The 229,684-nt window shown below is 40.3% G+C and overlaps 24 protein-coding genes and 2 non-coding genes across 38 annotated transcripts; 12 read left to right on the top strand and 14 right to left on the bottom strand.

Annotated features, from left to right (window-relative positions):
- Positions 1–301: 301 nt before the first annotated feature.
- Positions 302–18,338, bottom strand: suclg1 (succinate-CoA ligase GDP/ADP-forming subunit alph). The gene is made up of 9 exons (XM_088302464.1): positions 18,175–18,338; positions 17,189–17,289; positions 14,090–14,206; positions 13,685–13,897; positions 12,717–12,774; positions 12,506–12,589; positions 7,038–7,189; positions 3,116–3,304; positions 302–684 (listed from the first exon to the last, which is right to left on the bottom strand). The coding sequence occupies exons 1-9, from the start codon at positions 18,206–18,208 to the stop codon at positions 658–660; spliced, it is 975 nt and encodes a 324-aa protein (XP_088158590.1). The 5' UTR covers positions 18,209–18,338; the 3' UTR covers positions 302–657.
- Positions 18,339–19,159: 821 nt separating this feature from the next.
- On the top strand, positions 19,160–21,586 carry cisd2 (CDGSH iron sulfur domain 2). Its single transcript, XM_088303185.1, has 3 exons — positions 19,160–19,433; positions 20,103–20,317; positions 20,554–21,586. Exons 1-3 carry the CDS (start codon positions 19,331–19,333, stop codon positions 20,641–20,643), a joined length of 408 nt encoding a protein of 135 aa, XP_088159311.1. The 5' UTR covers positions 19,160–19,330; the 3' UTR covers positions 20,644–21,586.
- A 229-nt stretch (positions 21,587–21,815) lies between these two features.
- Positions 21,816–28,741, bottom strand: LOC148332393 (sodium/hydrogen exchanger 9B2). 3 transcript variants are annotated; one of them, XM_088303182.1, is made up of 13 exons: positions 28,527–28,741; positions 27,338–27,610; positions 26,746–26,947; positions 26,453–26,623; positions 25,919–26,061; positions 25,614–25,741; positions 25,344–25,519; positions 24,710–24,816; positions 24,318–24,467; positions 24,106–24,214; positions 23,565–23,701; positions 23,245–23,467; positions 21,816–22,766 (listed from the first exon to the last, which is right to left on the bottom strand). In XM_088303182.1, the coding sequence occupies exons 2-13, from the start codon at positions 27,494–27,496 to the stop codon at positions 22,705–22,707; spliced, it is 1,767 nt and encodes a 588-aa protein (XP_088159308.1). In that variant the 5' UTR covers positions 27,497–27,610; positions 28,527–28,741; the 3' UTR covers positions 21,816–22,704. The 3 variants fall into 3 exon arrangements, with proteins under 3 accessions (XP_088159308.1, XP_088159307.1, XP_088159309.1); XM_088303181.1 differs by lacking the exon at positions 28,527–28,741 and adding an exon at positions 27,857–28,360; XM_088303183.1 differs by lacking the exon at positions 28,527–28,741 and adding an exon at positions 27,857–28,357 and having other exon boundaries at positions 23,284–23,467.
- A 663-nt stretch (positions 28,742–29,404) lies between these two features.
- On the bottom strand, positions 29,405–34,911 carry bdh2 (3-hydroxybutyrate dehydrogenase 2). 3 transcript variants are annotated; one of them, XM_088302859.1, is made up of 10 exons: positions 34,777–34,911; positions 33,799–33,889; positions 32,666–32,744; positions 32,429–32,525; positions 31,829–31,937; positions 31,455–31,515; positions 31,194–31,307; positions 30,590–30,648; positions 30,427–30,519; positions 29,405–29,944 (listed from the first exon to the last, which is right to left on the bottom strand). In XM_088302859.1, exons 1-10 carry the CDS (start codon positions 34,782–34,784, stop codon positions 29,891–29,893), a joined length of 765 nt encoding a protein of 254 aa, XP_088158985.1. In that variant the 5' UTR covers positions 34,785–34,911; the 3' UTR covers positions 29,405–29,890. The 3 variants fall into 3 exon arrangements, with proteins under 3 accessions (XP_088158985.1, XP_088158984.1, XP_088158986.1); XM_088302858.1 differs by having other exon boundaries at positions 32,429–32,528; XM_088302860.1 differs by lacking the exon at positions 34,777–34,911 and adding an exon at positions 34,459–34,537 and having other exon boundaries at positions 32,429–32,528.
- Positions 34,912–38,977: 4,066 nt separating this feature from the next.
- On the bottom strand, positions 38,978–60,162 carry LOC148332395 (neuromedin-K receptor-like). The gene is made up of 5 exons (XM_088302482.1): positions 59,517–60,162; positions 55,563–55,751; positions 55,285–55,435; positions 43,657–43,853; positions 38,978–40,370 (listed from the first exon to the last, which is right to left on the bottom strand). Exons 1-5 carry the CDS (start codon positions 59,882–59,884, stop codon positions 40,049–40,051), a joined length of 1,227 nt encoding a protein of 408 aa, XP_088158608.1. The 5' UTR covers positions 59,885–60,162; the 3' UTR covers positions 38,978–40,048.
- Positions 60,163–65,645: 5,483 nt separating this feature from the next.
- On the bottom strand, positions 65,646–71,381 carry cnga1a (cyclic nucleotide gated channel subunit alpha 1a). 2 transcript variants are annotated; one of them, XM_088302481.1, is made up of 9 exons: positions 71,175–71,381; positions 71,000–71,080; positions 70,467–70,541; positions 70,301–70,363; positions 70,086–70,145; positions 69,876–69,980; positions 69,568–69,674; positions 68,562–69,172; positions 65,646–68,482 (listed from the first exon to the last, which is right to left on the bottom strand). In XM_088302481.1, the coding sequence occupies exons 3-9, from the start codon at positions 70,514–70,516 to the stop codon at positions 67,571–67,573; spliced, it is 1,908 nt and encodes a 635-aa protein (XP_088158607.1). In that variant the 5' UTR covers positions 70,517–70,541; positions 71,000–71,080; positions 71,175–71,381; the 3' UTR covers positions 65,646–67,570. The 2 variants fall into 2 exon arrangements, with proteins under 2 accessions (XP_088158607.1, XP_088158606.1); XM_088302480.1 differs by lacking the exon at positions 71,175–71,381 and having other exon boundaries at positions 71,000–71,165.
- A 16,500-nt stretch (positions 71,382–87,881) lies between these two features.
- On the bottom strand, positions 87,882–95,459 carry sparcl1 (SPARC-like 1). Its single transcript, XM_088303197.1, has 11 exons — positions 95,361–95,459; positions 93,849–93,904; positions 93,710–93,763; positions 92,743–93,636; positions 90,696–90,789; positions 90,214–90,335; positions 89,902–90,022; positions 89,687–89,823; positions 89,398–89,546; positions 88,657–88,805; positions 87,882–88,493 (listed from the first exon to the last, which is right to left on the bottom strand). The coding sequence occupies exons 2-11, from the start codon at positions 93,900–93,902 to the stop codon at positions 88,465–88,467; spliced, it is 1,803 nt and encodes a 600-aa protein (XP_088159323.1). The 5' UTR covers positions 93,903–93,904; positions 95,361–95,459; the 3' UTR covers positions 87,882–88,464.
- Positions 95,460–98,957: 3,498 nt separating this feature from the next.
- LOC148332398 (uncharacterized) lies at positions 98,958–104,442 on the top strand. The gene is made up of 11 exons (XM_088303172.1): positions 98,958–99,081; positions 99,333–99,387; positions 99,551–99,595; positions 99,822–99,881; positions 100,054–100,119; positions 100,205–100,231; positions 100,319–100,381; positions 100,474–100,500; positions 100,597–100,662; positions 100,785–100,847; positions 101,954–104,442. Exons 2-11 carry the CDS (start codon positions 99,334–99,336, stop codon positions 104,357–104,359), a joined length of 2,877 nt encoding a protein of 958 aa, XP_088159298.1. The 5' UTR covers positions 98,958–99,081; position 99,333; the 3' UTR covers positions 104,360–104,442.
- Positions 104,443–105,586: 1,144 nt separating this feature from the next.
- Positions 105,587–105,660, top strand: trnai-aau (transfer RNA isoleucine (anticodon AAU)). The gene has a single exon. It is a non-coding gene; the product is annotated as a tRNA-Ile (tRNA).
- Positions 105,661–106,138: 478 nt separating this feature from the next.
- aptx (aprataxin) lies at positions 106,139–109,183 on the bottom strand. Of its 3 annotated transcripts, none has more exons than XM_088303112.1 (8): positions 108,717–109,183; positions 108,341–108,387; positions 108,177–108,230; positions 107,964–108,062; positions 107,468–107,527; positions 107,159–107,385; positions 106,766–106,869; positions 106,139–106,560 (listed from the first exon to the last, which is right to left on the bottom strand). In XM_088303112.1, exons 1-8 carry the CDS (start codon positions 108,844–108,846, stop codon positions 106,382–106,384), a joined length of 900 nt encoding a protein of 299 aa, XP_088159238.1. In that variant the 5' UTR covers positions 108,847–109,183; the 3' UTR covers positions 106,139–106,381. The 3 variants fall into 3 exon arrangements, with proteins under 3 accessions (XP_088159238.1, XP_088159237.1, XP_088159236.1); XM_088303111.1 differs by having other exon boundaries at positions 107,964–108,113; XM_088303110.1 differs by having other exon boundaries at positions 107,964–108,230; positions 108,717–109,181.
- dnaja1 (DnaJ heat shock protein family (Hsp40) member A1) lies at positions 108,732–113,451 on the top strand. 2 transcript variants are annotated; one of them, XM_088303109.1, is made up of 10 exons: positions 108,736–108,786; positions 108,923–109,035; positions 109,639–109,790; positions 109,901–110,096; positions 110,567–110,671; positions 110,863–111,090; positions 111,182–111,296; positions 111,963–112,078; positions 112,150–112,250; positions 112,340–113,451. In XM_088303109.1, the coding sequence occupies exons 3-10, from the start codon at positions 109,659–109,661 to the stop codon at positions 112,571–112,573; spliced, it is 1,227 nt and encodes a 408-aa protein (XP_088159235.1). In that variant the 5' UTR covers positions 108,736–108,786; positions 108,923–109,035; positions 109,639–109,658; the 3' UTR covers positions 112,574–113,451. The 2 variants fall into 2 exon arrangements, with proteins under 2 accessions (XP_088159234.1, XP_088159235.1); XM_088303108.1 differs by having other exon boundaries at positions 108,732–109,035.
- Positions 113,452–114,417: 966 nt separating this feature from the next.
- Positions 114,418–121,393, bottom strand: LOC148332402 (WD40 repeat-containing protein SMU1-like). Of its 3 annotated transcripts, none has more exons than XM_088303673.1 (12): positions 121,228–121,393; positions 120,204–120,414; positions 119,851–120,003; positions 119,652–119,768; positions 119,420–119,539; positions 118,861–118,929; positions 118,647–118,763; positions 118,067–118,194; positions 117,138–117,264; positions 116,695–116,856; positions 116,083–116,235; positions 114,418–115,914 (listed from the first exon to the last, which is right to left on the bottom strand). In XM_088303673.1, exons 1-12 carry the CDS (start codon positions 121,251–121,253, stop codon positions 115,816–115,818), a joined length of 1,482 nt encoding a protein of 493 aa, XP_088159799.1. In that variant the 5' UTR covers positions 121,254–121,393; the 3' UTR covers positions 114,418–115,815. The 3 variants fall into 3 exon arrangements, with proteins under 3 accessions (XP_088159799.1, XP_088159798.1, XP_088159800.1); XM_088303672.1 differs by having other exon boundaries at positions 118,861–118,980; XM_088303674.1 differs by lacking the exons at positions 118,647–118,763; positions 118,861–118,929.
- Positions 121,394–122,391: 998 nt separating this feature from the next.
- Positions 122,392–125,690, top strand: LOC148332403 (perilipin-2-like). The gene is made up of 7 exons (XM_088302829.1): positions 122,392–122,893; positions 122,983–123,009; positions 123,180–123,375; positions 123,935–124,017; positions 124,238–124,478; positions 124,564–124,700; positions 125,297–125,690. The coding sequence occupies exons 2-7, from the start codon at positions 122,992–122,994 to the stop codon at positions 125,639–125,641; spliced, it is 1,020 nt and encodes a 339-aa protein (XP_088158955.1). The 5' UTR covers positions 122,392–122,893; positions 122,983–122,991; the 3' UTR covers positions 125,642–125,690.
- Positions 125,691–126,026: 336 nt separating this feature from the next.
- rps6 (ribosomal protein S6) lies at positions 126,027–129,185 on the bottom strand. The gene is made up of 6 exons (XM_088302830.1): positions 129,082–129,185; positions 128,388–128,519; positions 127,868–128,078; positions 127,004–127,150; positions 126,285–126,442; positions 126,027–126,156 (listed from the first exon to the last, which is right to left on the bottom strand). Exons 1-6 carry the CDS (start codon positions 129,085–129,087, stop codon positions 126,061–126,063), a joined length of 750 nt encoding a protein of 249 aa, XP_088158956.1. The 5' UTR covers positions 129,088–129,185; the 3' UTR covers positions 126,027–126,060.
- A 623-nt stretch (positions 129,186–129,808) lies between these two features.
- acer2 (alkaline ceramidase 2) lies at positions 129,809–141,055 on the top strand. The gene is made up of 6 exons (XM_088302286.1): positions 129,809–130,161; positions 130,404–130,518; positions 132,937–133,078; positions 133,544–133,681; positions 138,224–138,361; positions 139,018–141,055. The coding sequence occupies exons 1-6, from the start codon at positions 130,048–130,050 to the stop codon at positions 139,202–139,204; spliced, it is 834 nt and encodes a 277-aa protein (XP_088158412.1). The 5' UTR covers positions 129,809–130,047; the 3' UTR covers positions 139,205–141,055.
- Positions 141,056–141,499: 444 nt separating this feature from the next.
- LOC148332406 (tetraspanin-5) lies at positions 141,500–149,460 on the top strand. Its single transcript, XM_088302287.1, has 10 exons — positions 141,500–141,915; positions 143,529–143,579; positions 144,046–144,192; positions 144,284–144,454; positions 144,572–144,697; positions 146,026–146,073; positions 146,621–146,737; positions 146,833–146,894; positions 147,299–147,351; positions 147,927–149,460. The coding sequence occupies exons 1-9, from the start codon at positions 141,832–141,834 to the stop codon at positions 147,309–147,311; spliced, it is 819 nt and encodes a 272-aa protein (XP_088158413.1). The 5' UTR covers positions 141,500–141,831; the 3' UTR covers positions 147,312–147,351; positions 147,927–149,460.
- An 802-nt stretch (positions 149,461–150,262) lies between these two features.
- Positions 150,263–161,882, top strand: mttp (microsomal triglyceride transfer protein). Of its 2 annotated transcripts, XM_088302518.1 has the most exons (21): positions 150,263–150,405; positions 151,250–151,596; positions 151,686–151,829; positions 152,060–152,086; positions 152,896–153,083; positions 153,226–153,369; positions 154,241–154,348; positions 154,426–154,542; positions 154,641–154,780; positions 154,858–155,008; positions 155,098–155,255; positions 155,392–155,560; positions 155,633–155,740; positions 155,864–156,076; positions 156,165–156,376; positions 156,473–156,570; positions 157,070–157,191; positions 157,280–157,507; positions 158,952–159,076; positions 160,859–161,029; positions 161,107–161,882. In XM_088302518.1, exons 6-21 carry the CDS (start codon positions 153,307–153,309, stop codon positions 161,252–161,254), a joined length of 2,331 nt encoding a protein of 776 aa, XP_088158644.1. In that variant the 5' UTR covers positions 150,263–150,405; positions 151,250–151,596; positions 151,686–151,829; positions 152,060–152,086; positions 152,896–153,083; positions 153,226–153,306; the 3' UTR covers positions 161,255–161,882. The 2 variants fall into 2 exon arrangements, with proteins under 2 accessions (XP_088158644.1, XP_088158643.1); XM_088302517.1 differs by lacking the exons at positions 150,263–150,405; positions 151,250–151,596; positions 151,686–151,829 and having other exon boundaries at positions 151,899–152,086.
- A 3,062-nt stretch (positions 161,883–164,944) lies between these two features.
- On the bottom strand, positions 164,945–171,996 carry LOC148332408 (uncharacterized protein C4orf54). Its single transcript, XM_088302924.1, has 2 exons — positions 168,048–171,996; positions 164,945–165,249 (listed from the first exon to the last, which is right to left on the bottom strand). The coding sequence occupies exon 1, from the start codon at positions 171,975–171,977 to the stop codon at positions 168,072–168,074; it is 3,906 nt and encodes a 1,301-aa protein (XP_088159050.1). The 5' UTR covers positions 171,978–171,996; the 3' UTR covers positions 164,945–165,249; positions 168,048–168,071.
- A 3,924-nt stretch (positions 171,997–175,920) lies between these two features.
- On the top strand, positions 175,921–180,768 carry LOC148332409 (leucine-rich repeat LGI family member 2-like). Its single transcript, XM_088303840.1, has 8 exons — positions 175,921–176,268; positions 176,464–176,535; positions 176,905–176,976; positions 177,072–177,143; positions 177,266–177,337; positions 177,532–177,701; positions 178,609–178,773; positions 179,195–180,768. The coding sequence occupies exons 1-8, from the start codon at positions 176,102–176,104 to the stop codon at positions 180,028–180,030; spliced, it is 1,626 nt and encodes a 541-aa protein (XP_088159966.1). The 5' UTR covers positions 175,921–176,101; the 3' UTR covers positions 180,031–180,768.
- A 571-nt stretch (positions 180,769–181,339) lies between these two features.
- On the top strand, positions 181,340–186,455 carry LOC148332410 (coiled-coil domain-containing protein 149-like). 2 transcript variants are annotated; one of them, XM_088303841.1, is made up of 14 exons: positions 181,340–181,561; positions 181,636–181,688; positions 182,366–182,527; positions 182,623–182,661; positions 182,978–183,085; positions 183,394–183,510; positions 183,603–183,775; positions 183,858–183,930; positions 184,483–184,567; positions 184,713–184,857; positions 184,942–185,018; positions 185,227–185,262; positions 185,347–185,388; positions 185,471–186,455. In XM_088303841.1, the coding sequence occupies exons 2-14, from the start codon at positions 181,638–181,640 to the stop codon at positions 185,920–185,922; spliced, it is 1,560 nt and encodes a 519-aa protein (XP_088159967.1). In that variant the 5' UTR covers positions 181,340–181,561; positions 181,636–181,637; the 3' UTR covers positions 185,923–186,455. The 2 variants fall into 2 exon arrangements, with proteins under 2 accessions (XP_088159967.1, XP_088159968.1); XM_088303842.1 differs by lacking the exon at positions 185,227–185,262 and having other exon boundaries at positions 181,341–181,688.
- An 81-nt stretch (positions 186,456–186,536) lies between these two features.
- LOC148332411 (extracellular superoxide dismutase [Cu-Zn]-like) lies at positions 186,537–189,690 on the bottom strand. The gene is made up of 2 exons (XM_088303843.1): positions 189,283–189,690; positions 186,537–187,625 (listed from the first exon to the last, which is right to left on the bottom strand). Exons 1-2 carry the CDS (start codon positions 189,294–189,296, stop codon positions 186,992–186,994), a joined length of 648 nt encoding a protein of 215 aa, XP_088159969.1. The 5' UTR covers positions 189,297–189,690; the 3' UTR covers positions 186,537–186,991.
- Positions 189,691–189,808: 118 nt separating this feature from the next.
- LOC148332412 (ATP-dependent RNA helicase DHX15) lies at positions 189,809–196,893 on the top strand. Its single transcript, XM_088303839.1, has 14 exons — positions 189,809–190,000; positions 191,380–191,728; positions 191,823–192,016; positions 192,095–192,254; positions 192,494–192,712; positions 193,006–193,173; positions 193,495–193,581; positions 193,653–193,802; positions 193,878–193,986; positions 194,369–194,560; positions 195,520–195,642; positions 195,799–195,989; positions 196,236–196,405; positions 196,479–196,893. Exons 1-14 carry the CDS (start codon positions 189,939–189,941, stop codon positions 196,594–196,596), a joined length of 2,292 nt encoding a protein of 763 aa, XP_088159965.1. The 5' UTR covers positions 189,809–189,938; the 3' UTR covers positions 196,597–196,893.
- Positions 196,894–197,323: 430 nt separating this feature from the next.
- On the bottom strand, positions 197,324–203,382 carry LOC148332413 (solute carrier family 22 member 7-like). Its single transcript, XM_088302862.1, has 9 exons — positions 202,771–203,382; positions 202,590–202,693; positions 200,997–201,151; positions 200,706–200,874; positions 200,491–200,614; positions 200,306–200,415; positions 200,006–200,220; positions 199,816–199,924; positions 197,324–199,394 (listed from the first exon to the last, which is right to left on the bottom strand). Exons 1-9 carry the CDS (start codon positions 203,149–203,151, stop codon positions 199,184–199,186), a joined length of 1,578 nt encoding a protein of 525 aa, XP_088158988.1. The 5' UTR covers positions 203,152–203,382; the 3' UTR covers positions 197,324–199,183.
- A 1,676-nt stretch (positions 203,383–205,058) lies between these two features.
- ndnl2 (necdin-like 2) lies at positions 205,059–209,076 on the bottom strand. Its single transcript, XM_088302851.1, has 10 exons — positions 208,815–209,076; positions 208,247–208,366; positions 208,109–208,172; positions 207,471–207,550; positions 207,226–207,320; positions 207,074–207,150; positions 206,951–206,993; positions 206,809–206,871; positions 205,846–205,960; positions 205,059–205,345 (listed from the first exon to the last, which is right to left on the bottom strand). The coding sequence occupies exons 1-10, from the start codon at positions 208,863–208,865 to the stop codon at positions 205,253–205,255; spliced, it is 801 nt and encodes a 266-aa protein (XP_088158977.1). The 5' UTR covers positions 208,866–209,076; the 3' UTR covers positions 205,059–205,252.
- LOC148332415 (small nucleolar RNA SNORA11) lies at positions 206,202–206,335 on the bottom strand. The gene has a single exon (XR_015844882.1). It is a non-coding gene; the product is annotated as a small nucleolar RNA SNORA11 (small nucleolar RNA).
- A 4,801-nt stretch (positions 209,077–213,877) lies between the features above and the next one.
- cygb2 (cytoglobin 2) lies at positions 213,878–226,846 on the top strand. Its single transcript, XM_088303592.1, has 3 exons — positions 213,878–214,450; positions 220,421–220,652; positions 222,340–226,846. Exons 1-3 carry the CDS (start codon positions 214,260–214,262, stop codon positions 222,502–222,504), a joined length of 588 nt encoding a protein of 195 aa, XP_088159718.1. The 5' UTR covers positions 213,878–214,259; the 3' UTR covers positions 222,505–226,846.
- The last annotated feature ends 2,838 nt before the right edge of the window (positions 226,847–229,684 follow it).

Raw genomic sequence — 229,684 nt, forward strand, 5'->3', positions numbered from 1 at the left:
CCCACTTGACATTTCTTTTAAGACTTAGCCTTCACATGAGCTGTATGTAGAAATGCAAAACTCCCAATTCATTACCCCGCAATTGGCACTAAATGTATAACTGACAGAAAGCAGCACATGGTTTATTAATTACCACGCCAAGTAAGTGTGCACCTTTGTATCTTGAACTTATACGGAATATTTGAAATGTGTTACTCACGATGCTTACAAACGACACACACAAAAAAAACTCATTGGCAGCAAAAGACGGCATATGTAGCACTGATGTCTTATGGAATCACATAAAAACAGAGAAGCAGCATGATGATGAGAAATATTTCTTATTCAGGTGGCCAGCTGTTTACAAATGACAGGATACACTTCTTACAACAGATGCAGTCAACCAAAAGTGACAATGGCAGTCTTCGCTCATCTTTTAACATTACATGAAGGAAGGTAAATAAAACCGGCAAAGCTTTTATATGATGTGCAATGGCCTCTTTAAAATACCAGCAAGACACTTTCTTTTCATCGTGTGCAAATTCATGACAGAATTACAATATAAACACTGAATGTGAGCTCATGGTTGCTGAGATAATCGGGGTGAGAGAATGAGGGGCATATGCACATCCAGAATCGGGTTGTTCATTTTGTAGGTCACGCATCTTCTCAAAGTGCTCACAGCATCTTCCTCTTCTCAAACTCCTAAAGACAAGAGAGGAAGGAGTAAAGCAACAGGGAATGAAGTGACACAGACAGAAGGGAATTATTTATTTGTGTTGATATCGCACAGCTCTTTCGAAAAGGGGTGTGGGGGGGGGGGTGTTTGTGGGGTAACAGCCTGCTAGAGCAGAAGAGAGCCTTTTTATATTTTCCCAAGAGTCGACCTCAGACGCCTGCAGGTTCGTGACCAAGTTGCTGCCGTGGAAACTACAACTACTGACACCGTGCGATTGATCGGGACAGCTCGCGCCGACAATCTGACAGAAGTGAGCCTGCAGTTGCTTTATGTGTGAAACCGGACCATGTGACTACAAATGAGAAGCATTTAGTTTCGTCTTTTATGTATATTTTTTCTTAATGTCGCCATTTACATAATCGCACAAAAAGTAGGATGCTAGAATATGCCCTTCCCTTGGAAACTTCTCTTCCGTGGGATGTGGGGCGGTAACTCGATCCAAATGCCATTTATCAGGTCCGCAGAACACACAAGGACTCGCTGCATGGCCCATTCCAATGAGGCTTGGAGATACCTAAAGGTATACTGCCACCTTGAGGAGGTTGCGGGTACAGCTTATTAAACGCCTTCAAATCCGTTAAAGCCTCATGTTGTTCTGGGAATGGGCAAATGAATTAAGAAACCTTTTGGTGGGTCAACGTGGGAGTTGTGCTTGATTGCAAACAGCTGCTTTAGCAAGGAGTCAGCAAGGCCCAGTCATTTGGGACGGGGGGGATTTTAAATAAATAGTGTAATGGCATGAAAAAAATGGAATAAGAGAAAAGGAAGAGATGGTCGTGTTGTGCACGTGCTTTGGTGTGGTACAAGGGAGAAAAACCACAGAGTGTGGAAAAAAAGGGGGGGGGCCTTTGACAGCAGATTGACAGCTGACAAGTAAAGGAGTAAAAATGAGCGAGTGCAGGATGCCACTCAAAAAGGGACGCCAGACAATCCCTTTTATTGAAACAGCAGTGAAAGCAAGAAAACATGTCAGGAAAGCAATGCAACACATTTAAAGGAAAGCAATGGCAAGCGCTCGACCCACCTGCGCCTGAAAGTGCGACGCCGAGTGCATCAGACTAAATTTCATGAAGCGAAATTGACTTGAGCAGGAGTGCGTGTACGAGTTTGTAAACAAAAGTTAAGAAGGTTGTAATTATTCCAGCATATTAATGAAGTCGTCAGAGGAACAAGTTTTCTGATATCGCCTTCCCGCACCAGAGGCATTGCTAATTCCGGCGGCTAGCACAGTAAATATTGCATATTTGAATTTGTTTCAAACGATGTCATCCACAAACAGCTTGGGAAATATGAAAGCGAATTGTATAAATTAGTGACTTTTAGACAAACATCTAAATTACTGCTACTGCTGCAGAAATTAAAATCTCATCAGAAGCATGAAAACCTTTCATCAGTGAGGCATTGAAGTTTCTTTCATGAAAGTAGAGCATACAATGCAAAATCATGTTAGACAAATCTTAACACTTGATGATTGAAAAGGTACATTAAGAAGAATGTTAGTATGTGTGTCCCTCGATGGAGTATACACTTTGCAGTTCAATTGGACAAGTTAAGACAAAAATATTATTTTCAATAATATCTTCTATCTATATCTCGTATCGCTTTACCACTTGCGTTACAGCAGTCTACGAGATTAACAAAGATCTATGAACGCTGCTGGGGAGGCAAAATGTGCAACCACATTGCACAATTCTCACACCAAATGATTATGAATTAAACTTGGGGAAAAAATGAGTGCGAGTGTGTGTACGTGTGTGTGTAAATCAATATCCACATGCGAAAGAGCTAGCAGTGGTAATGAAAGTACAAGATGATGAATGAGTGTAATACACGCATTTCACTTTTTATACATCCTTTTAACAACGCTTGAAATAAAGACACAGCAGCCTTAACTCACCCACTGTCAAACGTGCATAAATGACATTCTAACCTTCTTTATGGTATATTAAAAGCTCCAGCTCATACTTTCGACTACCAGATGATATAGTCTGGGTTTCAAGTAAAATCGACAAGCGAGCATTTTGTATCAATTGGGTTTTTGCTTCAAGGTTTTTATTTAGTTTTTTTTTTTATTGTTTCCGCTGACTAAAATAATGTTTTCCAATTTCTCCTTGGCCTAAATCATCTCATCATGAAAGAAAATGATTACATTTTCAGTTACCCCTGAAATTAAATGATTCAAATATATAAATCTGATTTTTTTTAGGGGGAATATAACACCCAGGGACACCTGTTGTGTCCCCGTTGACTTAAAAAAAAAAAGAAAAAATTGAATTCAAAAACTGCGTTTTTTGGAGTCCTCTGAAAATGTGAGTTACATCGGTGCATACGTAACATGATTCAATTGTTCATGTACTCCATGAAAACAATGGCTACCATTTTAGGAAAAAGACTCACCTTGAACATTGTGCTGCCCAGCTGGGCAGGCGACATGCTGACAACAACTCCAGCTGACTGCAGGGCAGCAATTTTCTCTTTGGCGCCTCCTTTTCCACCAGCAATGATAGCACCGGCATGACCCATCCTTCGCCCGGGAGGAGCAGTAAGCCCAGCGATAAAGGACACCACAGGCTTGGCGTTCGCACCCTGGACACATCAGCAAAGTGAGAAATAAGGAAGATAAAAGGCGGTGAAAAGACCCACTAAAAAGGACAATCATTTCATATCAAAGTGTGAGGAACTTTAGCAAAACATCCTAATGGTGGCGGTCATATTCAGGGGCGGAGAAATAAATCCGTTTGTTTTCCGCACCTGCATTTTATTCATTTATTACAAATTAAACAACCCATGTCCAGCCATTACAGAGCCCAGATGATAAGGGGACTTATCTAAGCAGCCGTCTCTGTCTCAGGCCGCATTATTAAAACAAAGGGTCAATCAAGCAGTTTAATTGCATGGCTTGGTGGATGACCAGATAAGGGGCAAGGCGCCTGCCATCTCAAATCATCTCATTTCTGAGATGGTAATTAGTCATGCAGCCACTCATTAGCTCAGTGCCTGTCTGTCTATACTGCTTGCTCCGTGATGGATGTTGCGCTCAACAGTTTAGATCATTTCCAAGGTGAGGAGCGCTAATATTTCATCCGCCGCAATAACATCGTAACTGGAAAGAGGGACAGTGTGAGAGTACTAATAAAGCGGTTCAAATCATACTTAAAACGCTTGCACAGCCCGCACACGGCATAGGAACACAAAGATGCAGTGTCTCCTCCCTCTAAATTCGGATTTGATTAATGCTGAGGGGGGGGGGGGGAGGACAAGACTCCATCTAAATCAATAAATGGCAGATATCCTTATCAATACAAGAAGACTTCAGGGAGAACAAAGCATTCTTCAGAATCAGAAAAATGAAAACATTCAGGGGGCGGCCATTTTTCCCTGCATTGCTACTTGCTGTCAACTAAGAATCACTTGAAAACATGAAAATGAGTTCCTTAGGGCTCAGTTAACGACCGTCACAGTTCACCTGTTTTCTGAGTTCAATCGTGAGATGTTTGCAAGCTGGTTTCGATCCTCTGTTTGAATCTAAAATACCGCCAAAGGATGAAGGGTGGCTTTTCCCCAGATAGCTTTCAAACAGTTGTTAGTACTTCTTCACCGGAAGATCCACAACACAATGAGGATCATTGTATCCGGTGAGGAAGTCCTGACGTTCCTGCAATATGTCATCTAACGAATATAATGACACACAGATGGCAAATAATTCACGGATGGGTGGCAGAGAGAGTATTGTGCATGGAGGAGAGAGCATCTTGTCACAAAAGACACAATACTTAAAAAAAATAAAAAAATGGTATATATATATATATATAAAATAAATAAACACGCTTACAATTCTCATAAATCAAGTGTTCTTTTGTATGACGTGATTTAATGACACGATTAATGTGCCACCCTAGACACCAAGAGTTCAAACCATCGGAAAGAAGTGGCATACAAACAATCCCTCTACTTTTGGGATCTTTCGACTTCAGAAGTTCAGTTAGGGTAATCCAGCGGGAGTGACTTATTCAATAAACATGATTAAAAAGTGAGGCTAATACCACAAATAAGAGCTGATGAAATACTGACATGGTTGCACCCGCATCGGAAGCCAGCCATTTATCTAGCTCAGGCTTCATGCAGCTCACATTACTATGCAGTGTTGTTTCCCCAAAATTACAAAAGGGTTTATGTAAGCCTGAGGGAGACAAGCTGGGCTAAAAGTCATGAAGCTGAAATGGGATGAAAGAAATATCACTAAACCTTAATGGACGCTTGAGTGAAAGATACTCAAGCAAATTATCATACGCTTATCCTGTGTAAGACCTTATTTCTGGATTCAGGAATCCAGCAAAACCCCGGCAACGCCTAGCAGACCTTTGATACAAGTGACTTTTAATACCATATTATGTTGGCAAGCACGACAGAAATTGATACCCAGCGAACCTTGAAATATGCCCCGCATTATAAAACCTGACAGCAGAACCAAGAGGGAGGTACAAGGTTGTTTTCTTGGATTTTACACGATTATGGTATTGACAGATTAACTCTCTCTCCGGCCATTTAAAATCGATGGAACAGTGAAAGTTTGTTCCCCACACCCAACGAGACGCAAAACTAGGAGCCATAAATATTGATAATTTGGGAGAAAATGTAGTCTGCATTCTGTGGCGCGAGTGCAGAGATTTAAATGCTCTAAAGTACAGTTTGGGAAAAAAATGTGACCTGTTGTGCTGAAAAATTGAGCTTGAACAAGTTCCAAATATGAAGCCATTCTATACCAAATAGGCAGTGTTGTTTACGAGTAAAAGTTTAAAAAATGTTATTTGTATGGCGTCAGACTATCCAGTGTGCTGCAAGAAATTACCGCATAACTCTTAATTGGTCAGTCGGTTTATTTGCAGGACTACAAATAATCCAATTTGGTTCATCTATCTTGGTCAGTGATTTGTAGTGACGGTAGGACTATGAATTGTTTTTCTACTAGACGGTGGAATTCTTGTGTCTCCTGTTAATAGTCATACTGCAGCGTAATAGCTTCGTGTTAAACCAAGCGAGTCTTGATTGCACATATACAAAGTAAATGCGTGAGTAAATTGAGACGTGAACATCATTATTATAATTACTTTTTGTGAGGTTTGTTCCGTGGAGTGCCATTAGATTTGAGATGGAAAATGTGTTTCGGAAGAATACCGGCTGGGAAACACTGAATTAATTGATTCACTACCAGCTGAGTCAATAAAATTGGATCTTTGACATCTTTAGCCGTCAATGGCAGTAAATGAGTTGAGAAAGCCCACGTGAGCAGTAAAAATTAACCTTGATTACAAGTTAAATTAAAATCAAATACCTATCCATATCTATATTTATTTTATAGCCAGTAACCGATCAATTTATGACCACACAATTCAAAAGGACCCTCATTACGTTAACCTAAGTTGGTATGACGTAACCTCAATATAAACGAATGCGTTTCAGGGTGAATGTTGAAAACTAATATACTAAAAGGCCGGAATTAATCTAGTCTTATTAATAACTTGTTGGTATTCAACTCACCGCCGCCTGTTTGCACTGTCTGACTTTTTGTTCTAGTCTCTTAAAATGAGCCACGGAGTAATTTCCATTTGTTGTGAAAATCTCAACTTGGAGCTTTGCACCGTTTCCTAATGACTTAGCACAACACTTGCCGTGCGATGTTCGCCACATTTGGCTTTCACAGCAGACTATGTTACCTACTCTCTTGCTTTCTTCATTTGAACTGTGCCTCGCTGTCAACACTTTGGGTGACGGGCTGTGTTGCTTGCTGTTTGTACTTATTTGTGGCGAGCGAGCCAGAGAGAGAGAGAGAGAAGTTATTCTCCCGAGACGCTTGCAGGAGATTTGCATGCATTAGAGTTACTGAGGGTAAATCAAATCAATTTCTCAGCTTCAGCGCACCATAAACACACTAAAGAAAGACTAAAACAAAACACACACACCCGCAGTAGGTAGCAAAAGTGCGGGTCTTGCCTGGATTTAAAAATGTCAATTACAGTTTCTTGCCGCACAAGCGAATCATCTCGCTTCTCTATGCGGACACAAAAGACGTGTTGCTCACCAACACGGTACATTTGCGAAACATGCCCCATGAGTGGAAGGGCTCAAACACCCGGCTGCCATTCTTCATTTTGATCATGTTAATCTCACAGACAAAAAGGCCGAGGCCTGAAGCGGCGATCAAGAAGAAACGCTATCACAGTTCGCATTGTGTTCTTCACTGTATCTCATATCTGATTGACACGAGAAGTACCGTTAAAGACGTGGAAGAGAATTAAGTCAATAAATCGGCGTCCCCTACCGAGTTGTGTTGTTGAAGATACTCTGCTGCATTCTCCTCCGCATTGCCTCCAATCTCCCCAATCAGGATTATGCCCTCCGTCTTGGGATCCTGCAGGAACACCTCCAGGCAATCTATGAAGTTTGTACCGTTGAACGGATCCCCGCCAATACCTTTGCAGGAGACAAAGCAAATGTGTGTTGTGTACCCGTGGCTCTCTCAGGAGCTTCCGCGTGAATATTTGAGGCCCACATGGTAGCGCAACCGGAGAACGGAATGCAAATCAGGCGAAAGGAAATTTAAGCCTCATACGGTCTGATCATCACAGCAGCAGCGGGCTCTTTCATGGCTCCTCATTGGGGATTTGTGAAAACAATTCAGCACAGCCGGAATTGCTTCTGGTGAGCAAACGAAATATTAATAGATGGATTTACTTCCAGCATGATTTTTTGTGTATTCTTCATCTCAAGTGGATTTCTTTATTCTGCCTCATCAGGCAGTGCGCTGAATCCTACGTTTAGCGACTTCCCAGAGTATTGAGACCTCCTTACCTTTTGCGCACCTGTTAGAATAATATTTGGAGGTTATTATACATTTGCCATGACGCAACTTTATTTCAATACATGGTGCACATATCATGTTGAAAAGAAGGGCGGTGGCACTTCTTCAGAAGTGAGTCTGAAGCAAGCAACATCGTGCTAGGTCCTGATAAGAGATGCTGACGTCAAAGTCAGCTGCGACCCACGACGACACACCAATGATGAACCGGACCAAACCAGCTTTTGAGAAGACGAACTGTACTACCCTTGAGTGTAATCTGATTCCCCGATGTTATAAAAGGGAATGTGTGAAAAGCATCGAGGAACAGAAGGAAGATGAAGTTGCCAAATAAACTTTGTTAACCTTTCTGTCTCCACTTGAGCTGTCTGTCTCTCCTTTTAGCTTTCGAACACGATATGTCAAATTGGCGAACCTGACATAAAATTGGTCCTTCAGAGCCGTGAACCCAACATACTGGAGGCGTCCAGGGGCGAAGCCGACGACCGGGGACAATCGTGGCCACGACAAGATGAGGATTCTTTCTTTTTTTGGACCTGGTCCTCGACTTTGCTACTGGATGCTGAAAGTTGAAGGGAGGCTGCGGAGAGAGACGTTCAGCTCATCTTGGGTGAGTGTGTGAAGTCCGAATGTGATGAATGAGTGTGATAAATGTGGGCATTTGAAGGGGTACGTAGTTAAATTCTGCGTTAACAGGAGGGCGGACTCCTCTGCAAGTAAGTAGTTAAATTCCGTGGGGATATTGTGGGGACTAGACAGAGTAAGTCTTTAAAACTGTGTAAAACCGTAAGAATACTAGTCAATGTTACGTGAAGAGACAGAGATAGTCTATAACACTGATAGGGGATAACAGGGGTATATCCTCCACGCGCGTTTGAAAGGGGAAAAAAAGAGAAATAAGGGGAAAAAAAGACGAGGGAAAAAAAAAAAATAATAAATAAAAAGGGAAAAATAGTGTGAATGAATAAGTGTGTATGGAGGCTTGCAACCTCATTTTGGAACAGGAAATTTAACCGACAACTGTCTGGGAAGCAGAAGCTTGGGAATTACCTAAAACAAAGTAATTGTCAGCCTGTTCAGGGATTGGAGAACAGTTTAGGAAAACATGGGGAAATCAAACAGTAAAAAAGCTAGCAAAAACGATCCGAAACAACAATCGATGTGTAAGGACTGGAAATTTATAGAAAGCCAATGTCCGGAAAAAGTAAAACATTTAAACTCATGGATAACAAAATATAAATTCGCTGGTCAGCTTAATACACAAAAAATAGTCGACTTACAAAATAAAACGAAGAGAGGAGAGAAAGAAAAAAAAAGAAAAAAAAAAAAAAAAAGAGGTGAATAAAGACAGCAAAAGAAGCAGCTACCAAGCCATTCATAGGTGTGGCTGTGTGTGCGCTGATAGATAACGTTCTGCGAGGCAACATCCTTGCAGACATGTAACAACAAAGTCTTATGCAGGAGAAAATCTATGGCTAGAAAAAGGAGCTACTTTGACTAATGGCATATATGTCAGTTCAGAAAAAAAAAAAAAAAAAAAAAACAATTCTTCCAAAAAATATTTTTCGCAATATTGACACATGTTGACACACATGTCAAACAGGAGGGATGGTATGGTAAGACAAACCAAACCAATTTTATACAACATATGGGTTTTAATTTTTTCTCAAAAGATTTTTTGAAGAGCCTGTATGATCTGTGCTCGACACAATTGTCAGGGAAACATAAGCCCAAAACGAGGACAGTTTCCCCAAGCAACATACACCTTGTGCATTGTAAAAAGTCATCTCAACCCTACCCTATTAGGGGTCTCTCGGTTGACATGATTTTCGCGTGGATAAAAAATTGAGATTTTGTGTTGTGTAGTTTTGGTTGCACTAAAAGCTGTGTTTCATGCATGTGTCCGAGACCATTACTATGAGTAATTCCAACAGCTCTTCCATCAACATGCCTTTTAGAAGTAATGATGAAATTAACACCTAATGCGGACTGCATTGCTTGGAATGATGTGTACGCTGCGATTAAGGCAACGAAAGATAAGCCTATCTTTTCTACCGATGTGGCAGTGGCTAACTTTACTTGTGTTAATCTCACAGGAACACAAGTGGTGTAAGACAACTGTACTCCAAGCAGGTACACTACTGCCACGCAGCGATGTGTGGTGGTGGTGCGGGGTACTAAATTATTTGATTCATTAAAGGACGCAGTTGGAACTTGTGCATTGGTGTCACTTCTCTTACCAGTGTCTATTTTTCCATCCACAGCAAGGGATATTCAAAGGGCAGTTGAAGCCGACGAATACCCCTATTATTACGCCAGGAAAAGACGAAGTGCTTCCTGGAGGGATGGTGATATGACTTATTTGGATGCAATTGGCCAACCAAGGGGCGTACCAGATGAGTATAAATTGGTAAATCAAATCGCAGCGGGGTTCGAGTCCATTCTTCTTTGGATTACACCGAATAAGAATGTGGATCGAATAAATTACATACACTATAACGTGCAAAGATTGGGGAACTTCATTGAAGAAGGATTTATAGCTATTAAAGAACAATTGGTCCTACGTCGTCCTTCCATCTGGGGTGACGTAAAATTGGTCCAAAAGAACAATTGGCAGCAACATCACTCATGGCATTTCAAAACCGCATCGCGGTGGACATGCTGTTGGCAGAGAGAGGAGGGGTTTGCGCCATTATTGGGGATCAATGTTGTACTTTCATCCCTAACAACACTTCTCCGGAAGGGTCCCTCACAAGAGCCATTGCAGGCTTGCGCACCCTGAAGCATAAGCTGAAGGAACACTCAGGTGTGACTACCTCTGCATGGGATGAGTGGTGGAACAAAACGTTTGGTAAATATAAAAATATGGTATTTTCTGTAATGATTTCTATAACAATGTTCACCTCAATCCTTGTACTGTATGGATGTTGTTGTATTCCCTGCATTCGCGTTTTGCTTTTCCGACTTATCTCAACAGCTCTCGCTCCAACAAATTCCAAACGACAGGAAATATATCCTTTGATTAATTACAGAAGTGCTGGTGATGGAGGAGACAGTGATGACCAAGTTGATGACGACGACTGAATTTACCTGGGAGATCCTATTCGTTAATCCAAAACGCTCAAATACATTAAAGTTAAACAAAGAAAAATAGAGGGGTTTACATTTGCTATCAAGCTAATGATCTGATGGAATTAAATCTTTGGAAATTCCATTGATGATAATATTTGGGGCAAATGTAGAATAAACAGGGGGGAATGTTAGAATAATATTTGGAGGTTATTATACATTTGCCATGACGCAACTTTATTTCAATACATGGTGCACATATCATGTTGAAAAGAAGGGCGGTGGCACTTCTTCAGAAGTGAGTCTGAAGCAAGCAACATCGTGCTAGGTCCTGATAAGAGATGCTGACGTCAAAGTCAGCTGCGACCCACGACGACACACCAATGATGAACCGGACCAAACCAGCTTTTGAGAAGACGAACTGTACTACCCTTGAGTGTAATCTGATTCCCCGATGTTATAAAAGGGAATGTGTGAAAAGCATCGAGGAACAGAAGGAAGATGAAGTTGCCAAATAAACTTTGTTAACCTTTCTGTCTCCACTTGAGCTGTCTGTCTCTCCTTTTAGCTTTCGAACACGATATGTCAAATTGGCGAACCTGACAGCACCACAATACTTTTCATTTCAATTCAATTTGGACAGAAGATGACAAACTATGTTGTCAATATTACTTTTGAATTCTCTCTCATTAGGATATTTCACAACCTCACTGTCTGGTTCCTGTCTACAAGATGATCATGATTCCGTTACGATATAACTGAGGGAATTATCTGGCTATTTCAATGATGAATATTAAAAATGAAATATTTGGACTGTGTGCTTTCTAAGTAGTATTTAAATTTAGTCAATTCATGTGGCGCGTGTCTATACAATGAAGATCATGCCAGGAAGTGGTTAAATACAGGCTAGAAATGGGAGACATTCGGTTAAAGTTTTTTGGGTTTTTTTTGCAGTCAAAAAAAAAAAATTGTAGGACTTTTCTTTAGTGGTACAGAATATTTGTTCCACTGCACTTTCTTTAATGTTTCCTTTCACCTCCAAGAAAAGATTGCTACGGACATGAGAGCCATTAAGTGTGTTCTAAAAGTATTTCCACTGCAAGATTACACCTCCAGAAGCCCCATCTTCACAGGCAAACATCAACAAAGTTATGTGTATCATAAAAAAAAATTAAATAAAATAGCCACCAATTTCAAGAAAAAAAAGTTATGAATCGTAATCAAAGAAAAGCACATTAACAGCAAAACAGATGACGGTGATATTAAATATTGCACCGACGGTAATTTGCTGCAGGGCCGCAGGTCAGAGTCAGACTTTAAAGATTCTGTCGCAGTGCCACCAATAAAGCACTTTAATAAACTCTACAGCGTTAAACTGCATCGCAGCAGCGGCCTTTATGAAGTCAGACTGGAGGACACGCTGTAATTAAAATGTCAAAATCATAATGAACCCAAGTTGTTTTTGTGTTCTTTTGGGGTGTCAGGCTTGACCTCCGTTATTGGTCGGGAAGATAAATTGGCCAAATGATTTTGTTTGTATAAAATTAAACATTTTCTTAATAATAAATAATTGTTGTGTTGTTAAGAAGTGCCCGCGCTTGCCGTTACGTGCAATTGATAGTGACACGCTCAATCGATCTAAATAACATTCAGAGAGCGTAAACATGAACGGTCTCACAAAAATAACAAATTATGCAATGCAATCAAGTCAATCATGATTGACTTAATTCATTTCCAAGCACAGTTGGGTAATTTGGCAAAACGCCTCAGCATATTTCATTTAAGTGTGAAAAGCAAAGCACTAAAAGAGTATTTTGTTGCATAAATAAAGATGACAAAAACAAAAATCACTTTGACCTTACCAATGCAGAGGGACTGGCCAAGGCCAACTTGTGTAGTTTGGTGCACAGCCTCATAAGTCAGAGTTCCTGATCTAGACACAATACCTGTGCAAGAAGGCAGAGTAAGATGTTATCTAACGGAATTTTTTTAATACAGGAGTTGGTTGAATAAAATTTCATTTAACTAGAGTTAAATTCAATGGTAAATAAAAACAAAATCGGGAAATCTCACCAATCCTTCCTTTTTTGTGAATGTGCCCAGGCATGATCCCTATCTTGCACTCTCCAGGCTAAAAATAAAACATTTTAAATCATAAGCATTGGAAAGAAAAACAGAACACACAGTTTTAGCTCGACCTTTTGCGGTGCCCAAGCCATCCCCATCATACAGCTCAATAATTACGACTCTGTGTGATCTATATCTTTGCTGCTGTAACGCCTCAAATTTCCCCATTGTGGGACTAATAAAGGACATCTTTAACTTTATCTTTATTTGGCAATACAGTAAACCCTCATTTTTCGCAGTTAATTGGGACGGAAACCCTCCGCAAAAAGTCAAAACCCGCAAAATTGAGGTTGATTTATTTATTAGTATTTTTTATTTTGATGGAGATTTTCACATCTATGGCTTGCTGAGTGAGCCGTACCTCTCACAGATTCTCAACACAGCTCGACTCTGACTTACTGATTGGCACGTTTGAATAACGTTATGAGTTTCCGGACAGAATGTTGTTCAAAAGTGCTGTTAGTTTATTAATGTGGATGGGGGGGGGATACAACAAGGGTAGATAGATGGTGGGATGATGCCAGGCCAAAAAGCTCACGGGAAATCCACTCGTGCTCTCATTGGTCGATCTCGCACCAGGAACCAATCACGTGCCTTGTACGAGGGCCTGAGGGGATTTACAAAGCTTTCCGAAACAATGCATCTGCGATATGGCAGTATTTTTCTTTTTTGATGGATATTTGTGAAAAATCCACAAAACACTCAAACAGTGAAAAGTGAAGCTTGAAGTGGCGAGGGACTACTGCACATTCAATTAGCTAGTTTCTGTTAGGTTTGGACTGCATAAACAAATACAAATAACGGACAAACTATTACTTTGAATCCTTAATGTTCCTTTTCACCAGATAATGTATTTAATTTTTTCCGACTTGTGAACAGTAACATATAGAGAAGCAAATACAGTATGTGCTTACATTAATGACTCCCGGGCAGTTGGGGCCGATGAGACGAGTGGCGCTCTGGCGCAGCAGTCGGTGTTTCACTTTCACCATGTCCTGCTGCGGGATGCCCTCAGTGATGCACACCACCAGTGGAATCTCAGCATCAATTGCCTCAATGATGGCAGCTGCGGCGAATGGAGGGGGCACATATATCACGGTGGCATCAGCTCCTGTGCCTTCCTTCGCCTGAGGTCAGAAATGAAGGCATTGCAAGAGGGATAAAAATGGAAATTTGTTAAATTGTCAAACACTGCCATCTAATGTCTATTTAGAAAAATGACTCCAACCAAGCACATATTTTGATTGCCAAAAATGCATGTTTTACTTTTGCGAAACGAAATTCAAGTTATAATTAGTGTTGAACAAATTCACACTGACCTCCTTGACTGAGTTGAAGACAGGCAGGTCAAGATGAGTCTTGCCGCCCTTGCCAGGAGACACACCTCCGACTAACTGCGATCCATAGTCGAGAGACTGTTGACTGTGAAATGTCCCCTAGGTGGAAAGAGAAATCCGTGTGTGAATGAGTGCAAGATGAGGATAACCCGCTGCTGTAGTGTTTGACACAGAGAAATCATTCACAAGAGACAAAATGTGTTATCCAGCATCATCTCGCAGCTTTCACCCGGGCTACGTTAAAGGATAAAAAAAAGAAAAGAGACTCAAAGTGCGTCTATGGATGAAGATGAAGGCACAAATGCTCAGTAAGAAGGAAATGAAATCACCTCAGCAGAAAAATAATGACATGGGTGGGGTTTAATCGCTTCCCTGAACAGAGAGGCAGAATGATGACAAAGTACAAAATACAGCTATAAAATATTTCACATTCTATTACTAGGAATACTGTGCGTTAAAACTTGGCTGTACGGCCTTAAAATTAAACTTGACACGCGCGCACACACAATGAATTTCCATTTTAATCAATTTTTCCCCTTTGCTTATAGAAAAAAAACATGACACTGACATTCAAAAAGTTATGCTTTTTTTTTTTTCCTCATTTTTCCCCAAATGCCTTCTTGGTGATTCATGAACACCAAGATCGGCCAAGCCACAGACTCCGTGATTGTGACGAGAAACGTAACGATAGCCAATTAGGAAGCTGGCGCTGTTGCCAGACACAAATGATTGTGTCATGCATTTGGATAACCAGTAACGCAAGTCATTTGCCACAGTAAATGACAAGGGTAAGCGGATTCCGAGTTACCCCCAAAATTTTGCAGACCTTCTATTACTACTCCTTTTTCTTCTCTGTATTGTCCATCAGTCTGGCAACATGCATATAACTGTCCTATACTACAACGTAGAAGGCATAATCATTTTTCACGGACTTGGACAGACATCGAGTACAAGCAAAGTACCTTTGCCTCCGCCAACTTTTGTCACAAATCCATCTTTTGATCTGAAACTCAGTATGCAACAAAAACAAAAGGAATTGACCTTTTCCAATACTTTTGAAGGGGGCGGAGCAAAATGCAACCATTTAGGGGCAGCCCTGAATCGAGTTGATGAAAAATTGTGCCCCCCCTCCATCATTTAAATTGCCCATTCCCGTTACGGACCATCTCGCCGGTCTGATGTATACAGCCTTAATGATCCTATCATTAAAGTAATTACAGGATAGAGCAAAGACGCATAATTTTGCCAATTTGGCTTAACGATAATGTCGTTATCATGATTGAAAAGTGATTAAATTAGATTTACGCGTTACTGAAAAAGAGTCAAGCACATAATTAACACAGTTACTATGAATTGTTCGCAAACATGCATTTAAAACTGTTTATTTGAAGCCAAACTATTATTCACTTAATCTGTATAAGGAGTCAATTTTTTTCTATTACTCAAAAGTGGGTAAACTGTTCTCGCATGTCTGTGCTAAGTAATCTGTGTATTCTGGCTAATTTTGAGAAAATAAACATGGCAAACAGCTCAATGACTACTGAGATATTTTTTCTTCTTCTTGCCATTGCGAATTTCTTCATCAAAGCAACAAAATTGATTTTGAGCACAAATCCCATCAATCATTCGTCTGTTAATTATCACTGATACAATGTAGTGCGGCAAAGGGTCATACTGAATAAAAAGATGAATTCATAAATTTGGAGTGCAGATTACAGCTGCCTTATTAAGAAGAATTAGAAGCGATAAATCAGAAGTTCCAATCCAATGTAATATGCACGTCCTCTCCGCTGGCTTTGCTGATCTCCCCCCGCCACCATTATTATTGCAAATGGGACAATAAATTTGAAGAATGGCTTGCTTATCAAGCTAGAACACAAAATGTATTCTCAATACCCCTGGCTTCATTTCTCATCCTTTTCTAATTACCTGAAGTGTTCATTGGAAACATTTTATCATGTTGAGGGCAAAGTGGTGGATGGAAAATGGCATGTGGCCAAAGGGGGGGGGGGTATAAAATCTGCAAAGATTCATGTTTGTGCACTGTCAGACACATATACCAAGTTCTGTTATTCTCCTTGAGCACACATGTTCAGAGTGAGTTGGATCCAAGTGCTTTTGATTGATTGAAACAAGGACTTGGACAACTATGGCCTGCTTTCTATTAAGTCAAGTGAAATTCGTCTACATAGCTTTTGATCACAAAAAAAAAAAAAAGTCTAAAAGGGCTTCACGTGCCCACAGTTGACAAATATTAACATTCCCTGATTTTAAACCCTAGTTAATGTTTTTAATTTGTACAAAAAAATATATATAAAAATGGTGCGATATTGTCTAATGCAAGAAAAGAAGTATAAAAAAGAGCTACGGCCTGCTGAATTTGGACATTTTTTGCAAAAAGGGGCGTGGCCGCCTTCCTTTGAACCTATATATATTTATTGGGTCAGTCGTCACTAAAGACTTATTGTTGGAAAGGGAATTCAACAAGGAGTCCATACATGCATATTTTCGTAACTTCACCTCCTGAACTGTAATTTCATCTCGTAGAATACTTGTTGAATATTCATTGAAAGTTGAATATTCAATGAATCTGAGATGGACTCTTTATTGCTGCTGAACTAAAATGTACATCTCTGAAACTTTTATCTGTTTTAGATAACTTGAATTGCTAAGGTCATGTGATCGACAAGGTCAAATTATATCGCAAAAGGTCAAGTTACTGAAATATTCTCCAATCTTCTAATTGAGCCAAGATTCAAATGTTTTTTCCAACTATACCCGTTTAGTGAAGGTTGACCCAGTAGGAAGGCTGACACATGTTTGTTTTGTATTCAGGCAGAAAAGACTGAACATTTATTTCTATGCAAATTAAAGAGTCATTTTACTAAATCTGTGTAGCATTATTCACACTTTTCCTGTTTGCCATCACTAGCATATTTTTGTAGTTTAAAAAAAATGCAAGTAAAAGAAAAAGCAAAACACAAGAAAACTTGGGGGTTGCATCTAACAGTACATTCGAAAATGTCTCCTTTGTGAATTGGCGCAAACACTGTTCGGGTGGTAAAAAGGTTTCTGAACTACCTGCTTTCCTGTGAAACCTTGACAGATGACCTTAGTGTTCTTGGTGATGTAGAGGTTCTGTCTGGTTCCTGTATAACAGTGCCTGACGCCACGTTGCTGCACTGAACCGGGAGAAAAGGAACCATAAATTGCAACACATTATTTAAAATTTTTAAAACTTCACTTTTTTTTCCCAAAGACAAATTAAGCACGCTGTATTAAGAAGTGGTACTAATTTAGGTTAATTGGGGATAGCATGCAATACAACTGACTGGACTGGATTATCTGGTTTTAAAGTAAACCAATGGCTGCATACGTCAACAATGACGATGTTGTCCATGCATGTTATGAGTTGATATAAGCAGGTCCGAGTTAAGGACATGCTTAAATTGCAATGTGTGCAAACATTTGATCTTGTTTACTCGGTCGTGAGAACAATCCAATCTTAAATTACATGAAGCAGTCAGGCGTGTAAAACCAGCACTCAAGACTGAACTTTGGTCGATTGCGCCTCAGACACGGGACTCGTCAATGGCAGTGTGCAAAGTTCAGTTCCAAACCCGTAAAGGCGATCAGAACGTGAATGTAACCGTCACAAATTCTGAAAGCAGGATGTCAAACTCGATTCAATGAAATGCAATTGCATTCGCTTTAAGATCAAAAGTGCTACAAATAGAATACAAAAGTAGTTCCAATTGTGGAGTATGTAGTGTGAAAACTAACTTGTCTTGTGAGTTCACAGCTGCTTCAGCAGCTGTTAAGAGGTTAAGGTTAGGTTCTGGCAGGGCGTTAGCATAAACGAGTTCGCAAGCTTACCGTGCCTATAGACATACAGTTCAAGACGCTAACTTGCAGGCTATCATGCTAACTGTCAGACAACTTTATGTATCACTGCTAGCAAAATCTAAATAAAGGCACAAACGATAAGCGGTAACACTTATCATGCAAAACACAGTTATGTAACAATGAAGCAACAATTCGATGAATGTGTAATCATGAATACTTACAAAGCAGCCTAGTAAATAACCTGCAGTGGGACATATTCGGTCATTCACCAATGACACTGGTGGCTCGTGACCTTTAACACGGATATTAGCTGCCCGTACATATCCCCGTTTTAAATGGAAACAATTCGATTAACACGAATAAATACTTTTGTTCTTATATAGTGAGAGGATTATATATGCATAAACATATATACATATATGCGTTAGGGCATTTCTATAAGACTGTTTGTGGGCTAAAACGGCATCAAACAGAAAACAAACGAACGATATTTTCTGGCATAGAATCAGCTTCTTCATAAAACTGGTGCAATACGGGTATTGTAGTGTTACGAGACAAATAGCATTTATCGAAATCTAACACTAGAGGGCGCAAAATGAAAGCGAATGGGGTTCGGCTTCTTGTCACGCAGCACTCGTGTTTAGTAAATCATGTCGAGGAGCCCTGAAGTGTGACCTGACCTTGACATCAGAAAATTTGATTTAGACGGAGTTTTTAAAGAACGCCAAAGTTTAAGTAAAATACCGCACTGGACTTAAACACTTTGAAGTTTTAATGGCTATTCTGGTCTGTATTGCACCACTTCTGCTACTCACTGAGTCGTGTCACCATTTCAAATGCTATTTCTGACTACAATGCGTCTTGGGGCCTTATTTGCCAATGAAACACATAGGCCTCGTATTTCATGTGGAACACAGTCAGTTATATCATAAAAGTTTTGCATGCACGTGTTGATCCTTTGGTGAGCTGGCCAGAGTAAAATGTGTTGCATGCCACTATGCCCCATTGTCAATATCCAAGGCAAAACATTCCCTAACAAGACTCTCACAATGTATGCCATGCACTACGTTCCACGGTAGTCGTTTTTTTAGGGGGTGTCAGTAAAATTTCCGAGGTTCCTAAAGTAACCTCTTAGCACCGCCCCTATACTGCCACCCAATCAAAATCCACCAACTCCTCGAGTGATGATTGGTTTTGCAGGTCGCCCTATGCGTATTCACGACGGTAATTACGCTCTTTATTTGCTTCTCACACATATTGTATGACAAGAATTACGTACCGGTAAGCAATTTTACTGAGGAAAGAACGCACCGTCATAAACGAAGTGTACGGACTATTCAAGTCCGACTCGTAATCTACTGCACTAAAAATTTCAAGATGGTTTTAGAAACGATTTCGAGGATAATAAAAGTTCAGCTCCCTGCATACCTGAAGAAGCTTCCTCTTCCGGAGACGATCGGTGGATTTGTAAGGTTAACAGGTGAATAAATAATAACCGTATCCCGTACTCTTTTGAATGTCCTGCATGATGACTTCTTGACTAATGGGGGACACTCTTTCGCTCCAATCGCCTAACCTTCATTGCAATTACGCATTCCAACGAGTCGGTCACTGTAAATTGGAATTGGAATGCCAGTGTACAATAAGACCAAATACTGCACGACTCTATAACCAAGGAGTAATTATTCCGACTAATATTGAGCACCTTGAATGAATTAAATCCCTCAAAGTGTTACATGTAACTTGGATTTTCCAAGGGGGATGTGTTATTAATGAATTGGTCATTACAAAATTTACAATACGTGATTTACCTTTAAGCGTGTTTTATAGGTGTGCATTGTAGTGATGATTCTTTTCCAGACATTTCCATAAAGACATTAAAAACATGGACTTTGGAATGAAAGTCTACTCTATTGTAGACTGTAGAATGGCTATCATTTCCATGTCCAGCTAAGTTTTGCAAATGATTCGAAACGTTACGCATCACTGGCTACTATATTGTGCAAAATCCCAACAACAATGGTTTATGGAATCAATTTAGAATTGGATATATGACTTGAACTGACTCTCGTTTGACAAAATAAGAAAAAGCATTCCCCTCATGTGCCGTCCTCCTTCCTATCACTTGTGCACATCCTTGTGTCCGTAGTGTCCGAATGGCTGCGGTTGCTACCTCTGCTGGGCATCTTGGCCCTGCTGGGCTACATGACCATTCGGCCCTTTTTTCCCAAGAAGAAGAAGCAGAGAGACTCTCTGATCAACCTGAAGATTCAGAAGGAGAACCCCAAAGTGGTCAACGAGATAGACATCGAGGACCTTAACTGTGCAAATGTGTGCTACTGTCGCTGTTGGCGCTCCAAAACTGTAAGTGAATTTTGCTATCTTGATCAGGAAGCTAGAAGTCATCGAAGTAGTCACAGGCAGTGTAGTGGTCAGTCAGTCAGATTGTTTCCCTGCTCCCTGTGACATAGATGAGGCTAAGCAGTATAGAAAATGGGTGGATGTCAACAGTATATATATTTAGGTTTTAAACCTCCTAAGCTAGGAGGCAGTGTGATTGCAAAGCTGGTTAATAACACGAATGTATTTCCTCTTTTTAGTTTCCTGTTTGTGACAAGTCGCACTTAAAGCACAACGAGCTGACCGGAGACAACGTGGGACCACTCATACTCAAAAAGAAGATCCTATAATAGACCACCTACTGGGAGCCCCCCCCCCCATTATTTACATGATATGCATTTACACTTTGTAATCGGTTTTTATTTGCATGTGCAAGTGACAAATGTAGTGTTATGCAGTCATCATCTGAAGTCAGCCGACAAAGGAATGGTTAGCCTTTTCTGTGGTTCCAGCAGCCCAATTTGCATATTTGTAAATTTGATATTAGTCTCTCCAAGAGCCTCCATAAATCATTAAGTCTACTTTGAGTGTAATTTAGCCTTTAATCATAATAAAACTCCCAGGGGAACAATTTCCCTCGATCAGACGCGAAGTAAAACTCTGAAGTCCGTGAACTTAGTGTACTACATGCCAGCAATTTTCGCACCTCTATTGCATTATTTTGACAACCCTGTCTCTTTCTTTCATATTGTTTGCGTACCAGATGTAATTTATCATACAATATGAAATAGGCGGCACGGTGTATATTTGGATGGTGTGTCCGCCTCACAGTGCAAAAGTTTGTGGGTTCAAATTTGGGTTCCTTCCTGTTTGCATGTTCTCCCTGTGCCTACGTTGGTCTTCTCCGGGTACTCTGTTTTCCTCCCACATTTACAAAAACATGTATGGTATGTTCATTTGAGCCTTGTGAGGATAAGCGGTTGAGAATGGATGGATGGACGATATGAAATAATCTAGGCCAAATTAATATTTGGAAGACTCCTTGCAATCTTTCTGATACTTCCAGTGGTTTTACTCAATAATTTCAAACCATTGCATAGTCAAGTTGTATCAGCATTGCAGTAGAATTTTTATAAAGCCTTATTGAGGTTCACGTGAGTGACCGAAGCATTGTTGTTTTCAGCCTGTTTCTTTTTATGCGCTGTACCATAACAATGACTGTAAATACGTTACTTCCTTCTGAAGTGGTTCCTAATACCTGCCAATGTTTTTGCATAAATGTTTATATAAGCACCGTTGTGTTTTTATATTTGTGGAGCAAGGTTTGAAGCACATATATTGGCACAGCAACGCATTGAGCAAATCTTTGTTAATGGAGTATTAATCAAAGGTTTGGATACATGTTATTGCAGTTTGTTCAAACTATTGATGTTCATCTTTAATGTCAATCATTGGTGCTGAGAATTGTCACGTAATACGTAATCCCAAAAATGAAGAAATAAGCAAGACATTCAACTTGGAAAAAAAAAACACTTTATTAAATAATATTCAGTAAAAAACTAATTCTCAGTTCCATATAGATTTCATAAATACTCTAATACTGCACACAAAAACGTATCACAATTTACAAAGTAATTAAAATGAACTTGTTCAAGTACCTTCAATTAAACTGCATAATTATGTAACAAAGTAACAAAACGTGATAAAATGACAAATAAAAGATGAGTTGGTATGATTGAATATGATTCAGCTTCAATTTCATAGCAAAGGGAAATATTTGAATTACTATATGTACATTTTCCTGAGTTTTTACACATTTTGATAAAAAATAGTCATTAAAATAAGTGTCAAACAGTACGCTTCTGTTAAAAAAAAATACAGTACGGTAATTCCCATTTTCATAACTAATTCAAACTAGTAGTTGCAAATATGAGCGTTACAATGAGCCAGATTCCCTTATTTTAACAAAAATAACCACAATCTTAAAAAAAGAACCACACACATCAAACTATTTCATTCAATTATAAAGAACATGTTACTCTCGATGCATGACCATTCACATGCTCAGATGTGGGTCATTCGTTGGAGGCCTGGAAATCACCAGTGGCTATAAATAAATAAGTCATTCACACAGCAGGAGATGTCAGGAGACAGCAAGACAAAGTAGGCCACTCAGTGGCTAAAGGAGCGCTGACATATCCAACAAGTCATTCTACTTCTTTTGTTTCAAATTAAAACTTGAGTCGTACGTTCCGTAAAGAATAAAAGCAGAAATCGATGTGAACAGTGAGGTGGTTCCATGATAATAGACAATCTGATAGTCTTGCAAGAATTGCAGACAAATGCCCTCCGATCCAAAATGAAAGAATATTTGATTCAACATCCCATTGCTTGCACTGAGACTGGCGAGGTTAGAGAGTGCTTTCATAGGTGATTGGCGTTTCATTGTCGTCATCGCCACCTGCCGCAGCGCCTGGAGGAGACGCAGAGGGAGCACAGGTAACAGTTGCCGGCTTTTTCTTCAACTTCTCAGTGTGTTCTCGAAAACACCACGTGGTCTGTCAGTTCTGTGATCGCGGTCCTGAATAATGTTTTAACTTAACACATTTCAAAATGACTATTCAAGAGTAAATATTGAAACAATTGATGTTGAATTGACAAAGTCCTGTATAATATCAAAGTTTGAATTTAGAATCTTGACAACAAGGCAGGGTTTGGTCCCAAAACACAGTAGAAGGTATTCTTAGAGGTTCTTGCAGGATTTGTGTAGTGGCCAATAAGAAACTATTCTATTGCACTGACATTTCTGCATCGGTTAAAAGGACAAAAAAAAAAATAAAAAAAATCAGGCTACATTCCTGTTGCATTTCCTCACTACTTCACAAGTACGAGACATGTGTGGTGAAATCTGAGCTTGGTTTAGTTGATAAATATGCAGGCACGTTACCTACCTAAGAAAAAAGCTGATAAATTCGGTTTGACTCGCTCACCACAGGCTGAGTTCTTTGGTTTCTGCAGCAGGCATGGTCCACACAGGCCTATGATAAGGGCTCCGATTGGTGCCGTGAGAAGAATGGAAAGCACAGCCACAGTCAGCACGTCCATGCCGTACTTCTGCATCTGCTTGTCGTCCCTCGTCCTGGCCATGTCCAAAGCTGTGGAGCCAATGGCTGCCTGGTGATTTCGGAATATCGGTTAAGCTCTGCAGTCCCTCATGTAACAACCAGCAAACATCGGAATGCTTTCGTTTGATTTTTTTTTAAGACAATACCTGCACGGTGGCTTTGGGCATCCAAGCCAGGGCAATAAACAGTTTTTCTCGAATGTTGAAGCCGGCGAACAACACGCAAACATAGGTGAAAAGGAGACGAACCAGCAGGGCAATGAGCAGAGAAGCAATTCCCAGACCTGCACAAGAAAACACACATGTACAAGACTGTCACATACTGTAACTTTTAATGACAGCCACCTCATAATGTTAAGGTCAAAGTATATCGCTTTCAATCAGATCACCTTCAAAATTTGAAATAAATTGTTTTAAAACAGTACAAAGAGACTAACGCAACCATTAAATGTCAAGTTTGAATTAAAACGCTTAAATAAAAATATAAAGGCATTCACATCAACCACATCCCTCAATGTTATTATTCAAAAGAAAAACATCACTATTACATTCAACAGCAATTCATAACACAAGCACTTCAGCAATCTTTTTTTAAATGCAAAAATGCCACATTTAAAATAATAGCATTTTCAAGAATTGTTAGGACCCTGGTGAAGATATTATTAGGTGATTCTCTAACTGCTCTCACCAACTGTGTGTGCCTCCAACTCTGACACTCTTATCTCTGCTCCGATTAAGCCAAACAGAAGCGGTTGAAACACGTCCCATGCCCAGCCTACCACTTCCTCAACGCGTGCCTTAACAGATACAGAAAATGATGTTATTTCCTCTTGCCTCTGGCATGAATGCAGCTGAGTCGGAAAAGTATTGCAAGTGCATAAACAATGATGAGTAGGTTACCTTTTCTATACCCCATCCGAGACCAGCGAGAAATGCCAATACCAGAGTGCAGAGGCCGCCAGAACCGGGAAATCCAGCCACACCGCTGCCAAACACAGCAAAGACAGAAAGGCCGAGCACCAGGAAGGATCGCTTCATCACCAGGTGTTTCTACAAGGACAAATCATAGCCAGTACATATTTCGTGTTTTATACAACATGTTGGCCGATTGCAGTTTAATTTGAATTTTTCCAAAATTTCACAACTGAGTCAAGTATCAATCATAAGAATACACACATGCCGTAAATAAACTAACTGCCCGAGTCAATACCAAGGTGGCTAAACTTAATGACTCAACAATGGAGTAACATCAACTCAAAGTGTTGTGATATTGCAAGATGCTGAAAGTCTACCTGGTCGAGACTGGGAAAGTACTGAATGAGGAAGCCAAGAATGATCCCAGCAACCAAGCCACCGGCCACCTCCAGCACACCTCTCAAGATGTTGTACCACGTGGAACCTGCAAGAAATAGAACGGATGGATGTTATATTTGGCACACTTAACCACATTGCTTCAGTGTTACCAAACACTATACGCAATTGGCCAAAAAAACAAAAACAAAAAAATAAATAAATGACTCTCTCACAGTTCTAAATTGATTCTCATCGCTCACATGTCTGTTTAGCTCGTTTGGCGTTGGCAGAGAAGAGCAGAGTGAGGAAAAATAATTTTCCAGGCCTTTTTTACTTTTTTTTTTTCAACTTTCCCATTTGTTTTCCTGACTGGAAAAATCGGTAAATCGTTTTCCAGGGCACGTGGGAACCCTGCATAAGTCCGCCAATAAAAACGTGTGCGCGAAACAACAGTGGAGGTTCAGCTCAAGTGACCCATTAAAGCTCAGATGGCTGATGAAATGAAAGTAAATCTGCTTTATAGTAGTTGGTCTGCATTTTTCAAAAGAATCGCAAAGCACCACTGACATATATTTATGCATCTCACTGCTGACCTGAGCCTTGCCAAAAATGTGTTTTATCCTCCCCCGTTACCTGTAGCAAAAGCCACGCCCAAGCATGTAGTGAACCCCGTGATGGCGAGAATGTCATCAAAGCTGCCCGCCGCCATTAACACGGTCGGAATGCCCTGCTCCACGCCGTAACCATCCTTCTGCAGTAGCAACATGGAGGGGACCACCACTGCTGGAGACACGGCACCGAGCACAAAGCTGCAAAGTGAAAGAGACGGACACACTGAATGGAGGAGTACGTTCTACCATATTCAGTTGAGCGGTTACAGACAGAGAAGATGGCGATATTTACCCAAGGATGAATCCCCACACCCAGGGCAAACCCATGAGGAAGTGGGAGACCAGAGCTATGGTGCAGGCCTCAATGATGCACGGCCCCACTGCCACACGCATACACACAGACTTGAGCTTCCTCAGAGCCTTGCAAAACACAAGATGCAAAAGGTTGGATTAAATGTTTCTTTTCTTTAAAGCACATCAGAATGTTTCAACAAACACACCATTTTTTTGCCTTTACAAAACAAAAGCATCACCACATTTTTTTGTATCTCTGAATCCTAATCAGTGTTACAACACTAAATGAATATGATAGCTCACCGAGGGGTCCAAACCAAGACCGGCTCTGGCTAGGATGACCGCCAGCGCAATGTTCCTGAGAGAGGCGGACCACTTGAAGTTAATGTACACACCGTCTGTTATTATTGGGATATTTCTCAGCATGAAACCCATGAGGAGCATACCTGGAATAGGAAAGAGATATTGCTCAGAATGTGATCCTCTCACCAGGTTCAAGTTCACATAGTTTCAGTCTCAGATAGGACACCTAACTGTAAATTCAATCAAAAAGTAATTTTCAGGTTTTATTTTCTGCTTAAAATATGCATATGTAAACAATTACAATTATACTGCACAATACCGAAAATAAAAAGACATCAAAATGCAGAATTACTGCTGACCACAAGTCAATATCGAATGTTTGCTAAAAACACAAAGTAGGGGTAAGTACCATAAAGTAAGCTTGTGTTCAACCCACCGTTGCAAATCAGGAAACAAGATTAAACACTTGAATTGATGGACTAAATATTAAGAATAGAATATCCAGTATACACGGCACTTTGCTTAATTTCCTACCCAGAAGCGGAGGGAATGGTGGAAGTCTGGGCAGCCGGATCAGAGCCACCAGTTTGCCCCCAATGACCGCACAGATGAAAAGCACCGTGATGCCAAACAGGTTCCCACCTGGAAGACATTCATCCTCTGTGACGGACCACACCACTCCAAAGAGCACCGCGGCCAAGAGGACTGGGGAAGACACCAGACAACAATTAAGAAAAAAAAAATAACATTATTGCTTTTATTATTTGAGGAAACTGGTTTTATAATATCATAGATTATCAACGACGATAATGTTAACATGGGCTTACCTTTTGTAATGACGGAGGCCACAAGCCCTCTTGGAGGACACGGGCAAAATCTGTGAAGCAAGGGGCAGCAAACAAGCGGTGGTTCCGTGTTGGTGCCAGCATCTACCACAGGGTTGCGAGGAAGAAAATAGGTTGTTTCTTCGGTGACATTTGGACTGGAACAACGCCGTACCACAACTTGGATCTGGTTCACACTAAGATGCTGGGTAAAGAGACAAGAGAGCGTGTAAATAAACAACTTTAGTATTTCATCAAAGAAAATAGTAACTTCCACATAGTGCCAAGGAAAACTACGATTGACCTGCATTGGTTTACATCACCCATATGGTTTCTGATTAGCCTGCTGGGAGCAACAGGTGACCAGATACATCAAATAGTACTTCATAATTAAGGATACAAACATGCAGTTTTTCTTTCAGTCCACACGATAGAAATGCGATGAGATGCAAAAAAAAGTGTTTTAGTCTCAATGAGGTGAATCATTAGAACCTTGTCATAAATATCAGAGAAATAGGCTGAGAATAAGAACATCAGTAAAATACATATTGAATTTTATACTTAAGTTAAGATAAGAAATAAAAGCAAAGACTACCTCCACATGGTTTCCTGATGGTAAAGGGATTCTGTCCAGAAGTGGACTGGGTGCGGGACTCGGTGCAGGACTCGGTGCAGGACTGGGTGCAGGACTCGGTGCAGGACTCGGTGCAGGACTTGGCTCCGGAGTGGCAGGTTTGGACCTGGTGTCCTCCATTGTAGTTATCTACAGAATATCTGGTCTCTTCTTGATCACAGCACATTCAACTGAGGGGTGGAGTTGCCGGCCATAGATGGAGCACTTCCAGCAATTTAACTTGTCCACCTCTGACTTTAATTTCAACAACACAGAAAACAGTAGCGTCAGTACTGGGCTTCTTTTTTTGCACGTTAACCTCATTCATACTGATTAGCTCTCTCTAAATGGTTATTAAAAAAATCTATATTTAAAAAGGAGTCGTAGATTCCACCCTCATGCATCGCACACTACACTGTTTGTCATCCACTATTTGGTGACACTGGCAACAGCAGTTGGTTAATCCAATATTGTCAACAGACCACACTAATCGATGCTTACATGCTTGGCCATATGGCGCGACGAGAAGTGGAAGTAGGTAAACGTGGAAGTTTCTGCCAAACTCTGTCCTCTGGTCCGCGGCACACATAGTTTATGCTAACAACTTGCTAGTTTGAGGAGGGTCTGTCTCCGCGCGAATGGGTTAATAGTGTACAACTATACGTCATGACAAGGGGGTAGTAACATGGAATGCTAACCCGCTAGCTAGCTTCGCGTCATTTCACCATTTGCGTGAACCCACGCCTCCTGGTTCACAACGTGCTTAGATCCATTTCCCGACATAGTAGTGCTCTAAAACGAAGCGTCACTATACCTTCGGTTTGTAACATTACTGACTTACAATAGTACTGTCGGTGTGATTTTAGCGACAGTAACAACCAATAAGCGTATTAGCTTGTCACGAAACACTAAAGTATCACGAAGGCAAGTTGCGTCTCGGAACTAATCTGTGATCATAAATCACCTTCCTGGACTTTTAGCATGAGCACAAACATCAACAGATTAAGACAGACATGCATTCATACAAATGCGATTAGAGCATATTTTGCAGCGACTCTTGGAATAAATTTTGTAATTAGTCCGTTTCGAGTCAACATTGAATGCCTATTTATATTCGCAAATCCCTTACCATTCCTAGATCATCAATTAAATGTGCGAAAAAAACACTTACCTCACACCATAAACATTGTCAAAGATAAGGATCTGGCATTGGCAGCCTTTCTGGCAGATTGGCCGGGAGGGAAATGGTAATAAGAAGGATTAGTGATGTCCAGTCTCTGCCATGTGGTATTGGTGTGTGGTTGGGAGGGGGGAGGTTAAATACAAACATTTAGTAGTACACGTACTGGGATTTAATATTTGTTATATTTTCGTATTCAGCGCAAGTGTGGCATAAAGTGCAGTTTAACTTTCATTCTTTCTGTATTTTCATATATAGACGCAGGAAGAAATGGGCGTTAGCGCCGTTGTGGGAGTGAACACAGCTGACTTGTTTTCTGACCAATAGCTGCGGTTCCCCTCATCCTCTTTAAGTTTAGTGCAAGAGAGGCACACAGTCTTTTGACATTACAACAGCTAACATAGATTCGCTACAGGCCAGCAGCTTCTCTAAATGTGTGTTTTAAGAGAAATAACACTGAAAAAACCCAATAGAGGAATCAAAGTTGTAATCAATAAGATAATGGATTCCAAAAAGGTCAGTTTGAGACAGGCCTGGTGTATACCTTTTATTTCATGAAACCACAGTCACGGCATAATAAACAATGACTCCTTGGCCATGTTTGCAGCTTGCTATAGTGTGAAAATAATGATTTTGTTTGACATTGACTATAATAATCAAATGTTCTTTAATTAAGACAGATTCTTTGAGAGAGTTTGCATTCACATCTATTGTATATTTAATGTTTAAACATGCAGTTAATGTAAATAATAATAATAATGTGGTCGAGTATCAATGGATATAAAAATAGTGCATCAATGTGAAAATGTCAGCCAAATCACAGATCAAAATTTTTCTCTTGGTGTCGTTGGTGGCTGAGTGGTGACACCCCTGGCCACCACGTCGCTCTGCCCCTGATAAGGACCTGCAAGCAGACCTCCACGTGTCCAATTGTGACATACCAGCCATAACTGTGCTCCGGCCTCATCGGGGTGTTTTAAAAAATATCTAAGAGTCAAAGTCAGTCACCAGGCGTGTCAAAGAAAAACGCCCTCGGTCTGCTGGAACACTCAGCATGGCACAGCACAATCCCAAACACGGTAAACTAGACTCGCCCCGGCACAGAAATCAAGAAGTGCCAGTTTTTACGCCGAGGACACATGCCCTGTCTACAAAAATAGAGCCCTTGGTGTTTATTCTTTTGATTGTGTAGAGTAGACATGCCTAAGTGGGTTTATTTAACTAATATTTGCCAAGGCACGTGCAAAGAATTCCTCTCTGGAAAAAAAATCAATATAATCAAAAAGTGTTGACATATTGAATGCAGCAATCATAGTAGCACCTAGAAATAATTGGACACGTTTGCTTAATGCGCTTCAAAGCCTCCAACCTCCATCGATGATTTGCTCTGTGCCAGTCACATAGGCCGACTGTGGAAGAACACACACACACATGCACACACATTAAATCGATCTGCGTAATTTAATTAAATGCACTAACAGCGTATTTAAAAGAGGGCGTCCCCCAATTTTTTTTTAGGTAATTTTGCGTATCGTTCGGTCAGACGTGAGGACACCAGCTTTTGACATCTTAGGTTTTGCAGTTATTCCAAGCATATCATTCCTTTCTCACTAATATACATCGGAGCAGTGTTCTGAAAATGTCCCCGAAAGGTTTGTTGGTTGGGCAGTAGGTTCTCTGGATGCTCACTCTCGCCTCCTTAATTTGACCATGGGAGAGGCACGGGTTTTAAACCAAAATTACGAGTTTAATCACTTAAGTTTGGGCGTTTGAGTTTGATACTGAAATTGGTGTCACATTTTGTTGCTGTTGTTTATTTGTTCGGTTGTGGTTATTTTTCTATGATTACAATTTATTTTTTCTTAACTGCAAATATCGAAAGCATACTCACCTCATCTGAGGCCAGGTAGACACACAGGTATGCCACCTCTTCGGCTGTGCACATCCTGCCCGTTTTCTGCCTTGCCATGAAATCTTTATAAGCCTGTTGAAAGGGTGTTATGCAGCAGAATGTATCCACAATTCAAACAAAGAATAAATAAAGTGACCAGTACCTGTTCTGGGTCAGGTTGAGCTTGGATTCTACCCCTCAGTGATGGAGTGTCAACAGTACCTGAGGAAAAATTGAGCTCAGTTTCGAAAAGCACATTTTCTTCCTGATTAATATGGTTTACAGATGGTCTAGGGATAATTTATTCAGATTGAATCTAATCGTGACAGATGACATGACAGTTGCTCAGGTAGTAACCAATCATGGCTCCGCTTCGGAGGTGAGCTGTGATTGGTCATTCCCTGAGCAACTGTCATGTCATTTTCAGTCGACGGAAGTGACAAAAGGCCACCCCCTAAGTGCATTTTGCGACTTAACTCATATTCCATAAATGCAATATTAGTCAGAATGCCATGTACAGACTAGTGAAGGCACAGAGAACATTTAATTGCTATTTTGGGAGGTTGACTTCCCCTTTAAGCACTGCACTTATCGAGACACCGCATCAAAAAATAAAATATACGTAAATAAAATAAAGCCAAGCAAATGATCTAAATGAATAAAAAATAAATAAAAAATTCAAACACTGTAGCCTCGAGAATTGCATTCGACAAAAACTTGACGTGACTCTCGCCTAGGATCAGTTTTACTCAATGTTTTTGACTTACCAGGACAAACACAATTACAGCGAATGCCTTGCTCAATGAAATCAGCGGCTATGGATTTGGTAAGACCAATCACGGCCGCCTTGGACGTGCTATACGCACACCGGTTCACCACACCTGTGTCAAGGAAACATATGTCACACGCACACGCGCGCCCGCAAAGCTGTTATCTGGTATAAGAGGATTAACATGGTCATACAACACTGCCTTAATGTCTCCTTAAATAAGCATTTGTCACACAAGTGGATGGAAAGGCCGCTTCACCTTTTATGCTTGATGCAACCGAAGCCATGTTTATGATGTTTCCAGACTTTCTTGCTAACATCTGCAATGACAAAATGAATGGAAGGAATTAACGCATATGAAAATACAGCCTCATGGGAATAAAAACTGTTAGATTTACTGCAGGTACATTTTATTTGATATCAAAAAACGGATTTCCAATTTCAGTTTGGTCTATTAACGTGGATTAGTGATTGAGCAGTTACTGCCCATCATGACACAGGCTCAGAGTAAAACAGCTTATCTGAGTGTACAAAGTGTGACACTTAAATGAATAAGCATATGTCAGTCAATTTACAGCTGCAATGGAACAGGATCAAGTGGATTAGGCATTTAGTGAGGAGTGCAAAGGTCACCTTTGGCAGGAAAGCCCTGGACATAAGGTACATGCTCCGGACGTTTACATCCATGGTAAAATCCCAGTCGGACTCTTCACAGTCCAAGATGGAGCCGTGGTGCACAAACCTATTGCGAGGACACACACATCATTTATTTATTTATTTAATAATAATAATAAAATCGATATTCTCATTCAAGTGTATGAGAGATAAAGTTGTAGCCAGTGAAGAATCATAACGGAAATTAGCGGTCTAAATTGTATCCTTGCATGCTACACATCTTACTGAGCTCCTAATGTGACAGTGCGACCTTTGTTAAGGAGATTTAGCAAAGGTCAAGGGAAGGTTAAACCTCGAGGTGTAGGGATTTTCGATATGATGTAAAGTGGGTGATGGATATATAAATACCGTAAAACAGTTGGCTGCACAAGTAAAGTGAATAAAATAGTAAGTCATAACTTAATAACATTTCTGCATATAATGATTTCATTCACTCTATGATCATTAAAAATATTTTCTTTCAGCTTGAACCATTCAAATTCGTTTTTGTTTAAGCCTGGTCATTCCCTTTGAGAAAGTGCACAAGAATTTTAGTGTCACTTGGAAAAGGTAAAGTACCCTGCGACATTGAACAGGACATCGATGTGGTCATGTTCCTTGGCCAGGGCCTCCACTTGGTCCTTCTTGGTCACATCCACCACCTTGGTCCTAATTCCTGCTCGGGAAGAGAAAATGTAAAATGACAAGTCTTGAGGAGAGACGGACGGATAGATAGATCGATAGATAGATGGTCAGTATTCATGTCATTGCAACACTGCTTTTTACCAGCAGGTGGCGGTATTAGACAATCTCTACCTTGAATACTATCCAGTTCCTTGAGCTTCTCCTCATTTATATCAGTTGCAGTGACTTGAGCACCCTCCTTTGCAAAGGCCTGGTGATTTAAAATACAAATCTGTTACAATAGCTGTTATAAAGGAAACATGAAAAAATCCCTAACTTGAAAGCATGATTTTGCAGGGCACAAGAGAGTGACTGAACATGTCTTGAGCCACCTTTAGAAACAATATTAAGGTGGAGTGTTTAATAAAATTAAATTACTGAATTTCTGTATTTGTAATTATTTTTAATCTAATTATTTTTAATGATTTTATTTTTATTATTTGCAATGTTGTACTTGTGGTTTTTTTTTTCGCTTTCTGCAATGCTTTTAATGGTTTCTGTAAAACACTTTGGATTGTCTTGTACATGATTGTACTATACAAATAAACTTGCCTTGCCTAGTCACGTGATGTCAATTTCTAAAGCTAATACCTCAACCCTCAATTTAAAAGCATTCTAACTCCCATCAGGTGGTGTGGTTAGAGTGCCATTAACACCAGAGGACCTTGTATCCAAAGACACAATTGAAATGTTCAACAGACCCCCGACATGACTGAGCCACGTTTAAAATCATGCATTGGTGGTCTAAGATTGTTTAGATGCATTTTATGCTCTTCCTTACCCACTTTTTGAGGCTATTGCTTTAGGTACAATAGAATTGACCAATCTTGAGAAGGACTTTGCTCTAGTGACATGAAGAGGCTTCTTGCAACCTCTCTACAGGATCACAAGCACACATTTACAGCACTTACAGCACTGTCATGCAAGCAATAAGATGTCATAAACTCAAACGGTTTTTGTTGCATGATAATGGCTTGGTGTAATGTTGAGAAATTTGTATACCACTTGCAGTTTTGTTTTGAAGTTTAGTCATTTGTACAAAAAAATTATCTACTCCTATTGCACAGACATTACATCACTCAAAATGGTTTACTTAATATGCCACATAATGGGAAAAATATTAATATTTGTTGCTTGCCTAGAGTTGCAATGTGTGAGCCAACTCAAGAAACAGTGTTGACTGGCATATACAAGCCTATTAAATAAACATTTTGCGTTGATAATGTGGAACATATCAGTGGGAAATACTTATTAAATCTCATTACTATAGCAGCAGCACGTCCAATCCCCTGCGCAGCGGCTGACAACAAAATCACTTTCCCATCTAAGCGGCCCATGGCGCACTGCTTCCAGCTGCTGTATGAAAACAAGAGCATAGAACATCTGATACCAATTCTGTTTTGCTCATATACTTATTGCTATCTCTAGCTGTTAAAGCAATGGAAGCTGCAAATTCTTCTAAAGTGGTACCATGTGTAAGCCAAGTGAGCTTTTTCTTTTACTTTGGTTTTCCCGTGATGCCCCGTATGTACGTATAAGTATAGTTGTACTTAATATAATAACGACTGTACTATAATTTGCATTTAAATCGGTGACATAAAAACGTGGCGCCCACTGACAAGACATAAAAGTACAAAGTACAAATCTGATGTCAGTCTGTGGTGGACGGCAATATATTTACATATAAATGTTAAATTGGGTATTATATCCGCTCCGCTTTCGAAAACTATCAAAATAAATATTCACACAACACCAACTCGGAGTATAAAGAATGGACACCCTTGTTCCCAAGGTGATCGTTCATGAGGTAATTCTTTACTTAAAACGAGTCCATTGCGAGCGTTTTACTGCTAGGTTTACTAACATGCGAATCAATGGTGGCCAAATTGAGCACTAACTTTAGAACTTTAGTGATTCAAACTTACCTTGTCTGCCGAAAGTCCAACTATTTCGTAGCCACACGTGATACTGTATACGCTTGCTACTATTGGCTACGAATCCGGAAGTACTCTCAGCGAATCGTAATATGACCGAAAGAGGCTAAATTAAATCGCCAACATTAATGCTTTAAAGAACAACAACAAAAACATTTATACATTCTACAAATAGGGAAATATCTATCTATCTATCTATCTATCTATCTATCTATGTGCAGCATACTTTAGAATTATATCCAAACATGTTCTCATGTTTTATTCTTATTGTCATATTGTCAAAATCTATTTGAATCTGAAAAAAAATACCTTGACATGCAGGGGTGTTCAGTCCTTTTCCTCGAGGGCCGCTTCCCTGCTTGAAACGTATCATTTTCAAGTTAGGAGTGTCAAATCTGACCTGAACATGTCAGTCCAATGTAATATGCATGTGCTATTTTGCCCTTTTGTGGTGACCAGCCCAGCAGCTTGTATTTGAATGAGCGAGAGAGGGAGTCAAGACACCACATTATTGTCAACATGGCAGCTGAGTCTCTTAGGAGCCTTTGTGCTGCACCTCCCTGAGGGAAACACTTCAATCAGCGGATGATAGCAAAGCACAATAGCGGTAACGCTGGACTAATAACATTTTGTCTGTGTACAATATCAGACTTTGAAGTGTTTTATACTTCAAACAAAATAATTTGTCTGCAATGTGTCCATGTGTGATTGATCAGTCTCCCACCTGGTTTATTGCTGTATAAACAATGTAGTATAATATTTGACATTTTCCTTTTTAAAAGCAAACAATAAGCTTTGGAGACTACGTGATTAGAAAAAAATGGAATACTTGCAACTGTCGTTTTATGAAAAGCTTTCTGCCCGCAGGGAATGTAGCCTGCAGGTTTACTAAACCTTTGGTGCCCTTTTCACAATCAGGCCATGAGAATTCTTTTAAAATCCAGGTCTTTGCAAGAAGTATTCATTGAGGTTTATTAAATTTCTCAATGCACCGACAGCCCTCACTTAAACTCCAATTCCAGGGAAATTTGTAAACGAAAGTCTCTGTTATTATTATTTTATCCATTTGACTATAGGTGAATGTAGAGGGAGACCTGTGGATAAGGGGATTTGTATCACATTGATCATAAAACAATTAAATCGTAATGTATTAAAAGGACGAAGGATGGTTATTTTATGAATAAGGACGGAGGGACGTTGACGGAAGGTTGCCCAGGTCGTGGATGGAGGACGGACTGGCAAAATAAGGTAACGTGCCCGCCTCTGTACAAATTGTCAAATTGTTGCCCAACAGTATAGAATCGAGTCAGTCAGAAAGTTTTTGATTTGTCAAATTCACCATATTACTACACTTTGTTCTCCTACAACTTGGTCATTGGCTAAAGGATGCCTTAAAAAAAGTTGCAATTGAAGCCAGGGATAAATATATGTAGTTGTGTAACAGAATTGCTGGTCATGACTCTTGCAGCACGTCAATACGAACTGGTTCCTGCAAAGTGGTCATTATTTTGAAAGCCCTTTACAAATAGCAAAACGATAAGGCACTTAAAAGAACAAACAATTCAAGGCAAGTCGGGGAAATGATTTTAAGCACCGCCTCTCTGCATTGCTTGTGTTTGTGATCATGTGCTTGATATTTACCACTGCGCTGTCATTCACTTTTCCTTCACTACAAAAACATTGAGACATTTCTTGTCATCCTTGGATAAATTACCTCTTTAGTTTTACATCATCAAGCATCATGGCCAAAAATTCAACGCATGCGAGGGCCATTTTATTTAGACGCCAAAAACAATCTGTCACTGTAGATAAGAATATGTTATGTAATTACATTATGTTTACATACATTGTATTTATTTATTTATAAAGACAAATAGCTGGGACCTAGCTATTGTCATCACCTAGCTGCTCGGTGATGAAGCAACAAAAAAAAAAAAGTCAATGATATTTCAGACACTTTGGGGAATAACCATTGTATCCCATTCAAAGATATCAGCTCCTGCACTGAGCAGCTGCAGAGTCACTTCAGATTCACATTCAAAACTAAAACAAGTACATTGTGTGCTTAGCTGACCTTGACATCGAGTAGCAAGGAACTGAGAGCTGAGAAAAAAAGAGAAATTGAAATTGAGAAATTGGATGGCCTACCTCTGGGTAAACATGACGGGAATGCTGGAACAAGCTGCAAAGTTTACGAAAAGTTGAATGTCATCTTATCATCTGAGTCGTGTTCATTTACTGTTTGCACCTACCTAAAAAAAAATCTTTACATTATTACATTCTTTGTAGCCCCACTCGTCTATACATTGCATTTTGATTAATATTACGTTTGTGGAATATGAGTAAAGCAGTAAAATCCACCTGTTTTTGACGATCACAAGGGGCGGCCATTTTGTCACTTTCTGTCGACTAAAAATGACATCACAGTTGCTCAAAGCTCATCTAACCACCAATCATGGCTCAGCTTCAGGAAATAGGTCTTTATAGCTCTTGGAACTATGCTTGTTATTAAGCATGGAAGCGCAACTCCCAGCTGCGCCGACAGGTAGAGACACCCCTCAATTGATAGAGATTCAGTTGTCTTACAATTATTAAGACCAAAGACATTTGGCACCCACCTGCCAAAGAGCAACTTCCTGGTCTTGAGGGACCCCGAGAGGACTTCAGTCTGAACTGCACGAATGTCACTTTTAATTGTGGGAGTCAAGTAAAAAAAAATGTCTTGGCAATATAATGGATCCCGTTCACTCACAGTTTGGCACTTGTGGATTTGCATATCAGCAGATTTCTGTTGGTCGTATTTTTTGTCAATATTTTAAAATATCTTTTAAACATTGTTTTGCGCACATCTTTCGTGGATATTGAATGTTCATCAGTGGATTTTGAAGATTTTTTTTGGCTTTGATTTTTTTATTCGTGGCTTTCCGCTATTCACCGGCTCCCTGCCCCATTCCCGCTTGAATAGCGAGGATCCACTTATCAGATTCTTGTGGTGGAGGAGGACCCAAATGTAGGGAAGCAAGGTTGGGAAAGGTTTAAACAACAGCAAAAAAAAGCGGTTCATTTCCAAAAGAAAACTAAAAGGCAAAATAGGAACTAGGATAAGCAAATGTACTAAAGTTCAAAACAACGAGACAACGAGGAACACCTGGACAAGTGCCAATAAAAAAAAAAAAATGGAAAATGCAAGTCACGGCCTGTTTAGCCTGTCTAAAAATTCACTTGCTTGTGTACTGTGCATTTTTTTATTACTCTCAAAATTAATCACTCCTGCATATTAAGTATGAACCAAAACAATACCAGATGTGGGACCAGACTCACTGCCACGAGCAGACTGGTAAACTGACCAGACGCAGGCTGACACTGGCAGGTAAATTTCCTGCTTCCTGAAACCAATTGCTTCTTCAGGTCACATCGCCATGGCTTACTGAACTTCCTCATTTGAACATGTTCATGTTTATATTGCATTAGGTTGAGTGCACTGTGTTGATGATACCTTTGGTAAAAATAACTATCCAAGGGGGAATGCTTTAATCTACTTCAAAGAGATGCCCAATTTATTGTATCAGGCAAAGGTGCAAATAGAAGTAAAAGGACAGGTGGCTGCAGACTGCTTGCATTGGTCGAAACTCTTTGCGTTTCGAGATTTTCAACCTGAAGATTGCATTATCACAACTTTTTAAATCGATAAATGATTCGTTTTTTATTCATCTGTATATAACCAGCCATTCTCTGAGGGGATTCCACTATTACACTCAATTTCATTTTGTTTACCATGGCTTTGGAATTTCCCACGATGCCATATTACTGTATACGCGCCTATGTGATTTCTTAATTATGACGTAGAACTGCATTGCCTTTCTGCAGCGTAACTTTGTAATAAATGCACAAAAACAATTTTGTCGTCTTACGCTTTAATTTTTGCGATGAGTGCGATGAAAAATGTACAATGATGAAATGTAGAATGCTGAAAAAATATGGTAGAAAATTGCGCAAGTATTTTAACGTCATTTGAAGTAATTCACTATTGTAAATATAACGCTCGGAATGTAAGAAACACAGTTTAAGGTTTATGGGACGGAACAGTATTCACTGTTCACTCCGAATACCTGCAGCAATAAAAGTTTAATCTTATTTGATCTTAAAACGAAAATGGACTTTAAACAAGCAATGCCATGATTTTTTTCAAACTCAATTATTGCAATGCAGAAAACACAATAACATCCAATAAACAGCAAAGATTTACCACAGAAAGACACACAGTGTATTTTAAAGTTCATACCAAAATAAAATCACCTTTTTTCCTCCCAAACAAACATTTCACATAAATACGCAAAACATCTTATTTCACATTCTGCTGCTAATACTTTCAAGAAGTCTCTAAACATTCACAACTCATATTAAAGGGCTTGACGACAGCAACGACAATAACTTTCTTTTAATCCTTGCGTTACTGGTAATTTATTTTCTTTCTTTATTTTAACATCAATCCTAATCTATTTACAGCAAGAAAATATATCTCGATACGCCACAAAGAGGCTTTACTTTGTTACTTTGTGCAAAGACTGAGCAGAACATGTATCAAATTGCATGGCACAGTTTCATTCTTTTAACTTTGTTGTAAAGAATTGAGAGGTGTGAAATTGTATCACGATACACACAGCACAGTTGAATGTTTGTGTGAAGTTCAGATTGCTTACATTTTTTATGTAAAAAGACAGCAGTCAAAAAAGCAGCATAAATCTTCATCGTGCTCTCCTTCATTTACATGTCAAGAGACCTGGTGATAAATTCCGCGGGCAACAGTCGTGACTCATTCATTTTTTTCACCGAAACACAGTAGTTGCACACGTCAAATAAAGTTCACAGTTAATACGAGTGGAAAATAAACTTTGGCATACGTACAGTATTTACAATCACCACAAGATAATGTTTGATTCAAACCCGCTGAGACTGTGATGTCAGTCAAGCATGCGCGGTGTTTTAATTCAAGCAGAACACACAAATAATTGGACCGTCCCAAAATAGCGGCGCAATTAACATTTTGATGTAAATTCGCGATCAAGGTTTTTGCTGAGCAGGAGTTCACTCTCGAAGGAGGTACTCAATCTTTTGTGTGCAGTATCTTTTGTGAACATCCTTAAAATGTAATGCGCACACATTTTGCCTATAGTGATCATGCAAGTGTGTAAAGTTTTTCTTCGTGTTTTATATGCTGTCCTTTCTAAAGAATAACACAATTAAAAAAAAAAATACTTGGCCATCTTTAGAGACACACTTGGCACATATTTGGGACTTTGTTTCTTTTTTTGTTTTTATGACGTCAACTCAGGAGAAGGCAGTTGCCAGCCAAAACTGTTGACGAGGTAAGAGAACTTCTCTTGCACATACAAAATAAATGTGTGAAGACAAGAAATCCCAACCTAATAAAATATTTTTTGAGCCAGCTCCCAGCAAATCAGTAGCGCACATTTTAAATGAGTGCGAAGGAAATGGGTTGTGATGGGCAATTTGGGGGTGAGGTTTGTATAATATACTCTAAATACAAGTGCATGCTGTTCCGAAGAAATTACAGTAGCACTCAAGAGAATTGCTCAGCTTGAGGAGTCGGGTTGCCACCATTTTGGGTTTTTATGCTTCCAATGCTGCAAGAGGCAGGCGTGTGGCGAGACGTGACGTAGCTTCTCTTCCTGGAGGACAGAGACCACTTCCTCCCGGAGCCACCGCCATCACCATCGGTGGAGTCGTAAACCACAACCATGGTGGTGTCCATTCTGGACAGCGTGTACATGCTGCTCTGCCGCATGGGGTGCTGCCGGGTCGAGCGAAGTTCCAATTCGTCGTAGCTGGACACTTTGATGAAAGGGCACCAGCGAAAAGCTCGCTTGAAGCCAGCACGAAATCTGATGCGGTATCAGAGAGCGGAGAAAGCACAAGAATTGTCACAAGGCGAGAGATTGATCAGAGCGCGGGGAGAAATTGACAGCGCCGAGATAAATCAAGCTTCATGCGTGGCTGTTATATGATAATGTATTCTGCGGTCAATGGCGATTGAGCGGGGCTGTGGCAAGATTTCAACGGAGATGCATTAGTAAAGAGGCTTAGATTGTTTTATTGTGTCCGCTAAAATGATTTGCAGTTACGTATTGATTTTTTTATGTAAACACTGAGCCATCACTTTTGCTGTCAGTGGAGTCAAACCAAGACAAACTGAATATTTATGTCTATTTAATTCTTAATATTGTATCCAGGGTCTTCAGTTGTGCGACTGGAAATGATCTCATTTAATTTTTAATATTGTATCCCAGGGTCATGGTGGTCATTTGGAAATTCGGGAGCACTCCCGAATGGCCTGCCCATTGCAGGCTGACATGGCCTCACATTAAGCCAATTTTTACATTTAAGTGTACAAAAGATAAACAGTTTCATAATTTGTGTCTACCCAACATGGACATTTCAGGCTCCAGAAGCTCGGCGTCTAACTTGTGAAAGAACATTTCTATTGTTGTTTACGTGTTTTGGCTACGCGTATGCTAACAGTTTTAGCATCGTATCGTATATGGCCAAACGGTCAAATGTGCATCTTATGGAGTACAAGATATAGGCTTTCTACAGTATAGTAAATCCACACGCACATTCACAACTATGGTTGTAGTGCAACTTCTGTAAAACAAACTCTAGCTACCAAAATGCCATTTTGACCAATAAAGCAAATATTTCTTCTTTTCGAAGCTATCTATCTTCTGGTTGTTGTCACAATATATTCCTCCATCCTGGTTTGGAGATGACTCTGTTATGATGGATAAATTCCCTGTAGCCTCTGTCATATTTTTTCTGTCAATAGATGATCCAACCCTACAAGATGGAGGACATTGATTTACACTAATAGAATCCCACACAAAGCCAAATTGAGCACTTGTGTACAGTGAGTACTTCTATAATATTATTCAAGTATGTATTTGGAGGACTACTTTTTACTTATACTTTAGTCATATCATTTTAAGCTGACAGGCAGAAGAATTAAATGCTCTTCCACTAGATGGCAGAAGGTACTGCACATTATTACCCTTTGTATCAATTTTTCCGATATTTTTACTTGGTGGTGTGCCGTGCGATTTTGTCAAACGATAACTATGTGCCTTGGCTCAATAAACCTCACTTGACGCATTGTACTTCAAGATGGCTTTTGTGACCATGTGAGATTGGAACATTGGCTGTATTTTAGATGCTGTCACCAAAACAACTTCATAAGTTCAACTTTTACAATGAAGCGCTCGTAAAAATGTTAGCTTTTTCTGACCATTTAAGGCCACCATACATCACTTCAGTGCTTGGCAATCCATCATAAAGCCAGACAAGTCCAAGTCTGTGTGTACAGCATTATGTAGTTGTACTCGGGGACACATCCACACAAGCTAAAGTTGGATTTATTATGTTTAATCCTATGACGACACATCATGTTTGTTTGTGGCACTGTGCGTTGTCTTCCATTTACATAAAAGTGTCAACTGTAATCATCTGTCTGTCCTTTCACATATCAACAAAAGTTTGTACATTCCAGTGGCTCGGGGCTTTCAAGGCCTTCTCTGTTGGCCCGCTATCATTACTAATTTCGACTTTTGATTAAGGTCCTCCAAACAATTTAAAATATTTTCTTCCTTTAGATATTTTAGTAAACCACTTTTATTAAACTTAACTTTAATGCAGTGTTAAGAGGTGGATTAGCTCCCTGAAGAGTCCACTGAAGGCCCATGTCCGAAATGCACAGCACGCCACTGATACAATCAAATTCACGCATACCGTAAGCATCTTTTCAAAAGCACGAATTATGTTAACGCCAGTAATTCCTTTTACATTCTCACATAATGTCAACATCAGCAATTCCATTTACTAACACACATACTCTTTGTCCTCCTGAATACACACCTCAATTATGCGGCAAAGTGCAATTACTTACAGAGTATATTTAAAGTCAAGTTATCACAATGGTTTTTTGACAAGGACTGTGTCAAGCATGAAGGATCAGATCCTTTAAAATCAATAGCTTTCATGCAATCTACAATCGTGGGAGTTATGTAACGATATCAGAGAGTTTTTGGAACCCCAATGGGCATTGACAAAAAGTAATCAGAGGTTGCCACCCTTTTTTGCAACTGTGTACTTCTACTTCAGCTGTGGTGCAATTACTATACAGTCCAGTATGCAGTATTCAGTATATAATGTCATTATTTTTCAGACTATGCCACCGTATAACACAGGCGTGGGCAAACTACGGCTAGGGGGCCACTTGCGGCCCGTTAAACGTTTTAATTCGGCCCACCAAACTTGAAAAAAATTAAATGAATAAACCGTGTTAATGTTTTATTTTCTAACTACTGTGACATATATATTGTTTTAATGCTTTTGTTCACTTTCATTTAAAATTAAATGTATTTTTTTTTTTCTCCGATGAGTTGAGGTTACCAGAACACTCCATCCATCTGCTCCTGGTCCGGCCCCTCCGTCAAATTTTAGAACTCATTGTGGCCTGCCAATCAAAAAGTTTGCCCACCCCTGGTATAACACCTTAAATTTAGACGAATGGTAATTCAGGGTTAATGAGACATGTTTTACCCACTTTTGCAGCGATGTTTCATTTTGCAGAATTAATTTCAAGGTCTTTTGTGCCCCCCCGCCCCTAAAATATCTGGCATGTTTATGATACTTATGGAAATATATTCTGACACGAATGACAGTTTGTATACAGAGAGAAGGCTGAATTATTGGCTTAGGCAGTGATCTACGCTCTGCTGAGTGCCCTTCTACTTTCCAAGTCAATGCACCCAGACAATCCAACCAGATATAATACACTTAGCCTTTTCTCTTTTCATTAGGATGCAATGATTAAATCGCCCAACTTATTTATCGTCAAAGAACATATGAAGCCATACACAACATTACATTTTGGTGAAGCATGTGAACTTAGTTCTTGCATTAATTCTTTTGTAGTAAAATGTAAATGCGTGGTAGCAGATCACCACAATGCATTCCACCTTCCAACTTGTAGTATGTTGTGCATTTCACAATTTGTCAAAATTGAAGAGGGAAATACATCTTTGCTCTGTGTGCAATACTGTTGCGAACATGAGCAAATTGTGTGAAATGTGACGGGTATGAAAACTGTACTTGTAATCTTGCACGTGAACTCACCTGCTGTTCAGGCAGCAGTAGATAATGGGATTGTACATGGTGGAGCTCATGGCCAGCCACAACACGGACAGGTAAACTTGCTGGATGGACTTCCACTTGATCAGATGCTTGTTGAGGCCCGTTACGATGAAGTAAATGTGATAGGGCAGCCAGCAGAGGGCAAAGGTCACCAGGACGATGATCATCATCTTCACCACCTGGTGTAAAAAAAAAAAAAACAAAGGGAACAGATTATTGTTATCCATAGGACAATTCTTTGATGTAGTAAGCAATAATGCACTGTTATATTTATGTCACTCGAATTTTTCATTTTACACACAGCCTCGGTGTGTGTAAAATGAAAATAGTAATTTAATTGTTCCCTTAGATGTACTGCTGGTAAATGCTGGCTGAATGTTAGTGATTAGCTCAGCTGTATGTTGGGGCAATGATGACAAAAAAATAAAAAATAAAAGAAGAAAATCAATACTAAATTATGGCACCATATTTCACAAAGTTGCACCCCAGTTGTGTAATAAAAAGAAGAAAATCATTTGGTGTATTAAAAATAAGCATTCACATTTACTTTTCCGATGTAAATCTGCCACAAGGTAAGCAAAAAAAAAAAAAAAAAGGCGCCATTAACGTCTTTTACCCGTGAAAGTTTAGGAATAGATTAAAAAATATATATAATAGTAATAATAATTTAAACAGGATTAAATGTAATGGAATACAGCAAGGTCAATTTGGTTTACGGGTGAGATGGACCCTATCGTAATTGATGGGGAGCGTCGACCCTGGAATGTCGCCTGCCAATCACGGGGCACATATAGAAAAAAATCAACCATTCACACTTACAATACGGACTCATGGGAAATTTAGGGTCTTGAAACTAACCGAACAAGAATTGGGGAGGAAGCTGGAGCAGGACAATAACAAATGTGGGTGAGATGTGCTAACCATTAATCCGCCCTGCCGCCCACATCAAAATGAATTCTCAAAATAATTTAAATACAGAGTAAATACACACTTTATATACACTGACAAAAATAATTCCCACTTTGCGAAATAGAGATTCCTGCTTAAAACTACAAAAGGAAAAGACTGCTGTTTATAATAAATTATGTCTAGCATCACGACAACCTGTTGCTGTACAATCCACATTGGATCCAGATCACCTCCAATGAGCTATGTGTTAACAAGGGCATGTTTGCTGCTCCAACATTAAATCATGGGGCCGATGTTCTGACACCTGCTTTCAACAAGTCACATCTTTGGATCGCAACTGTTTGATGCCTGGAAAAACACACTTGGTAAATACCGTTGGCCTGCTCAGAAGCAGCCTGCCAGAGACAAAACAGACATCAGCGTGTTCCTCCTGAAATGTAAACTCATGCAGAAACTTGTGCAGAAAGAAACACACTCACTGTTATAAAAAATATTCATGTCATAAAACACACCAGGCTGTGAACTCGGAAGTGAAGACTAAATAGTGGTGCAAAGGATAGAATTGTCAAAAGCAGCATTTTTTTTTAATTCCAATGTGACATCCCCCAACTAATAATGGAAAAAGGTTATCTTAAAATCCATCAACTTGAACAATTCAATGAGGAATGCACCAATGCAGATATCAGTGTCAGTACGGTCACAGGCCGGCTCAAAGCCTGTGGCAAAATAAAAGAACGCAGACATAAACATAGTCCAATTGAATAACTTTAAACAATTAAAAAGATGTATACGATGTGAGTGTGGCAATATCTGAAGTGTGTGCAAAGTCAATGGATGAACCGTAGTGAATGTGCGATAGCGTGTAAATGTAACAAACAAGCAAAACCTAAAACAAACAACCCAAAAGAGTGTTACCCGAGCGCAGAGAGCCATGGTGATTAAGGAGGACACCTATTTATTGTATGGAGTGCGCAAGTTGGCTCCAATAAAGAGGAGCGTACCCTGCCTGCGTGAGGAACTGCCCCAGAAGGACATGGGAGGGCGTGACAGTACCGATGCAGGATGTCTGCCCCATAATTGCACTCCTAAAACTAGTCTGACATTTACCTTCCATGTGGGTGAAGTTGGAGCCATGTCAGACATGTGGAGGTACCTTAAGGTAGACACTGATGAATTTTAGGCACTAAAAATTACATAGCTAGCTTGCTAGCTAGCTAGCTAGCTGGATATATATAGATAGCTAGCTAGATAGATAGATTGCTAGATAGATAGATAGATAGCTAGCTAGCTAGATTGCTAGCTAGCTAGCTAGCTAGATTTATTTTTTGGTATTCATAGGAATGTGAGTCCATATGTAATCTGTGGTATGGGGCATGTGGAGGGTGGAAATATATGAGACTTGGATTCATAGTGACTTTCCAATCATATCTTCTCTCACCAGTGCAGTGAGGAAAAAGTATAATTCATTCAACAAGCTAATGATTCATTCAACCTGTCAATCCGCACGGAATATGATGAAAGGAATTTTACGAGGGCAAAGGATCTGGTGATTGAAGGGCATCTGTTTTGCTATTTGATTCAGTCTGGTTATATTACAATTAGGGACACAACTGAGCATCAGCCATTCCGGTTCATGAAAAGTAAATACCATACAAAATGTAAAAATGAGCATCCATCTATCTTTCTGTATTAAGTAGGATAGTATTTTTGAAACTGCCAAAATATGCTATAGAGGGCACCACTTTGCTAAACACTAGAATAATCAGACAATGTTTTTTTTAAAAAGTGGTTATATACTTACTTCTTGTAGAACTCTGTGGTGATGCTACTATGATTGACAATTAACTCATTCACTGCCATTGACGATTATCGAAGCCAAAAAGTAGTTGCACTGTTTGTCTTTCATTATATGCTGTACTCTGACTTGTTTATCCCCAAAAAGCTCATGAAAAAAACCAAAAGTCAGCTAATTTTCCAAATCGTTGACCATTTCAAATATCAGATGTTTGGTCGCCTTGCCGTCAAGTCTGTATTTTCACACACTGAAACATAGTCAAATTCTGCGCATTTACTTCCAAATGTCAATCACTTATGATAGGGTTTAGCGGAAATGAGGCGGAAAATCTTATTTCACAGAGCTTGCGTTTGTTATTATCATTATATACTTTTTCTGAGTAGTCACATTTTTGCACAGAGACGTTAAGTACAATTAATCATTTACAAACTGCACATGAAACATTAAGTGCACAATAAATGGTATATATCCTCCGGGTGCTATAAAAAAAACGGCAAGTTGGGCATAATGCTATGAACTAATGGCCAAACATCAATGAATGCCTGATTTATTCTTATTATATACTATATATTTGAATACTCAAACCATTTTAAATTTCACAACTTTATCGCTGACCTGTTATGATTAGACCATTATACACCGTTGTTGACGTGAAAAGAATCAGAGTACACAACACGCTATTCCAACATACAGTATCTCTATAATGTCCTCTATACTGTTTGCATTTAATTGAAATGAGGTGAGGGCAAAACATATCACAATCATACTGATTTGCTTTGCGTTGCTGAACAAAACTAATGAAACTCATACGCTAATGAGCTTTTGAATGCAGAAAAAGGATCCCGAGTTACAATGTAATTGACCAAAACAGTCTCAGGGCTTTCTCCACCACTAGATTTATGTCCGTTCATTATACCAATAAATGACCTCCCATTAATTATCTTGCTGTCGGAATGAATACCTCCATCTACAGTCTATTTGCAACGCGATAAGGAAAGGAGAGACCGTTATAATCATACCTAAGAGGGTGGAGAGAAACTGGGGTAATACAAATAAAAGCGAATTTACAAATAATTTTATTATAATCCTTTGGGTAGCGGGTATCTTAATCGCTTGTCCTTTATTAGATGAACTTGACCAACACATTGCAATAAGATTTTAATGCACCGCTCTATTGAGTGCTTTAGTTGTAGTGGCAGGATTAAATAGTCTTTATTTTCCATCCTGCATAAAACATTTTAAAGTGTTGTACTCGTGCTGTGGAGTACATTGATGTAAGATGGGCGTAATGGTTGTACTAACTGGTGGTCAGGAAAATTATTTTTTTTCTCCTCCAGATTCAACAAGACCTAGTTTCTACAAAGTGCTTCATTCCAGTTGTACCTATTTATAGTGTCAAGCGTTTCAACAAATTTACCTCAGGTCCAAAGCATCCTTGGTAGCGCTTTCCTGCTTGTAAATCTCAAGTGATTATTTGTCTTCGTGGGAGCCAGAGCTCTTCTGTTTGGGAACCAACAAAGGTTGGACAAGGCAAATCTTACATGGTCCTGTTGGGCGCTCTGCCAAGCGCTGAACTAAATTACTGTATATCACCCTGCCGGCACAAAACATTGATATTGTCCGTGGAAATGTTCAATGTAGGTTCTGGGAAAAAAATGATTTGCTTGACAAATGTTTATTGTATTGCCTGGCTTTTTTCAAGCGCTTTGAGTACCTTGTAAGTAGAAAAGTGTGGAACAAGGGAAAGTATTTGCTCTCCTGGCTGTTAATCTAACATATTTAGATTTTTTTTTTGGGGGGGGGGTACAACATTTATTAGAAGGGGCCAGGCCCCTTTTTGTCCCTGACTAGACCTGCCCCTGACAGGAAAAAATCTGAAAGACTAAGAACATCTCTGATTTGCCTTTGCTATTGCACTGTATTTATTTATTTATTTGTTTACTTTTCAGCCACTTATTTGTCAAGAATCCCCATTGCCTGTTTTTAAAGGTTAATGCAAAAGAGTCACAACAGTGAAAAAAAAACAGTCAGAAGTGAGGAAAATCTAGTGGAGGATCACTGCCTGATCCTTGAAGGTGCTTATTCTGTGATTTTGATCAGAAAACGATTGCCCATGACCACCAACCCTTTGAACAGGACTCATGATTACAACATTCCCATTAACCAAATGCAGCATGACCAGAAATGCTCAAGGGACGCACACATTGCGTTGCCACCACCGTCCAGCACATCATCAACACACAATCAAACACTAGCCAAGGAAATTGATCAAGTTGTCCCCACAATCAAATATCCCTAAGGGGAAAGGTCAGCTCTGTATTGGCGACAACAAGCAGTCCTTGTCTGGGAGAACTATTGCAGACTTATAACATCATTAGTGCTGCACCCTGGGTTGACATTTGAAATACCAAGCCCTGGGCATTGGCTACAAATCGAGAACCTGTTGTGTTAGGTCTGTCTATCAGTGAAGATGATGGGAAATCACAAGCAATGAATTGTTGACCCGCCACCTCACTGACCTGTTACATTCTGCCAAGAAGTGTGTGATTGAGGCAAAATACAGGAACACGATTTTTATAGACCACGTCTGTGAAACAGGAGCACTTTCCGCCTCAATACGTCCCTCCTTCTACTTCATCTAAGTGACCTTTGCCTCCGTAATCATCTTGTCAACTGAATTACTTTATGTAGTGAGTGGTTTACTGATTGTCTTAGGTAAAAAAGATGAGTTCTCGGGACAGTAGAGCACAAACATTGAACATGAAATGTTGAAAGTGTCTGTGGTTCACGTCATAGTATAAAACAATCCTTGTACGACACTTCCCATCAACCCGTTATATCTTCAAATTTTCTGACACAATGAAAAAAATGTGGACTACCGATAACATTAATAATGTATTAATAACATCTTAATATGTTAACCAGTTGTCCAAATTTTCTTGAAAAGTAATATGACATGCATTGATCCCCTTTTTTAATCGAATTGTCCTCGTTATGGGCGCGTTTAACTGAATCTGATTTTAGATGACAGGCGGCATGCACCCTGGATTAGTCGCCGTCCGCTCAATCACAGGTTACACACGCTGTAAATTTAAGTTACTTCAGTTAACCTAAAAATTGAAGTACAAAGCACCTTTTAGTTAGGTGAGCAAATTCTTATTGATGGTCACATGACACACCTTTTTTTTATTGAAGATTTTTAATGTCTTTTTATCACGTTTGCATGATAAACTGGGTTGGAAATTCCAAGGAGTCACTTTTCTAGTTGGTCCGAAACACTTGCCAGATAAATCTGATTGGTATTCGATATGTAAATTCGCTTTTCTCTGATTGGGTGCTCTCATTGTGAAGTAGAATTCACCGAGCGTTACGTTTGCACTGAAGGGCGTGATGCCCAATTCGGTCCCGCGTGTATGGGCTCATTTTATCATCTCATATTGCCGGAGTAGCGAGGCGGGAGGAGGTAGAAATATTTTGAAGATATGAGTCAACGCTCTTCGATCTCCTTGTTTCATGGACACGTTCACTGAAGATGAAGACAGGTCATTTCCTCGCAGAATAAATGAACTGTCTGCATGGCTGAATTACCGTCCTACTATCACCACAAATGTCCACTTTATGCTTCATATTTCAAGTGGGATTAAATTAAAGTCAAACGTTAGGACAACAACTGTTACTCAAATGAACTTTTCAGATTCACGGACGATGTCAGTAGTCTCCAAGCACTCGCTCTCGCCTGCGGTTGAGTGTATATTGAGCTTTTGAAGACGTATAAGTCGGATGTGGGCGGATGAGCGTTCACATCGCATGCATATTCGATTTATATCCACATATGAAAGAGAGTAAAAATGGAAATTGCACTCTTCACACTGCTTAAAAAACAGATGTTGGATATGGGCAAGAAAAAAAATGAGAGATGGCTTATGGAAAAGTTTGCGTACTAAGAAGTTGGGCAAATATGTTTCAAGAACATAGTGGCAGTTAGCATTCCAAAAAAAAAATAAAAATAAAAAACCATAACCTTAACTTTCATAATGTGTACATGTGTACTTTTTCCCAGCTTGAAATTATCACTGAAAAAAGTCCTAAAATAAATTAATATAATTTTTACCATGTAATTTGCAGATTTACCACAGTTCAAGGCTAAAGGTTGAAAATTTGTCCTCGAAAGTACCAACAAGTCAGAAAGGCTCACGGCATGCCTACGCTCTCTGCTTCTGCCGTTCCATTGTTAGTCAGCCACAGACGTCACACAGAGCAGCAACGAGCGTCAGCTGCAGCAGGTTGTACTTCACGTACTCTAACATTTTGCTTTTTAAAAAGAATCAGACTCAATGGGCAAGCATGACGCTTCTTTACAACCCCCGTGGAGTCGCTGGCGTCAGAAACAGTGCAACAGTGTAACATGCAATTTTATATTTTTATTGTTTCTAATAAAACATAGACCAGTATTTGTAACCACGCTGCATTGTTTTGTTTTTTTAGACAATTTCTAAAAGTAGTAAACCGTGTGTATTAGGAGTGAGTAGAGATGTAGCCAGTAGAACGACAGGCCCTTAAAAGGAGTCTTAGGCTTTCAAATAAATATACTCAGGAGTAAGCACAAGAGGCAGCATCTTTATTTACCCTACGTAAAGAGGCTGTTAGTGTGAATGGGGCTGAGTGACGATAAGTCATCTACTTTTAATTTATCTAGAGATAGCATTGGAAAATTAGTTTCATTAATAACATGAATAAAATGTAATCATTATTACCTTTTCCAGATTTTAACTCACAACAGAAATGATACACATAACAATAATTCTATGTATTTTATGAAGCAATCAACCAAGAACATCATAAAAATAAAATGGGATCTACAAATATATTCTGTATTTTCCAAAATAAACGGAGAAAATATGAAGGCCTTTTAAAATATTTAAGTGTCATTTCGATAAAATGATTTTGATTGGAGTCCAACATTTTTTTTTCTAGTTATATTTTACAAAGTTGTTAGAATCACAAAAACAACAATTAGTTATTTTGTTGGTAGAAACATATAATTAGTTGGTCGAACTGGATCAACTAAAAGAGATAGAATGAAAATCAGCATGTGTCAGTCAACTTGGATCAGCAAAAGCTTAAAAAATATTTATTGTTTTGACAATGAATAATACATAATATATCTTTTATCTACCTTTAAGGATTCAGGTATTATTCACCCATTGCTTGTATTTCACACTCAGCATGCTGTTTATCTGGCTTATCTTGTCTTGAAGCATCTTTTAACCTGTGTCTTCTCCAAATTTGCAGTCAGGCACGGTGTAGTTTTTTTTTTTGTCATGAATGTCATGTTGGCAAAGATTTTTCTCGGCCTGCAGGCTGCAGTCAGAGTTGGTTACAAAAGCGAAAGAGAGCAGCCTCAGGCGAGACTCTTAAGCATAACAAAACCAGCTAACCTGAAGCAAATGTCCACCTGACTTTTGACCAAAACAAAACACCACACACACCACAAAATGTTCTGCCGCACATCAAGATGAAAATGCCCACTCGGTGACCTACACTTATATCTCAAACCCTTTTTTTGTTTCCAAACCCAACATTCCAGTTGAACTATTGCACTGCTATCCCCACTAAATAATAAATGTATTTCTCTGCCGTTTTATTCCAGGAATGATTTGTGGTTTCTGTGATTAATCCAATCGAATCTCTTTTGACAGACTGTCTGAGAGGATTATGGGCTGCGTGTACAATGTGATGCAGTCTCATACAGGATTCCAAGGCTTTACTCGACACACTCAGAAATGTAACAATGGCGTGCATGTATGTATGAGGCCAGACAAAATATTAGAAATACTGAGCAAAGAAAAATCAGGAGCGAAACAGAGTAGAAGGGATTCGAATTGAATAGATACCGAACTTACAACTCCCAGCAACTTTAGCGCATTTGTCCAAGAGTGACGTTTCGTAAGTAATGCTTGCATCCGTCAATTCTCGACCACCTTCCCTGTTCAAGGTCGCCGGTGAGCTAGAGCCTATCCAAGAAACCAATCACACTCTTATTTACACCCAAGAACAATTTCAAAGTCATCAGGTGTCACTATACACAAGGCGACTGTGTTGCCCAAAAAGCAACAATATGGTTCTTAAAATGAGTTCATGAGCTCTATAACTATTTGGTTGATCGTTTGAAATTACGTGAATACCTTCTCTGCCCTTGACATGGCGACCTGATTTAAGTATTATACATAGGAGAGGACGAGATATGGCAGCTCCAATGTTGGACAAGCATTAAATTAGCTGTTACTGTTAAGAATTGTCGTCAATGCTTCTATATGACATGTCATACGTGACATTGTAATTACTACAACTGCTAAAAAGTTGCTTGAGAATTAAAGTTGGAGACCAGGATAAAAAACAATTAGTGGCCACTTAAAAAAAATGTAAAGTTCTGTAATACGTAGCACTGCCACTCCCATCTTGAATGCCGCGTTTTGTGACAACCGCAAGCAAATATTATCAAATACATAGATGCATCCGGAGTACGTACATCGACGGCCCAGACGTATTGGATGCGGCAAAGCGGATCAAATCGTCATGATGCCTCGGTAGATTAGTATCATTGCTTTTGATTGCATTATGTCATTCTAACTCAATTTTACAAATTCTATTTGCCGATTTTATGGCTAATAATGCAAAAGCCACATAGAATAAAAAAATGACATCACAGCTCATTTATATTATAAATATATAAATATATAAATATATATTATATTATATTATTTTATATTATATTATATTGTATTATATTATATTATATTATATTATATTATATTATATTATATTATATTATATTATATTATATTATATTATATTATATTATATTATATTATATTATATTATATTATATTATATTATATTATATTATATTATATTATATTATATTATATTATATTATATTATATTATATATCTATATATATATGTATATATATATATATATATATATATATCGAGTTGTGTTATCACAAAGTTGTCAATCAGTAGAATTAAAAGCGGGTTATCTTAATACACATTAATTTGGCCCCCAAGATGTTGATTACATCTCACGCCATTCCCTCATGAGTAGATCAATATTTTAACAGTGAAATTAAATGAACAACACTAGAGGATTAAACTGACACTCTAATGGAGAGTGAGGTATATCATCTGAATTGTCCTTGGCTGGCACAGACTTTTCCAAAATCTCAGTGCACAATGTGACAAATGGGCAATGTGCGAACAAGCTTTTATGGAGAAAAAAAAACCGGCATAGCAAGGTATAGTTATAAAAAGCTTAAGATGATTTAACAGCTACTTGCTACAAGTGCAGCTGCTACGCATTTGGTGCTCAACTTCTTTCCCGATGGTGCTCATTTTTATCCCCATCTTGCCAACTTCATGGATGACAGTAAATATTTATTATCCACAGTTCTTGTAACCTTTAGGAAATCAAACTAATACGTCCAGTATGTGTGTCAGCAGTGCAAGCGAACAAGAGCACTGACTTGGTCTCAGTCCAACATAAATATATTGTCACTGCAATCAATGTCTTGTCTGACCATTCTATGAACTTTTTAAAAAAAATGTGAATAGCACAAATGGTGCTCCTAATGGTCACAACAATCTCACGTTAGAAGTAATCTTCTTTCATGCGCAGCGAAGGGAAAAGAGGAATTCTACCTCGTAATGATTTGGTAGTCATTAAAACAGCTAATACTGAAGTGGTTTGTGCTCATAATGACAGCACCCGTTAAAGGGGACGTGAACCCAAAAATTTTCTTCACAAGAATATGTTTTACGCTCCTCTACTAGTCTAAACGCGGCATTTTGGTTCATATAGAGTTTGAGGAATATGAGATAAGCATTTTTTGTGTTCTCTTTCTGAATGTGCAGCTTTGGGATTTGTAAGTGAAGGAGACACCGTTAAGTAAGGAACAAAGTCACGCTTGAGGAGGATTTTAAACACATTCATGGAAGTTGAAGGACAGAGTAGCGTAATTCCACAGCACACAAAGAGGTCAGTTACTTGCAAACACGGTAAATGCTCGCCATGCATAACCGGTTCCTGCTGGGGGCCCAGAATGAAGATGGGTGTCCCTATTTGGCTAAGTTGTGCAAATATGACCTGGCTGCCCCAACAGCAAGCACAATTAGAGAGAGTTTGGGAGTTAGCGTCAGCGGTTGGAATCCCACTCCGTCCGAGTTGTGGAGTTGTGTCCTTGGGCAAGACACTACACCCGGCTTGTCTTCCGCGACACTCACATGGGCGTACGACTGGGTGTGAATGTTTGGTGGTGGTCGGGGGGGGGGGCTGTCGGCGCACACAGGCAGCCATGCTTCTGTCAGTTTGCTCCGGAGAAGTTGTGGCTACCGAATGGAGTTTGCCACCACCAGAGCGTAAATGTGTGATTATTTTTGATTATTTTCTTTTTATTTTTTTTTATTTTGTTTTTATAAATGAAAAGCCCATTAGATATTCAATTGTAAAAGGAAAAAAGTGTTACAATTTCTTTTTGATTTTCCATTTCAAAAAGAGAGAAAAGAAAAGTAAAATAAAAATAAAAATACAGGCTAACTAACTACAATTTTTGATTATTTTCTATTATTGTCGACTTAAAAAAAATGAACTCCTACTTGCCATTATAGTTGAATGGCAGCCTTTGGTACAGTTTTTTAAAGTATAAAGTATGCAAATTTATTTTTTTTAATTTTCTGGTGCCCTTTGCGAGTATGAAAGCATCTCGGATAATAAGTGAACAATAAGTGAATAATTGCGATGATTAAATCATCACTCAACTCCAGATGTTGTCCTTCGACCTCATGAGTCACAATGTACAATACATCTGAATATATAAATGGTACACCTAATCCTTCAAGCATGCTCACCTTTCTTTTAGCTCGCAGTTGTCCATGATAGTTGTCAGATGAATCTCCAGGGATCTCGCCTCCCCACAGAGTGACTCCCACGATAGAGTAAGTGATGCCCATCACCACCAAAGGCAACACGTAGACCAGGACTGTCACTATGATGTGGTACCTTCAGGGACATTTTTAACAAAAAGAAACGTTCATTTGGTATTTCAGGGACAGCGGTGTTCTAACATGAGCGTGTGAATACTTTGTCGTAGGAAAACATGTTTGCGGCTGAATAAGAGATCGCTCACATGACGGGGTCGTCTTCCATTCGGGGCCACGCCACATAACACAAGGTCCTGCGAGGCAGAACTCGGATTCTGGAGAAGTAGCAGAGAGGAAAGGCCAGAACCACGGCCAGACTCCAGATGCAGGCGATGACTCCGGTGGTGGCTTTGGCTGACAGACGAGGCTTCAGTGGATGAATAATGGCCATGTACCTACGGGGGTCAGAGGTCAGACACTTTAGTGATGGTTGCACAAAATGCTGGCTTCTTTTCTCCAAAATAACATTTTCGTGTAAATTGCCTTTTGTAAAAATCCATTTCCTGTTACAAACTGTATCTTTACAATTGACATGCGAGGATTCATTTGATTTCCAATTGCCCAGGCTGACATTTGTTAATTGAGTCTTCATAACAGGCCACTGACCTGCTTTCCCCTCAGTGTCTGGAACACAAAAACAAGCCATCTATTTACCACTAATTAAAGAGTCACGTCGGTCCTTGTATATTAAAGCACTATAAGATACTTTTGTTGTACACTACATTTAGGCTACTGAGTATAACTTATAAACCACAACAAGAAGAAAATGAAATCACACAATCACTTGAATATAAATACAGTAATCCCAAAAGACATCCTAAAGGCAGATTAATGACCCCTGTCATCTTTAAATCTCAACCAGACGTCTTGTCATGCCCGAAGTGACACAGCATGCTTTGAGGAAACCATCACATTTGAAAGCTTGTCACTGTACCGCGACAGTAAAAACTCACAAGCACTTTATCATCGCCTGGTGATTAACGGGCAGCAAAATCTGCAAGCACATTAAATGTCAAGTTGTGCCTCCCATGAATGGAGAGGGAGGATGGTCACCCTCCAGTCAACCTTGCTTTACAACATCAAAGACTTGAAGAGTTAGATCATGCTGTTGTTTTTTTTTTTTTTTCAAACATAATGTCAAGGGTGTATATTTTATCATCAGTTAGAAGCTATTTTTCATTTCTTTCCCTCGTGTTTTTTTTTTTAAATACTATGATGAAAACGCATGAAGCATCTGATGATTATCTACACAAAAACTATAAATGCCAGTCCCCACAACCATTATTAATCTTTTAATTTAGGGATTGGCCGAATACCCGAGTATTCAATTAATTGATAATTAACTCATTCATTACCAGCCGAGTAAAAAAAAAAAGGATCTTTGACGTCTTTAGCCGTCAATGCTACTAAATGAGTTAATAATTTGATAACTTGTGTTGATCTTACATACAGTACACCACCGGGTGTCTGTGAGTTAACCTAAACTGGTTGTCATAAGGACAACAATATGACATTCATGCTATGGCACAACGCCGAGGGGAAGTTAATCCTAATCAATATCACAAAAGCACGGAAACAAGAGTTCAGATCATTATATATATTTATAATTTTCTTATTTTACTACTTTAAAAATAATTCCCTGCTTGGATTTGTGTCATAAGATCGGCTGTATACATTTGTTGCACAACATACTGGGAAGCAGGCTAAACACATCCGGGCATGCTAGACGAGCTGTCTGAGCAATTGGCCTTACAAAATGAGACGGCGCCCCTGAGCTATGTTTGGGTTGGGTTCTGCATCTTGATCAAGGGCACCTGAACAGAGTCCATTTTGAGAAATAGCATTATAAACATTGCAATGTAAAAAAATTCAATAAAACAAATTTAGTTTGAATAAAAAAGCACATTAACCCCCCCCCCACCCCATTCTTTTTGTATTGTTTTCTAAAGATGTGCTTAGCCAAAAGCAAAGAAGGAAAAGAGAGAAAGGGAAATTACCTGTTGAGTGAATGTTCCTTACTCAGGAACTAACACAACACATTCAGACTACACAAGACAAGGACAAGAACATGATGGAACAAAAAGCCGTTCTTATGAAATCCGTCCACCTTTTTCACGCTTAGCATCTTTTGTTGGATGCGCAGGCGACTGAAACACACTTGTCAGCCACAGAGGGGGTGAAAAGAGGGCCAAACTTTTGTCTGAACGTGAACTGTGGCCTTGTGCCATTTCAAGAGAGCGGGGAGCGAAGTATAAAAATAAGCATAACCTGGGGTTACATCTGCATCACACAGGTCACGCTGATGCTCTTTCGCTTTTTCTTTTTTTATTTTATTGATGGAATCGGAAGGACACGAGAGACCATACACATTGAAGTTACAGAAACCAAAGCGAGCTTGCCTGAAGGAAACAGATTGCTCCCGCTGTTTACGGCAACGAGGGCAATGCCTCACGCCATATTCTAACAGTGACGCACAAACACACACCGAGAATTATGATGAAGCCGCTGTCATGACCGATGACGCTCCTGTGATGACTGGAAAGCCAATCTGATAGCGATCGCACCATTACCTGAAGTCACATGGGCAGGCGGCACACTGTGGATGGGCTTAACAGATTAATTGGGTGATTGATTGTTAAGATTGCGTGCACACGGGAGTGCATGACTGGGCAGCGGCTATAGCTGGGGTGCTGTTGATTTAGCATTTACTTCTTTGTGAGCGAAAAAAAAGGACATTCATGGGAAGTTAAACCACTTTGTAAATTCAGTGGACCTCCACTGAACTGCTGTGCACAATGTCATTAATACAGAACATCAGAATATTTATTTAATGAGGCCAAAAATAATAGTTTTGTTTTTTTTATATAAACATATTAATCCCATTTATTCCATCCCCATATTAACCCCAGAACAGGGTCACAACCTGTTCCGGAGGCTATTTGAGCTGACTTTGGGTGAGAGGCAGGTTAGACAAACAGTCACACTCACATTCTCGCCTCTAGACAATTTAGTGGTCAATTCATCTCTCATGAATGTTTTTTAGAATGTGGGAGGTAACTGGAGTACCCCAAGAAAACCCACATAGGCTCTCAACTGTGAAGTGAATGTGCTAAACAGTGGTCCACTGCGCCGCCTACCTCGAAGTTAATCATGGAAACACAGTCAGTCATTGCCAACTATGAATTAGTGCCAGAGAAATGTAAATATAAATTTGATGGCGGGCCTCATGTTGGGAGTGAGAAGGCAGTCAATCACACCTGAAACTGCCTCCCGTACAGGAATTGAAACCACCGATAGGCAAAATCAACCCCACCCCACCAGTCCACTGCACACAAGCATGAAGAGAAAATCGTGCAACACATTTACCTCATGCCCTCCTAACATTGTGCTTTCATGCAATTTGAGTTCTTCTAAACTCAAGATTCCATTTTATGCCTCTTGATGAAAAACAGCATAGCCCAGAGGAAGAATGGGTGAAGAAGATATCGAGAATCCATGCTGAGATTGAAGTTGGCACAATTTATGTTTCACACCCCTCCCTCAATGGATACACTTTGGAGCTTGAAATGTGTGTGCTGCTGTGCTTGTGCCTCTGATAGGCTCACTGTCACTTTCATATGGACAACAGAATTCCTCCACTTTTGATTTTCCAATGGATTGTGGGATGGATGCTAAAATCCCTTATTCATATTAGATACAAATGCACAACTTGAGTGGCTCCAAACGAAATTCCACCTTCACAAAGCGCTTAATAGAGGTAATTGTGTTATTTGTATTGTCCAAATAGAGCCTACAAGGAAGTTTATTTTTAAAATATGACCCCCCTAATTTGAAAGGGGGGAATATTTGAAGAGCTATCAGTATGATCCATTGCTTTAAAGCAACTGAAATCGGGCAGGTGTTTTTCTCAGCCATTCAGTCGCCCTATTAGTTCTTACTATAAAAAAGGGTAAAAAAAAATAGATACACCTCCCAGGAAGACGCATCGATGCAAGATCCAACCACAGCAGTAAACTATAAATAATATTATATATAATAGCGCTTACAAGATACAGTATATAGATTATGTGTGCAAGTTTATGAGACTGCTGTTGTTTTGGATCTCTTTTGATTGCAATAAACGATGATCACAGTCCGTCCGTGTCACGTGATGAACCCACCTGTCCACGGCGATTGCAGTCATGGAGTAAATGCTGGCGAACACGGACGTGACCGGGAAGAAGTTGTGGAATTTGCAGTAAGCCTCCCCAAAGTACCACTCCCCGTGGGTCGCGTAGACAAAGTTGATTAAAGTGTTGAAGGCAGCCATGGAAGCGTCAGAGAACGCTAAGTTGAGCAAAAAGTAGTTGGTCACCGTCCTCATGCGCTTGTGAGCCAAAATGATCCAAATGACGATGAGATTTCCGAACACGGCCACGGCCAACACCAAACTATAAGCGACAGACCAGAGGGCGACGCGCCATGGCGGTTGCACAAACTGGTTCGTGTAGTTTGAGGTCAGGTTCGATCCATTGTGGGAAGCTGCCATTTTTTTTGTCTCCTTTCCCCGCGTCCACCGGATCCCCTCCAAAAAACAAACAAAAAATGGATGATGGAGCTACCAAAACAGGCGCGCGACAAAGTAGGATTGGAGAGAATTAAGTACCACAGTGCGCAACAGGACCACATCCATAATTAAACATCGTCTTCACAGCTGAATTCTATGCGCTGCATAATTTCTTGTCAAACGCGACCGGTCCGGACGTGCAAGTGTGCGTAAATGCCTGTTGAGTGAGGGTGTGTGAGCCGCAGCATAGCAGCAGCATCATTCGCTCGACGCCGTGCGCACTCGCTGACGCACAAGTGGAGTGGGCACACAAACTGGAGGAGATTGAGCGACACTTGTGGCTGCTGTTTTAAACTTCATGAATAACAAATGCACGTCGGACGATGCGTTCTCACTCAGTGCGCATTGCATTGCCTTCATTTTGTTTTCAACCCACCTAATCTCGTGTGGGAGCAGGCACGTACACGATATTGAAATAGTCCAGATGTGCGTGAGCGCGCGCGCGTTTTGTGTGTCTTCGTGGGTTTGCGTTGTGTCCGTGCGCGCGCGTTCAACCCTACTGACTACAATTTCAGAGGTATAGCATGGATCAGAAAAAAAAATCATTTTAGAAGTCGGGCCATTTCCACACACACACACCCCCACACCCCCACACACACACCCAACCCTCCCTTTATGAAGGCGTTGGTGATTATGTTGTAGAGTAGACGTTTGCTTTGTGACATTTTCAAAGGTTTTTTTCACGGTGGGGGCTTGACATAATTGCGGACTTTGAAGTACTCTGCTGCCTGCGCCGGTTTCTTATTTGAGCCGTCTTAATCAATTCTAGCGCTAAATTAGCTATTGAATGTAATGTTTAGGTATAGTGTGACGTTGACATGAGTGTGCAATAGTTATATCATTTCTAATACTTGAACGAAGCGGTGCCTAGGAATTCGAACAAAGCTGCCGTTTTTTTTTTTTACTTATTGCAAAGTTGTCATTTTGCAGATTACCTTGAACTAGATGACTGAGAACCTACAAAGACAGATTGCCACTGTGACACCATTTTCCTTATTTTCGGTTACAAATTCTGTTATTCCCTCTCTTATACAAGGAGAAAATGCCAACCTTGCAGCTTTTGACCCTTTCCAATCTCACCAACTGGTGAATCACATTGACCATTCCTTGCCTTTGTGGAAAACAAGTCCAAGTACTATATTTCTGAGTATTTTCTGATTTCGACTCTGCCTTGTTTCTTGTAATCTTGGATTATTTCTTGCCTGCACCTTGCCTGCTAATCCTACATTCTGCACCCTGCCGACTGCAAAACACTGGAATTCAATTCCCTAATTGTAGGTGGAACAATCCACATTCGCCCAACTCAACCTCCACTACCTTTGCCTCAATAAACTCATCATTGCGTCGTCCACTTTTCTTTCGTTTCTGCAACCAAGCATTGCAATTGGGCCTTCCACACCGAGGCGTAACAGGTGGGGGGTATTTGCAATTCAGAATTCTATAAAGAATAAACAGGTTGGCTGTTACAGAATGTGTGAAGGTAATCATCCTTCGATCATTCGATCTATTGCGCATTGAGAGCAGGTGTCTTTGTTTGCCATTCTCATTTCATACATTTTGTATTGAGTGTTCTGTGTATTATCTTATCTTGAGGTCTGTATTCCAGAGTGCTATTGGGTTGGCATTTCTCATTTGGTTTAAATAATTAACTATATATATATCATGCAATACTGTGGCCACCAAATCAGACCCTTTCAATGCCTTGACTGGCCCAGGAATTCTGCCCAATAAGGGTCTGAATAAAATCGGAGACAAAAGTGCATCCTTGGCGGAGTCCAACCCTCAACAAAAAAGAACTCTCTGAGGGACTCATTAGAATATCTTCTCCAAGTCCACAAATCACATGTAGACTGGTCGGGTGAACTTCCATGCGTTCTTATGGACCAGGAGCACGAAAACCACACTGCTCTTCCTGAATCTGAGATTGGACCTCTCCAGCACCCTTAAATAGTTCTTAGCAGGGAGGCTTAGGTGTGTGATCCCCGTGTCGTTGGAACACCCAACCCAGCCTGCCAATCTCATGAAAACCAAACAAAACAATCCCTTAAAAATCTACGAAATAGCACGAGCATTTTAGTTTGGATTTTAGACATCAATATCTGATGTCCTCGAGGTGATTCACCGTTGTGCCATAATAGATAACCGAGAGATAACACCGTATATTGCGTTAACATTTTATGCCAGCACGACAGCGCTGGCACTAAATTCAGTCTTTCATAGAATGTCAGTCATAGAAGCACTGACTCTAACCATCATCGATATCTTATCATTCAGATAATGAGAAATAGGAAAGCGTCGGTGCTCACCTCTGGTGTGACATATCAAATACTTAATGACAATTGCTTTCTGGGCTCGAGAAGTGAGCGCTGGCTTCTATATGTGTTGTCATCTGACATTTCTTTCCCGCTTTTTCCTTATTATTCATCGCCTGATACGTCCATGATACGGAAATTGCCCTTTTCCTCTAATCCCATGATGACGCCTTTTTTTTTAAACACCAAATTACTTCATTTGTTTCTCAGGATCATTGAAGTATGTCTATCAATGAATTTGGTTGGTTTTAACACTCACATTTGTTAGATTATAAGAAACGACAAAGTCTGACCTGAAGGGTCCAGCAGTCATGTCTTTATTTTATAAGCTACCGTTTAAAAGCTTTCATTCTTAAGCATTTTTCCTCTCAGCAGAATTCAAATAAGGAACTTAATTTACTGCAAAAACAAACAAAAAAAAAACGATTTTTATACAAGTCTAAAAGGTATGCAACACATGCTTTAAAAAAGATGTCTCTTAAATACCAAAAAGGTGTTAATATCAAATATCGAAGATGGCTGGAATAGAATCCGCGTCCCTTGTGAGGAAAAAGCGGACCAGGTACCGGATGGATCGATGGAAACGTTAATATCCAAGTATCAAAATAACGTGTCGATAGAAGCTGCGTTTACCTGTTTCCTGCGAATGCCGAATGGCCTGATTGCCATCAGGTAATTATTGTCGTTTTCTCATTGAAATGTCACCTCATCGCGGTGTGAAATGTCAGTGGGAACAGCGATGCTGTCATCAGCTCTTTTCCCAGAAGCTTTAAGGCAGGCGTCACCTCTAAGGGGGGCAATTATCCTTGATGATTGCAGCTGTCCAAGAGCCAGCCACTGATTGGCCAACCAAAAAAGAAATACCTCTTAATTATTTACCAATTAGTCAAAGACAGTGGGCATTAACATCGGAAGATGATGTTCCTATTAAGCAGCCATGTAAAGACATTTTGGAACTATTCACTTCAGAGTGCAGTGTGATGAGTTTGTGATAAGACATGACGTTGTTGTTTGTCCGTCTGCGTGTGAGGCGAGATTGAAGATCACTCTGCAGGAAAACGTCGGGCAGAACATTTAATTAAACTGATCATTTCATAGGTTAACCCCCCGCCCCCGCCGAATGCAATTCCACTGATATGGAACATGAGCACACAGTCACTTTGGTGCCACCGTGAGTACGATATGCAAATTAACAATCAGTTTGTTGCCAGCACTGTCAGGATTCAGGTGGTGGAGTGGCGACAAAGGCAGGTGGACCCAAGTGCAGGAAAGCGGTTTAGGCAAAGCGAAAGTTGCCGGTGAAATATTTATTTATCGGGCGGCACAGACTGGTTAGCACGATGGCGTCGCAGTAATGAGGTCGTGGGTTCGATTCCGGCTCCGGCCTTCCTGGGTGGAGTTTGCAGGGTCTCCCCGTGCCTGCGTGGGTTTTCTCCGGGTACTCCAGTTTCCTCCCGCATTCCAAAAACATGCATGGATGGTCGATTGCACGCTCTAATTTTTTTTTTTTTCTGGACTTCATTCAGAATATTTTATATGCTGTTATCACTCAATAGCCACCGAAGACCCAGTCAACAAATTGACGTCACATCCGTTCCTAAAATGGCATTTTGCCTTCAAATTAAACAAGCGCTGTTTTGACGACTCCAGAACTAGACAGAAAGACACGAACACCAGATATTTATCAAAATCTACAATATTGCTACATTTCCTCATCAATACCTCCAAATGAGTCGTTAGAGGTACACTTTAACGCGCACGCACTCACACACAGCAGATTCATTATATTGCCCCCATGAGTTATTGGTAAGTGATCTTGGGTTGTTTTGTGTTCACGCCACGATTAGAATGATGAGGGGTGGGTTGCGGTGTAGTAGGGTAACCACATATTATGCATTCTTGTGTTTCATCACTGTCTTCATAATTGAACTGCCATGCATGTAATTTCCTTTTTGCTCACAGGCAGATGGAGCGTCTTTTCCAAAGAGCCGTGTTGGCCAAGCAATAGCCCCGGCCGGCATCTTCTCTACAAATTGCTTGTTACATTTGAGTATCTTGAGCCGATGTTGTTTTTCTCGTATTAAATGTAGACGACTGTTCCTAATGCCACGTCAACCACATCTTTGAAATGACATGCCGTTGCCTGTTCTTGCTCACGTCCAACTGCCATGGCAACAAGATTTTTAAAAATGTCCAATTGCGGATATTTGCATGAATGATGTTCGACTCGCTAAATTTCACATTCGATTATACCAGCTGGAGTTTGCGATTCATCTTAAAGGCTTGCTATTAACAGTGACTTGTGAATCTCACAAACCATCACGGAAGTGCTTTTGCGAACCGTTAACAGAGGAAACAGGACTTTTGAGTGTGCCAATCAGGAAAATTTGTGATTCAGACGAGTCAAGTGCCACCCCTGATTCAAACGGGATTGATTGCGTGCAGATGAATATGATTTACTTTTACCACTGTGTCATATTTTTGTTACGGCATATTCTAAAAATAAGCTTTAATAATAATACTTGGCATCCATAAACATTCTAATTTCCTCAGTAATTGCATCAATGTTGATCAATATTGTTGCTCTGCCGAAAAAACAGAAAGAAATTAATTGAGCGTATACCAATACGTCAAATCCTACGGCAGGGATTTATTTTTTTGGGATACCAACGGTAAAAATATTACATCACATCCCTACGATGCGATTCTTTAGAAGCATTTTGCAATCTTGGCTTTGATCTGTCTTTTAAAACAAGTACAGCGTGTCAGGGCAGAGAAAAGTGTTTTTAAAAGTATGCCATGCACCTTGCACGGAAATTACAGATGGAAACATATTTTCAGAAAAAAAGAATATGAGGTTCCCTCAAAATTGCAAATAATCCCAAATTTTTAACTGTATATAATTTGAATATATTTCCAAATACGTTTATTTGCAAGTAACAATTAAATTCTCTAAACATGGAGACGATTGTACAGCTTTCACGCTCTTTTCTGAACAAAACGACGTTAGCTTACATGTGATTGCTGTGCCATTGTGATTGAATGTTGCCAAAATACGTACTTAAATATGTCAGACCAGCTTGACATGTCCTGATTTTATGTTTAATAATCGGGCGCACCTCTGCACTTCCACATCGTAACAGTGAACTGACTATTCTGCTAATCATTCCATTTGATTTCTTTCAACAAATATTTAGGGCCCAAGCTGCCACCGCTCACATTCCAATGTGCCGGTCATCCAATTTGGCCAGTGATGCCGGGAGCCTTAGCTAGCAGCTTTAGTTACGACTGCTTTTGTAGCTGCCACAAAACACAAGCAGGAGCTCTGATTACAAAAAGAATGGAAGGATATTTCTGAGACATCAAGAGTATAATATTCTCAGCTCTTTATTGCATCACAATAATGAACTAAAGAGTGAATTGTTTGACGGGGGAAACCTTGCATCTAAAACTAGCAACAGCAACCTGCAAAGTAATGCAATACTTTATTCTTCACGTAAACAACCTTTTATGCCACTTTTGATGATTGTTGCTTTGTTAATACTGCTACAACAGAATCAACCCCCCCTTGGGCAATGAATTCCCAAGAGATACCTCTGCTGGGAAATCAGCAGTAAATGTCCCAGGATAAATGGCATGTACTCCATCACACCGCCTTTCCGGCTCTGCCAGGACATTCTCATAGGCTTCTCAAGATTGACTTCATGACCACATGGAGTACGTGACGCGAATATTTCCGCAATGCAAGCGTGCTGCTCATACGCATGGAATTTATGAACTTTTAGTCAAAGGATGGCAGCTGTGAATGGGAGAGGTGGGGGGGGGCAGTTTTGTTCTATTTACACCATGTGGCTACTGGGAGGAAGGTGTGAGGGAGGAGGCCTTTTTTTTATTATTATTAATACTAATACACTGTCAAATAGTGTTGGGTTCTCCATTCACCTCAGGGAAATTGGAAATCGAAAGCAGAACTCGAGCGGAGAGCGCGAGGGAAGCCACCGGTGTTTCTGGCGCTTTTCTTTGTTTTGCATGGTAGAGTTTTAACTTGTATTTGTAGATATCGAGACAAACTGTGTTAATAGACGATGGTTTTCCGAAGTGTTTCTGAGCCCACGCGGTAAAATCCTTCACACAATGAAGCCGGATTTTAATGCAGTGCCGCCTGAGGGATTGCAAGTCAGAGGCACTCGATTAATGATCGAGCGTGTGAGCGTGCAACGGTTCATAATAGTTTGTCATAAGCGAAGCTTCCAGTAAAACATACGGTGAGCTTTTTTAGTTAAAAATTGACAAATTTGACAACTTTCCCTTTAAATTCCAGCCTTACAGATGTCATGTCTGCCCTGCAGTGTGTGAGTCTGGTAATCCTTAGCTTCAACACCTGGAGATGTTAATTATAGTGAAGCTAATTCTGACCTATTTTCCGAAGTAGAATAAATGCACATCTTCAGTATTCATCGCTCAAATATGAATAGCAACTTCACAACTAAAGGGGAAGCCAAGGAGCAAAAAAATAAAAATACAATCATAAGTGTGTCTCAGTTGCATAGTCCCTTAATTGCTCCGTTGTTTAAATTCACCATCTATAGTAGAATTTATTCGAGCATCTGCTTGCCGCAACATTTTGACAAATCGACACAGCTTGTTACAAAGTAGGACAAATGACAAGAATTAAAAAGATGACACAAAACTACTTTCGATGAAGCCGCCAAATTAAAACTTGTAGTCATCCAGCTTTTGCCATCTCTCCAGAAAAAATAAAAAGATGAAAACATCTTGGCCTGGCTTTGTCCATCAGTTGATGAGAAGTGTTGATGGTATTAAGTCATTAGAGCCCAGGGACCAACCTACCACTAGAGCAGGTGTGGACAAACTACGGCCCGGGGGCCACATGCGGCCCGTTAAATGTTTTAATCCGGCCCGCCGAACTTGAAAGAAATAAAATGAATAAACCTTGTTTAAGTTTTATTTTCTAAATACTATGGTGTGTCAAAGACAGATGCTTTTGTTCATTTTCATTTAAAATTAATTTTAATTTTACCAAACGTCATCCATCCCCTCTGTCAAATTTTAGAACCCATTGTGGCCCGCCAATCAAAAAGTTTTCCCACCCCTGCAATAGAGGAAACCCGTACCACAGTTCCCATTATACAGTATGTAGTTTCCATGGTTATGTTACGTTCCATATCCAGCTGTCGGTTATTTGAATAGACACAATACACTCGTGTTCAAGGTTCTACCCACAGAGAAACCAGTTTTGTGTAAACTTTGGATTTGTACTTTTTTTTCTTTGTGTTCATTGTATTTCTTCGTCTTTTTCTTCCTCATCCGTTGCTTCGGTCCTCTCGAGCTGTTCTCTCAATTCTTCTCCTACTTCATCCACTCCAGCTTTAACTTCAGTTTTCTCCTCTTCCACTTGAACTTCCTCCTTTTTCACATCCTCATCCCCCTCGCCATCCTCCTCTATCTCCTCCCCTGTCAGACGCTCCAGATCCTTGATGCGATGCCACAGCGTCTTATCAGTTGTCTTGTATTTCTCCAGAATCTTCTTCAGTTTGAACTGCATCAAATCTATCGTACTGTATAATCTGTTGACTTTCTCTTCCAGCTCCTTGGCCTCCGGCTTGATGTTAGCCGGGTCCAAGTCAATCAGGCCATCTTTCATCAGGATCTGTCGTCCCTTCTCCTCCAGCATGCCTTTAGCATCCGGGTACTCCACGAGCGACTCCATGAGGTCATCCTTGGACAGACAGAAGAGGTCTGAGTATCCGATGCTGCGGATGTTGGCTGTCCGCCTGTTGCCCGCTTTGCTGCCCTTGATATTCAGGATACTGATCTCACCGAAATAGCTTCCGCTTCCCAGCGCCACAAACTGAGTCACACCATCATCGGCAACCACTGCGAGTTTTCCATCTTTGATGATATACATCTCACGGCCTATATCGCCCTTCTTGCAGATGTAGTCTCCAGGACTGAACACCTGAGGCCGGAGCTTCAGCACTAACTCGATCAGCAAGCCTGCCTCACAGTCTGCAAAGATGCGAACCTTCTTGAGGGTCTCCATGTGAACTTGGATGGCGATCTCAGCTTTCAGCTTATCTGGCAGATATCGCAATACCTCGCGCTCATCCTGTGCCTTGCCGTTGTTCCACAGGTAGTCGAACCACTTAATGACACGTAATTCCAGTTCCTTGCTGACCATCCGAACCTGGAACGGACAGTTTTTGCAATCAGTCATAATCAACGCAGAAGTACATTGCAGTCAAAATAATCAGTCGATTTTCTACCTGCATGTACTGTTTAATGTTATCAATCCGAGCCTGAAACTGGGCTTGGGCAGCATTCATGTTGGAGATCATGGTAGCGATATTTCCCACAATGGTGGCAAAGATGAGAACCCCAACTAAGAAGTCGACCACGTGGAAAATAAATTCAGAATCCAGGGCCGGTGGTGGAGTTTCTCCAATTGTGGTCAGGGTCAATGTGGACCAGTAGAGGCTGAAGGCATACTTCCTCAAGGGCTGGCCAAAAGCGGGCTCATCCGGATCATCAAGAGCTGGGTAAACCCATTCATCGGACCCAAAACCAATCGACTTGGAGAATGAGAAGTAGAAGCAGGCGTTCCAGTGGATAATGATGAGGATGTACATTATCAAGTTTGCAATGCGGAAGATGTTGGGGTAGTTGGTTTTCGTCTCGGTTCTTGTGAAGAATTCCATCATGCGACCAATCCTTAGTAGCTTATTGACTCGAATCTCCGGGTAGTCCAGACCCAGAAAGAGATACAGGATGTCCGTGGGCAACATGGAGACAACATCCAGCCGGAACTGGAAGCTTTTGATGTAACGGTCGCGAAGCAGCTTCTCATCTTTCACCATCAAGCCTTGCTCAAGGTAACCTTCAAAAAGTACAAAGTCAATCAGGAGGATATTTGGGTTGTTCACAAGTAAACATCACCTATCTTCCGACATAACCACTATTCTAATTACAAATAACCTTGAGATGGAAAATATGTCAGCTCAGTGTTCATTGGAGCACATGGTGGCCATCGGGGATTTCAAGAATATTTTCAGATTTTTTCCCCAAACAGCCCGTCTATTTCTGGGATGGTCAATCAGAAAAATTCTGTTTTCTTTCTTGTCTTTGTATGCTAATATTGCTTTAAGTATTGCTTATACTTCATATATTTAAGTAAAGAGCAGCAGATACAAAAAAAGATATGCACTTTTATAATGTAACAGAAACATTTGACATCTTGGATTAAGTTTCCCTTTAAAAAAATGTCTTTTTCACCTGTTCTGGTCCTGACGAGCATATCAGCCAGATAGATGAGGTCGGAGGTGTAGTCAAATAAAACCCAGTAAAGAAGGTAATTGTGCTGCAGCTCCTCGAAGCACGCCCTGTTTGCAGGACAACATCACAGTTGACTAATAATGACAGGTTGTTGTTTTTTTTTTTTTACATGTATATTAATATCCCATTAAATTATATCACACTTAATATGATGGTTGAAATACATTTTGGGGAATATACATATATATATATATATATATATATATATATATATATATATATATATATATATCCATTAAAGAAGTCACCTGGCGATAATCATGGTCCAGTTGTACATGACGGGCAACGTGACAATGAAGAGCCAGTTGTAATAAAGATTTCCAGCAGGGTTAATGACAAATAATTCCTTGGGGCTGTCAAAAAAAAAAAAAGAGAACAGAACGACTAAATGATGATCACATCACATTTAATCCTCATTCGTCGCCCATAATGCCTGTTGCGATGGATGATACACTTACTTATCGGCATCCTTTTCTTTTTCCTTTTCATTTGCTCCTTGTTCTTGTTTTTCCTTCTTTCTGTGCAGTAGAATATATATTAACACGGTTAGCAGCGAAATCCTTCTTAAAAAATCAATGGAATGTATTCAGTTTTTTTCCGACTTCTCTCAATAGAGCATTATTATGGAAAGTATCAGATTGACCTCTTCTCATGACTCCAGAATTGTACTTACTCGTCATTGTTATTACTGTTGTTCATGTTGAGCAGGCGATTAAGGACTGGCTGTGACGCCATCCTGCAGCAAATGTAGATTGCAAAAGGTCAATAAGTGCTCTCAAAAGAATTCAAAATGACCATTTTGTCTATATGACGCAATATGTTCTTAAAGGTCCGCTCACATTTTGACTCCGCTTCTTGGGACAGCTTCTGGTCGTGAGTCAAGCGTCATGCTGAAGTCGGGGGTGGCGGCAGATCTTCAGAGTAGCAGTCAAAAAATACGTCAAGCCCAGTTATTGTAAGATTTACAACATACAAAAATGGATTTACAAATGCCTTACGATATGGTGTTACAACAGAAATGGATAATTACACCCACCTCTAGTTATTTGCAATATTGCTCTATTGAGCCAAAATCAGATAAGGTCTAAAAGAACCTGGGTTCCACTTTTGTTTTGCTTCCCTCGTCTGTATTATCAGCCCTGAATAGAACTCATTACAGACCCTCAATACGTTTCTCGATATACTGCGGTCTGTGTGAATGCATCAAACAATCTGAAAAAGTCAGACATTTTGAGCTTGAAAATCGCCTACGACTCAGACCTGACTTAAAGTTGAGCATAATGAGAGCCTGTAACGTGAAAGCAAAAGAAAGAGAATCCCTTTTAACAGTACTTCCAAAAAAAAAAAAAAAAAAACATTATTTTAAACTGACCTTGCCCTCCAGTTAACAAGTCAATTTTCTTTTCAGCATGAAGCGCTGACATGTGCAGAGGATGTGCAAGGTCCTCAGAAGCTAATTGGAGAAAATATCAAAATGTAGTAACAGGCAACACGGACATGTATAAAGCATCGGGGCGAAGTTAATAATGTCACGCAGATTTACAGACCCTGATAAGGATTAGGAGGATTAGAGGTGGCCGAGAGGAGAGGAGGCAAAGTCCACTTTGTAGCCCCCAGGCAGTGATCGGTACCCTTCATAAAGTGGATCACCAAAGTGCTGAAACTCATTTGGTGAAAAAGCTTCTAATTTTTTTTTCTATTCAGGTGTGTAACACCAGAACATTTTGTCGTCTCACACACACACGCACACACGCACACGCACACACAAATAAATTTATGCTCTGTCAGCACTTTCAACCTTATCCAACTCTGATCCGATTAGATGCCAGCGAGAGGAGGTTTCACATCAGCGAGACCTTCTCCCTCCTTAAGTAAAGAACAGAGATAGAAGTATTGTCTGAATCTCTGGCCGTGTTGAGCAGTTGGACAACGGCGCTCTTTTGGCTGTGTGACTCGCCCTGTTGGCTAATAAAAAACGTGTTTTCCAACTACTACTTTTTAAAGGCATCATCCAGTGGGGATAGTCCATTTATGAATAACAAGCTGAATTGATGTATTGTTTTTACAGCGATATTATCTTCACTTGCATTTTCAGCTTTATCATATTGTTTTGGAGAAATCAATACACAACTAATGACAGTGGCAGGTTGTGCATTTCACTCGTAGGACTTCAGTGAAGTCGCACTTAATCCGACTTGAATAAATCCCCCTCATATTGCCATCATTTATGACACTACAGCTGGAGAAATAATATACAGAAAAACAATTACACTCTACTGTGTTGGATGACTTAGCTTCTCTTGAAAGGTCCGTCTTGAAAATGGCCTGGCAAGTGTATCTCCAATGAAATCCGCACTTGTCCCTCCTTGGACAAATAGTGAATCGAAATCTGCCTGGCAACACGAGCTAGCTGAATTCTGATTGGATAAAAATTCTCGTAAAAAATACCACACTAGGATATAATATGACATCATTGTGAAGAATATGATCATGATTTCTTGATTATGTTTGGCCAGCAGAAGGCCTTGACGGCCCACCACTGACTAATAACCATAAAACCGGCCACTAGAAATGAGAAATATTATTATACAGGATAATGTTGTCTAAATATGTCTTGATTTAAAATGGCATGAGCCTTTGTCTTATGCTTTTGTCCTTTGCCTTCTTCATGTCCCGTGGTAGAACCAGTCTCAGTAAAAGCAATTGAAACCACAATTTATGCGATCTGACCTTTATTTAACAGGATGATGGCAACTATAACAAAACAAGAAGAGAGATTCAACATCGTGTTTGTTTTGCACTAGCAGAATACAAACGGTCGTACAATGCTGACATGCACCCACAAAAGCATTTTTTGGCGTCTATATTTATGCTATTTCATTCCGTCTTTTTGAACTGAAATTATACAGTGACAGAAATATGCAGGGCATAATTACACTACAGTAGCGTTGCTCTCCGCTGCTGGTGGGGCAGCATCTCCTGCGACTGCCGCTTCAGCAGCTTCAGGAGCGTTAGGGGCAGCGTCCACAGCTGCCACTTCAACTGCCGCAATCTCTACGGGGGCATGAACAACTGCTGGCACATCAGCAGGAGCTGTAGGGTCTGCTGCAGGATCGGCTTCAGGCCCCTCTGCTGCTTCCGCCTCGACCGCAGTCGCATCCTCGGCATCTTCTCTTTCCTCAGCCTCTTCTGCCTCGTCAGAGTTGACAGAAGCAACAGGAGCAGCAGCTTTTGAGGCTAGCTGAGCATCCTGTGTTCCAGATAATTGAGAAAATGTATGTATTGATTTGTAGCTTTTTCTTTGCCTCAAATGCCTATCCTCACTCAAATTCAGACCTTTGGACAATTTGATGAATGAACATTTTTTGGGAACGTGGGTGGAAGATGGTGCACACTAGTAAACCCATGCAAGCATGCAGAGAACATAAAAACTCCAAAGAGAGAGAACCTAGATTTGAACTAATTCTGTTGTAAAGGCTTTTTCATGAATGCCAAATGTTTTAAAGGTTTATCTTTTGCACCAGTAAGGGGAAGCACGCACAGTGGTGGCAATTCGATATTCAGGTAAATGTCAAGCTTGCTTGTCACCTCTTCTTCCTCCTCTGATGCGTCTCCAACCGGCTGAGCCGCAGCTCGAGCAGGAGGAGGGGCAGCAGTGGCCGCCTGAGCTGGTGCAGCATCCAGCTGCTTTGGAAGAAAGAATTATTATTATTTCGCATTATTGTTTGCATTTTGAGAAAAGTTGCATTGAATGCAATGGGAACACATCCGGTACCTTGGGTGCCGCCTCAGTCGGATCTGCCTGGACAAATATTTAATACAAACAGATTTCAGAAACAGTATTATACGAACAGAAATATGATTGTGTAGAATTTGAAGTCCCTGTGCGGTCAAATATTTTATGGCGTTACAAAGTGGCCATAATAAGGACAATATTGGAGCACATCCATTATTAAGGATACCACTTTCAGAACAATTCGACTCAATTTAATTCGGTAAAAATACTACGAGTTATTGCAGGATATTTTGTAATAAGATAAAAGCCATTCTGCATTTTGTTCAATAACACAACACAATTATTACTCTATAACCAGAATTGGTTAATAAATTATGGATTGTTTCCTTATTTGTTATTGTAATGTATTTATTGCATCAACCTTGTAATGGTGGATGCAGTTGGAGCCAAAATAAAAGCAAATAAAATTTCAACATACCATCCTCAAACGAATATCTGTGTCAATGGATCAGTTAATTAAGCTTTATCAATTCGGTTTCTAACCGTAAAATAGGAAGCAAGTCTCTTAAATCAGATTAATCTGCCTTGTACTGAGCATTCAATCCCCCACATGAACGTCAGAAAGCAGGGAATTTGGATGACAGCATTGTTTATTTATTTATTTATTGATTTATTTATTTATTTAACATTGTGTATACTGTTCGTGTCTGACATTTTAAATTTCAATCCAAGATTCATTCCAGATTAAAATATCTGGGACAAGCATAGCACAGGGCTGTAACGAGTTAGCATTCATAGATTTCTGCAACAAAATACGAACATTTGGCAGCTTTTTGAATGTTTTTTTTTCATATACTCAGTCACCAAAATCCAGTCATGGCAAATTCACATAAATTAAATCACTCTTCTAAAACATTTTACCTTTAATCCAGAAAGCTTCTTCAATTCTGAAAGATGTTTTAGCTATCACTCATCATCTGCTGAAAAAAAATCCCTCCCTAAAGAATGTCTCATTGCATTTAACATTCCAATTAACCACATCATGGGGACACCTCCAAAGCACACAAAGATAAAAAGAGATACCTAAAAGTTGATAACGGAAGAAAGCGTTTGAATTAAAGGCAAAGCGTAGGCAACAAGCAAGATCAGTTCGATTGCACTTTTTACGTCGTTTGAAATCTTACGAGAGGAGCTTCAGCAGCAGCGCCTGCAGCAAGGAAAGGGTTTGCCACCATCCCCTGAAAATAATACATAAATCCTCAACGTGATTTTGATTTTGTCTCATATTCAAATGAACCAATCCCTTACAAACCTGCTGCTGGTACAGCCTGTACATCTCCATCAACCTCAGGGCCTCATTGGCATGCGCCGCGATCTGCTGGAACAATACCAGACATCTCCAGACTCGCAAGTGCAATAGCGACAATTACAACTGCCGTTTCATATATCCATCAACCCGTGATGTTCAACGGCCTGACGTAAATACCATGTATTCTATGAGAGGAATAACAGCGATCAGACCAAGTTACCTCATTATTTTGACTCTCCTGAACCTGCAGGAGGAAAAGATATGCAAATAATAGATGGACAAATTCACAACGTCATGAATACATATCGTTCGATTTGGTATCTTTTAAATGGAAAATAGACTTACTTACAGGAGCAGTCGAGCAAGCGACAAATAGGCACATCATAATGGCAGATCGCTCCATTTGGACTGTCGACGAGAAATGTAATACTCTTTTTTTTTTGTTTTTTTGTTTTAAATCCCACATTTAAAGTCTCACCTTCTTTCTGGCGTGGAGAATTTGGAGATGAGGTGAGTCTGGCGGGGTGGAAAGTACCTGCTTTTCGCAAATGGAGACCATTTATATACAGTACCTGAACGTGCTTTGATAGCCAATCAAATCCCACCAAGTGCAAAGAAGAATGTGTTTGAAGACATAAATATGCTTCAAATGTGGGGGGAAAAAAGAAAAGAGGAGCACGGGGTCAAAGCTCTTCTTATCTTTAATTACATGCTGTGCAAGACGCACACGCGCACGTGTCTTTTCCGCTGACATAATTATTATGGATGCGCAACAATTAGATCAATTGAGGCAAATGGGTACGAAAAAAATGTTTTGGTGGATTTCGTGCACGAGTGCTTGGGAAATGGGACAAACACATTGCAGGACATGATTGGACATACTTAAAAGGAGCCTTGAAGGGAACGATGCCTGTGCCCTTAAAAATGGGAGTAAGTCGTGTTGTGACAAGCGTTCGTGTCCCCGGGGGGGAGTATCACGTTGGAACCATCATCTTGCCGTTCTTGGTGTCTGTTTGTCTGTTTTTGGATTTGCACTTGCATTCCATGGCGTCAGTGTGTGTCATTATGATGAACAGTAGCTCTACCGACCAAAGTGACTCCACATCTGAGTGGTTTTCCAAGTAGTCCTGAGTGAGAACAAGTGTCAGTAGTTCTCGCCATGGTGACTGCACTTGTTAACTTGTGTTTTTTTTTTGTTTTATTTTGGTCAAAATGTTAGAATAGCGCCAAAGGTTCTACTCAGGTTAGACTACTCTCCATTTGGTCTAATTTGACTCAAGTAAAAATAAAAAGAAGTCCTCCAAATAATTACATTTAAAAAATATATATAATTAAGAGTATGCACTCAATGAAAAAACGATTAGTGCTGAGAAACAGGTGAGTACCTCGTGTTTTATTTTTTGTAATGAGAACATGAAAGTCGGATATGCAAAATTAGAAATTGGGAAATAAGCAACATCAGATAAGACTAAAGAAGGGAACACAGCTGATTTGTGGCTCTCTTCATTCCCTTTCTATTCAGCTCAGGAGAAGCAAACAGTTCTGAACACAGAACTGCAAGATCTCCACTTGCGGATGATGTAAAGTTGGCCGCTGAGGAGTGCACACTCCATAAAGCCCAGACTAAACGGAACAGCGTTCAAGCGATACGACTGCAGTTATCCTGCTAAGTAGTCTACCTAAGTGCTTGGTGCACCTGTTATTTCTTTGGTTTTTGGTTTTTTCCAGAAAAAAAAAAAACACGTCAAATGGTATTTTGTGTTCCTCAACGACTGAAGTAAACATTGTCTCTTTCTCAGAATTGGGCAAGTACACTTCCAGTAAGTATAAAAGAAAAAAAGAAACAATGAAGATATCCCAAAGACCATTAATGATTGGGGCAGTTAATGGAGACGTGCCAGTTTACTTTCCAAACATCCTTGAGATGAAGCACCCTTCAACTCATGGTGTCCCTCTACTTTACTGTGTGTGAATTTAAGAGGGACAACGAGAATCTCGACAACAAAGGGTTTGGTTTACCACACTCTCCACGTTTCTTCCTATATGCACGCATAAAAAGCACTTCAAGCACTTGGGGTCGGTTGTCATGGTTACAATCATAATGGGCAAGAGACGTATGAAAAAGAGATCTCCCTCTCTCAAAAGTACAAATGAGTTTGAAATGACAAAGAAAATGCGATGGGCTCATTTTTGCTTTGATAGTTCTGCTTTTGTTTACCTTTCGGGAACGACCATCAAGACGGTCAAAACAAAAAAGGTGCTGATTTTGTTTTGGAAACAGCAGGTAGAAAACACTCCGTCTACTTTTCATGCGTTCTATCACCACGAAGGAGCAGCGCATTTTTGTACCAGAAATGTTTTAAACAATCCGGCACGATGGACGACTGGTTAGCACGATGGCTTCACAGTGAAGATGTCGTGGGTTCGATTCCGGCTCCGGCCTTCCTGTGTGGAGTGTGCAAGTTGTCCCTGTGCCTGTGTGGGTTTTCTCCGGGTACTCCGGTTTCCTCCCACATTCCAAAAACATGCATGGCAGGTTGAGTGGACACTCTCAAGTGCACCGAGGTGTGTTTGTGAGTGCAGATGGTAGTTTGTTTATGTGTGCCCTGCGATTGGCTGGCAACTAGTTCAGGGTGTCCCCTGCCTACTACCCGAAGATAGTAGCTCCAGCACCCCCTGCGACGCTAGTGAGGAGAAGCGGCACATATTTTTTATTGTTTTGCTTGAACTGCTGTTCCGTCTGCTTCTCAGTGAGGTTTGGTCCTGAAACTTGCTGCGCTTCCTGCGATGTAAGCGGATTGGAGTCACGAATGTGAAAAAAAAAGATGACGAAAAACCTCTCAAGAGAGCAAATGGAAGTAACACTTGTGTAAAAACTGTAGCATCACAGCAACATCTTTGTGTTTGTTCTCTCACATTAGCATTTTCCTGGGGGGGGGCGGGTGTCTGAGGGTGAAAATACATATTGTAGCACCTGTAATGGAATAATATTTGGCCTCTGCATCAAAACTAAAATAGAATAACTGTTCTTTATTTGTTTAGTACCACTGAAATGCAATACTGACTATTGGATTTACAGAATTTGGCATGTTTACCTTCTGCTGAGACAAATCGTTCAGGTAGTACTGCAAACGGTAAAACAGAAAAATGTTTTTTTAGAAAAGTGCTTATTTGGCTAAAGATTATTGCAGTCATTCAATAACTTTGGACCCAATGGGGACTCGACTGAATATGAGTGCATATATTGACCACTTCCACACTCAGCCTGCCAGGTGGCTGTGGGGTAGAATACTTGATGAAACCATGAGGGGAGGATTTCTACAATTGAGTTGATGCTGCCTTCATGAACTGCGATGACAGCAGTTCAGTCAACAACTCGTGAATTCGTCTTTATTAATGTAATATTGGACTTGAAAAAGAGTGGGCACCACTGGCATAATGACTAAATTTAAAAAAAAAAAAAATAATAATAATATTTCTGCACTGTATGCCCCAGTGGCCAATTAGGCCCGACCTCACTTTTGTGTTTTTCATTTCACCAGATTAAGATGAAAACTTAACATGAATGCTGGTTCATTTGTTTGACTCTTTCATTCTGTTACTCTCTACTTGTGGAGGAGGCATCTGCTGTTTGGATCCTGCAAAGTGAGGCAGGTAATGAAACACAGATTTAAAAAAAAAAACAAACAAACAAAAAAAAAAACAATTCATTCACATATTGCAGAAGTGACGCTTGAACATCAATGAGTCAGCGCCACTTAAAAGTGTGAAGTGTAAAACATACAGGTGCAACAGATGCAAGGCTGGCCAGGAAGAGATACTCAAGGACCACTTTCATTTTGGCAACGAGTTTCAATGCTACAGGTGTCACCTTCAACAAAATGAAAGCACTAAAATAGAATGAAAAAAAAAAGGAACCTTTGGAATGAATGAAAATTTGTCACTCACCTTCTGGTAGAATTGATGTAAATATTGATGATACACCTTTTACGTCTGGATTTAAGCTTTAGTAAATTTCTGCTGACCTCATCAACCTTAAGTTTGATAGCACACGTTCCTTAATTACAGTGTCTGGTAGAACTCATACCTTTGCACTCGCCAAATAATTATCGCAATTTTGATGCTGCCTGCCAACTTCATTTCAACGGGGTGGTAATTATAACGCAACACTTTTGTTTGTGCTCCCATTTTTCGGGAGCTGGACTCAAATATCTCGACCTTTTTCTACATACAAAAAAAACAACCATTTTTCTCTATTATTTTTTTAACAAAACTGTCAAGATCTGCATTAGTGAGCATTTCTCCAGCCTGAAATGTTGCCAGTGGAATGTCCGTCCATTTTTCGTCAATGGCTGTGCAAAGTTGCTGGATATCGGCAAGAGTTGGAACACGACGTCGTCCAGAGCAACCCAAACACGTGCAATGGGGTGATATGTCTGATGAAATATTTTCTCGGAGGGGAAGCTCATTTCGATGATGTACAGCTTGCCAGCAGGTAGAGCTTCTGCATTGTGTGACGAGCTGAGAGTGTGAGTGACGGCAGGGAAATAACTCTGCAGCTGCTGCTGCTCGTTAGGAAAAGAAACCGCAGAGTGACAGAAGAGAGTCGCCAAACACAATGCTAGTCAATTTTAACAAAGGCAAAGTTGTCGGTGTGTTCGGTAAAGTCCTGTGTTTTAGTTCAGAACAAGTTGGAAAATGCTCCAGTGGGGTTTTAAACTCCCTGTCGGACAGATTCTGTGATGCTCTGTTCAGACTAAATTAGTGATGGGCGTGACAGTTCTTTAAAGTGAATAGAATCATTAGAATCAGTTTATCAAAAAGAATCGTTCAAAAGATTCATTCATCGAATTGTTCGGCATTATGTTCAGTAAAATCCCTCCGCCATCTGATGCTCGCTGCTGATTGGTCGTTCCCCGAGATTGACGACATGCGCGTGGCTGAGCTCAAATGAACTGAGAAAAGAACAAATCGCTCGAGGAAATGATTTATTCACTCTCATTCACGTTGTTTTTGCCTGAATTGTTCCCAAACGACACAACACAATCCTTGAAGAGTGTTTCTGGTGATGTGATTCAATTAGTCAGTGTAGTCCAAGCAAAGAATTGGAAATACTCAGCGATGGACTCTTTTCTGTTTCTTTTTCTCTTTTTCAATTTGCAGCCCTTTCAAGTTTGTTTGCAAGTATTATTGCCCCTTAAAAATCAATGTAATCACACGTGTGCCAGTTGCTGGTAACTAAGTCTTGTTCAATAAACTTGAATAGCTCAGAGCACAAATCAATTTTCTTAGATTGTGTGCAGCGCTGATGGCTTAATTGGAGCTGGTTGGAGCAATAAGTGGAAGTCAGTAAGACTGGAGAAAGATGTGCAATTTAGTTGGAAAATCTGTCATTCAAATCAGTTCTGTAAAGCTCCTATAAATTGTCTACCAGACTTCCCAGTTTACACAAAGCCCTGTATATAAAAGAGAGGTAATCATCTGGTGGCTAATGGGTCCTCGATTGGTGTTGCCACAAATATCTGTCAAAGTAGAGCCATTTAAAAGGGTTTCAGTACATTGACCTTAACTCCGAGGCAATTTCAGAACAAAAGGATGACAATTGCGGTGACTAGTGCAATGCATGACGCTTTGCTTTCTTCACTGATTCAACCAGTAATGGATTGTGAAAAATCAGATTTTAAATTGAGGATAAAATACTTGACAAGTGTGTTCAACTCAAATCAATATTGGAGAGTATTAAGACTTTTATTTGTACATTTTTCAACATTTGTTGTCCTTATTAGAATTATTCTAATAATATAACTTGAGGTAAAATAAATAATAGTTATTTAGTGGTATGTTATTTTAATCCTTTATTATTACAATGTTTAAATTTACAGCGGTTATAAAGAAAAACAATTCATATATATATATATATATATATATATATATATATATATATTAGTGCTATCAAGGGATTAAAAAAATCCGTAATTATCTTTGATTGATTATTTTTCTACTATTATTTTTCTAAGCTTGTAACAGATATTCACTTGAATAATATCTTGGAATTAATGCCAAATCACCAAATACACCAATTACTTTAATTCAAAGTAGAATAAAATAAAGCAACAGGCTTTTTCAGGATGATGACCGTTTGGTTGAGGTTTGTGCTGAAGTTGTTTTCAATTTCAAATCCTATTTGAAACAAACCAGTGTCATGAATAATGGACATAAATGAATATTTTTAGGTAAAATGTTTCTTTGTTTTTGACATAACAGCATTTATAATATAAAAAAAACTGCTGTAGAATATACTGTATGTTGCACCATGACATCGAAAGCAACATTAATGCCCTCTACTGGATTACGTCATCATTAGTGTGCTTGTTATTTTCCCATCTGGGATGTGTTTCAATCCAGACGGCATGACTGCATGCACAGCACATGACAACAACGACCAAAAATTCAAACTGAACCTATTTATGGTGGTTTACAAACATTGTGTGCCCTTTGTGTGGGTTGGAGTGTCTTTGTTCCGTGATTCCCTCTGGTCCCCGTTGGCTCGCCAGATACGAGTCAGGCCTGCAGTCTGGTTTACTGAGCAGCTCCTGCAGGCAGGTTAGGGACCCATTTGGCTGGGTTGAGCCACCATCTGGAGCACGGAGCAGGGCACAGATGTATTTGCAGCCAAGTGAGGATGAAGAATAAACCATCACGGATTTCAGTGAGCTGATTGAGTGAGCATGCCGTGAAGAAAGAAAAATCTCACCTCGAGCTGCTCTGAGCTCAGACTGGCTGAAAGGGAGGGCTGCTGTAAACACAAGTGAATACAAATAAACATGGAATCAGACAATACATCAGATGATTGACAATCCAATTTTACAACACAAGGTTACCATTGACTGGTGTAGCATGAGGACAGCTTGGTGACGATGTGGAGCCGAAGAAGATTGATGACATACTAGAAAAAAATATTTACTGTTTTTTTTTTTTATGTTCGCGTGGTATTTCTTTTCTACTCATTCATTCTAACTTGTTCCACCTTGTGAGAAATTATACCCAATGCTAACATCTTGACACCGTCATCTGACATAACGCTAAGAATGGTCACACATTTCCAACGGGATTGTTGCAGTTTGTGCAGAGTCGGCAGCTCTGTGGCGCACAACTCAGATTTGAGTTTGAACAACGCCTCCTTCGGGATACATCGCAGTAGTTACTTGTATGACAAATGAAAACTTTGAAAAAGTCCAATAAGCAGATTAGTAAGCTTTTCTTGAATTTGTAGACAAATGGGAACCGAGTAGAAATCCACTCACCGGGAGTCCTCACAGTGTTATTGTAAAACATGTCAGAATTACAAGCATCATTGTGAGAAGCTGAAGAAAATCGATACAGTCGAGATTAGTTCCCTCGGGATCAATGCTGGCTTTCAAGGGATGTCCTCTTGGAGCACTTTAGGGTAAATTCAATAAAAGTAGAGGCAGGCGTATTATCTTATGCTTTGCTCACGGAGTGTAACAACCAATCAGGTATCACAAGACAAATTGCCACTTATATCTCCATCAGGGTGAAGCAATGAGGTGGAAACCAGGAGAAAATCCAGTAAATACCCCCCATCTGCTTGTTTTGCACCATTCTATATGCTATCACATCAGCACCTGCGAGTACAGCTGATGTGTCACTGCCTCACTCGTGGTGGCAAAAAAAAAAATGCGGGCAGCCGAACTCGCTGGGTGGGATGTAAAGAAACGCAAACTGCGCACATGTCAAAGAATCCTGGTCAAGAAAACAACAAAAATGCTCTGGTTGTTTGTGCTTGAATTGTATTTTGCGTGTATGAGTTCGTGTGCGTGCGTGTGCGCGTGCGTGTGTGACTCCGTTCCTTCGTGTGCTCTGAGCAGTGTTCTTATCTTGCCAAAAGCTGCAATATCCATTAAACAAATCATTCTCATGCATGGATAACGAGAACTCCAAAAGAAAATACAAGATAATAAATGGAAGACTGGAGGGGGTAGTGTCAATGATAATGTAAAAATATCAAAAAAACAAAACAAAAAAAAAGCAAAAATGTTCTCTGTGATGAACTCAAACGTTACAGTGAACAAAGACTGATGTTTCAAAGTTTTCATAGCAGTTGCGAGACTTTTGGGGAAAAAAATCTCAGCTGCCTATAAAGCACATTGCATTGGTATCATTTCAACATGTACAATCGTGAGTCGGGCCATGGCGACAGACTGGATCTCTTTACGCATTTATTTATGAGATAGATTGTTTTTTCACGACTCCTTAGATGTGCTGTCAAACTTTGCTGTGGCTAAATGTTTTTTTTTTTTAATATAGGGATAGCCGCTAAGGTTTTAAACCACAGTTAGGTTCCCAGCCACGTTTTGTTTTGTTTTTTAGTCTTTTTTTATACTTTTTTTATACAAAGAGTTAGTTTCTCAGATTTTTTTTTTTTTTAAATCAGTAACTCAGTAAGGTTTCCCAGCTAAGGTTTTAAAGCGCTAAGTGTTTACGGGCTTGGAATCCCTTTTGTCACTCGAGGTGAAGGTGGCTGTGGAGGCGGGACAGATGCAGGTGGCGGCCACAAATTGGGAATTAGAGGCTTGCCCGGGGATCACAGGCCATGCCCAAAAGAACTTTGCTGCCTCTCTGAACAAGCAAAAAATGAACACATTCAACTCCTCATAAAATAGCATTTTATTGCCATCTGAGTCCAGAATTTCAGGCTTACCTCCTGACTGTGAGACTCATCACCGTCCCTCGTTGCTGCTTTGGTGATGACAACGCTGGGGGAGTCTTGTCTCAGCTACATTTAAAGTTAATGAAAGGCAACAAAAAGGGAGGAGGATCCTAAGGCATTTTGTACTCACAGTGACAGACGAGTAGCTCAAACAGGGGAACAAATTGAGAAGAAACTTCATCTTGGCCTTGGAGCTTTAAGATACCAGAAAGTTCAAAACAACAAATGAAAGCACAACTGCTTAAATTCAGCCTTGAAGTCAGACTTTCCCTGAACCTCGACGAGCTTTTAAATAGCTTCAGTGGATTTCCAATGAATACGGGTAGAATACACTCTCCATGTCATCAGACATGTGCTTGGCTCAAGAAAAAAAAAATAGGCCTGATGCAATTTCATTTGGTGTTACGCAGACATTGTGTCACACTTTTTGCTATACACACGGCAGCTGCAAAAGTTTCCACTTTTTTGGAAAGAGTTGCTCTAACATTTTGTATTGTGTCAGTGGAAATGTTATTCATTCATTCATGCAGACGAATATTTGTGAGGTCATAGATCACTCGAGTCGCCTCAAAAAGTCTTCCGCAATGTTGAAGTGAGGGCTCAAGTTCTTCCATCCTTAATTTACCTTAGCATTCCTTAAAGGACCTTTATAGATCTATAGATCTTCCAAAAGGTCTAAAAAAAATAAAATAAAATAATATATATATATATATAGAGAGAGAGAGAGAGCAACATTTCCAGATTTGCATTCATTTGGTTCTCTTCTTGCACGAAGCAATTCTCATTCCGTGCAGGTATTTGGTGGAGAGCTTTTTGGGTAATCCACCTCCAAGCTGTTCGTTCACCTTACAATATGTTTGCATCATTAAAACGTAACAATTAACTGATCCTTTACAGTCACGGTGCGCAGATTATCGTGCCCATTTTAATTTATTTATTTTTTAATGACGCTGGAAATCCCAGCAATTTCAAAGACATCTCTCTTGATGACAGATTTTGTGTTTATGAGGCAACACATTCTGGATGCTTGTGGTTCCATTTCTCCTTTTTTTTGTCATTGAAATGTTTACGTTCCTCTTTTCAGTAATAAAGTGCAAAAATGGATGCGCATCGATAGCTTGTGTCTGCCCGCATTTCTTGCCTCTGGTAATAATAAAAGTGTTTCTCCACATTCGAAATAATACAAGTGTGCATGAGTGTGGAGACTTTGGGACGAAAACACAGCTGTTGACTTCCGACACTCATCGAGGAAGCTCTGTCATTATGTGTGCTTTTGCCGGAACAACCTCTCTGATTTGAAACGTGGATGTTTTCCCTCCATGAATAAAAGCTTTTTATCTGGTTGCAATGCCGTGAACAAGAATCACAGAATGCTGTAGTCGTTTTTTTTGTTTGTTGTTTTTCTGAAGCTGTCATCTTTTTTTGCTTTGTGTGCAAATGTTCACCCAACACACCTACACCCTGTTTTTTTTTTTTTTTGCATTGTGAAAGGTCAAAGCAACACATAAGCAGCAAGGTTACTGTGACATTGCGTGTTTGTATCTAAGGGAATAGACTTTGGAAAACTGACTTTATCTAATTATTATTATTTAGTGGAGCTTTTCCACTTATCAAGTAAGAAACTAATGAAAAAAAATATTATTTGTTATTTGCGTATTTCTTAAAGGGACAGTGTGCCTTTTTTTTGCCATCTAGTGGTGACTTAATAGAATGCAATGTCCTACGTTTGATGCACGTGCGCCACCGGTCTCTAAGAGAGCTTTTCACCAAATTTTTAAGCAGAGGTGCAATCAAAATGTCATCACAAATTACTTCTTGTATCCCATCAAGTGATTAAGTAAGTGTATTGCATTTATTACACATGCTGTCATAAATTTTTTATAGGGTGATTGCCTCCTTGGATATCCGTAGCCGAAAAATTATTTTTTATTATATCGTATATTTTGATGGAACATTTGAAAATCCCGTTTTATTGAGACACTTGGGAACTGTTTTCAATTGTGAAAATGGTGTATAATATTAAATTAATATTGAGCTTTGTGTGGGCTTGAAAAAAAATCATGGCGTTGGGCTGTCATCGTCCTCGCGTATTCCATATCCTATTTGCTTTCATCATCACTTGGTCGACGGTGAATCACTCACTCTTAAATGAAAGTTATCTCATGGAGGGGATATTATTTTAAAAAAAGAAAATTTGTTTTTCACTTGAGTACATAAAGATTGTCTTCGTAAAGAACTGATGAATGGACACGTTGTTTTCATTCAGCCTCTGAGAAGCCAGATCGATCGGGCAACTTGGAGATGGTTGCTACAGCTGGGAACAAAACCAGCGGCGTATCGATAAACGTAGCAATATTGTTTTTAAATATGTCACCAGTGGATAAATTGAATTCTGTATTATTTCTCTGCTGATATTATTGCATGCGCGTGTGTGTGTGCATGTTTGTGTGGATCTTCAGAACACAGCTCACAAATTTGTGTGTGTTTGTGTACGCGTGCGTGTGCGTGGACTAATGTAAGCATTTCCATAACAACATAGACATACATAGATCAGGGGGGTAATTAACAACAATGATTTTGTCGCCTGAAAGTAGTTCCGAAATAGACCACCAGATGGCACTGGAGATGGGTCATTGGTTGCGTGGAGATCAACAGAGATTCATATTTTTTTTTCACCTTGTGCCACCTCAAAGAGTGCATGGCTCAAGACTCGGTTGAATCCAATTGAACTGTACTTTTTACATTTACATACAATCGTGGCAGTCACAGCTGCTTGCAATGGCATCATTTATGGTTGCATTCCTTTACATCAATTCTATCGAAACCTTTGACAGCACAAGAGCTCTATCCATGTGCCGCACTTGTTACTCGTGCCATTTAACATTTTTTTATCGTTAACATCTTGAATCATTGTAATGCATGTCAGTTCATCTTGTTTTAGGTGTGGTCAGCACACTGAGGTTGTCTGGGGACAAAAGTTTAGATTTAATTTTTTGCCTGCTGACATCGCAGACCGCGACGTAAACACCCTTTGTGGTGAAAGTCTGTTTTTTTGGTCACTAAACTATTTAAAGACACATTTTTCTGTGACGACATTGACTTTTTTATGCACTTTACATTTTTCAATAACAGCTTAATAACAAGGAAATCGTTGTTGGGCTATAAAATATTTTAGAATGCTGTCATCAGACATACATGGATATTTATTTGCTCTTGACACATCGCAAAAATAATTCAAGGAGCCACAGCCATGCAGACAGCACTCTGCCTTTTATCGTTCTGAAATATAGAGATTGTGTAACCCGCTTCCAAAACTTGATTGAGCCAAGGTCATGGTTACCAATGAATCTATCAATTTTAAACTCTAAATGTTATTAGAACTGTTCTTCACTCCTGCACTTTGATTTTGCTGCCTGACTCTCATGGACGAGATTTTTTTTTTTTTTTTTTCAGGTCCATGCCACCTTTTGATTTTGTAGATCAATTTAATACTTTTCAATTGCGCATCCAAGCCAAGCAAAATGCTTTGGATCGATAAATGTTACATATAAACTAAATAAAAACCAATACAAGCGTTTTAGTTTTCTGTAGATCATTGCCTTTCGAAGGATTATTCATCCGTTAACTACCCAAAGACAACTGGGATAGGCTCGTGACGAGACGCGGTACAGATAATGGATGGACGGATGAAAATAAAGACCGCTTTCTTTTGAGCAGCCTCATGAGTCTGGCTTCTCCTCAGTGTCCACCCCGTGGCTTTCTTGCTCTCCATCTTCTGCCCTCATCGTCATCCTCGCGGCAAGCGATTGCATCCTCCTGTGGCGAGCTGTTATCTCCTCCTGACTCCTGATTTTAGTGTCTGGATTCCCGCTAGCGGCGAGTTTTGAGATCTGCATGTGTCCAGCAGTCACCTGTGGGCCTTCCTCAGTTTGGACTGCTGCAACCTGCTGGTCCGGCCTATCAGTTCGTGCTCTGCGAGGTCCCACCCTGCTGGGGCACTCCACCAGAAAATACTTGCTTCAATCCAATAAGTTGGGTCAATGTTTGAGCAATATTGTCACTGCTTCCTGGAGCGGGTCTATTTCTGTTGAGATATGCCTCGGCACATCCTGCGGACACTTTCGATCACAGCAGCCCAGACATTCTTGATCAATGAGGCCGAAAAAGGTGATGAGATAATTTTCTGCTTATATTGGATGAAGCTGGTTCACCATGTCTGAGTTTGGACTAATTTATGTTAAGAACTGGCTGTAACTGCATTCATCTTGACTAGAATTATAATTTCTCTGATTGATGTTGATGTCTTGGTGGCCTCTTGATCCACAAACAAAGCATCAACTGATGTTTTTTATGGATGTTTCGGAGTCAACAGGGATCCACCAACATAACGCAACATAGTGTGCTCCATTTAGCTTTTAATGATACAGGTTGTAAATACAAACATCTCTTAAGGTAAGGTAAGTAACACATAGTTCTGACTCAAGCTGCAAAAGAATCGATTCTACAGCAATTACAGTAATTATGCCGCCTGCTACAGTTCACCGTGCATCACATTCTCCACCTAATGTTCTAATGTTTCCATTTAAAAAGAAAAAAAAAAGTAATCCAAGCAGTGGCATCTAAAATATGGAATGGTATCAAAGGTAGAAAATAAAAAATAAAGCATGTTGTTTTCAGACGTAAGGTTATTAGGATGCCAGGTTATTACATACACAAGAAGAAAAGAAAATAGAGACTGCAATTTGCAGCTATAACAGATTTCTACAAGATGTTGGAATTTGTGCTAATTATCTTCTACATTTGAACACTTACAAGGCTGGTGCAATGGACTGCTTGACAATCTCTGTTTTAAACTAAAACATAGACAGAAAATGGTCTTCCCCACATAGTTGAAAGCCTTCATTTGTCCAAAATGTATGAATTAAGGTTGCATATTAGAATTAGAGGAAACTTAAGAGGTTTAGTCTAAACTCTGATTAATGAATTCCTTGGCTAAAAAGTGTATTTTGCTCATGCTCAGCACTTAACTGTTGGAGCATGTTGAGACAACTGTCGGTGAGTTTAGAAGAGAAGGTTGACATCAATGTCATCTGTGGAGAGACAAAATTATTGGCATTAATGACTAAAGCAGACAATAATAATAATATAGTAATTACAATTAATAACTATGTAATAACTCTTATGCGCTCCTAAACAATGTATTTTTTTTAATGACTTTATTCACTCATTTTAGAACGTGTTGCGAGATCTTACTATTCTTGATTCCAAAACAGGCAGTCCACTCAGTAAGGGAAACTTGCTTGTCCTTGTCGGCATCACACTCCTGAAAGAAGCGAGAGGTACAGTGCTCCATCGGTACCAGAGGGACCCGGAGCGGGGCCAGTTCTGAGTGGGACAAGATTCTGCACAGGAGACAGTAACATAAAATGTTTGGGCGTGAGTGCATGGCCCACCGGGAAAATCATGATCATCTAAACCACAACACTACCAAAGGCCACTGAATTGTTTTCTGGGCCATCCATCCATTTTCTGTGTTGCTTCACCTCATTTGGGTTGCAGGTGGGCTGAAGCCTAATGATGTGATGTAAAATGTGACATACATAAATGTAGAAAATGACAATAATGATGGGTCGCTGCAACTACGATTTTCCATTTCCATGCAGAGATAATAATTCTAATTGGACCACATTTAAAGGGAAGGAGAGGAGCCGCTTTGATGAGCGGCAATTTCAGTCACTGTGTTCACACCCACAATGGCACACAACCTCCACTGTCAGATCCGCCAGATTTTGCTGATCCACAAAATCACCCCAAAACAATCTGATACGCTCAACTCCGCACTGAAAACAGCCAATAGGATTTTAAATGATCCGAACACGCATGTTTTGGGGAATAGCGGAAGTAAGCGGAAATCCAACAGCTTTAATATAAAAAGAGTTAAATTAAATAACATTAGAAAATACACTCTGGCCTTGCTCATTGGCAGTATCTAACCTGTCAGAGGGGTGCTGATCCAGTTGAGCAAATTGCCAGTGCACTGGATAGATATACATGTTGTAGTTCTTCTCAAAGTCTTGAGCCAATAGGTCGGCAGAGTGATTCCCAGCATGAAGACGTCTCTCGCTCTCAAAGATTTTCTTCACCTATGAAACACAGAACAAACAACTGTCTATTATATCGACGTGGCTGTTTAGTTTTCCTTTTGGCGTGTATCGAGAGAGAATTTGAAGGATAGCCAAAGTTTGGGAACAATCTATAAAATTGGAACAGCTGTATAACGCACTCTGAATCGTTGCTTGGAAGTGAGGTAGCCGTGTGACATGGAGTCATGTTCATAAAGCTGCAGCAGCACATTTTTCAGCCAATCTCTCATTCGCAGCGGGAACTGGACCAGCTCGGTATCCATACACGGAGGTATCACTAAGCAAGACAAAACAAGAGAGCCCATCGTCATGTTAGTTTTTCACGCATCCGTCTTTAAACGAAATGTTCACACACATTTGCACGGTCCTGTGTAGTCCAGATGAAGTCGATGCCCCCTCTTGGTGCCTTCTAGATTGCATTTAGTGGCAAAGAGTTCGCAAGAAGTGTTGTATGTCTTGTTGTCTGTACCACAAACCTACAGAAATTAAATGACAATGAGAAATGTCCAAATAACGTCCCCCAAAATATTTCTATTTTCTGCCCCCTAATTCAAGTTTACACTGGCGACTGAATAAATTGTTGCTCATATTACATAATCAGGGACAAACATCCATTCATTATCTGAACCGGGTCACACACATTTATTGTAATGAAGTTCAGACTTACATGATCAAACTCACTCAAACTGGCGGGACATTCTGAGGGTTCCTGGCAGACACAATTTGGCTTCTTATCGTCATTAAGTTTGCACATTTTTCCACGCTTGCAGCGGAAGTCATCGCATGGATCTGAAACCAAGAAAAAAACAATATATACTCAATGCACCTGACTTGATGTCAGTGATGTCGATCGTTGACTGCTTTTCTTTATTTCCGTGCAATTGCTGACAAACCAGTGAGCTGTAACGAAAACGCACCACCCTCCGCATTCTTTCTGCCGTCAAGCTTGCACAATGACTAAATACAACCTGATCTGTCTGTATTCACTCCTTAAGCTGGTAGAGCCGTGTTTAGCTTGCAGCCGTGAAGCAAGAATGGCTCTGCTCATGCTGAAGTTTGAGTCATATGTGCCAGTCAGCAAATTGCGAGACTGTTGGTATAGTGACAAAGTCAACGTAGAGAATGCCGCAGTATTCGGCAGACACCAACCAGGAGGGGCATCTGGGGGATGTGAGGACCTGGCACTCGGGTAGAGATCCACTTTGGCCCTTATCTGTACTGGATTCACACCAACTATTGGACCCTGTAGGAACACAGGGAAACATTTAAATGCATGCAGAAGTTTAGATGTTTAATCTTATTAAATCAGATTTAATGCAGGAAATGTAAACTGTTTTTTTTTTTTTTACTTCAGGAGCTCCTTGACAGTCGGTAATATTTTTTTTTTCCCACTTGAGGGCAGCAGAAAAAGGTATACTATAAAACACATGACTAGCCAGAAGCGCAAAAGGCCTCTTGGTTACATTATCTGTGTGTCATTGCATGTTGTTTAAACTGCTGTACATTTCAATCCAATGATTTGGTTGTTGTTGTTTTGTTCATGTGTGCTCACTTCAGCCAATGCGAGCCTTGTGGCAGTTTTACCACTCTTTCAATCCCAGCCGTTTTCACGAGAGGAAACAACTCAATCACAGCATTTTTTTCTGGATTTTGACTGATTTTGCAAGGCCTACAGGATATTGTGTTCTAAAGATAAAAACCTGGAGCTATGAAGCAAAAAAAAAAAAAAGACGTGTAAATACGTCTTTGGGAGGCAGGGACTACAATTTTGAAAATGTATATACACGTCTCCTGGATTGAATGAGTTAATATGGATGAAGTGACTTCTAATCATTTGTCCAGCTGCTAAATGCAGCACTAAAATATTCCATTCGGGAATGTGCTGTAACTGAAAAGCACATTTTCACTGAAATAATGAGATGACTACTGAAGAGTAAAATAATTGTAGCCTGGAGGCTAAAGTTATGATCCAGAAGATTTATCATTAATATCCAAAGGTATATTCTCTTATGTGTTTATTATTCCGCAGGCAAAAATTCTAACACACACTTTGCCGAATACACGCCACACACGTAAAACCAATCACACAACTGAAGTATTCAAGGAGAATGGAAACAAAGCTGCAGTCCTTCAGATGAGTTTTGCGGACAAGGACATTCACAATAGCCTGGAAGCAAGCTATCAATTTTATATTTGCCCACAAGGGAGACTTGAAGCGTAACCTTCAAGAAAAATAGTCTAATACTTTGCAGATGAGCGACTGCTGACCGCAGATATCGCAGCGTATTGTCAGGACAGTTTACATCCACGCAATATGCAGTAGGGTGAAATGTGAAGGCAAAAAAAGTTATACAGTTGGAAGTAAATACCTGGAGGGGGAATTGCCTTTACGAGACATCAAATCTCATGTGACTTCAACTGCGTGTGACCATCTAAAGGACAGTTTTTTTTTTAGCATTGATATCACTTCATTAAGGTTGTCAAGTGATGGCAAAGAGGCATAATATGATGACCACCATAGAACAAGAATTTGACATGCAATATGGGCAAGGCAATTAACGCTTCCAGTATTTTTATTGAATTGCACTAGATGAAAATATAAACACCTTTGTGTTCTCTCACCATTAGTGTGTTTTGAGGGGGGAATAGATTTAATTTACTTCATAATTAACTGTAACTAATTTCTCATTTAATTGCATAATGTCACATAATTTCCACAAAAAAAGCTCTCAAAGTACCTCCATGATGTGATGACTTGAGTTAAATGACAGTGGTGTAGTAGGACTTAGTGTTCATTTAAAATCAGTCTTATTAATTCCTTAAAAGGAAAAGCAACCCATCTATTTTCTTGACAAGAAAACCTTCTGTGTAGACCTTTGAGTCGAAACACAGCATTCTGATTAATGTTGTCTTTTTGCAAAAAGAGTTCAGCAGTAAAATCCTCCCATTTCACTCCATCTCACAGGGCAGCCATTTTGACATTTCTTGTCAACTGAAATTGACATCACAGTTAGTTACTCAGGGCCCAGGTAACGACCAATCATGGCACGGCATCAGAAAACAGGTGAATCGTGATTGAGTTGCAGTTAAAGGTTAATTCGCTTGACTTTCTTTATGATATTTTGGATTTTTTTTTTTTTTTAAATAAAGTATCACAGAATGTTCAACTTTAGAGGTTCCACGATGTGTGCCATACCCATTGTCCCGCTCTTCTCCTCTTTGCTTTTTGGACAGTGCTGTTATTGTTTCCTCCTCCCATCTCTTGAGGCGCCTCTTGGCTCTGTTCCTGTGCATCTTGTTTTTCCTCCCTTTGTGGCGAGTGCTTCCTTGTTCTTTGGTGCTTCTTGGGTCTCCGTGTCTTCCCACTTGCATTATCTCCACTCTCAACATGACTTTTCTCCTCGTCCTTGTCTTGAATTTGATCCTGACTTGACGCTCCTTGTTCTGTTCCTTGGGTATTTTGCATCACATTGTCATCATATCCATTTGTATCATCTTTGATATCTGATATCGAAACTGATTTCATGTCTTCTTTGGCTGGAGTTAGCCGTCCAGCTGGGACAATTGCGCTATCACCAGCGTAGTCAAGACTGGACAGCATCTTGGACTCGGAGCTACCTTCAGATTCTTCCAAAAAAGCAACCTTTTCTTCTCCTAAAGATTCTTCCTCATTTTTCTTGATTTTCATCTCCGGTTCTGACTCTTTACTTTCTTTCACCAACATTTCACGACTCTCATTTTTGACCCGCTCATCTTGCATCGTTACCGATTTCTCTTCCTGCACAACATCTGTTTGTGTGAACTCCTCTTCATCGACTCCTGCATTCACCTCTTCATCCATCTTTTGTGTTCCTGCTTCTTCTTCTTCTTCTTCTGCTACTTCCTCTTTGAGAAGGTCCACCAGTTCATCCTCACTCAGGAGGACCACCTCGCTTTTATGCTTTGTCATCTCATGCTCGCTGGCCTTTTTCTCAGCGGTAACGTGGTCTTCTGCACTCGCTTCCGCTTCTTCTTGCTCCTGGTTGCTGGCTTCAATAGCTACTAAAGTGGGTAAGACTGGTGACTTGTTGGCCTCCTCTATGGCAATGTCCTTTTTTAAAAAATAAATCAATTTTCAATTTTAAATGTTTTCAACAAAACAAATCCTTAAGAATTGGCTTTACCTTTTCTTTGGCTTTGTGGGAAGTCCTATGCCTTCCATGCCGATTATTTTCTACCTGTATGGAATTAGAATAGTGAACGATTATACTTGTGTATTTAAAACTTGCTTAAATAGTCTACAATAGTGATTCTTCTACTCACAGATAAAGGGAATGCGCCAGCCAGAAGGCAAATAAATACAACGCAGGCCCTCATGCCTGGAACGATAAACCAAGAGCAAAAAAGAAAATACACATGTACGTACATACGTTTTCAAGGACAAATCTAAGCAAACACCATACTTAAAACTGTGACAAATATTTTAACTTCCACACATTTTATTTGATTTGTGAGCAAAGCCGTCCCCCATCATCATGGTAGCTGGGCTTCACCTCAAGTCTCTTTCATGGCTAAAGTAAACAAGAAGCAGCTACCAGACTGGAAAAAAAGGAGACTAAGTCAACAGTGGATTTGTTTTGTTGTTGTTGCAGAGCAGAAGCAAAGCAAACATTAGCAGGAGAGCTCATGGGAAACAAAGCATTCTGATTTGGTCCAGTTAACCCTCACAGATCAAGGCGAGACATGGCTATGATGTGTGTGAATATTGCACAAGAAGAAGCGATTATGATATTAAACTGCATCAAATACTTCCACATGCAGCATGAAGCAACTCTTATTTCTGTACGCCATATTTTTATAATGCTTGTAATGTATATTGTGTGCACACACCTTGACATTCATATTTAATTTATATTTAATATTAGTACATTAAAAGTGAAGATCCTTTCCTTGAATCTTGGTTCTAAACTTTTCATCCTCTTTATTCTTTTGACATTAACAATTAATCATAATGAAAGGAGGTTGAAGTGTGGGTTTCTCTTTGTGCTCTAGGGCTACATTTACAATTTTTAAAACCGGACAGATGAGCCTGTTATTTAATAGAATTTTATTTAATTTATTTTTTTTATCTCTCTGGCACGGGTTGGGATCTTACAACTTCAACTACAAACTATCCAGTTATTGAATTAAATTAATAAACCATTTAAAATGAATCAATGTGTTTTCATTAACACATTTCTGATTCTTGATAGTGTAAATCATTTGCAGGACGAATTAAACGACAGAGCGGGCCGTAGCTGATCCACGGGCCGTACTTTGCCCACCACTGGTCTAGACAGACTGTGTCATTTTGAGCGTTCATTTGTGGTATTATCAAGTTGACATAAACCTTTAACCTGATTGACTCTAGCAATAAATGTAAATTCAAGCTGTAATTACAGTAAAGTGTCTGTCTGAGGGAAAGTCTGCCACATTGATATATGGCCCACATAATCGACATCAACTATGTAGCGGTGAGGAGGGTTCCTCAGTATGGGACTACTGACTAGTACACACTTGAATCATTCTCAGACACTGCATATATCAACATGCATATTTTCAAAGAGAGAGTCTAGACATCAATCTTGTCGTTTATATAACAGCGGTATTCACTACCAAATGGTGATACGCAGAAATCCCAAAGTATCAGACGACAAATAGTCAACACTCAACGAAATAGAAGAAAAGCTTCAGTACAAGCATCTGCTAAAACAAAAGTGAACTCATCGGATATCATCATTAAATTCACAAATTAATAATTTGAGTACAAAACACGGGTGCAGAATGATATAATACCTGTGAGTTGTTGGAAGATGAATGGGAATCCTGCACAAGCATTACTATGTGCCTCTGCTCAACATGGGAAGAACGCCTTTTGTATTCCAGACAGGGATCATACTCTACAAACACTACACACACACACACACACACACAAACGCAAAGGGTCAGTCGCGCCAACACTTTGATAAGAAATGGGTTGTGGCTAAAGACCTAAATTCTGTGCAGTATCCATTCATTTTCGATATTTACGTATTAGGATCATTTCGAGCAAGAGCTGGGGTGCAAAATAAAAATCACATTCTTCTCCAAAAAAATTCCACAATGAAAGCATCAAGCTGGTATTCGAATCCAGAACATCTCGATTGGGAGAAACCGCTAAAGCCAGCGTTGGACAGAAAAGAAAATGCGCATTACTGTGTTACAACACAAGCCTTCCTGGGGTAAGTAAATCACAATCCCGCAAGTTGGATTCATTTTTTGGAGAATGAAAACAACACAACATTTATGAAGGAAATCAGTGAATCACAGTGAACGTACATTTCATACTTTCTCACAAACGTAGTGGAAGAATAGTTGGTTCAATTTCCTGCTTTCCAACTTTTGCTCTTAACACCTGACTTTTTGGCCTTTCAGTGTGGAGTTTGCATGCTCTATCCACGCCTCTGTGGATTTTCTCAGGATGCCCAACTCAGCTTCCACATTCCAAAAACATGTAAGTTCATTTCCGGCCAGTCCCCTTGACCAAGGTGCTGACACAAGGTCTGGATTTGGTTGCCAAAGCAGTTCATAACCACCCACTGCCCTTTACGAATGGATTCAGTTTTACTGGACAGAATATGTGACAAATAAATGACCACTGTCACAAAATGTAATAACATAAATCCAAAATGGATATGATTCATCCTTTTTTTGCTCTGCTCAGAAAAGTAGGCCTCTAGGATCGATCCAAAAAATGAAAACATGAACTTAAGCAGCCATGAGACCGTTCAAATGATCAGAAACAAAATACTGGTGAGAATGGGCTTCAACTTCAATCCTTTTATTGCCATCATGGTTGTTAAAAAAAAACATTTGAAGTGGCTAAAAAAATCCACAGCACTGAAAAGATACTTTTATCGGTCCCAATGAGGTCCCTAGGCCCAGATTCAATCTTTCTGTAGAAAATGTGCTCAAGAAAAGGGCACCACCAGCCATGACTTCAAAACACAAATGAAGTGAAAAAGACATCATGGGTCTGACGAAATGGCCCATAAAGACCATTTTGGATTCAAGGAAGGAGCTTTTTGTTTTTCTGTGAATTTGAGCACTCAAAACTATATACTACTCTTGCGTAAAATTACCAAACATCACCCCCAACACAAAAAAACTGACAATAAAAAGAGTCGTCAGGAAAAATATCCAGTAGTCTTTTATGAGGTAAAAAAAATATTAGACCTTATTTGCTGGCACATTTAGGCTTTTTTGGTCCATTAGTCACTTGCCCGGCTGTCCGACAGTTTTAAAGAGGTGACCTAGAGGAAGTCAACTGCGTAGCAAAAATGTTCACTTGCATCAAGTTATTTCCCTCGCATAAATTCACAGTATTCTTGACTGTGAAGGTCAACGCATCACCCAACTTCACAGAACCACACGGCGAACACACAGACATAGTAAACCGCATGTCTGCGTGCCACAACAAGCATCAATCAAACCTGGGATCACTCCTCCCCGTTCTAAAGCAGGACACCGAGTGGCGGCTGTGGTTTGCAAAGTGCTCCAGACTTGAGTGAACATCCCCAGTCTAATTACATGTTTCTTGCGCATAGCCAAACTCCAAGGAGATTAAACAAGGAATTCTTTAGTTTTATTTAAAGCCAGACCATATATGGGCAGACAGGAAACCTTTACAACCCTCAGGCAGGAAATGTAGACCTCTTTATTTAGGTAGCCCAGTGTACATATCTTATTTCCACAGACCCATACCATAGTTCCATAAACAGGGTATGGTTACATCGGAACAAAACTATGTATTATTTACGATGGGATTCTAAACATAAAACACACACACACACGCACACACACGATGGGTTACATAACAAAACTCGATTTCTTGTTTCTAGTTGGTGCCCAGTTTAAGTTTAAATCGCTATCACATACTTTGCCACCAACATCAACACAAAATCATCCTGAAACGATGTTCGATAGCTACAGTTGTGCCCATAGGTTTATATACCCTAGGGCAGTGGTTCTCGATCTTTTTTCAGTGATGTATCCCCCGTGAAATATTACCCCTTAAGCAGCGCAAAGCATTTTTGGGTTTAAAAAAAAAAAGTCTTGAAATATGCCTGATTTATTCAACTTAGAACATTTTAAACTTTATTTGTATTAGTCCCAAAAAAAGAAATCAACATAGTGTGCTTTTTTGGATCATAGAAGAGATTTGCAACTTGTGGGAATCAATAAAACATCATCTTCAACATACAATCAGAATTTTGTTGACTCCGGATTGGTCTTCTTTTGCACTTGTACCTGAGTTTTTTCAGAAGACTTACGCTTCAACCACGACTCCATTGTTTACGTCTTCAAGTGATTGACAGGTAACGAGAGATGGCACGTGACAAATTGGGTCGGACCATTCTAGTTAGGGGGGAGAACTGGATTTTTAAAATAATTAAACTGAATGACCTACTCAATAGTAAATTTGTTTTACGTACTTCTATCTTCAATCTTCCTCGTGAAATATTGAATTAACTCAATAGTTATTTTTAAATGTTTTTTTTTCAAGTTTGTTTGGATCAGGTTTGACATTGGAGAATGCGGCACCTGTTCAAACGTTAGCGATTAGTGGCTAGCAGCTTGTGGCTAAACAAGTGCCCTATATAAACTGGCAAATGCCGTCCGACTTAATTTCCAAGGCAGTTACTGTGAAAATGACTCTGCACACTTTGATGCTGACAGCCTGACATGATTGCAGTTCTTACTTATTATTTAAAAAAAATTAAAAAAGCAGGCTTACTCAAATGTGTTGTTTTAGCCGGCAAAATCGCAATTATGGATCAGATATCACTCCGTTTCAGAGGTTAATGTCTCACTTACTAATGTTTCCAAGGGAGAAAATACAATTTGCTGATGCTTAAATTTCGGATAAATATATAATGACAAAAGTGAATTTAACATATTTCAATAATGCATAAAGGATGACATTCATAGGATGGGCAGTAGGCTGCTGACACAGATAAGGTACAATACCAAATAATGTCATAAAGACAAGGTAATCCAGCAGCATGTAAATTAGACTAAAAACCTATAAATAGATTTATAATATTAGAATATAGTACAGTAACTAGAAAGGAATTTGACTGTCTGCTGGACTTCATTATCACAAAGACAGTTGACAGATGTTGGTTAAAGTGTTTGCTTGCGCGTGTTTGTGGTGTCTGTTTGTGGTTTGTGTGTGTAATCATCACCATCCCGCCAAAATGTGTTTTGAGCTCACTCCCTGGCACAAATAAACTTTGGCGTGTCCATCGAGGAGAAATCCGGAAGGAAGTGATGTAACTGAAGCATAATTTGGTTGGCATATATACAGTAGTTGTCGGGGTTTCCTACTGCATGTCCCAACGACGAGTTTGCAGCTCAGTATAGGCGCTGGCTTCTCCTGCTCGCTATCACATATAAGCTGAAGGCTCTGACAGCTTCGCACTTGTCATCTGACTGGGATAAGATTATCCATCAAGCTTTGACTGCTTCTACCCGGGTAATATTGAATGCTTACTTTGTTTCTTATCAGTCAGTTAAATGTGTTTGCAGTTTTATTTACACAGGATTATTGTAACAATGTGGATTTTTTTTGGGGGGGGGTGTATTTTAAAATCTGCTTTCAGCTTTAGTTATTGCCAACTGTAAGAAAAAAAAATGTCAACTAAAAATAATGACTGTACCCACTTCAAAACTGCTCTGTCTCTCCGATATAGCTTTATCGTAACGTGTATTACATGTGTATTACAGAATGAAGGTCATCGGACTAACATTGTGCCTTATTGGGGCTTTATTTGCCAAACCTGTAAGTACATATTTTGAAAGAATACCATACAATAATTTCCTGTAAGTCTTACAATTTCTGTCTTGATATTATTGAACAAAAACAATCAATCAATCAAACCTGTTTTAAACATAACATGTTACATGTGAAGTAACCAGCTTGATGTTATTTCTTCTTCTGGCAGATTTCTTTTAATGGCTTGGCAGAGTCAAGTGAATCAAGTGAATCAGTGAGTGCTTTTCCCCCTCTTTCTTTCTTTTTTTTTTAAATCAATTTAATGTTGGAAATACAGCATCTCCTTAGACTAATGGCATGGTGATTATATTGTCTGCATTCTTACAACCACGTCTGCAGCTAACGGCCACAGATGTTCAAAGAACGCACCAGAGTAATGATGTTGATGTTGAAGAGTCTCATTAAATGTCTCGTTCTGTCCCCGTTGTTTTTTTTTTCAGGCTCAAACTGGTGGTTCATATGTTCCGCAATCCTATCAACATTCCTCGTACTACCAGCAGGTAATTTACTTGACTTAAATATGATTTGCTGCCATTTGCAGGGATCATTGAGAAAATCATTTCTCTTTTTTTTTGGGGGGGGGGAACTTGCATTGTTTGTGGACCTGACAAGAACACAGCAGCAATTGTTCATCATTAAAGTTCTCCCTCTTTCTGTGTTCATTTCTCCCAGTCTCAGAATGGAGGTTCATATGATCCTCAAGCCTATCAGCATAACCCCTACCAGTACCACCAGCGGGTAAATGAATATATTTTTAAATTAAGATTTCCTTCTCCGTGATGAAGGCACCATTTTGATTTTTACCTCTTCATTTTGGTTTCAGAGCTCCGAAGAAAATCGTCAACATCAAGTGAGTGTTATACTTACCGTAATGAATCTTCGACAAATGCACTAGATGCTTGAAGGGTTTCATTAAATGTCTTTTCATTTCTTTCAGTCTCAAACTGGAAGCTCCTACGATCCCCAATCCTATCAACCTTACCCCTACCAGCATCATCAGGTATTATACTTGACACGTGACTGAATTATGATTTTCGGCTACGAAAAGCTTAATATTATGGGTTTTTTTTCCTTATCTTTTGTGCGTTTCAGAGCTCGGAAGAAAATCGCCAACATCAAGTGAGTATTTTTGTCGTTAGATGACAGTGATGAATCATACATAAACAAACCAGATGTTGAAGAGTATCATTAAATGCTTCTGTTAATTTCTTTCAGTCTCAAACTGGAGGTTCATATGATCATCAGTCTTATCAGCAATACTTGTACCAGTATTACCAGCAGGTAATTTTTTTTCAATGCGGGATGAAATTTGATTTATTTGTTTTATTTTTTTTAAGAATATGCCAATAATGACGTAGATGGTAAAGCATATCATTAATTGCCTCTCTGATCATTTCTCTCAGGCTCAGAACGGAGGTTCCTATGATCCGCAATCCTATCACTATTACATGCAACATTACCAACAGGTGAGTTACTCTTAACTCATTCACTACCAGCCAAGTAAAAAAAAAAAATGTATATTTGACGTCTTTAGCCGTCGATGGCAGTAAATGAGTTAATGTACTTTTAAGAGGTATTCTTTACACTTCTATTTGGGTTACTTAGAGTGCTGAAAATGTGTTAAAAGGTTTTAAGCCTGTTGTATCATTGACAGTTCTTTTTTATTCTATAAAGCATTCAAAATTTGACTTCCTGGAAAATTAATCTAATTCTGCAATCTGATTTAATTTTACTTTGCCTTGGATCAGTGGTGTATTATAGTTTTTCTTTTTTTTTTTTAAATGATTTTGTCCTAAAAGACTATACATCCTGTTGTAAAATCAATTACAGATAGCAATAGCAAGAGGAAGAACACCCAAGCGCAATGTTGAAAAAATACTGTGGTTTAAGGAAGGCAAAAACTCATTAGTGTTTCTAGCGGTGCTTTTATGATGTTAGTTTTTCCTGTGTCGCAAATCCAGGCAGCACAATGGTCAACTAATTAGCACGTCTGCCTCACAATTTTGAGGTTCAGGGTTGAAATCTCAGCTGTGCTTACATATGTATTCTTTGAGTACTCCGCCTTCCTCCCAGATTAGGAAAATGTGCTCATTAAAGACTCTCGATTGTGTTTAGATTTGAATATGAGTGTCATTTGTTGTTTGTCAACACAGTAGAATTGATAAAGAACATTTTACTCTAAAAAGACTATATTTGGTCCCTGTAAACTTTGAGAGTCAAATATTCAGCATAAAATATTTTACTCTCAAATTTTACTCTGCTTAATGGGATCAAATAAAGCCTTTTTAAAGTAAAATGTACTCAACTGTTTATATCTGCCCCGAGATTCGCTAACAATCAGTTCCGGGTGTACCGCACTTCTCGCCCAAAGTCTGCTTGGATAAGATCCAGCTTGCACAAATCTTTTAACGAGGACACTGTATGTGGCAAAGAAAATGGATGGATGCAGCTCGCTCCAGACTGCCTACTGCACACCTAATAGTAGCCATGCAAGCCACATGGTGGCATACTGAAATAAAACCTACTATCTAAAAATGTAAACCCAAAGGCTTATTTTTTTTCTCTGCTTCAGAATTGGGATCCAGCTTCTGTGAGTAGCGACAAGCAAGTTCTAAGTCAGTCAGAGCAGCACACAGCTGACATCAGCGACACCACCAGCGAGGAACGAGACACTGGCACAGTCACAGGTGAGAAAGCTGACACTGGTGACAGTGACGAGAGCGTGAGTAGCGAAAGCCACGAGGCCAGTGATAGAAGCCATGACATCAAGGGCCAAAGCGCGAGTGATGCGACTGACAGCACTGACAGCACCAGCAATGAAACCAATCAGAACGGAAGCACCGAGAGCGAGGCCACCACGAGTGAGAGTAACGAGTCTAATGAGACCACCACGAGTGACAATAATGGACCAAGTCAAACTGATGACAAAAGTTATACCATCAAGAGCCTCTTGGTGAATAAAGTTGCTTACAAAAGAGGGAGCAACGGTGGAGAACCTGATCAGCTCGTCAAGGGTGGTGACGGAACCAGCAGTGAAAGCAGTGAGACCAGCAAGGCCAGCGACCATACAAGTAGTGAAAGCAGTGAAACAAGCGACGCTCATGACCATCCGAGTCATGAAATCAAAAAGGCGGACAACAGCAGCGAGAGTGCCAGTGATGAAAGCACCGAGTCCAGTGAAACCAGTCAGACAGTTAAGGTCAGCGAAGTAAACTATGCCGTCAAAAGCTCACCAGTAAGTGATGTGATTGACAGCAGTGAGAGCTCCAGTGAAGAAACCAGTCAGACCAGCGTGACCAGTGAGATCACAAGTGATGACAGCGACCACACAAGTAGTGAAAGCAGTGAAACAAGTGACGCTCATGACCGTACAAGTCATGAAATCAAAAAGGCGGACAACAGCAGCGAGAGTGCCAGTGATGAAAGCACCGAGTCCAGTCAGGGTAGTCACAGCCCCAGCAGTGAAACCAGTCAGACTGTGAAGGTCAGCGAAGTCACCTATGCCATCAAGAGCTCACCAGTAACTGACGTGATTGACAGCAGTGAGAGCTCCAGTGAAGAAACCATTCAGACCAGTGTGACCAGTGAGATCAGTGCTAATATGGAGGCCAGTGATAGCAGCGAGTCCAATGAGAGCACCAGTAGTGACAGCAATGCTTCAAGTCAAACCAGTGACAAGGGTTATACCATCAAGAGCCCATTGGTGAATAAAGTTATTTACAAAAGTGGCAGTATCATTGAGCAACCGAGCAAAAATAATGACAGAACCAGCAGTGAAAGCAGTGAGACCAGTATGGCCAGTAACAACACCAGTAGTGAAAGCAGTGGAACAAGTGGCACTCATGACAGTTCAAGTCAAGAAAGCACTGAGGTGGAAAACAGCAGCGAGAGTGCCAGTGATGAAAGCATCGATTCTGGTAAGACCAGTCACAGCCCCAGCGGTGAAGCTCATCAGACATTTAAGGTCAGTGAAGTCACCTATGCTATCAAGAGCTCACTTGTAAGCGATGTGATTGAGAGCAGCGAGAGCAGCAGTGAAGAAACAATTCAGACCACTGACACCACCAATATTGACAGCGATGATATTGGGAAAGCCAGTGACAGCAGTGAGTCCAATGAGAGCACCAGCAGTGAGTCAAGTCAAACCGATGACAAAGGTTACACGATTAAAGCCCCATCGGTTCATAAAGCACTTCACAAAAGTAGAAGCGATGGTGGCGACGCCAGTCAGACCAACAAGGGTAGTCAAGCGACCAGTAGTGAAAGCAATGAATCAAGTGACACCCATGACAGCGCAAGCCATGAAAGCACCAAGGAGGACAGCAGCAGCGAGAGTGCCAGTGATGAAAGCACAGAGTCCAGTCAGACCAGTAATAGCCCAAGAAGTGAAACCCATGATGTTGTCAAGATCAGTAAAATTAACTATGACTTCAAGACCTCACTGCTAAGTGGGACTGACAGCAGTGAATCAAGTGACACTAGCAGTCATGAAAGCAGTGGATCCAGTCAAACCACCACTCGGGAAAACACTGTTATCACCAATGCCGGGGACATCACGGGACGTAAAAGCAGTGAATCCAGTGAGACCACCAGTCAGGAGACCAGCACAACCACTAAGGACAGTGACTCCACTAGTCACGAAAGCAGTGAGTCCAGTGACACCACCGAGGATGATGACTCCACAAGTCATGAGAGCAATGGATCCAGCCGTACCACCAGTCAGGAAAGCGGTGAAACCAGCAAGGGCAGCGAGAGCACCAGCCACGAGAGCAGTGAAACCAGCAACGCCAAAGACAGTAACAGTCATGAAAGCAGTGAGGCGCACCAAAGCAAAAGTGCAGACTGTAAAGACGGGGATGAGAGCTGCGAGAGTGAGGAGTATTTCTTCCAGGACGTTGGTGACGACGCCCACTATTCAGTGGACCATCTCTTGGTGCCGGATGAAGACGACATGGAGTTACGTCTACGGAGAAGATGACCTCACCAAAAGGAAGTAGCCCATGTCGACTTCAAGACTGTTGAAGAAGCTGTCTGATGGTATTAGGCGGACTATAAGCTATTTTCTTTTCTACTCCTGAATGTTGATATTGGCATCATAATGTTACTATGTGTGTTTACTGAAATTATTTTGTTCTTCTGTCTTCACCTGGCAGCAGAGTGTATCTATACAGTTTACTGCATTTTGTGTATGTCTTATGAAAATAAATCTTTAATTTTTATTTGGCTTTGTCATCCTTAAACACGTACTCTGCTGTATGTCAGTCACACATTTCAGTAGTATTTCTTTAACATGTTGTTGTGGTTAGTTTGTCCTGCGGATTATTAAAAAAAATTCTAATTATCATATAATAAACTATGTCATTGAGATACACACGCAGAAGCATAGCAAGCTAGCTAAAGCAGCAAACAAAGCAGACTTAACTTCTCCAACTCAACAATTACACACACACATATATATCTAAAATAAATAATTAAAAGAAGAAAGTAAAATCAATTCAAGTGTCATTATTGCCGTTTCTCTTAAGAAACCACTCATATTGGTTGTAGATCCGTCTCTTAATTTCCTATCCACCCTATAAGAACGATCAGACAATAGCCTATCACTTACAGTCACATAATGTTTTGAAATTCCCACTTTCAACCGAAAATAATGTCAGGGAAAATGGACCAGGGTAAATGCCGGTAAGTGTAATATTCAAACATGTCAGATAGTTGACAGGCTGTGGACGTAATCTTCTATCAACTGCTGTATTAACCTTCAACCCGTAGATGGCGGTAACAGACATAACAACTGTAGTGATGCAAGGCGTGCAGCGCGCGCTTAAAGGTCAATTATCTGGAGTGGCAGCTTGAAGGGCCAATCAGATTTCAGGAGAGGCCAGTTCCACCCCGCCCCTCGCGAAAAGGGTCTGGCTGCCGCCCCTTGTTCTCTGGCACTCACTCCCTCCTACCCCACGTTGTAGGTCTGGCGGGAAAGGGCGGCTGGAGCGACACTCTCTTGCCCCACTCTGGTTTCGCCTGCCTTATGTCTGTTTAAAGATAATTGCTGATAACGTGCTAAAACTAAGGACAATGTTGAACTAGATTGTAGCGATATTCCGTTAAATTCTTTATTACGGTTACTTTGTTTCAACACGAGTGTGCAGTTCGCTTACGTTTATGGGATCAAGTTATGAATAAAAATAAAAAAAACGTCGACGTGTATGGCCGGTTAGCTCAGTTGGTTAGAGCGTGGTGCTAATAACGCCAAGGTCGCGGGTTCGATCCCCGTACGGGCCAGCCAGAGTTTTTGCACTCAAGGCGACCGAAACTCAACAATTTTGTTGCGTGTTTTAAAGTAATATATTGGACACAGAAAATGCAATAAACATTCCTAGTACTAGTACTGAGACAGACCTTTTATGTCGTCTTTATGCTGAAAAGAAATGCACTCTCAATAAAAAAAATATATATTATATCCCAAATACTATAGTATTTGATTTAGCTTCAGTTGTCAACATTTTTTCAATCACAACTGTAATTTAGACTCAAAAAGGTTTTTAACCCATTTTTTTTTCTAAAACTTTTTACACATACCGTAATGTAATATGTTTAGGGTGCTGGTTCCTTAATCAGTATTTTCAAACAACAATGGAATGGTGACGAATATAAACTGCTGTTTATAACATTTTTATGGAGCAATGTTATCACATAATGATGACCTATCTTCAAAACACACATATTTAAATACAAATGGTAAAAATATTGAGTCCATCGGTTACAAAGTAGTACAGAAGCTGTACACATTTCCTTTAATCTACATTGAATGTTTTACAAAACAAATTGAAAAACATTTAAATATATCCACCCATTTTCGCGACCACTTATCCTCACTAGTTGCGGGTGAAATGGTGCCTCTCATCCCAGATGATTCTGGGCAACAAGCAAGGCGAGGTACATCCTGGACTGGTTGGCAGCCAATCACAGATGTCCGACAAAGAAGCTATGAACACATGAGGTGCTATGATGCATTTGAGGTCCTACTCTCATCAGGGAAATGGGACTTGAGATGCTGTTTCAGGGCTGGTATAGTGGGAACTTCTTTGCGACACAAGTGGCAACGGAGAGGAAGCTTCAACAGCTCACTGGTGCCTTCTTTGACTGTTACCCTTCCATCAGTTTCAAGCATACGGATGACGTCTGCGGAGAAATCACAACAAAAGAGCACAATATATGAGTGACAAAAAGACAAAACTAAATTAGTAAAATCATCCCTGCAGTATAGCTAGCTAACTTATTCGCAGGACTTGCAGGGATGAAATATTAGTTTTTAATAGTAGGCTATCACTAATTTAGCAGGGTTATTTGCAGCCCAACTAATAACAACATACTGTATTTATCTCACCTTGAGACTCGATGAAATAGTCTGTTGTGAATGAGTTCCAGTGCTTTTTGTTTTTTAAGCAAGGAGAATCAAAGTCTTGGCTGATCACGTGGAGGTGCACATGACTATATGAGAAAAAAAAAAAAAACACAAAATGTACGTGTGTTATAGATTACATTATATCAGAGTATACTACAATTAAAATGGTTAACTCTTCAATGCTTGTCTTTCTATAAGCAAGATGTAAGGATTGTTGACTTCTCACTTTGGGCCACCAAAACTAGTGGCTGATCATGAAAAATTTTGCTGAACACCACACAGTGCCCAACAGTTCAGTCGGGTTCGGCCACATCATTCAGTGTGCAGCAGACCTTACGACCTCACACATAAACCATCACCAAATGTTCTAGTTACCTCATACTTGGGATGGCATGGTAACCACTGCGAAAGTCCAAGGAACTTGCATGTGGGCACTTTTGAACCATATGGTCAGCTACGTCCTGCATGTGCTTGACCAGGCTGCAGTGCTCATCACGCAGGGCCTGCAGGCTAGGAATGGATATCCATGGGAGGACCAGCCAATGGTAACGCGCTTTGGGGTATTTGTCCTTGATTACAACCACTTTGTCATCTTTAAAGACCTAACAAGAAGAATTTGGAAAATGTAAAGAAAAGATACACTCAGAATTGTGATTTACTGATGATATGTTATTTTTAAAGGACCTGCATATTGGGGTCTTGCATCGAAGCCTTCAACCCTTGGCTCCAATGTCCAAAGGTTTGCTGCAACAGATTACATTGTACTTTAGGTTTTTGCTGTAGCTTACCACATTACTGCAAATCAGAATCAGAATGCAGATGTTGCTCCCCAATTAATCATAAGGTGGGTCACCAGAAAAAAATAGGGAATGGAAGAAAGTTGAGATCTGATGTCAAGACAAGAATGCACCTCACTAGAGTGATGGAGGCCATAAGTACAAGAAAAATATACTATAATTCTATGATTATGACATAATTCAGTAAGACACAAAAACCTCACCATCACCCCAAAAAAACTTTTCATCCGGCCCTGGCCACCACTTTAGGAAACATGATAACTCTTATCTTTGCTTTACTGTAGATAACTGATCATCATGATATCTGAATAACAATTATACATTAATTATTCAAAGGTAAAAGTCAATACATCGGCACAACATTTTAGTTGTAAATGTCTTACATTGATCTCCCTTGACTCTTCAGCTTTGACAGATCCAGGCAGTTGTTCTGTTTTTTTGGCTGCTTTTGGACTGGGAGCCTCTGGACAGCCTTTGTCATTCTTTGAAGAGATAACCAGCAGTCTCTTGCAACTACCAGGATCTTCCTTGAACTGTATAGTGTATGGATACACCTCATTGACAATGTGGAGTAACTGGCCTGGCTTCATTCTCACCTCCTTCCCCTGTCCCACCACCACAGAGTCTATGGAGGTGGGGTTTGCACCCAGCTGTCGAATAAAAATGGGAAAGGGATTCAGTAATCAGCCCCCCGAAAAGATGTGGAATTATGAGTATTCATTGTGCAAGATTAGTCACACATTTTTGCATTTTCTCTTACCTGTTTAACTTTGACAAAACCTTGGCTGCAGTCTGCTTTCAATTCAACTGGTTAGGAATGGATAGGGAAAGTTTGGAATGTATAAATCTATCAGATGACATTTTACATTAGAATGAGAAAAATACTTTCATAGAGTGAAGTTATTAAGTAGGCTACTACAGTAAAATATGAGTCATGCAGATCAGGCCACCTAGATTGCGTGTATGCAAATCAGAAATTTAATATTTCAGAATCCATAACAACATTGATATTAAATCATTTGGAACAAACTAAAATCACATGAAGCGTAACTTTATCTCATACGTAGGTACCTGTCGTGGGCGTAGTTTATATTTGTCTCACACCTGCGTGAATCGCTCGAACAGTTTTTATTTACCTTGTTCCCTGGAGCATTTTTTGTCTTTAATAGTGGTTTGTGGCCCACGACCCAACACAACTGGCTGAAGGTGAGGCAGCAAGATGGGCCTGTGCGTTTCTTCCTGACTAACAAGCTTACAAATGGGCATTTTACCATTTTATGTGGACCACCAATATAAATTACAGTCAGATTAGCAAACCATCCCACGCCTGCTTTGACTCCAGGCGGCGCTTGTTGATGACGTCATTGCAGTGCTTGCCCCATGGCGGAGAAAATTCTGGAATTTTGAAGTCTTCATTTGACTTTTTGGTGGCGTCAAGGTGGTGCTTCGCATAAGGTTGGAACGTGTTGTCACACGCGTGCGAATGAATATTGCGGTATTAATTCCGGTAATGGGTCAATATTAGAAAAAATACCATCGTGTCTTAAGCTAGCATGTTAGCATTAGCCATTACATTGATCCGGCGATCGAAAGCAGGGCCGGTGAAACGAAACCTTCTGTACAGTGTGTCAATGCTACGTTGACTTCAGTTGTTTCTCTTTTATACCCACGTGTAAATATTAGTACAGAAGTAAAATAGATTTTTAGCAGATGTTTGCGTTTATTTGCTTCTTTCCATTTTTTTAATAAAAGAGATGGATTTTCCGACAAAAAACGACTTGGATATTTTTATGAAACTGAATATGTATAATTGTATTGCCTTTGGTTATTATTTTTAAGTTGACGTCTAGAAATGTCAAATATTTCTTATTTGGCCATCCTCATGAATAACTAGTCAGATTTAATTTTTCCATGCTCATAAAGACAATGTCTGTATTCATTCACTTGTAGCTTTAAAAAAAAAAAAAAAAGCGTGGTGTCAGCGTGTAGTATGTCTCAAAATTAAAAAAAATGGGAACGTAATACTAAATGCTTTTTCATTATCTCTGTTTTTCCAAGGTTATCATCTCAAGGCAAACATGGTGAAGGAAACGGGTTTCTATGACACATTGGGTGTGACACCTAATGCAACTCCAGATGAGCTAAAAAGGGCTTATCGCAAACTTGCTTTGAAATATCATCCTGACAAGAATCCGACAGAAGGCGAGAAGGTAATAAAAAGTGGACAAATTGTGTACATTTCTGTCTGACACATTGCAGAGCTTGATACCATCAGCCACATAGATCCTATCTAATAAGTATATATATTTTTTTTTGGTAGTTCAAACAAATCTCACAAGCATACGAGGTATTGTCAGATGCCAAGAAAAGAGAGATTTATGACCGTGGAGGAGAAAAGGCCATAAAGGAAGGAGGGCCTGGTGGTGGCGGTGGTGGAGGAGGAAGCTTTGCATCACCCATGGACATCTTTGACTTGTTTTTTGGAGGCGGGAGGCGGATGCAGAGAGAACGAAAAGGTGTGGATACCCAGTACATCAATTGATTTTCTGACACTGAGCTATATTCGTATTTCTTTCACTGAAATGTACTAATTTATATAGAGTGTTTAATAAGTCTATGTCGCTTTGTGTTATCTTACATTTCAATGACTGGTGAAGAAAACCCAACTTGTATTTCCTGAAAATTTTATCCGAAATATGCATTGAACACTTGGTCACGACTCGTTCTTATCAAACTGTGTAAGACATAAAACGCCTTCTTCTCCTTTCCAGTAAGTGGTATTATCAGTAAGTAGCACTGAAATCAGTGCAAACCATGTGTTGTGCAAAAAGATTGTGACATTACAATGGCCTGACAAGACAAGGTCACCTTTGAAGCAAAATCAATTTTATGTTGCGCCCCTTGCTAGTTCCTATGAGTTTTTGTTAAGTGACAGACACCTTGTATAGTATTAACATATATTTGCATTTTGTTCCTCCCATGGCAGGAAAGAACATAGTGCATCAGATTTCAGTAACACTGGAAGATCTTTATAATGGAGCCACAAGGAAACTTTCTGTCCAGAAGAATACTATTTGTGAGAGATGTGAAGGTATGTCAACAGAAAACAATGTAGTAGATGTGTGTGTGCGCAATTTAACTATGGACAAAAGTCCAGAATATTTGGAAACGGGACTAAAAATTTAAAAAAAAAATTTTGTGGACAAGACTTTTTGTTTTTGTAAGAAACCGCCACAGCACAGAAGTTGAACTTTGACAGCTTGTTAAATATTCTATCGGCAGGTCGCGGAAGTCGTAAAGGGGCAGCCCAGATGTGCATGTCATGCCACGGTACGGGCATGCAGGTACGTGTCCACCAACTGGTGCCGGGTATGGTTCAGCAGGTGTCCACGGTGTGTCACGGCTGTCAGGGCCAAGGACAGCGAATAAGTCAGAAGGACCGCTGCAAAGCGTGCGGGGGTCGGAAGATCCTGCGACAGAAGAAGATTCTGGAGGTCCACATTGATAAGGGTGAGAACAAAGGACGAGCCAATCAAAATGCATCTCTTAATTTGCTCGGGTAAGATCATCCCAAAATGAAGCCAAATGTTACATTGCACAGGAATGAGAGACGGGCAGAAGATTATGTTCCACGGAGAGGGAGACCAGGAGCCAGGTCTTGAGCCAGGTGACATCATCTTTGTCCTGGACCTGCAAGAGCATCCACGTTTCACAAGGTAACATGGCCAATTTCTAAACGTCAAGTTGCTGCATTTACAATATATGTAGGAGTGTAACGTAAGAGTTTATCACATTATATAAGTACTGTATATGGTGGATATGTATGCTTCATTTGGGCAATTATGTTCTTCCAACATTTTTGTAGGAAATTTGGTCTTTTTATGTTCACTGCCTCTGTGCAGAAAGCAAGGTTCTTGTGTTTTGAGTGGAACAACTTGCTCCTGAAATCAACTTTGGGTGAAATAAAACGGATATTGTGAGGCATTCATTTTGGCCTCACATATTTCTGGATGATGGACAAAATTTGGCTGGTTAAGCCACTTAGGAGAACCCAAATCCACAGTTTCCTGCACTCTTAACATAATGCCAAATTTCGTCTCACTTAAATCTCACAGTGCCATTTTGTTCCTGAAAAGCAGAATTTTCACTTCTGGTACTTTATTTCTGTTTTCTCTATTCGGCTCTTACTGAACATGCAGTGTTAAGATTAGCAGATTGCAAACAGTACTCCAAATATGAGACAAGTTTTTGCTTCGAAGCAGTTCGTTTGTGATTCTCAGTTGAAGTTCTCTGCACAACTCAAAATACTTCCAACACAGAATCACTGTCATTGTTATTACCATCATCATTACTGTAATTCTAATTTTGGAATGTACTTCCAGGAAAGCAGAAGATTTGACCATATCGATGGAGTTACAACTGGTAGAAGCTTTGTGCGGTTTCCAGAAGCCTGTCCAGACACTTGACAACCGAACTCTCCTCGTCACTTCCCATCCAGGTCACAACCGGATTCTTGACGAGGTCTTGACAAAAATCAGTTAATCCATGTAACACTGTGTTTTCCCACAGGTGAACTGATCAAACCCGGTGACACAAAGTGTGTCTCCAATGAGGGGATGCCAATGTATCGCCGGCCATATGAGAAAGGCAGACTCATTATTCACTTTTCTGTAAGACAGCCATTTATGCACATGCATGCAACCAATGACACCCAATGTCATACAAGTTTGAATGCGGAGTCACAATTGCTTTCCTCTAGGTGGTGTTCCCAAAATCCAACTTCCTCCCAAAGAACAAGCTGAAGGAGCTCGAGAGCTACCTTCCGCTGAAGGTGGACGGGGAGCAGCCGGAGAGCATGGACGATGACCTCTACATCTACGCCGACCTTGAGGACTGTGACCTTGAGAGCAGGAAACGACACAGGCATCAGCACTACCCCATGGATGAAGATGACTATGCCAGTACCGGAGGTGTGCAGTGCCAGACCTCTTAAACAACCCCCCGTGCATTCCATAACCTTCATCTTCTAAAATTAAGCGCCTTTTTAAAAAAAAAAAAAATAATCTCATGCACCTTTTTTTTTTTTTTTTCCCCTCAATTGTCGAACTGAACCACAAAACTGTGTTCATCGTGGTAATTTTTGGATGGAGGTCTGAAGGACTTTGTTGTTGCAGCTGCTGTCATGACAATGTATGAAAAGGTGTAAGTTTTCTGTGTCCCCATCGTGCTTTTTAATGCAGGGGCATACAGCTACAATGCCAATATCGTAATATCGACTAACTTTTTTATAGTGTTACTGAATCACTTGCTGTTGTAAACATCTTGTCAATGACCCGTTCAATCCAGTATGTATGTGCGTGTGTGTCTATGTGTTAAAATGGAGTGTGCATGCTGTCGTGATTTTACTTTTATTTTACCCTTTTTAAAAGGGCTATTTTCTAAACATTTCTTAACCTTGAAAATGTGACGAAAAAGCTAAGCAATTAAACATTGCCTGAAACTAATTTATCAGTTGGAGTTTCACTAACTTTGGTTCGACCATAATTAACCATGTCAATTGTGGTATTTGATTTGCTTTTGTAACTGTCAAGCGGATGATTTTACGGCGTGAAGGAAAAAAAGAAACGGCAGCCAGACTGCTGTTCCAGTCGGGTTGAAGGGGCCACATCCCCGGAATCATTTGCATGTTATAAACTTTAAGGAATGACATCTGGTAATTGAAGTGAAAAGATTTAATCGACAGAAAGAGTTTAAGGCCTGCAGGTGACCCATTTGTCTCGTGTCATGGTGGTTGTTGACTGTAAATGCCATGTCGGTGGGCGGGGCTGCAGGTGTGCTCCTCTTACCTCAATAAATGATTGTCTTAAGGAACTTTGCAATTGTTTTAATCATACTGTGAAATGCGACTATGCTAAGCAACGGATGTTTCACATCTTCTCTTTGGATGCAAAGAAGTATTTTTAATTCATGTTCAAGTCAATTTTTTTTTTTACGTAGCCCTTAATCACAGTAAAATTTTAATAGGCTTCACATGTCTACAGTTGATGACAAAATTCCGGGCATCTTAAAATGCGTTTAGTGTACTGTAAAACAGAGATGCAAAATTACTGTGGATGTAATGTTTTTATATCGAAGTTTGTAGTATACAGTGGCAAGAGTTTCAAGAGTGTTTAACACCAGCAATATATCCAAAAAGATATTTCTACATCTAATCATTTTCACTAGAAGGATGTTGATTTGTGGTGTGGGGTGTAATTCTTTTTTTTTTTTCCATTTATTTAAACAATCCCTACCACTCAGTATTTTTCCTACTTGAGTCGTATCATTCCGATGTGAAAGTTTGCCTAAATTTTGTGAGTGTTGAGGGGAGGAAATTTTTCTCGGCGAACGCTATGATTTGGTCATGCACGGCATTGCTGACCTTTGACCCGTGTTATTCCCAAATATACACTAGTGCAAGTGTAATTTCTTTACAACTTACTGGTTAGTTTGTTTCTTAGAACAATAACACACACCAAAAACAGTGTAGAGGTGGGCTTCTGATGTAGATGCGTTTGAAAACGTCCCAAATATTAGTGACGACCAACATTTCATGAAAAAAATTAAATGTTTTAAAGACGGTACAAATCTACATTTTTCTGTAGCGATAGTATTGTACAATACAGTATTTTCCCACTAGATGGCACTGAAACTACAAAAAAAAAAGATCTTGCAGCTTTTGTATATAAAAAATGGATAGAAGTAATGCACAGCAATGAACGGGACTCGTTCACTCAACAAAAACTATAACTATACAAAAAACGTAAATAGTTGTGCACACAAACACTAACAACTATATGAAGTTTTGGGGAATTTTACTGATAATCATTTTTGACAGTGACAAGCAGAGGGATACATACTTTGAATTTACATAACATCAGTGACGGATGACTGGCAGTACCGTAGGACGTACAGTATGTCTTAAAATTTGCACATAGAGAATTGTTTGGACCACTCAAGAGTAATGTGACGTCACGTTAATTGGACTATTCACACAACGTGCGTCACTGGAGCTTCACTGAGACTTTAGTGTTGTCATGCAAATGCAAAAATTAGCTCTATCTGAGTGATATTTCGCACTGAGGTAGCATGCAGAAACAGACAAGACTGGAAAAAACGGATACAAAAAACATTTACAAAAGTGTGTTTAAAAACAAAAACTGATTCCTGATTCAGTTTGTTTACGGCCAAACAGAAGAACCTGCATTGTTTTGTAAAAGATTACTGTATTTTTACAGCCGTTCACCATCATGCATTTTCATATCGAAAGACACAGAAGATGAAAATGAGGGGGTTTAATGCTGGTAAAGTTGGATCCATGAGGAAGTAGACGACAGCTTCAAAGACCGAGAATGGCATTCATATACACGATATGACCATTAAGTGTAAATCCATGAATACATCATCTGTTTAAAAAAAATCTGAACACTGTCCTAAAAAGAGCTTTCTCAGAAGGCAATAATCTACTTTGATTAGTTGTCGTCTTGGCAACCAGCTCCCAGTACGTATATTCTTTCGCTTCTCTCACCAGCAGAGGAAACTTCTTTTTTTAACCGACAGGGCTCAGTCAAGTTTCCTTTGATTTGATATTGCTTATATTTTGAGTAATTGTTGGAAATCCTAAAAGCACATGAAAAACTCATTTTTGACAAGAATGTTATTGTTTTAATACTGAGAATATATGATCGCCTGAAGATCATAACTGGATTGCTTTAATGTGATCGCAGCGCCTGGGGCCATATTTACACGTTATCGCGAGATTGCTACGATATGCTGTGATGTCTTAACCGTTGTACAATACTAAAATGTTATTTTTCTTCTTTTTTATTTTCAGTTTGGTGGCCTTCATTTGCACCCACCCAACCATTTTGTATATGCTGTCATGTTGAGGGTGAGCCCACGCTAGCTGCTTAACAATCAGCTATGTGAACCACTACACTGACATTTCTCAGCATTCACGTGCAATTTCCGAAGAATTCTACTTCACTGCATATGTGTGTCACGATGGTTTGGTGTGTGGTCTGCTAAAGAATACATCCATATAGGCATCTTTAGTTCACTCTCCAAGAATTCATTGTGGTATCGTTCATATCTGGTTTGTGTAGCGTCTCAACTCAGCATTTATTGCACCTTGGAATGCAAATGTCAAGTGTGAGGGTCTCCGTGCCCTTCCAAGAACCTGAGTAGTCAGTCAATCTAAGGCTTCCAAAGCCTCAGGAGGCCATCCTCGCTGTAAGTAGCAATCAGATTCTCATGCGGATGGTGAGTGATGCCAATTACATCTTTCTCATGGACCTGCGGTAGGCACACAAGCACATTCTGCTTTAGCCATCTTCATTATAGTCTTGTTAGTCTTATCAAATTCTTACATAACGCTGGCAGACTGAATTCTAGTAAATGACATTCTTCAGACATCTCCCTGCGGGCTTTTGATAATGAAGGAGTATTCTTCACAGAGCCTACCGTCAGAGTTTTCTCCAGCCTTGCTGTCACGTAGTTGAAGCAGTAGAGCACCAAGTCCTCTCCTACACAGTAAATCCACTCACCACGAGGGGACACGGTGCTGCACACAAACTTTGCTCCCGACTTTCTATCTGCACTGAATGTCTTGACAGTCTGAGGAGAAACAAAGTCAAGAAATTCAAATACCCACAGTGGGAAAAAAAAAAAACTCAATCCAAGCAAAAGCCATAAAAAGTTTTAATTGACACTAAAATGTTTATCACTTTGATTTGTGTTACTTATTAGACGTGCTTTTTAATTTATACATTTCTGAAAAAATCCAACTACTAAATTACTAAATGTATATATTATTATTATTATTATTATTATTATTATTATTGTAAACCTGGTGTGCTAGAGAAAAAAATAAGAAAAAAAATAACCTCTGATTAAAACGTTTTCTAAACAAATATTGACCAGTGTTATTTGTAAGAGTGGAATTATTATTTTATTATTTCAGGTGTTAATAAAAATTGCAATGCTATATAACATGTCCACTTAATTTCACTACGATCTACATAACAGTGACTCGATTCAACATAAAGAACTGTTTGCACATGTAATCTCTCTCACCTGACCCTGCGTGTTCATGACAGCAGCCATGCTGGAGTGGTTGCAAACCACAAAGAGCTGTGGATTTTGGGGAAGAGCGATCACGTTGTTCACAGGGGCATCCAAAGCCCGCGACACAGATTTAAACGTGTGAATGCATTGACAAGTTTGGCTGTTCCAAATCTAAAACACACACACGGAACAATAATCACCCAATAGGTAAGACAATTAATTGCACTGTAATTAATTTTAACAACAAGAGGCATTCATAAAATATTTATTGACACCCCAGAGTGGAGGGAGTCATTATAAGGACATTTTGAAAACATTTTGACAAATTACTAATTATATTCTACTCTAAGATGTTGGATAAAATGTGGGTGGAAAGGACAATTTTTTTTTCACCGTTTCTTTTCACAGTCAAAAACTGTAAACTGTCATCGTTTCTCAGCTGATCACTGTACCTTGACAGTACCATCCGATGACGCACTGATAATGTGAAATCCATCTTGAGTGAAAGATGCATCATTCACAAATGATAGATGTCCATTTAACTCCCTCATTGTCTGGCCCGAACGCAGCTCATGGATCCTGAGGATGACATAAACACTGTTGAACTAACATGAGAGGAAACAACTAATCTGATTCTTGAACTCAAGAAGGGATTTATTTTTCCTTAAGAGCGGACAAAAACGCCTTGCTGAGATGGGAGTTATTTTTAGCGCCAGTGGAGTGAGAAGCCGAGCTGGGCTGGGGCTGTGACAAAAAAAAAGCACCCATCGATTCATTGCGTCTTGTCTGCGCATACAGAAAATTGCATCTCGTGGTGGAGCACGTGGCAATGTTTTTCCTGAGCACATGGAGTCTCAGCTGCACCCACGCAAGCTCATGTGCAGGCAACAGGGGATAGGCTCAGCCCACATCCCCTTGGAGACAGAATTAGAAATATCCAACTTCATTGTGACGGAGCGTCTTTGTTGAGTGTGTGTGTGTGTGTGTGTGTGTGCGTGTGGCTTAGCTCAGAAACAGAATTGATCCATTCACAAGGGGCAACATGAAATATCAATGATCAGTCATGCCAGTAACACATTATCTAGCGCTTTACTTTTGGATAGAAACATTTTGAGTCACGTCACCACACTACAGACTACACTCTAAAAAAATATAAATATAAATATAAATATAAATATAAATATAAATATAAATATAAATATAAATATAAATATAAATATAAATATAAATATAAATATAAATATAAATATAAATATATTATTTATAAAAAATATATATTTTCTTCTGCATACATGCATACCTATTATATATGAATGTGCATGCATGTGGTCGAGTACTCAAATGTACAAATCCGTCATTTTTAATTAATTAAATAACCCACCTGATGGTATGGTCAAAAGATGCACTGAGGATTTGGTTGCTATCCTTGGAGAAACTAAGACAGGTCACACCTTTGTTGTGCGCATGCTCAAACCTGCGCAGGCACAGGCCACTCTGGATCTTCCATACCTCACATACAAACACACACATACAAAAGGGTTACATAAACAGTCCGTAAAATCATAGGGAGGTAAAGTTTCCACTTGTCTTTCACACAACAGAACACAGTATGCCTGAAAATTACGACAAGATGATCATTATTTCAAAATAAAATATGTAATTTTATGTGACATTTTTATTTGTTTCTTTAAACAACGTGATATTTTTCTCAATTAAAATATGCGCCAAGGCTCAGTACAATTTGGGGAAAATTGCATGAAGAGACACATCCATGAAGTACAGAAACTTCAAATTGCAGTATTCTACAAAATCTGATACACCAGACGGTGTCTCAGAAAAACACTTGACTCGAAATTTTTTTTTTAAATCAGAGCAATTCTGTTGATATTGTCAGCTACTTCTTTTATGTTTTGAAGATGAATACTTTTTATTCTTATACAATACTTGCTCAATGGCTGTACCTTTATTTTGCCATTCTGAGCACCAGAGGCTAGTAGATCTGAATCCTGACTGAAGCACATACACAACACTGCATCATCCATCATCATGAAGCTGTCTTGGGCCTGGTACTTTAAATCCTAAATCAAACACACACAGAAAAGAGGACCGACTGTTTGAATATGTTTTTCCATATATAAATCATCATCTAACCTTTGGTATCACTCGGATGTTTACCTTGCTTATGTTGCCTGTGTGGAAGTTCCACACTTCAATGAGGCCATCCACAGAGCCAGAGATCAAGTACTTGCCATCGGGGGAGAAACGGGCACATTCCACATGTGACCGACGTCCAAACTGCACATTAATTAAAAGTTTTATTCTATTCAATTTTTTTTGTTGTATTTTATTTTCATTTTAAATTTGCATTGAAAGGTGCTACTTCCGGTTTAAGCTAAGCGCTTTTATTTTGAATGCTAACTTCCTGTTCACTACAATTCACACATAAGGTAACTTAACAGAGTACGGCCAAGAGTTTCCTATTTTCTTTTACTAGCACCCCCTCCGAAGAGGCAAAGGTGTGTAAATAATGTATATTTTGTGTTTGTAAAAATATTGAGTGTTGAATTTAAAATATGTCAGCTAATTGTTTGCATGTGTTTTGAAATGTGTTTCAGCCAGGTGATTAGGTTTGAAGGTGGATAAATGTTGCTCAAAAAATAAACCGCAAAATCATCAGTAAAGTCTCATCCTTGTTTTGGAGGGCATGCTCTATCGACAAAAATATGTTTTTTACCTTAATGTGACGGTACAGTTGGGTTGGACACGCCTCTTTCTCGACATGTCCGTTCTTTTTGCTTGGGCTCTCAGTGGTCATTTCAGGTGAGAGGCTCTCCGGGGAGTTCAGTCTCAGCGACTAAAAAAAAAAAAATAAAAAAAAATCAACCAATCTTTCAGTGTAGCAAATGAAATATTGTTTGTATTAGGCTTGACATGTATTCGGCCAGATAATGACGTTGAATACTTACTCCGACTTGTTCCAGAAGACCCATGAGGCGTGACGGCGGTACCACGCTGACCTCCCTCACCAGCTCCTCTGCGATGGCTCTACGTCGCTTCTCCTTGCTGCTGCTTTTTGAGTACGCCTGCAATGAACGGCGACCAGGGTGTCACGTTACCAAAACACTTGCAAGCTATTGCATTGCCGTAACCTTGAGTGGATCTTACCTCACGTGGGTCAAAGTAGGAGAGTGTGAGCAGGTGTTCGAGGTGGCTGTACCTCTCGGGCTGGGTTTGCTTCAACATGATCATCGGGTCAGTTTGTCTGAGGAGTGAACGGGCGGCGCCCACCTCCCTCATTTCAATCAGCTCCATTACCACCTGTTGGAGGGATTTTTATGAGAAAGTATTCAATATAATCATTATACGCACTTAAACCTACTAAGTTAAGTCATTTACATTTTTTGGACCAAACCAAACCAAGCAATGAGAAACATACAAACATCTAAAATATCATTCAATGAAAAGGTCTAAGTTAACGTCAACAATAACCGAAAAGCCTAAGGAAAAGTCAAAGTCACCTGTTCGTAAAGGTCAATCAATGTATTGTCAGGAAGTTTGAGGGATTCAATTGCGAGCAAGACAGAGTCCCAGTGGCCTTGTTGGATGTCTGCGATGAAGCTGTCGATGCTCTCCACCGTGTTGAGCGAGACAGTTGTTTCTTCCTGTAATGTGGTCAAGGTTCTGTAGAGGTTGTTCTCCTTTAGGTATTGCATTATCAGGCGAATAACACTACAGGAAGAAAGAAGGAAACTATTCATCCATTGCATGCGTCTAAATATTAAATTTACTCCATGGGCCGCAATTAATTTAATCTGGATATTTGCATGCGTTGCGGTCTGTTGTTTTTTGAATATTTCGCTTTGTTGAACGAGATTCAGCGTTAGAGTTCATTTATATGCAATGTCCTTTATGTTCAAAATAATATAATTATCCATAATGTTCAATTGGGGTTGACACTGGCAGAGAGTTATTAATTTAACTCTTGTGAAATGTGCTGTATAAATAAAGTTGTATTGTATTGTATTTGTCACGTGTGTGATTTTCAAGAAAACAATGTAGAATGTACCTCAAGAATTGTACCCCCTGTTTAATCTCACACGTGGATCACATGTTGCCAGCTAGTGATGCTGATGTTCTCTCTTCAACCGACTGTGCTCATTAAACCCCTTTTAACCCCTTGTAAGAAAATCCACGGAAGCACTTTTCCCCAAAGGAAGCAAATGAAATGTAATTATGGACCATCAAAGGGATACGCAGGCTGGCGTTTTAGTTCAACAGGCGCATGCATATAAAACAACACACAGTATACATGCAGTATGACTTCCTAGAAGCATGATCATTCAGCAAATGTAATTAAAAGACCAAACGAGAACTCTGGCATCTATTAATAAAAAAAAAATAAAAAAATAATTGGCTGCAGCTCAAGACTGAGAAAAAATATGCTCAATTACGCTTCTGAAACGTGCATTTAAAATCCTGGAAACGTCAAATAATTCAGATGCTCTAATTAGTAATTAAATATAAGTTGAAAATTGTTCTTACTCCGAGGGCTCCATTTCCACGGCCATGCTGACGTTGTCTCCTGCAGATGCGGCAACAGACTGAAGTGCGTGGCGACTGCGTGCTCGTCAAAGCCACGTGCAGCTGGTCCACCGAGGCCCGCCCACTGCACGTGTTTCTCGTGCATGTCGTTCGTCTTCCAACAACAGTCCCGAACCTTGTGACCCCCCCCCCCCCACCCCCCAGTCACCCCTTTCCTCCCCCCGCTGCAAGCTATACAAAAAACGGGATGCTTCACACCCACCCTCCTCCCTGACGCATACCGACACATAGAAACATCTTCCGGTCGAGCACGTTGCGATGCTCCTGCGCCGCATCAATCAACATCCTCCAACATCAGAACCACGCGGGAGCAGCCCACGTGGATCAGAGCGTGCATGGGGGCCAAAACATACATCTTCAGAAGAGAAACGTGAAGTTTTAACATTAGAATGCATTTCTTTACTAAATCTGCATGGACGTTTGTTATGCACACAGCATTCCCGAAAAGTATTCGCAGTGCTTTTCCATTTAGGCAAGGAGGTCAATGTACATGAGATTTCTTTTTACTGTTGAGGCGTATGCAAAAAAAAAAAAAAAAAGCCAACACCGTTACATAGTAGCACATATGCCTCGTGAGTTCTGGGTTTGAATTTCAGTATAGGCGTTGGCGGTATCGAAAATGAATTGATAGAAATATTCGCAAAACTGTCCCACAAAATGCTGCCTTGGTGGGTTGGTTGTCATGTAGAATTATGAGATGTAAAATATGTATTCCATTTGATTTTGGAATTAGGCCCTAACATAAAATGTAGACAAAATGAAGCAATGGGAATACTTTCTGGCTGCACTGTATATACATATGTGTCCCACCAGATGGCGCTGTAGGAGCTACAAAGGCTAATTATGTTACGTATTTAACAAAGCAGCTTGGTCAGGGGTTAGCAACTTTCAATAATCAGTCATTTTGACCGTCTATCACTAGAAAAAAAAAACAAGACACACAAAAAAAGAATTTAAAAAAACACTGGGATTACGGGCGGACCTAGGATGATATTTTCCTCTTTGATATGGGGCGGGAGATATGGCGATAACAATATCTCAGGCGGTCGCAAAGCAAAAACATTTTTTTTTATAACACGAGAAGCATCACTGGCGTGGACCAACTGTATGTGGAACTGGGGCAAGAGTGAGCTAAGTGTGGATTGCAGGCCCCGTATGGCTCACTTCGTTCATTAATTCTGCCTATCGAGTAGTTATTCCATCAAGAATTAGGATTTGTTGCATTAATTTAACTGTTTTCCGCCATTGGTTAACTAAATTGTGTTTATTCGTGGGAGTAGTTTTATTTTTTCATTTATTTCATCAAGTATTTTTAATTGTAAATAAAACAAAGTCAAATAAAAAAAATCAAGAATGGCATTTGAATTTAAAAGTTTGTACACCGCCTGCTGTTAATCGTTTCCTAATGGACATGGATCGCATTTACATGTGCATCTTCTGACAAAGCGAGGTGAAACTGAGAAATGAAAATGAGAGACACTAACTAATAAAGCCAATATGTACATCTCGCGAGATTTGCGATTCACGGAGACACCAGTTGGCGTTAATTGGCCAGTTGCCGAAACGTGTCAACCGAAATATTCCCATAAATGGTGTTCCGAACACGGTGAGTTAGCGACTGATTTCCGTTTTGTAAAATCTTGAAAAACTAAACGTCCTGTCATGTTCTTATAGTGTTCGTTCTGTGCTTTTTAGTTTACCAATATGTCGCTAAACGAACAGGTGAGCCCAATTCACTCCATTAACCCTTCACATGCTGCATCAAAACTCTTCACAGGCGTCATTAATCGGACTACCCTTTTGGATAGCTTGACTGCAGCACGTTGGCGATTATAGTAAACCAAATGGGACATAAATGGCCGCGTGGCTAATATCTTTTTCGTTTACCGTAGACCGCTGCTGCCAGAGTGGCCCAGCTGCCTCTCGTTCGCTCTGCCTGCGTGAGCCTGTCGGTGTTGTACGGGGACACCAAAAGCAGCAACGCCCGCCTGAAGTGTGTGTGTGAGGGCCTGGAGAGCAGCGTGACCATGTTGGGCTCGGCGGCTTTGCACCGAGTATCACCTGTTATCACCAAACTGCAGCCCCAAGGTGTGTGAATCTTTTAAGATGTCAAAAAAAAGGTACAGACCGAAAGAAAATTACTTTTTGCACTTTTTTTTTTTTTACAAACAAAAAACTTTTCAGTACACTAAATTGTTTCCCTCTTTTGCAAGCTTGCATATGCATGGTGCTTAGAAAAACAAATCCTGCTTTATTGCAAGCTAAATTCAGGACTAAACTGACAATAGGCTAATTAATGGGCAACACAATACAGCAATTTGCTGGTGACCACTCCCGGCTGTGCCCAACCTCTCATGCTAAGTCAGCCTGGCTGCATTTCAGTTTATCCACAACCCAAAAGCTTGATAGGAAATAGCTAGACTGATCAATCCTGCCTTGCAACAAGTGGCTCCACAAATCCGTATGATAACCAGTGATGCATATCAGCAATTCTGCTGATTTATTAGCTGCTAGATTTGTCCGCTGGGTTTTACGGTGAATCACAGACTACTTGTGTAATATGTTTTCAGTTGGAAGACACAGTTGTAATCCTAAGCAAGTGGCCGATGCCCTCTTACTGACCTCACCATCTTTTGCATCTCCACAGTTTCCTTTGCCAATGATGTTGCATGTAAAAGTCTGGACTGGTTGGAGGCAAAGTTTCCCGTGCTGCACGAACCCACAGACCAGGTGATGACATTAACATCACAGTTTAGCTTACCAATAGCTGGTCAAACATGGAATAAGCTTCCTTTCAGTTACGCTTTCAATGCTACATTTTAATTTCGGCTGTTTCTTATGATGACGCCAACAACACCAGAGAGTGATATTGCTCCGTGTATTGTAACTTACTCCCAACTCTTTGAATGTGTTCAAAATCAGCTCTCCTGCTTTGATGTTGGTCTCCTAGCTTGTGGCTGGTGTCCGCACTAAGGTGCTGGAGATTCAGGATGTGGTGAGTATCGCGGCACATGGAACTGTGGACTGCGTGCAGCACGCAGTCACGTGTATCATGGAGAGGGTGCAGAAGCCGAAAGACCAGTCGCTGGTGGGAAAGGCCGTCAATGCGTCCAGCATGGGACTGGCTTCTGCGCTGAACGCATCGGAGGCTCTGGTGGACCGCATGCTCCCGCCTACAGAGAAAGAAAAAAGTAGGTGGGCGAGAGGGTAGGAAGGAAATGTCCTCTATCATGGCATGGTCCTAAACTAGAAATGATATTTGTGCTGATTTTATAGAGGAAGAGGATGTCTTAGTGGAAGGTTCTGAGGTAGCCACGTTCGAGAGAAGGTACTCGGTGCGACTGATGACGCTTTCCATCACGCTGTGCAGGAGAACCATCCAGCTGGCCGGAGCCAAGATGCATTCTGCTCAGGTCTTTACTCAAGTTGGTCTATCAAAAAAACATGCAGCTCTTGAAGAGGCATATTTAGCATAAGTGAATCAAAATGTCTACCTCTATTAACAGTAATGTTTTTTTTTTTCCTGAGATGTGCTTCCAATTTTAAAATATGCTTAGTATTGTGGTTGGAGCAGCAGCCTTGTACTGACTGAGATGTTAATATATTTGTGGGCTTTTGAAAACCGTTCTGCCCATGTTTATTTAACTACCTTGATTTTGAGTTAAACACCTGCTGAAAATCTGGTATTGTAAGTTTTCTTTTGCTGAGATGAGTTTGTCCATTTTACACATTTAGATGCCCCCCTGCATCTCATTAGATGAGGATGTAATTGTTGCCATCTTGCTTTGGATTCAGATGTTTAAAAAAAAAAACTAAATTGAAAAAAAAAAATCAGAAACATTAGTATGTGGCAGTATAACTAAAGTTACTATCTCGCCGATCCACAGTTGAATCTCGTTTTTGCCAAGCACAGAGGGCAGGTGTATTTCCACAAAACTTCAGAAAGGTGTGCTTTGACAAGTCCGATGAGTAAATATCTTGTGATTTGCCACCTCTGTCCTGTTTGCAGATCAGGGAGGCCTTTTCTACATCGTCAGGTCAGCTTCGCATCCTGCAGAGTAGCTGGCTAGCCCTCGCATGGAGCATGGATCTGCTCCCGCTACATGTACAGCAGCAGATTGTGACTGCGTTTTTCAACTTCACACAAATGTACAACTTAAGAGTCCCCCAACAGAATAGAAGCAGTATCGGTCCAGCAGCGCCAGAGGCAACAGCAACTCCACACAAGGGCACCAAGAATAGTCCGCGAATAAAGTCTAATTGGCGGGCAAGAAGACCCGCAAGTATCTCAGTGTGTGAGAGCCGATGGTACCAGTCAGGAAAAGAAGCGAGCAATGTTGACACATTTCACTGAGTGGTTGGTGTTCAAGCAGTACATGTAAATAAAAGCACTTGAAGATTGAGTGACTCATTCAAATGTATTCCAGAAACCATACATTCATTTTCAGTTGTACTTATCAAAGAACGATAATCAGATGCACTTGGTTGTATGAAATTACCTGCAAAACATGACTGTCATTTAACCCAAAAAAAAAAAACAACTGCAATAGTTCTATTGCCAGAAGGTAAGTGCAGCCTTACAGCTCGCATGACTAATGGGTTGATTCTGGACTGCTCAAATATTAACATTATATCCTCATTCAAATCGTTTTATTAACTTTGAAGCATTCATTTGTATTATAGGGTTTTAAAGGTATTGAACCATTGAATTTTTTTCTTAAAAGGATGAAACAGCTGAATGTAGACCAAACATTACTTTATTTGACTTAGAGTTCACTTTTGACTGGACTCAGATTTGGATGTGGAGGCCCTCAGAGAAGAAAGGCGGCGCCTCTTGGCGATCTTTTCCTTGCGCTTCTCTTTGGCTTCCTGGAGATGTGAAGAAAACATGTCAGTGAAAAGTTTCAAATTATAATTGGACATTTTGGACAGTGTCACAAGAAGTAAATGCATGACTATTTTCACCCAAGTGCGATGAGCCATGCCTTCAAGTTTACCTTCATCCTCTTAGCCAGCAGCTTGGCATACTCTGATGCCTCCTCCTTGTTCTTCTGGGTGCGCTTCCTCTTGAGGCAAATGCGGCGGCGTTTGTGCTGCAGCACACGAGGGGTCACCAGTCTCTGGATCCTGGGAGCCTTCGATCTTGGCTTCTTCCCTGAGAAGGGAACGTCGAGGGCCACTTAGCAAGCATGTATCACAACTGAGACTGATGGGCGGGCGAGCAGTCCATTCTAGCTTAGTGAAATCGCTGGCATAGGCAAATTTGGTCAATTAATTTTTTTTTCTCCAAATCTATACAATTGGTCAGTCCCCATTTGTTATTTTCACAAATGGAAAACAATTTCCTATATGACAATGCAATGTTAATGGGCTCAACAAAATAGCCACTTTTGCGGTTTCCGAAAAAGTGATAGTTTCATACAAATGAGGATTTTGCCTGGTGCCATTGATCCAACGAGTGAAGACAAAAAACTTTGATACTATTATGTAGAGAACATTAAAAACCATTAGCATAAGCAGCCACTTATTCACGGATGGCATTGTGTCAATTTAGAATGGAAACTTGACACCCAATGTAAATGTGTGCCAAAATTTGAAAGAGCTGCGCACCGTAGTCGATCACGGAACGTCTATCCAGCAATTTAACCAATTTGGAAAGAAGAGTTTGTCGCATTAAAATGATTAAGGCAAGATTAATTAACACTTGGAAACTTACCTTCCTTATTCAATGGTCTCCTCACAACATATTGTCTGACATCATCCTCCTTGGCCAGGTTGAAGAGCTTGCGGATTTTGCTGGCCCTTTTGGGGCCAAGGCGACGGGGAACGGTGCTGTCGGTCAGCCCAGGGATGTCCTTCTCGCCTAAGGGGAGGGTAGGAAAAAGGTAACTTATAGGCAAAATGTGTTGAGCAAGAATCTAAATTTCTCCATTTATGAGAAAGATGTCACTACAGCTTTAACAAACAGTGTCAATGTGAGAGGACTGCAGTTCCAACCAGGCACTGTTTTGTCTGGTCGTAACAGATGAGTCCACTGGTTCCTCTAGCAACACAATGTCCCACCTTAAGTGACAGGAGCAGTCAAAAAGGATCACCATGTGTGCCGTGAGCATCCCTTCAAAGACTGACTGAAGACTGTACAAATCTCTCTTGGAATGATAGTGTAATATAGTGTAAGTGATTAAGTGGAAGTTTAAAACAATTTTAGAGAATCGCAATGAAATGATGCAGACTTGGTGGACTGGGCAGGTATGTAACTAATTAGAGCCATCAGGCCTGAGCCTCCTGAAATGCTCATTCATTATTGTAAGACACATTTTAATGTTAAATAATCTGAGTGATCGACTCAATAGTGGCTACTGCTTTAGTTATCCATAAGTGTTCAAAGGGGCATAACAGTTAACGTGGCTATTTCCGTGGGCATCAATGTGTTCGGATTACCCCCATTTTCTTTTCTGGTGGCAAGAGGGATTTGTGGTAAACAACTATTTGCGGAACAATAAAATGTTTTTGGCTTCCGTCTAAACCTTGTGCGTCCAAAATGAGTCCACACAAACACGGCAGGCTCCTTAAATGTTACCTTTCTTGACAATGACCAAGTTGAGAACACTGAGGTTGGCGTCAACGATGCAGCCGCGGACAGACTTGCGCTTGCGCTCGCCAGTCCTGCGGGGACGGTAGCAGGAGTGGCCCTTGCTGAGCAGCAGGCGCACACGGCCGTGAGTCAGCACCCCCTGTTTCATGGGGAAGCCTTGCTTGTCATTGCCTCCGCTGATGCGCACCACGTAACCCTGAGCATAGCGAAAGGAGGAAAAGTGGAGTAGCGGTACAGTATACCCACACCAATTCTGTCAAATTTTAAAATATATTCCATTATTTGAATATTCTCTTGATTTAACAGTCAAGACATGAGAGAGCACTGCAGTTACAACCACCCACTGTTTAGGCCCGGTCGTATCCGGTGAGTCCTCTACAGTTTCTCTGGCATCACTCTGTCACATCTTAACGACTACTGGATAGTCAGAAAGATACCAGTGTGCCACGAGGACGGAAAACCTCAAACACTTCCAAAGCACATTTAAACTAATATCACAACTTACCTTCCACTCATCTCCAAGGGGGTCAGCAGCCACCTCAGTGGCCATGCGCTTCTCATAGAAGGTGCGCAGTTTGCGTTCATCGTCTACTTCGATGAGCTTTTGGCAGCCAGTTGCGGGGAACGAGATGTTTAGCTGTAAGACATTGCATTTGAGGTCATTGACGTCCGCCTCTACATGGCAATGACAACTTGACTCCACGACTAATTAACAACTAGCTGATATTCCAAGTTTAGGTCCTGAATAAATACTTTTATTAACACCAAGGTAAGGTGGGGATCTAAAACGTTCTATAGAGAAAATTTCTGCAGCTTAGACCCATTACTAGCTTCTTCGCAGGTCGTGCCCCTTAAACTTGCCATACTCGAAAAGAGACAGAAATTCTTAAGTTAGACAAGACTTCCGCAACGACCTGCATTTATGACCAATACACTGTTCCGCTTCACAAATTTAGGAACAGTCACTGCCTCAGGGACTTAGACTCGGGTACACATTTCTATATGTGAGCCGCCATGTTTCAGTACTCGACAAGCATTGCTAGCTGGCAATACAATCAAAACTCATCCTCAGCGGCGGCCGGACAATTACCACAGATAAAGGGACCGCGTCATCTTTGATAATCGCTGCTTTACATATACTGTAGTATTTCAGGAAATATTGTTTCCTACTAAAGTATACGCTTGAATAAACGTTGTACCTTCATTTTGCCAAACCGGCCCAACGACGGTCCGCCACGGAAAAGAGACCGGATATCCTCTCCGGGATCTCACATAGCCCTAAAATGTTCTCGCGACATCTTACGTCACACAAGTTTACGAATAAACACTGTGATGCTAACCCACGCGACATCATGAAGAAAGTTATAGTGGTTTGCTTTGTAAATGTGCTTTGCGTGTACTCATCAGGATTGTGTCTGTGAAAATAAGTAATATTAATTCAATTCGACATTTGACGTGTCAACCGGGGTTTTGTCACAACTAAACGTCCCGAGACCTTGTTTGTCTATAGAGTTACGCAAAGTCAAGATAATTACCTTCATCTTCACCATCGTCCGTCAGTGTTTGATAAATTCAAACCCTAGTGCAGACTTTCAACAACAAAAAAAAGAGTCGCGTAACGATTTGATCTGCGTTGGAATTGCATACTACAATATAAACAAACTCAATTATCAGGAATAATATGTATATAGCAATGTATTTTTATAAATGTTATTACAATAAGTAACAACACCGAATGGTAAACATTATATTCCTTATTTTAGTTGGATGCCGATTCGTTGATCTTCTTGTAACTGACGGATTGACTACTACCAATAATAGCAGATAACAATGTTTTCTCTTCTCTAAAAACAAAAAAATGTGTGTATGGGACTTAATCCTCTTACCAAAAGCAAGTACTCTTCGACTTCGAACAGAGCAAGTGTCTACGCGATGACGTCGAGTGCTACGTAGAACAGTAATCTTAGTCAAGTCACAGTACTGACGCTAGATATTTGGCAGTCTAGAAAATCTTTGCATCATTCGATATGCATGAGCTCGCCACTGTATATGAATTATCTTGAGACCAAAGACGAGACATTACGGATTCATCTCGCGTGTTTTTTGTTTTTGCGTAAAGGGACGACAACAGCGTTGTCTCTCCCTCGAGCGCAACTAGTCCAGACATGAGTAACGTTAATCTGATTTTCTGGGACCACTTGCAGGCTGGCAGCTCCGATGTGGATTGGTGTGAAGGCAATTACCTTATTTACCCCGGCATCGCTGAATTTTATAACACGGTCAGTGTGCACTTTTAGTTATCCTTGCGTGCCTTTTTTGCTGCTTGGCTTGTCATTAACAGCTGTCACGTTTCTAGTTTAGTTTTTCTTTGTATTGAACTGTTGCCGCTTTAGAGACTTGATGTTTACCGTTTGGGCTGCAGCATCAAGTTACACCATGTTAGTGTAGAGCCTCCGCACGCTGGAAAACATCTGCCTGCGTGTTTTTTTTCTCATGAGTTTCCCTTTGTTTGTCATTTCAGATCAGCAACATTTTGTTTTTTGTTTTGCCGCCCATATTAATGTGCTTGTTTCGCCAATATGCAACACATTTCAACAGTGGGATTTACCTCATTTGGACCCTCCTGGTCGTGGTGGGTAAGTTGGTTTGAGTGACATGATTTTAACTGTGTGATGATGACCCATTTTCTGTGATAGAAGTCGACTCGGTCCCTGCAGCAAATTAACACTATCTCCTCTACAAAATAGGTATTTAAAGACGCACATAAAACATGCAGTTTATACTCAGGGTTAAAATTATGATTAAAGATGACGCAATCAGCAGCCAAAATAGTGACCAGGTTGCTATGGATTTTCAGTAAATGCAAAGTTTATTCGGAGTGAAGGGAAATTTTTTGTTTAAAGGTCAATATATAACTAATATAAATATATACACGTGATTTGTAAGTAACCTAAAATGACAGCACTCTTCATAGAGGTGTAGAAAGAAGTTAAATAATATTGGAATAACATAAAATAAATATGTGGCTAACCCCATGATGCACGATAAACACATTACTACTGTCCAATTGTGTTGCTTAAATGACAAGTCAAGTAAAAAAAAATGTCCTTTACAATAATATGTTCTATCTGGCCCCTCTAGTCCAAACACAGCATTCTGACTGATATTGTGTCTGTGCTCAAGTGCTCAGCTTGCCAATGTCACATGACCAAACCCAGAAAACAGGTGTGTTGTGACTGGTTGTTACCCTTGTCCTTGAGCAATGAGATGTTGTTTCCAGTTGACAGCAAGTGGCAAAATTGCCTTTCCCTGAGACGGATAAATACGGGGGGGATTTTGCTGTTTAATTTATAATTCACAAATACAATATTAATCATAATGCTGTGTTTAGTCTCATGGTGGTGCATAGAACATAGAATTTTAAAGATAATTTTCGACTTGACTTCCCCATTAAATGTGTTTTACTGAGGAGCCTGGACAGAGATGAGTGTACATTTGGTCGGTGTTTGCCGGGAAGAAACTTACATATCAATTTCTGTGGTCATCATTATAGTCTAATTAGCGGCATCTTGAAACTATACTCAATCATTCAACCCTTATATCATGACTTGGCTTATTCATTGGTTGAATGAAGACCGCTTGAATTTCATTTGATAGTCTTTCAGTGTTAAATGGTGCCTTTATGTGTAACAACATTCAAGAGGAATTACGGTACCATGTTCTCTTAATGTTGATTTTAACCGACAGTACCCCCCGCCTTTCATTTCCCTAAGGTAGCCTTACTAAGGTCAGAAAGCGGTAGTGTGGACCAAAAAGCTTTGTGTATGGACTCTAGCGCAGCTTTATGTTTTAAAAGGATTGTGTCTGCCAATAATATTTGATTATTTCCCTCTTTGAGATTCTAAATTGAATCAATATAAGTGTTTTTTTTATTAATGTGTATATATATGTTTGTGAACCTTGCAGTGAAGGTAATCTTTTTTGTTAAAAAAAATTAAAATTAATATATTAAATGTTTAGTTATACCCTCGTCAGACTCAAACAAAAAGAATGATAATTTTGTCATTCTTTATTTGGACTTCCAAAAAGCTTCAGCTTTGTCCAAGTAATCAACCGCTGGCAAAGTTGCGAGGGGCAGCTTTGTTCTTTTTGTGAGCGGAGGCTTCTTCCTTGTTACCCTTACATGAAAGCTTTGTTGATTGAGCGTTCTTCATATTGTTGACGAGTGCACATGATTCTCAGATGCAACAAGAGAGGTCTGCCAATCCCTCGATGTGATATGTGGGTTAAATGATCATTTTTCTTATGGCTCTCACTGCTATTTTTGAAGGTCAACCACTTCTAGGCAGGATTGTTGTCAATTTCAGTGGTCTCCATTTGTAGCCGCCTCACGGTGGAAGAATGAATTAGATTAGATTAGTTTACAGCTTTCCCCAGACAGATGTGTTGTCTCTCCCCTCTTTCTGTGATTTCGCTTCCTCTCGGCAGGACACGTCCGGGTTCACCTGGGGAAGACTTAAGTGACTTGCTTTTATTTACGTTTCAATCAGTGGTCATTGGTCCATCTCATTGGTTAGTTTAACAACCAATTTGTCTCGCCTGATTCTCGTTGACTGCAATGTAGTTCAGGGCATTGATGGGAAAATGAAGCTTCAAACTTGCTTCATAAACTAGCTGCTGTATTTTTGAGTCCTCTAGATGGCACTGATTGTTTAAATAACGGGTTTAAAAATGGCAATTCGTTGTGCTTTCAGCCCAATGTTGAACAGAGAGTGCCATCTAGAAGAGTCCAAAAATACTACAACTGGTTCATGAAGCAAATTTGAAGCTTCATTTTCCCATCACTAGTGCAGGGTTTACTTATTTTTACATCTACTTAAAATGAAGCAAATTTTTTTTTATTTCGTCTTGACTACATAATTATTTAAAAGAAAATCACTGAAATGATAAGCCTACACCTGTTATAGTCATATAAAATATAATTGTTCAGATTGAACAGCAAAATCTGTTTCAGTTTCCAAGGTGTAAATCTCTTTATATACTCCCCACTATAGGTATCGGATCAACATACTTCCATGCTACCCTCAGCTTCCTGGGCCAGATGCTGGATGAATTGGCCATCTTATGGGTTCTCATGTGTGCCATCGCCATGTGGTTCCCCAAACGATATTTACCCAGGATATTCAAGAGAGATCGGTATGGCAATCGTTACGGTTGATGATTGATTTGTGACCATTAGAAGCTTTAATCTGATATCTAAATGCGTTTGTGTCTAAGAATGATTAATCTGATTTTAGTGAAATATTTTTTTCTGTTCAGACAGATTATATTTCAGGTCATAGATGAGTATTAAGCAGCTTCAATATATGGCTTATGCTCACTATGCTGTCACAAGACATGTCCACTGCTGTCACGCCTTCAGTTTAATAATAGGCCGCTCTAAGATAGCTGACACCAGTCAAAGCTGCATCACACGTTCTTACTTCTCTTTCCATTGTCACACGGCCATTGTGGTTGCTCATATTAGCCATGTAGCTCGATTTTATTGAATGTCAGTTCGCTGTTGAAAGATTGTGAGCCACTTGTCACCATCCCCTTAGGTGTTTTTATCAAGTGCGATATAATCTTGTGTATCTAAATTTGATTTGTTCTTTGCTCTAGGTCGAGGTTCAAAATTGTCATCGGCATCCTGTCAGGGATCACTACAGGCTTGGCCTTTGTTAAACCTGTTGTAAACTCCTTGTCGCTCATGACTCTGGGCATCCCATGCACCGTGCTGCTCATCACCGAGCTTAAAAGGTCAGTTGTCCGATGATATTTGAAACGTTAGTGTTAGATGCAAACTGAGTCACGAAATGCTACCAGAGAACAACACTCATGCTCCATTTTCCACTACATGGTACATATTTAGTTCAACAAGGCGCAACTTTGCTTTTGACACTTTTCGATCGGCAGATGCTCCCGGGCAATATGAGGTACTTTTTATTCGGCTTAGCGCAATCGCCGTTTTTGTGGTCAAAGAATGTAAAGTGTCAGTGGAGGTTCCGATCACATTAGCTCATTTACTCCCATTGACGGCAAAAGACGTCAAAGATCCATTTTATTGACTTGGCTGGGAGTGAATTTAATGTTCATTGTAAGCGTGTCTTTTTAATTTTTACAATATTTTGGTCTCAATTGCGACATTCCATTTTCTTACTGCGCTGAGTCTCCTCTTGAATAAATCTAGTCTCCTTAGCTTGTCCAAGAGCCACACGCTGAGAAGTTAAATACAGCAGACCTTTTGTCCTTCTCAATAGTTGGTGTTTGTTAGTGTGTCTTACTCCAACTGATGTTTTTTTTCTGCTGTATTCTTTTGACCCGAGGAAAGTCGGTTCTCTGCACATAAAAAAAGCAGCATTACTACCCTTGTGGGCCCATGTGTGGTCATAAACAAGAACGACGTCATATATATGACTGGCACAACTCAAGCATTGCTTATAGAGCGGTCTATACAAAAGGTTAACCAAAGGTCAAGGAAATGTTTTAGTCTAAAACAAATTGCTAGATTCTAAGATAGTGTTTTACATAATCAGATTTTCTCGTGAAAAAGACAATGTCATTTCCTACAGGATCTCTCCATTAATACAATAATGAGTGGATGTAATAATACTACAAATGCTTTGAAGGTGGTGCGAATTAAATGAAACACAGACCATAAGTGGAGGCAAAAATACATCATTTGGAACTTCAGCGATTTTCAGTGCAAGCTGCTGGAAATTGATTGATTATTATTGCGAGTCCCAGACTGATTAGTTTGGAAGCTTTGCTAGCAGTTGGCACTTTGTCAGCGCCTCTCAGAAAAACATGCTGCCTCCCTCGGGAAGCCTGGATTGAGATCATTTAGGGCTGCTCCTCATGCAGCCTCTACCTCCGCATCCAAAGTGGAAAAGTCTCTTGATGAAAGGACCTTTCTTTGAGAAAAGAAAGTTGGAAGGGCGAATTTAGCACACGTCATGACTATAAAACACAAATATATTTCTTCTATTTATGTGTTTTCCGCGTCTTCATTTCTGCAGACATTGTATTTGTTGCCTAGGAGGCGTGTGTAGAATCTAGGGAGGTCGGGGTTTGTCTTTGTGCTGACGGGCCATACGCCCCTCGTTTGTGGCTCTACCCCTAAAGTTTACGGAGCATTGGGACACGTCTTGTTTGTCGTGAACACGCATTTCAAGGGGGAAGGGGCAAGATGAGATGTAAGGGGCGGTATTGGGATTACATGTACTGTATGTTTGTGTATCGTCAGGGCCGCCAAATGTCAACATGCAGTCAACAGTACATTAACTCCCCCTTTTTGACCTTCTGTACTTATATTGTCGATTGACTTGTCCCAGAGTCATTACAGAGGCGCATGATGCGAAAGAATCTCCCTGCAAACATGTAACAAGCCAGTTTTTAGTCTACAGCCTTTTCGTCTGTCACTGCAATTTGAAGTCGTTTCCTTTTACCGTCGGCCTCACTCACCATGGTGACTTTTATGACATCAAGTTTTCTATTGTCCAACCTGATAATCATTCTTGACATTATTATCGGTGCCAGTCATCCACGGAGGTGGCTTGTTTTTGTTGGTGGAGAATTCCTGTTGCCCCATTCCGTCTGACTTTGGCCTTTGCTGTGATATGTAGTTGTTTGCTCGCCTTTTCGTGTACGACTAATTTCCTCTCTCTTGCGTCACATCCAAGTGGGACATAAACAAAACTATCTGATGTGAATAACATTCCATTCCTTTGTGACATGACTAACTGTCAGGGCAATAACTTGAATTGCAGGGTAATTCTATGACAAATTAAAATCACGTTTAAAAGAAAATTGACAAAGATGTAGAACTGAGGTACCATTAAAGGGGAAAGTCAAGACCAAATTTTTCTTAACAATATCTTCCATGCGCCCCAACTAGTCTAAACATGGCATTCTGATTAATATTGCGTTTGTGGAATATGATTTCAACAAAAACATCCACCTGTTTTTATTCAGGTTTTTCTGGTTCGTTCAATGTCGTAAATGTTCGCAAATCGTTCACCAGATGTTGTTTTTTTTTTTTTTTTTTTTTTTGCATATTTTGGTTCAACTCATTTCTGTGGCTTCGGGGGCATTTGATGTTTGAGTTAAAATACGGCCAAAAATAACTGGTAAAAAGAATTCAAAAAGTAAATTACCCTGTAGGCAAACTACGGCCCGGGGGCCACATGCGGCCCCGTTAAACGTTTTCATCCGGCCTGCTGAACTTGAAAAAAATTTAATGAATAAACCTTGTTAATGTTTTATTTTCTAAATACTGTGGTTTTTCAAAGAACCCATTGTGGCCCGCCAATCAAAAAGTTTGCCCACCCGCTGCTGTAGACTGCACAGGTGCCACATACGTTTGATTGACAGATAGAAGGAAGGATGGATGGATTATTATAATAATCGTGATGGTGATGAAAGTTTTTGGTTTTATGTTACCAGTAGATCATTCATGAAGTCTCCCTGTCACTTCCTGTTTTTTCCCTCTAGCTTTTCATTGAAACTCCACCCAACGTAGACTTGCCAGCTCATTTCACCACTTATCTCTGCCTCCAACTGTGACACATTCTTGACTTTCACTAGCCCCCTCCTCAAAACATGTCCCGGTGCTGCTTCTTATCTCGCATGCTTCTGTCATAGCTGATAATCACTGTATTACAGACATTCTACTGAGAACTAATGCATCTGGCACATTGGATTTGTTGGAAGGAAGTGCTTGCGGCGGTCGACATGTCCTAAAAGCCAAGATAGATGCTGCTGACTGTCTGTTGGCAGACGATATCTGTGTGACATAACAGAAGACATTTCCCTTTAGGAGGAAGTATCACAAGCCAGCGATTCTTTAGCATTTCCTTTTGCCCGAGAGTAGCCTCTCCCATCTGCCAAAACTCTTAAGATAATAGATTGATTTATAATGATCAACATAATGTACTGTACGTGACCATTTGTGCGCTCCCGGTCAAAAAGTTATGTCAGGTTTTTATTTTGATCATGTCGCAACGGATTTGAAGCCAGGTTTAAAATGATTTTATTGTCATGTTTCTGCTCACAGTAAATCTACTTTTGTGCAGCTCATGGTGGCTGTACGCGTCAGTGGCTAAAGCACGACACATGTAGGCGTTTATCTTTTTTTTAAAAAATAGCCGTTTGACGTTTTGTTTTTAGATTTCCAAGTATTATTAAAGAATTTTGTGGAAATGCGTTAAATAATAATGGTGAGTTGTCTCTTTTTAACGCACAAAAAGTTTGAAGAGCAAGCTACTCGTTCAACTCTTTCAGTCCTTTTTGAGGTCTGCCATCTCGCTGAATCCCGTCAATTCAGCACAGCAGCCGTGTTAAACTAAGTGAAAAGTCCAAACATTTTTTTGTATTCCAGACAAAAGCATGATAATAAGAAGTAGGCTGTGATAATGCTACATGTTGTTTGTGTGGTTTCTTTTTAAAACCAAAAAAATTTGTTGTACATTCTATGCACGCAGTGTTTTGTCCTTGTTTACTCGTACCATTTCTACACCATGACAGTTTAACTGCCAATTCTCATGTGAACGAAGCATCTGTTGTTGTCCTTCATTTTAAAGCAGCATTTTTTTTAATTTATTATTTTCTGTCACACCAATGTTTATTTCTCCTTGGAGCAATGGCGTCGCAATGAAATGCTTGTCAGTGAGTGCGAGTGTGTCACAGTGACTGCACTGTTCCGCTAGCAGCGGGCTTATGTTTATGCACATGCTTAAGGACACAACTAAGAATAGTTTTGAATCAGCAGCATTGTGGATTAGTCTGTCTCAGGTTCAGTGACGGGGTGCAAAGGCACATACTGTATATGCAGAGAATGAAATCAAATAATCTGACGTGCTGCTCTTTTAAATATGGAGGGGGGGGGGGTGCTATTGGAGAAGAGAGCCGTTGAGTTGCAGTTTCACACTTGAGTATGGAGAGTAAAAATGGAGCAGTTAACACAGCTGGGAGGCCTGAGAACCATCTGGGAGATTTGTCAAGCGGGAGCACAAAGCTCAGTGTTTTCTGAACTGAAACACATCACCCACGTCTATTGTTTGAACATTGCGAGGCGTAGTGATTTGCATGGAGTAAAAAGGACTCTTAACAAATTGCAAATAAGTGCGGACATTTTAAAAATGTAATGATTTGATTCGGTTTGGATAAATCAAAAACCAATCTTCCGATTCAAATTGTTTTTCGTTAACACTTGTGGATGATGCACACAGACACTGTACGTCGGACTTTGTGACAGCCATGCTTTGGTGTGTAGTTGTGTTCAATTGTGTTTATTCGTCACAGGTGTGAAAACCCGCGTGTGTACAAGCTGGGTCTGATCTCAGGGATCTGGTGGGCTCTAGCTCTGCTCTGCTGGCTCAGCGACAGGATTTTCTGTGAAATGTGGTCATCTGTCAACTTTCCCTATCTACACTGTGCTTGGTAAGCCCACATCACAGCACACAAGAAAACAAAACGAGTATAATTTGGGTGTTGGGGTGATTAATATCGCTTGCTGGTTTGGAATACAAGGTCTATTCGGCAATAATGCAGTTTTGATTGGCTGTTAACTCGGCACCAAATTCTGGTGATTAAAATTTGATTTGCAGAAAAAACACAATGTGGCGACACGGTGGACAACTGGTTAGCACGATTGCCTCACAGTGCAGAGGTTGTGGGTTCAATTCCGGCTCCGGCTTTCCTGTGTGGAGTTTGCATGTTCTCCCCGTACCTGTGTGGGTTTTCTCCGGGTACTCCGGTTTACTTCCACATTCCAAAAACATGCACGGTAGGTGGATTGGACACTCTAAATTCACCCTAGGTGTGAGTGTGAGTGTGAGCGCGGATGGTTGTTCGTAAGACATTTTCTAAATTACTACTACTACTTGAACTAGATTTAAAAAAAGACAAGTTGAAAGGGGAAAAAATATTCATGAAAAATCTAAAGCTATTATAACCCTGCAGTGACTTCAGTTTGAGGGGTTCCCCACTTCTTGCCCAAAACAGGATGAAGAGACTTTTATTCCCCCAAATTTACAAGCGAGTCTGTTCTTGTCCTTCTCTCTTTCTGGTTCATTAACAATTGTCACCTTTTGCAGGCACATCCTCATTTGTCTGGCTTCCTACTTGGGTTGCGTCTGCTTCGCCTACTTTGACGTTGCTAGCGAGGCCCCGGAACGAGGTCCGGTCATCATGTTCTGGCCCAACGAGAAATGGGCCTTCATTGGCGTCCCCTACGTTTCATTCCTCTTTGTGCACAAGAAATCGGCTATCAAGGTGACTTAAGGTGATCCACGACTGCTCCGCTGGTTGCACTTTAGCATTTCTCACCGGGCCGTGTCACTACAAGATTCATCACCACACCGGTTGCCTCCATGAAGCTTTTGGATTGGATCACAGAGGTGGTCTTTATGAGCAGCAGTATTTCTGCTGCACTGTCAAAAAAACAAAACGTGCCACAACCAAGGCCTCCTGGGGACATTCCTGGTGGCTTCATACGATGTCAGTGTTCTAAACATGCCATGAAGCTTGTCAGGAGGAGCATGTGATATGTTATTAAAGTATTATGCATTTTTCGCTTTCTTAAATGTTTTGCACATGGTATGGTAATTAAGAAAACATCAATGTAAAGTATTAGATTGCCTTGACAAACTCCTGCATCCAAGAGGTGCACTCTGGCCGCTTTGAAACCAGCATTACAGACGTTAATGCACTGGATACAACAACTGTGATTATGACATCATCCAAAACCAGCTGCTCAGACTTCAGTGCAACTTTTCCACTGATGTCTTTTAATACCAGCATGATAATGTGGTTGACTGGAAAAAAAAATTCTATTGTACTTTCTTAACCAAGGATGTCTTTGTATATGAATGAATGAAGAGCCATATAACCAAAATGTCAAACAGCGAATGTTGACATCGAAATGGGTTGGATTTAACAATGGACAAAGAGCAAACCACTACCACAACATTTCTGGTCAAGCATCGGTATTTCATTTTTAAGCATTAACTCATTCACTACCAGCCGAGTAAAAAAAAAAAAAAAAAACATGGATCTTTGACGTATTTAGCCGTCAATGGTAGTAAATGAGTTATGTACCTTTCAAATGCTTTCCAATTGTTTTACATTGTATATGATGGAAATGTTTTTTTTATGTAACATTGCAGAAATGTCAATCTTGTATTGTTCCCTGGGCTTTGTTTATTCAGTCCAGAAACACAATGACTATAAGCTTAGAAAATATAGGAGAATTATGCACAAAGCCAAAATCAAACTGGATAATGTGTTGCCAAAGGAGACACAAAAGTGCAAAGATCTCCTGTAAACATGGGACAGTATATATTGTATGCTGGAGGTATTTATTTCCAGTTAAGGGAAGCAGAGTTGGCTAATTGATCTAAGTCACCAAGTGATGTATTACATTCCAATTCCTAAAAGAATTGGACATATTTTTAACGTCCAATTTAAGGCTTTTCTTTTTTTTTGAAGAAGAAGAAGAAGAAACATGAGCTGTGTCAAATTTGAAATGGAAATGTGGGTGCTAAAAAGCTTTAAAAATAAAACAAAACAAAAAATAAGCTTTACCTCAAATGATTGTATCCAATGTGAGAAAACGGCCTAAAGCTAACTCGCATGCACACATGAAGGGTCAAATGAATTGCTACAAAAACTAAAATTTTGATATTACAGAGTGATAAATCTTTCTCTTTCTCTCTTTCGCTCTATATATATATTCAGCATATGAAATCTGAATGGTTTTGTTTTTGTATTAGTATCTTTGTATTGCCAAATACAATTATATTTTTATTGTACCATCCAGATATACAATATTGCCAATGTGAGCAAAGTCTCATCATGGAGCTGAAGAATACATGATTGTGTAGTTTTGAATGAATGCCGTGAACATTGTGCAGAAAATAATTTAAGTAATATTTGTGAGCTGTTTTTTTAAGATCACCAAGCAGTAAGTCATGTAATTTCACATAGACTTGTGTGTTTTTTTTCTCTTCATCGGTGACGCAGACCGCAGCACAGAATTATTTATTTTCATAATTTATCCTGTTTTGTAAACGAACATTTGTAATAGATTAATATTGGTACTTTATTTTATGCAATAAATGGAGCCAATGACTACCACATCTGCTCAACTCATCATTCGTCGTTAAATGACGTTTTTGTCCACTACGAGGCAGAGTTTTCCCATTTATTTATTTTTCTCCCCAGAACTCCAAACCCAACCAGGGTACTGTTTTCCTGTTTTCCCCTTCTTCCCATCGCCACAATTACAGTATAATTGGAATTGTAAATTATTTTTTAAAAATCGAGATGACTCTTTGGCCCGACTGGAATATCATAAAATAGCAAATGTGACAATATTCCGCCTATTGAGTCACACCATTTTTAATGGTACACATTTAATTCACAAAGGTTATTATTAACTATGCCGGAATGGGAATGTTTTAACGCTTTTATTTATCATTTAAGTCACTTGATTATGCACTAAGCAAAATTGATCGAATCGACTCGTTTTAGGAAGTCCCGCCCCCTGTGAACATTGTGAGGCCTCATTTGTTTCCACGCGCGTCAATCAAACAGCCATGTCAAGATTGTGGCTCAAATAGAAAAGCAGCGAATTTAATCTGCTTGAATTCTGTGGATTTATTACACCGCCAACCTCTGGAGACACACATTTTTAGCAAAGTGTGAAGTGTCAAGAGACGGTATTGTAAACGCTCCTCTCCGCGCGTTCTGTCAGCGCCTAACGGGATGATGTTTCGAATTAGACGCTGGAACAGCTGTGAGAGTCGACGTTAAAACAAACGGGTGTTTCCTCAAGCGATCGTTTTCGCCGGAGGACCATCGATGTGATTTCTGGGCAGCGAGGGCGTTGGAAACAAAAGCCTCCCAAAATGATGTCAGGGAAGCATTTCAAGGCTCACGAAGTCAGCTGCTGCATCAAGTATTTCATTTTTGGATTCAACATCATCTTCTGGGTAAGTGCTTCGCTTGCTGCAATTTGTTTTCAGGCCTGGAACAGCATTCTTACATGACATGTGCAGTCTGCTATTAGTGGAATCTTTCATGTGAGAATCGTGGACGAGCCGCCTTTTATCGCTGCAACAAAAGCTTGCTGCTTGGGTGCACTTGCTGCCTCCATCAGCCACCCGATGGCTTTTGTTTTTGTCCACTGCCATAGCTTGACGGCCACCGCTCCTGTTTACATCCATCCACCAACATTTTTGTAAGATGTTAAAGCTAGCTTGGTGTTAGGGCTTTAATGTATGATATCCAGGACATTAATGAGCCCTTGTTTCAGGAAAGTATCATTTATTAGAGTGACGATTTTTGCCCAAAGCCACACTGTCAAGATTTGGTGTCAAAAACGACAATAATAGAGTTCAACCAACCGTTTTAAGAAAAAAAATCACCGCTTAATAAAAAACATTTCGCTTATTCGTTGACGTTTTTCCTCCCGTTATGGACGTCCCTCCCTGTTTCTAACGTTCGCTTCGTACATCTGCACAGGATTCTTTTGTTATCGTAATTATATCGGGATTATTCATGTATCGTGGGATTTTGCAGTGAATCGCGCGAGAACTACAAGTACAAATTCTGCACCGGTGGAAGTATGTCAGCTCGTGGCATTGTTACATACCTGTTCTGCCTCTGAATCTCCTTCAATCTCGTTGTACACTGAGTACAGTGACAATAAAGGGCATTTGGATTCTGATTCTGAATTGAACAGTTATGCAGTTGAATGATTTCAATGTAGCTTGTGAAACAAAATAAAAATGTTTCCCAAAATGATAAGGGCCCCACGAAAATTAAAGGTTACGGTTAACGTAATAATAAGTGTGAGTTTAAAATGAAAAAAAAAAAAAGAAAAAAGGTCAAAGTCATTTTAAAAATGACCAACCCACCCCAGTTCCGCCAGTGCATTAGGCCTCCACTGCATCACAATTAATTGACAACACAACATAACCTTGTTGATTTGAAGCTTAGATTGCTCAAATACCGTAAAGTCGAGATAGTTTAGCTATGATCATGTTGACCGCACACAAAAATCACTTTGGTACATTATTATCACTTAATACAATACAATGTAAATGACAGTTTTGTCGACAAACTTTGTAAACATCTTGTAAAGATGTCAAATTTGTTGCACTCATTTTCTTCATCGACATGAAAATGAAATTGTTATGTATTGTTATGTAATAATTGCATTCAACAACAACAACAGAGAAAAATACTTCCATGATATGACACTGTGTTACATAAATGACATAATTTGTGATAGTCGTAAGTTTTGGAATTTACTACCAGAATCTATTTTCATCTCTATTGGCCATCAGTTGCACCTCCTGGAATGTGTTTTCCAGCTTTTAAGATGTTAAGTGGTAGTCTGAGCTGGAACTTCCCTGCATTCAGTCACTCATGATTTATTCTGGCTGTTTGAGATGTTTTCCAATGTGGGAGTCTCTTGCTGATGCTGCAGACTGAAATTAGATTTTTTTTTTTCTTTGCGTGGAAGCCAGAAAGGCAGTTTAATCCCCAGTATCCATTACGAAAGAATAATTATTCTTTTCTTATCTCTCTTCCCATCTAGTTCCTTGGAGTGGCGTTCCTTGGCATCGGACTGTGGGCATGGAGCGAGAAGGTTGGTTTCCATGGTTGAATTGTTTCTAATTTTTCACATACATTGATCAGTCACATTTCTAGGTTGTGGTTTACGGCCATTTAAAGACCAATCTTTTCTGGAAAAAAGTGTCTGAACTATAAACCCTTTACTCCCTTTTTGTTACTGGTGTTGAAATTTAAAAATCCAGTGGGGGCGAGGGGAATTTTATACAGTATATCACTATCAAATCTGATCATATTGAAATGTGTTGTCTTGAATATAGACTAAATTCTGGATATCAATAAAACTTAACACTTTCAGCAACCCAGGATCCCAGATCAGAAGCTTTCAGCTAGACAGTGAAGCCCGAGTAGCCTTGTACTGTTAGTACATTTTGATTCATGTGGTGAAAATCACCTCAAATGGCAAATAACTTGATGCTCATTTCCCTTCTCTCGCTCCCTGTGTAATTTCTCCTCCTCACACTTTTTCACTCCCCCACCAGGGTGTTCTATCCAACATCTCATCTATCACCGACCTGGGGGGCTTCGATCCAGTGTGGCTATTCCTGGTGGTTGGTGGAGTAATGTTCATTCTGGGATTCGCAGGTTGCATTGGAGCACTGCGAGAAAACTCTTTTCTGCTCAAATTCGTAGGTGTCATCATCCATGAAATTGTGGACAGCTAATAAAGTGGTGCTTGTTGTTTTACACTATTGGCTGACTGCGATTGTGCGCATTCAGTTCTCGGTGTTCCTGGGTATCATCTTCTTCCTGGAGCTGACGGCAGGAGTTCTGGCCTTCGTCTTCAAAGACTGGATCAAGGACCAGCTCAACTTTTTCATCAACAACAACATTCGGGCCTACAGGGATGACATTGATCTACAGAACCTAATCGACTTCACCCAAGAATATGTGAGTATCGGCGTTTCTTTTTTTTTTTTATTCCAATCGGATTTATTTTGGTGTTTATCTTGGGATTTATTGAAAATATCTCTGAAAGATCCGTTGCCCATTTGACCTTTATTGCAGTGGGAGTGTTGCGGTGCTTTCGGAGCTGACGACTGGAATTTGAACATCTATTTCAACTGCACGGATTCAAACCCAAGTCGCGAGAAATGTGGCGTGCCCTTTTCCTGCTGCACCAAAGACCCAGCGGTATGTCTTCCCGGCTCAGTGTCTTGGTCCTTCCCACACAGTTCCTGCCCATTCGGTCGAAAACAATCTTGCAGACGTAGGCGCTCGGAAGTCTTACAGTCTTGAGTAGGTCAAGGTCTGGCATGCAGAAATATTTCGACTGCTTGTACAGTACTTAAAGGGGAAACTGTCAAACTCCTCCCTCTTACAGATAGTTTGGTTATCAGTGTCCTCCAGAAGCCGGCTGCCGTTGTCAACTATTCCGGCTGGTGTCCAACAGGACATCCAGGCCACTCTGTTTAGTCGTTTCACTCTCTGCTGGCTCAGCACAGTTTGAATGGAATTTTTAAGGCAGTTTCTAATGTGTAGCTGAGGACGCCTTTAATGTCTGCACAAACTGTAACGGTACTTTAAGAAAAACAGACTTGGCAACCAGTGTTTCTTTTATTTGGTAACCTAAAAGCAGTTTGCAGAGACTATCAGTTGGCAATGAAACAAAGCTTGCTGTTCCAGGAGCTTTCACCGCACTTGAATTGGCAGGTTTTTTTTTTTTTTTTTTTTTTTTAAAAGCTGAATGTCCTAAGTCGAACATCCCAAACGTGGTACAATTTGGAGTTCAACAGAACAGTTCAGAAAAAAAATCTGCCTCAAAAGTCAAACAACAGCAGCAGATATTGACGAAACAACCACAAAGCTCAAGATGTGGGTGTGCTGCCTGCTGACAGACAACACTCATTAGTTGCAACGCTACCTCTGCTTTTGACAGTATTCTTCTCCAAACACCTTCATTTTGTCTGGGATTGTTAAAGGATAACTACAATCATTGGCTTTATGATTGCTGTATTTACATATGTATATGGTTAGCTACACTTTATTTCATTTAGTTTTGTTAAATTTTAGTAAAAGTGCCATCTGAGTATTGGTTACTTTTATAATGTGACAGTTTGACCGTGGAGAAATAAATTCACTTCACGTTAGGTAATTGAAAACATACATATACACCCATTTTCGTATAACTCAGGTGGCGGCCATTTTGCTATTTACTCTTGACTAAAAATGACATCACAGTTGCTCAGGGCGCAGCTAACAACCAATCGTGGCCAAGCTTCAGAAAACAGGTGTGCTGTGATTGGTCTTGAGCCCGAAGCAACTGTGATGTCATTTTCCCTTGACAGAAGTGACAAAATGGCCGCCCCCCTGAGATGGCTAAAAATTGTTGGATTTTGCTGCTTATCTCGGAATGCCATGTTTAGACTAGTGAAGGCACATAAAACATATTATTACAAAGAATTTGGAGGGTTTACTTCCCCTTTAAACTGGTAATTAATTAAACATTTTTTTCTTCTTAGGAGGACGTCATCAACACTCAATGTGGATATGATATCCGAGCAAAAACTGTGAGTAACACGTAGAAAAAGTTTAATTCCTCAGAATACGTGGTCCAAAAGTCCAATGGTGAAAGCAGTATAAACCTGATTTTTGAATGTTGTTTCACTGAGTGATGCCTGAGGTCATTAGGTTCTCCGCCCTGAGAACAATCTCCTCCTTTCAGTACATTTCTGTTCACTCCTCAAAATCTAGCAGCTGTGTCCCCATCAGTACCGATGTGGTATTACTCATGCTGCAGCAATGCGGTGGGATTTGAAACCCCTCCCCCATCATTAGCTTTGGCCTCGCTCCCTCACAGGATCAGAATGTGAGGAAAGGCTGAGTTTGTTTTCCTCAACTTTAAATGTGACGAAAAATCCCGGAAACCATGCAGGAAAGCAGTATGCTGACTGCAGTACGTGTGAACAATCTAGTGACAATAGTCCAACAAGATTTCATTGTGAAAAGCATCAGAGGGGCAGAACTTACACAGCAATGCCAAGTGTACTTCAGTGAAACTGCAATGTACACTGCGACCTGAATGCAAATGTAAACACACTCTGAACTGTCTTTCAGGACTCGGAGCAGAGGATGTTCATCTACATTAAAGGCTGTGTCCCACAATTTGAAAAGTGGCTTCAGGATAACTTGACAGTGGTCGCAGGCATATTTATTGGGATTGCATTATTACAGGTGAGAATCAATGAGTCACTTTATGTTGGTGGAAAATTGTATTTATTTAATAATGAGTGTGTGTGTGTTTTATTTTATTTTATTTTATTTTTTAGATATTTGGCATATGTCTAGCACAGAACTTGGTGAGCGACATTGAAGCAGTAAGAGAAAGTTGGTATGTTTCTTTACTATTTTTCTCTTAAACCATGACTCCTCAAGGGATTACTTTTTTTTGTAACTATTATATGGCTGAATACATTTTATTGCTGTGTCATGACATTTTGTCCGTCATGGTTCAGTACAGTTATTACACACAAGAGCATACGTATAGTATACTAGCTCTTCCTTTTAGACGTTCCAAATCAAGGAAGGCTCAATTTTTGGTTCAACGGATGTATCTTAGACAAATGTAGTGTCTCGTAACCGAGTTTGAGTCGTCTTGACGCATCGTATTGTGACATGATGTGACACTAATCAGACAAAAAATGTAACTGTTTTTACCTGTAATAATTCTGGGAACAAGTGCTTTTCTTCTGAATATATTTTGCAATGCTTCTAAATGTGATTCTTTATGTGCAGTTTGTTCACCTAAGGCAGTCATATAATCTCCAGAGGCAAGAAGGATGTACCAGGTAAGCCTTGAGCAACAAGGTTCTGCATCTAGTTTTTATGAGTGGCTGGCCATCAGCCATTAGTTTTGCTGTGATTCAAAATTCGAGTTGCAGATGATTGTTAGAAAAAATGCCATGTCACATCACATCAGAGTTCACAACAAAATTTATGGGTATGAGTCGGTTGCCGCCAAGCTGCACAGTACTGCGTAACTATATTTGGCTATAAAGCAAAGCGTGGAGAGTTTCTTTCGCTGAGCTGCAGGAATGTAGTGGGGTGATCATGTCAAATATCCACATGCTCTCCTTTATTTATTGCTAGTTTCCTTTCTTTGTATCATTATAATATCCCATAACTATAGCAGCCAACATTGTCTCCTTCTCTGACACTTGAGTCATGTTGTTTTTAGTTCAATACAGAAACATGACATTTGATATGTGGCACCTCAAAATGTTGGGGGTCAACCGCCAACAGAAATATTTTTTTCACAATTGTCCATTTCAGTTGCGCTGGGCAGTGCATTCTGTATATAATGGGCCTTACTAAATTTGGAATAATTTAGTCTTTTTCAACTACAAATGCATTTCTTTTTCAGGACTCTTCAGACTGTACACCAGCAATGAAGCGAGACACTTTAATCAACTTTGGTGTCACAAAATGAAGAGACTGATTTTTGTGTAAATAGTACATGTAGAGTCAATTTGTGGACCTATTTTTTGGGATGACGCACAAACTCTGAAATGTATTGTGAGTACATTGCGTCAAGCAGTTCAATGCAGTGGGCGTCCAATACTATTCTTTAAGGGAAGCAGCAGAGGAAGCTGCCATGTTTCATTCTCACAAATGATACTTTGTATTGTGAGTGGGCACAACTTTACAGTTGTGCAGTTACTAATGCTTCTTGTACAAAGTCAATTCTCTCTCTCTTGCTCACTTTGTCTCTTTCTCTCTCTCGCTCTCTCTCACTCTCTCTGTCTTTCTCTGAGAAAGCACTGCATGCCTTTTGTCTACTGGCGGGACATTGGCTCGCCTACATGTAGTACATTTAAGTATTCGAAAATCTTTGTAAAATTAGTCGCTAGTTCATGGTGCGTTTGGCGGGTTGGCACTTTGTGAAATGATGAATGGGAAATCAAAGTTGGCAAGAATTAACTTGATTTATTTATGACATCACCTTATCAGACTGTGGCATTCATTACCTTAAGTCAGGGCTCCAGACTAGCGTTTATTCTTTTTTTATTTATTTTTTTAAAATCTCATTTCCACTTTAGCAACAAAAATATTGAAGAATGATAAAATAAATAAATACTTTACTGGTCGCACACGCGCTCGTCTTAAATGTTAGAAGCAAAATGCCGCCATTCAGGGGCTGTCTGGAGCCCTATTAAGTTATCCTGATGTGCGTGGATAATGGTATATAATGAAGGTTCTTCTATTTTCAACCTGTTTAAAAAAATGGAAGAAGCATAAAAATGTTTTAAAGTCAATCTCAAGCACTTTAATCCTCATGGAGGAATAATGGCGCTTATTACGCGAATCAGCTACTGTTTTTATTCTTCACTATATTTTCTTTGAATTTTTTTTATCAGCAGTAACTTCTGTTGCGCTATCGTCAACCAGTGGCATCATCCATGCATAATTTCTCTCCTCGTCATTGCTATTTATTTTTTAATGTGTTTTTGTCTATGATCAAATGTGTGTAACTGATGTGAAAAAAATGCTCTTTTGGCTTACTCTATTAGTTTTCACATGAAATTGGGATATTTTTAAAGCTTGTGTTGTATAATATGCTGATATTTGCACTTAAGAAAATAATTTGTAGCTTACACACAAATAGCATTTAAAAGTAAGGCACACACACCATCACCAGCATTATTTAATTACTGCAAGAGGCTTTCCAGAGTTTTGCAGTCACATTCTCTTTTTGAATCACCAAAAACATAAAATGATTGTTAATGTTGATTGCTCGCACTCTTTTTTACCACTCAGTGCCAAATATAATGTAAGTTCTGCATATTCCTGGTTCTAAGTTAAAATACTTTTTCTTAAATTTTGTTCTGTTCTCTTTCTTGTGAATAATTGGTTCGTGGCAAGTTGTACATATATCTGAATAAATGTGGGTGTTTGTATACCTTCTGGACATTGTCATCCTTTCCATATCACAAATACTTTTTGTTCTTAATTTACAGCTTTGTGTAAGCAGAGTAGTTTGAAAGTCTGCCACACAGTTCTGAGGTTTGGAGTTCGAAGCTTCGGCCTTTTTGTATTGTGTGCATGTTTTCTCCGTGTTTCCGTGTGCTTTCGCGAGGTGTGCTTCCCAAGAATGTTGGCGTAATGGAAGACTCCAAATTGTCCAAAGGTGTGAGTGAATGGTTTGTATGCACGTGACCTGTCATTGGCTTGTGACCTGACCATGCAGGATGTACACCCAGATCGCCCACAAGTCAGCTCCAACTCACCTGTGACCCTAAAGAGGGCAAAAATTAATGGACTTTCCTTCAGTAGAAATTTAATCAACTGTCCATTCCTTTAAAATGAGTAATGTAACTGGAAAGTGCAATTTCGGTACAAATTATATGTGAATTTTGAGGCGATGACGGTGAACTGTAATGCTGAATAAATTGTAGAAAGTCGCAATTAATTTCGGAATTGACGGAACATTTGGATTTTATAGGACGTTGCAACAGTATTTAAGAGAGTAAAGCGACAAAGAATTTTAGCTCAATATTTAGTATCATCAAATCTATGCGGAACATGCGTCACGTGTGAATGACGTCATCCATGCAACTTTAAAGTGACCTGGGGAAATGAAGTGACCAGTGGTGAAGCGGCTCTGCGCCAGCCAAATACTGACATCTAGTGGCTAAAATTATTACTCTACAAATAATATGCCTGTTCAGCAAAGTATAATAAGGTATCGAATTTAACGACGACGCTGGATGGGTAGCAAATGTTAACAAATTGGACAAAGGATATCGAGCAAACTTTGCCTTAATTGTAATCGCAAAACCAATCAATTTGTGAGGAATCGTGGATAATGTGTTCATGAAGACTTCATGTTAATAACTGGTGAGGTAAGGTTGCCTGATGAAAAGATTATTGTTTAACATAGCTTAGCTAACATTGGTTTGTAATTGTCAAGGACAGACGAATCACTGAAATGTACATTATTTCAAACGGCAAGAAGTCGTTGAGATTAAGGAACCATAATTAAGTACTCTAATTTGTACTGTACATGCAAGGCCCATTAATCTTTTTTTTAAATACAGCTACACTTTAAAATAAATACCGGTATTAAATACACTTACATTATTTTGGGGGGGTTTAGATGGTGACTAATGTTTTGCGATTTGTTACTGTTGTGCTCAAACTAGAATTTAGTCCTTATTTTTAAATCGCCGTATTAAGAGTACTGTAAACATTTTTGGAGTCGCCATAAAATAATAATAAAAAAATGCAATTTTATGAAAAAAAAAAATCACATTGCTTTGCCTTTCTGTGTCACTGAAGCGCTTTGCAGAGAACAAATGAATAACAATTTTCTGCAAGTCAGCACAACACAGATAATTTGTCATTTAGATACACACTTTTGATAAAGAAGAGCTTTGACCTGTAAAACACTGATGTGACCTTTGGTCAGATGACAGGGCATAACTTTCAGGATTTTTATTATTTTAAGCAATATTAAATAACCATATATTGGGATACTTATGTTCCATTTTTTGAAGTTTTTTTTTAAGTCAAATGTTGGTTCAACAACTCTACTACCCTGTTGTTCTTTAGATTCAAACATTTTTCACCCTTGTAATTTGTAATTTTCTTGCACCCTGTCGGGTGAATCAATTGTATTGCATCTGAAAAATAACATTGAAATTAATCTTTTGTGTTACTTCCACTATACCATTCTGTCTCTTTCAGGAATATGCATTCTCTCATTTCATCGTTCAAAAGGTACTGTGTCACAGGTCATAACATATTTCCTGAAGATTCCGTGCACCAGATAACGTACATACACCTTCCCATCTCGTCCTGCCAAGACAGAAATATTGAGGTATTTAGGTATCAAACACACAAATAATGCATTCCTAATTTACCATGAAACTTTGTCCGGAAAACTGCTGTCCAGGGAAAACTTTTAAAAGATCTGTAATTTGAGTCAGCGGCTGGTTTCACTCAGCACAGACCCCCGACCACTTTGGAGCAACAAAGTCACAACTGTTCTCCTGAGAAGCAAACACATGAGGACGTGGCTCCACATCTACTAGGTAAATGCACGCATTCACACTTTTGGCATTTAAAAAAAAAACTATAAAATTAACAAATTTGCTTTATGTATTTATTTTCCATTGTTAAGGTTTATGATATTAATCAATCAGATTAATTTCATTGACTGATCAAATGATGACATGTCCAGACGGGCAGCCACTGGTGCTTGAAAACGGGGGTCCTGTCTGCACCAATCAGTAGCACAAGTTCCTGTCAAATCTGTGCTCATCAGGTTAATGATTCGCTTGTTATCTCGTATACTTAGTACTTGAGCGTGGAGTTTGGAGTCTGCCCTCCCCTCCGATAAAACATAATAGGAGAAGCTTTGACTTTCTTTGCCTCTTTTTGGCCCTTTTGTGCCACTTGACGCACGCACACACTTTTTTTGTGTGTCACTTCCATTCATTTGGCTGCACAGTGAACACACGATGTTAACTGTTGCTGTGTTCTTGCTTTGTGCAGCCTCCTGCGTCGCAACGCCTGCTGGTGGTGAGTACTCTACTTCGTATGGCTCTTCTCTTTGTATGACTTTATGTGCAAAAATTCTGATGTTTTATTCTATATGATGAAGATGCCTCTTAATCTGATGGATTTATTTGACCGTTTGTCACTGATTTGTCATCTCATTGTCAGGGGCGAATAAATGACTGAATATCTTGAGTTTTGTAATGATATCAAAATGACTTTGATTGGGTTCTCCTACCTAATCTTCAGTTACCTGGAGTTTTGATTTGTCCAAATCAGTGAGTGGTGATGAAATTGCATACTGACACGTCAGTCCATCTTCACTCATTACTAGACTCATATCTGACAAAAAGCTTGCCGTTAATAGCACAGAGGAGAAAATGTTATCTTCTATGAGGGTGAACACACCCAGTTCAATGGCTGATTGAATCAGCTCAGCAATGACACAAAACTTAAGTGGTGGCAAATGACAAGTGAAACACTTTTGGAAAAGGAAAGTTGTACTGTGCTTTGCTTGGCTGTTGCTTAACATTAAATTGATAGGTTGTTCTGCGGCGCAACTCACTGATTTAAATTGGTCTTAATTTTTGTTTAATCCTAAATTATTTATTGCCTTAAAGGCTCTTATCAAAGTTTCTCAGCCTGTGTTGTGTTAATTTGACTCCAGTTAAACTGTAAACCTCAGCCTTACAAACTAGCAAAAATGTGATCTACCCTTCCTAAGATCCACGTTTGTCTGCGATTGCAAATTATTTTGGACGGTGAATGCACAGGATTGAACTGACTGTTGCCGCATTGTTGGTTCAAAAGTTGTTGTGGTTTTGTTTCTTCAGGTGGTGCTGCAGGACCCCAGCTGAATAACAACCAGCTGTACAAATTCAGCTACAGCACCGAGGTGCTGGTGGACAGGGCCCGGGGGTCAAAAGAGGGCAGTACCGGTTACAAGCTCTCCAGTGATGTGGATGTCAATCTGGTGTGGAGAGATCCGAGCAACAAGGATGAGCAGTTGATCCAGCTGAAGGTAATCTCCTAGTCATTTTGTTTATAAAAAAAAAAGAAGCATTTGACATGATTTCCGCTGAGTTTAATGACGGATATATTTTACTACGATGCTTCAAAGTACACAAACACAATATTAACCCGATTCCATATGTGCATGCTAGATCTCCAATGTGAGAGCTGACCCATTGTCCCACCGACCTGAAAAGAAGAATGTCCTCCATGGAAGCACCATTGAAAGTCTAATGGGCAAAACCAGACTGGCAGCCCTGACAAAACCTTTCTTTGTGCACCTGAGAAATGGAAAGGTACTCTTCCAATTCAAAAGATTACATTTACATGAACAGCCCTATATTTTTAGACACTCCAGCTGTGCTCCAGTGTAAAAAAACAGGCATATCCTGATTTTTTTTTTTTTTTTTTATCAAACTTGACAAAAGGACATTAAAGATTTTATTTTTGAAAAAAATATTTCATATAAATGTGGCACGGTACCTTTAAAATACAATGACATGCACTCAACAAAGTGGGTGTCAACTGCCCCACACGACAAGCTTTATTTTACACACACACACGCACACACACACTCAAGCATTGGATGATCTATTTCTGGTGCTCCTATCTGATGTTGTGTTTGAATGCCAAATAAATGACATGCTTATAGGGGACACTGTAGAATGATGTCATTTTTTTGGGCTTGTCCAGGACATGGAGCCTAACCAGAAAATCTGATATTAATCTGTTATGTGATATGCAGGGCTCAATATAAATGACTGCAAACCTTTAGTACATTTTCTTTCTGTTTCACTGTGAACACATGGAGAATTTCCTAAAGGTTGCACTCATGTTATTAACATTGCAAATTAAAACACAAAATGAATTTATCGAAAAAAAAATCCATTGAATATTTTTGCGCTTGTTTATTGACAAATATTATTTGCAGTTCAATGGCCCTCATTATTTTCAATAGTAGTATGTTAAACAAAATATCGATTATCAAAGGAGACAATGTTTTCTAACAAACCTGTTGGGGTGTATTTTTGCTTCAGATGTTCATTTCAAATAATGTGCTGAAAATAGTTGCTAGTGTCATGTCTGGGCATTTTCTTTTGCAAATGTGCAGTTGCCACATGTGCAACGTTGAAAATCGAATCATTTTGCTTTATGTTTATGCTGCAGGTTAAAGCGTTTTATTCCTACTGGGCGGAGCCAGCCATCATCAAAAACCTTAAGCGAGGGGTGTCCAGTTTACTGCAAGTGCAGCTCAATACGGGGAAAGTTATTGAGGTAAAAGTTAGAATCACACACAAAATTTGATCCGTTGTGCTTTTAATGAGTAAACGGACGTAATTGTTTGGAAACAGAATGATGTTTCTGGAAGGTGCACAGTTGCATACGAGGCTGAAAACAACCAAGTGACCAGGACAAAATTCCTGGAGTCATGTAAAACCGCAGAGACTGGATTCACGACACACAGCCAGGTCAGTTAGTGGGCAAGCATCTCCCCTGGAATCATTCTACTGACACTTTCATGGTCCATGACCCCCCCCCCCCCCGCCCCTCTCCACCCCCGCCTCAGGTTTTGGGCGTGACCCGGAAATCTAGCTCCGTCACGGTGTTCACACTTGAAGATGGTTTCATCCGCTCTGCTGTGGCTGAAGAAAAACACTCACTTATTGTCAACGCCCGCCGGTCTTCGTCTGTAAAAATTGCGTCCAGGTAAAGCGTTTAAGAGGAAACGAATCATTAACGCAACACGGTCGCGAAGGTCGTTTAAGTCTTTTCTGGCTTCACAGGCAAAGCTTCACACTGGTGGGGACAGAAGCTGGACCCCTGGAGCTCGCTGGAAAAGATGCGGCCGTGGTTGTCAAGTCCATCGATGCCAAGATAGCAGCTGTTGGTATCAAAGCGGAGAAGATCAAAGCTCAGTGCAAGACTTGTCCATCAGTGAGCGATTCCACACGCACTTTTGCTGCCGTTGATATTTTCTTGTCATTTAGTTCAATTTGCTCATTAACACACTTTGTCCCTCTCAGCTTTTTGAACACTGGCAAGCTCTTCAGAAGAAACTGGAGCCGGACAGCTTGTCCAAGGCCACGGCCCCTCGCAGCTTCCTGGCGCTTATCCAGAGCATTAGGAAGGCAACCAAAAACGAGATCCTCCAAGTGCTCAAGAGGGCCAGCAAGACATCTCTGTGAGTAGCTGTAACTTCCCCCCACCTTTTCCTTCAGTTTACGTCACTCGGATTTAATCACTCTCATTCAGAATATTTGAGTTTGAATATTCATTCAGTCTAACCTTCCATTCTAATAATTGACTTTTAATTGTAGTCCTCAAGTGGTGGATGCTGTCACTTCCTCCCAAACGACAGCATCTTTGGATGCCATGCTCGAATTCCTCAACTTCACGGATGCCAAAGGAATGGTCCTGCAGGAGAGGTTCCTTTATGCCTGTGGATTCGCCTCCCATCCTGACGAGAGGCTGCTGCAGAAGCTGCTGGTGAGTGAGTCGTTCGAAATGAATAAAGATACAAACAAAACATTGTGTGCTGATGCTGGCGTTCTTGTACAGGACATTTCTAAAGGAAACATCGGCAGCGCTGAGATCAAGGAGTCAGTCGTGATTATTATGGGAGCCCTGGTCCATAAACTGTGTCAAAAAGGAGGATGCAACTTACCGGTGAGCTGAAAGGAAAAGTTTTAAAAACTAAAGCGGTTCTATAATTTCAGGCTGTGTCGAGCTTGTTTATGTCCATGATGCGGTTTGGTGCTTCTGTCCAACTGATGATCTTCAAATTTTCAGACAGTGGTTGAGGTCAAGAAGATGATTCTGGAGGGGCCAGACAGCACTGAGGAAGAGTCTGAGGTCCAGATGTTCCTCTTGGCTCTGAAGAACTCGCTCCTCCCTGAGGCCATTCCCATCTTTACCAAATATACTGAGTCGGAAGTGGGCGCGTACAGCACCATCGCACTCACCAGTCTGCAGAGATACGACGTCACCCTCATGACGGATGAGGTAAATGCCCTGCACTAACAAAAAAAAACAAAAAACATTCTCTTACCCCAAAACAAGTTACGAGGTTGGTCGTAACTTGTGATTTCAGGTCAAAAAGACGGTGAACAGAATTTATCACCAAAATCGACGGATTTATGAGAAAAACGTGCGCGCTGCCGCTGCAGATGTCATCCTCAGTAGCAATCCCTCGTACATGGAGATCAAGAATCTCCTGTTGTCCATTGGACACCTTCCTCACGAGATGAACAAGTACATGTTGTCGAAGATCCAGGACATTCTCCGCTTCCATATACCCGCCAGGTGTGTTGTGGAGCAACATAATTAAGAGTGAATATTGCTCAGCGGGGAAAGGTAATGTGGAACAAATATTATATCATAGTACTTTTTGTTTTTCAGCAAAGTTTTACGACAAGTCATGCAGGATATGATTTCACACAACTATGACCGATTTTCAAAAGTCGGGTCATCATCTGCATACTCAGGATTCATGGCACGTAAGTTGTCGATTTTGGAAGGGTTGAGAACTTGTTTTTTTTTTTTTTATGACATTTTCATATTACTGTGAATGTGGAAAACAGATTTGTTCATATTGTCATAGTTATTGTCTGATGAAAGCGGTTTTCCTATAATTTTATCCATACACTATATATGTATAGATTCATATTTTGGAGTGTTTTGGTAATTGGAGAAAAAAAAATACATTTAATTTGAAAAGAAAGTGATCAAAAGGATTACAACAAAATATATGTCACCACAGTATTTAGAAAATAAAATAATAACAAGGTTTACTCATTTAATTCTTTTTCCAAGTTCGGCGGGCTGGATTAAAACGTTTGACGGGCCGCATGTGGCCCCCGGGCCGTAGTTTGCCCACACCTGCTCTAATAGCATAATGAACGATTGGCATGAATATCCTCTATAATGAGACAAAAAATATTTGCACATTCCTGCAAAATTAGCACTGAAATGGCTGCCATAATTCACTTCCCACAGAATCTGTTGATGTCACCTCCACATACAGTTTGGACATTTTGTACTCCGGTTCTGGAATCCTGAGAAGAAGCAACATGAACATTTATGGTGCTAGTAAAGGAGCAATGCTACATGGACTGCAGGTTTGAATCGTCATACCAAATAAGCTCAACATAAAAGCCACTTTTGGCGATCAAAGTGTTTGACTGGTATAGTTCTGTTGTGGTCCAGGTTGCGATCGAGGCGCAGGGTTTGGAGTCGCTCATCGCCGCCACACCAGATGAGGGCGAGGGAGACCTGGAGTCGTTCGCCGGAATGTCGGCTCTGCTGTTTGATGTCCAGCTGAGACCTGTCACCTTCTTCAAGGGTTATAGCGACCTCATGTCCAAAATGTTCTCCATGACTGGGGAACCCATGAATGTTGTGAAGGGGCTCATTCTGCTGACTGACCATTCGGAGGTAAACAACTAATTGGTCCGTAAGATCAACAGTGAAATTATGATGAGAACCAAGAGATCTGTTGTCTGTTTCTCAACAGATTCAAACACATTCAAAGCAAACGTTCTGCTGTTTCTATTCACCCCCTCCCGCAATGGATTTCGTATTCTTTTTCAATTTTGAAAAATCTAATTTTGGGGATAGGCCGCAGCACACCCGCGACCCTCGTAAAGCGGTTCAGATAATGGATGGATGGATTGATGTAAAACAAAGCCTAGTTTAGTGGATTAATGAGGCCATCGGGTATGTTTGGCATTTTTAGGCTCTGCCATTATTGCCACTATGAGCGTTTGACCCCTGCTAAGAAGTAAAATGATACAACTGGAAAATGTGTCACTTGAGCTTGTTTTTTAATCTGGTGCGTTTGCGTTAGTATCTTGTGGAGACACATGACAATCCTCTCTGCATGTGCTAGTATCTGGTGTGAATATTTTCTTAATTGCGCATTCGCATTTTGATGCGTAGGCGCAAGGACATTAGTATCTGGTGTGCACTTATGAGCATTTGGCAAGGTGTTGTTTGCTGGTGTGCATGCGATAATATTGGTTTATACGGATTAGCGTCTGGTGCACAGGCATAAGATTTGGTGCGCACGTGTTGTTTTTCGTTCGGGAGCTTCATGCTTATTGGTTAGACCAGGGGTGGGCAAACTTTTTGATTGGCGGGCCACAATGAGTTCTAAAATTTGACAGAGGGGCCGGACCAGGAGCAGATGGATGGCGTGTTTTGGTAACCTCACCTCATCGGAGAAAAAAAATACATTTAATTTGAAATGAAAATGAACAAGAACATTACAACAATATATATGGTTTTGAAAAGCCACAGTATTTAGAAAATAAAACATTAACAAGGTTTAGTCATTTAATTTTTTTCAAGTTCGGCGGGCCGGATTAAAATGTTTAACGGCCCGCATGTGGCCCCCGGGCCTTAGTTTGCCCACGCCTGAGTTAGACAAACAACAAAATAGTTGTAAATCCAAGACAATTTTGGAAAAGTACAAAACGAAATGCCTTAAAATCCACATCATTCTGAAAACATTGTGATTAGGGTTAGGGTTAGGGTTTTATTTTCTTTATCTGAGTGGCAAATTGCTAAAAAAAAATAACTCAAAATTGTATATAATTAATTGATGTATTCTCAGTGCTGCATTGTTTTTTTCTGTGTCAAGAAATCTTTTCTTCTTTTTTTTGGGTGGTACTTCATTGCATTTCTGAGAGCGTTGAACATATCTTACAGTTACATATGGACTTATTGAAGCATAGGCGATGGTGTATTGAACTCATTCACTCCCAGCCAAGTAAAAAAAAAAAATTGACGTCTTTAGCCGTCAATGGCTGTAAATGAGTTAATGTGAAAGCACAAAAAAAAATCTTCCATTGCTGATTGACTTCCTTTTCACTTGCAGGTTATTCAGCTGCAGTCTGGTCTGAAGGCAAGTGCAGTTTTCCAAGGAGGGCTAGCCATCGACATCTCTGGTGGCATGGAGATCAGTTTGTGGTACAGGGAGTCCAAAACCAGCGTAAATAACAGGTTAAGTCCAGAAAGCATGCAATGAAAGCGTCCAAAGTCAAAGCAATGCCTTTACATGACGATAACATAGTGTAAATAGCTCACAACCTCGTATACATAATCTGTGCTATGTTTGTTAACAACTGCATACAAGTGTGATGGAAGACCTGCAGACCTCCATGGCAATTCTTAGAAAAATAACCTTTATGGTTGTTTCAGAAGTTCCAGCCATGTCACGGCGCCTCAAATAGACGCGTGTTGATGTTGGAGTCATGTGAACTTTAAACGCTCTATAAGTGTTGTCTGATTCACTTGTTCCACTTCACATGTTGGAAGTCATCCGGTATTGTGCTTCACACCTATCACGCTTGGAGGGTTCGCATGAAGCGTGACGTCAGTCCCGTCTGGCTCGCTATTTCAGAACATAATACACGACAGCAGGCGCAGCTATCGGATGTCTGGTGTGTATTGCCACTGAATTGAAATGTGCTGCGCCAAATCACTGTATATTTTAACAAACGTATTAGTTACACAAGGAGAGGATTACTTCGGATGCATTTCCTCTTAAGTGGCTGTGATTATGCATGGGTTTTGAAAATATCAAATCGTTTTGTGCTCTATGTTGGTGTGGATGCTCGCAGAAAGCAAAGTGGAGAGAGGTTTGTCTTAAGGTGCTCGTTTGTGCCCTAGCAGAGCTTTCGTCTGTTAAAGCAAAAAGGCCACTTGACCTGTGTGCAAGCGAATGGCAGAGGCAGGTGAATGGATCAACATAACTGTGCCTCTTTCACCCTGATAATAGACTGACGGCCTATGTATAGACACAGAACAAACCACACACGCATCTTTGCCAGGGCATGCCCCCCACGGCCAAAGTTACAGACAGGTGGATTTTTCAATGGAATCTTATGCGTGTTGTTGCATCTATGTGTGAAGTTACGTGGAAGAGGCGGCCATTTTGTTTCTTCATTGTCATCAATTGCGGTGCTTTGTTGTGTTACTGAGCTATACGCCACTCTGTTTTGCAATCAAATCAAACACTGACGAGTGAGATAAGGTGAGCAGTACCTGAGAGACAATATTGAACTAGTGAGCAGTCAATTGCAGCAGCTCAAGTTATTTTTTTTTCATCTGTGCATCACAATTCAAATTGCATTATAGCGTCAGAAAATATTTATTTAGGCAGCACAGTGAACGCATGCAGATTGCTTGGGTTTCTCTGACTTCCTCCAACATTCCAAACATGCATGATAGATGAATTGAAGAGACTAGAAAGTCTAATCAGCCCACTAAGTGTTTTCTTGATCAGTCCTGTTTGTTACATTTTTCCATATAATTGGTTAATTTTAAAGTAAAGGGAAGTCGACTCAAAAATGTTCTATGTACCCCCCCTAGTCGAAAAACAGTATTCTGATTAATATTGCATTTGTGGTATCTGAATTAAGCAGAAAAATTCACTGGATTTATCCATCTCAACGGCGGCCATTTTGCCTCGTACTTGTTCTAGCTGTCAACTGAAAATGACATCTCAGTGCCTCAGGGCTCGGGTATCGACTACCGCGGCTCACCTGTTTTCTGGGTTTGGTCATGTGATGTTCGCAAGTTGAGCCCTTCAGCACTGCGATGCCATTTTCAGCGGCCAGCGCGTATCAGTCCGAGGCAAAATGGCCGCCCGTTGAGATGGATAAAAACAGGTGTGTGTTTGTGCTTAATTCCTATTCCACAAATTTGTTTTTCTTTCAATAATTGCTGATAGCATTTTTTGAGTTATGTTTTGCCTTTGCCTTCCTCTGTGGTGCTTTGCAGGGGAGCGTTAGTGGTCTCCGGGAATGTTACAGTAGACGTGGACTTCATGAGTGCCGGTTTGGAGGTCAGCTTTGAAACAGAGGCCTCCCTCGACTTCATCACCACTGTCCAGTTCTCCGAGTACCCTTTCCTGGTGTGCATGCAGATGGACAAATCTACCTTTCCCGTCAGGTACGAGAGAATCCCCAATTGAACTCCCCTTCGCCTCTGAAAAGAAATCTAACATCCCAAATGTTACTACTTTTCAGCGAGTACGTCAAGAAACACGAAACGCTGTCATCAGGGAAAAGCGTGGCGTCGCGAAAGAGCAAGAAGCTGCTCGTCCCCGGCTCTGAATTCCCGCTCCACCAGGAGAACTCAAACATGTGCAAGAAGGTTTTTGGCTCCAGCTGGTAGAGGCGACACCACTTACTCCCAGAAGGAAACTTCCATGTTTGGGGCATTTTATATTTCTCCTCTGTGAGGTTTTGGTGCATTTCAGCAAGTATATGTCACACCTCAGCTTCATGCCATGAAACACCCAAAGAGACAAATGTGGTGAATGTGTTTTTTTGCTAATACAATGTTTACATTCCTGTGAGTATTTAAGTAATCTGACTTTTTTTTTTTTTTTTTTGCGACTTTTGTGTTGTCTTGTTATGGCTTTATTTGAAAATATATTTATGTTGGGCTCATAACAGTACAGTATAGAAAGGGGCTGGATTTTAAATTTTTAGCTCAATCCCACCAAAAATCATATTTTATTAAATATGTTTCCTAAGAAGGCGCAACATGTGTCACCCTTTCACTTTTAAATATAGTAAGAGCACATTCAATGTATGGATAAAGAATGTCCCAGAGTAGTAATATGCTATTCAACATTCTGATGTTTTACACTGTACTTGCAAGATCAAACAAGTTTAAAAATGTTTTTGTATAATTCCCTGTAAATGTTTGATGAGCTGTTATGACCTCATTGGCTGCTTTGGAGATCACTTTGTTTTAAATATAATTGGATGGAAATAAACATACACTGGCAACTCCATGTCTGTTGACATACTGTATATTTAGATTGGATTTTTTTTTTTAATTACTACTACAGTCAGTAAATTCTTCCCTAATGTACCTTTATAGTCTGCACATCCACATGTGGTAGGCCCACAGAAACATTTTTTTTTAAATACGTTTATGCAGGTGAGGAAATCCTTTTTTTTTGTATTCGAACAGGGCCTGACATCAGAGCACCAGTTGGCATCCAAAACCAACAACTGGGCCTTGTTGCAGATTCTTTGAAAAGCACAGAGAGCAGCTGGGGGCAAAGCGGTGTCTGCCAGTCTCGTTGCGGCCATGGCGACCAAGTAAACACCGCCACAAACGCTCAGGTTAAACTTAAGCCTCAGCCGGGTGATGTTTCAGTGTCACCACAAAGCTAAATTTGCATGCTGGCAAGCCAGCACATGTGCTTCTCTGCCGCTGCCATAAATCTGTATGATTACTTTTAACACTCACTATGAATTCATTATTTTTATTTATTTATTTTAGCCGCATCGTTTTTAAATCGCATAAACACAGAGGATGAACCAAGGACACGCGTGTAGATTTTTTTTTTTTATTCATTGCTATATCAATAGTAAGAGGATGTATGATATTTCCTCATTTTTTATTTGATGCATTTGGTTAAATTTGCTTTCCCTAATCCTTTAAATCTGTAATATAACCAGAATATATTTAATACTCAACGAATGTTGTTAAAATATAGTATGTAATAGAATATATATATATATATATATATTTTTTATATATATAATATTTATAATATAATATATATAATATAATATAGTCTTTTTATTTTTTTTATTTCTATATAAATCGTAAGTTTTCTTGCAGTAAAAAAGTATTTAATCGCTCACCTTTGGGCAATGGTTAAACGTGAACAAGTACGTTATCACTAAAAGCCATTCAAATAATGCAAACACCTTCAGTAGCTTGCATTTTGAATTTATTCCAGAGGTATGTAGGCTTGCCAGTCTACATTACACTCATTTATATTCAAAGTCAAACATGGTCGTACAACACTTACTTCTTTCAAAATGTCTCTCTGCTGTCATTCCGACCTTGTGTCTTTCTTCCCGCACATGCCACACATCTCACACTATGCAACGGCACAACATCGTGCGATGATGCCATTACAATACAGCAGATTCTATTTGCACTTATTTCGAACCATCAAGACTTCCAACAACCCTCTTTGATTGCAAGCAAGTTTCCATGTGGACTTTTAAAAAAATGCTTAATATTAATCCTTATAGTCAACCGATTTGTTTAACCTTTTAAGAATATTTGATTCATGTTACGTTGACATTTTAGGGGAAAATAATGAAAAAAAAAATGTGCCTGCAATCTGTATGTATACAGTCATTCATCACTGTCAACGTTGAACAGAGGTCATCCGAGTACATTAGGTACATTAATATTCATGGATACAAATTATACAACAGACTAAAAATACACATGTAGGTATGATGGCCTTTATGTTCATATCATAAATACAACAGGTGCAATGGAGAATCATTCTTATCAGGGTCTAAATGCATAAAATCAATGTTTTACAATAAATAATCAAATAAGAAACATTTGAGCCTCATTTGCACATTTTGGTATGAAAGCATACAGAGAAAAAAAATTAGGCATCTGCAATCAGTTTTCTTCCACATATACCTTTAAAAAGGTTGCGCTAAATGCGATATAGTGATCAATACAATTTATTTGCACGAGTCCCGAATTACTAAGAAGACAGATGGATTGCGATTCACAGATACATTTTTTGTGCAACGTTGCGCTTCCAAATGCATTCCAGTTAAATTGCAGTGAAGCGCAAACTAGCCATTCTAGTCTAACAAACATTCTTCCAAATGATTACACACACTCATACAAACTTGTAGATAGGGCAATTTAAATAAAGTTGTGTATCTTACACGATGAAGGCAAATAGACTGACCAGCAGATCCAATGACCTTTTATACAATGGGTTGGAAACCTGCTAAAACAAGTCTGGATGATTCCTACACGGGATACGGGGCGCCGTTTGTAATCTGTAACGGCTCATTGCATAGTCAAAATATGTTGGGAAAATGTCTGTGAATGAATTAATCCTGGATGTGGTCAGCGAACGCAACTGTTAATCAACATTTGAGGGGTGTTAAAGAGTGTAATAGTTGATGAAAATACGAACGGGCCTGTTCACACAAGAATGTTGTAGGATTTTGTACAAAAAGGTCATTCAGGGTAAAGAGTTGGAAAACTAAAGCCTATTAGAAGTGGGATGTCCAATAGTGCCAAATTCACCCAAATTGCATTGCACCACTTGCACCACAACTTAGACCTGCTTCAAGCTGGCCAGAATTGATGCAAAAGAAAAAGAACAAGCACGATAAAGGTTGCACGGTGTTGTTTTTTTCTTGAACACTGTAGTACGAACAATTTGGTTCATTTGCGTGTCGGCCTTGTGATTGGCTGGCAACCATTCCAGCGACTAAATCGGCTGATATCGGCTCCAGCTCACTGACACTGAATTCATGATTAATCAAGGAAATCACGCTAGCATGTGGCGTCAGCTCGCTCCTGTTCACAGTGAAGTAACATGACTCCTCTTTGTATGCTTGCAGAATGATGATTCAACCCGCACGTGTAGCACACACACACACACACACGCACACACACCCCTGCAACAGACATACTGACTCCAACCTCGTTACACTCAAAAGTGTAAAAATAAAATAAAGACAAATAGAAGACGTTATCTCCTAAAAAAAAAAAAAAAAATCAAAAAAATCACTTTGTCGCTTTGACACATATGGTGTGCTTTGTTCTCATTGTGTCATTTAAGGTGCAAGCTTTCTTCTTATAAAACTCAGCTCACCCATTCCATCCATTTCATTCAGTGCTACAGAAGTGCAGGCGTAAACCACGACGGCAGTCATGACGCAAAGGATGCACATACTTCAAGTACAACATGAACTTTTAACTTGTAAACAACGGCCTATTGTCAGTGTGACCAGATGGTGTTCGACAACACCACAATCTTGGGACAACACAATGCTAAAGAAAAAAAAAAAAAAAAAAAAAAAAAAAATCTAAATCCACATTTAGCTGACTTCACTCCAGACAAATGGTCCCGGTCCTTAATATGGTGTGTGTATATCTTACTTGTTCTTTATTTCTGGTGACCAAATGACTTTTTTTTTTTTTTTTTGCTAGATTGGTAAAGCAACGCGCATTGCGATGAATTTTTTTACCTTGCAAAGTGCTGCCATGCAAAGAGACTAAACTCGTATTGACTTTAGGTAGAGGACGTCTTGAAGAACAGAACGCTGGCTGGGGTTGAATGCAGGCAGATTTCTCCGTGGAGACGTCTACAAATGAAAAATAAGAAACACTTTTACAATTGGAATGTATGATACTCGAATGATCCTTTACTTTCCCTCCCTGTTGCCTTTCAAGGAGTGAAGAGCATACTCTATTGGTTCTAGATCAAATGAATGGCTTGTGGAATATTCCATTTCCTGAGTTGTTTTGGGTTACGTCACATGTTGGGTAAGCAAAGTATGGTCACATATGACACTTTCCAGTGTTTACTCTGGCCCACAAATAATTTATACTAGAAAATGTTCTTCCGTATTTCGTTGCATTAATTATAACCCGAAATTAATGCCTTCTACTGTTTTTTTTTTTTTATTAATTTACCTTAATAATTGGTTCATTAATTCATTGTGAAAAAGAATACATAGATTTGTAAAAAAAAACACCATTTTTATTTTTAGAATAAAAATTTTTCACATATTTTACTTTACAATTTCAACTTATTTTTTCTTATCTACAAAGAATTTTTTAATTTTAGGATTAGTTTTATCTGTCTTGTTGTTGAATGTTACCAGTGCACCGTACAGTGAACTCTCCCTATTTACTTTCGTTGCATGTCTTGACTGCGGATTTTAACGATTCATGCCTCCCTTCTCCAAAATATTTGTGCCATATGTCAATTGTTGAGTGTATTTTTATCCACAAAGGACATCATTCTGCCATCATCCACTTTAATCGTCCAAAGCCAGTAGAGTATGCTTTTCAGGTACTGAAGACAAAAGTGAAGACAGTAAAACCCACAAACAAGCAAGATTTTCCTCCCCGTATTCTAGATTATTGTTATGTTTTCAAATGATGCTAAATTTGCAGCTATTTGGCTTACTTCCCATGTGCCATATTTAAGTGTACAGTACACATCAATCTGGTCCAGGGATTCAAAACACAGCTTAGGCGGTTTATGTAAGAGTAATGGGAGTACACGGCTCTCCACCTCCATCCCGTTTTGGACAGGGCAGAGGGGGAGGGGGCTATAAAAAAATGACCCCGTCCCAGCCCGGCGGACTCGCTTCCACGGCGGCGCAAGTAGCAAGCAGCAGCATCTGATCTCTCCTAGCAGCTGTCCTCTCCCTGCATCAGCACAACAAATACTTTACATTGACCTGACCTTTTCCTCCTGCTTCACTATCCCAGCCATGAACACACACACTCAATCACTGACACACACGCCATCAGCTACACACACACTGTACCACTTCACACCACTACTAAAGCCCACACTGAGCCCCTGGCTGCCAGACAACTGACAAGAATCTCACAAGCTCACGCAGTTGTATTCTTATTCTGACACTTTGGTTGACAATAGACTGGAACAGATTACATGTGTGAATGAGTCAACCCTTTATTTTTTTTTTAATGATCCTATTTATGGTCTATGTACTCTATTGGCTTTGTATTTTTTTTTTTTTTTTTTTAACAGTATTCATTTTGGCAAGCCAAAACAGGAAATAGTCTGTCATATTTAGCGTGATTCTTCCAAAATTAAGAAAAAAATTTTTTTTATCCAAGTTTTCAAATTTCAAATTCAAAGTTTTCATTTCCCGGTGTTTTTTTTCTTGCCTAACACTCAACATCAAAGATGTAAACAAAGTCACCTCTCACTATTGAAATAGTCCGACCATGCTGTCATGCGGAAAATCGGGAATACGAGGGATGCGGTTGAAAATCCCATCAGGCCCAGCGATAGTTCCGAGGGCTCGTGTTACCTGTCAAGAAGCTACTGCGTGTCTATTAACACTGACATGCATGTGGTACACAAAGACCGCCAAAAAACAGCGTGCACGCCGCATAACCTCAAACCTCTTAACCTCACAATTAAAAAAAAACAACAAAAAAAAACATCTTAAGTGTCACTCACTAATGATTATTTTTTGTTCCACTCTAAATCATCTATAATGAAAGGGAAGAAAAATAAATGCAACTTCATAGACAGTATAAGGGTGATGCATTCACAGCAAAGACATTGGACATTTACAGCAAATGTCAACATCTTCAATCAGAGGCGACCGTTATGTATCCCACTGGGCATCTCAGTTATGTATGATATTGTAGATGTAACAACGGCATCCAAGCTCGGATGCGGCTGTCAGCACTTCTAAATCAGGTGCTGCCTCCATCCTTCTGTCTGGACAACAAACAATTTATAAGATTACATCAGCTGTCTACAGTAAGAACTGTAGATGTGTCTTCTTGTCAATCACTCTTCGCCTACACTTGTAATAATAATAGCAATATATTTGACAAATGTTTCCTCTTTAAGGGAGCAAATTATTAAAAAAAAAAAAACAATAAAATTTTTTTTACAACATAGAAAGTAACAAGATGCGATTATACAATTAAGGGTTTATTTAAATTGAGGGTAAGGGTTAATTCAAGAGACTGGAGTTATAACAGGACTCACAAAGCGGAATACTGACCATTTTAGTCTAATTTGATAGTTATGTGAATATTTTTGACAGTAAAATAATTATATGGGAGTTTTCCTTTTTTGCAGTGAAATGACATCAGAGACCTTTGGAGTTTGGGATTTTCCCAAATTAGCCTCTTAATTGCTTGATTTATTCTTAGAATACAGTAAAAGAAAATTATTTGGTTTAAATTGGAAGCAGACAAATAATAAACATTCTACTCAGTTAACAAAAAAAATGGAGATGCCTGCGTTTGCGTTTGAACTCTTCTTGACTGTACTGGAGTTTAAGCTAACGCTAAAGAAGTTGAGAGCGCTAGCATATGAAGCTGCCATTTTGTTGCTAAAACTATGGCCAAGTGTTGAACGTGGAATGTGCCAACTTACTTGTGCAATGAGGCATCTTCTTGGTCATCTGTGCTCCACCACAAAACTCATCGTTGTTCCGTCGAAGGAAGGCGGGGCGATGATTCTTGGACCTTGTTGCGTTGTGATGCTGATAATGGGCTTCCTGTCCGAGCCGACTGCGCCTCCTATGAGCGGAGAGGGCTTCACCTGTCCCGGCGGGGCCTCGGCCGTGGCGCTGTAGTAGGGGCTCTCTAGCGGCGGAGCATTCACTTCCTGCTTTGCGCTTGTGATGTTTTTCAACTTTTCTCTGTCTTCAGAGTGACCCTGCGAAGGCTGCAGCAAGGCCTGAGCTTGCAGTGCGGGCGAGGGGATGAATCCCGGGTAAATCATGTAGGTGGGTGCGAATGCTCCCGGGCTCAGGGCCAGGGGCGGCAACGGGAGGGGCACGGGGGTCACGGGGGCAATCGGCGGCACGGGTGAATGTGGCACGTCCACGTATTGGCCCGTCTCTGGGTCAAACAGTCGCTTTGTGATGGTCTGGATGGGCGTGTCCACTAGGTAATAATGTCCCGTAGTGGGGTCGAGAAGCATTTTGCGCTGCGTTTGAAGAGCCGCCTCTCCACTCGAAGGTGGAGGTGACAGGGTGGCAAAAGGGGGTGAGAAACACAACACTTGCTGTGTCTGCGGGCCGATTGCAGGCTGGTGGTAGATAGAAGCTGGGTGCTCAGCCATGAATAATCTTTTCTGCTCGGGTGTCTTGACGTCAACTTGTTGGCTGATGCTCGGCTTCATTTCTGCGTAAGCTGTCTCCTTGTTGGCCATTTTGATCTCATTGGTGTACGCCAGGCCTGGCATGGTTAAATAGTTCTCGGAGTCGCTTTGTGTGACGCTGGGATTAGTGGGACTAATTTGGACTTTTCTCTGTTCCACCTGCCCCCGTCTCCCAGGTTCTATTTTGACGGAGAAAGGTGCGACTGGCTTCTCTGAGCTTTTGACGGACTGTAAAGCCGTGCTTTGTAGCGCAGGGCTAGCAACCGAGCTAATGCCGACGTGCGCCTTGTTGCTCTTGCCGAGATGAAGGACACTTTTGTTGCTGAAGGTTTTGCGCTGGGCTGACTCGTCAACGCGAGGAACATGAATGACGTTCAACGCGCCGTCTTCGCTCGGTTCAGGGGCTGTTGTTGATTCTTCTTCTGCGACTTGTTCCTCACGGGCGATGAGCGGCAGCACGTGGCTGCCCGTGATTGGCTGCTGAGGCTGAGCTTTGCGTTTCCATTCGTTTCGGTCAAAAACGTAAAGCTGCTCCATTGTTTTGACGGCAGCTTTGAGTTTCTCCAGTGCGGCTTGTTTGGGAATTCGAGGCTCGAACCGTTTGTCAACCACTTCGCCTGCAAACTTCTCCTGCCTTTGTTTCAAAAGTTTTTCAGCTTCCGACTGCTCAGGATGTGGTTGCTTTATGACTGCAAGTGGCACTTTGCTGGTGGCACTTTGTGGAAGCGCATCTGCTTCATTTTCTTTTGGGGATTTATTTGTTTTTACCGAGTGGCATTTAATGACAATCGGAGAAGGTGACACTTGTTTTACTGGCTCTTTTTTGGGCTTCTCTTCTAGTTTCTCGGCAGGTTCAACCGCACCTTTACTGTCAGTATTATCCAAAGAAAAAAAGCGATATGAACTTTTCACCAGTTTACGCACGTCTCGGACACGGTAAATTGGCGTTTGAAACTTGCCCTTGGTGTCTCTGACGTCTCGAACTGTAAAACTTGGGATCTTATCCGAAGCAGACAAAATATGGCATTTGGCATCTCCTCCATGCCGAAAAGTGTTGACAGAACTTATTTTAGGGGTTAACAGATTGGCAATATTCAGAGCCCCTCCTTTATTTTCTTTCACGCTTCTCAGACATATTTTGATCTCAGGTGTTTTTCCTCCTTTGTCGCGTTCTTCTTCAAAAGCCGTGTTTGCTGTCTTGAGCACCGTCTCACATTCGGAGCGCTCCTTCTCTTTGGAAAAACGCTGGTAGCTCGGCATGAAAAGAAGTTTCGTGAGCATGTTGCTCGTGTCCGATTCCTCCTTCGCTTGCTTCGCGGCTGCAGAGAGCTCAGCCTCCTTCACGGCGTCGTCGTCCTTCCAGGAATCAAACGCGCTACTTTGACTGTGACTGAGCCCCATTTTCGGCTCCTTTTTTCCTGAATCCTCTGAGTTTCTCCGCTCTTCTGCGGAACTAGGCCTGCTGCCCTCCAAAGGCTGGTCATCTCCAGAATTAGTGTAACCTGAGCCTGATTCAGAGCTTTGCCTTTGAAATCCCCTCCTGGCCTTCCCCCCGTCCAGAAAGCAAGGAGAGAGCGCAGGATATGCGTCTGAGATCTCACCTCTCTCCATCTTACGCTCCTGCTCGAACTGCATCTTTTTCGAGATGACATTTTTAAGTAGGCTTGACGCAAAAACGGCCCGCTTTTGTGTGTTGCCTGTGCTGTCTGTGTGGTGATACTGCATTTCACAGCCTGACCTGGCTAACACTGCTCCACGCACTTCCCCGGACCGGCTCTTGGTACTTTTAGGTCGCCTGGTGGTTGCTTGTGCATCTAAATTGCACTGGACATTCAATGTGACCCCTCGCTGATCTTTTATCTCCGTACTTTTGCACAACGACGATTCCTGATGAAAAGTTAGTCTCTTATTAACACATGGGGCTCTTTTACTCTCCACTGTCTCATTCATTTCCAAAGTGGCGCTGGAGGTCTTGTGCGCAATTACGCTGTGCTCTGCCCCCCGCGGGATGTGTCCATAATTCCAATCCACGTAAGCAGACCACTTGTTTAGGTCGTATTCCGACATCGACGACTCGCTTGAAGTGCTTAAATTAATCGTATCAAAGTAAGGACACGCCAAGCTTCGGAATGACCGAGCGGTTAAATTACGCACCTCTTTATCGGCGTCATCCAGCTCACTGATGGAGCTGGAGGCGCCACTGGAATATTCATTAATATCCTTCCGCCTTAGTTTGGTTGCAAGGTGCTGACGGCCGGGAGCGGGGATGAAATACTTGGCTCTGTTATCTCCCAGAGGTCCAGCTCTCACGAAAGAGAAGTGGCTCCTGTCCCCAAAGCGCTTGGCACCCTCGTCCGTAATGCCGACAGGCTCCTCACTGGAAGTTTTGATGGAGAGGTGGATTTTGTCCCCGACGATGCGGTTTTTGCAGACACTTTCATCCGAGCTGGCGCATTTCTCCGAGTCGCAAATATCGCTTTCGTCCTGCTCCGTGCTCACGCCGAGTTTGGCAATCGGACCCCTGCCCTCCAAGATCAGAGTACCGGTTCGGGTGTCGTCGCTTTCAAACGAGGCGTAATCCACGAAGGAGTACACCAAGTTGTCGTCCTCAAAGTCCCAGCTGGCACCGCGGCCGAGGTCGTAGTCGACGTCATGGTCGAGTTCGGTCAGCTGGATTTCATGCGTGGTGATATAATGAGACTCGTCCTTTAGCGTGTCCGTGCCGCTGTGGTCGGACAGAACCACGCTGGCACCGTCATCAGACTCGGTTTGGCTGTTCAGGTACATGTCCGTGTACTGGAGCTCGTCACCCTCGCTGCAGTCGCTCAGGTCCGCTTCCGCCTGGAGCCGCTCATCCCCGGAGTCCTCCTCGTTGGAAAGTTCGTCTCGAAGTTTCAAAGGGGATCCACTCGGGTCAACACCGCCACTCATGTCCACAGAGTCCAGAGAGTCCACAGAGGCCGGTCCACGCACCCCCTGCCTCGAACCGTCACTTTTGACAGACAGCTGGCTCCCCTCGCCGGTGAACGTTACTTTCACAGTCTTGGCGCCTTCCGGTCTCATGTCCAAATCCACGTAGTTGGACTCACTCTTTGTCTCATAATGTCCCCCGGTGTCCTTAGCCTTGTCCCCTGGGAGCAGCGTCCTGTGAGGTCCGGGGCCATCTCTGTAAATGAGAGTTTCCTCCGCTGCTTCCATTAGGTCTGCGATGTTGACCCGACACAGGACGGAAAACTCTGCCGGCTGCCAGGACGTGGGCACGGAGAGCCACAAGCGAGGGGGGGGGGGGGGGGGGGTGGTAGCGCAGAGAGGGTGGGACCTGTGGGGTGGGTCGTCAACAATTATATCACAGCTTCTCTTAAACCTTCCCCTCAAGTTTATTTGTTGTTGTTGTCGTTAGTTGCAGGTCACTTTCGAACCTGTACATTCAGGACCCAGGAGATGAACAGCTCCTTAATAATGTCTTTCAACAATTTGATCATTTTGCACAGGTGACAAAAGTAAGCTACTCACCCTCCACGGTTGAGTAGAAGTGTAGCTACATTTACTTTTGTAAAAAATGTAATTCAAAATTAAAAGTAAAGATTAATTTTTACTGTCAATTATAAGAGGTGTGTCAGAAATGTTCCAGGGCTGGTGTCACAAAAGTTTATATTTCAGACCAGAACTACAAACTTGGTGTGATTAGCCTATTGGCTAATCAACCAGCACGCAAAGAGATCCTGCAGCCTTTGCCTTTGCTACATTCATTGAGCAAGAAGACGTAACTCATGGCTGCTTCACCATGACGACACGCCTGGTCACAGTAACCTGAGCATCTGACAGTTCCTGGATCAGATCACAGTGCAGGAGCAACCTCACTACTCCCCTGACCGGACTCCGTGGGATTCTTGTAAGAGATTCCCGGGGGATTACTTCAAAGGAGGAAATTGTAGTTTGTTGTTTGGGTTGGAAATACATCTATTTAGACATTAGTCCTAGAACCTTTCGGACACAGCAGTAATATTGTAGAGAAATTGGCCGTTGAATGTGAATGCAATGACTAATAATAAACACCTTGTTCACAATTACAGTAATCTCTCGTTTTTGCAGTTCAGTGGGACCAGAAACCCCTCGTTGGGTCATTACAGTCAAACTGAATAACACAAGAGTCCATCATCGTCAAAACAAGAAAACGCAGTAATTCCAATGGTCTTGTAGTCTACTACAAAACTACATAGAAGCCCAGCCCATGCGATGTGAGCTATTATAGGTTCCTCCATGCATGCCCATATGTGAACAAGCACAGGTTGAAGCGACCTCCACCGAGAACATCCACAGTGGCAGCTATTTAAAATGAAGACGCGTGTAGATCAGTTTCTTAGAAAGGATACATTAAAACAGCAGGTGTTCAATCACAAGCCTCATCCATCATCGTCGGAGATGTTTTTGCAAACATCAGATGCTGGTTCAGAACAGAACCACGGCCCAGAATCGATTGGCAACATGTATCTATCTAAAAATAGTGGCCTGAAAAGCTAAGCAGCAAATCTCCCAGTGTGAATAAGCATGGCAGATGTGCGGAGTAGACAAGTGTTTGTCACACAGCTGTCTGTCTACTCAAAGAGCTGATAAATGTCTTTCAGAAGGTGGCAACCCCTGAGGGATGAGTCACACTAAATGCCAGGACACTAACTCATAATTTGACAATGTGTGTTGTTATGACCAACAGTGTAAGAGTTGGATTATATTGTTTCCAACCCCTGATAAGAGGAAGAAAATGTATGGATGGAGTCCTTTTTGTCTTCAAAGGAAGTTATCTATCTATCTATCTATCTTTGTATCTAGCTAGCTAGCTAGCTAGCTCTCTAGCTAGCTTTCTATCTATCTATGAGGCTAGCTAGCCAGCTAGCTAACTAGCTAGCCAGCTAAAATTAACGTGTTATGGATTCTACAGATCAAATTCCAAAACAGTACAGTATACTGATGCCATAAAAATATCTTATTTTTTAAAGCATGTATTGTGTTTCCAATTTGTTTTAGGTTTTTAATCCTTGAATAATAAAACAATTTAATTTTAAATTTAATATGGAAGCACTTATTTTATTCACTTGATTTCAATGTCATGTCAATATGAAGTGGATTAAAGTTTGCTGAAGTAATTAACAATTTGAAAAGCAGGATGGGTTTATTGTTATGTCTGCATTGACTGTCTAAACCTGAATAAAAGGTAGAAACTCAAAGTGGGACCCTGAGAGTACAATATTCATATGGTGCATTAGATGCATATCAGAACTCCTTTTATATGAATCTGCTCCTCTTACTGGGTCTTCAGTTTCTGATTACATCTTGATTCTTTCGTTTTTGTGAGCAAAAATTTAAAAGGCAAGCCAAGTCGATAACAATTAGATTACTATTAATATTATTATTAGATTGTTGATTTTTTTCTGCCTTATGTTACACATAGTAATGGTTTAAAACGTTCCCCCCTAATTTTAGGATGATCATATACTCTAAAAATACATAAATGTCACTCATTTAGAGCACAGACCAACGCTGAAATATAACGAAAGTGGGGTAGAAATTGTGGATTGTTTTATTTCTGTTGGTTTGTCTATCTGTGTTATACAATTCCTGGCCCAGCAGCTTTTTTACAGACTGAACAATCACAAAAAAATTGTACAAAGTAGCTGTGTAATGTGCAAACAGGATTAGTGTGGAATATTCTAACAACTGATTTAGACACTGTAATAAAAATCTAATCGTTTATTGAGAATAAGGTCAGCAGTCACTGCTGTCCATATAAATGTATCTAATGTTGCTTTTCGGTGGCCGCATGGTAAGGGGGTCACTTTCATAAAGTGCACAGGCATTCGAGACATGAGCAAAATGTAACATCTGTGGTGTCAGGGGTCACACGCCTCAGTCATCTCAGCATGAGTGTGGAAGACAAATAACACGACGAAGCAGGTGTTGTTTGCCTCTGACGTAAAACACATTTGAAATGTCTGTCAGTTTCCACGTATCGCTGGCAGATATTCAATAACAAAATTGCAATAGAGAAAGAGTTTGGGTTTTGGCTTGCACGTGGTCACATTGTATTAGGGCTAGCACATAGAAGCTAAAAACAGCAATGATTGATGCAGAGCTGTCGTGAATTATGCCAGCCATGGCAGACATGTACGGTGGCTCCCTGGTGGCGATTAAGATTCAGTTTCATCATCCTCATCAACTTCTTGTCCGTCAGCAAATTTGGCACCTTGTTAGGACCTGCTGGGATTTATCATCCCCCTAAAATAAAACATTTTACATTTTATGAATAGCATGTTTTGAATTAAATGCAACTTAATTCAATATGTTTCTATGTACACTGGCAGGCCTGGAGTGGATAAACTCGACTACTGGGCTATTTCCTGGTGGGCTAGGCTGCTATCCTCGTCCAAGCACTAATTTCCTTTAGCCCAGGGATCAACAGATTATATCAAAATAAAATGATCGTGAACTTGTACGCGCATACAAATGTAATTTCATTTTTGATCAAATACTTTATGAACATTGTTGTTGGAGCGAATGGTAAATTATTTTAGATCGATGAACTAATAAGGATAAAATGTCATTAAAATGTGAACAAAAGTGGGCCGGTCTGAGCCATAAAACCCCAGGGTTTATAAATCCAACTTCCTGTCTGGTGAGCCCAAAACACATCTCATCAAACTATGGGCTCTATTTTTGTTCCGCGTACAAGTCTGCGCCTAAAACATTTGCCTTGACCGTGGGAATCGTGTGTGATAAGCCGGGGAGGGTGTTCAAATATAGACACATTTATATATATCTGTTTCATTTATTAAAAGGTCAATTATATTGACAAATAGAACAATTTAGAATGTGCACGAATTACATATTTTTTAGATTGACCATTTTTTACTTTTTACACTTCATTTACGGGTATGAATGTCCTGGCAAGTCTGTCACTTTTAAAAATCAAATGTGGTCCCTTGGCTGAAACGTTGACACACCACTAGGCTGTGCGTGCTCCCAAAAAATTAATTAATTAATTTAAAAAAGCCCACCCCGTGGTTACAGTGTAATGATTGGATGAATTAGATTAAAAAAAAAATAAAGAAAATAAAAATAATAAATAGCGGATGCCGCATGAGCCGGTTGCATCATCAACGTTGTTCTTGCCGGCGTAGCCGCGTGTCAGTCGGTGCCAGGACAGGAGTGTCCTCGACTGCTGCATTCTGGATGTCACCCCGACGGATAAACGGTGGCTGGTAGAGCGAATCGCGCTCATTTCTCCGTTTTACAACAACAACGACAGGAGACACCGAGAGACGCCCAACATGCACCGGCGTCTGCTCTTCTTGTTTGCTTTGCTGTGTATTTGCGGCGCTAACAAATGGAAAAAGAATTTTAAATGTCCTTCAGGATGTTCGTGCACGAAGGAGACCATCATGTGTGTTGGCACCTCGCACGTCCCGCGCACTGTGCCGAGTGACATCAACTCGCTGTAAGTAACATCTCTCAGCACTATTTAAACAAACTGTATACAATGTCCAGATTCAAGACGTATCATGAAAATATTTAAAAAAAAATAATTTGCATGGTTCAATTCACATACAAATAATGAATAAAAGTTCCTGTCATGGCTTCCGCTGCTAGGGCTCCAAATGTCCCAATATGAGTTTGTTTTATTCCCCACCAGGAGCATCGTAAACGGCTCCATTGCAGAAATCCCAGATGGGATGTTTTCACTCATGCCGTCTCTGCAGCTACTGTAAGTGTGTATGTGACTCTAATCAGGAATTATTAGCGCGGTTCTCAGCCAATAGAAGAGCTGAATCTAAAATGTGTTCTTTTAAAAATAGTATATGCTTTGTTTTGAGATTTTCATTGTATCTCTATAACTGCATTGCATTATACCGAGAGTTTAAAAAAATGAACAAAATATTGAAATTGGACATATAGATAATGTGGTGGTTAATGAAGTGTAGTCGTACCACAATATTAAGAGTTTTGTTTTCTACCTCTTAGACAAAATGCAATGCATTATTATCTTTTTTAAGGGCTGAATTTAAAATGATTGGAGCTTAGTAAATTGTGCAAGTGTCTAGTTTGCATTCAAATCTGCTCTCCTATTTTGCAGGCTTTTAAATGCAAACTCTTTGACCACAATTAAAGATGATGCTTTCAATGGACTTCCACATTTGGAGTATTTGTGAGTAATTTCAAGTAGCACATGAGCACAACTACTGAGAAAAGTCCATTTTGTATCTCGTCCGCCTATTTATGCATCCCAATTGTGCTTAACAGGTTCATTGAAGGGAATAAGATTGAAACCATCACCAAAAAGGCCTTCCGTGGCCTGCGAGATTTAACTCATCTGTAAGACCAGTTTCTTCACATTTGTATACAGCCAATTCTAAATCACAAACCATCCCAACTATTGGACCCACAACCAGCTATGAGTGTGATGTTATTATTCTCTCTTTGGGGCTCATGTTTAGATCCCTTGCCAATAACAAGATAAGATTCCTGCCAAGAGACCTGTTTTCTGACTTGGATTCATTGCTCGAAGTGTGAGTAAGCACTTTGTGAATAGTGTGTGGGGGTGTGTGTGCGTGTGTGCCTTACTGCACTTCAGCTGAGTCAGTCTGCACTTTCTGTTGGACAGCATTACAGTATCCAAAATGAATGTTAAACGCAAATATGAAGTCCCATTGTTACTGCATTTCTAGCATTAATTTGTATATTCCCCGTTGTTTGATGTTAGCGATCTACGAGGTAACGCTTTCCAGTGCAGCTGCGAGAACAAGTGGCTGATGACGTGGCTGAAAAACACAAACGCCACAGTGTCAGACGTCTTCTGCGCAGGCCCCAGTGACATGAAGGGCAAGCGTCTCAATGAGCTTCCCATCGCAGCAGGCCAGTGCATGTCTACAGGTAAACTGAAATTAAGATAAAGGGTCAAAAAATGGAATAAAGATGCCTTGTGTGAGAGGGAACAAAAGACAAGGAACTAATCAATGAAACTATTTAATAATTTAGTGTGACCTTACCCTGTGAAGGTCACTAACGCAGAGAGAGTCCATGCTTGCTGTTCTCTTGTATCTTTGCTCTATCTCAACCATATCATTTATTTTGTATTATTCATCAATTTCTGTGCGACTTATCCTTACTAGTGTGCAGGTGAGCTGGAGGCATCCCAGCCTACTTTAAGGGAGCGCAGGTTAAACCCTGGACTGGCTGCCAGCCAATTGAAGGGCTTTATTTTTTATTGTAAATTTCTCTTTCTCTCCATTTTTGTACATTAGTCTTATTGAGTATTTATTTTGTCTCATTTTTATATTTTTTTATTTTTATAAGTATTCCCTTTTTCTGTGAAACACTGTGCTACTTTTGCAGTTACTTATATTTATACTTTGCATGTTACTCTACATCAGGTGTGGGCAAACTACGGCCCGGGGGCCACATGCGGCCCATTAAACGTTTTAATCCGGCCCGTCAAACTTGAAAAAAATTAAATGAATAAACTTTGTTCATGTTTTATTTTCTTAATACTGTGGTTTTTCAAAGACATATTGTTGTAATGCTTTTGTTCACTTTCATTTAAAATTAAATGCATTTTTTTTCTCCGATGAGGTGAGGAACACTCCATCCATCTGTTCCTGGTCCGGCCCCTCTGTCAAATTTTAGAACCCATTGTGGCCCGCCAATCAAAAGGTTTGCCCACCCCTGCTCTACATGAAGGAATGATTGCCCGATTGATTGACGAAGCCATACACCTTCACGTTCTAAGGACATTTTCAATTATGTGCACATTGTTTTTGTTGTCTTTATCCCGCTGCAGACTTTGTGCGTCACCAGTCAATTGCCATTCAGTCCATGTCAGCGGATATCTTCTCCTTTAAGGAGGACATATATGTGGCCATGGCTGCGCCCAACTCTAACAGCTGTGTGGTCATGGAGTGGGATCACATCGAAATGAATTTCAGAAAATTTGACAACATAACAGGTTGGACCGCATCCATTTTGTGCAAGGATCAAATAAAAAATGTCTTTTATGTAAAGCAATTTTTCTATTTTTCTGAAAGTAGCCTGACTCTTGAAGAAGGTTTGCTGACAACTGACGAAAAACGGGACACCTTTTAAAAATAGCACACTGACGAATGACGGAATTGGGTTTTCGTCCATCACTTTAACCACAAATTTCCGGTAACTGACGGACTGACGGACTGACAAGTACGATTTAATTGACAAAAAATGACGAATGGGTATGCCCACTTTTGCAATATTTTCCAACATTTACTGAGCTATATGACATAATGTGTTTTAAATTAAAAATATATCAAACATGAAATATGGGCCCGTTTAGTTAGATAGAAAGTTATTATCGCTGTGTTGAACTGCGATTAAGAGACAATTTCTCTCCTCAGGGAAGTCTGTCGTTGGGTGCACGTCAGTTCTTGTCGACGAGCATGTCTTGATCATCGTCACGCAGCTCTTCGGGGGCTCCCACGTTTATAAGTTTGATGATCAGCAGAACAAGTTCACCAAGTTTCAATCCATCGAGGTCCTCAACATCTCCAAACCAAATGACATTGAGGTCTTCCGCATGGACGGCGAGTGGTACTTTGTGATAGTAGACAGCTCCAAAGCGGGCTTGTCGACTCTTTACAAGTGGACCGACCAACCAGAACAGAACCAAACTGGGTTCTATACTTATCAGTTCCTCCACGAATGGTTCCGCGATACAGATGCTGAGTATGTTGAAATGGATGGGAAGTCCTACCTCATTTTAGCCAGCCGCTCTCAACCGCCTGTCATCTACTTGTGGAACAAGAGCACCTTAAAATTCATGCTTCACAGTGAATTCCCAAATGCGGAGGACGTGGTGGCGGTCAAAGCTTTCCGAGTGGAAAATGAATTGTATCTGGCTATGACCTGCTACATTGGAGATTCCAAAATACTCAAGTGGACCACTAAGCAGTTCACAGAGATGCAGGCGCTTCCCTCTCGAGGGGCAATGGTCCTCCAGCCTTTCTCCTTCATGGACAGACATTATCTCGCTCTAGGCAGCGATTACTCCTTCACTCAAATCGACCTCTGGGACGCCGAGACCAAAACCTTCCAGAGGTTCAAGGACATCTACGTGCAGTCTCCACGGTCCTTTACTGCAGTCACCACCGACCGCAGGAATTTCATCTTCTCTTCCAGCTTTAAGGGCAAATCGATGGTCTTTGAGCATGTTGTGGTCGATTTAAGCTTATAAGGCAAAATACCCACTTTGGGTCTCAATCCAACATGTATGTGAGTCTGGAATACTCTTCCATCATATAAAAGAATTCCTGCACAATGGCAGGAAAGAAATTGAACTTCTACAGTAATTCCTTCTGATGAGCTTGTTGGCTCCTTGCATCGGAGTATGAATGTCAATGCAATACAATAAAGTGCTCTGGATACATGCACTATATGACTGAGCTTATTGTACAATAATATCTGTAGATGTCAGCATTTATTGTAGTTGTATCATGCAAAACATAGCCAAGAATGAAACGCCGGAAAAAAATATTTGCACTTTGACAGATTATTCAACTGTATTGCATCTGTGTACTTTCCTGGGAGGTACTCGTGAGGTAACTCTGGTGACTTGATGTGCACGATGAAGCTTTCTTACTCTCCGTCGGAATATTGGAGTGTATGAGTTTCATATTAATTATGTAATGCTCAACGCACAATATATATGTATATATATTGACCTATGCAAACTCCAAAACACAAGTCTGTGCTGCTATTGAAACGCTTCTTGTGAACCCTTTTCCACATGTTTTTTTCTTTAATTACAGACTGCAGTACAGGTTTATTTTAGACAACTGCTTCCCTTGACCAATAAAGGTGTGTATCCTTTATGATTACCAGTGTCTGATGAATGTACTGGCAATGCTAATAGTATATGTTTCATAAAAATCAAATCTTTTGTCCTGTATTAAAGAACAGATTGACCAAAGTTCACCTTGTTGTTTTTCTTGGCGATCTTTAAATGTGCTATTATAGCAATATTGCAAACAGAAAGCTATTTTTGCCTATACATTTCAAATTGACAACTTCTTCCATCATCAAAAGAATAAACGTGACCAGTCGTGAAAGATTTTAAAAGGATAAGTCATTCATGTGAACAAAATCGCATTTTCTATCATGCTACGTAAATCTTGCAATTAACAGTTTTTTTACTTTATTGAATCAATTAACAAACAATATAACATTATTTCATATTCAGTTCAAAAATTAAACCACCAATCATCAAATATTATATGGTATCAGTAAATCTGATTAAAAAATACATTGTGATATCACTAATAAAAAAAATATTTTCAAGGGGGGGCGGCAAACAAGTTATGACGTATTCTGACGTTAAGGAAATGGAGGGAGAATGGGGGCGGGGTAAAGAAAAAAAAAGAAGTGGGACCAAAGATCTTCGGGAATGCAAGAGATTAAATTTTTAGGGGCGGACATTACGTACAACATCCTAACTCAATTTGCTAACATCAGATATGTTTTGAAACCACGTGACGTTAAAACGTCACCAAGGGACATTGAGGAATCCGTACGATTGGCTGAATGAGACACACGTGACTCTTGCTAAAGCTAGCCAGCGAGAAACCCTTTTAAATGGCACTTGTTCTGGAGTTAAGCCGCTGAGAGCAGGAAACGGCCCCAAAAAAAATGCAGTGCCACTGCCCACAACAACATCTCTGATGATGACGTCAAGCTGATCGGCGCTGATGGCATAAACGCAGAAGAGGGTATTTTGAACAGAAAGGGCATATTTATTTGACTCACATTTTGACGCCAGTGGGGTTTTTCGTGCATGTCACAGCGATGGAACCGTCCAGGAGGAGCGACGGCGACTGGCAAGGGATGGTCAACGAGGTAAACACAAAACTCCACTGCCGTTGGAGTGACCGATCATTGACCTGGCTACTAGAATCACGCGTTTTGACGCTTGTTAGTCGCGCTAATTGCAACTATTGCTGGTTGAATAGCTCAGGTAGAAGCAGAGCTCTCCTTGCCTGCAGGGCACAGCACAAGGAAGTGATTTTCCCCTCACTTGCAGAGCGCAAAGATAATTCTGTTTTCCTCCGTGAATTTTGATTAGAAGCTTGATTATCACGAAATATGGATACCAACGTGATTTTTATCTGATAAGAATTAAATTACGAGCTAAAGGTACACAGTGGAAACTCGGGATTATGTAGAAATCCATGCAAGTGATTCTAAGTGAAAACAGGGAAAGCAGTGGCTTAATTTTCTATAAAGCATTTAATTGGACATTATCGAATGATCCTTTTACTACAACTGATGAGGATACCATCGGGGTCACGGGTGAGATGGAGCCTACCCATTTGACTTTGGGCTGAAGGTGGGATAGACCCTGGTCAACAGCCAATCACAGGGCACATGCAAACAAGTATTCTTACTCACATCCATGCCTATGGACCATCAATTTCCAGATGTCTGATTATTATATTGTACCCCCTGTCAACATTCAATTTTTTTAAACATCTGAAATTTCCTAAGTAATGGCATGAGTTTTCACACGTTCACAGTTCCTCATTTGTAAACGCAAGTTGGAGAGCAAGAAGGAAGCTCTGCTTATCCTGTCTAAGGAGCTGGACACATGCCAGCAGGAGAGGGATCAGTTCAAGCTGATGGCCAACCAGCTACGTGAGCGTCACCAAGGACTAAAAAAGAAATACAGGGAGCTCATTGTAAGATGATTGCAGACATTATCATCATCATTCACAATAGACAAAAAATGGAGTTCGCTCTGATGCATTGCATTCTTTTAATTTTCCCAAAACAGGATGGTGATCTGTCCCTGCCTCCCGAAAAACGAAACCAAGTAAGTTTTCATAAGGACCCCCTGTACATTATTTCCTAAATCGTGAGGCAGCAGGCAATGTTTTCGACTGTGCTTATTTGTATCTGCAGTTCCACTCAAAGTTATTGACCCCCCCCCTCTATCATTTATTTGTAACATTTCCAAACTTTCAATAGATTCCCACTTAAAATAAATAATGACCACTTCTATTATTAATTTGGTTGAGCTATGCAAGAATGGACAACCTGCCTTTGCCTGATCTCAACTGACTGCTCTAGTGTAATTAGTTTTATCCAAAATTCTCTATCGTGACTTAAGCTTATGGCCTCTTCCAAAGGTGAATTTAGCTCAGCTTCTGAGGGACTCAAGAGAAAAAAGCAACCGCCTCTCTGAGGAGGTGAAGGAGCTGAAGCAACGACTCGCCGAAGCTCAGGGAGACAACAAGGTGTGTGACATCACTCATGAGCTGAATCCATCCCAAAAAGTGATTTTATGTGGCCCACCAGAGCTTATGAGAATGTGATTTATTGAGGGGGAAAACGTTCTAGTCTGTTCAATTCCAGTATTTCTGTCAGTATAGAATCATTGCATTCAATAACTGTTAATCCTGTTGGATCCACAAGACTTTGTCTTAAAGTGTGAATTAGTTGGACGCTCTTGATTTCATGCATCATGGGTTATACCGTCGTATACTCAAATAACATGTTGATCTCTCAGAAGTGATCATACTCGGATGGCTTTATTGTCTCACAGCTCCTCCGTATGACTATCACCAAACAAAGACTGGGAGACGACGAGGTAGGCGCTCGCCATTTCCCGGCACACGAGCGTGAGGACCTGGTCAAACAGTTGGAAAGAGCCAGAGAGCAGGTGAACACAACTGACCACTTAAGATCTATCAACCCGGATGACCTCTGACTACATTGAGCGTACATACTTTATGTGTGTTGGTTCGGCTGTAGAATGAGTTGCTGGAGCACAGCACAAAGTCTCTCACCGACGAGCTTCAGGACGTACGAGCGGAGCGCGACGTGTTCCAGCAGAAGGCTCATCGCCTCAACGTGGAGATGAATCACATCGTTGGGAATGATGATGTTCGGATTTTAGATATTGATGCACTCTGCATGGAGAACAGGTTTGTCAATTTTAAAAACTTAACAAGTTGGATGTTGGTTTATTCACATTAAAGATTATTTAACAAGCGCTCACGACTTTAGGTATTTACATGATCGGCTGTGTCAGCTTCAGCAGGAGGTCACTTTGCTCAAGTCTAATCTGGGCAAGTACAAGGTACATTTATTTATTTTCATATGTTATGCAACCATGAAACACAACAAACACTTTTTTTTCAGTGCAACTACAGGAGAAAGCAAGCTTGATTGCCTTCAAATTGAAGACTGCATCTTTTATGCCATATTTTCTGCCATGATGAGGGTGTGCGATTGAGTGGAGCAAATTTTAAAAAACGATCTGAATGTTTAATTTGTGTGGATTTGTTTAAAAATGTGAACAGTGAAGAATTAATCTTGGAACTAATCCAAAAATTAATGAATAAAATCATGATTACGAATTAGCAAGAGAATAGAAGAGAATGCAATGCTCCTGGGATCAGAAAAATATAGGATATTAGGAAACCAGGAAACATTCACTATTATAGCTTTAACAAATAAAGTTTATCATTATACTTTGTATCTTTTTTTTTTAACTCGCTAATTAAAATGTAATTTACACTTATCAACTGTAGGGGGAGCCCAAGCGTTTAAAAAATACAGTTTGAAAAAAAGATGTACTTTTTTTTTTTTCATGTTTTTAATACTATATTAAAATTAAAATTTATTTCAGAGTGCATTGGAATCCAGGAAGAATACCAGAGTTTGCGGGAAGCCGAACAGCAGTGCTCTCACCGGGGTGCTCTCAGCCAAACAAGGTGTGATCTCATTCTCTCTCCACTAATCTCCCCATGACTTGAATTTTCTGGATGAAAACTGTCTGTAACGTGTTTGTGTGAGATCAAGTTTGACGACTCTATCTGGTGTGCGTGTGTGTGTGTGTGTGTGTGTGTGTGTATGCAGTGAAGGAGCTTTTGTCTGACGAAAGCGCGTGTACACTGCCCGTCACCGCCCAGTCAATCTCGGACCTGAAGTCTCTGGCCACCGCTCTGTTGGAAACCATCCACGAGAAGAACATGTTGATTCAGCACCAGCGACAAATTAACAAGTACTGACTGTTATCTTTCTCTGGCGTGGTCCATGTCTTCTTCAGCTACACAAGCTTGTCTATTAACGGATCCCTTATTGCCAGGGTTCTTGGAACTCGAGTTGCAGAACTGGAGAAGAAGCTCAAAACATTGGAGACGTCTGGATTGTGGAGTCTGCCGGGTAGATGCAAACTCAGTGATTATCACTAAGGGAAAATTTGTACAATAATAATAATGATTTATAAAGCCGCTTGAATCCTGATTGCTTCGCCTAAAGCTATCTTGTAGAGGACCACTTAATGTCGTTGAAAAATAAACGGTGGACCTCAGAAGTTGTCATCAACATGCTAATCATGCATTCCTCTGCTTCTTGCATTTTGCTCCCAAAGGCCTCACTTACCATATCTCTGTGGGCATAAGTGGAAGTATGTTTCTCTTTCATTTTCTTTTTGTTACTGGGAAACTATGAAAAAAAAAAAGTGAACCAACTCTGTTTTCCTGCGCAACAGAGGGAAAAGACGGCTGCAACACTCAACCACCAGCAACACCAGGTTGGCAGTCATAAACATAAAGATGTCTACTCCCTCATCACGTGTTACTCAGTGACGTATTTACGCATGTATGTTCTCACAGGAGAGCCACAGCAGTGCTCATCAGGACAACCAATACAAGAGAGTGAAACACCAGCACAACTCCCCAAATCGTCCCGGTCGACTTTCCCTTCAGCTGAGGAGAAACCTTCCAGTCCTCAATTAAGAAGCTTGCCAAACAGCGCCGAGCACCGTGCAGGTGACCAATCCAAGGATGTCGAGAGTGCAGGTGAAGTCTTTGCCACCACGATAGATGTGAACACACCCCTTCTGTCAGACACCCCTCAGCGACCATCTGTCACATCCGACCACACGAGAAGAGAAACGAAAGATGAAGAGGAAGCGGAGAACGCTGAAACGGAATGTATCATCGTAGAGGAACATGTTCATATTCCCTCCCACGCCGTTGCGGCAATTCCCTTCGAAAAGGAGCAGGAGATCCGAGAAGATCAGGGATTTTTTCTCGGGACAGACGATATGGCGTGTTCTGTTTGATCCGCTCAAGTTTCGGAAGGGATGATAAAATCCAAGCAAGATAGTTGTGCTTCCACATTAGCGCCGTGCATTCCACAATAGTTCGGATGTTACTAGTTACTGAACTTATATTTCGTTTAAGGAAGCACACGCTCCTATACAACGATTGTGCTTAAAAAGCAGAGAATCGTGTAGATTGTTGCTCTTGTCTCTGATCATTTTAGACAAAGCTACTTCTCCATGAGGACTGAACGCTTCAAAGCAAACTATCAAACCATTTTCGTAAAGACACTACATTTTGTAGTTGAAGTGAATTGTGCAAAATATATCTGTGGGGTCCAGCGCCAAAATGTGGTAAATAACAGCGTATATGAAGGAAGTTCTTCAATATATATAGACTCCTTGTAGAAGTAAAATAAAAGACATTAGTACTCAGAAACCACTCTGCCAAGGATGTAACAGTTAACGGAACAGCAAACACGGCAAATTCGATCGCACATTAGATTTTGCCATGAAATTAATCTGGATCTGATTAAAATTAAAATCTGATTTAATTTGATGACGTATTTCGGAAATTAATCAGTGATAAGGGAAAAATATCCTTGGCGGACAGAAGTCATTAAAACAACTCATAGTTGCACAGCTGTGTAATTTTATTTCACAATATTGTCATTTGAATCCACTCAGCGTGAATGTTTGAAGTTTGTAGATGTTGTCATTTACAAGCATTCATTGGTGGACACAAAACAAGAATCCTTTTTTATTATTATTATTTATTTTAAAGAATATGTCTGTGTAAGGTAGACCAAGGTGGCATCATGGATGTGTGGTTCGCCCCCTGAGGTGGGGGGGCTGTATTTGTATTTCTGTATTTCAATGATGTGTGGTGAAATAACAAAAAAATTATTATATGTTGTCTTTAATTTCTTCAAAATAAACCACTTTTCACATGTTTTCTCAACAAAGTGGGCTGGTTGACTTGTGGAATGAGCTGCCATTTACTTTGAAAGCTTAGCTCGTTTTACATAGGAGCATGTAGCCAAAAGTTGAAGATTATAATAATACATGAACGGCAACCCACAATCATGAATTAAATTCTCCTCAGGCGCCTATTGATTGGCCTGGAGTATGTCTTCCAGAGATTGGAAGAGGCAATCCCAATAACGCAGCACCCGAGCCTGCGTCCTGAATTTCCATGAAGCAGACTGCCAGCATCTCCCCCAAGGCCAAAGTCATCCCGCCTCTCATGAATCACCACCGCTCTTCCAAGCACAGACAGACTGCCAAATAGCGTGGCCTCCGACTCAAACGCTGCATTGATTCTGTCTTGTTGGGGCACAAAGTTTCCAAAATCGCCGGGGTGGTTGGGGTGATTGACCCCGAGAGGGTTGTAGTGGCCTCCGGTGGAATCGCACCCCTGCTGCAGGTCTCCATACTGATGAATGTGCATCGCTCTGGGCTCTGGCTCGCTCCCCAGGGGGAATACATGCAACCGGAGAAGGACTTGGAGCTTTCCATGAGGATAATCCTGCTTAAAGAGCACTTGGCCGTAGACTTTGGGCAAACCCTGAGCCAGCGAGGAGCTTGGTTTCACTTTACAGGCTGCATACAAAGTGCCATTGTTTTGCCAGACCTCTGCTGGAGCCAAGGTGTCGGTGTTGGCCGAGGCGCACTGACAGATGGACAGCACAAACAGAAGTGATGCCCCCACCACACATTTTGGCCTGCAAGATATGAAAACAGCAAATGACGATGACGTTGGTACATGGAATACAATACAAATGCAAAACAATAATTGGAAAACAAGATTTTTAATGTTCAACCTGAAAAACTCCCCCAACACTGAATATTAACTCATTTTGCGTTTGATGCCCAGAACACATTCTAAAAAAAGATGGGACGAAGTGTTATATCACCTTTGCTTTGGACTAAACTAATTTGGAAACTGGGGACTAATTGTTCAAGGGTGGGTCTTTCCTATGCCTGCTGGACGTCCAACTTCACTTGCGCAACAGTCTGGAATTGCATATTTTCAATGTGAAAAGGGTCTGGAATGTTGCCAAACAAGTCTTGTAAGTTGTACTCACATTTTTTTTACAACAAAGACACACTATTGTAATCTGCAGGGATGTCCCTGAAAAGGACTGGCAGCATAGATTACTCTGAAATGTGTATTCAGCTTTTCTGCATTAACCCTAAAATGGGCACCAATACCCCAAGCCCCTTACAATAAATATGTTGGTTGTTGAACGTTGCCCTGATAAACAATCCTGATGGTCTTTTTCATCTTGGGGCTGTGGTCACAATGTCCATGAGTTCTAAAATGATTTATTTACATTGAGAGGATTTTCATGTGTCATTTTCATGGTAAGCACATCGGCATCATAGAACTGAGGTTGGGGGTTCGGATCCTGGCCCTGGCCTTCCTGTGTGAGGTTTTTGCGCATTCTACCACTCTTTGTGCCTGTTTTTCCGGTACGTCCACATTTCAAAAACATGCAAGTTAGTTTCAATGAATTTAATGAATTGAATTTATGAATTACATTTTGGTGCAAATATTGTCTATATTTTCCCAGTGATTTTATGGCAACCAGTACAGGGTGTGTACCGTACATTTCCCCCACAGAGGTTCCAGTAGATGTGTGATCCTTATTTGTAAAAGCTGTACAGAATTTATTTTTTTTTTTATCCATACTCCTCATTAGCATTTTTCTTTAATCTTAATGCTATTCATGACATCTGCTTGGTGAAATTGGTTTGGGCTTGCAATCAATTCTGAATTAATTGTATTAGTCATATCGTACTAAGCAGTCAGATTCTGACACATGTTGCAATGAGTGCCATTTTGGTTGAACTGGTTCATCATACTTTTCCTATCATTTTCATTACAAATTGTCGTCTGTGGTGGCATCACAAAAAATGCAGGAGAAAAAGCTAAGCTACAAATTTGGGGTTCGAAATGATCAATGATCAGCTTATTGATCATTATTGGGTTGCTCGTTGAGGTGAATTCTTATCAGAGTTGCACTTATTTGACTTTTGGAGGGGGGTCATTTGCGGTGCAGAGGTAATACAGATCATATTTATCGTTTTTGGGGTTTTTTTAAACGTGGTTTTTATTATTAAAAAAAAAAAGATTTTGTGAGTGTGTTTTTGTGTCCGCACAACGAGCTAATCAAACCAGGAAGCTTGTCATATATGCAGACTTCAATTAGCCAATAAACAAAAAAAGTTACACATAATAAAAACTTCAAAATGCGGTATATCATACAATGCTGTCAAAGTTGGAAAGTCACCAGTTGCAGCGCGTCAGCATCACGCACAAACAAACAAACCTTTAAGTGCCTAAATTAGCCTGTTAAATTAATGAATTATACTCACCAGTTCTGATGCATTGTCACGAAAATCGAGAGAGCGTTGCAGAAGACGAAAAAAATGTACTTTCACTCGGGCGTTTTTGCTACAGGAATCATGTGATGAACAAAGCGACGTTTTTCTCCTATTTGTCTGTATAAAGAGCGACTCCGTGGGCGTCGCTTTTGTCGAGGGTGGAGCGAAAATACGCATTTTATTATGTCTAATTTATAGATTGTCATAATATTGGTATAGTTTTATAGTCACTGTGTTTTAAGATAACATCAATGTTGATATTAATTTTACCCGACGGATTCCGCGGTGATGCATGCTGTATAATAATTCGATCTCATTATATAATGGAGCAGTAGACGAAATGTTTTGGTGAGTACGTTCCTTGTGGACCAAGAACAGCTAAAAAATCACAAATCCTCACAAGTTCCGTTGGGTTTTATCAAAGCCCGGAGGATTAATGCTCGTATTATATGAGGAAATTTAGTATTTCGGGCGTGTGATGTGGCGAAATAGACACATTCCTCCTCCCGGACAGCTGGTGGCTGTATTGCGCTTAGTGACTACGAGGCGAGGAAGAACCAAATCAGGAAACGCCGTCGCATTAAACCGGGCGAAGTAGTGGCCGCGGTTATTGATTATTTAAAGGCACGCTCTGTTATCTCCTAAAAATGTCCAAAAGACATCGTTTGGATTTGGGTGATGATTACTCCAGTAAAAAAAGATCTGAAGGGTAGGTGCGGCGCTTACTGAACGTGTCTGCTGAAACACTTCAGTCGCTGGCGGACTGTTGCTAGTTGGATAAAAGCCTGCGTTGTGGTTTAATGAGACAATATAGCTGACCTTAGCGGTTTGTGTTATAGTTGACACGACGACTTGCAGGTGATATTATCTTTAATGCGCCCAAGGCAATTCAATTAACGTATTTTGTGCGTTCTGCATTCGCTTGCGTCACTATTAGAGTTTGTTGCACGTGTATGAAGTTAGCGGGATGGTAGCAGCCATACCTGCTAGCTAAGCTAACTAGCTAGCACGCTAGCCCAAGCGGCAAACGAGAGTATTTTTTTTAAATTACGTCTTTCGCTTTTATTTTGTTAACCGTACGTTTTCCCCATATTTAAATTGCATTGAATACATTCAATACGGTATTTTGTCTGGGGGTTTAGTCAACACATAATCGCCGTCATGTAATGTTTAATCAACTATCATTGGAATTTACGGTCCGCTTGTATGTTCAATTCATAAAATCAGAGGCATCAACCATGATTGACTTAAATGATGCGTCGATGGAGGGCTGATTTCATTTTCGTCTGTACCAAAAGCAAAGGACAATGACATTAATAAAAAACACGGTTTTTATTTTTCCTTTTCTGGTATCAGATTCGCATTTTCCCTCACAAACACCGAAAAGTTTTTTTTCGAGCATTAACGGACTTTAATTTTTACAGTAATAACAGACTTACCTTGACTTATGAGTGACCCAACTTAAGAGTTTTCCAAGTTTGCTGTTGCTCTAATTTCTAATTGAATGTTTTAAAGATTGTTTCGCTGCTATCCAACATTTGATAAACAGCGAGATAAGCGGCATCGAGTGTGCGGTAAAAAAAAAAAAAAAGCAACAAATCAAGGTCTTTATTATGTATTTCACCTATCTTTAACCACGTATTGGGTAATCTGAAAGGAATCCTTCCACCGGGCCCTGTTTTGTAATGCGCAAAACAATGTGAAAATGTTTTTGCTCATGTCATCTGTGTCTTAACGGGAGTTAAAGCTGCAAGTCACTTATTGAAAAATATTTGTTGAAGAGGTCAGAAAAAGTAAGTCAGAATACAGCGACTGAATCATGAAGCTGACTACACTGACTGTGCTTTTAAAAACTGGATCCTCTCTGTTCGCAGCCATTCGTTTACTTCAGGCACTACAGGTCACTTAGGACATGCGTTGAACTAGATATTTAAAAAAAAAAAAAAAAGTCTTTGCAAATGAACTCTAGTCGATGAAATAGAACAATGGCTCAGCCCCCCATTTCAAAGTATATTGGAACATCAGTAGAGCACATGAATGAACGAATGAACTAATTAATTTAACATTGTGTTTTATTGACGCTCACAGGCGTGACAGAGACTCAGATCGCGACCGCGGAGATCATTCCAGGGACAGGGACCGAGACCGGGATCGCGACCGTGACAGGGACCGGGACCGCGAAAGAGACACAAAGTCTTCAAGTGTGCCACCTAAAAGCACACCGGCCATCATCACCATGCCTCAACTGAAGCAGATGGCCATGCAGCAGCAAATCAATCCTTTCACTAACCTGCCGCACACGCCTCGCTATTATGAGATTCTGAAGAAAAGGTTACAGCTCCCTGTGTGGGAATACAAGGAAAACTTCAGTGACATCATCACACGCCATCAGAGCTTTGTCCTTGTAGGAGAGACTGGCTCTGGCAAGACAACACAAGTGAGAAAACCCATACACAAAAGTGCTGTTCTATTAGGATGTAAATTTATTTATTTATTTTCGAAATTCATGAGACTTTTGATTTTCCCTGTAGATCCCTCAATGGTGCGTGGACATGGTGAGGAGCATCCCTGGTCCAAAGAGGGCAGTTGCCTGTACTCAGCCAAGGAGAGTGGCAGCCATGAGTGTGGCCCAAAGAGTGGCAGACGAAATGGACGTGATGCTTGGACAGGAAGTTGGCTACTCCATCCGATTTGAAGACTGTAGTTCTGCCAAAACAATACTGAAGTAAGGCAGTGGCTCTACTTGTTTATTATGGACACCACACATTTTCACCTGTCTACTTCCATGTTCTGGTCATTTTAGGTACATGACAGATGGTATGTTACTAAGAGAGGCGATGAATGACCCTCTTCTAGAGCGGTATGGTGTTATTATACTGGACGAGGCCCACGAACGAACGCTAGCCACTGATATTTTGATGGGAGTGCTGAAGGAGGTGGTGCGGCAGCGAGCAGATCTCAAGGTTTGTATGCTGTCACACATTTGGAATTTGTGGGCACTCATTGAAACACATTTCCAATCACGAGGTTGTCCGGAGCTCATTATCCTTCTTCTATGGGACTATAAAACATGTTTTTCCAATCCAGTTGATTCAACTTGTGTCGTTTTTTTCCCCTCCGCCCCTCTTTTTCAAATTCAAGACATTTTGAAGGAAACATTTACAAAAAAAAAAATGCTCAACAAGCTTTCCTTTTTACTCAGGTGATTGTTATGAGCGCAACACTGGATGCAGGGAAGTTCCAGGTGTACTTTGACAGTTGCCCCCTGCTGACAATTCCCGGCCGCACACACCCTGTCGAGATCTTTTACACGCCCGAGCCGGAGCGAGACTACCTCGAGGCCGCCATTCGCACAGTCATCCAGATTCATATGTGTGAGGAAGACGAGGGGGATTGTCTTCTCTTCCTCACCGGTCAAGAGGTGAGAGCATGCTTGATATTTAAGTCATTCATACAGTTCAACCTATTGGAGGTTGACACGAGTTGACTGCTTTCTCATCAAAAATAATATATACTGATGACTGGTTTGTTTTGAACGATGGAAGAAAATTCCCTCATCACAGCCGTCCCATACTATCTTGTCATGTTTGAGACGTCAACATAAACAGGCATCTGCTGACTTTGTTAGCCGCAGACAGAAAGTCGAATGAGATTTCAAAGTTTTGTGTAGTTTGTTTCTTTAGTTGTCTTAAACGTAAACGTTTTCCTCGGTAGGAAATTGACGAAGCGTGCAAACGGATCAAGCGTGAGGTCGATGACCTCGGGCCTGAAGTTGGAGACATCAAAATCATTCCACTGTATTCCACGTTGCCACCACAGCAGCAGCAGAGAATCTTTGAACCACCACCTCCACGGAAACCCAATGGTGCTATCGGAAGAAAGGTATTTTATCACACAATTGCGGGGTGGACAGCAAATTCAGGGACGCGTGGCAAACATTCATTATGATTATGATGACAATGCATGACCAATGATCACAGATATTAAATAACGTGTTGTGGATAATAAAAACATTTTGGGCTGTGGAAAAAAAAAAGGCAACGGATTGAGTTAAAAACGGTCAAAACGGCTGGAGAGTGTTTGTCCACATGCAATCAGCCCACACAAAGATGCAATAAAATTTTTTTTTTTTTTTGGGGGAGGTTCCAGTTCAGAATCAATGATTCATACCTTTCATTGTTGGTTTAACTGTTTGTTTTTCAGGTTGTGGTGTCGACAAATATTGCCGAGACCTCTCTCACAATTGATGGGGTGGTCTTTGTCATCGATCCTGGCTTTGCCAAACAGAAGGTGGGTTACTCACTTGAATCATGTTGCGATAAATATCATTTATAATGTGATGACTACAAATTTGTGTGCAGGTGTACAACCCTCGCATCAGAGTGGAGTCACTGCTGGTCACCGCCATCAGTAAAGCTTCTGCGCAGCAGAGGGCAGGACGAGCTGGTAGAACCCGTCCGGGGAAATGTTTCCGCCTTTATACAGAAAAAGCCTACAAAACAGAGATGCAGGTGACCGGCTAAAATAGTGTTCCTGCTCTTCATTAAGTCTTCTAAGAATGATACTAACCATGCTCTCTGTTTCAGGATAATACGTATCCAGAAATCTTGCGTTCTAATTTGGGGTCTGTGGTGCTGCAACTGAAAAAGTTGGGCATCGACGACCTCGTGCACTTCGATTTCATGGATCCTCCAGGTGAGTCTATGCGCTTGACAAAGAGCTCGCACAGAGGAAATTGAATCCAAATTTCACAGTATTGCTAAAATAGACACAGGACATTGCAATTTAATTAATTTTGAATACAACAAATATAAATTTAGCAACCTGTTATAGTTGACATTTAAAATGATAAATGTCATTAACTAATTAAGAATTTAATGTGAAAGTGTGGCACCAGTCCCTCAGTCTCTTGTGCCCTTAAAGGTGCAGCAGACTGAGGGAAGCTCATTATGCTTAAAAAGAAATCAATAAATGTACAATTACAACTGATTTATCGTGATTTATCTGTGAGGTTGAATGTGTTCCACCCCAAATTGAGTGTTGTTATCCATAATTTTATTCCTCAACCTCCTCTTAGCTCCCGAGACCCTGATGAGAGCCCTAGAGCTTCTCAACTATTTGGCGGCCCTCAACGACGACGGCGACCTGACCGAACTGGGCTCCATGATGGCAGAGTTCCCCCTCGACCCCCAGCTGGCCAAGATGGTCATCGCGAGCTGCGAGTTCAACTGCTCCAATGAGATCCTTTCCATCACTGCCATGCTGTCAGGTAATGGCCACGACTGGGCCAGCTCAGGGTCCCTGATGAATCCACATCAATTCACAAGGAGTCCAAAGGGTTCCGCAATTTGAAAGACTTACAATGCCAAAATGCTGTTTTTAGTTTGAGTATTTTAGATTTTCCAAGGCCAACTCAGAGTAATGAATACGTCATTGACGAAGAATATTCGGACTTCACAGGCCGGTTACTCGTGGATTTCAAATTTGAAAATCAGTGTCCCGCGTATCACTCTTGTGTATTTAGGCACACTGCATTGCATTAAGAGTGTGGGTTATTTCAGGTTAAAACAATTTGGAAACCTCCCCGCAGAAAACCTCTGCAGTGAAATCTCATTTGTTACGTTTTAATAGCAGCTGAAGTGTTTTAGGTCTCTTTACAGAGAAATTGAAAGTCTCATGAATTTAACACACTGTAGAGAATTGATAATAAACCTGCCACATTCAAATAAATAAATCGCCAAGTATATTAAATAAACCTTCAAAATGGTGACAAACCAAGACCTTCATTCAGCGCTCTGTGTCTGTGTCTGCAGAAGGTGTAACATCCAACAAAGGCAATGTCTAATATCTATAAATATTAATGCTACAATATAACAGCTCCAAAAAAAATTGTACAAAAAATGAAAAGAAATGGTCTGTAACATTTATGACCTAATAGGCAGGGACTATGATTAGAATATTTCTGTTTCTCACAAGTGTATGACTGTATCGGTTAAAAATGAGCAACTTTCCTAATACTTTGTAGTTGTGCAAAAACTTTTGTTTTCCAGATGTGCTTTAATGAGCTTCCCCCAACCCTCTCCGAGCTAAGGCTGCAGGCCCCCCTCGATAGAGCTTGTGGTCGTGCCACTTCCAGCTGTCACGTCTTAGGCTTTTCTCTATTGTTTTGTGAATTTTTGACTCATCCCTATGGGCGGCTTTGTTGGGGCCCATACCAACCTTGTTTAGTCCCACAGTGTTTTGTTCGCCCCACGGAGGCTAAGAAGGCCGCCGACGAGTCCAAGATGAGGTTCGCCCACATCGACGGCGACCACTTGACTCTGCTCAACGTCTATCACGCCTTTAAGCAAAGTGAGTGACAATCACACTCAGACAATTTGAGTACAGCGAACCCTCACGTCACCTAGTTTTAACGTACAATTTTGGGTAACAAAAAATAAGCCACATGCCAACTAGCAGGACTTTGCTTGAAATCCCCAAACGACTCCTTTTTGTTGTCCTCTCCAGATCACGAGGCAAACCAGTGGTGCTATGACAACTTTGTCAACTACCGCTCGCTGATGTCCGCTGACAACGTGCGGCAGCAGTTGTCCAGGATCATGGACCGCTTCAACCTGCCCCGCAGAAGCACGGAGTTCACCAGTCGAGACTACTACATAAACATCCGCAGGGCGCTCTGCACCGGCTTCTTCATGCAGGTTAGTACTGCTGGCGTACGGTCGGTCGATATATCCTGAAGTTTTCAATCCTGTTCCTCGACGGCCGGTGTCCTGCCGGTTTTTCTTGTCTCCCTGCTGCAACACACCCGATTCAAATGATCAGGATCGTTATCTAGCTTCTGCGGACCTTGCTGATTTTTCTTAAATGTAGTCGATGAGGCTTCTATGCCATTTGGCTCAAGGGACTGAATTTGACAAGACTTTTACTTGCTGTCTGACCTGCAGGTGGCTCATCTGGAGCGAACTGGTCATTACCTCACAGTCAAAGACAACCAAGTGGTCCAACTGCACCCATCCACAGTCTTGGACCACAAACCCGAATGGGTGCTCTACAACGAATTTGTCCTCACCACCAAAAACTATATCCGCACTTGCACAGACATTAAACCAGAGTGGTGCGTAACGACAACACTGAGCATGATTCTGTCTGTTGAAATGAGGTTTCTCATTCCGTCTCTTCTATTGCAGGTTGGTCAAGATCGCCCCCCAGTACTATGAAATGAGTAACTTCCCACAATGCGAAGCTAAACGACAGCTGGAGCGAATCGTTGCCAAACTAGAGAGCAAAGAGTATTCCCAGTACTAAACATTAACTAATAAGTGTCCTGAGATGACAGCATACCACATAGTTTTAGATCTTTCTGTATCATCGTATCTTAAAATTGTTGGCTCTTTAGCATTTTGATTTTGTTTTTTATATATTTTGTTAGCTTTCAGTTGTCTCCTCAAATTGATGTCCATTCTTCAACTGTAATGCCAGAAGGAAATATCGGCAAGCATTGGATCGCTATAAATATTTTCAAAAAGAATGTCTTGATGTTTTCCTGTAGGAAATTGTTGACTGCTGGCTTTGTTTCTTTAATAAAGGAGCTTTGACTTATTACTTTTTGATACAATTTGAATTTTATTGACAAAAATGCACTTTATGCATTACAAAATGATTATTCAACAGCATTCATTTACCAGTTGTCCCAGTTGTCTAGTCAGTGGCGGAGCTAGACTTTTATCTTTGGGGTGGCTGTGGCTATGTCAGGGGTTCCGCAAAACCAAAACACATTAACATCCGTTTTAATACTGAATACAATTCATGCACTTATGCATGCACAAACACACACTGTTACTATCTTCACAGTTACGTATGAAGACCAAAATGTACATTTTACGTTGCAAACAAAAATGTGCAACCGGCCATTACTAATCACGGCTCACCTGTTTTCTGAAGCTGAGCCATGATAAGTCGCTGAAAGTCGACTGAAAATGACATCACAGTTATGCAGGGCTCAGCTCGAGACTAATGGCTCAGCTTCAGAAAACAGGTGAACGGTGATTAGTCATCATCTGCTTCCTGAGCACCTGTAATGTCAAATTCAATCGACAGAAGTCAACTGCTGAATTCATTCCGTCAACGCAATGTTAATCAGAATGTCTCGTTTAGACTAGTGAAGGTACATAGAACATTTTATTACAAATACTTTGGGGTTGTTGATTTGCCCTTTAATAATCACAAATTTTGAAATGATAAATCATTTTATATTAAATACAAATACAATTTTAACTTGTTTGAAATTTATTATGTTGTGCCACCTGTGTTGCGGTATGACCAAAGAGTAAGAACCAGGTGCAGAATCATTTTAGTTTATTTGAGCGCAAAAAAAAAAAAAAACGGAAAATCTCTTCTTAAAAAAAAAAGCAAAACACTAAATCACCTTGAATGTAAAATACTCACAACAATTACTGAAAACAGGAGGCTGAAGAGTAGAGCCATGAAGACAAAAACCGTCTGGCAGCTTGATCAAGATCGCCCCCCATTACTACGAAATTAGTCACTGAAGCTAAACGACAGGTGTGGAGCGATTGCCAAACTCGAGAGCGACGTATTCCCATTACTAAACATTAACATGTAAGTAAATGTCCTGAGATGACAGCATACCCCATTGTTTTAGGTCGAACATTTGAACTATGAGGCCATCGTGCTAACCAGTCGGCCACAGTCTTGAAAACACTCATGACAATATCATAACCATAACAATCGTTCACATTGAGTCATCATGCATCTGTGTGGCCCAGTTCATTTCAATGTTTTTTTTTTATTTAACATAAATCCATCCTTATAAAGGATATGATATTTTAAAATTCGAAGCATCCGCAATTAATTCGAAACGGTATACAAAAAAACTGTAATTCACTTCAATAATTGACAAATGTCCTTACAGAAAGTACAAAGGCATATTAAAACATAGTGCTATTTTTTTCCAAGTCTTAATGTCATTAAGTTTGACTGCTTTGATTAATTTGTAAATTAAATAGTCCATTAATGTCAGATACCTGAATGTTCATCTCAACTATTGGCAATACCAGTTACAAATATACAGGAAAAAAAACAGTTTTTAGTATGAACGGGTTTCACTTGCTGTAATATGAATAAAAAAGTAAAATGCATTCAGCAGCGGTCACATATGATAAGTAATGAAACTACGAAAATCTTCTATAAACTGTTGTATGAACCTTTCACCGGTAGAGGGTGCTAACATACATATAAATCAGGTGTCTCCAAGACCGGCCCTCGGGAGCCCTTATTCAGTCTATTTTTTTTTTTATCCTTGCTCCAAGTTTATAAGTAAACTGTATAATTTTTATGCTATTCTTTATAAATCACACTTGAGTTGGGTGTAAATTGGGTCATAATATCAAGGGGGAAATGGTAGTGTAGGTCAAAGGTCAAAATTGTTGCGAATTACCAAATCATAGCATTCATGGAGAATAGCTAGAAGAGGGGAAATAACGAAGAGGGGATGATTTACCCCCAAATAAATTGAAAATTGCTACTTAAGAAGTGTGGATCAAACTGTTAGCCCTTTGCATTAACCAGTACCCAGGAAATTGCTCTCAGTTTCAAGCAGGTTGGTGACCCCTGCTTTCGTAACTAGACAGACAGTCATGGGTGAGGATAGTGGGATGAAAATAGCACCTTGCAGTAGAAACCCCCACCCCAAAAAAATAAATTCACATTTGATTCCTGTGACTTGGCCTTGCACAGTAATTATCCCTGAAAGTAAAACAAGATGACAAAGGTATTTGCACTTTGTCCTATTGGTCCAGCTTCACAGCTCCGATGAAATTATAATCAGAGGTAACGTTTCAGGTAAAACTTCCAGCAGTCATAATCTTCCGGCCTATCGCCTCTCCTCGACATCCTCAATGGTCTCCGGCAGGCCTCGGCCACGTGTCTCCGACAGCTGCGATGCCAAAATTGCCGCCAAGACAGCCGAAGAAAATAAAATGAGCTGGGGGAGATCCTTCCACACAACATCCAGTAAAAGGATCAGAGGAGCAAGGGCCACACCGATTCGGGCCATTGAGGAGTTGTAACCCATCCCGTTTTGTCTGCAACATAGAAAGTGCAATACAGACCTTATTCTATTTTGAATAGAACCACACGTGTCAGAAATTCGCTTGGTTTTACTGCACAGACAGAAACAAGTCACCACCCGGTGAGGGGGTTTGAGGAGTTTATACTTGCTGGATTTGGGTAAGAGGCTGTTCGCCGCCTCCATGATTGAACTTAGCAAATTAGACCATTGGATGAAGAGCTGAACAATTAAAAAAATAATAATCAAATTGAAATTTTCTTTAAATATCTTGCTCTTAAAGGCTTCGCTTATGCTTAATTAAAGGTAAGTGAACCATTACATTTTTTCATCAACTTCAATAACTTTCTAAACACAGCTTAACTATTAAAAGGTGCCTTTTTTCAGTGTAGGAATACTGACAATCTGCCGATGAAAAGTAAGGTATGCAAGCGCACCTGACTACAGTGGGAAACAGCTCAGAAGAGTAGAGTATAGTGGTTCCAAATGACGCTGAAGCAAAGCCCTTCCCGATGATTGCCACCACAGTTCTCAAAATTGGCATATCTGAGGGAGGGTGAAGAGGCCTCGTTAAGTATGCCGCCATCTCAATGATGGCTCAATCCATGAAAATGTGCTCATCCCAACCTTTTGGTACCACAATGTTGATTCCCAAAGAGACCGCGAGCATCGTCAGCATTCCCACCAGAGTGCGCTTTCTTCCAATCCTGTCCAGTAAGAGTAAAATGGAAAGTTTGCCCGGCACTTCAACTGAAGAGTAGAGCAACTGAGTAAGGTATGCATTGAGGCCAAAGCCGCTGATGTTGAAGGTGAGGCCGTAGAATGCGATTGCGATGCTGAGCCTGGAGAGGAAAGAAGGGGCTGTAACATGATGGAACCTGAACCTGCAAATGAAAGTGGTGGACATTGATTATATTGCACACACACCAAAGCGGACCAGTACATAAGGACATTCTTCTCATTTTAGGTGTTCTCATGAGGTCCAAGTAGGTATACACTCGGCCTTTCTTCTCCGTCACCACAATGGCGGACAGAGTCTGGAAATGTCATAACAACATTCTTGATGACTCATTAGAACGTTACATTACCGTCATGATGAGGACTATGCAAACCTCAGGTTGAAGTCTGTGGCAGAATGCCTCAGTTCTGTTCATTTTGGCACATTTGACAAGACATAGGTGAGCTTCCTCCAGCTTTCCGTTGGCAATGAGCCATCGAGCTGACTCTGGCATCCACCTGGAGGTCAAAGACAAAATTGATGCCAAAACAAAATAGTGAAAAAAAAATATATATATATATATATATATATACAGCCTTTTTGTATTACCTCCATGTCAGGATACCCAAGAGGACGGGCAAAGTGACGCTGACAATCAGCCACCTCCAGTCGGTCACAAGGTAAGCAATGGGTACGAAGCAAATGCTCCCAAATGTCCAGGAAATGCTGTCAATGACTATAACCATCTTTCTGTGTTGTATATCCACCCACTCCACACCTGGATGAAGATTACAAGGACACACACATACATATGGGTGTTGGATGGATAAATGACGCAACACCTCAAATAGTGGTTGAGGTGAACACGAAATGTCATTAGAAGATGTAGAATTACTGTACAGAGAACCACAGAGACGATGACTATGCCAGTCAAGCAAAAGCCGGTGAGGAATCTCAGCACAGCGAACATCAGGTAGGAAGAGGCGAAAGCACTGGTGAGACCAAACAGCATTCCGGAGAGATAGGATGTCAGCAGCATGATCCTCCGACCGAACCTGCGCAAGATAAGGAAGTCAACACATGGCGGTCAAGTCAGTACGGACCCATATCGTTGGATCTTCGCTCAATGTTTTGCTAGTTGGTTTGGTCGTAATGTCCTGCATCCAGAAGTGAAACTACAATTAAATCTTTTTGGGCCTGTGAGGACATGGTGAAATTTTCCAGTCGTGGATAAATGGACGGACTTTGCACCATTATTCATTGGCAGTCCGGACACAGCGGGGTAAACAGCTGCTGGGTTGGGAGTCTCAGAATCTACACAAGTCTATTGAAACACAAATAGTTGCTAGATGTGTTGCCGAGTTGGCAACACTGAGTAACCCTTGCTTTGTGACAGTGCCGTAGGGCTTCCCACGGTTGTCATGGTAACAAAAGCCAAACTCTACGTTTGCAACGGACAGTACAGCTCCCCTGAATTATTTGTGTATTTTGAAAGACCAGTGTGAGAGACCTTTTATGAAGAAACGTGAGAACTGTTTGAAACTCAAAAATCACATATGTCTCCTTATTACAGAGAGTGACGCACATGTTTTTTTTTTTTTAATCCTGCCTTGAGACTAACTGTGGTTGTGTATTGAGGTACTGACCATGAATCAAACAAGCCATGGCAACTCCATGTAACAATTTAACAGTTTTGGTTACATTTTTCCCCTCAGATGATAATAATGAGGGAAAAAATCCATGTGACACAAACTACTTGTTCTATGTTTAAAAAGTGAAGTCAAGGCAAAAAAAAAAATCACACTTCACTATTCATTGACATGTAAAGAAAATTCCCAACTTGACTTCCTCTTCTATCTATCCATCCAATATCTGTACAGCTACTCCTCACGAGGGTTGCGAGGTGGTGCTGGAGCCTATCTCAGCTATCTTCTGCAGTAGGCGGGGTACACCCTGGACTGGTTGCCAGCCAATCGCAGGGCAGATATAGACGAACGACCATCCGCGCTCACACTCTTACCTAGGGGCAATTTAGAGTGTCCAATAAACCTGCCATGCATGATTTCGGAATGTGGTAGGAAACCGGAGTACCCGGAGGAAACCCACGCAGGCCCACGACCTCTGCACTGTGAGGCCATCGTGCTAACCATCTACTTCCCTTCAAATAACATCAACACCAAAAACATGATTTAAAAAACAAAAAAAAATGTATTAATTAATCAATTAATTTATTTATTTAATTGTATTTATTTATTTATGTATGTATTTATTTATTTATTTATTTAATTATTCATTCATTCATTTATTTATTTAATTTTATTATTTTTCATTTATTTATAACAAAATATATTCCTCATAAATTAGGATAAAAATCACAAATTATTCACCCACATTTTCTCAGGGAGCCTTGGTAATCTTAATGGTAAATTCATTATGAACAAAACTGACCAATCAAATTGACGTGAAAAGCATTGATTGCATTGTGTTTATTACCTGTCGCTCAGACTTCCAAAGGTCACGGCTCCAAACATCACGCCAACAAAGAAGATGGTGGCCGTGGCTTGGCTTCTGCTTCTTTTATCACACACCAGGTCCCACTAAGATGAGCACATTCCCATTTGTACACTGGGAAAACCAGTGACTAAATGTCAACTATTGCGCAATGCAGGTTCACCTGGGTGGTCAGAGTGGACTTGAAGGTGCTGTTATCGTACACCCATCCATCCAGACAGGGCAAGATATCCACCTGAATGACGTCAGACGTGTTGAACAGCAGATGATATCGAGGCTCCGCAAACATCCGACACGAGCTGCGTGTGCCGTCTTCCTCCAGCGGGATGCTGACGGTGAGTTTGTCTTCCAGGGACAGATTACCGAAGACCCCTCCGTCGTCCACGGCTGCGAATTTACAGCGGTGCGCGGGTACGGCCGCGATGAAGCTGTTAAGCAAGAAGTGGCAAGCCAGCGTGAAGCGGCTGATGAAGCTGATGGTCACGACCATCTTCTGGAATCTCCCGAATCCGCCGATGTCAGAGATGATGTCCTCGAACTTCATGATGAGTACCGATGTGTGATCCAGGCATCCACACAAACACACTTTACAGCGTTCCCACACAAGGAAATGTAATTGAGACCTGAGGAGGGATGAGCCTGAACCTCTGATCCAGTTCAGCAAGGCATTCACAAAGGCCAATTCATACTTTCCAAGAACATGTATATTCAAAGTGGGCGTTGGTCCATGTGACGTAACATCGTCTTTCCGTCCTTGCACGAGGATTGCACCGACCCCCTGTGGTCTCCCACGTGCAGACCATTTTTTTGTGAGTGCGCCGACAAGTGCTGCGCGGATCAATATTGGTACGCAAAATCGATGCCAGCTCTCTATTAACTATAATTGACGTTCAAATCACAATGTCGATACTTTTGATATTTAAGTCATTCGAACGATAAAGTACAATACACTACAGGATAACAGTGGAAAGTAACAGAACTGTGGATAATTCGCTTAGAGGACACGCAGTTGGAGCGAACTATTTTTTTCTTCCGCTGGGTTAAATGTATAGCATATGCGTACTGTCACGTGTGGAGCAATCGCGGTTCCAAATGTTCTAAAATAAATACATGCTTGACTCGCTGCATGCTTTTAATTTAAAGGGATAATCCGTTTACACAAGAAGGCGTGCATTTAAAATGATTGACATAAACTATATGGGTGTCATTAAGTTATACAGAGCAATTGCAAGAAATTCTAAATGTGACTGTTTGCGCGTTTGACTTGTATGCCAAGTCACACGCCACAGTTATTTTCTGCCTCTGACGCACAGGCATTTTTCAGATCCAATGATCTTTTTTTTTTTTTTAAATCAAGGACGATAATAATTAGGCTCTAAAGCTGACAACTTTTTGTGAATTAAGTAACAAATGACTAGAAATTTTCATTTCTCAATAACCAAAGAGGAGCCTCAGCTACTATGATACCCCGTAACTTAATTTTTCTAATTTTTAATACATCTGAGCATTCACAAAAAAATTGTGCCGTGTGATATTTGGGCTACTTTTCTAATCCTCGTGAGCACCTGCACCCAAAATGAACGCTGCAAAGAAAAAGTGCGCTCCTACAATGTAGTTCTCACAATTTATAGGCTCCCTGACACTAGAAAGTTTTTTTTCCTCAATTATGTCATGTCGGTTGAAATCATTCTTCTTCTGTCTCCATCTCACGGGTGCAAGGTCCCACGACGTGTTGACGTCCAGCATCCCGCACCTTTGCGTGTCTGTATGTGTGGGTGCCACGACTGGACCACTTTGACAGCGTTGTGCAAGTTTCGACTCCAATTTGTTTGTGTCTTTAGCTTTACTGCATATGTAGCAGGTGTACTTTGTCCGACGTGATGACCACTGTATGTGCATGCTGTGAACGTGTCTGGTGCAAAGTGGAGGTCAGGTCACAAACGGTCTCCAGAACACAACACATTCAAACGGAGTCATACATTCAATGTGTAACAAAGGAGAAAAATATCAAACCAGTTAACCGCAACCACTTGTCATCACTCTGCACAGTACTTCTAGTTTCATTGGATAAATGCTTAACAACTGCAGTGACTATGAACCTGAAAATATTAATGATCAACATCCTGCCATGTAAATGGTCAACATAGCGCCAATCATAGAATATGAAGCCTTCAGACAGAAAACGAACTCCACTTTAAAATGGAGGGGTTGGGGTGGTGGTTTGCAGTCCAGCACCCAGCGAATAGTCGAGAATGATCTTCTGTCTTTGGAGAAATGTTTACTTTTAACAGAGTTTCTTTATGTTTTAGTGAATAAGTTGCTATTGTGACAGCAGGCATGGCAAACTGAGGGTGCGGGGCCTCGATTGACCGGAGGCTGTTGATTTCTGTTTTGGTGATGATGGCAAAATTCATGAAAAAAAAAAAGCTTCAAAATTCTCAGATGCATCAATGAAAATGTGCAAAAATATTTTATTTCACCAACAAGAGGAAATGTACATGTAGTAAAATAAAAACATTGCAAACTGATGTACGTTGTTGGGGATTGTGAGTTTAAAAAAATGAACTAAGACATGGCAATACTGTGAGAACAAGCACAATAAAGATTACAAAAAACAAATACATTAAAAGTTATAAAACCCAAATTCATCTTCGACTGCTAGAGCTTGCCTGACTGTCTTGACTGTTGTGAGCTTCTGCATACTGATTTTTCCAACTCTGGGGTTCCTGGTCATGAAGCTGACAGATGCAAACGCATCAGTGGCATGTCAAATATTCACTCAATTACACAAATTCACATTATTGCAGTTTTTATCTAATCATAGTAAAAGTTAGTGCATATAACTATTCAAGGGGACACATGAAAAAAATGACATTTTGTTTGATTTGAATAAAAATAGGTCTCTGATATCTCAAGAAAATGGATTAATATGAGTTAACTCATTCATTGTCAGCCCAGGTCAAAACAATGTACTTTTTGTCTTCTATACCCGTCAATGGCAGTGAATGAGTTTTCATTATTATTTACATAGACTTGAGTCACATGGGTCAACATTAATTAGAATCCTTAATTTAACATATTGCCTAAACATCGGGCATAGTCAATATAATCAAACCGTCTTTGGTACACAACAAAAACTAAAGGAACTGACCAAGCAATTTCAATACTTTTGGAGATTTCTTAACCCGGAAACGACTAACGGCATCAACGCATACCTCACCACTAGTTTGATACTTACTTCTGCCACAAATTGAAGGAGTTTGGCCTTGGAGACTTCCACGTCAGCACGCGGACCCCAGAGAAGGTTGTGTTCAGGTGGGTCAGTGTGGGGGATAAGCGCATACTCCAGGTACCTGAGTGTACACATGCACACAAACTAATATGACAAATCTTCTCTATGATACAAATACACCCTGCTTCAGAAACAAATGGCGTGTTTTACATATACAAAGGAATATTTCTTCGATTACAAAAACAAATCTCTTAAGCATATATATAAAAAATAAATCATTCACATACCCCCCCAAAAAAAAAGATTTCAACACCTGCTCTCCAGTGGTGACCATCTGATCCAAAAAAAAAAAAAAAAAAAAAGTGTGTGGAGTGTGTGTGCACGTGCAGACGCATGATGACTTCATGCTTTCATTTGTGCGCTCCTCCATGTTGCTGTGTGGTGTGGTATAAACCAGAATCTATGGTCTTACAGAAGCTGGCTCTGAACACACCAGTGCTGAACATCAAAACAGGTAAGTTAAATTGTCCATCCAGCGAGTGAGGGCGTAGGGATGGATGAATATCATCCCGTCAGTCAGAGTTAATGAAACATTTACGGTCGTGGACAGTGAGTTTACGTACACACTCACTAAAATATTTTTTTTTTTTGCATCTATTCCAACATAAACAATGCTGTTGAAATATGCTAAACGGCTTGTTTTTGCCTCCAGCTCAGTCACGATTCTTAAATGACATCACTGTTTATATATTTTTAAAGTTTGTGTTTAAACATTTTTATTTACTATTTAAACAAGTTGCAGACTTAATGTAAACTATTGTCTCGTCCATTCCAGTCATTAAAAAAGAAATTCCCTTTCTACCACATGCAAAATTGGAAATTTGTCCACTTTATCGTGTCATTATGTATAAAAGGCACCAACATGGAAAATTGTGCGTAATTAAAGTGGATTTACATCCCAGTTGTTACCTTTGACGCACAAACTCTTCTGTGACGATTTTCTTGACGTCGCCAAATTCCTCATGTCTATTTCTGCAAGTACAGTTTGTGTCATCGTCATTATCAAGTAGAAGTCATGCATCAATGGAACAATAAACAATGAAAAACTCACGCAGGGTCAACGTAGAGCTTCCCGAGCATGTTCCAAATCAGGCCTGCGGGTACAAACAAGTCAAGAGAGTCGATCACATATTGTGAAAGCGACGCCAGGGATAGGGACAGCGAGGCGGCTTACTTTCTTTGGCCACGCCCTGTTTCATGAAGATGACACTCAGGATGACAAAGAGCAATCCCGTCTTCGGGTCGGCCGTGCTACAGTGACCAGGTCGGACAGATGAGACACTTTGGAGGCTTTCAAAAAAGAAAACGCATCGGTGGAAGACTTACCTGAAGCACGGGGCTCCAGCTTTCGCCTCCAATTTATTGATCAGGATGAACATTTGATTCTTTGTGTCTATACTAACCAATTTAAGGCCAAAAACCTGAAAAGAGGATAAATAAAACAACAACAATCATGATGGCAAACATCACTTAAGAACTCTTGATACAATACAAAAAAACTGTCCTCATGCTGTACAGACACAAAAAAGAAGAAAAGCTCTTAGCCAATAGAGCTCACAGAAGCGACAAACCTGATCAAAGGTGTGCGCCACTCTCTTCATGATCTCAGGGTAGACGTTTCGATATTCTTTGATGACGTGTTTCACCAAGTCTGAAACCAAAACAAATCGGCCTCGTCACTGAAACCAAAACATACATAAATTACTTATCATTGACTTTTTCATATAGTCTATCACAGAAATGTTGTCAAACGCCTATGGCCGTTCCTTTGTAAATCCAATTGTATCACCACTTGGTGTGCACCCCACCTACTGACCCAAGTCAGCTGGGATAGGCTCCAGCATGCCGGCAAAACTCGTGAGGATAAAGCGGTTCAGATATTGGGGCATCTGAGGCTAGAAAGGGCTATCGGGGCACGGGTTGCAGTCGTGTGATCGCTCGATGCGTTGCTGTCCATTACTTACTCGACAGAAAAGTGTGTTGCCATGCATGCAAGCGACATTGTAGCATTGTTGATAGCCTTGTGGTTAGCACACACAAATTTCTGTGTGGTTAACACATCGGCTTTACAGTTGAGTACCAATTTTCAAATCTTGGCTCTATCCTTCTTATTGAGGCCTCCCACCACATTCCAAAAACAAATTTGTTCCAGTGAAGACTCAATGGTGTGAATCTAGACTCTGAACGGCTGCTTATGTCTCCCATGTACCTCCACGCCGAATAGGTATCTTCTTCTGATCTTTTACCAGGATGTACTGCACCACCTCTGCGGTCTGGAAAATCACCAAGTAGATTTTTTTGTGAAACCAAATCTTCCTTTTAATGTTGCTAATATTTGTGGGCATACCTTTTGGTCAACCTGGGAAGGCGAGAGCTTCTCAAGGCATCTCTGGACCTGTGACGTGGTCGGCTGTGTGAACGTTGCATCTTCATCCGCACCCACAGCGCCTGCCGTGTCACTTCGTCTCTATAAGGGAGAGCCATTTAAAATAAAAAAGCCATTTGCTGTTCACCATTTTTGGCCTTTAATATGCAAACTTGTGTCAGAATGGAAAGCAACATTGTTTCCTGCACAAAGATAATTGATCCAATCAGAAGATGGACCAACATAACACTGTCTAATTTTGAAGATCTGATCGACGGCTTCTTAAATGATCAGCAAATTATGACATTATAGCTAATCACCAATTCCGCATAAAATGTATGGCACTATGACGCTTATATCACTGTAATTATCTTAAAACGAGCTATAGAATAATAACGATGGTTTGTTTTAATAGACCGATCTGTGATATTTTACACACATACCTACACAACTAAAGTCAATATTATGGCGAAGGGTCATTTTGAAGCAAGTTTCATTACTATAGATTTAAGAATTTGAGGATCTTGGAAATATGAGGGAGCCGACTTACTTTTCTCTGAGATGAGCACGGGGCATTGGACAATCTTTTATTCTGCGACATGGCGCTACTCTGGTTTGAGAAAAGGCACTTGAGAGCGTCGAGAAACGTTAAATCTCAACTTGAACGCGAGGCGCCTTAAATTAGCTCACCCAGCTAACGTTAGCCAACACCAGTTTACTGAGAAAATAAATATTTCCTCTGTTGCGCTCGCGGACTTTATTTGTATATGATAGACTAACTGGTCCATCGCAGTTGAAGCTAGAAACCAGCCATCTTAGGTTGCCACTTGTAATAATAACATTCTTTTTTTTTTTTTTTTTTTTTTTAATAAATGGTGCCTGTTTTAACGTTCTAAGTGCTTGTTACACCGGGATCCCCATACGGCGTAATGGGATCCTCACATAGCACGAACTTCACTATTGTTTGCATAGAACATACAGTGGATATAATCTCAATATCATGAATCGTGATTTTCTGGAGTTTGATTAACATTTAGCAACATTTTTCCTCCTGATGGGTTTAGGTTTCATTTCATTTTTTAGGTTTCTGACAACAGTAAGTAGTAGCACTCGGAAATATACCGTACAATGAAAATAATAAAGTTGAAGTCTTATGAATGAAACGTGCACGTGACGCTTTTCATACACTTTCCCTGCTGCAATGGTACATCACACGCGGTAACATTTTCGCCGAGACAGAAAACAACATGAAAACCCCGCGGAGAAAACAATGAATTCAAGGTAGTCGAGTTGAGCGAATGGCAACGGAAGATGGCCGCCGGTAGCTTCACTCCTTGCAGTGGAGGCACAGCTAACCAATGTGCCTTCATGGCGGCCATGTTGGGCGGGACAACGGTCCCATCAAAAGTAATGCATCGATTCACATTGAAATTCAAGCGTACCTTGCTTATTTTGCAACCGATCTTCGCTAGGTTTACTTTTTGTCAATGCCAAAACGTGCCCTTTCAATAGTTATTACGTAGGAGGAAAAAAGTCCCACATTTTTTTCCATCACCTGTTAGTTGTTTTTCCCGTGTCCCTTGACGTAATTGCAGACGTTGTGCGCAACCGTATGTAGCACAATGTGTCAGCCTTCTTTGTATTCGATTATCTAGCCGTTCACACTGAATGCACTTGATGCGTCTACCGCGCCAAGTTTAGCACCGCCGCGGGCACGCAGTTCTAATAAAGCATGCCGCAACTATATATGTTCATTCATCATTCTTCTTCTTCTGCTTCCGTTGTTCTTCTTCTTCTTCGTCCTCTTCTTCGCATCTTCTTCTTCATTTGTTGAGGCTTACTTACTGGTGCTTTATTGTCACTAACTGGACAGGAGTGTCCAACAGTCGTTTTAGGCAGCAAGGTGGGAAGTCTTTGTTTTTATTCGGTTTCGCTCTGGAACTTAATGATGCCAAGTATTTATTCTACCTGCCAATTTTACCAATAATCCTGTGTATGTAAAATTGTTGCAAGATGTTTTCTCTAGTGAGGGAACCAAATTATCCCTTTGGTAATATAATTTTATTCAGTGAAATATGCATCTTACGACTGTTTCTAGTGTGTACAGTTTTATCTCAAATGCGTGAAAATACTTTTGCTCCGCGTTTCAAGCCCATTTTTCTTTCATCACCCACCTCTGTTTTTATGCTTTATAAAACAAATTCCAATTTTAACTGCAAATTCCACAAGGATCACATAAAAAATAATGCAAATTCCGAATTAACACATGGAACGTACTTGCAAATACATGTAAGCATATTTAAATACGTTCGAACGTACTTGCACATGGATTTAAACGTATTTGTCAGTCCAAAAATGTTGACTCCACATTGGCAGTTCCACGCTTCCGTAGCATTCACATGTTTGTTATTTCCACCAAAATAACTATCAAAACACAGATGTGACGCAGTACTACATTCCGCTTATGTATTCAACAAAACTGGCTTAGCTGGGGGCGAATAGCCAACATTATTTATCGAAAGCATACAGTAGAGGGCAGCAGAAGTACGTATTTACTGTAAATCAAAGGACGGCATCGGCTATAATATTCATCTCCTCATTCTGTCTCAGCTTGAGTGACACACACTCCATCTTTTTTCATTTTGTCCAGATGAGTGTCAGAGAAAATAACAGCATTTGAAAGCTGCCATTTTGTAATATGCTGTGACAGCTCCATCTCTCGATTATTGGCTTAGTTTAGCCTGCTGCCTCTGACATGTCATCAGCAGCTCTTCGTCTCCTGCTTTTGTCGAGACAAAAACTTCTCAAACAACTCAGTTTTCATTGCCTGCAGATATTATGGAAGGCAATTTTTTTTCACTATGACTGTGCCTGATTGGATGGCGGCAAATGTTGGACCTCTATTGCAACTTAGTTTTACCTCAATTTTTATGGAGTGTCTGCCTTGGGGTGACAATATACTACCTAAATAAACAATTTTCTGTAAATATTCTTTGTAGAATAGCTTTGACAGCCTGGGGGAGGAAACCCTTTACAAGTATTTTTTGTTCTGTATTTGAGATTTATGTTTTTCTTTCAAGAAGAAGAACAGGGAATGTTCACTATGCGTAGTTGTGATGTGTCTGGATTTCCATATAAAATCTGATGGAGTCCTACACAGATATTTGTTAAGCAGCTATTTGAATAAGAATGGGTAGGAGAAGTAATAGAAGAAGAAATTAAGCAAGCTCAGGGGTGGGCAAAGTTTTGGCACAAGAACCAAATTTGGTTTTTAAAACTGATCGATGCTATCTAAAGATGATGATGCTGTTGAAAAAAAAGTTTAGATGTAACTCTCTCTTCATTTTCTCTGGTTTGTGTTTCGCTTGGTCAGAACAATTTATTACAAATGCGCTGAACAATATCAGTCACTGTCGTCCAATTACCACAGTTCGTGTCATCTTCTTCATCTACTCCTGAGTCGCCATCAGAATCCATTTCAATTGGAATCAATGTCACACTGTCTGAAGCAGAGACGCTTTCAATCACCCAATACGAGTTATGCCATTTTCTGCCCAGACCTTAAGCTACCACCCAGGTCCTGCAGATATATTTGAACTCATTTTCCCGTCAAAAATGTTTGCTCCACATAGCCAGAGCCCGGCTTCCGTTGCTGCTATCTACACGCTTCTTGTGAAGTCCACAATCTGGGGATCAGTCTCAACTCCACCAAGTCAGCCTTATCTTACCTTGAAAAACCTGCCCGTCACGCTCTAACTCTGTCATCATGATTGTCATCCATGCCCTGATCTCTTCTCAGATGGACAACCGCTACAGAATCCTGGACATGGTGCAGAGTAAGGTCAGAGGCTCTCGTGCTTCTTTCTTTCTTTCTTTCTTTCTTTTAATGATCTGTTGTTGCCCACTGCCCAAGTTACCTGGCAACTGGGAGTACTGGCACTTATATATATTTTTAACTTAAAGCACTGCCTAGATGATGTTAGAAAACAATTACATGAATCCTAATATTGTAAAAAAATATTATCAACAAGTCAAGGACATAGAAATGGGCATTAAATTTGCCCCATGCTTAGGCATTTTTATGCCAACTTGTGAGCTGGAGTTTTTGTTTTTGTTTATTTTTGCTAACCCACCCAAAAGCTGTTTACTGTAGATTTGAGGTAGATTATATGACTTTATTTAGATCTGAACATGATCGCATCAAGTTGAAATCACAGCTCCATGCTCAAAACAGTTTACTTTTTGGACACCACGTCATCACTCACCTTCCGATGATATTATAAAATAAAGGAGACACATTATGGCGAATTGACTTTTTAATTGCTTGTTTATAAATAGTTGAGCCCCAGGAGAGAATGCCTTCCATTAAGTATGAAAGCACAAAGGTCAATCAGCAAACTAAATACCAGCAGATTAATACGCAAAAGAGTCACAGGAGAGAAGGGAATAGAGGAGACGCGAGGAGCAGAGCAAAAACAGGAGGACACAGGTGACACTACAAATGAGACGCGGGGAAAGCACACAAAGGAGCACAGATGTCATCATAACACGATGAAAATATCCCGAATACAAACACAGTCCCAGCACTTGGTGGCCATAAGACGTGTTTTCAAGTCTCTTGCTCATCCCTTATAAAGGTCATTGCCAAGGTTTCATTCCACAGTGGTTTTCATCCCTTTTCTTCATCTCTTAATCCTGAATCAAACCTTAACCCACACTTTGCCATCGCTTCTAGCTCCTGGGCTATGGCAGGGCCAGCTGTAACCTCAGAACTGAAAAAAAAAAAAAAAATCCAATATGCAATATGGGAAATCGGGCACAACATTGACACTGATCATGCACCTTGGGAATCAGGCCCAAAGTGTCATTTTGGGTCGAGATAAATCATAATCGACACATATGGACAGAGACACTAATGAAAACTTTCTATTTTCAAATATAAACAGACCCTGTAGGTTTTCCAGTGAGGGTTTTATGCTTTTGATTCCGATACCAATCATCCAGGAGTGAGGTTGGCCGATACCGATTTCAATACCCATCGCATTAAAATAAAATTTAAAAAAAAGTTTATTATCATAATTGATTAATCTGACAATTACATTTTTGATTAATTGATGAATCAAACTAAAAAACATTTCATCCAAATTTCCATCCTTTTATCAAACAAAAACTGATTTTTTTTTTAAATTGACCGAGTAGAAAATTAAGAAAATATATATTTTGATTCAGTTACTGGTTTAGTCTATGACGTGCTGTGTCACTTTTTTTGTGATTGGCAACGGAATGCATTGATCGACATACGCAAATCGTCCGATCACGATCAGTGCCCAACGATCACAGCACCGCTAATGACAACTATTAAAAAGTTTGTAGAGTTATTTCAGTAAAAGTGCTGTGTAATATACTTCTGGGATTTTTCCAGGTTCCACATTTTAATTTTCAGGCTTTTCAATGACTGCTTTGTCAGGGAGATGGAGAGATGTTTAAGGTCCCTGCATCTCCCTCACTCGCTCTCTCTCTCACGCTCTCTCTCTCTCTCTCTCTCTCGTGTGCCCCTCTCGCTTTTATTCTCCCCACCCTTCACTCATCCCATCAGGTTTCCTCACACATACAGCCTGTGTGAGAGGATGAGACAGACACAGGACAAGTATGACAGGGAACAGCATCAGCACCACTGACGAGGGGACAAAAAGTGAGGAAGTGGAGTGACAGCCAGAAAAATACGTTTTTTTAAGGAGAGGGAAGAATCAAAAAGGGACAGCTGGGGGACTTTTTTTCTTTTTTTTTTTTTGTTCTTGGGCCATTATTGCTGTCTTTCTTCCTTTTCCCCACCTCTCCTTGCCCCCTTTTTTTTCTTTTAACTCCGCTTCTCATCCTGGTTCTTCTCCCAGCTCCCGCCGTGGGGTCTCAGCTCTCCGTCACCCTCCCCCCTTCCCTTGCTCCCTACCTCCCCCGGGCCTTGCTTGGAGCCTCCAGGCTGTTGCGCCGCAGGAGGATGTCTCGCAGGGAGTCTCCCCCGCCACCCTCGCCAGAGCAACTGCTTGGAGTGAGGAGGCGGGAGGTGGATTGCGACGACCGTCCGGAGCGCACCGAGCCGCTGTCCGATGCCGAGAGGGAGATCATCCAGGACACTTGGGGGCATGTGTACAAGAATTGTGACGATGTGGGGGTGTCGGTGCTCATAAGGTGAGTTTTGTCAACAGGTGAAAGCCTCCGAATGTGCGTTAAGGCAACTCATGATATTATTGGGAGCACGTTATTAACTTTAGGATGCTCAAATTCAAAAACTGCATGTCTGTTGGTAACAAATGGCTGGAGTGTGATTCTGCATGCCAGCCGAGGAAATTTATTTTCTCACATATGTGATAAGAACTTCAATAATTACAAGGGGTCCGTGGTTTGCGACAGAGTTCTGTTCATACGGCAGCGACATTTCTGTACATAAGTTGCAAAGTCTCGTGGTCTATCGCTCACATACTCTTCACGTAGAAGTAAAGGTAAAGGTTCGGAAGGAACAAAGTACAAATACTGTGTCATTGTAATTATTTAGGTTTTGTGTGTACTTTTAATTCCTATGTCAAAATAGGCTCATTCCTTTTTTTCCAACCTAATGGCATGTAAAAGAGAAATAGAGGTAAGCAAAGACTCATTGGCGTGTCGAGCCTTTCTTTGTTGGCTGCTAAAGCACCTCTAAAAAGAATTCAAACACCCCCCAAATTTTAGAGATGTTAATTTTTTCCCCCATGTGTTCTTAACATACGGGAAAGTTGTAAAAAGAAACATGCATCGCTCAGCTGAGACATAATATTTTAACGATAAAAAATACAGATACCCCCCCTCCCCTTTTTGAGAGTTCAGTGAATCTGCATAGAACTGTCACAAGAACGTGCGTCATCGTAGGCAAGTGAGGCAGTACTGCCCCCTACTGTGCCTTTTCCTGCATGAGAAGAATACAAAAATGATTTTAAATGATGTTCCATTGTACTTAAATGGTGCTTGCTTTACATTGATTTTTTTTTTTTTTTTTTGCAAACCAATAATCCTCAATGATTTCATCATTAAAATAGCCAAATGTGTGTATTTACTGCTCAAATACATGGGCAGGATGTGATGTCGAGCATTGCATGTTCCGCCAACGCCTATAAACGTTTTTGTATCACACATGCTGACGTTCAACAGTCTGTCTAATATATTTAATGAATGTATCTGACATATTTAGTCACACTTACTCCCAGTAAAGTCACTCAGTGGACGCTGGAGTAAAAAAAGTACATACTTTTTCGCGGCTAGCATGTGGCTATGCTATGCTCCACTAGCGCAATGCAACGAAGAAGCCCATAGACATGCGCAGGGGCAAGCTAAACTTCGTTTTGATATTTACGCAGATGCATGTTTACTTCACGTCACTTGCTCAGTTTAAAAACGGGCATTTTGCACCATTATGTGAATGAACAAAGCCGTCGGCAAGCAAGGCGAGCAGACCGTGTCAACCACCAAATTATTAATCTGTCTCTAATCTCGTTGCACACTTGAGTACAATGACAATAAAGGGATTTCTGATTTCTGATTAGTGGCATCACTCGCACGTGAAAGGACCAACTCTTCGTTCGTCGGAATACCAGAGAGGTCTCTAATCAAGTACAAAATATATTCTCACTGGGAAATATTTATAAAAAAATTAACCGCTAGTCAGTCTGGTGACCGGTGGTTGTGTTATTACTTTAGCTAATACTAAATGCTATCTTGTTTGGCAGTTCAACAGTGCTAATCACGTCAACACACTCTCCATTCTGCAACTTTTTTTTTTTTTTTGCAAAATCCTGGCAGCTATTGGAAGCTGGCTGTACCGTTTACCTTGCACCACTTTTGGATTGTAACGTCACCAGAAAAGCTCAGCTTGCGTTGGGTTTGAGCAATGACCGCAACATTAGGACTACATGTCCCATGATTCTTAGAGGCAGAAACGGGAATTACTTCTCGTTCTGTTATGACGAAAACACACCTGCTAGTTTTTACATGCGGATGAGAATGGGAACACAAATTAGTTCTATGACAACTGTGTGATTGACGTGGACCAAACAATTGTCTTTCTGACAAAAAACAGGAACTATTTTCTTCACTCGATGAAGAAAGGTAGGACTTTTTTTTCATAGCTAAACGGACATTGTAACTCTAAGAAAACCCTTAAAGGATTGTTAAAATGCACTGCAGACCACAACCAAGGAAAGTGATCGGAGTGAGACAAACTGATTTCCAGTTTGGGGCGACAGAATCCCTGAGGGGGCGGCACGAAAGGGCAGGCAGCATACTTTGCATGTGTGTGCGTGCGTGCGTGTGCGTGTGTGTCCGCGCGTGCGCTCGCGTGTTCGTGCGCGCGTATAAGTGTGTCGTCTTATCTGGGGGTGACAGAAATATGTTTTGGCACTTCTCCCTTCACTATCTAGTTTTCTCTTTCATTATTTTCCGTCTTTTCAACACATTTTGTCCTCCTTGATGAAAATATAATTAAAAGACAGTTCTTCATCTTCTGTTGGAAATCTCAATTGGTTGCGAGGGACGTTAAAATCAATTAAGTCAAAGCTGCAAGGCAGATTACATATTGTACTGCATTTAGGAATTATTGCATGAAGGCTGATTGCTATTTTAGTAATTGAAGTATCTATTTCTAAATCATGAGCTGTATATATGAATTTGACTTTATAAATCAAGTGAATGACATACTGTCTCATAATAAGGTAAACTGTACCTCAGTCAATGTCATGGTAACGCCAGATCACCTACTTTCGTAGACTTTAATATCGGTGTACCAGCCAGAAAACCACTCAGTTAGCACTAGCGTCAATGCTAACCGTAGAGAGTTGTTTTGAGTGCACGTACAAGCCGGTCTGAACTAAAATAATCAGAGCATGTTTAAAAATGCCGAGATGTTATAGAGCTAAGATTCATTGTCTGAGGTTAGTGATTTTGATAATGTATTACGTGGTACGTGACATCCTTCTTGTTGTATGCATAAGTATCATTGCGTCAGCACAGTTCAGTTGTACTTAACTTTTAATTCCAATATTTTTTTCATTTGCTGTGCAATACACTTGAACTTAAAAAAAAACATGCAGTAAAAAGAAAATAATAATCTCTCAAATGTTAGCGGTGCTTGAATTCAGTTTAGGGGTGCTTAAGCACCTCCAAAAATGGGCGAGAAAGGCCTTTGTTGAGTATTGACCCACTCTCGTTGAAAGAGTGTAATTCTCCACACTTGACTGGCTGTTCCTCGGTTACCTAACAACCTGAGGCTGACCCGGTGGTCACAGACTTACACGGTTGATATGTTATTATCAAGAAGCTGAGCGATCAGTGCACAACAGTCACCGTGGGCACTAAGATTTTTTTTTTTCACGTTCATGCCGCTCCATCTGCCCGGATGCATGGAGCCGAGAGACAGTGGCAGCAGCTTCGGTTAATCTCAACAATGCATTCAAATGCAATTGCACCACCGAATAAGATCTCCTCGGGCAACTGTAGTGCATACGGCAGACGCAAGTTGCATTGTTGAAGTGGCATTTTGGTCGACAGAGCTGTCGAATGACAACTGAAATATTATCCTCATCGGCACACTACGTGACGTTAAAGAGGTCAATCATCACCGGGGGCTTTTTCATTTTTACGAAGAGACAATTTTAGGGTGATCTTGATCTTTGAGATCTTTGTTATAAGGTGGTTATTTAGCCAGTCTCTTTATCAGTATGTTTTCAAAGTGAATAGTAAAAGGATTACAGCTCTTTATGGTGACGTGAAACCTTTCCAGCACATCATTTATTCGTCTTTCATCATCTGTGAAAACTGTTTTGAGGGGGAAACGATACAAATCAATACTTTTAGGAAGCACTTCATTCTCATACACAATTTATTTTGCTAAATGTTGTCTTGTGGTGCCCTAGTTCATGTATAACCGATGCACCCGGAAATAAAGTATCAATTATGATGCAACTAACTTTTTTCTTTTATGATTAATTAGTCATTTCACCGAGGAAATATTACGCAGCGGCTAACAGCTCTCCCTCCTCTAATCTCGTTGCACTCTTGAGTACAATGACAATAAAGGGATTTCTAAAAAAATTATTTTGAATAAGGTGCATTTATCCCCCCCGCCCCCCAAAAATAACTGAAGTCATCTTTCTAACAGTCTGCAATAGTTAAATATTGATGGTGTAGAAAAACACATCCTTGTCGATTCAACAGTAAGACCCAAGGTTGTTCACCCCGCTCTAAATAATTACTTGTAGAAAAAATCTCCTAATTTGATTCAAGTATGATGAACAAGTCATGCTAATGGTGCCCATTTGACTTTAATGGCTTCATCTGAATGCAGAGACAGGTGCAAGAAGGAATTCCGAGCGCTCACACAAGGACAAAATGTTCCTCAGTTTGCTTGAGTAACGCAAGGTTCTACAGAAATGAAATATACAGAATGAAATATTAAGTGGCTGTGACCGGCCAAGTGTTTGAATGTGTTTTAAATATGCATTCACAAATAATTTGTTGACAAATCCGGGGTGAGTGTAGTCGGACGTCCATCCGTTCATTCATGCATTTTGTTTTTACCTGACCCATCCTGTTAAGGGTTGCAGGAAGATGGCGCTAATCCCAACTCACTTTGGGCCAAAGGCAGACAACACCCAGGACTGGTCGCCAGTCAATCTCAGGGATTGCTAAATACCATAGATTACAAATGCTAATGTTAAATTTGATCTTTTTTTTTTTTCATTAAAATAAATAATAGTTTTTACAGCCACCGATTGTAATGAAATAAAAAACAGTCATCTACTTTAAATGGTACACGACGCAAATTGTGGTATTATAAAGAAATCCTTGCTGCTGCGATTATTAACGTATTATAACACGTAAACCAAATTACATCATAATCGATCGGCCATCCAAAGTATAATGATCGAGACAGACTGCATGAACAATGAAACCGTGAAAAAGTGGATGATGTTCATATAGATCAAAATCTACAAGACTACGTATATTTTCTGTCACCCAGGAAAAAGTGTGTCTTTATCGTGACAGCTGGTAGAGCCAAGCTGGAAATGCTATAGGCAAGCGAAAGACTGTCTTGGCCTGGCATGACAGAATCTGGTGGCTGTAGATGCAGTTTATCAGGGCTGCCCAGGGCCAAACTCTAACTGGGGGATAATTGTATCCACAATTTTAGCCAGCGTGAGCAGTGACAAGATTTAAATGAGGTCAGAGTGGTAAGTTAAGAGTGTGAAAACAAGTAAACATTTTACATCATTATGTGGCCATTTTGGAACTTTAATGATGAAAATCAAATGCCTGAATCAATTTACACATTCGCATTTGGCCATAAGATTCAATTAGTTGGCTGCATCTAAACTGACAAAGACTCGTAAGTTCTGCAATATGCTGCGCAATTGCACCGGTGACGCGCTACAAATTCCCCAGTTTGCACATTCCGTTTAAGGATTATGCCATACTATGCATTTAAATGCCATATTATTTGGATTGTAACCCCTCTATGAAGTACAATTTTACTTTTGCTAGATTGACATTTTGAATTTAATTAGCTTTGGTTGTACGGTTTACTGTACCTTTGTCTAAGCGCGTTAATTCGTTATCAGCAGCTTGATTAAACTGTTAAGCAATGTTTATCTCACATTGCTGTATTGTCACCTTCTTGTTTTCAAAACCCCCAAATGTTTTTTTTCTCATGCCTTTTATATCTTCCCAATCCTCAGCTCATTCAATTCTACCTTGGAATTTAAAATGATTGATTAACCAAACATACATAATTTGGGCGTGCACGAACATGAGTGTCCAGAGGAAACCTAGGTAAGCACAGGAAGAACATAGAAAGTCTGCACAGAAAGGCTGGAGTCGAGATTCGAACCCCGAATATCAGAACTGTGAGGCAGCCATATGTCCCCGTACGGCCTCGATTGATGATTATGATTTTAGTAAACTTCAGTGACCCCCATAGCATTCAACGGTCACCAGAGTCAATTATATTCGTGGAGCCACAAGCTGTGCATTTTACTAAATGTAAAACGGATGAATCCTAACCAAAGAGATGGCCATCTTAATTTTCACACGAATCAAACAAATGACGCCCATTTCGTGTTGTAATATCATCCCCAGGTTCTTTGTGAACTTCCCATCTGCCAAACAGTATTTCAGCCAGTTCCAGGACATGGAGGACCCTGAGGAGATGGAGCAAAGTTGCCAGCTTCGACACCATGCCCGCAGGGTGATGAATGCCATCAATACTGTGGTGGAGAACCTCAACGATCCGGAGAAGGTGTCGTCAGTGTTGGCCTTGGTGGGGAAGGCTCATGCTATTAAACACAAGGTGGAACCAATGTATTTTAAGGTATGAATGAGCTCATCTGTTACACTTCTCTTAAAATGGTGAAAATATGAATCAAGCAGAAAAATCTACTTGTTTTTATCCATCACATGGGGCTGTCATTTTTGCCTTATCTTGCTACTTGCTGTCAACTAAAAAAAAAAAAAAATGACATCACAGTGCCTAAGAGCTCAGATAACGACCAGGGTTCGAAATCAACATTCACTCGCCAACCCGCCAAATGTGGATTAAAATGCTGCTGGAGGTGCTGAGAACTAGGCGGAGCCTCAGGGGGTATCGCACCTTTTCTGTTGCCGGTCCTTCCCTATGAAATGAGCTTCCATTAAATGTTAGAGACTGTTGCTGTTCCGCTATTATTCTGGCATTTATTGTAAATATGTTTAGGCGTTTTAATTTATGTTTTAATTACCTGTTCATTTATATGGCGGCATATGGTAAGCACTTTATTACAGCTCCATCTGCTATATCAATCAAATTGGATTGTATTTTATTGTATTGTAAAAAAAAAATGAAAGGAAGTGAAGCTGTAGAATCAGTCAAAATACCAAGCAAAATGCTCAACAAGTAGTGTTTCAGTTCCCCTCTATCGTTGCATAATTGCCAATCAGAAAATCAAGCATGCATCCTTCTTCATACGCTACAAGATACTTCGTCTCTTCATGTCTTTTCAATATCATCTTCCGAAACACAGCTGCGCAGAGAGCACGTTAGCAGCAATGAAAGCCACCGGCATCTGATTGGCTTTAAATAATTAAAAAAATTCAGCAATAAATCATGATGTTTATTTTTTTTTCTATCTACATTCTGCATGTATGAAATCTAATCATATTCCAATGAAACCTTGATAAATACATAACGGATGTTTATATGTATATATATATATATATATATATATATATATATATATTCTGATTGATCTATTTCAGTCAGCTTTTAAAAAGAGTGTTAAATGACACTCAAGTTCCAAAAGAGACACTGAGAGATAGTTATTTGATAAGATCTGCAATTATCTTTAAGTCGCTGAAAGATGTGAAATCGGGCCATTGAAGAATCTTAAAAGCAGGATCATGGCAATAAAAATGATTCTCAGGCTTTCTGATCATACAGCAAGGCACCTGCATTTGAAATGTGCATTCATTCTCTATTTCTCATTTTATTACCAGTCCGAAGATACTCAGTTCTCAAAGGTTGTTTATTGCATCTCAATCATTTTTGCTGCAGATTTATATTCGCGTATTACATCATACATCCCATGTCCCTTGATGCTCATATGGCCCACGTCCTTACTTCAATGTTTTGTCCTCTCTAGCGTGTGACTCTCATTCCCTTTGTGTTCCCTGTCTACCTTGTTCTTTCATCTTTCACCATCACGGACACGTTCAATTCTCACCTGTCTCGCCCACCTTTCTGCTACAGTAAATTGGGCTGATTTCACCCCCAGCTGTACTCCTACCTCACAGAATACTGCTTTGATTTATTTCCCATCTCCCTGTTGCTCATAATATGGCCATTGTTTTTTTTTTTTGCCTTATCTGCATTTGCGCAAGATGTGTCAGAAAAGTTCCAGGACTGCGTTAGACTTCAGGGGGGTTTACTTTGAAGGGGAAAGCTGGTTGTTTGGAGATGCAATATACCTTTTGTGAAAGCAGTCCTCGAACCTTTGTGACACCGCTCGTATACCACATTCCAGATTCTGAGTGGTGTGATGCTGGAGGTGCTGTCGGAAGACTTCCCGGAATTCTTCACAGCAGAAGTGCAGATGGTGTGGACCAAACTCATGGGTGCCGTGTACTGGCATGTGACGGGGGCCTACACAGATGTGGGCTGGCTCCAGGTCTCCAGTTCAGCCGTGTGAAGGGGTCAGTGTGAAGAAAACGTGCATTGGACTTAAAAAAATTCAAATTAAAAGGCAAATGACATGCTTCTCCACATTGCTTACGTTTTGCAAGCAAGGTTTCACAGACATGGATCTTGATGAGAATGATGTTGATGATGAGGATGAGTGACATAGTCATCGACACAATTGCTCTGCTTATTTTCGTGATATTTTGGTGCAGGGGAGTTTTTCTGTTCTCTACATTTCCTGGGCAACTCCTTCCAATGTGGGCTGGCAACATCTGCAAACACGAATAGCATTTTAGCTCAAGTAAGTGCTGGTTGGTATATTCTTCAGCAGCCATGGCTAATAGTAATTATCAAGTCAACTGTCGACTGTTGCCAACCACACAAGGGAAGCAAAAGCATGACTTCAAGCAGGTGTAGTCCAGCAGGGGTGGCCCCGTCCCAATTTCTTTCGCACATAATTTCCCTCTTGCCGCAAATCTTGCACGTCACGCACTTTTCTCTGAGACAATTATTTCATTTAGACGGTTAAAAAAAAAAAAAAGGCAAGTGTCTCTAAGACTATATGCAGTTAGTGAAGCTGTCTGGAGCATTCATACATTTACAAAGCATGAGACATAGAGTAAATGGTGCTCATTTTGTTCCCCAGAATAATTGGTCTTTCTGGTGAGCTAGCAGATTTTTTTTCACCAGATAAACAATTGATTCTTCATAAAATGCAGCAGAGCTATAATGTTGCATCTTGTTCATTTAAGAGCAAGAGCAACATAAAACACAAGTAACACTGACAATGCTTTCTCCCAAAAAACATTTCTTCTTTTTTTTCCTTTTAAAAAATGATGCCCTGTGCAAACTGCATCAATTGATGGCAAACAGCTTAATCTCCTGTCGATTTTTATTTGGGGCACTTTTGTCCAAGTATTTTCAATCACAAGAAGTAAACAAGACACGTTATTGTTTTTACAATGCATGATTTTCACAAAGAATGCACTTTAGTATTGTGTGCATGAACCAGACAGCCACCACAGCTTGGTCACGGGCCTCCTGTCGTTTGGCTTTTCACTGTCAACTGCTGCTTGTGTTTGGTCACTCTCGCACGAAGCACACGCTCAAGTGTTCGCTTGAGATGAGGTCGCGACTATTGGCAGGCCACTCTATTTCATCTACTTCCAAATGAATTGCCACTGGTTGCCATCTGTATCTCTCTACATTGGCATTGCACTCAATAATGTCAGGCCTCGTGCAGATTCAGCCAACAGACACGAAAATGCTCAACATAAGCTGACAAGCAAATCGATAACATCCGCAGAATAGGCTATGTGGCTTAGATTTGGCACATTGACATGGGCGTGACACAGATGCTCATTTGTGCCCTTGATTCCGACAATACATGTTCCTTACACAGTAAATTTAGTAGAGTACATTTTACTCTAAAAAGAGAATATTTGGTCCCGGTAAAGAGATTAAAATATTCACCGTTAAATTCTTTGAGTAAATTTTATGCTGAATTTTACACTCGATATTTTACTCTCACATTTTACTCTATTTACTGTTATCAAATATACTCGATGGAATTTACTGTTTAGAAATAAAATGGCTTTCCAATGGTGTAAAACGTATTGGAAAAAGCATTTTTATGAAAGAGAAATAAATTGCAGAACACACTTGGGAATATTTTTTTTTATTAATCACAATTGAAATATTAATGTTATGCTCTATCTTGGAACTAGCAGACAGACATTGTAACGTTTGCATATTATCGAACACATTTAACAGAGCATGTGCTGACATTTTGGCTGTCTGTGTATGGATGTACCCTAATAACCTATATTATATATTGGGTAAACTTTTTTTTTTTTTTTTTTTTCAAAAGTCCATAAATGCAGCAGAATTTAAAAAATGCTACATAAAATTTAATTCATGTGGAAATCTGCTATGAATACACCTGGTGATATTTTGGAAGTAATATTAAAAGATGTTTAGACAGGGGATGATTTTAAGATCTAAGAATTCGGGGCAGTCAATTGCTGAAGCCCCACTTTCGGGACCATGGAACCGCTGACTGTTATTTGTTTTTTACTCTTTCTGTCCTGTAATCCTCCGATTTAATGGGGGCAATGCTCCTTTTTGGCTCTATATTGATGCATTATGTGCTCTAAATATCTTGTTTAAACTCTGTCGTTTGTACAAGTGAACCATGTCTAAGTGTACACGTACGCTTCTGCCTTCACTTATTCACTTCCACATGAATCCGTTTCCGCACCAAAGAGGGCTGTTCACGCTTTTTGGTGAAGTGCTTTACATTTTGGTCGACTCTCTTTAGACAAACGCAGAGTAAGATGAGAAAGTAAGATGGAAAATATCCGCATGTGGGCACGTTTCACCGACAGTCCTCCCCCTTTGCTAATATTTACAAGGCTGTCACTGAGTTTACCTCATCGGAGGGACATGCCTCATTAATGGCTCCATTAAGAGCTTTAAAAACGCTTCTGGAGGTCTCGGAAACAGAGGGCATGTTCTAACAAGAATTTTGAACGGTTTTATAGTAAAGGTACAGCACAGAAATGCCATTTTCTGTGTCTTGAAAAATCACATGCCCCACCCATGTAAGTCCTTGAAATAATGACAATATATAGCATTTCTGCATGTCCTGCCATTTATAGTCCCCATCAGTCTTTTAAATTCCCAAGCATACACTGCAAATCTGTTTAGGATGGACATTTGATCCAATCTTGAGCTTGCATCTGCTCCACTGATGTCCTGTCTCTCCGATTCGACCCTCGTTTCGATCAGCATCTGGCATTTACGAGGAGGCAATGAGTCTCCGCTCCTCCTCATCTGGTCATTCATCTACTTAACGTAACATCCCATTGCCTCAGTAATGATCATCTTCATTCAGAGCTAAAACACTTTCACAAATGCGCCGTATGCCGTTATCCATCATACAATCTCATTCACTGACGATACTTCTGCATAAGCGCCCGTTCAAATCTTTTAATGTAGAGGAGATTATATTTAGTTTGCAATCAATAATGAATTGGAAGATTAAAAGAAAGATCTGCTTTCACCTGGTTTTAATTTTGGCAAGTGAACCACTACATACTTCAACTCATATATCTCACGTTATTTTATTTTGGTTGCCAATGTGGCTCACATACTCCATCCTTAATTATACGCTAGAGTATGGGTGGGCAAACTTTTTGATTGGTGGGCCACAATGGGTTCTAAAATTTGACAGAGTGGAGCAAATTGATGGAGTGTTTGGGTAACCTCAACTCATCGGAGAAAAGAAATACATTTAATTTTAAATGAAAATGAACAAGAGCATTACAACAAGATATCAGTCAGTATTTACAAAATAAAACATTAACAAGGTTTATTCATTTCATTTTTTTCAAATTCGGCGGGCCGGATTAAAACATTTAACGGGCCGCATGTGGCCCCCGGGCCGTATTTTGCACACACCTGCGCTAGAATTCAGATTTCATTGAAGTATTGAGCAGTGGTGGACGTTCAGGAGCCTTCTCTGCTGGTCAACATTTATAACCTAAATTCTAATATTTGTTGAATAAAATCGTATTAAATTATATGCAACGTGCATGTGGATGTTAATTTCTTCTTTGTCCAATCAAACGACAACCTTTCTGTGCCGTCAGTTCAATCAAATCCGCACAGGGCCTTCAGAATTAGTAACGCTGGCTGATGTAACTTAAAATATTCATGATCTCTTTGACCAATCAGACTTCAACTTCATCTTCTCATCAGCCGATCTATAAAACAATGTGTTCTCATGGATGACCCGAGTTATATTCGAGTTCCATCTCGTGACTATAAAACCCAGCAATCGCTTGCTTTGTGACTTTCAATTTGCATCATTTTCTCCTCTTTCTATTAATACACACAAACACGTAGATCCACGATACATCCCTTTTCACATTCACATACACTCACGCTCTTGTGATTGTGCATTAAATTAGCTGACTCGGACATGTCCATGCATGCCAAATATGCCATAGCACTTAATCCAATATATGCTTAGAAAAGATAACGAGCCATCTCACACGCTTCACGGCATCACGGCATAAATGTGGAACGATCAGTTTTCTTGTGAAATGATTTTGTCAATCAGTTGACTTGAAAGTGCAGACTTAATTATATTTTTCTAAGTATATCTATGATAATGATTTGACATATTTGAATACTATATTATCGTGTCATTGTATACGACGTTGTTGGTGGGAGCAAGTGCAGTGACTTTGTCGTGTTTCAAGCATGTTTGCACATCGTGCCACAAACTCGAACCTCTGTAGACGTGGTGAACATGAAAATGGTCAATAAAATGCACTTGAACATTTGTTTCCTGTCCTGTCCTTTTGGCAAACAATGTAGCGCATTGTCGTTCTTCTGGTGATGGGACGAAAGTTGAATTTCCAGTTGTTTAGTCCTCATCATATTTCTACCTCTTCACAATTACTGGTACACCACTGTGGTTGCCTGATAAAACACACACACATGCACGCGCACACACACGAAGAGCCAAGGAAAAAGCCAAACACACTCATGGCATTAATTATTGCGCTGATTCTCAATTGAATTGTTTGTGATTTTTCACATGATGTCACACGGTTTGAGATGCATTTTTCTGTGCAACTTCTACTTCACTGTCTACAATTTATTGGAAATGTCTCAATACACAATGGGAAACAAATAAAAAAAATAGAGTGGAACGCAGAGGGAACTTCAACCATAAGCTGGATAGTCTTCCTTTACGGAGTAACCATGGTCTGTCACATAGTAAGATAGCACTTAAAAAAAACTTTTAAAAAAATGTATTGGAACTGATAAATGATTCGGCGAAAAATTCCCCTCTTTGCTGTTTTTGTTTCGGCCAAAGCCCTGTCTAATACAAAAGTATTGCTTTGGCGCCATCTTAGTGCCAAGGAACTTTTATGACGCAAGTGCTTCATTTAGTCAATGCATTGCTCTGTCAAATCAAATATTTGTGATTTGCCACCATGAAAAATGCAAATGATCATGGCAATCATCTTCTTTAGGGACAATCACATTATGTTTTTGTGGCTCATTTGAAAACAATAAAGTAAACTGCATTTCGTTTAATTTAGCTGCTGACCGAGCTCAACAGCCAGTCTGACTTGGGTCTCTTCCAAATTCATGACAATTATTTAATCACTTTTCGCCATGGTCCGCGTGATAAGACAAGAAACCTCAAAAGAAATGATTGGGGCCAAATATTATGTAATAGTTTTATTCAATAAAAAAGAGGTATTATGTGCCTAATTAACGTTCAATGTTTGCCTGTTTGTCGCTTGACGCTGCGAGCGAGAGCTCCAGTGGGAGGTTCATGAAGGGAGGAATACTTTTATTTTTCAATTCATTGGCCTCACACACTAGAGCCTGAGGCATTTATTTTAGAGATTTATTTAGTTTATAATATGCGTTTGCTCAAGTGCCGAACAAAAAGGGACATTCGTTATAGTTTGGCCTCATGTGAAGATAGTGGCGCAGTTGTGGTTAGCACATCTGCCTTACACTTCTGAGGTTGGGCACTCAAATGTGGCGTGCCGTCTTCCTTTCCTGTGTCGCATGTTCTCCCTGTGGTTGCGTGGGTTTTCCGCTGCTACTCCAGTTCTTCCCGCATACCAAGAACATGCATGTTCGCTCTATTGAAGACTCAATAGTGAATGGTTGTTTTTACAGATGTGTCGTGCGATTGGCTGCCGACAAGCCCACGTTTGTATCCTGCTTCTCATCCAAAGTCAGCCGGGACAGTAATCAGCACAACCTCCATCCTCATGAGATAAGCGCTATAGAAAATGGAAGGCTTGATGGAGTCATATGAAGAGGTGAAGCTGGTAAATGGCAGTGCAGCAGTCAGAAAATGGAGCAATTTACCAATGAAGGCTTCAATAAGGCGTTCCGCTCAACCATACGCTAAGCTGTTACCATGGCAACCTACTTCCAAGGCCTGATATTGTAATCCCAGGGGCGCACTGTTAACGGGGTATGATCATACCACATGCGATTGATGCACACATGACGCAACAAAGGTCATCTTAACAACGAGCAGGGAAAACAAATGAATGTGTAATGAAAAAGCCGTTCGGACGAGAGTAATATTTTTGCGTCACTTACTTTTTGCAATGTGAAACAATGATTCAGCTGGCAGACACCTTGCAAGCTGTGGCTTTGTCAACATCGCCATCAATTCATTTTTTATACCACCAATCTATTCAGGGTCACGGGGAAGCCGTAGCCTCGATGAACCACCACGTTACCAATGACCTCTGCTTGGGGAAACTCGTTAAAGAGAGCTCATTAATGGAAATTAGCTTATTAATTGCCTATATACACGCACACACAGTCTCTGGAGTGCCTATCCAACCACCTCAATGTGAAATTAACGATCTTTTATCAGTTGCCTAGTCTCAAAAATGTGTACGTAAATTGTGCTTATTTTCCGTCCGCAATTTGGGTAGCATTAGCTACCTGTGTTAGCTTTAGCTAAGCGGCACACACTTTGATTGCTTGAGGAAGTTTGACAGAGTGGGGGAGGAGAGAAAGGGGCTCAAAATATACAATCGTGGTTGTCATGGTAACGGAATATGTATATGCAATTTTCAAAGCAGTTCATGGTGCCTGGTGAGCAGTACGTCGGTTTATGAGGCGGGACAGTCCCCCTAAAAAGCGGCACATTTTAGCAACATAAAATGATGGCCTGGGAACTGTTTTAAATTGCGATAAAAAAAAAATAAAAAATTAAATTGGAGGTACTCTACATGAAATTGTGGTAACTCCAATATGGAAATTGAAGCTGAAAATCTAAAATTCAATCACATTATTATTTTTTTATTTCAAATCATTTGTAGTGTATGGCAAAATTATAAAAACTATATGACCGATCCTCATTTTTTGGGTCTCGGCCATAGAAAGTGGTGACATAATGACATCATTTCCATCCTTTTGTGTCAAGCAGATGTGTCGAAGCATTTATTGCCCAGATTTATGTATGCTTTTCAAAATCAGAATCATCTGCCAAGTTCAAAGCAAAGCGCAAAAGGAATTTGTCCCCATATTTCATTCCAGCAAACAAAAGCAATAGCATTTTGAAAGTGCAAGAAAGCAAAAGCCTCCTGATTTTTAAGCAACAGCAATATTCCACGTCACTCTCCCCA

The sequence above is a fragment of the Idiotropiscis lumnitzeri genome, chromosome 8 (genome assembly GCF_059441095.1).
Source record: "Idiotropiscis lumnitzeri isolate Australia: NSW breed Sydney's pygmy pipehorse chromosome 8, RoL_Ilum_1.0, whole genome shotgun sequence".
Classification (NCBI taxonomy): Eukaryota; Metazoa; Chordata; class Actinopteri; order Syngnathiformes; family Syngnathidae; genus Idiotropiscis; species Idiotropiscis lumnitzeri.

Bases quoted from the DNA above. Each gene is read 5' to 3' on its own strand.
- LOC148332403 (XM_088302829.1), top strand. The intron at 123,376-123,934 runs GTGTGTGAATCT...GCATCTCCACAG, and splicing joins CACCAAACTGCAGCCCCAAG to TTTCCTTTGCCAATGATGTT. The intron at 124,701-125,296 runs GTCTTTACTCAA...TCCTGTTTGCAG, and splicing joins CCAAGATGCATTCTGCTCAG to ATCAGGGAGGCCTTTTCTAC.
- cygb2 (XM_088303592.1), top strand. From the start codon at position 214,260: ATGTCTCGCAGGGAGTCTCCCCCGCCACCCTCGCCAGAGCAACTGCTT. The intron at 214,451-220,420 runs GTGAGTTTTGTC...TATCATCCCCAG, and splicing joins GGGGTGTCGGTGCTCATAAG to GTTCTTTGTGAACTTCCCAT. The intron at 220,653-222,339 runs GTATGAATGAGC...ACCACATTCCAG, and splicing joins TGGAACCAATGTATTTTAAG to ATTCTGAGTGGTGTGATGCT.
- LOC148332402 (XM_088303672.1), bottom strand. From the start codon at position 121,253: ATGGCCGTGGAAATGGAGCCCTCGGA. The intron at 120,415-121,227 runs GTAAGAACAATT...TTCTTCCTGTAG, and splicing joins GTGGAAATGGAGCCCTCGGA to TGTTATTCGCCTGATAATGC. The intron at 115,915-116,082 runs GTAGGCTCTGTG...TGCCTACCGCAG, and splicing joins GGCTGGAGAAAACTCTGACG to GTCCATGAGAAAGATGTAAT.
- LOC148332412 (XM_088303839.1), top strand. From the start codon at position 189,939: ATGTCCAAAAGACATCGTTTGGATTTGGGTGATGATTACTCCAGTAAA. The intron at 192,255-192,493 runs GTTTGTATGCTG...CTTTTTACTCAG, and splicing joins GGCAGCGAGCAGATCTCAAG to GTGATTGTTATGAGCGCAAC. The intron at 193,803-193,877 runs GTGACCGGCTAA...TCTCTGTTTCAG, and splicing joins CCTACAAAACAGAGATGCAG to GATAATACGTATCCAGAAAT.
- cnga1a (XM_088302481.1), bottom strand. From the start codon at position 70,516: ATGACGCTTGACTCACGACCAGAAGCTGTCCCAAGAAGCGGAGTCAAA. The intron at 69,981-70,085 runs GTAAGTGTATCA...TTTTTTTGACAG, and splicing joins AAAGAAAAGGATGCCGATAA to CCCCAAGGAATTATTTGTCA. The intron at 68,483-68,561 runs GTAGAAAATCGA...TGTCCGTTCCAG, and splicing joins ACATTAAACAGTACATGCAG to GTTCGGATGGTCAGCAAGGA.
- ndnl2 (XM_088302851.1), bottom strand. From the start codon at position 208,865: ATGTCGCAGAATAAAAGATTGTCCAATGCCCCGTGCTCATCTCAGAGA. The intron at 208,367-208,814 runs GTAAGTCGGCTC...TCTCCCTTATAG, and splicing joins CGTGCTCATCTCAGAGAAAA to AGACGAAGTGACACGGCAGG. The intron at 207,551-208,108 runs GTACATGGGAGA...TTTTGGTTTCAG, and splicing joins GATACCTATTCGGCGTGGAG to ACTTGGTGAAACACGTCATC.
- acer2 (XM_088302286.1), top strand. From the start codon at position 130,048: ATGAGTAACGTTAATCTGATTTTCTGGGACCACTTGCAGGCTGGCAGC. The intron at 130,162-130,403 runs GTCAGTGTGCAC...TTGTCATTTCAG, and splicing joins TCGCTGAATTTTATAACACG to ATCAGCAACATTTTGTTTTT. The intron at 130,519-132,936 runs GTAAGTTGGTTT...TCCCCACTATAG, and splicing joins GACCCTCCTGGTCGTGGTGG to GTATCGGATCAACATACTTC.
- LOC148332410 (XM_088303841.1), top strand. From the start codon at position 181,638: ATGGAACCGTCCAGGAGGAGCGACGGCGACTGGCAAGGGATGGTCAAC. The intron at 181,689-182,365 runs GTAAACACAAAA...ACACGTTCACAG, and splicing joins GGCAAGGGATGGTCAACGAG to TTCCTCATTTGTAAACGCAA. The intron at 185,019-185,226 runs GTAGATGCAAAC...TTGCTCCCAAAG, and splicing joins TGGATTGTGGAGTCTGCCGG to GCCTCACTTACCATATCTCT.
- dnaja1 (XM_088303108.1), top strand. From the start codon at position 109,659: ATGGTGAAGGAAACGGGTTTCTATGACACATTGGGTGTGACACCTAAT. The intron at 111,091-111,181 runs GTGAGAACAAAG...TACATTGCACAG, and splicing joins GGAGGTCCACATTGATAAGG to GAATGAGAGACGGGCAGAAG. The intron at 112,079-112,149 runs GTCACAACCGGA...GTTTTCCCACAG, and splicing joins CCTCGTCACTTCCCATCCAG to GTGAACTGATCAAACCCGGT.
- LOC148332409 (XM_088303840.1), top strand. From the start codon at position 176,102: ATGCACCGGCGTCTGCTCTTCTTGTTTGCTTTGCTGTGTATTTGCGGC. The intron at 177,144-177,265 runs GTAAGACCAGTT...GCTCATGTTTAG, and splicing joins CTGCGAGATTTAACTCATCT to ATCCCTTGCCAATAACAAGA. The intron at 177,702-178,608 runs GTAAACTGAAAT...ATCCCGCTGCAG, and splicing joins AGGCCAGTGCATGTCTACAG to ACTTTGTGCGTCACCAGTCA.
- LOC148332413 (XM_088302862.1), bottom strand. From the start codon at position 203,151: ATGAAGTTCGAGGACATCATCTCTGACATCGGCGGATTCGGGAGATTC. The intron at 200,221-200,305 runs GTGTGTGTGCAA...TTTCCTCTCCAG, and splicing joins TTATGTACTGGTCCGCTTTG to GCTCAGCATCGCAATCGCAT. The intron at 199,395-199,815 runs GTGCGCTTGCAT...TCTATGTTGCAG, and splicing joins CTGTTTCCCACTGTAGTCAG to ACAAAACGGGATGGGTTACA.
- bdh2 (XM_088302858.1), bottom strand. The intron at 32,529-32,665 runs GTAGAGATTGTC...TCTCTTCCCGAG, and splicing joins GGAACTGGATAGTATTCAAG to CAGGAATTAGGACCAAGGTG. The intron at 31,938-32,428 runs GTACTTTACCTT...TCCTCGCAATAG, and splicing joins GTCCTGTTCAATGTCGCAGG to GTTTGTGCACCACGGCTCCA.
- suclg1 (XM_088302464.1), bottom strand. From the start codon at position 18,208: ATGTCCCACTGCAGGTTATTTACTAGGCTGCTTT. The intron at 13,898-14,089 runs GTCAGTGTGAAT...TTCTGACCTCAG, and splicing joins TCTTCAACTCAGTCAAGGAG to GCGAAGGAAGGCACAGGAGC. The intron at 12,775-13,684 runs GTAAGCACATAC...TTTTATTTTTAG, and splicing joins ACTGCCCGGGAGTCATTAAT to CCTGGAGAGTGCAAGATAGG.
- cisd2 (XM_088303185.1), top strand. From the start codon at position 19,331: ATGGTTTTAGAAACGATTTCGAGGATAATAAAAGTTCAGCTCCCTGCA. The intron at 19,434-20,102 runs GTGAATAAATAA...TTGTGTCCGTAG, and splicing joins TGGATTTGTAAGGTTAACAG to TGTCCGAATGGCTGCGGTTG. The intron at 20,318-20,553 runs GTAAGTGAATTT...TCCTCTTTTTAG, and splicing joins GCTGTTGGCGCTCCAAAACT to TTTCCTGTTTGTGACAAGTC.
- LOC148332395 (XM_088302482.1), bottom strand. From the start codon at position 59,884: ATGGCAGCTTCCCACAATGGATCGAACCTGACCTCAAACTACACGAAC. The intron at 43,854-55,284 runs GTGAGCATGCTT...TTTTTACACCAG, and splicing joins AACTGCGAGCTAAAAGAAAG to GTGGTGAAGATGATGATCAT. The intron at 40,371-43,656 runs GTGAGTTCACGT...ATACCGCATCAG, and splicing joins TACTGCTGCCTGAACAGCAG to ATTTCGTGCTGGCTTCAAGC.
- aptx (XM_088303110.1), bottom strand. From the start codon at position 108,846: ATGCCCATTTGTAAGCTTGTTAGTCAGGAAGAAACGCACAGGCCCATC. The intron at 108,231-108,340 runs GTAAGAGAAAAT...TTTATTCGACAG, and splicing joins GTTTTGTCAAAGTTAAACAG to CTGGGTGCAAACCCCACCTC. The intron at 107,386-107,467 runs GTCCTTTAAAAA...TCTTCTTGTTAG, and splicing joins TGCAAGACCCCAATATGCAG to GTCTTTAAAGATGACAAAGT.
- mttp (XM_088302517.1), top strand. From the start codon at position 152,026: ATGTTAACTGTTGCTGTGTTCTTGCTTTGTGCAGCCTCCTGCGTCGCA. The intron at 155,256-155,391 runs GTGAGTAGCTGT...TTTTAATTGTAG, and splicing joins AGGGCCAGCAAGACATCTCT to TCCTCAAGTGGTGGATGCTG. The intron at 155,561-155,632 runs GTGAGTGAGTCG...GTTCTTGTACAG, and splicing joins GGCTGCTGCAGAAGCTGCTG to GACATTTCTAAAGGAAACAT.
- LOC148332398 (XM_088303172.1), top strand. From the start codon at position 99,334: ATGAAGGTCATCGGACTAACATTGTGCCTTATTGGGGCTTTATTTGCC. The intron at 99,388-99,550 runs GTAAGTACATAT...TTCTTCTGGCAG, and splicing joins GGGCTTTATTTGCCAAACCT to ATTTCTTTTAATGGCTTGGC. The intron at 99,596-99,821 runs GTGAGTGCTTTT...TTTTTTTTTCAG, and splicing joins CAAGTGAATCAAGTGAATCA to GCTCAAACTGGTGGTTCATA.
- rps6 (XM_088302830.1), bottom strand. The intron at 127,151-127,867 runs GTAACATTTAAG...CCCTCCCCTTAG, and splicing joins CTTGGTCATTGTCAAGAAAG to GCGAGAAGGACATCCCTGGG. The intron at 126,157-126,284 runs GTAAACTTGAAG...TCACATCTCCAG, and splicing joins TGCTGGCTAAGAGGATGAAG to GAAGCCAAAGAGAAGCGCAA.
- LOC148332408 (XM_088302924.1), bottom strand. From the start codon at position 171,977: ATGGAAGCAGCGGAGGAAACTCTCATTTACAGAGATGGCCCCGGACCT.
- LOC148332406 (XM_088302287.1), top strand. From the start codon at position 141,832: ATGATGTCAGGGAAGCATTTCAAGGCTCACGAAGTCAGCTGCTGCATC. The intron at 143,580-144,045 runs GTTGGTTTCCAT...CTCCCCCACCAG, and splicing joins TGTGGGCATGGAGCGAGAAG to GGTGTTCTATCCAACATCTC. The intron at 144,455-144,571 runs GTGAGTATCGGC...CCTTTATTGCAG, and splicing joins TCGACTTCACCCAAGAATAT to TGGGAGTGTTGCGGTGCTTT.
- LOC148332393 (XM_088303182.1), bottom strand. From the start codon at position 27,496: ATGGAGGACACCAGGTCCAAACCTGCCACTCCGGAGCCAAGTCCTGCA. The intron at 24,468-24,709 runs GTAGACTTTCAG...TTGTCCTTGTAG, and splicing joins ACTTTCCCAGTCTCGACCAG to AAACACCTGGTGATGAAGCG. The intron at 23,468-23,564 runs GTATTGTCTTAA...CGAAATCACCAG, and splicing joins TGCCCAAAGCCACCGTGCAG to GCAGCCATTGGCTCCACAGC.
- sparcl1 (XM_088303197.1), bottom strand. From the start codon at position 93,902: ATGAGGGCCTGCGTTGTATTTATTTGCCTTCTGGCTGGCGCATTCCCT. The intron at 93,637-93,709 runs GTAAAGCCAATT...TTTTTAAAAAAG, and splicing joins CCCACAAAGCCAAAGAAAAG to GACATTGCCATAGAGGAGGC. The intron at 90,336-90,695 runs GTTGGTGTCTGC...TCTTGGTTTCAG, and splicing joins TCCCCCAGATGCCCCTCCTG to ATCCATGCGATGACTTCCGC.